The sequence below is a fragment of the Harpia harpyja genome, chromosome 23 (genome assembly GCF_026419915.1).
Source record: "Harpia harpyja isolate bHarHar1 chromosome 23, bHarHar1 primary haplotype, whole genome shotgun sequence".
Classification (NCBI taxonomy): domain Eukaryota; kingdom Metazoa; phylum Chordata; class Aves; order Accipitriformes; family Accipitridae; genus Harpia; species Harpia harpyja.
Window position 1 is genome coordinate 3895276 of NC_068962.1, and position 278553 is coordinate 4173828.

General features: G+C 41.3%; 6 protein-coding genes, 2 long non-coding RNA genes and 1 other non-coding gene across 16 annotated transcripts; 4 read left to right on the forward strand and 5 right to left on the reverse strand.

The window, feature by feature from the left end:
• Nucleotides 1-3155: 3155 nt before the first annotated feature.
• Nucleotides 3156-6141, reverse strand: LOC128135378 (uncharacterized). The gene is made up of 2 exons (XR_008233066.1): nt 6056-6141; nt 3156-4058 (listed from the first exon to the last, which is right to left on the reverse strand). It is a non-coding gene; the product is annotated as an uncharacterized LOC128135378 (long non-coding RNA).
• Nucleotides 5075-100735, forward strand: CDK17 (cyclin dependent kinase 17). Of its 8 annotated transcripts, none has more exons than XM_052774220.1 (18): nt 5075-5557; nt 44171-44319; nt 48894-48932; nt 58681-58845; nt 65324-65457; nt 82275-82400; nt 86318-86374; nt 86979-87093; nt 87632-87726; nt 88582-88644; nt 91814-91937; nt 93312-93432; nt 93976-94073; nt 94392-94497; nt 95297-95339; nt 96537-96627; nt 96862-96939; nt 97362-100735. In XM_052774220.1, the coding sequence occupies exons 2-18, from the start codon at nt 44202-44204 to the stop codon at nt 97397-97399; spliced, it is 1611 nt and encodes a 536-aa protein (XP_052630180.1). In that variant the 5' UTR covers nt 5075-5557; nt 44171-44201; the 3' UTR covers nt 97400-100735. The 8 variants fall into 8 exon arrangements, with proteins under 8 accessions (XP_052630180.1, XP_052630185.1, XP_052630184.1 ...); XM_052774224.1 differs by lacking the exon at nt 5075-5557 and adding an exon at nt 6010-6030; XM_052774222.1 differs by lacking the exon at nt 5075-5557 and adding an exon at nt 6199-6519.
• Nucleotides 100736-104821: 4086 nt separating this feature from the next.
• ELK3 (ETS transcription factor ELK3) lies at nt 104822-144446 on the reverse strand. The gene is made up of 5 exons (XM_052774641.1): nt 143998-144446; nt 126795-127003; nt 115736-116530; nt 110185-110307; nt 104822-106453 (listed from the first exon to the last, which is right to left on the reverse strand). The coding sequence occupies exons 2-5, from the start codon at nt 126999-127001 to the stop codon at nt 106355-106357; spliced, it is 1224 nt and encodes a 407-aa protein (XP_052630601.1). The 5' UTR covers nt 127002-127003; nt 143998-144446; the 3' UTR covers nt 104822-106354.
• A 42220-nt stretch (nt 144447-186666) lies between these two features.
• TRNAD-GUC (transfer RNA aspartic acid (anticodon GUC)) lies at nt 186667-186738 on the reverse strand. The gene has a single exon. It is a non-coding gene; the product is annotated as a tRNA-Asp (tRNA).
• Nucleotides 186739-187037: 299 nt separating this feature from the next.
• LTA4H (leukotriene A4 hydrolase) lies at nt 187038-204393 on the forward strand. Its single transcript, XM_052774645.1, has 19 exons — nt 187038-187209; nt 188464-188594; nt 190654-190774; nt 191278-191346; nt 192039-192143; nt 195396-195448; nt 196102-196174; nt 196484-196624; nt 196806-196829; nt 197852-197922; nt 198036-198147; nt 199254-199398; nt 199480-199583; nt 199934-200004; nt 200574-200628; nt 201487-201582; nt 202099-202181; nt 203417-203521; nt 203864-204393. The coding sequence occupies exons 1-19, from the start codon at nt 187057-187059 to the stop codon at nt 203982-203984; spliced, it is 1833 nt and encodes a 610-aa protein (XP_052630605.1). The 5' UTR covers nt 187038-187056; the 3' UTR covers nt 203985-204393.
• A 2598-nt stretch (nt 204394-206991) lies between these two features.
• HAL (histidine ammonia-lyase) lies at nt 206992-221358 on the forward strand. The gene is made up of 20 exons (XM_052774670.1): nt 206992-207313; nt 207764-207824; nt 207999-208026; nt 208319-208393; nt 208493-208565; nt 208650-208716; nt 208910-208947; nt 209029-209154; nt 210247-210386; nt 211863-211910; nt 212953-213100; nt 213185-213280; nt 213400-213458; nt 214267-214347; nt 215220-215285; nt 215376-215541; nt 217980-218114; nt 219206-219314; nt 219412-219481; nt 220540-221358. Exons 1-20 carry the CDS (start codon nt 207067-207069, stop codon nt 220687-220689), a joined length of 1983 nt encoding a protein of 660 aa, XP_052630630.1. The 5' UTR covers nt 206992-207066; the 3' UTR covers nt 220690-221358.
• A 3110-nt stretch (nt 221359-224468) lies between these two features.
• AMDHD1 (amidohydrolase domain containing 1) lies at nt 224469-236775 on the reverse strand. Its single transcript, XM_052774719.1, has 9 exons — nt 236623-236775; nt 235516-235622; nt 234449-234513; nt 233594-233871; nt 229306-229531; nt 228198-228322; nt 225728-225821; nt 225168-225328; nt 224469-224731 (listed from the first exon to the last, which is right to left on the reverse strand). The coding sequence occupies exons 1-9, from the start codon at nt 236757-236759 to the stop codon at nt 224617-224619; spliced, it is 1308 nt and encodes a 435-aa protein (XP_052630679.1). The 5' UTR covers nt 236760-236775; the 3' UTR covers nt 224469-224616.
• An 8000-nt stretch (nt 236776-244775) lies between these two features.
• Nucleotides 244776-246060, reverse strand: SNRPF (small nuclear ribonucleoprotein polypeptide F). Its single transcript, XM_052774767.1, has 4 exons — nt 245957-246060; nt 245727-245852; nt 245453-245517; nt 244776-244897 (listed from the first exon to the last, which is right to left on the reverse strand). The coding sequence occupies exons 1-4, from the start codon at nt 245957-245959 to the stop codon at nt 244831-244833; spliced, it is 261 nt and encodes an 86-aa protein (XP_052630727.1). The 5' UTR covers nt 245960-246060; the 3' UTR covers nt 244776-244830.
• A 187-nt stretch (nt 246061-246247) lies between these two features.
• On the forward strand, nt 246248-247857 carry LOC128135699 (uncharacterized). Its single transcript, XR_008233212.1, has 2 exons — nt 246248-246472; nt 246637-247857. It is a non-coding gene; the product is annotated as an uncharacterized LOC128135699 (long non-coding RNA).
• Nucleotides 247858-278553: the final 30696 nt, after the last annotated feature.

Sequence of the window (278553 nt, forward strand, 5' to 3'; positions counted from 1 at the left end):
AAAAAATCAGAACTTTGACACCTATAATCTTGTAACTGCAGGAGTCTCTGTGTATTTTGTGCTTTATTTTCAAAGCCACTAAGTACTTTGAATTGGCAACAGTACAAATGTTCTGAGACGCACTGATGGCATTTCTAATCAATTCAGTGAGTAATGACTGCAAATTTCTATGAAGCAATTTACTTGCAATGAAGAAGAGATGCTTGCTATTCTGTCCAAGACACTGAACCTGCATGAAAGAAACAGAGGAGAAGAATAGAAGGCTCTTCCCCTGCCATTTCAGATTTCTGTCTCATAAAGGGAGAAGTGAATCCCTGAATGGTACTTGAAAAGGAGCAGCAGCAGAGGTGTGCGTACACAAGTGACCAGCTTTCATTACCTGCAGATCTTCATTGTTTTGCTGAAATTCTTTTCACTGGTTTTAGTCTCCATCACAAAATATAAATGAAATATCAAAAAAATCTTTCTTTCACGAGGCTAGTGTTTCACAGTGACCTATGTTCTACTGCAGAAACCTCATTTTTAGACAATCTACAGAAAAAACCTCACCATTTCCTATCTGAGTATGATAATTGTACTGGGTTGGGGTAGGCCTAATATCTTTGGTTTTGAAAAGCAGGATGTCCTGCCTTTCAGAGCAGCAGCAGAGAAATAAAGGAGTGTCTAGCCATTTGTTTGCAAACCTGGGCAGAAATATACAGAAAGAGTCTCTCTCCGTGCTATTAACTTCCTTCTAAAAGGATTAACCTGACTCTTGCTGAAGTCAGTGGAAAGACTTCATTTATACTAGTTGGAGCAATCTCCAACTACAGAAAAATAAATCAAGAAAAATCAAGCAATGAAACTAGATTTTCTACTAAAACAATGCCCCACATCCCAAAAATATGCACAACCGGTAGATACTTTATATGTCCAAGTCCCAGAAATGCCAGATATAAATAAAAGCATCAACTCAGATATTGTAAAGGCATAAATTATTATCTATATGAATGATAAATAATCTTCAAAATTTAGTGATATGATGTGTAAGGAAATGAGAAATAATATTTAAGTAGCATTTTGATAGGATGTGAAGTTACATATGGGAACTGAAAGGTTAAGCAACATAAAGGAATAGGAAGAAAAGAGTGACAATGGTATGTCATATGTATATCTCATGTCATATATAATAAATATTTATATGCTATAAAATGACAAAATAAAGAGATAAGGGACAAGCACAGGGTGACACAGACCTTCCAGGAATGGTAATTTCTCCAGCAGTTGGTCAGTCCTCAAAGACCAGCATAGCTACACAAATGCAAATCTCAAGTGTAGATGCTGAACACCCCATTATTTGCACGTTGGGAATTCTTTCCTGCATGCCAAACAAGCAAGGTTTACAAGAACAAATAGTAGCTTTCCCTGTTTCTGTCTGAAATGTACGGTGCAACTAAGTCAATGACCAGTTATCAGTTACTCAAATCATGGCAGAAATGGCTACAGTTCTTGTTAGCAGAAGTAGTATATCGTTTTTTGTTTCTTGCAAGGGTGACCACCTTCTTGTTGCTACTTCCTGCTTCCATTCATTCAAAGAGGAAGGGGTTTGGTCTTTCAGTGACGTTACAGAATTGTGAGGATTTTTTAGCCTAGAGGCCTGCAAGTATTACTTCATACTAAATCCAAGTAACCTGGACGATACTTTATATGAATACCAGCTTGGTATAAGAAAGCAAGAAACTATCTTCATTTGATTATTTTAAATGGATTGGAGATTTGCTTAGGTGGAAGACGATCATTACAGAAAGGAGTGCAACACAGACTAATATATAAATAGCTCATGCTGTGAGCAGAACAATAGCTCTGTTTCTTCCCTCAGAGCACAGATACAATTAGTTAGAGGATATTGCATTCTTCAGAAATTTTTGGCATCCAATAGAAAAAAACAATTGCATTTCAAAACAAAATATTGTATTTGAAAATCACTTCCCCTTTTAATTACCTGCCAAGACTTTCAGTCCTTCCCCTGCAAATGAACACATCCCTTGTAGTTGAGCACAATGCTTTCCCACACTGCTGTCTGGTTGTGAGGTTGCTGACTCCTGCTGCTGCGACACCAAATCCTGAACTTCACTCTTGGCAGGAAGGTAACGGCTTTCCACATACGTTGTGTTAAAAACACGTATGTTGCTGTAAGGTTTCCATCTACCATTATGTGAACTTCACTGATTTAACTCCTATACTTTTACTGTCACAAAATAACTATGTCCTTCTGTTCAATAAATGCAGAAGCAAAGCCAGTGTATTCATATTCAAAGCAGGAAATCTTGGTCTCCTGACAGCACTGTATTCCTACTGCTGGATTTATATTCTAATGGCTGATGTAGATTTCATCAGATTGTCCAGTGGCAATAATTCATTCCATGTAACCTGGGCATACTCCGTTCTCGCTGGCTTAGAGAGCAGACCCATTGCACTCACCAGCCAATCCATCTTAAAACTAGTTTAAAATATTAATAATCATGGTTAGCTAGATGGAAATATGATTGATTGCTACATATTCCACTAAATAATAAAACAAATCAATAGCTATAGTTATAAAACCAGACTCAAGGGATAAATTAATCAAAATCAGTGCCTACGTTTCAAACTTATGTCTGTCACTCAGTCTTGCTTCTGTACTGTCTTTTGCCCAGATGTGAAAATCTTTCTCTGAGGGCACCAGGTAGTGGTAGATACAAAGGCCAAATGGATATCAAGTGTTACACCGTTACAGACTCTTCCCTCTTAACAACTCATTATTCTCTTCATTACAAGTGGAAAACCTTAAAATACTCTCATTGCACTGCAATCAGTGTTGACCCCTTATTTCTTGGGTGACTCATCCTAACTGCTCATTTTTTAGTTTCTTCTTTTGTCATAATTGTTTTTCCTGTCATAACAGAAGTATCAATGGCAGACATGGATATGTATAAAGTAAAACAAGCATATTTTACTGATATTTTTAATACTTGAAAACAAAACCACGCCTTCATAAACTTCCAACCCACCTTCTCCCCGTACTGCGTTTATGGAACATAATTTACTTGGACGTGCTGCAATAAATGCACTCACTGCTGCGCTGTCTCAAGAACCTGTTTTACAAATCATGTATATAATAACAAACTTGCACACAATCATTTACAATGATATTACTTACCCCAAATAGCCTTCAAATTGAATAAGATAAAACACACATCATCTTGTTAGCATTCAAAGATCAGTAGAACTGGCAGGTCTAGCAAGAACTGGTAGGTACTGAGCTTTAAAGGAGATCCGTAAGGGCTATCTTTGCATTACCAGGAAGTTCAAAGCTTGAATGTCTGCTTTCTCTGTGTTATTAACAATCCCACAAGGTTTGCAAAGGGAAGGTAGCTATCCAATGCCTTGAAAACATTAAAAAAGACCTCAGTAATAATGTTTCGTCTCTATAAACATCAAGTTTGTTTCTGAGTCATATTTACTTCTTTTTATCCTAAACTGATTTCACCAAAAGTCTACATCACCATGAGCAACGTGAATTTCTGTGCATGTAAGAAGTCGTTTCCTACTTGCACTCCTTTTTTAGGCAAGAGCAAGTGACTTCTGTTTACTGGGAAACATACTTGTCTGTGTTCTGGTTTGCTTGTGCTGCTGGAAGAGTGCAACGGAGCTGGAAGCAGGGGAATTTTCAGCTGGCACTGCTCCTGCGAAGACAGCTCCCACTTGGCCTTACTGTGGAGAAGGACTGGCTAGAATGAGCTGCACGTGGAGATCCTCAAGATCAGGAGCTTGCTGCTGCTGCTGCAAATTAAAATACGCTCTGTTCTCCACCTAGACACAGCGTAGCGCAGACCCGCCTGCAGAGCGACGGAGCTTTGGCCTCCCTCGGCGTATACAGGAGCGTGGCGAAGCGAAGACTCGGAAGACCTGTAAGTTAGTTCCTCTTCAGGAGCCCGTGACGTGGCCTGGCACAGTCAGTCAGGAACCCTGGTCTGCACGATGTCGGGAAACGCGTTTTGAGAGGAGGCCCTGTGGTCGGTCGTGACACTGACCTTCAGCTGACAGAGAGTAAGCAGGCAGGCAGCGAGGATCAGCAGACGTCCAAAAGGAAAAAAAAAAACAAACAATTTGCCAAATTCTGCCCCAAGTGTACCTATGACCTGGTACTTGAAGTTCAAACCCGTGTCACTAAAATCACTTAAGATTTAGCCTTCCTGTTATATGTTGTTCTTTGTGTGGTGGAAATATGAAAACAACGGATAGTGCAGAGTAACTGGCTCACGAGACTAGCTGTTAGCTTTTAGGTCTTGTTCAAAGCCTAAGAAATTTAGGGGTGGAAAGGGCTGAGAAGCGAGGGAAAGCAAGCTGGATCACTGCGGGGAAAAGGATTCTAAGCACAGGAAGGAAGCGCAGTGGGTGCTGGCAGAGCGATCGTGAGGAAGACAAGAGCGATGGTACAGGCACCGCCAGCGCAGGAGACAAAGGAAAGAAAATTCCACGAGAATAAACACGGAAAGGACGAGTTAAAAATCGATCTAAAAAGCCACATGGCTTCCCTTAACTTCAGCTACTGACTCGTCAGCCGGCGGTGGGGGGAGCAGGAGGGGATGCCTTTTACCTCAGAGATGAGCCCAATCCCCCCCCCCAAACCCAAGCGGGAACACCGCCGGCAAACATGAGGGCACCACACGCCCCTTCCCACACTGCGCTCCCCGCAGACCCCTCGGGGACATTCCCCCCCCTCAGACGACCACCGGCGGGCGGCCTGCGGGGCCGCGGGAGCCCCTGCCGGGCAGATCCGCTTCCTCCCGCGGGAGAAGGCAAGACAGCGCAGGGCCGCCTCAGGAGAGAGACCGGCGACGCCCGCCTCCGCCCGGCCCGCTCGGCGGGCTCCCGCCCCGCCGTCGCCCGGGGCATTCCCCACAGCGCCGGCCCCCCGCGCTCCGCCCTCAGCCCCCACCCCCGCCGGGCCGCTCCCCGCTCGGTCACCGGGCTCAACCGGCGCCGGGGCCGCCGCCGCTAGGTGTCACCGGCGTCCGGGCCTCCCCCGCGGCCCCTCCTGCTCTCCGGCTGCCGGCGGGGCTGCCTCAGTACGAGCCTCCGCGCTGCGAGCGGGCGGAGGCGTCAGCCCGCAGCGGAGACGCGAAGCCCGGCTCGGCTCGCCCCTTCGCCGCGGCCCACGTTAACGTGAGGCCCACTCGGGCCGTTCTCGGCACCGCCAGCGGCCGGCCGGGCGGTTTCCCGAGCACGGCCTGCGGCCGCTCTTCGGCGGCGGGGAGCCGCGGCAAGGCGAAGGCTGCGGCGGCGGCGGCGGCGGCGGCGGCGGGGGGAGCAGCCATGTTGGAGCGGGGAATAAAGTGACTTTCCTCGGGGAGGGAGCGCGGCCGGCGGCCCGGCGGAGGCGGCGGCTCTCGGGGCAGCGAGGGGAAGGGAGCGGGGGGGGGGGCAGCTCGGCTCCCGGCGGCCGGATACCGCTCCCGGGCGGAGGAGGAGGAGAAGAAGAAGGAGAAGGGGGAGAGGAACCGCCTCCCGGACCCACGAAGCTCCGGCGCTGCTGGTGAGTTGTGGCTGCTCATTGTCTCCCGGAGCCGGGGTGCGGGTCCGGCCCGCGGGGTTGGGGCCCGGCCCGCGGGGGGCCCTCGGCCTGCGTCTGCGTGGGACGTCGCGGAGCGGGCTGTGTGTGGGTGTGAGGTGAAAACGCGGCCCCGGAGGAACGGGGAAGGTGATGGGAGCTGCGGCGGGGGTGCCCCGTGAGAGGGCCGAGGGGCTGCTCGGGGAAGGGAGGGGGGGCCGGGGCCGGCAGGGCCGCTCTGCGCCCCCGGGCAGGGCCGGGCCGGGCCGGGCCGCGGGGGATTTCTGCTGCCCGGTGGCGGCCGGGAGCGGTTCCGCGGGGGCCGGGGCAGCCCCGGAGGGGCGGCTGAGCCCCGTCTGCGGCGGGGAGTGGGGGGGGAAGCCGAGGGAAGCCGGGCCTGAGGGTTGAGGCGGGGATTGCAGCTGGTGAGCACCGCGGGATTTTTTTGGGGTGATCCTGTGTTGGTAACCGTCCTTTCCTCACCGCCTCCTCCCCTTCAAGCGAGGCTGCTTTCTCCTGACAGCTCTTCTCCTCGCAGCCTCCGCACGTATGACACATTCGCTCCTATTGCAGGTCTGTCCCCCGTCCCCCACCCCCCGCACACCCAAAATATGTGTAGGCTTCTGTGCGTGGCATAAGAGTTGCTGTGCCTTGAGCTTTGAGTTCGTAGATGACAGGATACGTGAACATTTGCTGACCCTGAACTTCTGTGAACTCCTCTTCTCCCTCCCCTTCCTCTCAGATAGGTAATGGCTTGAGCCCAGGGAGAGCAAAATGGTTCTTGTCTCGCAAGGATGGGGGAAATGAGGTGGCATTAGGTATATTTTACATTTCATGGCAATGTACTACACCCACCAGTTCCAGGACGGTGTTCACAGGAGTGGATTAGCTGCTGCGTTAGAAGAATGCTGACCTTGATCCCCTTTGTCTCTTCTGCAACAATTTCGGTAGCTGGCTGGAATTGTTTTGAACTCATTGCTGTCTTTGGCACTTTGCTAATGGTGGTTAACAGTATTATGGGTGTCGTGAGGGAAACAGGGCTGAGGTATATTGTAATCCAAACTAAAAAATTTTAATTTCGGTGAATATATGTGGTTTTTTTCTTTTTGTAATTTAACAGAAGATCAATAGCAACTTTCTTGTAGCTATCGTGGCATAGATAGGAGGAGAGGAAGCCTGGTTTGACATTTTTCCATTCCCACCCCTACCTCTCCTTTTTTAGTTGTATTTATTGAACTGGAAACTAGATGACCAAAGCTTAAATACTCAGAAGATGTGGGGCAGAAGAAAACATTTGTGAAATTAGACTTAGCACCAAATTCAGGTTTGTTTTCTTAAAAAGTGAAGTCGGTGATCTGGTATTTTATGAACTTATGATGTTAAATAGATCGCCATATTGCTTTGTTGTAGGAATTCTGTATCCTCATACGCAGCTCTTGTTATTTATGTCTGCACTTCAGTAAGTGACGTGAGAGACTTGTTTTGAATAATTAGCACAAAAGTAACCGATATGAAAACGTGAAATCATGTGTTTGAAATGCGTAGTGAAAAATTTCCTTAAAAGTTATCTCTACTTGAAAGAACAAACTGAATTTTCTTCTCCAACATAGAGAAACCATTATAATGCTAACTTGGCATTAAAAGGGCCACTTAAATTTGAAAGATGAAAGCATATTTTTTGATGGTGTTATTTAACTACTGCTTTGACAATAATGAGTCTGGCTTACAGAAATCTTTAGGAAGGGTAACGCAGTGAAGTTCATACCTTGCATTTGCATATTGTGTGGTGTAGCCCTGTGTTTACCTGGGATTGAGCTCTACACAAATCAGTAGGTGGGGTCTGCCTACATCCATATCGAAGAGTTTGCAAATTGGAGCCTGTGTTGTCTGAAGCAAATTATAGTTTGAAAGTGGCGAGTCATTTATTTTAAGCTTGGCTAAGGATGTAGTCCATTAATTGATCTTTTTAATATGTAAAATGCCACTAATGTGTAGTGAAATACTTGATTTATAATTCCGCATATAATTAGATTGAGGATAACTGAAAACCAGAACAGGGCTGTGTTTTTCCCCTGAATGGCTCTGGCTTCAATTTCTGCCTAACGCTGCACTGTGAAAATATGATATAGCTTATGACACGGATGTTAAGATGTTCCGTATGCCTGTGTTATTGTTACAATGTGGAGCTCTTACAGTAAAACTATGCAGAATTTTTTGAGCGGCTTACTAACATACAAAGTCTTCTAATTTGTTAAATGACTACCTGCTGCTAGAAGAAAAAAAAAAAGAATGTTTCACTAATCTTAATAAGTTTTGGTTCAGTACAGTGTATTTGAGTAACTGCACCTAAAAAGTGCAATCAGGAAGGGCTTTGTTGGAGACTGATTCAATGAACAGTCTGCATTAAAACCTTTCCAGGAATTTGCTTTTCACCCTCTTTTCACTTTTAATGGAAGCTGTTGATATTTTATGTACTGATCAGCTTTTATTTGTTGGCCAAGAAAGCTGATCAGCTGTATTTTAAAAAGGCATATATACTAGTTGTGTCCTTATTGAATGTGTGATCTGGTGCCGTGTGAAAATAGACAAGATCATGTCTAAAAATCAATATTAATAAAGCTTTTCTAGCGTAAACTTACTGGATGTTGCTTACAATTCTTAAATTACAGGTATCTTAAGTTCTTAGCTGCATGCTTTTTAATGCTTGCTTTTTTTATTTTTGCAGCAAGCTTTGAATATGTATCTACTGAGGCAGCTGGACACCACTGTAATCAGTGGCACTTCAGAATTTGATATAAAACACTACTCCACAACTCTAGCATGTAAAAATGCTTTTAAAATGCCAAATGTTTGCTCGACAGTTATGCTTCACATCTAAAGAACAAACTAAACCAGTGTATTGCTGGTGATCATTGTCTTTTTTGCGATGCGCATAATTACAGCAGTGACTTTTTCCTTCTGAGTGTAAGAACTGGGAAATTTTTTTTGTGCCTGTTCACATGCTGATGTAGAGACTACCTTAATTGGATGTTAGAGGTAAAAGCATTTTATATTTAAATATTTTGATCGCTAGGCAGTAATTCTGATTTACTTTTTAAAAACTTTAAAAATCCCCCTAGTCTTAGACTTTTTAATAAACTTACTGCTGTGTATACCTTTCGGGGCCTAGTAATGTTTTTCTCCATGAAGTGGGGGAGAGCAGATACTGCTTCCTCTGGAAATACTGGATTCCCAGAAATGCCCACTAATGGTGTGGGATGTTTTCTTTCTCCTGTGTATTTTGTGAAGAGTCGTGACACACTTTTGACAGAGTTTCTCTGAAGAGTGAGAGATAATGTTTGTTTAGACAAATGACTATTTATAATTCTGTGTTGAATACAAATCCATACATGCGTGCTCTTAACTAACCTGATGGATTGGCAATTCCTCCAGAGTTGTTGGTTTCCTGAACTCCTTTTAGCGGAGATGTCAACTGCAGAGTTCAGTAGAACTGGCTAATTAGAACATCTACAAACAGTGGTTTAAACCTTGAGCGTTCAACCACTGATGTTGACAGTCACAAGGAATAAACAAAACTGGAACTTGAGCTAGTTTGCCAACTTGGAGCACAAGAACATAAAAAGAATAGAAAAGAGTTCTCCTTTAGTTCTGTGATCCGGTTATATGGAAAACAATAACCTTAATGGATGCATAGATCAGGTAATTTGCATCAGACCAGCTTTTGATACGTCAGTCCTTGGATAATAAGGCTTTTGCCACTTCCTTGGAGATCATTATACCCTATATCTGACTGTATTATAAAATACCATAGACACACTGATACTGGAAATCATTGTAACTCTGTGCTTCACTGGCATATTTGGGCTTTAGTGGTCTAGTGCCTGTTTTTAAAGGATTAGAAATTTCTTTTAATAGGGAATATCAGGTTACCAGGGGTGCGACGTTTAAGCACAAATGTTAGAGAAAAAAGAAATGTGTGAGTAGCATCATTAAAAAATGCAGCAGCAAAAGAAATAAATGTCAAATCACATTTTAATTTTTCATGTGGTGGGGCAGAATTAGGCATAATGGTTTTAAGAAAAGGGAAAATACCAACTTTGTAACATTTTAAATAAACACTTGAAGGCTTCTCTGAATTTCAGGGCAATTTTCTGCTTGCTTATTTCTGTAATACCTTGAAAATACAGTAAGCTGAAGAACAGTTTTATCCTAGGTTTTGATTATGACCTTTTTTTCCTTATTTTTTTATTTATCTTTTCTGGAACAACTAGTTGTGCATATATTACAATGAACAAGGCTGTGTTATTATACCAGAACAAAGAAACGACATGTCTTTCATTTACACTCTTAGCTACAGTTCTTGCCTTTGTATTTTAGGTTAGACTTGCTAGGTATCTTGCATAAGTGAAGGTTACTCTGTGCCTTCTAATCATATTTCATTTAATTATAATCTATACCTCTTAATTGTACGCCTTTCTCTGCTGCTGTTTTCAGGGCTTGGTAGAGTTGCACGATGGTCTCTGATTTTTAACATCTGCATTTTGTCAGCTTCACTAAGGATACTTGCATGCTTTCAGTTTGTGTTAAAGTTGGCAGGATCGTGACTTTCTCTTCTGTGCTCAGTGGACTAGGGCACTTTGCAGGCATGTAGCTGTACTGATATGCTTATATCATAGTGAACTGCCATAACCTGCATAGTCATCTTTCAGAAATGTCTCTTTCCAAGTATTTCTGATTTCCTACTCTTACCTTACTGATATGGAAATATCTTGATTTGTTTGCATTTTGTTCAGGAATGTGCAAGATGTTTTTATACAGCAGTCATTAAAGGTAACATTTAATGAGGTTTACAGTAATGGGTGCTAATTGGTGCTCACTAAAATAAAGATCTTTGGGAAGTATGGATTACTGAGAATTATCAAAGAATATTACTTACCGGTAAACCCATTGCCCTGTAATTCAGAGAAAACTGTTTGGCTTAAAAAAAGACAGTGGCCTTTAGGAGTAGAGAAGCCAGTTCACAACAGTGTAAAGAAGCTGAAGTTGAGTTAGGTGCATGTGATTCATAAGCGAAGCTGAAGACTGCGATGAGGAAAACCCACGCTGTCATGGACTATGACAATAAGGCAAGGTGTGTTTTAGGAGGAAAATGAATTCTAACAAAGCCATTAGCCTGTTACATATGCTAAAGAAAACGTTAGCATTTGATGATCTTCAGAAGAGGTCAATGTTTATTAAATACTGCTATATTCAGATGTAAACCAGATGGTAGTCCTACCTGATGCTCTGAGACACTTCCTAAGAGAACGTGAGGGTGTTAAACAGCTGCCACTGAAGTTGTATGGTACGAATTGTAAGAGCTGATAGGGCACTTTCTGGAGTGTTGTTAATGCTCATGGTGTTTTTCAGTATGTCTTGGAACACTGAGAAATTATGTAATTTTAGCACAACTTAAGGTTTCTTTCAGTGGTTTTAGAAGTTAGTAATATGTATAATAAACTCCTGCTCTGTCAGTTACCATTAAGTACAGGAAATAACTGTTGTTCAGCATATGTTTATAGAAGACTGATCTTGTGGAATTAACTTCTGGTTCTCTTGATTAAAGACTTTGTGTGGTATAATTTTGTTGATGTTGCAAACAGGCTTCTCTGAAACCTTTTGCTTGGCTGTTACGTAACATTTTGATTAAGGAACTAAAACGATAGCTCAAGTGTCTACATATGAAATGGTTTAAAACCTGGCGGATAATGTGAATCAAGTGGTTAACTATAAATAGTTGCCATTACGTAACTGCGTATGATGAGGGCTCCTCACCGACCAAGTACGTTCATGAAGGAGCCCTGGGAAACCTGCTCCGTGCCTGCTGTTGGGCATTGCCACTAATGAAGTGAAAGCCAGTGAAAATTGCTGATAGTTGTTGTAGCACGCAGAAAACTGGGAAAACATAGAGGTACTGCAGAGCAGGTCATTAGCACAGGGTGGATGCTTGGAAAAATGGCAGTTTCCTGATTGTTTACTTGGTGTGGCATTTCATATCAGGCTTTAAAAGATTGAGTACAGTATATTAACTTTATAAATAAGCTAGTGATATTTTGTAATTAACACAAATATGACCAGCTATTATTAGCTTTTAGTTGGGAATTTATTTTATAAAGCTTTGGAATAGTTTCTCATGTATAATGCAGAACAGATATTAAGTGTTGATCTGCATTCAGTATGTGGGTTTTAGGGAAAGCTTTTATTTTTAAAAGGTACTAATATAATTAATAATTCATGAATAATATACAAGAGGAGGATAATCAGTTATGAAATAATAGATTAAATTTTATTATATGTCCACCAGTTTTCTGTATATCTTGAAGCAAAGTTGAATTTCTAAATGTAGAATTCGTAAACATTCTGTGTAGGCCAAAACAGTTGTGGTCATATATATGTTCAACCGGGGAAAATTAAAAGCCTTGTTTTTTTTAGTCTGTCCTTAGTTTATTGCAAGAGCAGCTTCCTCTGTTCTTTCTCTCTTCGTCAAGGTCTCGTTGTCATAAACAGCAGTAGAGTATTTATATATGCAGGGGACTTGTTTCCTTCTTAAGTACTATCCAGTCTTAAAGCTCTGTCATAAATATCTTACTAAATTCTGTAAGTGTCTGCTTGTAAAATGTGAAACTATTTCATAATTGGCCTTATTTATGTTTGCTCTGAAAATGAAATACAAAACTTAAGTCTTCCTGTAGGACTGTGGGACGCTAAGCTTGGGCTGGTGCTGCCTGTGAATAACTTTGTGGCTCCCCAAACAGTTTAAACTGGCATAACTTTGGCCCTGTTGCTTACAGCTGTGGTTATTTTCCCCTTTGCTGGCTGCCGCTGTCATCCCCGCGCTCCTGCCTTTGTACTAGCAGGTGTCTTGTGACCATTTGACTGTATCAGGGAACCGATGGAGGTTATAATAGGCATTTGGGTTCAACTTTACTTTTGTTTTTACACATAAATAATGGTCACTTTCTGCAGAACCGATGGAATAATGAAAGTTTGTAACTATTTATTTTTTTAAATATCCTGAGCAGATGGGAGAGGAAACTTCCTATTGTACAGAGAGGAAAGGTGGTCCTCAACTGCTAAATATATCAAACATATATGCTCTACTGAAGTCTTTTAAAAATGATGTGTAAAACAGCAGCTCAGAAACTTATTTTGGTACTGAAGAAGAAAGGACAGTGGGGAAATAATTACTGATAAATCTTATAAAATGTATTCCTAATTTTAAATATGGGTACCTCTTTGAGGTGGGAGTTATGAAAGGAAATAGGATTTTTGGTGTGGAAATTGTTAGTGTTGGAGGAAAGAAATCTAAGGAAACTGAAAATGATATTTTTTCTTGAATATAATATTTTAAAACTGAACTACATAAGCTGAAATTGAGCTATGGTAGGAATTAAAAAAAATTCTGGAATAGGCAACAGTGAAAAAAAAAAAAATCTGCTAATAACTCTAGTGGTCATATTTTAAAGGGGCCCGGTAGGGGAGTTGTGCAGGGTCCTTGTGTTTTCTGAAGAAGTGATCCCCTCAGGAGAGAGACAAGATGAGATCTTTGGCTTCATTGAAGCTACAGTTTGGATTTAAATCACTGAAATTTACACTAAGTGTTCTTGAGAATAATGTCCTGTACAATACTCGGATAAAGCAATTTCAGAGGCAATTCCAAAAGTTTAAGATTCTCCATAGTATTTCATTACCTTTGTCAGTATGATTCAGTAGGTTGTGGCAAAGAAACAAAATATTTTAAAGCTTATGCTATTTACCTTCAGGATTAAACAAGATAAACAGCTTACAGTGTTCCCATTTGCACAAGTCACAGTATTTTTAAACCTGCTGCTTGTAATTCTGGGTTGTTTATCAGGGAATGCAGTTAACCTAAATGTTTTATTGTGGCTTGTTTCTGATACATCTCAATATAATTCTCAAAAGCAAAACATTTGATCCATAAGCAAAAAAAATAGCTTTAAAGTGTGTTTAGGCAGAAGGCGGCCTTTTGTTATTAAGCATGCTCTTTTTTTTCTGGGCAGCACAGGAGAAACAACATGATGGTGTATAGTAATTAGTTTGCTCAGTAGGTATATGCTTTTCTTGAATTATGCAATTTTAGTATTTTAGGAGCAATACGAAGTAGATTATGCATTCTGAAGGTATGGATTTGATATGCTTTGGTTGAAAGCTTAGTTACTGCATTTTAAAACATGTTTGGTTTTAGTTTGTGTATAAAATGCAAAGTGTTGAGTGTTTTCTAACAGTGTTCTGAACCTGCTTCCTTTAAACTGGGCTCCTTTTTTTGCTGGGCGGGGGGGGGGTGTCTTACATAATAGGAGTTTTGGTTTCCTGGTATTTGTGAATATTGCTAGTAGTGGAAGAGGTAGACATTACCTGAAGGATTTAAGTCATAAGTTTTGTCATTGTTAAAAGTTATTTTGAGGATGAATGGATAGCCAGTGATGATTTGCACCTGTAGCTATGTCTTAACAAAATACCTATATTGTTTTTAATCATCTGTTTCTAGGAGTGGGTAAGTGAAACAGTGAAACCTGGTTTTTTTTTCAGCAAATAATTTATTCACATCTAAAATACTAATTGTGCTAGATTGACTGATTTGGTGTTTGGGTTTTGGGGGTTGTTTTTTGTTTTGTTAAAATGTTCATCTCTATAATCAGTGGAGAGAAACAGGTTCAGAGGGTGATCCAAAGATCTTCATATAGAGCTGCCTCTCTTTCCACATTTACCTTGGAGGGAGCCCATCACAGTCATTGTTTTTGTATTACAACATTACAGTTTAAGCTGAATTAAGCGCTTGCTTCAGAATAATTTTTGCTGCATCAGTAAGCTGAATAGGTTTCCACTACTATCTGGAAAGTACTGGAGGGAAGAGAGAGGGCAGGAATTACACGGTTGATGAAGAAGGAAGAGAGGGTGGCTGGGGGATGGAGCCAAGCATTTTCTTACTGCTGGTGGGAAACTGTGAACTGACCCCAGAACTGGTATGAAACTGTCTCCTAAGTGCCTCAGGTGCCTAAAGATGAATACTGTGAATACCCCTGCAATTTATGCAATTGGGTCTTTAATATGTAAGCAAGAAAAGGTGCAGATTTTTCTTTATTCTCCACTTCTGCTTGCAGGTGCTTAGCATGAATTAAAATTCCAGTCATGTGAGTAGTAATGATAGTACATTTTAATATTGAAATAGGTTTCTGAATGATCTGTTTTCATTTTATGTCTCATGGCAATTTCAGAAACTAGGGTTGCAAGGGCAAATAAAAATGGTCTGGTTTTTTGTATTATGAGAACCTGGTTCTTAGAATATATATGCTCCATCATAAAATAAGACTAGTGAAGATTTGAACATATACTACACCTGCAGTTGATGTTCATTTTTGACTTTGTAATGACATTACACTGCATTAAGTTAGTTGTAAATTTACATCTTTGTATGATTGGATTGTCATATCTGCTTTTGGTAACTGAAATTGTATCTTAATTCAGAGTTTGTTTTTTGTTTTTGCTTGGAAGATAGGATGTGAAATCTCTATTTTACTTGTATATTGAGAATTATTTCCTTGGGTTGGTTGACGTTATTTGACAAGTTTTATGCTAGTTAGGTAACCTGTTGAAGATGTTATTTTAGGATATAACTGCAACAGGTTTTGTGTAGTGTCCTTGGCCGGTTTTCATGGAAAGTAATGCATCACTAGCTAAAGAAGTATGTAGGGATGGATTATGTCAATTTTTGATTGGTTAACTTGAGGCTTCTTTAAGATACTAATCTTCAGGGTGTCAGTGCTGAGGACGTTTTGAAAATCAGCCTTAACAGTGTTGGCTGCAGAGACATGTCAACAGAAGTAATACCCTGACAGTGTCTGAAAACCTAGTGGTATAGATTCTGGTAAGCATTTCTAAGAAACAACTGGAGGAGAAGCAAAGATGGATCTGTAAGATACTGGTAAGCCAGCTCTACACTAACACAGTAGGCTAGGTTTCCCTTTTCTATGGCTAAGTGGTATCTTGCTCTCTGTCTTTTTACACCAATGTAAATGAATCTATCCTGGACTATTTAACCTACATTAATGCTTTACGTTTCAGTCTAGGTAATTGCACTGGTGCCTTTCCAGTTGTATGTCAGACAGAACTAACACATACGTAACCTCACTGCTTCCAGACAGGCCTGAAACACAGACTTGGAAAGCAGTCCTGTTGACTGTCTTCTACAGGGAATATTCTCTCTCAACTATATTGTGTATACAGAGCTTCCAGTAGTAAACTATTAAAAAAAAAAAAAAAAAAGTCTTTGTCGCCTAAGAAGGAAAAAAACCTTAAATCTCTGATAAAGCACAGGAAGCAAAATTGTTGACAGAGAAAATTCCTTTTCTGTATAGTCACTTTTATGAGAAGAGCCACACCCCAAAGGTAATATATTTAACTGTTAGTGGATCCTAGTGACATAATAGAATTTTTTTCGCTTGTATTCAGAGGTTTAAAAGCGATAAAGAAAATAATGTGGGTTAACATCCTTTCGAAGTTATTTGTGGTAGTTGCCACGTTATTTGTGTTGTGTTAATTTAAAAATATTTGTCTGTGATCGTAAGAGGCTTTGGAAAAATAACATGTTCCGTTTTGTGCAGAAGTGGGAGATGTTTATGATGGTTCTTTCATCTTGTTTAACTCCTGACAAAGCTCCTTTCACAGTGTGCACAAGCCTTGCTTTTGCTGCTAGGTAGTAATATTATTCCAGTTGGATTGAGTTATCATGGCTCTTTATCATAAAGTTTAGGAAGCTTTTTGATTAAGCAGTCTGAAATACAGAGAAGCTGCACTCTCTTACAGCACAGAGGTGAACTTCTATTTTTAATAATGTCCCTTTCCTTCCTTTGGTGAGTAGCTTTGCTGTATTTTTGAACCAAACCTTAGGGTTAGCAGTGGTTTTGTTGGGTAGCAAAGGGGATAAATTCAGGTGTCAGAAGTGAGAGAAGGAGTGCCTAGCTAGGACAAAAGGAGACCTTTCCAGGTAGGGCCCGGCATTCTGGCACGCTGCATCCAGAATCGGATATTGCTGGAGTGTGTTCTTGTGAAATATTGGGAACCTGGTGGGGCTTTTGTTTGGTTTTGGTTTTAAGCCAAAGGAAGGCCTAGAGGTTGTTTTAGGGCTTTGCTGTCTATGCCGTCAACAATATTTTGATCTAAAAAGTCAGACATCTGTGTTTATGTAGTGAAACACAGCGTATGTAAATCTGCTCTTAGATCCCTGTACTGAGGTTTTCTTTGAGAGGATATGCTTACAGTATTATTCATGATACATGCTGATTACGTGTTCTAAGGATAATTAAATGTTTTGAACTTTAGTAGGCCATAGGGATGTATCCAGGTATCCAGGTTTTTTTTAAATTCCAGTCCTGAAACACTGTAGATTGAATAATATAATGTTGTAGAAAAGCTAGAGGTGATTACTGGATGGTGCTGTTCATTGCTCTCAAACACATGCTCTGCAGCATCAAAAGTTTTATGACAGAGGAAATTGAATTGAAGCTAAGAAATGTTTTGGATGTCCTGACACGTTGTCTTGTAGTGATACTAGTTCAATCTTATCCATGGTTGTGATGCAATTTTTCATTGACCAGGCCTTCAGCAGAGCACTCTTCACTTCTGTGCCTCTGTACCCATGAACAGAGTGCTGGTCTCAGAATTATGCTATGAAATGCTTTGTACCACTTTTTTTTTTTTTTAAATACGTTGAAGCTTCAAGTGTATGAAAGTTAAATACTGGGAATTCCAGTAATAAGGTTTAAACTTCCTAAAGGCAAAAACCAGCCTTTCTCCTTAATTTCCAATATAGTTTTGTTATCTTTTTTGTCCATCAATATTTTCGGAAGTGCTGTGTTTCCTAAAAAATGTCAGTAGGGAACATCACAAGAGGCACGCTACATTGTTGTTGTTGGACATTTTTATATTTTTAAGTCTTTGCAGCTTATCTATTTTTTGTTCTTGTCTTTTTTAGTAATTTGGATGCTACTAGAGATTATTAATATTTGAATTTTATATTTTCTAATTTAATTTTAGATTTATTTTTTTAAGAGCCCTTTAGAATAATCTTCGTCTGCCTTGCTCATCAGATGGCAAAGCTGATGATTGGTGTTATTTCACGCATCCAAGATCACTGAGTGGCAAAGTTAGCCATAGAGTCTTATTCTCAGCCCAGGTTTTCCTTGCTTTTTCTGTCTTTCCTACGTATGTGGTGCAGAAATTTATTTAGTCAAATAATTCCATGAGATCAGCTGTAAGAATTTGTATTACTGTAATAAAGATTGAAACTTGTAGCTTCTGATCTGTTACTTTGCTGGCTTAATTTTTAGTTTGATTTATTTTAAATGATTCATTTTAAAAGGATACTGATGTTTCAGTATGCAGTAATACAATATTTAGGGCTAGAGTCTTCATCGGAAAATTATGTATTTTAAACTAAGTTTATAATTGATTATGTGTATTTATTCCACCTTGCGTAATTTCCTAGAGTGGAGAAGCTATGTTTGAAAACAATGGAAGATTGGCCTGTAGAATGATTTAATTCTGTGTCATTTTGAGACATTACTTAGAGACAGCCTATCTATTATATTGAAGTTTTTTTAAACGTTGAATTTTGTTTTAAAAGTGGTGTGCAATCTAACTCTAAATTCAAACAAATAAAAAGAGAAAACATCATCTATGTTAAATGTTAATTAAATTAATAAAAAATAGAAAGGCAGCTGATAGGTAGAAGGACATTATGACCTTGTCAGAAACAGAAGGTATTTAGGATTATAATAAGCATTAGTAGGCTTTCTGTACCATAGGCCTTTGTACATTTTGTTTAAGAGATCTGGAAGTAACTTTAATAAATGTGACGTGTTTTTAGATTTAGTTTGTCTTTTGGACTAGTGAAAGTCCTGCTTGTGATATATTTGGAACTGTTTTTACTTGAAAGATGCAACAAAAGTTTCAGATATTTCTTTACTGAAACACTCGCATATATTGAGAGGAGGAGATTAAAAATGCAATTTTATGGCTGAGTGAAATTTGTATATAGCAAATGAGATGTAAAGAAATGCAACCACATTTTCTTCACACATGCAAAGGCATGTTCTGTAAGCAATTTCTGCAGTTACTTTTGTTGTGCACCTCATGATTAGTTAATGTACATTGGGCATGTTATAAATGCATGTCTGGCATATCAGAACTCATAAATACTTTATTCAGTATTTTCACTGCTCATTACACAGAATTGCGTAGCAGCACTTGAGAGAGTAAATGAATTCTCTTAAGACCTAAGTGCTGTCACCAGCAATATCTATGTGTTTATATTTTCAACTGCATGGGCCGTACATGGACCACTTTTTTAAATAATCCACTGTGTGAATAAAGAATATTCAAGTCTTTGTCATGCTAAAGTAGAAGTTTAATACAAGCACTAAATCAGTTAAAAATACTGTTCTTTTTTGATAGTGAAATTGTCTCTCAAATTAGACATCCTGTCTCAAAACACCAGTATTAATCATTTAATAGGGTTTAAAGAGAAAGTTGCTTTTTAACAGCTCTTTGTAATTATTCAAAGTTAATTGTTTATTTTAAAGGGTGAAGTGAACTTTCGTTGTATGAAATGGTGTACAGTGCTAAAATTAACCTGATCTGTAGCACGTGATGTACTGTTTATCAGAATGATGCACTGTAATTTAGGATCTTTCAATGAAAATAGCAGTATCTTCAAGGTGGTTTTATTTATATAATCAGATCAACATAAATAATCTGAATTAAAAACAAAGTTTGAGGCACTTTTGCAGAAGGTTGTGCCTCTCTAGTAGTACAGGTATCTGGAGTGGCATAGCTGTCCCCGGGGTGTAAGGCTGACAGGGGTCAGGGCATGGTGGGTACCAGGCTCTTCGTAGCCTGGCTGTGCCAGGGAGTGATGTGGCCACCATCGCCCCCCTTCTGGTGGCTCTAGCAGGTACATTCTTTAATGATAAAACTAGCTTACTACCTCAAAGCTCAGAAAAGCATCTTAAATTGCTGCATTAATCCTCTTCTTTCTAAGGGCAGTATTTGGTAAATTCCTGTGTTCCTGTTCCTGTCTATATTCTCACTAACGTGGTCATTTGGTTTTCCTAGTCGGCAGACGTACGCTATAAAAACTTAATGTTGGTACCTGTCTCTAGGGAAGAGATCAGGTTGACAATATTGTGAGCTACAGGGGAATGAACATTCATATTTCACCTGTTTGTACCGTGTCTGTTTTAAGGATAAAAAGAAATTGCGGTTTAAGAGTAAAAAAGCTTTGAAGTGAATATGTATTTACTGTCACCTTCGAAAGCCATTACTGACTAGATTATATACCAATATGGACGGGATCCTTTTGTGGTAAGATATTTCCTTAGTTAACTCTAGCTGTCCATATAAAAGCTAGTAAATCTGTGTGTTCTTCTGACATGTATTTTTAGTTCATGAAGTTGTAAGGTGAGGCACAAACAAAAACTTTGCTTTGATACTCTAAAAAGGATTCTTGAACTGAGGATTTGTGCCTGGCATTATCCCCTGCTATTCGACAGATCCAGTGGAAAAACTGATTGTAAGTCAGGTGTGGTAGCACTGCTAAATGTCTTCATGTATGAAGTCTGGAGAGATCTATGTGTGTTCAGTGCCAGGCTGTTCTGAAGCTGAACCAACTTGAGTAATTTCTTTTTTTTCCCTGTTGTACTGTACACGAGGTTGAAAATAACGGTAGACTTTTTCAAAAGTAAACTGGAAATGGCCATGCATAACACTAACTCCATTTGCTTTAGCCTTGTCCCCACGCTGTGTTTTGCATGCAGTGTGGTGGTCATGAGGCTGGAGTAGAAGAAAGATGGCCTGTTCCATCGCTTGGTGCTCCAGGGCAGCTTTCCTCCTCTGCAGACTTCACCAAAGGAGGATTCCCACAATAGGGCTGCCAACAGGGTGGTAAATACGCCGTGCTTTTCTCTCTGGGTGGTAGCTTAATTGAATGCCTTTTAGAAGAGTTCATGATTAGTCATCTCTTTCTCCTACGTCAGTGATTTGCTGTGAAGCTATCTGCTGTATATGCTTGTTGACCTAAGCATTAATGTGTTGAACTGCTGTTCATCAAACATGTACGTTCCAAAAAATTGCACATTTTCAATTTGTCCTCTAAGGTGTTCTACAAAGCATGTGTAGTGTTTACATAGTGAAGGGAGATGGTTAGGTCTTTCAGTTGACTTGGTGACTAAATTAGGTAATTCTCACAGAGGATACTTTAACACTGGTCATAAATGATCACATGAAACCTGTTTGTTATAAGCCTAATTTACAAAAAACATTTGTTCTGCACCTACCCCTCGCATCCTCATTGTGTTTTACTAAATGTCAGTTAGGATAATACATAATTAAAACATTTTGAACAATTTCTCAAGTATCATAATAAACTGTGAAACAAATTATGTCAATCCTGTAAGTCATAAGAAAACAAGCTGCTTTTTGGCTTACTGGGCTGTCTTGAGGAAATATATTCAATAAGAATTTTTGCTGGTGGTTTGCAAAATGTGAGCTGCAGTAGAAATGAAGTTCCAGGATAAGTTTGTTGAGCAGTAGATAGAATAATACTGTTTTGGTAGTAATAGAAAGACTTTGATCCTTATTCTTGCTTTTATTTTATTGTGAAGACTGAGTACAAGGGGTTCAGCATGGTACTTAAAACTAGATGTGGTTTTGCTACACCTGAGAATACAAAGTTTAGCAAGGCTTCTTGCTAGTATGAAAGGCAGTATCTATGTTTCAATTCTTTGCCTCCACTTATTTTTTTGATGTTCACTTTGCTCTGTATTACTGTGAAGAGAATACGGTAATGTGTATTTTAAAGAGATGATACAAGGTGTAGAGTATATTTCAAGTGCTCAGAAATAATCAGATTTGGCTTAAAAAGTGTACTTGGCCTCTGCTCATACCAACTGCATTGGGATGCCGTGTGTATGTAGCTTAGTTTAATAGTCTTTAGATTCCAGTTTGGTTTTTCTCTCAAAAAGCTGTGTTCCTTCTGCCAAATAAGAGTTTAGTTTGACCTACTATATTTTGATATTTTACATCATCTTGGTGGGATACACATGAGCCTTTAAAAGGTTCATTTTCTTTATATTGGAATTTCTAATCAACTAGAAGTCTCTTCTGCTTGGCTTTCTTACTTGTCTCTTACACTGTCATGTTTGAATGGTAAGCAAGAGCTAACCTAGTCTGGAAAGAAGCAGGATAGCTGGTTTATGTAACTCTGTTGTAATAGATTTATGCAACATGCAGAGAGTATGTGTAGCAAGAATAGGCTTAAAAAGCATTGGTCCCAACCTTTCTTTGCTTTGTAAATCAGATTTGAATGTTTAACATACAAATTTAATGACAAATATATATTTGAAAAACAAATCAATGTTAATTTTATTAATCCTGTAGATAGGATATTCTTTAATGGTATGAGAGAGGTTTTTATTGTGGAGTCTTGTTGGAGTGATCGAGAAGTGAGGAAGGTGGATGTGGGGAAAAAGGACAGCTTGTATAGATCAGTCAGTCTCATCCCTGGGGCATCCTGACTGTGTGTGTGTCTGACATCCAGCATGTGAACTCTGCATTTTTTCCCCTCTGATGTCTAACATGGGACAAGTAGTAAATTTCATGCTAATTTTTAAATCTTTCAAATTTGAAATTTAGAGCTTTTTCTAGCAGGTTGTCAGGTACTTGTATATTTAGTTGCTTCAGCTCAGAAGTTAAATGTGCAAATATGTTAATTTGTTCCCTGTTAAAGGGAGAAGGTGCTCTTCAGGCATCACTTTATCAGGTGCCGTATAAATGTATTGGCATGAGTCCTGTTCTCTACATGAGTCTTAAGATCTTGTATGTGTGTAGGCATGCAAGCTGCATATAGTTATGTTTGCATGTTCAGTATTTTTTTTTCTAGTCTCTTGACACTTCGTAAAGTTCTTCAAGCTTATTCCAGGTACAGACTGATTCTTGGGAAGGTAGTTGATCCGTACCAACGTAATTTATGTTGCATGTGGGAGGTGTATGATCTTTGTTACAGAGCTGATTGGAGTTCATGAAAGCACATCATGGGGAATTACGTGTTGGGAAAAGAGGTACCTCCATGCTTGGTTTATTTCGAATTTGCCTTGGTAATGTTTGAATGCCTTTGCTTTTTTGCTGTCAAAATGTCATTATTTGGATCTTTCCCAATGTTTTTATTCAAGTGATAGGAAACAGAAGGAAAGGAACTAATTGGTATGAGTCTGGAAAACATGCTCTGAATACACGTACAAGCGTTTGTACTTTCTTATCCAGCCTTCCAGCATGTGAGATATGTGACGGCAGAAGCATCGTTCTGGGAATGTACTTAGAGCTCTTGGGGAGTCCAAAATGTATTTTCATCCTTATTGCTGCCGAAGGAAAGTGTGGGTATTTCTCTTATTCAGATTCTCTTAAAATCTTGCTTTATAATGAAGAGCTTGACTTGCTAGTTCATTAATAATTGCTACCTCCTACCATCTCTTTTGCCTGCGGGGGGTAGGATTGCCTCCTACACCCAGAAAAAAAAAAAAAGAGAAAATTAGGTAGTGATAGAGGCTAAAATTAAAAGAAATTTGAGAAGAAATAGGCCAGATTAATCTCTAACTCTTTAAGAGAGCAATTTTTTTTTTTAGATTTTAGGTGAAAAGAATCATTTGTTTCTTGATAGTGGTATCTTCAGGGGGCTGGGCAACACCGATGTTGCTAGGCAGAGAATATTTCCATATAGGTCATCTGCTTGTAGTTGGACTAGCTAGCATGTATTGACGTTACACATTTGATTAAGGCATTTCTAAGTGGAAAGCTACCTGCAATTCAGAAGCAGTTGCACCTGATACCCTGGTTGTCTCGCAGCAAGAGGCCAAGGCACTTGCCAAACTTAGTAAAAACCTAAACTGTGAAAGCTTGTAATTCTGTTTGTGCTTTGGCATATTGTGAGGACAGTATAGGTAGCAAAACTTGAAACAAAACCATGAGCGGAAATAGTTTGTCACAACTCTAATGTGTTGGCTTGCATATCTTTTTCATTATCTCGGCTTCTCTCTGCACTGCAGTCACAGCAGCAGCGATACTTGAGCTGGCTATAAAGTAATTGGTTTGCATACTGCTACCAACAGCAGCAGTTTGTTGGAATTAGTTGTGAAAAATGTTATAAAACTTTCTCTGAAGTTTTCCAGTCACCTCTGAGACTTGAAGCTTTTTATTCCCTGCAGGTTAAAAACCTTTCCCTTTCACTTTTCCACATTCTATTTAACTTCAGTGTTCGGCCACTGGGATAATTGTTTTTTCAACAGTTAATCTGTTTCTTGGTTTGTGAATTCAAGTGATCAGTGAATGTTTATTTCCCCTTCACCCCAGGAATTTGCTATATAATTTGAAAATACAATCTAAATATGGAGAATAAAAATAGTCTATGATGTGCTGAAGTTGAGGTGTTTGCTGAGGCTGTGTGAAGCAAGACCTTGTTTGGAAACTGTGTGTTTTGTTGGATTGTCATCACCTGTTGTCATGTTACGAGTTTTCAGAACTAAAGTAAAAGTATTCCTCTGTCACTACTGAAATACAATATAACAAAATGTTTTATGGGAAATAATATTTTACAATCCTTGTAATATTCCTTTCCCTCTGCTGTTGTCATGCTAGTAGGTTTTTTTTTTTTTCTTGTTGGGGTAGACAGCTTATAACTGTGTTCAGAGAAGTGTACGAGCTTAAGTGGTCACGATCTCTGTTTGAATCATCAGTAAGAGTTATGTTATAAAACAAGTTGTGTGGCATTACTGACACTTTATTCTAGTGAACTAGAAAATTGCTTGCAACTTCTTGCCTTTAGACCAAGCCTTCTTTTTTTCCGCATCTGGAAAGTCAGGTAATTGGTTTTTAGGAAGTCACTTCTGCCTTTTTTCTTCTTTATTTCTTTAATAGCTTAATTATTTTGCCTCTTCCCTAGATGACAGGTGTCCACAAGCAGGATGACCATTAGCGTTAATTGACTTTCTTATTGTCAGTCTAATGGCAAGATTGAGGTATAAGTTCATATGGAAAAGACAAATAATATTCATCAAAAATAGAGAGGGAAGAAAAAGTAATGCATTTTTAAATGTGAAGACTATGAAGTTTATTTGTTTAGATTCAGATGACTCCTAAGATTTTTAAGGTTAAGGTGTAACATGAATACATTTGTGTTGATTCTCCAGTCTATATGATAGATCAGTATTGATTCTTGGGGATGAGTACTTGGGGTGAATATTTTGATGGTTGATAAAGAAATTGATTCGATTCAATATTTCAGATTCACTATTGATGTGCAAATTACAGAGTATAGCCAGAAAAGCTAAAGCAAATGTGGTCTTTATTTTTCAAATGACTTAATTGTGTATATCTTTGCTATGATCCCTGTTCATTTCTTCAGCTTTTCTCTACAATACCTTACTTAAGGTTGGGAACTTCAGAAAAATGATATGATTTGTTACATGTTTCTTACGTATCCTGAAACGGATAGGATTTCCTACGTAATTCACTCAGCATCTCTCAAGATTAAAAATAGATCTGTGAAATTCTTTCAATTTTTTGGCAATTTCTCATTGTAAATGTGCAACATTGGGTATTTTCATTTCAAATCCAAATTGTAGCCAGTGTTTAAACAAACTTTAGCCTAGCTTGAAAGTGGAAATTTGTAAAATCAATGCTAGAAGAGGAAAAAATCAGTACTAAAAGTATTTGTCAAGATTTCAGCCTTATAGTAGGTAATTTCTGATGCTTTCAGTAGAAGCCTCAGTCACAAATTACTATTTTGTTCTTTAGATTTCAAATCTTCATTGTAGCTTTGCTTATTTGGCTGTGTGTTTTTATTTACATGCAGAAAGGTTATCTTTGGCAGAACAGGAGAACTTAATGTCTCATGTATCTAGTGCAATCAAGAATAAGCCGTGACACACAAGGAAGAGTAAACTAAAGAGCAGAAATGCATATTAAAGTACACTTACATAAGGAGAATATTTTTAAACTATGCTGGCTTAGTGATGTGGATTTTGTAAAGGCACTCTCATATGGTCTTGTAAACACATGCAGTTAAAAACTAAGATGGTCTGATCTTGAGCACGAGACTTGATTCTGTAGAGATCATGGAGGGTTGAGAGACTAAATCCATTGTCAGTGCTCTTTCTTATTTTGCTTCAAAGGTTTGAGGGTTATTTACTGGGGGGTTTTTTTGTTGTTTTTACTTCAGAGCCAGATTCAACTTGCATGCAGTTTGCAAGAGCTTTCACATTTTCCTTTTTTAATGCTTTTATTAAAAAAAAAAAAGAAAAAGAAAAGAAAAGGAGAAAGATAAACACACACAAAAAAATCCCACTACCTCTAAGGCATACTCAGGATTCTGAAAATGCTTTTCTGAGTGGTGTCCATCATAATGGAATCTGGATCAGACCAGAAGCAACTGTAAAATGCATTTACTTCCTTCTATTGTTAGAATGGCAAGATGTGAACTTCTAAATATGGCTTTAATATTTGATTATACTATTACATAAGATAAAATAATCATAGAGTAGATAATGGGGAAAAAGATGGAAAAACGGATTCTAAAACCACATTCACATGTTACGCTTTGAATCTGTAGCAAGGTAAACTGTCCTGAAAATTGTCAGGAAAAATGGGTATGTTTCTGTAGTACTTAGTGACCACTTTATACTGTTCCTTTTTTGATGCTTAACTATTCTGAACGTGTTTCATGTTTCAACTCCTTGAAAACTTTTCATGCCAGCATTGAATCCCAATTTGTCTACTGCATGACTTAAATGATCCCTACAGAGAACTGGAGATTGCCACATACATTTGTCCTGAGCAAATCCTTCTTTGAAGATCAGTATATGAGTAGACTGTTTACATTATTGTCTTTCCACAAGTACTGGTTTGATTGCATACTTTTCAACAGTAGCCATGCAAATACAATGATGGAAGTTATGATTTTTTTCATGTTAATATTTTTCTTGTTAAATTTATCCATTTGAGGCAAAATGGTGAGACTATCCACCTTCAGGGATGAAAGCATCGAGTAGCTGGTTAATGTAAGTGTCTGTATTGCTATATATTTTTTCCATTCTTTTACATATCTATTGTTTAGCCATACCTACTTCTATATATAGTCAAATACTGCAAATGTTTTAAATAACTGTACCTTCAATAATAATACATTTATTTCCAAGCAGTCTTGTTTTGTCTCTTGCTGTTCACTGAAGCTAAAATAGTAAAAAAAAAAAAAAAAAAGTTAAGCATTGAGAAAACAGAAGAATCAACACTGATCACCATATAGCCTTTAACTCCAGCGTATTGCTTTTCATAGTAAAGAGGAATCTTTTTTGCTCCCAAGAAATCAATTCTGTTGTTAATATTTAGGCTTAAGGACTGTTATTGTACAGCTGTTAGTGTATTTATCTTATTTTAAGGATTTAAAAAAAAAATTGTTGCAGGTTAGTAGTTTATTGTATTGGAAATTTTAGTTGTAATTGTTTCAAAACCAGATAGGAATATGCATTGTGACAGCTCTGAATTATGTAAAATATCAAACCTTCCTGTCAAATTGGCTGATTCACATATTTCTTTCAACCCTTTTTTTTTTTTTTAAGCTATTTCAAGTTTAAGAAAGTCCTATGCAGGGTGCAAGATAATTAGAAATAATAGCACACTTCAGTATTTTTACTTGAATAGTTTCAGCTGCATGAAATTTAAATTGGCCATCTAGGCTAAGGGGCTGAACACAGGTGGCAGAGGAAAGTGATCTAGTTCCTACTTGAAAGGACTACTCTGATTTTACGGGCAAGGAAATACAGTTTTAAAAACATAGACTAGAACAATTCAAAATTTTTTAGAGCAAGCTGTTTAAGAGCAGTAGAATACATGATATTAAAAGTTAAGTGGTTTGTCTTTGCTTTAAGTTATATCTGATTTAATAAAAATAGTAAATTTTCTTGCAGCACACACTGAAAATGTTAGCTAGGCCATGTAAGAAAGAAGTTTGCGTACTGTTCTGTTTCTTATTCTGTGTAAGAGTTGTCATTTGTTTTTGTGCTAGCATCATCACATAAATCATGGCATGTGTCTTGCTGTTTCTGAAAAGGAAAGAAATTGTTGTTGTTTTACCTGCAGGGGATGAGTTACAATTCATTCTGTTAAGGAGCCATTTTGAATATTGTCTTATTTCTGAATAAAACAAAATTACTTTTTGGGTTTTGAGGGCTTTTGATAAATCTGTTAGACTTTATTCTTTACTGCAGTTTCCCATGGGCTGACTTCTGGTTTCATCGCACTTTTGGTCTTTCCACCTTCTTTGAGGATGGGATAAGTGAAGAGAGGAACAAAATAAACTTGCATAGTGTATTTGTGTCTCTGAGGAATTAGACCAATTTCTGTGGTATCAGTAGGCATCATTCCTTAGACTAAATGTTCAAATGATTTTTAGATAGTAACACTACGTTGACTTAAGGCTTCCTGTGTACAGTAAAGGAAAGCAGAGATCTTTGAAGCTCTGGAGATCTTGTGTCTCATTCCCTTTTAAAGATTAAAACCTGCCACAGGCACGTAAGTGTTCACTAAACTGGATGTGGCAAGTCATTAGCGTGTTTTGTGATAGAGCAAAACTGATGATAAATCTTCAACCTTTCTTGCATTATTTTTATAAGAAGACTTCACAACTACAAACTAGCCCGAACTTTGTCCTTTAGTCTTCTGTGTCCTTAGGAGTAATTTCTGAAGGAACAACCCCTTGAGACTAGACACTTCATAGATATCTGACTAATTTTGCAAAGTTAAGTAAGAAGTAATAATCATGGCATTGAGTAAAGAGGAGAATGGTATCTTGACTGAATGCTTCAATTCTTGCTCCTATGCAAGACAAAGCCTCAGTTTCAAGATGGTCCTGTGGAATAATAGGTGTGGTTCTTAAACTTTTCTTTCTTGAAAACACTCGAGAACTGGGAAAGTGAAGGTTTGGAAAGTAGACAATTTCATATTTTACTGTGAAAACTTCCATTCACAAATGAAATTTAAAGCAAACCTTTTAGTCTCTGAGGTGTCTTACATTGATGGTTCTCCTGGAAGTTGATGGGAGTTTTAATGTCTTCAGTGGGAGAGTAATTCGGTCAATGATAGAAATTAAAAAAAACCCCCACAAACAAAACTTACTAAATCAAGTCATGATGGAAAGATTTCTTTAAACAAAATACAAACTAACCTGTAGTTGGACTTCTTGAAAACAGTTGTTTCTTTGATGCCTGGAATAAGATTGTTTAGGGGGCCATAGGGTTTTTTGGTTGCTGTTTTACTCTGGAACGCTGTCTGTACAGCTAGTTCGATGTGGGCTCCTGTGCCTCTGATTGGAGCTTCACCTCTAGCAATAGCGGGTTCGTTCATTGCTCTCACTGTGGGATCACCCATCAGTACAAACTTGATCCAGATCAAGCGTAAGCAAATAATAACACTTCTGTTGACTTGATCAGAACATGCAACAATGCTGCTTTTCAGCTTTGTGGTGGCTGTGGTAGGACAGCTGATCCTCTGTTCAGCGTAGGTTTGGAACAGAATTACACTTACGAAGTGTTTTGAACAGATTTGTACAGAGAAGCCAGAGAGCTCTGGTGCTTTGCATCATGTGAATGTGTGGGTTTTTGATCTAGTAATTAGGCAGCCTAATACCCGGGTTACTGTCTTGAGATGTAGATCGAATCTCTGTCATCGTTTTCCCTTTTTATTCGTGAGAGAACTTGTTGCGCACAGCTTACTCCAGTCCTTTCTCTCACTTCTTTTCTTTTCAGTACCTTGTGAGTCTCCTCTATACTTTAGTTTCCCCTCTCTTGACATTTCATAGTTTGTATCTGTCATTCATTGCCCATTGCAGTTCCTTGCTCAAGCTTCATTTTCCAGTGGCTTTAGTTGCTTTATCATGGAAACATCAATGTATTTTTAGCCTTCAAAATTGTAGATTCTGGAGTAACTTCCCTAACAAGAGCAAGCTTGTATGTACTGCTTCTGACATGTAATTTGCCAACAGTCTTTTTTAGTAGACGTTTAAATACTGGTAGGATACTAGCAATGAAAATAGCTGATACTTTTTTTTTTTTTTTCCTAGGACTGCATGGTGATAGAACATAATTTCTCTTCAGTAGCTCATGTGCTTTAATGTAATTGAAGACTGATAAGCTGAACAGACAATTGAAGTAGCTTTCATATAAATTATAATGTGGACAGCAAAGTACAGGCTGAGCTGTTAAACAATAATCATCACAATGAGGTTAGAGTTGTGTTTTGATCTCCATAACCTGTGCAGTTCCTCTATGTTTATTTGGTTGCTTGCCACCTTCAGAGATTTCTGTATGAGATTTCAGGATCAGTTTCTTTTATGTTTGTTTGGTTTCAGTAACAGTATTTTTTTTTGCCTTGTTACTTCTCTGAAAATTGAAATGGACTTTTTTAGCAACGCCTCTTTAATTTAGCAAATTCAGTCTTGATTCTTGGAAACCACCTTTGCTTTCATTAACTTGAGTATGTTTTCTATTTTTGTGTAAAGCAAAAGTGAATGTGCTTCTGCTGCAATTTTAGTCAGACAGAAGGCACTTCATGCCTACCACATTTGCTGCCATCATCAAGTTTCTCCTACAGCTCTTTTCTCAAGAAAGTTAATGAATTCAGAAGGGAAATATTTCATAATCACATAACAATTTGTATGTGTTTTTTCTTTGTGGTCAGTAACTACATTTTGGACCCTGCTTCCAACAGCAGAGACAGCTAAGTTGTGAAGAACCAAAGCTCTCTTGATTTCTGCAACAATTTTGTAAACATTCATCATCTTACTATATTATGTCATTAGTTTAGTTCTGTAGTGGATTCTATTCTCTACTTTTAGGTTTTCATAATCCAGTTGATATCCTGAGCTCTTCATCTGCATGCTGTTGGAACCTCTCCAATAAGAATACATTCATAGAGGTGGAAAGTATAGTTGTTGGGATAGTCTTAAGAATTAACAGAACTGACTATAGTATCTGTGTATCTCCTTAGAGCTCTTGAAATTGGCTCACTTGTGTTTTGTGGGCAGCAGAGAAAATAAGGTAAGGTGTCCTGAGAAGTTCCAAGCTGAGGAGTTACTGACTGCAGTAGAGGAAAGAAGGAAATTTAAAAAAAAAAAGGTGGTTCTTTATTATGCAGAAGGCAAGTTTATGCATGCCTGACCAGATAAAGGAAAGAGGAGAGTGTCAACCTATAGTCCTTCTTTGGCAGGGAATCTTACAGTCTATAGTCACCATAGCGGTACAGTGACAGAAGAACCTGAACTACTAAACTGCTGAGGCAATGAAGATCATCTAGAAGAGCTAGGAAACCCCCAGATTATGTCAGAAGTGCTTATTTAAATACCCTGGTAAAAATCCCTTCAAAAAGTGTTCCTTATCACCTCTACTAGGGACATACCTGCATCAGAGATGGACAGTGGAGGAATGGTGTATTAAGTTTCACCTGCTGTAGGGAATAGAAGATACGAATATCCCAAAAGGCTGTTGGAGCAGTGAGATGGTCCCAATTGTTTGAAATTACAATTAAAAAAAAAGAGTCCATGAGATTAATCCAGTCAACTGATACCTGACTGTAGTATTTTTTTAAGTGAAATATCTTAATTTAATAATTTTTAAAGCAGCAGGATCTGGAAATAGAGCCTCAAATTTCCTCTCAGTTCCAGTACATTTAGTCAAAGGGTATGGCTTGTTCCAGTGACTCATTCTGATGCAAGAAATGGTAGTGCTTACAGGATTACTGTTAGAGATCGCACCTATATTATATGTACCATGTTGGGAAGAAAAAGATGAGGGTTTATTATGCTGTGTAAGTATACAATATACCTTTAGGTGGGATATCAACTGGACTGCAATCCAACCGTTTCTTGCATATGATTAAAATCAGAAATAGCAGGAACAAGAATGCTTCTGAACAGTTCAGCTGAAGGAAGCATGCACAGTTCAGTAGGCAGAAATAAATCACTTCTCTATTTCCTTGTTGTGTGGTTGCTATAACCGGGCCTTCATTAAAACTACAGTTTCTTTGTTACTAGCAAAGTTTGCTTATTGTTATTGAACACAAACGTAAAGTTGTCTTAATTGTGTATGTGTATCTTGTCTCTATGGGAAGTAAACCTATAGTTTACTGCAGTAAATAGTAATAGTGAAAGCCTCTGCCATTCTGATTTACTGTTCAGCTGATGAGAATTTTCAATCTCAAGTCTTGTTATAAAGGTGTACTGAAAACATAGAGTCCAGGGATATAAAAAATTAAGGCTCACTTCATGGCAACAGTCTGGCAGATTTTTTTTCTGAAGTTTTCACCAGAATGTAAGAGTGCAATTATTGTGTAAGGAGAATCTTAAAGGGGATTTTTTTAAAGTTACTTAATTTAAAAAAAACTTCTTTAAAAGCAAATGTAGTTCAGTTTTCATAATAAAAATAATTTAAGAGCTCGTTTTATTTACTTCACAGATAGATCTGGTTACCAGGTGTCCTGAAACTGCATTCAAGATGCACGACTTAAATTTCAGTATGATAGTACTTGATTGTTTTGTGCTTTTACAAATCACTAATGAGGCATAGATGACTAGTCATTTTGAAGATTTGCTCTTGGGTTCCCTTTTATTAAACAGAAATGTAGACTAATTTTAAAGAAAACCAAGCTATAGATCTAAATTACAAGTACTGCAAGTGAAAACTAGAAGCTTCTTGGACTGTTTAATTTCAAGCTTATGGATCCTAGTTATCAAAAGGAAGTAAACTGCAGTGGGAGGATTCTTCTGGTTACTCTTCAGCATACTTGGGTATGTTCAAAAGTAGCATACTTGGTGGTAAAACGGATGCAAACTTCCATTAGAATGCAGATATACTGTTTCCCAAGGCTGTTGAACTGGGTAATTCAAGAACAACTCAAGTACTTGACATAGAAACACTAGTTTGGTGAAAGAATAGCATATCCTGAAGTTTTAAAGAAATAGGCCTTATGTTATACCAATCAAAATGCTGTCTGTCACTCTTAGAGATGACAGATGACATCAGTTGGACTTTGTATCTCAAAGGTTGAAAGACAGCATACTAGAGCAGGGTTTTCCGAAGGTTAAGGAACAAAGATCCAAATAGCTAGTGAGGAATAAATAAATAAAATATCCAAATTAATTACTAAGATAACATCTGTTGCCTTTAAAGCTTGCTATAACCAGGCCTTTGCATACTAATTTTGAATGTTCATGGTGCTTTAACCTGAATTTTCTAATATGTGTATCTTCATCCCAGCACGTAGATTCCAGAAATTAAAAAAAAAAACATTATGGAAACCAAGTAACTGAAAGAATGTAATGGGGGAGGGAGGAAGGAATTAGAGGAGCTTGGACGGCTCTTTTGCTGTAGAGAAATAGGGGTCCCACATGTCCTTGAGCAACTCAGTTCTGCCCGTAGCGATAGGACAAGGGGTAATGGTTTTAAACTAAAAGAAGGTAGATTCAGACTAGATAGAAGGAAGGATTTTTTTACGATGAGGGTGGTGAAACACTGGCACAGGTTGCCCAGAGAGGTGGTAGATGCCCCATCCCTGGAACCATTCAAGGTCAGGTTGGACAGGGCTTTGAGCAACCTGATCTAGTAGAAGATGTCCCTGCTCGTTGCAGGGAGCGTGGACTGGTTGACCTTTAAAGGTCCCTTCCAACCCAACCCATTCTACGATTCTAATGGTACTGGACTGTTTTGAGGGTTATCTCATCTGTTGACATTATAATAACAGTTAGGGCTCTTTTTTTCTCCCCTGGAGTTTTACAGCAAAACTGCTTCAGTACTTCTAAGTGAAAAACTTATTTTCAGTACAGATCTATATCAGACTATAATACTAAATGTTGCTGAAGATTCTTTAGGGAATGTTGAGTCTCTATAAATTCACCTTTTCATAAAACACTGTCTGTTTGTGAGACAAATCTTACAGTTTGGCAGATTTATCCAGGTCACTGACAGCAGTAGCTATATCAGCCTGTGCAATGTGATTAAGATCCAGAATGGGAATTAGTTTGCTGTGGAAGGGATTGGCCCACTGTTAGCCCTTGGCAGGATGAGACTGCATAAGCGTTGGGCTCTAACAGCAGAAGAATGATAGTGTTTGTAATTCAGAAGAAATTATTTTGAAGACAAACATAAAATTTCACTTCTTTATTCTGCCAGAGAAACAAAAGAGCAAATGGGTCTGCCCAGTACCAATATGTATTTGGGAACAGTGCTCTGTACATATTGTGTGATCCTTTTGCTGCTGCTTTACAGAGATTTCATAATAAAATACCCAGTTGTCCTTACTCTGCCTTTAAGCTGTAGCTTGCAGGATCCTAGAGAAATTCTGCTTTGCCATGTGTGTGCGCACCTGCTTTTGTTGACAGTATCGGTGTTGCTTGCCTGGTATTAGTCACAGTTATTTTACCTTTTTTAATTCTGTTAAAAAAAAATTCTGGAGACTACTTGTCTTTCAGGTTTTGTTTGCTAATTATTCATGTCTGGTTTAATGTTATTGACTGACACTAATAGTTGTTACTTTCCCAGGTTTCCTATGTACTAATGCTGCCTTACTGATCTGTCCTTTACTTACAGATACCTATTTTTCCGCTTTTAATGGTTGCCATTTTTCTCCTCTTCACTGAGTCTAGCTCACATCTTGTCACTGTCTCAATTCTGTATAACGTTTTTTGTTGTTGTTTCTTAATCTTCCACTGGTCTCTGTCCAAGGTTCAGTAAACTTGCTTGGATACCTTCAGGTAGAGAATTGGTTACACTAGGGGAAGGTAATGTAAAGTTTGAGTAGTGTCCTTTGATGTGCTAGATTGTTTGCTTAGTCTGGGAGGGAGGTGGCCTCTCAAACTGATTAACCAGTCTCACCCAAATTATGTATTTGTAATTTAGTTGTTCTGCTTAGTTTCAGAATTTGGGAACCCTTGGACAGCCTCAGTTACCTGGAGGAAGAGCAATATATAAGATTGTGTGTAAAAGACAAGCAGGGGAGAATTATCTGCTCAGGCAAAGAAAAGGAACATTCAGTGATACAGAACGATCTTCAGTCTCCAAATCTGTTAGTCTCCATGTAGGGTTCTTGGTTTTGAGCCAACAGTGACAGTTGTGACAGCTTGATGCATGGCAATTGCCTTATTTTGTACGTTTAAATGAAGATGTACCTTTTTTTTGTTCCTGCCCTCCCCCGCTCCTTGGAAGTACCCTGAAAAATACCTTGTGTGATGCTTGGCAGGACAACTTAATTGGGGAGTGGGATGTTGCTGCAGGAGAAGCATAGAGACAGAAAAAGAAGAATCCGCATGTGGCTGTTGTGCGGTGGGAATCATAATAGCCTGAACCTATTGCAGAGGATGAAGGCACTTGTGCTGAATGCTTTTACTTTATTTCAGATCCATTGGTTCTTGTTTTCCTGTGTCATCTTGCCTTAACAGCATTTGCTGTTGTCCTTTATTTTGTTCACAGATTGCATTTATTTCAGATCTCGGTTTTTGAATAGCTAGGCTAAATAAGCTTAAGGCAAAACTCCGCAGTTTTTCAGGCTACTTTTCTGGTACACAACAGTTACATTACACTGCTCCCAGTGAGGACAGTCTTACCTTGCATTTGATGTGCGCTGGTGATCAGTGTTTTACTTACGTGGAGGTATTAAATTGGCTTAAGCAGGCTCTTGCTTTCTTCTCTGCCTTGTAGGGCATGTTGCCACCACCTTTTTGTTGCCAACATAACTATTTGTAAAGCCGCTTGGCAAACATATGTCAGAACTATTCTTCCTTTCCCAGGTTGTCAGCTAGATAATCATTTGCATTAGGAATAGCGTCTTTCTTATGTGTTTAGTATCCTTGGCAATGGATACTGAAATGATCCATGTGTGCATATCCAGTTGACCATTAAATGGCAGCATGAACACTTCAGATGGATGTAGCAACATTTGTCTGAATGTTGTAACAGAACAAATTGGTCCCATGCTGGGACATCTTGACTGCTGTGTAAAAATTAATACAGCAGAAAAAAAGGTAATTGACTCATTGTTCAGAGGTTTTCTGTTAGTGAGGAATCTCTGAAGTTGTACCCAGTTACAGGATTGAAGAAGGGAAGAAAAGACAATAATTTGTGAGTTTTTAAAAAATACCAAATCAGAGCAATTTATAAGTTTAGGTGAAAGATATTCATTAATTCAAACAAATTTTTGAACCCTAGTTCAAAGATTATTCATTGCAAGAACAAGTTTGTTTACTGCCCCTTTGGAATTGTCTTTAAAATATCTCAGAAGGAGTATTACAAGTACTCAGCCTGACGCTGAGAAACTTGTTTAGGCTGTTGTTTCAGTCAGTAGTTACATTTTTAGTTGTAACCAAGGTATTCCATCTCTCTATTGTTTCAGAAATAGTAGTAGTAGTACCACAGCTTATTATTGTCAGAAATCTCTAGAAAAATACAGAATACAGAGGACACTGTTAAATCTTATGCATTAAATAAGTCTCCAAAGAGTCTGTTTTATCATACCAGTTTTTTCTTAATGTCTTGTTTTGTGTCTCAGTATAATAATGCCTTTAGTGCATCAGATCTTAAATGTGCCTTGGTATTCGTAGGGAAAATATGCATGTATGTTGTCAGTACTGTAGAACGTGATCTAGACCATGCTGCTTACAGTGGCTTTTATTTGCCAATTGAAAATTCTCCCTGTGTTGCTATGTTGTGCTTGCTTCCAAAAAACCCAACAAAACAAAACCCTCAATTACTGTGAAACAGCTTTGTTTCTCTTGCCTTTTTTTTTTTTGTCTTTTGCATGCACACAGAAGTGTAAGAGGAATGCATCCAAGGCTGTCTGTTTTTAAACCATTCCTGAGTCTTTGATATTACACATATGCACAGACATGTATGCATACAGTAATTATGGAAAGGTTTGGTTTTACTTTTGCCTTATAGGTTTTAACGTAAGACCTTTCTGTCTGAGTTGTTTGGTGGGGGTTTTTGTGTTCACACTATACAGAATGTGTATTGAGGTTCAACAAGTAATGAACCCAAAAATTTGACATGTGGAGGAAAAGTTGTGAGCTGTAAATGTACAGCAATTGTACCAATTAACCATAGAAAATTAATTTTTTATGATGGTCTTCATTTTGTCTTCAGTTTTAATAATTACAAAGCTTTTTTCTTGGGATGAGCTCTGTTACAGCTCTCACTTGGCAGTTAATTTCCAGGCAGGCCATGATAAGTTTCTTCAACAGCTTCCTCAGTATAATTAATTTCTGTTTTAAGAGAAAAAGGCCAAAACCTTTTTTTATTTTGTTTAGAAACTTGTACCATTGATCTTTGTTTATCCAAATCAGGAGTGTCTTGAGTTTTTATCTTAGTTTATATTGCTATGGTGTATTTATTGTGTCTCTTAGTGCTTGATTCAAGAATATTGAAATAAGTTAAAACCTTTTCATTGCCTCAGATCTTGGGCTGTAAATGTAACTTTTTTGTGAGCACAACAAGAAGCAACGGTTGAAGACTCTAGTCATGGAAGTTCAGATGCTTACAGGACAGGTGATGCTAGGCTGAGAGCTACTGGAGGGTGAGAGAAGGTTCTTCAGTATAAGATTCTTTGATTTGGTGCCTGAATTGTGGCAAAAAAAAAAAAAAAAAAAAAAAAAAAAGCAAGCCTTTAGTTTTTGAAAGTCCATACCTTTTATTGAGAGAATTGCTCAGGCTTTCAAAAGATTGCAGATGCTTTTCAGTCTTAGAACTAACGTTGTTTTCTTGAGCCTAGAAGAGGTTTTCCACTCAGTTTTCTTCCAAAGACTGGCTCGTTTGCAAGAATGAGGAAGATGGTCCCAGAAGTGATGACTGCAACGTTGTAAATCTGTCACTAAAATAATCTTGGTATTAGGGAGCAGCAAGCTTGGGTATTTTTGTAAGTTTTTTTTTTTTTCCTTCTGAAAACTGTATTAAGGCTTTATGCTTATTAATCAAAGCTAGTAAAATTACAGACATTGGGTTTGGTTTCCAGTGCTTATCGTATCTTTTGAGATGGAAAGTTCTGTGGCTCATTGGAAGTATATACACTGCATTAATGTAACCTTCTGGTTTTTGCCTTCCCCTTCAAGAGACAAAAAGACTTTCAGTTTATAGGCCTGACAGCAAATGCAAGAAGCTTTGCCACTCAGCTCATTCGCTTTGTTGGCTTAAATGTCAGCCAATTTAACCAGACTCACACTGTGTTTTTTCACTTGGCTGTTGAGAGAACAAAACCTTTGATAATTAAGGTGGAGCTATTCATCAGTACAATCTATCTAATTTAGGGAGATGTATCAAATAGATCTATGATTCTATCTATCAAATAGAATGTCTCTATTGATGTTGCTATTTGATATTGCTTGTATCCATATGGGGGAGAATATGTGTGTACATTTTAAAGAATGTAAACTTGCTGTAATTACCTAAGTGAAACTTGAGTCCAAGAGAAAGAAGATAAGCACAGGGTATGAAAAAAGGACTGCAAGATTTGACTGTTTTGGCAGATTTGGGATTTTTCTTTCTTTTAAATTCTGTACCAGTAGTATAGTTAAATATGCCTGTAGTAATGATCAATATATTTTTCAACTTAAAGGATTATTTTTTTAAAAAAACTTTCTTTTGATTTCTGTCCTTCATTACTTTTTAAAGGCAAAGGGATGGGGGAGGGAGGTGAAGATAAGGAAAAGTATTAATAATCTCAATTAAATTAGGACATGCTAATTTCCATATATTTGTTCACAGAGGTTCTTCCAGTTGATGATCTAGATCAGGAGCTGAATATAGATGCTCTTACTTACTTTGGGAGGAGCCTCTTTGCCTATATTAACTAGGAAAACTAGCCTCAGATAAGAAGTTAACCTTCGTGAATACCTTTCTACCTCCAGTTTTCAGTAATTGTTTGGCTGTGATTCTATAAATATGTAAAAAGGGGCTTCGCCTCAAAAGTTTAATTCCGTATTGAATATTGTTTTATTCATAAGGAAAAGGCTGTGAGGGTCCTTTTGCCCTTTTTTCACTGGGAGGTCAAACTAGGCTGCGATATTTGACTTCACAATTATTTTTCTTTATTAGTAACAAAGGTCTTGTTTGTCAGATGTCACTTATATCTGTACAATGTTAGTTCTTTGACCTAATGCAGCATAAAAGGTAATAAATTTTTGAGTAGTTCTGTACCTGACTAGAGAGTCTAGTTGGCCAGAGTCATGTCGTTTCTGAAGATCCGAGTGTGGAAAAATGCAGTAGAAATTTTTTTTCACCGATGTGAACAAATGTGAGTTGAGACAAATACAAAGAACAGATGTAATGAGTAAGATGCCATATTTATAATCCATTCTTGTCCAGTAGAATTGTGATTGTATGGAAGTGCATCTGTATTAGATGAGAATTTTATGAGTACTCAAACTGGTGGTTTATAATCATAGATAAATTATCCATATATTTCTCATTATTGTAATTAATAGTTTGTATTTGATGTGCAACATGCTTAAGTGATCAATAGCTTTTTGTTGTTGTTTTTTGCTTAATTTGGGTAGATTGAAAACAGTTTAATAAATATAAACACCATGGAAAGCTGGTTTTCTTTTTAGATTAAGGGGACAATATCCTTGACAGGTGTTTCCTGTTTCTGTTTTTAATTAATATTTTTTGCAGTACTCTAAGCTTTCCAGACTTCTCTTTCTGACATAAGCTTGGATTATCACCTTCAGAAATACTTACTCTTAAGTTAGATGCATCTAAAATTATTAATGTAGCCAGACAAATGAATGATGCATAGTTTATGATGTGCTTGAAAATATTTAACAGACCTGTATGTAACTGGTGTAATTAAAATGCTAGTGGAAGGTTAAATTATTGTCTGTTCAGATTTGAATGATACAGTGAATGACACCATGGATTTTGAGAATCAAACAACTGTAATGCTGAGGACCACATAAGAGAGAATGTAATGATTCTTGTTATTCTCGTTTCTAATTTTGGGGACTGTTTTTACTCTTCAGTCGGTAATAGCTTTATTTTCTGTCTTAGATCATAAAAAATGTAAGTCACTTGACAGAATCTTCAGATCTCTTCAAAGCTCTGCCACAGTATACCTTTTTGCAATTTTTTTAACTATCTTTACGCAGTTTGGCCCAGTGCTGTGTAAATGTACCCATTTGGTTGTAGCGATTTTATGAAACCAGGTTGAGTGTCCCACGTGTTTTTGCACCTCGTCCTATGCTAGGAGTTCATATGGAGTGCTGTTATCTGCTTGCTTCTGTGTCTTATGCCTGTGGCTTTAGTTTGTTAACCCATCCTTCAGGGCCATGCTGTGTCCACGCTGTTGTTCAAGTGCTGCTGTTACGTAGGGTTTCGGTTCCTGTCCTTTGCTCCTGCTTTAGCGGTCGTCTTCAGATAATGAGTTTTTCAGAACAAGAACTGCCCGTAGATGTTTGGAAAACACCTACGGCACTGTAAAGCAGCTTGTAAAAACAGTCAAATAGCAATTTCAGTGTGTATCTAAGTGGAAAAGTAATTGTAAAATGCTTAATCCCTATGAGGTGCATCTTAATGCAATATAACATCTGGAAACAGAAGAGTCAGCACATAGTCTGATCCAAAGCTTATTGAAGTTGAAGGACAGGTTCCCATTGACTTCAGAGGGCTTTGAATCAGCAAAGTCTTAGAGAGCTTTTGCTATTTGTGACCCTCCTGAAATAAACTGGCTAAAATTTAAGCTATTAAATAACTTTTGAAAATTTTAGCGGAATTTGTTTGAACTTGCAAGGATTAAGCATACAGCATATGTTAATTGTGTGTAAAGATCTTATGCATTCCTTTTTTCACTTTAAAGGTACCAAGGGTCTGGGAGCTTGAAGGGAGTGGTGGGTTTTTTGAGAATTTTAGCTCCCAGCATTACAAGGCCTCTGATTTTTGGTGAAGAGATGAGTGCAGAATCTAGTTGAGTTATTACTTTGGAATCAAATGCTTTAATGTCTGTGCTGTATGTCTAGGGTGTTGTGGACATCTGTGTTTGCTAAATGAGAAGTGCTCTACTACAGGTGGTGTGGGAAGGATTGGTCTGATATAAAGGAAGGGAGCCAGAACCCACCTGTTTTAATCTGATCTTACCTGGATGATTTAAAAACTGTGGAGTTTGTTTTCAGAACGGTGTTACAGAGGTCACTTTTAAATGACATTGAGAGCAAAGCAGGAGTTTAAGAGTATTGAAACAAACTGAGTTAATGACAGTGAATGTTGGAAAAGACTTCTACAGGTTTTAAGAAGAAAAATGTGTACGAAAGGTAAATTTTGGCACAGTTTTCAAGGATTAACTTGTGTTGCTTTTAAAGACAAAAATACCAACTTTTCAGGGTTAGGGCTGGAGATGGTTTGTAAGAAGCAGCAGTTCTGTTAATACGTTGTTGCTTCCTTCATTTCATATCAGTATAAGGATTGAACAAGTATGTCTCTGCCAGCTTTTCTGGGTTGTATCAGATAGTACCTTATCAGATTGCTTGTCCTCATTCTGTCTGCAGAAGACTAGAATTTGCATTAGTTGCATTCAAGTGTATGCATCTATCTGCCGTGACATCTAAAATATTTGATTTGGGTACAACTTATTCAGAGTAGATAAATTTACAGAGTAGAATAGTCAAGCCCTGGGCTCTGGTCTAAAGCTCAAAAATAAAAATGACCGTGCATGCTCTTCTCAAAATTGGTAAGAATTTGGGGGAACATCAGAAGTCTTACTCCATCTAATCATAGCCACTAGATGTGTATTACTAATCAAGTAACACCATTTTGGATTTAAATTAGATTTACTGTTAAATGGAGAAAATAAGTATGTATCTGTTACAAATTGGTGAAAATGAGTATCAGATAATTTCCCTTTAATTTTGTTAAACTGAATTAAAATTGAGTTTTCTGTGAAATTGCTGTCATTTTAGAGAACCAATGCTAGCTTTGGATTGTATAGATCATATTTTCAAAGCTCTCTTCACTGAGACCTTACCTCAAACTACCAAGATTTAGCAGGTTCTGCAACTTTGGCCAGAAGTGTGAATAAAGAAGTCAGGAAGAGAATGCTTGTGCTTTAAGGGAGGAAAATTTGGTTTAATATCAGTGAGCATCTTTTCCTTTAAAAAGACTGAATTACATTTCAATCAAAGGAAGCATTCACTTACACATGGATTCCCACTCCTGATTCCTTTTTACTGTTAAGTTCTTTCAAAATCAAGCCCTATCTTAATTCAGAATCTTAGTAAAAATGGTGCTTCAGCACTCCATGAAACCATCCTTTAACAGGAGAAATTTTGTAACTGTAGTTAGCAAAATGCTTGCTTTTATATTAGCTTGAGATTTAGAATGTCTCTTGGATTTTCTAATCCATGTGTCTGTTAATTTATATGTAATAGTCTTCAGCAGCAGATCTTTTTTTTTTTTTTTGATTAAAAAATTGTGTAGGCTTAAATATTTGCAAGATCAAAAGCCAGGAACAGCCTGTTTCCATATAAAGGCATCTGTTTTTTCAGTTACTGCCCAAGTGGAAAATTGGAAAGAAATTGTTGTGCTGTCAGGTAGCATTAGGGCATTACATAGCTAAAAATTGCACATATCCTTTTTGAGAATAATACACATAGGAAGATGCAGGTTTCATTGAACACTATAGGAGAATTGAGTAAAACCATGTATAAAGGATGTGTCCTTCCATTTTTTTTTTTTTTTTTTTTTTTAAACTACGTTTTTAGGAGAAACATAGGCCATCGTTTTGGAAAAGTTAAAATAAATGCAGAAATAAAGCAGTTTCAAGTAAGGTCTTTAAAGCAGGTCCTGAACAGGAAGAGTAAATGTTCCCCTTGGAATGTTCTCTGAATGCAGTTTCTTAACAATAAGAATATCCTGCTTTTGAGAGAGAGCGAGCAAAATTATTCATACTAAGGTGTGGCTTTATTGCACATACAACAACGCATTACAAGGGCAGTTTTGAAACTGCTACATTAACTGTATCTCCAGCAGATATATTTTTATTTCCTACATATCTGTACCCAGTGCCTGACTATTTCTGCCTATAGTAGCTGTGGTTGTCTAAGATGTTATCTTGTTTTTTAATCTACCTCTTTCCCCTTGGATGCAGTGATTGTACTGTTCATCTCAGACTTTGGGACTCAAATCCCAAAAGTCATCTTTTATCCGTCCTTTTGTGTTACTTACTGTCCTGTGCAATCTAGTCTTGTGACAGTTTAGTCTATGTATGCATTCTCCTACCACCAACAAACACTTCTAACTTATTCCACTGATTTGTTCTCCTTTTTATTATGTAGCATGTAAAGAGTAAGCTATGCAGTTGAAATGCGTATACTTAAAGGGAGGATGTCAACATAAAAGTAACCATATTCACAGTCTGTTATGATGTAGATCTTTAGCATACTACTTCTTGCATTTCTCTGTTTAAAGGAGGACATTGAGGAAAAATTGATTTTTTAGAATTTTGTATGTGAATTACGCGTTTTGAAGTGCAAAGAGGCTGATGCAGGAAAAAAACATACGAGCACCTCAGACTAAAAAGTATGCTGTGCTTGTGTTTGATACTGCCTATGTGATTCTTGGAGGCTATGAGCAGATGAACAAGTTCTTGTGAAATAACATCTAGGGTGAATTGTCCATACGGAGTAACGAAGGACAGAATTGTGCTTCTTGTCATGTAAGGGCAAACATATGGCACGCTGCAAAGTTCACTTAACATCTTAGGCTTGTGGCAACATGTTTAGCAGCCTGGACCTTTGTTATTATTGCTTGTTTGCTTCCCGCTTTCCATGGAGAAAGTGCCTCCTGCTTTGTTCCCAGTTTAGTCTTACTGCCTGACTGTAGAGAAACGTCCGTTCTAGCCGTCGTTATCAGGCCCAGGCTATCTATTTCCCTAGGTGGGATTGGGTTTGAGAATTGCTTTTGTGCTTAAGGCTTTTAGCGTCGTTCCCTTCCTCCTTTTGTGAAAAGGGCAAAATATAGAGAAGTTCAGTAACTTCTCATCCGTAAACAAACGGGCTGAAAGAGAGAGAAGGTTCCAGCCGCTGCCTCTTCCTCAGTGGGTTTGGTGAAAGAAGCTGCAGAGGAGGCAACAGAGCGCATATCATCAAGTTTTCAGATGATTGTTTGTTTTATTATTGGATTGTAAAATCAGTGATCAAATCAGCTGTTTTGGTTTGTTTTTTTAAAAAACAAAGATTCTCATTTTCCCTAACAGAAATAAAAAATGCAAAAATGTATGGGCACCTACCTCTGAAGACATTCTTCTTCAGTCCAGTAGAGGAATCTTGCTTTAAGGATATTGTTCTAAGGATAGCTTACATATTGACTAAATTTTCTGTAAGCCTTCCAGCATTTTTATGTGAGGTAATTAAATTTCGTTTTCTGATGAACTAATTTTTTCTCACTTTTTGCTTTTTAATCTTTTTTTTTTCAGGCTTCCTTAAGCCAGACTTAATATTGATAGAATGAAAAAGTTTAAGAGGAGACTTTCCTTAACCTTGCGTGGAAGCCAGACCATTGATGAATCACTGTCTGAGCTAGCAGAACAAATGACGATTGAAGAAAACAGCAGCAAAGATAACGGTAAGCATATCTTTCACTTTCCAGAAAATTTAGGAATTTTGTCAGGTTGGTTTTTATTTCAGTTTTCACAATTGCATGGACTTCCTCACTAACCTTTTCTTTTGGTTTATCTTACATTTGACGGCCCCTAGTTCTTTTAACAGGTTGATATGTTCTTACATATTGGTTTGGTTTGCTTTGATATTGAACTGTTACACAGCTAATTATCCAAAGCTACCTGAATTAATATTTTAATGTGGTGTGCAGCAAGGATCATAGATGCTCTTTCAGTAAATAAACCCATTATTGTATGAATTTAGTGGGTCTCACATCAACTTCATATGGCTTCAAATTCAGTTTTTTCTCAAAATCATTATTCAGTAATATGATTGATAGTAATTGCTTAAGTATTATAAATAAAACTGTTTACCTTATCATTGGTGATGCAGTGCACTAGTCTGAGAATTCTGTCACCTCTTCATGTCTATGAATATTACTTCTCTTCAGCAATATGAAGGCGACTAGAAACACTCAGGGAAACCAGCTTGCCTGTATATTCTTACACAAGTCTTTGGCTGATCCCATAAACATACTGGCTGCTGTAAAGTCCACATTTATGATGATACCGCTTTTGAATGCAATTTGCAGTAATAATGACTGGAAGAGATTTTGTTGCTTTGCTCTGTTTTCTGGGCTGCAGCATTTAAGTCATATTTCATCTTCTATGCTGATTAGTGTTATTTCTTGCTCTGCTGTCATCTAAGATTTTTCTCAAGTATCAAGTGATCTGAATTCCCCCCCCCCCCCCCCCCCCTTCACACCAATAAATGATTCTGAATTTTCCTGCTGAAAACTGACAGGGAGGGCTGGGAAACTTGAGCAGAAGTAGATGCAGTGGAATTTGCCCTGCAGACTTCTAAAACCCCATCCAAGATCTGTTGCATACCAAGCTTTTGAAAGTTGAATTTACCTTTGGCAAAACAAAGCTATTCATGTTTTTCATTTTTACCCTTAATCCCTCGTATATTCATTGCTATTGTCCTGTCCTCATCATGGGCCATGCCCAGTAGTTTGGAAAATGATGTTTATTACAACTTCTTATGTGTTGATATAACAGGTCTACTCTGAAACAAGAATTGTAGTATTTTTGCACTAATATCTACTAAGTACTTTATGAGACACTGAGCAGTTGTCCCACGTGGTTTCGCTTGTATTAGCCTTTGTTACTGATGTATATTTTGTTCAGACCTGTGTGTACTTCTGACTGATTTCATTATGCAAGTAAGTGCTAAGAACATTACTTTTACACTGGGAAACGAGCATGAAAAATTGTCACCAGCATCAGTGAATGTAGTGAACTGGGTTGCTGAATTAATTCAGTTGAAAGCTGGATCCAGGAAGAATAAAAAGATTTTACTCTAAACTGGACCATGTTGTGGGTGCCACTTCAAGGGACAGAGGACACGATAACTTGTTTACAGAAGCATGAGCTTATGCTATCTTAAACCATGTATGAATCTATTTGCAGTTTGTAATATTTATCTTGAGAATTATCTCAAACAGCAATACTTAGATGTCTTCTGCATGTTTGTCACCAAACTTTGACAAACATAACTTCTCAGTAGATATTTAAAGTGATAAAAATACAATTCAAGAAAATATTTCTAATTACAAATTCATTATTTAGCCTTTAGTGCTCCTTTTATTTTGCTTTCCACGTTATTTCATTGGCCAAAAGGAAGCTTATATGCTAATATTGTGTGATACAATACATGCTATGCTTACAACTGCAAAATGTCATTAATGCCTTAGTAGAGTATCTTTGGATACACTGAAGTGTTGTTGATCCTCTTGGAGGGAGGAAGAATAATAACTATAAATTGTACTTTTGCTGTGCATAATCTTTAACTCATCATCTTACGTAATTTTAAAAAGTTTTACTGACATTTGCTTCCTTTTTTCTGATACTTCTAGGATGCAGATATTAGTCTCTGTCCTATCTTTGATCTTGCAGAGATGAACAGGTTACTACTTTGTGGATTTTTGTTTTCCTTTGTTTTTCCTTACCTTTCCAACCCTACTTTTCTTAGAAAGCAGAATTGGAAAATGCTTGCTACACCAGCTAGTCCTGCTTTTCTAAATGAAGCTCTGACTTTCCCACAGATCATGATATTTTGGAAGGAGTATTTTTCAGACAGACCGTAGGAATCGGGGTTTGGGCAACAACAACTGCTGGAAAAAGCAGTCAGGAAACACGATCTCTCTTTTGGTGAAAGACAGTTTGGTAGAGAACATAGCCTGGAAAAAAATCCTTCCGTGGACATTATTTTAAAAAATTTCTTACAGACAAATGCTTAAATGAGAAAGGTTTGCCTTGGCATCTTACAAAATCAGAGGCTAAGAAGCCTGTACTAACTGTAAATATCCAGCTGGGACACATGAGAAGATGTAGTCTCTTGAAGAATAGTTTATAAAGTGATAGCTGCATTAAGATCTTGAAAGTGCATCTTTTACTGCGATGGTGCTGATCTCAGAAGGCAGGAGTAACCATCTCCCTAGTTTTGCTTTTAAGAAGAATAAACAGCTCCTTTACCCTGTGGAACAGAGAAGCACAGATGTGCCCAGTTTGTAGGCTTTGGATCTGTTCTTAAAGGAACTTAAAAAGCACAGTCTGGTAAATTAAAGGCAAGCCAGTATCTTGATCTACAGAGAATCAAAGTCAGGGATACAGTCAGTCTTCAGAAAGTGGTTCTTATGTGATTTATTTTCAACCAGTATTACATCATGAACTTGAGAAAGGAGAGTTGAAGGGCGTTGCAACTGTTCTTCTCACACCAGAAGGCAAGGATAGACCCTGAACACTGAAGGCCTTTACAGCAGAATTTTCTTCCGTTGTTGTTGTCCAACTTTGTTTTGTTTTATTTTTTTCTTCCTGGCAAATCACCCGTCTTGTCTCCTGTCATTCCATTCTGATGGCTGGGTTCACTGAAGGATATAATTTTATACACACTAGCTTTTTTACTTTCTGGAAAATGACTGTATTACTGGGCTGGAGAGGTTGTAGAGGCTACATCTGTAGAAAACCACATCTGTGCTGACCTAGGATCCGTGCTCATCTCTATCTGATTTTCACAGACATGTCCTGTAAAATCTTTATAATAAAGTTCCAGTTCAGCACTGTGATTCCAGATGTAGATCACATGTACACAGTACCAGGAACCTTTCCTCATGGTCACCCTTTCGCAATAACCTGTCTTGTTCAGCCCCCGCCAAATGTTTCCTCTCCCAGAACAGTTGCCTCTGATTTCAAATAACCCCTGCTCCTCTCCAGAGACCCACCTCGTCGTTAGCTCCAGCTTTGAGTGGGTTATTTGAAGATTTAAAGAACAGTACTCCTAATGCAGAACAAATTGTCCTGTTTGTAGTTCACAGACGTAAAAATAGATACATAACTTTTGATTTCTTTGCAGTGCATTGATACCACTGAATCAGCTAACCTTTTGTATGCAATCTCATTTCATATACAGCCTCCTTTATTGCGTGATGTCGGTACAATCTCAGTATGCAGCACTCATCCATCAGCAGCAAATGGGATTAGCAGGGATCAACCCATATTGTTCGATGCAGTAGCACAGAGCTATTGCACTGAATGTAGAATAACAGACAGTTTTGGTTTTGGTTTTTTTGGAACACCATCAAATTATTTAGTGACCAGAAACCTATATGTAATTAAATCTGCCTTAAAAATTACGTTCGTCATAATTGGCTTCTGGGTGAGGAAGCATCGCCAAACATAACGCCAGATGCATAAACCATAAAAATAGAGGGACCAGTGAAATGCCTATTATACATCTGAAGCCTTATGAACTGTGGACTGTATGAAGTATACTTTGGGCTATTCTTTTATCTAAGTACAGAAGCTTTTCATGGTCTCTAATGTTTCAACATAGAAAACCAATTAGTTGGATTTGTTGTTTCTTTTTCCTTCTGTCTTGGTTCAAGCACACTAACAACGTGCCAGCTCGCTTTTTTAATTCTAGGTTCTACCTTAATATATGTATTCAGATTAATATTAAAAACACTAAATGGTAATTTCTAGCAGTTGACAACTAAATTTGCTCCTGAAATTTTTCCTTGCCATTGACATACTAATGAAATTTGGCTAGAAGTAACATCCAAATCATGCATATTTAAAGCCCAATTAACTGTAACATTTATGCAAATACTTGAAATACGTATGAATATGCTCTCTAACGAAAGCAAAAAATGTGGCCGTATTGTCTAATATTATGACATTATCACGAACCCCAAGCATGCTTTTAAGAATAATTTCAAGATATCTTCAAAAATAAATCCACAGCTCTTGCATTAATATATAAGTAACTTGGAAAGCCATTCTATGTTGCCAGTTTTTATTTTTATGTATAGATATATACACACATACATACTAAACCAAAACAAGTGAGGTTCTCATAGAAATGGCTTCATGAATTTCTAGCATAATATTTATCTTCATTTGGTCTGTTTTAGCTCAGCGATGTGATCATAGGATCCAGTCTCACAAACACTTGCATAATTTTTTTGTAATTTTACAGGTGTGAGTAATAATGGAAGGATCAGCTACAGTAAAGTGCGTAAGTGTTTTTTAGGTTTAAGGCCTTAATGACTAGTTAATACTCTGATAAGAGGAATGAATGTTTATAAAAATTGACACATTGCAATACTGTCTCAGAACATCCAAATGTCTTTGTAGTTGTAGTCATTTCATATCATCTTCAGTACAGCTGAGAAACTCCCATTCCATCTGCTATGTGTGATTCCTTGAGTATGGAAGGAAAACGGTGTGTTGCAACATATTTTCAATACAATGTTCTTGAATTGAAAATATGAGCACAGAAATACTTACTGATAATAAATCAATAAAACTTCTCTGTTGATTTTGAAGGAAACTATGAATATAAAAATATCGGGGGGGGGGGGGGGGGGAGAGAAGAACAGAATGCCCAGAAGTGCTAGAGCTCATTCTACAGCTACAGATTACTGCAAATAACTGGCAGTTGTCACGGTTAAATATTGAACCTTGTACTGTCTCTTACACCGTACTGACGATGTTTTTATTATAGTCTGTATGTACACTTCTGTGCTGTGGCATACATCAATTTTTGTTACTACTGTTCAGTATAGTTTCTCCATCCCACATACACTTCACGACATAGTGTTCTTTCTTCCCTTCTGTTTTAATTTGCTTCTTCCCACAAAACCTGGAGGCTCTATTCATGTGTGGAAGTGCTTATAAAGTGAAATGAGCATGAAAATTCAGTGCCTGAAAGCATGCTGCAGAGACCCGTAGTCTCTCATAAGTCCACTCATCAGTGTTTTCCTTCTCAAGCAGAACGCAGGTTTAGCAGGAGAACATGATGCTTAGATGCAGAAGTGGACTCTCTAAATACACCAAATTTCTGCTAGCATAGACTTACTGTGGATATGTAGAGATTTCTTCTCAAACGGCATGCAGATGGACTTGTTAAGTACAGAAAAGTAAAAGACACGTAACTAGCCAACACACAGTTATTTCTGAAAGTAGGGCAAAAAGGAGCCATATCCTCTGTTTCCTGATTTGGTTGGCAGTGTTGCCTCACAGATGTTTGCGCTGGGAGCTACAGGGTAGTTGTGGGTAGTTGTGTGTGGGGACGCAAGGATGGAGGCCAGGGGTACTTGTATCTTGGCTACGACACTGACTCACATTGATTTAAATTGTACCTGAAAGAGTGTTCTGAAGGATTTAGTGTAGTGTGATGCCTTCTGCAGTTATGCTTTTTAAAGGGAAGATTAGTAACTGGTGATGGTGTGTCTTGCATATATGATTGGAGGTATGGGACTGCCATGCTTATGTTCCAATACATGTTCTGATGACCAGAAGTACTATCTTGAGAATTATCTTTTAAACAGTATGAAATACATAAATCTCAAAGGCAGATTTTTGGCTTTGAATATATTTCATTTAATTGTGATCTTCTTTGTCTTCATACCTAGACTGAAGGCAAAACCTCATGGTATGTGAAGTCAACTTCAAAAGGCCTTTTTGTAGTGTTTTTTACATGTCTTGATCTCATTTTTTTGCCTTGTGTATTATCTCTTGGTTTTGTAGTTTAAGCAGACTCTTTGGAAAAATTTCTGTCCTTTTTGCCCCAAATTTAAAAAAGAAACAAAAAACTTTACAGGACATTACAGTGCCATTTTAATCATTGAGATACTTCATTTCTGGCATAAACTTGAAGACTGTGTTTCTTTAGGTTTCTGTCAGCATATTTCTTCAAACGTGCTACCAATATTTTTTGCCCTATGTCTTCCAAGTGAAGAATGTTTGGACTGGACATGACTGCTGTACTCAAATGGATTAATTTTGAGCAATGGGAGGAATCCCTTGAGGTTCTGTGAAGCTTTTAATATTGTAATAGTCAATAGTATGAAGGTTTCATCTTATTATTTAATGAATGAATACAGTTTTAAGTGGTATTAAGTGGTTGCTCTATTTTTAGAATGACTTGACGTTTTCCTGCATATCACATAATGGAGTCCAAGGAAGCAACCCCATAAAATAGTGTATAAATATACAGTATTTTATACAGTGCTCCTCATGCAGCTCCCTGAGAGTACAGATATAGCAAACATATAGCTGCTTTGGGTTATTCTTCTATGGGAGCTATCACCTGCAATCAACTAATTTTACTGAGTGGGTCTGACAGCCTTACAGCAGTGTAATAAATATTGTACAGTGCAGCATACCAGCTCTAAGATGTCAGAAATTCACCTGCTTACATTCTACAATTTCTGAAGAAATAAAGGGCTTCTTGACAACAGCTTCTTCAGGAAAGCAGTTTGTTCAAACTATTTTGTATTGCAAGTCCAACAAAACCCAGCCTTTATTGCCAATAGACATGTAAAAATTGTGTAATCATTAATAGAGCATACATTCAGGTTAGTTAAATGAATTTGTAGTAGATGATGCCAAAATATGATTAAGCTATACAACAGTAGCATTTGAGACAGTCGATACAAATAATTTTAAAAGGTTATCATGATGCATCGCAAGCTTCATGAATGCAAGGCAGTTTAGGGAATGAATATTTAGTTTCACATATGTAGAGTTCTGACACTTGCCCATTCTCTATCAAAATGGAAAAGAAAAAACCAGCCAACCAACCTTGGAAGTTTTCTGGAGCAAGGGTGAGGTCAAGGTGGGTGGAAAAGAAACTGTGTAGAGTCCTGTCCTATAAAAAAGGGTAGCTGATTCTCAGGGCATTTAGTGAGATTTTGTTACAGTTGAGCCAGTCCAAAGTCAAGCTGCAGCTAGAAGTGGCAAGTAAGGTTCTGCCTCCACCCTTCTGTCAGCACCCGTGCTCTGCGTGCCCTGTGAAGATCTAGTTCAAAAACCTAAATCAAAATTACACTTCTTTTTTGGTGGGGGAGGACCTTGAGCCACCTTTTTGGTAGCAGCGGTGAATTGTGGCAGACTTGCTGTCACACAAAAGTTCATCCATACTTAGAACATGGAGCATGCCTGGGTTCAATCCCCACTACGTACCCAAATCAGAGATCATAAATGTCTCCAATATCTGTCTTATTCTGATTAGAAAAAATTCCTCTTGTGTATTTCATTCGTAGGAAATTAAAATACATATTTATGATGTGGTTTCCGTGTCCAGAATGGATAGTGATTACTAAATAATACATTTTCTTGCAGACTTATTCAGCTCTATCAGGGATGCTTGATTTAAGAGAAAATGTCACCGTGTATGACAGGTGATTTTGATTCTTTATTAAAGCTAGCTGAAGCAAAATTTAGGCAGTGAAATCTGAAAGCCAGCTTGGTCTTTTTGTCACGTAATAGAGATACTCGTGGGACATAAAAAAAGAAAAAGAGGTACTTGAATATGTGGTATTATATATTCATAAAATGTGTTTTAAAATGCATTTACACTCCTAATGAAAACACTTTCTTTAATCCATCAGCTGACTGACATGTGACAGTATGTCAGTTGCTGAGGCCTTGCATAGAAATGCCAGGCAATTCCGCAGGCTCTCTGGAGCTCAGATTAAGTAAATCCAGTTAAGTAAATCCAGCACAGGAAAGAAAGTGGTGGTGTGGCTCTTTAAGATAGATGGACAAGGAAAAGAAACATTGGGGATTTATTGAAAAATTATTTAACTTGGGAGTAATTTCAGGTCAGAGTTTATGATTAATTTAAATTGCAGTTAAAGGAAAAAGAGGAGACCTCTTTATAAGCTCATAAAATAGTTGGTTTTAACTAATTCCACAGACAAGCTTCTTGATTATATACACTATTGTTCTACTTGACTCTGGCAGTTCTCATAATTATGAAATAAAAAAATCAGTTCCACTTATGTTCAAGTATAAATTTCTGTCACTTCACAATTGAAAGATTTCAGCGGCTCATTTGAGTTATCTTCTGTTGTTGTATGTTTGTTAGCATTGGTGTTGGCATTATTTCAAACTTATCAAAGCAGTGGTGCCTTACTGGGTACTGTATTTTCGTAAAATATATGTGTGTATTTTAAAACAGATCAGCAACATAGTCTAGCAACTCTAACATTATTAGCCAGGCTGGCTGTATTTTAAACAGTATTTTCTTTGAATAGTGCTGTTGTAGTTATTTTGCATTATGCCAATAATAACGGAAGTTGGAATGGTAGGATGCGAGAAATACAAGAAAATGATCCAAATTAAATAAAACGGCAGCTCAGCATTCGCCAAACTTGAAAATCAAGTAATACAACAGTGCACAGTCACCATGTGTTGCCCAATTTTAAACCTTGCTTAAGATGCACACTTAAGCAAGATAACATGGATGTGGCATTAAAAAAAAGTGTGTATATAATGTGTGTGTGTGTTTCTGTGTATCTATATTTATATATAAAATTAAAAACAGGACACATTCATATTTCGATAAGTGTTCAGAGGCATTGAAAAGAAAACCATGTGTTCATCCTGTACACCAGTATAATATTTATAAACATTCTCATTCAGAATGTTTGACTCTAACTTCTTTCACATTTAAAGACTAGATTTGCGTGATAGCTTAGGTTGCATAACAATTGTAAGAATTGAAATGACATTCCTTGAAAGATGAGTCAAAGGTGAAGTTGTTTTCTAGCCAAAATAAGAAGAGAATGTAATAACAACTGACCAAATACAATTTAAAAAGAACCACTGAGAAGTCTCTCTTTCAGCTCGCTTTCTGTATTTGTAAATTTTATCAGTTTGGAATTACAGACTATAGAGCAGGGTGAGGAAAGAGAGCTAGAGATAAATAATTAATAAGGCTCTTGCTGGAATGTTGTGCCAGCATGAACCAACACCAGCGAACTGCCCAGGTGCTGCAGAAATCTTGCGCCGTAAGGACGGCTGGAGTTCTGCCTGTCTGTTCCCCAGTCTCTCGAGGATGACATTTGAGGGCAAGTCTGAGATTAGAGCCCAAAATATAATGCTATTTCCCCAGAGTACCGTACCGGTTTCTAGTTCAGAGACTTCATGAACTAGGCAAGTCTCTGCGCAGTTAGCAACGCCGAGCCGATTTCTTGTTCGGTCTCCCCTTGAGTCTCGTAAGCTTCTGATGGTCACGTAACACCCTGTGGCGAGGAGTTTCCACAGACGGCACGGTGTGAAGAACCGCTTCCGTGGTGGGTGCCGCTGATTCCTGGGTGCCCTCGTCAGCCCTCCCGCAAGGCTGTGGGTTGTACCATACTTCTGCAGTCTTAATCTAGTTGAGAGAGGAAGACCAGAACTGTGCGTGATATTCAAAATGCAGTAGATCCATCCACTTGCATAGCGGCGCAGTGATTTTTCTGGTGGTTTTCTACTCCCCTCTTAACTTCTATCATTTATTTTGGCTGTGGCTGAATATTAAACCAATAGCACCATGAAAATACCTACTGTGGTACTGGAAACACCTCCATCATGTCAGCTAAGCCTTTGAGTGGTTGCTGAGTTATATTTACCAAGTACAGTGACACTAACGTAAGGAATGTTTGTGAGTTTTATATAGGGAAACATTTTTTTTAGAGACAAACCAAACCTATAATCAAAGAGATAAAATTATAAGCAGCAGTTTATAGATGTATGTAGTAAAGGCATTTAACTTTTACAGTTTTGACTCATCTTATTCAAGACCAAGCAGTTGCACTAAATTCACATCTTAAAAACTGCAGCGTTACCCTTTAAATGTAGTGATTCAACATATTAATAACCCTGAAAAAAAAATGAATTCATGTGAATTAAATGAAATTGTAACTTAGGAAGAATTACTGGGACCTCTTTGGACGGAGGGAGTTAAATACTTTTTTTAAAAGCACTTTCTTTAAATCTTATATCTCATAAATGCACAAAAATAATAATAAACAGTCTTGTAAATTCATTTCCAGCAAGACTTTGCTTGCTTTTCAATATTTGTTCCAGCTTCTAGCTATTACTGTCATGTTTGCAGGGAGGAGGCAGCACACAGTGCAGAATTCATGTGAATGTTTCTTTAAAAGTGTTTAGCATACAATGCGAACTTAACTGTATATAACAACAGTACTTTTCCAGACTGTAAGCCTGTATGTTATACGATCATAAAATGCCATATGATCCCTCTTTTTTGTAAATTAATGTGTACTAGGATTCTAAAAAACATATGTAAGCAAGTACTATTAATACTTCTCTTAGTCAGAAGTATACTAGTAATCTGAGAGTTTTTGTAACCTTCATTTTATTGTCGGTAGTTATGCCTGTCCTACTAGATGACCTAAATTATTGTTGCTAAATTTTATAATGGGCTCCATAATTTAGAACAATACTTGTGACAGTACGGGAAGGTAATAGTTGCCTATGATGGCAAAAGTTATTTCTGTATAATTGGATCTTATTATGTCAACCGTTTGTCTTTCATTTTTATATAAATTTGCTGTTTGCTTATTAATGTGATCTGTGTTTACCCTTATATTTGAGCTGCACTTTTCATATGTTAGGATATTTTAGGAATTTTCTTTTACACTGTAAAATATGTGCAAACCTACCTGTGCCGTGAGGAAAACAAATTTTTTAAACAGTCATCTCTGTTCATCACACTGTCATGTTAGTAATGAACATAAAACTCAATCTCTGCTTAGTGTATTCGTGAACTCAGGCCTTCTTTACACACTCCACAGCTCACGGAGACAGATTTAATTTTATCGCGAGTAGACAAAAGCCATAACATACAAGGGAAATGATCAACTCTCTGCTCTGTGAATGCAGCTATAGTCCACACGTGTGCCTGCGCTCCAGCGTGGTTAATGGTACTGGCATCCTCAGCGGCTGCGGATGTATGGAGGTGCGTATGGGTGGCCGGGATGGCCGCGGCGTGTGCTGTCACACTCGCGGGCAGAGTTCTGCTTCCAGCCGTATGGCCCTGTCCCTTCACCGTGCTGCCTTTGGTGTTTCTCGACCTTTGTTGAGATGTACCCTGGCATCTTCAGTTTCTCATTAGGATGAGAAAAGTAATGTTTATTTTGATGCAGAATTTGCATTTTTGTGTGCGAGAGACTTATCTGACCATGGGAGGTGCATTTTCAGTTACCAAGCATCAGTCTGTCTCAGCACTTTGCTCAGGGTTTAAGTTACCCTCCAAAGTGTAAGGCTATTGACACTAGTGGTAGAGCTAAAAAACGTTTGAGTGATTTTTAGCAGTATATTTCCGTATTAACAAAAAAAAAAATCTGAGAACTTTCTTCCTAGCTTTATTATTAGGGCTTTAAAACAAAACAAAAAAACGAGGGGCTTTTGCTTTGCTTGGTGTAGCAGGGCCTGGTCAAAGGGAGGAGAGTTTTACTTCCCAGACTTTCCCAGAAAAACCATCTCTTTGAGTTGGCTCTCTTTTTTCATAAAAAACTTAGTTTTAGAAACGATTAAAATGCAGTAGAATTACATGTTTAATATATATTATTTATTGCTTATATATGGAATACAAATGAAGCAGTAACTTTAAAATTATGCAAACTAGCCACTAAAACCCACCAAGCATCATAGTTATAACCGGTGATGACTGTCTCAACAGAACAAACTATGTACCCATCGGGTATTTGGATTTTCAGTGTTACCATTCATTTGTTCGGCACTGCGTGTAAACTCAGTGTGATGTCTGTAGTCTAGAAACTAGATCAAATCGAAGATTAGTAAGAAAGTTGGAAAGCAAAAAGCAGATTTTAATATATAAAAAACAAAAGCAGTAGTTGTGCTGTATGTGAACCTGTTTCCTGTCATGTGGAAGTAGTAATAGATTCTATGCAAAAATTGATGAGGAATTTGCTGCCTGCTGCCCTAGGATAAATCTGCTGTTGAAGGCACACAACAAGGAAGCTGATACCACTCTTAAATCAAAAGGGTTGATGCAATGTATTAGAAACAGAAATAAGGATTTGGGACAGGGATGTGCAGAGTTTTGACGGTGAAGACGCTGATCGTACTTCATGAACATTATATGCAGACATATGGTGTATTTTTCCTCATGTTCACCCTTATTGAAGCTGCGTTTATGAATGATGCTAACTGAAAGATGCAGGCAGGTTCGTAACAGTGCTGATGTGTCCCTTCACATACTGTTTTCTGCCTGAAGCGTTGGGGTTTTTTGGCTTTTTTTTTTTTTCTGCAGCAGCTGAGTTAAAGAGGTTTTTTGTCTTACTGTATTATGTTTAAAAAATAATTATGCAAGAAATTTTTGCATATAAAGTCACTGGCCTGTCCTTGGGTAGTTCTGTCAGACCAATCATAATAATATATCCCAAAGGTTTTGGTACATGTGGGGATGGAGGGGGGTTCCCTTCAGGATCCTGCTTTCCTTAGCTTATTAGGTATTTGTTGCTGGTTTTTTCCTTCACCATTGAAATTCTGCTTTTCATAAAATAAGTTCTCCTAGCTATATTATTCTTCTTATCGTATTTTGGAAGGGCAGGCAAGATTTTGGGGTCCCTGCATGTGAGAACATAAGTCGGGGTGATGAAGTAGCATCCCAGAGTGCTCCCTGTCCCAGCAGAGGGAAGCTCAGAGGGAATCTCTGAGCAGATCCCAGCTGCCTTACGCCCTGGGACCAGTGGCTCCAGGAACACTCGGGAGGTGCCACTGGGTTCAGTAGCGCTCGCGCTGCAGTTGCTCAATGTGTGGTTGCTGCCTTTTCTGTCTTCCAAATAATACCAAACAACACGTATCTGTAACGGTAGTAAGAATCAAATGATGGAAAAATAAAATTAATTGAATCTGAAGTGTTCTGGCACATCCTCTGGTCTTTCTCCTAGTACAGGGACAGTGCTTGTACGTAGCTGCCGGGTAGCTCTGACCTCTGGGTACTTTTTCTGTAGCAAGAGTATTTCTTCTTTAATTTCTTGTATGAATGACTTCATCAGTGGTTCTGAGAAGTCCAGTTTTGTGACAGTCAATACAAGCTGACATCTATTCTGCTTCTTGTTGGGGGTAAAAAATCCTCTGTGTTTTTAGAGTTAGACTGCTGCTCGTACCATGGCAATCCTTGAGTGCTAGTCCATGTGTGCAGAGTCAGGTTGCTGAGAGAACACTAACACTCAATTTCTGTGCACATTTGTATATAAGATTTTAAAATTTTTAATGTTTCATCTTTTTTAGAAAGTGTTTATCAATAATAATAATTTAAAAAAAAAAATCTTACAATCCTGGGTTTAAGTCTAAGTACAGTGAACTGTTTGAGACACAGTCCAATAGAAAGCCAGAATAACTCATTGAATACTTAATTATTCTGATATCCTTTAAGTTAATAACTTTTAATTATGGCATGACAGCTCTGGTGGGTGTAGACGGGTATGTTTCCTTGTAAGGACTTCCACTTGCTACTAGTGACCCTCAAGAATTTTGAGAGGGAGAATATTCCCAAAGGCTTGTGGTTGAATTTGCTCATCATGTGAGTTGATCTACCAGCTGGTCTGTTTAAATTATGGTAAAGATGAAACGTTGTGCAATAAGACAAATCATTAATTCAGAATAAAATAATTATACTGATATTAAAAGCTATGTTCGGGTTTTATTCACATTTTTAGACTGTATATTCAGGTCATTTACTGATCCAGCAGCAGAGTGACAGAATTTAGTCAAACGAAATTTGGGTAAGAGTAAATACCATGTTTTGTATTAATTTGCTGATAGACAAATGGCAGTAGTATGATGGTCTACTGTTAGTATGAAAGCGAATCTTACCAGAGTGGTGATTTCCTGTCTAGTAACTGGTTTTTTCTTTTTCTTTTTTTTTTTTTCCTTCTGGCATGTTCCTGACACTCCTACTTGCTTGTGGGAATGAATATTTCGATCCTTGTGAATTGTAGAGCCAATTGTGAAGAATGGCAGGCCTCCAACGTCTCACAGCATGCACTCATTTCTCCACCAGTACACAGGATCCTTCAAGAAGCCCCCTTTACGGAGACCACACAGCGTCATAGGGGGAAGCCTCGGCTCTTTCATGGCAATGCCCAGAAATGGGAGCAGATTAGGTAATTTACTGCCTTGTTTGTTTAAGTTCCTTTTTCTGTGAAGAATAATGTCTGTATTGATTCTTAGCAAGAGATATGGTTATTCTAATGCTTTAATAAATCTCTGGGAATGCGGTAATCTTTTTCGGAAGTTGTTGGAGAAACTTGTTTTTAAGGTACTGAATGTCTCTTAAGGTTTTCAGGAAGAAAGCAATTACAAGAACATGCGGTCACCCATGAATTTTTGACAAGTTGCAAAGTTACAAAAGTTACAAAATATTCTTTCTTAATACATTGCAAGAAACCTGTGTGTCTGTCTCAGTTAAGCATTTGTGAGAAATACAATGAATTGAATATGATAAAAACAGAGAATAGTCATCCTACATGTGGAATTTTAAAAGAACTGGTATATTATTTAGACTTCTCATTATTATAAGAAAAAAAAAATTGTTTTTTTCAGTGATAAATGAAGGTGACTCAACTATAATTATCTTTTTGTTGTGGTCCCGAGCTATATTTGTGGTTCTGTGGGGCAAATAAGTTACAAATTTTTTTTTCTTCTCCTTCAAGTAATTTGTCATGTTGCTGCCTCCAGTCACCATTAATGTTTTACCCTGCTTTTATGTTATTTTAAATTGTGCTTAATTAATTGATACTAGAAAATGAGAGCAAGTCATGATTTAATTAGAATTTTATGAGTTTTTCAATCTTCTGCCCTCCTTTAGAAGTGTGTGATAAACTGATCTTCAAGATTAAACTATGAGTCTTCAAGATAGTAGCCAAACCACTTATATCCTTCTCTGCTGTAATATTACTCATTATGTTCAAAACCTTGCCTTTTTACTGTTTATGCTACCATTCAAACTGAAAAAAGAATTCTGTCCTCTTGAATGGACTTTTGCAGCTGTTGTTACCACAGAAGAAAACAGGTTTTAGTGTGTACAGTTTGACTACCATATCAATTCCTGATTTCACTCAAGTCCTACACACTTTATTTTTTTTCTTCTTTGCCTAGCCAAGCTTTGCTTAAGTTGCCAAGGATCTAACAGGAAGACAAAGCTTAAAAAAACCCAACCAAACAAACAATTGTATACTTAAAGAAATCTCTGGTTAGGATTTAGTCTTGGATGGATTACTTGTCAAATCAGATGTATACAAACTGTGTACAGGAACAGCAGAGTTGCATACTTCTGCACTCTTGTTCTTGTGTGTTGCCTTTAAAAACATTCTATAGCATTTTTAAATGTAAATCTACCAATAACTTAATCCTCTTCAAAATTTCACTATGAACTTCGAATCAGCCTTGCAAAAGGAAAATTCATAGACAGTTTTTGGTTTCTTTTAATGATTTTTCAGTTTTGTCAAAGCTTTATTTTTCACCTGAAAAAAATACTTACATATTAAGTATTGCAGAGGAATGCCATCAGTTTTATTTTTCTCAGGAGATCAAGTTTTATAGGTGATCAGGTGTTTAAATAGCACTCACAATTTTAATATGTTAGTCTGTAGGAAGTGCTGTAATAACATGTTTTAAATAGCTACAGGTTCCTGTAGAATTTGTAATTTTGTTGAAGTAGTATGGAATAGATTTACTGAGTGTACGTATGTATATATTAAACATCACTTTTTGCTTTGGATGCAATGATGCCATTAATGATTTTTTTTTTTCCCCCCACTCATTTGATGCAAATTTAAGCTACTTTTACATGTTATCTAGTGGTAGATAACGCAAGTACAAGCATATACAAGCATAATTACTAATGTTCTTTCTGCTCCTTCTTCACATCTTTCCTGCTTTTGTTCCTGCCATATGAGAATGGTTATTACTCAGCAGGATGCTGAGGTTTTCTCTGTTGGGATGACATCAGAAATGAAACGGTCAAATATGCTATACTAATGAGACTTTTTTTTCTTTGCTTTCTTCATTCATCCTCTTTTTTCTTTCCACTTTTCCCTCTATTCTAATGGTGGAAAAATGCTATCTGAGAGATATCCTTGAAATATCACAAAATCATGGCAGTTAAAGGATGGTTATTTGGTTAAAAAACAGATTAAAACAAGACCTGCCACAGGTACATCTTCATGCTGCTTGCTTTTGAATGAGATTATCAATATAAAAATTGGTTGAGAAGCCTGGGAGGGTTTTGGAGTTTTGTTTGCTTTCTGAGCACTGAACATGAGTTCCTGCTGTTCTGGTTGTTTGCTTTCTGAGCACTGAACATGAGTTCCTGCTGTTTTGGTAACATGTAAAATCCAAAAATATTTTTTAAAGAATTTCTACTTGGAAACATCTCTGTTAGCTTTAGGTTTTGTAAAATGTTTTGTAAAGACAAAAATTCTGAACTGATCTCTAAAAAGTGTGCCTTTGTTTAAAATTTTGTAGTCATTTTTAATTTAGTATTCAGTTATCATGATGATTTTAAATAACATAGATCATTCTCAGGCCAAATTGTGAATCAGCCATGCCACTGATGCAAATGAAGGTCTAGCTGAGTTTTTTTTAGCTCACGTATATCTATATAGCTTCTAAAGTCTTGCACCTCCAGAAACGTTTAACTGCTGCAGTCCATCGTGGAGCCAGAGCTAATAAACCGTTTTTGGACCTGACCTGGCTGAATGCAGAGCCAACTTAGTTGTCCTGGTTCCATTATTTATATTACTGGGGACACTGGAGAGGCACTTGGAATGTGCAAAGCCAGCTGACGCTGATCCTTCTGGTGCACCTCAGTCGCAGCCAGGGGAGAGCTTATCCTGCTTTTGCCTGTTGTGTTGATATAGTTATGGAGAAGTTTTGTTTCTTTGTCGTAAATACTGAAATTGAAAGGAATGATGTTTCCATACAGCTTTCATACTTTGGTAATGTTAACAGCAAAGGCAATTTTTCACTGTGGCCTTCCTCAATTTGGATTGTTATTACTGAATTTAATCATAAACTGTAACCACTTCATAGAAAAGTAGGCTTTGGAAAAGTGCACCTTGGAAGGACTCCAATACGCAGGTCACGTGATTATTTTTGTAATCATTTGAAATAAGATGGAAAGATCATGCAGTCTGACTCACTACTGACTAATTAGTGGATATTACTTTAGCTCACTTGGAGGAGTTTTCATTTGCTGCACTGTAGGTTCCCTGTATGAATTTCTTCTGTGGTGCATTCCTCCCAGCTGAAACGAGGACAGCCTTTTCTTTTAAATGTACTTCCATAGTTTTCCCGTTACATTGTAGTCATCTACAGCTTTTCATTACATGGCCATACTGGATATTTAATTAGATATGTAGAGTACATTAACATAAACGCCTGTGTGAGAGAACAGCTTGCGTATTCAGTGAAAGCAATTCAGTAAATTCCTGAACTGAAACCTCTGAAGACCATGCAAGCTGGCTTTGGTGCAGGTAAACTTGCCTATAGAAAAGCTTAGTGAAATTAAGGAAATATTTGCATGATTTTCATCATTGCTTAATCAAATATTATCATCATGCACCTGTGTAAAATGATTAAAATGACTAAGCTAATGCCTTATTCCTGGGTTTATGCTATTAAAATAATGAACATAAGGCTCTGCTAATGTCTTTTTAACTGAATAAAATAAAAGGACACATTTATATTAGATGATAACACAGTCAAGATATTTTTAAAAAGCTTAAAACTATCCCTATTTAGAATATGATTAAAACATCTGCAAACCCTTATAGATAGGAGCAGTTGGCTATTTAGCCCATCAGAAATTTAGGCATGTGCTTAATGATAGATTTTTGGATGCTACAGCCGGTATCCTGCTTAAAGCCTTTTGGTTATGGGTATGTAGCTTATCCAGACTTACCAAAATTAATCATATCACAGCAGTATTCAAAATAGACTGACCATCATCTTACTTAAGTCTGATATGCTGAGTTTTTAACTTGAGTGGTACAGACCCACTTTGTCTTTACATTACTGATTTATAAAGAGCAAAATCTCCCTGCAGTTATGTTATCTGCCCTAAATGTATGGGTTTGTGTTACTAGTTCTTGAAATAGTCCTTAGCTGTGTATTACTGCATAGGTGGTCGTCTTAGTAGAAGAATTATCTTTGTCAACTAGGATGCTCTTTGTAGTTCTGAGCGTTGCATTTCAAAGTGTCATTTTTTAATAATAATTTCATAATACATATGCTTTTGTGAATCGAACATTGTATTTTAAGATAGAAAGTATGACAGTATCAATCACATGATTACTTTAGTAAGTGTCAGTCTTTTTTTAGAAAGAAATTATGTAATTGCTCCATGGCTTAAAATACAGTACTTCTTTAACTTCGTCAGTCTTATTTTGTGAGGTTGCCCAGATAACTGTCTCTTGTCTAGCTTCTCTAAAGAAAATAGACTTTGGGGCCCAATCAATGGGCTTGTACTAACAGGAGGATAAATAGATTGGGGAGCAATTGTCAGTAGCTGTTACACTTAATTTTACAAACAGAATCTTGAGAGCTCTAATTGCTAAAATGGATTACATGACCTCTCAGAAAAGTATTTTAAAAGAGGATTTTTATTGAAGAACTGATACAGTGAATGTGCTGTTTGCCAGATACAGCAATGCTAGCACAACAGCTTTGCTGTGAGTAGTGTTTTCAATAATGCTTTTACATTACTAAAAATAATTTCCTACAGTTTGTTAGATATTTTTAAAAAGACAGCTATCAAGTGACTACAGAGAGTGAAAGATTTCTTAGAGACTTGGCAAAAGAGAGTCACATTTTGTCTGCTTATGTTAAGGGTAAGGCTGATCTTTAGGGACCACTTTCTGAAAATCTTCTCTGGTTCAAACTACGATGCCTTTAGAAGGACTGATGAGTATTTATCTTGTTGGAAACCAGAAGATTGCTTCTTATTATGCAAGGAATGCAGCTTATTTTTTTCTTATTCAGTCCAAATCTGAGCATGATTTGCAGGGAAAATTCTGATGCAATGAGGATTTTTAATTGAAACTCAATTTTGATCCTCATTGCTGCTGGAAAATTCGCTTTGTGCATGAGATGCATGCTTGTGTGTTTAATTACAGTACTTTGAGTTAAAAAACATGGTGCCAATAACTTAGGAGTTAATCTTTTTATATCCATTCTGTTTTCTGTAAAAGGAAATTCTTTGTACTGAGGAAGAATTTGATCCTTTGAAGTCTACATGATTCCATGTTAGCCAAACTAGACAAACATTTTAGAAGATGTGCTGATAACCAAACATTGGCCTGAAGGGTTGTTTTTTTTTTTTCTAGAAAATCCAGCTTTCTTGCTTGTTGATAGTGATTAAACTTGCATTTTCTCTTTTGGTTTTGTTATTGCTGTAATGCTGTGCAAATGTTAAATATTTTTAGGCATGTTGGTGGTAAGGCTGAATTGAGCTCTGTGTGTTTTGCTAATACTAGCATTTTTTAGGGGTACAGTTCTGAGATTTTTAGTTGTTCCTCTGTACAAGATAATGCTTAATACCAAGGATCAGGAGAGGGCAGGAAAATTGGTGTCTTTTGAAGCACCTCCTTTATATGTGTAAGTATTTAATCTTTCTAGTAATTTGGAGTTCAGATATTTCAGAGGTGATGATGGAGCATTACTCCTAGAGAATTGCTTGTATCACCAATTTCCCATTGTGTGTCCTTTGCAAGTCATTTGGCTGTTTATGCTATTAATGACACCACCTTGATCTTCTCTTCATTCATTACCATGTTTGTCTTCCAAAGCCTGGAAGATCCTGTGGTGCTTACAAGTAATGTATATGTATATACATAAACTCTTTTGTGTGGATGAATCTAGAGGATTGTGTTAAAAGTACCAGTTTCCGTTGACATGAAGATCCTGCAACATCACATAGTTTGTTACCTAAATTCCTCCATAACGTCACAGATTTCATTTAATTGCTCCTTAATATCAGGTCCTCTGCTGAATCCACTTGTACGTTGTAGGCCTCTATTTAGATGGTCAGAATACGTCCTCTTCCTCCACACATACCCACCAGTGGTTTTTATATCTCAAGTGTCCATATTTGGCATTTCTGAAAACAATACCTATACCTCTCAGGTTTTTTTAAGCTTTCTGAAGATACATTTAGGTTGCTAACATCAGGTAGTCTGATTTGAAAACGTTAAATAATTCTCAGTAATGTTTTATATCCAAGAGCAAATAGAAGAGGTAGTGAGGGAGTTTGGGAACTGAAGCTGTGAGGGGAAGGTGGCTTATAGGAATTAAAACTGGGATTGGACTGTCTATCTTTTGTTTTGGAAAATTGAGTTCTGCTGCAAACCAAAGAAGAAAAATAACGATAAAGTTTGTGTAGAAGTCCTATAAAGTAATCTTGTTCATTTTGTGGTTCCTGAGCCATAAGAAGTATATCAAGACTACCATGACTGTGATGAGTCTTTGACTCTGCCATATAACCCAATGCACAGTAATGATACAGTTGTTTTCCATCTGTACAAGAGAGATGTTTGGTGGAATACTGATTGACTGTTTTCAATTCTTTGGGTTATTTTTAAGATATTGTTCATGAAAATCTGAAAATGGGGTCAGATGGTGAAAGTGACCAAGCTTCTGGAACATCGTCTGATGAAGTTCAGTCTCCCACAGGTGTTTGTCTCAGAAACCGGATACACAGACGAATCTCAATGGAGGTAATTTACTTTTCATATAAGGATCATTTAAATTGACAAGAGAGTTGGGGGTTGCTTTAATTGTTTGTTGTAACTGGTTGTCTTCTTGATTAACTGTAACTGTTCTGACGTACATTTCATGCAGAGAGCATAATTTTAATATCACTTAAATTTCTGTTTTCATTCGTCACGCAGAAATCAGATGGTTATCTTGCATTGTTTATGAGCTTTTGATTTTGAAAATCTAAATATGTTTTGAAACTTTGATTTTGGGGAAGAATCTGTTAAGTAGCATTTGATTATCTTTTTGTCACATTCTGTGCAATTCACTGAGTATGTTCAAGAAGATACACTGTTTAGACATTTTTTACTTAAAACTGTTTTCTAATCTTTGTAAAACTAATGCTACAGCAGCAATGGTCCTGACTGCTTCAGCCTTTCCCTCTCTTCCTGTTTTTTAATGAACGGAACTTTACAGGATGGTAAACAAAAGGAGGAAAAGTACCTTATGAATAACTGTGCACATAATTTCCTTTATTTATGAGTCTCATTATGAATACTAGCCACCCTTGTGCTTGCTTTGTTGTCATTTCCCTTGGCGAAGAAAAACAGAACACTTCCCTGTTTCTTGAGTGTATAAAAGTTACAGTTATAATGATGCCTTTGTTACCGAAGCATGTAAAATTTTTTAGTTGCTGCTTTATAGCATACATACCAATGTGCATAGTTTGTAAGATTTTAAATCTTAGTTCAAAGCCTGATCTCAAATGCAGGATTGGGGAAACAGATCTGGATAAGTTACAGTAGAGTGTACGTGCCAAAAATTTTTTATTTGTGAGGCGTTCTGTTATGCTTGGAATTCCAAGACTCCAAGCATGTAATGCTGATATGATTCCAAGAACTTGTGAATTAGCTGTATTAATTATTTATATCGTTTCTTGCACCTGGGAGATTTTGTCTTCAGATTCCTGAATTTGTATGTTAATCTCAGGTTTGATCTAAAGACTGTTAAACCATTTACTTGGGAGAACTAACGTGGGTCTATTGATTTATGCAGGATGCTTAAATTAAGGAAAAAAAAGTAATTGTGAAAACTTGCACATGAGAATGTATGCTGGAGAAACTAATAATCAAGGAAATTATTTGAAAGGATTGTTTACTTTTTGTTCATTGTCTGTTTCCTCTGCATTTTGAAATGCACATTTAGAACAGGAAAGAAATACGGAAATTAATGATACATAATGAAATTAACAAACTGAAATGGAAATGTGTCGTCTTCCAGAGAGGGCTAAGAACCATTAAAGGATTCTCTTTTAGATTAGAATTCAAGATGCTCTGAAAGAAATTGCAAAAGAACTCGGGAATCGTCATTAAAGTTAAGGAAATTCCTGTGTAATTTTTCAGAAGGTGTCAAATAAAAGCATCTTTCCATTGGCCTCTTTAATTGTGAAATAATTCTAGTATTACTGTTTAAGAGGCTTTCAGAAGCTTTTATGTAAGTTTTGTTTATCCAATGCTAATTTTCTCATTTTTCTCCAAATTCCAAATGCTTGTTTCTGATTGTTGAAATTAACATTATTTCTTCATTAACTGGCTCAGTCAATGAGAGCACTAATTTTTGGCAACTACTCATGTACATTCTGTGAGAACTGTAATGTTTTCCCCAAATCACTTCAGTATTGATATGGTGACTTTTCCAATAAGGTTTCAAGCTAATGTCTGCAAACATTCTCACTTCTGAATTTTAAGAATGCTGTCATTGAGTGATGTTTTTGGTTGACTTAATTTTACTTTTTAGAAGGGCTTTGTAGCAGAGTAGGTGGGGGTTTTACCTGTTTGTGCATTCCACAGGAAAAAAACTGTTACAATCTTCGTAGCTTTCGTTAAAATACCTTTCTAATCATAATCTTTTCAGTCAACTTTCTTGTTTCCTAAGCGAAAAAGCCTTAAGTGATTACATCATCTGCCAGTCCTTCCCTCCTCCTATTTTTCCCATGGGTCATTTTCTGTCAGTTTTGACAGATGGATAGAAATCTCAGATGCTAATATTGTATTAATTTCTGTGAAAAAAACTCTGCATCGGGAGAGATTGCTAATGCATCCACTGGTAGGAAAGATGGAACCTTTATTAAACACCACAGTATCCACATACGAGTTGAGTCTCAAGACGTACATCCATAGAAAACCAGGTTTTACTGTTCGTGGAATGGGATCACTTGCTTCCTCGGCCTTTGAGGGAACCAAATAAAGGTTTCCTCTTGTACCAAATCTTGCCTTCATGCCTTGGGTAATTTGTGCCATGGAGCTGGCTGGTTCAATAGTAGTAATTTGATTATGTAAAGAGAAAGAAACAATCTTTCTTGTGATGTAAGTTTCTATTATTTCAGTTTTGTTTTGCTGGTTTGTGGGCATCTGTCATCTCTAGACATTGGGTAGCCTGAGGCCATATTGCCTTTATAGTTGCTTAGGATGAGTTACAGCTCTGTGCTATACATACAGGTTAGAGTAAATTAGTACATGTGTGATATTATATTTTTGCTGTAGTCTGCTGAAGTCATTAGTCGTACTTGAAATCCATTGTAGAATGTATTTGATTAAATATACTAAGTTGGATAAACTCAATAAAGCAATATTCCTCGTTCTTCTGCATTAAGGTGAATGTACCTGTCACATTATGACTGTATCCTTTTTTGTGTTTAGGTTGGCCAATATTCACGGTATATGTGGTATTTTTGTACATAATTTCTTGGTTATATATGTTTGTTTCTCTCTGCTGAATTGACAGAAGTCCTGATTTGTTTTGAAGGTAACTAATAGGGTAAAGCTGAAACCTTGGAGCAGTCCTTTTTACTTCTAAGAACTTTGTGTATCAAACTTTTCATGCTCAGCTTGAACTTCCTCTGAAAATTAGCAGCCCATCAAAAAAAACCCAATTTTTTTTTTAAATGCTTGCTAAAAACTTGCATACTGTAATCAAAGTGCTAATTACCAATACTGAGTATTAGTATTCCTGGGATGTTTTGTACATTAGAATATACATTTTGATTCTTGGTGTCCATCCCCACTGCAGTGAAACGCATAATAAAGCTGCTTTCTCTGTAATTGTTAAATAATTCAGAGCTACAAATAAAATCGTAATGTTGTCGAAGAGCAGACAGATTCTCTTGTCCAGAGTCTATGAAAGATTTTGTTGGGAAAGAAAACCTAATCTTTCTAAAATTTTTTTATACAGAGATATCCTGTAAAATAGACAAGTGCAAAACAGACAACGGAGATGCAACTAGAAAATGTGTTTGTTGTAGCAAAATCTCCATAGAAGTAGAAAGCTAAAATTTCATAACCTTAAGTTGGCCTGGTTTAGATAGGAAATCATCACACTGCAGTGTAACCTAAATATGAAGCATTTTAGGTATGAAGCAGTGATACTTCAATGAGAAAGAATCCTGCTCCACAATGAAAAATCTGCTGGGGTGAAAACTTTGCATCCTCAGTAGTAGCCATGGAGATACCAGCTTTCAATCTGTCATCCCCCCCAAATGACATAAAACTCAGGCCAGCATGACTGTTGCAGACAGGGAGGTGATATGCATTTACTTCTGAATTCGACAACACTGCGGTTGTGGGACTAGAGTTATTTTTTTTAAATGATTGTTCATTGTTATCATGTGCTTAGAAAACAAAGAGAACATACCAGAATCTCATTGTGTTGCCTAGATAAAGTTTATTTTGCCTGTAATCCGCAGGCTACAAATGGTCCATAAAGCAGTTGCTTTTTTAAATTTTTATTTCTCATTCCTTCCCCTCATTCGGGAACCATGCTGTCAGTAGATGCAAGCATCTATTGTGTGAGGAATTTGGCTTCAAACAGCTGTTAGGTTTTAATTAAAATGTCTACTAATCTCATGCTAATATTAATGATTACTTAGTAAATCAGTAAAACTGTTTATCAAAACAGATGTATGGAATCATTTTTTTCAAGCAGCAGAAGCAATACAGCCTAAGAATGAATACATGCATGTCTGTATTTTAAGTGTAGGTGCTTTCATCATGTAATCAGAAACACTTCTCCAGATCGTGGAGTTACAGCTTAAAGCATTTTCACTTTGATGTGCTGGCAAAGAAGACATGGGCAGTAACGCATTAATATAAATGCGTGTTTCAAACCGTAAGTGTTCACTGGGGGCCCTGTGCCCCTGCACTGGATAGTGAATGCTTCATTATTAACTGTGGTGGATAAAAAATAGGGCGATACAGTCTGTGCAAATTGAAACATCTGTTTCCCTTTCCCAGAAGTCCAAGGTCTGTCAGTTATCTTCGCATGCGAACTGGCGGAGGGCCATAACCCACTGTTCACCAGCCTGTTTCCCAGATATTTTATCCTGAGAAACAGTTCTTATCCGTCCGACTGTCACATTAGTGACAGGAGCGTGTTCCAGATCAGGCTGCTCCTACCACACTGCTATAGGGTGTAATTCTCTCCTGGGAGGATTAGCTGCAGGGTTAGTGCTTTTAGCTGAACAGACAGAAATACAAAGGCTATGAAGTTATCCTGTAGTCGTGCATGCGTTGTACTGGTCACCTTCCGAAAGAAAGAACATCGATGAGAAGTAAGTTTTTGGTGAGCTCTACCCCTTACCAGGGGTGTGACTGGCTCAAGGGTCTTGACGCAGCCTGAGTAACTTGATCTACTCTTGGTCCAGCTGGGCAAACGTAGCTTCTCCAGAGAAAAACACACAGAATTCACTGATGTTTTTCAGCTGACGTAGTGCTAGGATTTTCTGTTTGTAGGCTTCAGATTGCACTGTGGTTCGTAGGTCTGCATTCACATGTGCAAATAGGGCACTCTTGGCTCCGTTCAATTGTTTAAATTCTGGAACAGCAGGCTGGATGGCAGTACTGACCCAGGCTTTTGGTCACGGGCACTACAGTATTTCGTCCTGTCATTAGTTTTGGAAGCAGGAAGCACTATATCAAAGACAGCCTGAGCATTCAGCCCCACGTCTCTTGCCACTCGAGAGGCTCCCGTGGATCCCCAGCAGGCATTACTACACAGCGTCGTCTTATTTTTGTAAACTCCTGCTTTCAAGTTCACATGAAGCTTGACGTTTTCGAAATCCCTCTTCTAAAAACACAAGTGCATGTTCTAAATTACTAGTATGGTTCTGATGAAACTGATGGACCTCCTTTTTATCTATTTGATTAGCAGACTTTCATTTCCTCTGCAGAAGAAAACTGACATTGCAACAAGAAAAATAATTTCAGCTTGGGTAACAGACAGACTTCTTTAACCTGCCTTTTACTAGATTTTCTAGGGGTAACTGTCTGTTATCAGCAATTGATGCTTTTTCGCCCTTCTGTTGGGAACCTTTGTAATCCTGATGCTAAAGTTCTTGCATTCCACTTGCAAATGCTACTTCCCGTAGAAAAGTTACTGCACTAGGCAGTACCCTTTCTATAAGGATGGAATATCTGCTTTTTTGGTTTTGCTTTTTCATAACTTGGCTTGCCTTTTAAGTTCCATTTAAGAGTAGTCTGCTATCATATTGGATGTGTTCAGCCACCTACAAAACACATCTCTAGTAATCACTGGAATGCAGCAGATGAGAAGTCAGTGCCTGGGTGCAGTTTCATACCCTGCACTCCAGCCTTGTTATCCTGTCCAGGAAGGTCAGATTTCCAGTTTCCATATTCAAGAAGTTGGTTTATTTTTAATTAACCAGTTTCTTCATGGGACTTTCCCTTTGGTACTTGCAGCTTTGTGTTGGCGTGAATGGTTCGTGTTAGTAATTAACATTACACAGAACTGTGTTAAGGGTCCAAGTTTGCATTTTTGCAGTGATACGTTCTGTTTTGTTTCTCATGGTGTTTTTTCCAGTTCCCTTCCCCTCCACCCCATTCTTCTTGTCAGCTGATAAACTTTTGCTACCTTTTTCTTTTGGGCACTTTCTCCTACTACTTTGTTACAGAAACTGATGAAAACATACAGAAACCTCTGTTTAAAAATTAGGAAGGTGTAGTAGTAAATGAGGCAGAGCTTGCTTTATTAGCATCTGTTACTGCCCAGCACCTACCACTGAGTCAAACAGCCATCAGACCCTGGATTTCAGCAGGGTTTATGTTGAAACTAATGCCACAGAGTGGTATCTTGTTAGGTGATAATTTAGCCAGACAAACAAAATCAGACACGATCTTTTTATGGTTATTATATTTTTTTCTTATTCTTCTTTATAGTCTCTAAGTTCACTTCTTTACAAGCTCTCTGAGATGCAGTAAAATAATAACAAAACAAAAAAAACACGCAAGAAGAATTTTGAAGTATTTCTGGCATAATCTGTCACAAATTTCCTGTGTATTTATACACTTGATGAAAAGAAAATAATAACTCACATTTGAGTTTCATTTCTCCTTTCTCAGATTTTTCAAAACTGGTTTTGTGTCACATGTATTTGTTTTGTTTTGGTTTCATTGGTTGTGAATAGAAGCCCTTGGAATGCAGTTTCTGAATACTGTATTTGTGCTGAAAAAGTTTCAGCCTTTCACCTTAAAACTTCTGGGATATATGAAGTAAATAAAAAAACTGCCTGTGTTCTGAAAAAAGAATGAAAGAGCAATTTTTATTCAGCTAGTCGGTAGTCTAAGCAGCATATCCATGAAATTCTTGTTAAAAGTATTTTGAAGAAGAAATTGTTCAGAATTCATGTTTTTGATGGCTTACGTGAAAAAATCCTATTGACCTATAATTCTAATTTTGTGGGTTCAAAAATACTAATTGTTACAAACATTACTGAAAAGATACTTAGAAATTTCTTTTCATAAGTTTTTCATTGTGATAAATTAAATAAAAGCAAAGCTATCTGCTTGCAATTCTGCTATCTGTGCTTTTAAAAAAATTATATATTTTTATTTGAGTGGCCATAGCTACTGTAAATACTGGCAATAACTTTCTTGAACCTGCTGGCAGTGAAGTCCTTGGTTTGTTGATTGATGATAGCAGACGTGCTGGGAAAATGTGACTCCTAGTCCCAAAACAGAGATTAAACCTTAGAATTCTTAATAATATCAATATTTCACTGATTGCACTTGGCTCCTTGTCTTTTCCTAGCATTTCAACATCAAATCTGACAAACTATGTTTATGTTGGGGAGGGGGCAGAGAACATGCAGTATCTGTGGTCATTGGTATTTCTTCTGGGTCTGAAACAGCCTGTGGACTCAATCTCATGATAAAATCCCTGAAATACTTTGTGTACTTATCTGATTAGCATATTGGAAAAACCCTCTTGATTTAATTGATGAATGAATTCCATAGTTGGGTCATTTCTGTCCCAAATACAAAAAGCCACCTGATTCAGTGCTAAAAATTGATGCTTTCTTAAATGGTGTTGCATTTTAATAGACTGGCTGAAAATCAGCATGGACTTACGGAGTGAGAGGTAGCAGTGATCCTTTGTGGATGGGTCTTAAGATTTTCATTATTGCTTCTAACAGAAGAAAAATTTCTTTGATGGCCCTTTCCTCAAATTTAACAGAATAGTAGTTGTTTAATTGTGATTGAGTGTTTTCAGTAAAGTAACAACAACAACAACATTCAAGTATAAAGGAAAAATGGAGTATTCGGGTGTAAACCATTCTGCAGAAGGTAGAAAAACACTTTCTGCATCACAATGAAATTATAGTTACACCTGTCCATTGAGTGGGGGAACGATGATGGGTTTATATACCTGTAAGGAAAACTGGTATAGATAACTCATCCCAGCTGTTAAAATAGTCTTTTTGTTTACAGTAATCGAGGCTTATTTATAAAGGTATTAAAATAGCATGCTGCAAGGATGCGATAGGTTTCTTTTGATGGATGTGTATGCTGGTGTTTTGCTTCAAGACCTTGGAGGTCTACAGGGCTGTAACTAAAGAACAAAATTCTCTATAAATATATTCTCTGATTTGGGGTTGGGTTCTTTTCTGTTTGCTTTTGCCTCTAGCAGTCTTGTTGTATGTCATAATTCTGTAGAGGATCCAGTTGGCTTTGACTGTGCTAGCTCTGTCACTTGATAAAAATGCATTAAAATTTGGTAAGGCAACCGTCAGAAAAAACTCCACGTGGTATTTGATACTAAAATGGAACAGAAAGTACATGCATATAAGGTTGTATATTAGAATGTTTAAATTCTCATTGGCATAAGCAAATGTTTTTCAATTAATTTGTTTGCTCTGTGTATCTCAAAGTAGCACATAATACACATTTTTATTTAAAATATGCAAGGAAAGAATACTATAAAAAGTGGATTTTTTTTTTTTTTTTTTACAGTAAGCATGTCATGAAGTTATATGATGTGGCTTTTTAGATCTCATTAAGCATTCTCCAGTGAACAAAAGCACTATGACTTATTAGTGAACAGCTTGTGGTTGCAGCTGACATGTCTCACTGGTGCTCGCTAAAACTGGTGAGAAGGCTAATTCAGACCGATGCTTACACAAGAGAGCAAAGCGTTTTCATTTGATCTATAGTGGATTGTTTGGGCTGTCAGACCTATGTCTGTAGACTTAGAAGAACAATTCTTTTTCTTTGTGAGGCTGTAACAATTTTATTGATGGAATTTAACAATATTAACTCTTAAAAGATAAGCTAAAGAGCTTGTTGTCTGCTGCCATATAGTAAGTATGTAACTTAAGTAATGGTCTGGCTGGAAATGTAACTTACCAATAAACTGAAGAACCAAAGCAGTAAGGATTGGAATATAAAGATGCAGCTTGGCAATATAGTTTGTGTCGTCCACTGACTACCTGCTCCTGACAGAGCCAGCTTCCTTCTCCTCTTGGTTCCTAAACTTGCATCCTCAGATAATTAGTAGTAGTTTTCTGCCAGTGGACTTTCTTACACCACATAGCTGCGTCATTAGCTTAGAGCCTGTTCTCCTCCAAAAAGCGATGGGAACATCTGGCCACAGGCAATGAAACGCCAGGTTTGGAGGTAGTCAGCTGTTATATTAGCTAAATGAAACATTCAAGGAATAGTGAACTGAGGCTGATGCTGTCATCAGACTGAGGCTGATGCTATCGTGGTTTTCCCTTCCAGTTTTGCTGGCGAGTCGTTTGGTACTACAGGATTGCCCTTATTTTTGCCTCCTACTGCTTCACTGGCAGAAGCCCGAATCTTTCTTCTCTTGCTCCAGTTGTGAGTGAAGTAGCAGCCTGAAACAGCCTAGCAGTTGAAAGATCGATGGCATTTGTAGCCCAATAGATTTGAGAAAGATTTATTGTTGCTACTGCAGCAAGAAAGAAACAGACTGTGAATTGGCACATTTGTTAAAGGATAAAAATAAAAGTAGTCTCAGTTTTTCTTTTTCCTCTTTTGTAACGTAGTGAGAATTGGACTCAGTAAGACCTCAACAAATCCTTCCCTGGGGCAGTTTTCTGGTTATTTTTTTCTTATTTTTGATAATTGTTACTCTGTTTTGTGAAAAATATTGGTGTTTATTGTCTAATTGGTGTTTATTGTGCGATACAGATCAAAGACATGATGACTTGAGTCATCAGAATACAGACTAAAAAGTGTGAGTATTTCAAATTGCTTCTTTTTAGAGCAGTTTTAACATGTAGAGTTCAAACATTCTATATCCTGAGTTAGAATCATCTTTATTTCACTTCAGTGAAATTTACTGAAGCCTGTAGTGCATCTTGGCAAAAAATAAATGGTGAGGTAAGGAAAAACAGAAGTTGTTGATCTTAATATCTGATTTAAAAGTGCAAAAAGTTAACAGTGTTGCTTTCACAAATAAGAATAGGTTCATTCTGTGGAATAATGTACTTTTTTTGACAGGGTTTAAGAGAAGTGAAAATTGATCTGTTGACCAGGAATGAGACTTTCTGAAAACTGTCACTCTGTGGCACTAAAGAATATTATATGGGCCAAGTCAAGCAATTAGAAAGAGGAATAGCTGGTGAGTTTGTGTTATGGAGAATAGGAGATGAGGAAAGGATAGATAGCAAAGGAATAGAGTTGTTTGAGAGGTAGATGTGAAAAACAGAATGTGGTAACAAAATTCTAGTATTAAACTCTTGTGAATGGTTTACTGTGGGTGGCAAGTCAAGAAGCTGATATTTGCAACAGTATTTTGGGCTATCTAAAAGGGGACCAGAAGTAAAGAAATAAAAATGTTGGGATTTTTGTTTTTTATTTCCAAGTATGTGTGAGAAGCAGGAGGTATTTTGGGTAGGCTTTTTTTTTTTTTTTTTATTTGGAGGACATGTTTGTTTACTTATAATGTTAAATTACTGAGCTCACAGGACCTGCAGGATTTAAGTTGAAACACCTGCCTCCTTTTCTTGTGCCCAACCATAAGTAGTCGGTGGTAGACAGAGCATCCCCATCTAGTTACAGCAACAGGGTTGGATGCTAGCCAGATGAAAGAAAAGGCTCGACAAAGTGTAGCTCTTCTCAGAGCATTTGCTGTAGCTAGTGTTAGAAATAGATGGTAAAGATAAGCACGAGTTGCGGTAGTTTATCTCCACAGAAAACAAAGTGATATTAGTGTCACGAGTGCTTAAATGTTTATCTGCCATCAAGCAGAGTAGGACAAATGTGATTCTCATTTCAGGCAAATTATAAAAATAGTACGCATTTCTCTGCCAGTAATACCAGTAATAAAGCAACACTGAGAATAAGCATTGCACATAGGGATAGAAAATGTGTTTTTGAGTTGTAGAAGGAGGGGGAAAATGCCACAAGCATTCTGGTTACCCTAGCAAAGCAAATGCTGCCTGAATATATTCTCCAGAATGTATTCTGGAACTGGATCAAAAAAGAGCTCATTAAGCAACATACAGTTAACTGTAGGCATTTGAGCATTTAACAGTACTGCGTTTACTGAACACTGATATATTTTGTTGTAAGTTGACCCTAAAGATAACCATAAAAGAATCAAACTAGAAAATGTTATGAATTGACAAGAGCTTTTTCATAAATCAGACCTCATTTGGAAAAATGAATCTTAAGTGACATACAAGAAAATACTATCATTTTAATTTTCTAAAAGATAGTTTCTTTAACCTGAAGTACTTTGTTGTCCCTGAAAGCTAAGGTTTTGCATTCCAGTAATCCTTTGCTTGTTAAGAGTGACAAAGGAATGCACCCAGATTCCCTCTGCATAGTTGAGGGTCTGTGTACACCACTTATACAGGTTATGTTTAAAAAAGGATACGTAAAATAACATAGGGAGTTACTCTGATTTACTACCTTTAGAAAAGTGAAACAAAAATTTAAAATATTCATGAAGGGGTGCAAAATTAACTAGTGTTAAAAATGGACATGAAACTCTGTAGTTTTGACAAGCTCAAAATCTTAAGTATCAAAAACTAAAGAACGTAGGGAAAATTCAGTCCTGCCCTTAATTTTACTTGCTTCCTTTAAACAGCATTGTAGCAGGATCTTGTAACAGCCTGCATTTTTAACAGCCTGCTAATAGTTTCCATTATAAAAGGTTTCTTGGTTTTAGTCATTTTCCTTGGTTTCAGGGTTTTTTTTCTTTTCTTTTTTCTGAGAAATGCTAACACATCATTAGATTCAGTTGGTCATTGAAATTAGCGTGGACAAAGTCCTCTGTCCAGAATGTGTCGTTTTCATTGTTTCACGGAATTCCACAGAGGTTTTAAGAGAATTAGAAATTCTTAAAAATCGCTGTTTCCTACTGTGGCTTGCACTCCAGCCTGGCGTCGCTCCAAGACAGCAGCAAGCCGCGGGGTTCGGAGGAGCAGGTTTTGCGACTGCTAAAGCAGCAAGAGCGAGATTGCAACGGGCTGGCCGTTGCAACCAGCAGCGCGAGGGAGCGGAGGCGGCAGCCGCATCTGGGCTAACGCGCAACTCCGGGCTTCGTACGCTAAGGCCAGCCGGGAAGCGGGTTGCTTCCCTCGGGCTCGACGGCCGACCCAAACTGGCCAAAGGGCTATTCCGTACCGTCTGACGTGGTGCTCGGCGATAGAAGCTGGGGGGAAAGAACGAAGAAGAAGGGGGGACGTTTGTGGCTGCGGCGCGCTGAGGTCCAGCTTCCCAGGAAAGCGGCTGGACACCTGCCTGCCGATGGGGAGCAGCGAATCGGTTCTTTTTTCCACTCTGCTTGGGCACGCAGCTTTTGCTTTCCCTATGCAGTGCGTCGTTACCTCCACCCACAAGTGCCCTCACCGTCCTTCCATCGCTCGGCTGGGAGCGGGCTTGGCTCTTCGCCGGGGTCAGCCCGCGGCGGGGGAACAAGTCTCTTGCTGCCGTCAGCTGAACGGGTTTGCTTAAGTGTCGGCAGACTGCCTGGTCTTCAGCGCTCAAAATGGGTTGGTGTGTGGTAGGGTTCTTGCTTTTCTTTTTAACGTCATCTCAGTTAAATTAACTGTGTTTTTCAACTGTATCAAACTCAGGTAATTTTAGTTTCCAGTTTTTTCCTATTTAGCCACTGGGAAATGTTGTGCTTATTTCTCTCATGCACATCTAATCAGTCCCCTTTCATGTTGCTGTATAGCATTTAATTACGATTGCTTTCTTTTCCCAAGAGGTGATTGCTTCAGCTACTGCAAAAACTGGGAGGAATTGAGGTGGTACAGGCAAACAAAACATAGTAATTTCTGTCTTTTAGGTATTTGGGTTTGTAGTCTAAGTGACTTCCTTGAATTTTGCCTATTTTAGGCAGTTAGGTAAAGGATAATTATAATACAAAGAAGACTTTATATATGTGACTTTATATATGTAACTTTATATATAATCTTTCAAATATTGGTGTTATAAAAGGCTTCTGACTAGTAGGTAACAATTTTAATATATAGTTTTAAAAAAGAAGTCTTGGCTCAATTGACATTTCAACACAGGCAAATATGCATGAGTATTGCAAGTACAGTAGTAGTGTAGATCGTTAGGAGGAAAAAATCTATAAAGTACCTGCTGCAGTTTCCATGAAATCATTATGTTTTCCTCTCAGAAAAGAAACTTTCTTCAGCTCTAAGGAAATGGATAGTGTTTTGATTTTATTTACAACATGACAAAAATTTAGCCATCTAAATTAGCACTAAATACATATTTTTTAAGGGGAAAAAAGAGAGTGATTACTGTCAGGTATTGTCCATTATATTACGAATGTAAGTAGAGAAATTATATTAAAAACAGATACTACAATCCTGAAAAAAATTTGCTCCCTACTTTTCCCCTCGGGTTGTATTGTGGGGTTGGGGGGGGGGGGGCGGGCTGGGTGGTTTGTGGTTTTGGGTTTTTTTTTTTTAAGACAGACATTGGAGTGAGGGGGGGAAGCTTATTGTTGTTGTATAATTAAAGTAGACTATTGTTTGTGGGTTTTTTCCTGAAACGGGAATAGATTTTGGCCTTTGCATCAGTACGTAGTTACTTCAGACAGTATCTGTATTACGCACTGCGGAGCACCAAATGTAAGTTTACAGCTTAAGCTCAGTTTAGAACTGAGGATGTCACATGCATCTCTGAAGTAAGTCACGGGGGGGGTTGTAATTGCCTCTTGCAAAAATGGCATAGGCAGGGCTTTTGAGAATGAAGGAAGGGGAATTCTGTAATAGAATTACAACCAGCTCCCATTGTAATATTTTCTGGTACCTAAAATATTGTTATCTCCAGTTTTTACAGTAGCTGGACTCCAAAGTAATGAACCCTTAGTAGCTGTAAAGCATCTTAGACTTGTTTTGTTTCTCTTCCTCTCCATTTCAAAGAGGTATGTGTTTATCGATGACAGGCACTGTGCGCAGTTAATGGCATAATTTTCAAATTGCCATCACAGCTTAAAGGCTGGTTTTGCTTCCTCCTTCCTACATACCCATCAAATTCGTACGCTTGGAAATGCTTCTTCGAGGCTGTGGAGCTAGGTGTGAAGCACCACTTTGGCTGCCCCAAGGATGAGTGCTGTGGGAGGAGAGAACATAGAGGTGGAGAGCTTTGGGGTATAATCGACAGTATTTCATAAAGCCTTTGAGTTGTAGTCCGTGATTTCAGTATACCTATAAACAGACTCTGTTAAAATACTTACTGTGAAACAAGCACTATGGGACAATAAGAAGAGAGCACTACAGCAGGTTTCAATGCCATAGAGTTAATAGATAGGAGTAGGAGAAAGCTATTTTGCCACAGGGTATATAGGATAATGATGATATCTACTGCGTTCAGGAAGTTATATTGAAAAACTCAGCCCAGTGCTCTTTTTTTCTGCTGACTTGGAATTTGTCTAATTTCTGCTTTATTTTATGTTCTTGAGCAACGGGAGAAAAAATCGGGAAATTGCCCAACTGTAGATCTGGGATTACAATAGGAAGGTGGGGTAGAGGCTGGATGCTGGTCCTCTTCCTGCCATCCCTGTCTTGTTCCAGCAGTTCCATGGTTTCCTGCTGCAGGGAGAAGATCCAGCTGCTTTCTTTAAAGCGACATGGAGCTCTTTCCTTTGTGCTCATCTGTTTTGATGAGCTACCTGAATTTTCTGAAGAATGCAATAAATTATAGGGTGACTTTATCTATTTATTTATTTTTAATAATCTGAAGCCCTCTTCAGTAGGGGAGAAACATTTTGCTTTTCAGATGACTCTTAACCTCATTGAATTTGAGTTGCCTGTTAGAAAAATGGCATTAGCAGAGCCTGTCAAAAAGAAGAAAAATTCTTTAGTGGAAAATACTGTTTTTCTGTAGGGATTACTGCTAGCTCCTGTTATAATTAATTAGCTCCTCCAGTCTCCCAAAAACCACACGGGCAGTTTTAAAATTGCCGATGTTTTGCAAAGTCTGAAATACCAAAGTTGAAAATTAGTTAAGAAATTGGAAGCTGCCAAAACTGAGGCATCCTTTTGTTTTCTTCTAATTGAACTTCAAAATGTTGGTCGAAGCTGCCATTATGTGAACAGTACTACTTTTGTTTAAAGACAATTTAGAAATTCTGTACAAAATAAGAAATACAGACACTGATTTTTCCACTTAGGCAAAGAAGCTGATGTTGGGCAGCAGTGTAGAAGCTAACAGACTTTTTGCTCTGTACCTAAGGAGGTGTGAGGAGCAAAAGGAAAACAGGAGGCTCAGCTGCCAGAAGTTAAAGCTTTGTTGGCATCTCTCCAAAAATTTCCACCTGTATCCAGTGGCCATAGTGAATAGCGTATGGAGATCAGTCATCTGGGGGATGTATATTAGCGCTTCAGTCCTACCTGAAATTCAACTAATTGCCAAATTACTTTTTTTTTAATACATATTTTTAACTGATATTTATTTGCTCAGCTGTTGCTCCAGATGCATGTATGGATCATGCATATACATGGTTCAAATACATTATCAACACTGAAAACTTAGCAAGTTGTCCACCAAGATCTCAACTCCTGAAAAGTGTAATGATCCAGTTCTTTGGCAGCCTATGCCAATTTAGCCGCCGGCTTCCCGGGCTTGCCCTGCTGCTTCTCTTGCCCTGCGTTCAGGCTGTGAGCTTGTCTGACCTTACACTGAACCTGTTTGGAGCACAAAGCTGGCAGGAAGCTGTGTACTTCGCCTGGGATAGTTTCTCGATGATTTAGCGTGCTGAAATAGTTCAAAGCTGCTGCAAAGACACAAGTAGAAACACATGGCCAAGCCCGAGGGGAACCGAATGGGGATGTAGCTGCCAGCGCTCAGGTTAGCTTGGGATGCCCAGAATTCAAAGCTGGAGGTGATAGGTGAGATAGAAGAGGGTAACATCAAGAAGAGCTTACTGCCCTCGGGTCGGTATTGATTACATCTGAGGTCCACCAGCAGAAATCTGGAGTTTCCCTCTTCTGCTGGAGAGAAGTGTGAAAACAGTGGCGGTTTCAGAGATGTCCTCTTAACTTCAGGGTAGAATCTGTGGGGGTGAATTGTGTAGTTTGATGCTGAGCATGATTTTCTTTACTTGGATAGACTACCTTTACTGAAAAACAGTTCCTGCTGTTTTGGAAATTACTTCCCATTTTTTGGTGAGTCTGGATATGTTGCCCTTTCATCTTTGTGGTGGTGACTGGCCACTTAAAGATAATATCTGATATTTCATTTTCTGGCACGTTTGATTTTAAAGCCAAACTAAAAATTAAAAAAATGGTAAGAATGTGCAGTTGTCCCCCCAAAAAAATCTTTTTCTTTTTTTTTTTTTTTTCCCCACAGTTGCTGACAGGTGAAGTAATTTTGTTTCCCCCTTATATTAGAAATAATACATGTTGTTGGAAAAACTTCTTGGTGAGAAACAGAATCTGATGTAGGGGAAACTGCTTTTACATAATGGCACTTTGGTTTTCTAAAGATCCTGTAGTAAAGAGTTTGAAATAGAAAAATGTATTAACATTTGTAATAGTTCAGCTCTAATAATGAAGTGATTCTGTTTTGTAAGGCTGGAAAAAGGGAAATGAAGCAAATTTATAACTTCTGGTAGTCAGAGAAGGAGAGGATGATGTATTTTGAATCGTGAAGATCTCTTGTTATTCTAATGTAATTACTATATGAAAAGAAATGTATTTACCAGCCTCTGAATTCTCACTGTCTCGTATTCCAGGCATGTATAAGTATTCAAGTAAACTCAATACATTTATCCACAATGTAATTAATTGCATTTTAATATTTAGTTCCTTTTGTTAGAGTAATGATTTTGTAAAGCAATGATTATATTTAACCTAAGCAATTTGAACTATTATTAGAAGAGAATATGCCTTTAGAACAATTTCTGTGAGATTACTTATTTTTTGTTCATATAAATATTTCAGTTTTAAATAGTAACACTGTAAAAACAGTAACACTAGAAGTATTAAAAGATGTTACAGGAAATTCTGAATTATACTTGACCCTTCTCTTTTTAACATTATTTACTGCAGGATTTGAACAAGCGCTTGTCCCTGCCTGCTGACATCAGGATACCCGATGGCTATCTTGAAAAGTTGCAGATTAACAGCCCGCCGTTTGATCAGCCAATGAGTCGACGTTCTCGTAGAGCATCACTAGTAAGTGTAATGCATCTGCCTTGCTAAACCAACCTCTCGGGCCTTCAGATTCCATTTAATGCAGATGTCTGTATACCATAGGTATGATTCAGCTTCATTTATACCTTGGCCTTTATGTCCTGAACTTCAGTGTGCACCTGTCAAAATCCACTAAAGAATTTCACCCTTTCTTTCACTTTTCTTCTGCAAACTTGGCCATGTCATTTCTCAGTGAAGGTCTTGACCCATTGAAATCGGTGGCTAAACTCAACTCCCAAAGTGCCTACTTAAATCCTTTTGCTTTTTAGAGCAGCGATGATCTGTTTGAGCAAATTGGCCACATAGTCTTAGGTCAAGGCTGGGGCTCTCATGTGATATAGTAGGAAGGCCCTAAAGCAGCATAATATGAAGACAGGTCCTCCTCACTGTTCCTTTTGTATATGATAACAAATTTTCCTTCTCAAAATTGCTGTTGAGATGATAGTTGGGGGGGGGGGGGGGGGCGGTTTAAAGCATATGTGAATTCCTAAGAGAAGGAATGAATAAATTCACATAAACCTTTTTACGTTATTGGGTTATTTTAAAAAACAGTCTTTTCCTTGGACAAGGCAGAATGAGGATTCCTATACTGTAATTATAAATGCTAGAAATCTTGGATACTCATATAAAATATGCACATCCCTGAAATAGTCCAAAAAACCATTATCATCTTATTTTTACAGAAATTGCTACATTTCAATCGTAATTTGATCTATCAGCTTTCTTAATCGAGGTCTTAAAGAATTGCTAGGCCATTACTGACTTCCTGAGCAAATTAATTGGTGAGAAATTCTTTACAGAGAAAAACTGGATAGGTTTATGAAATCCACATTGTTCTTTGTTTTCTTGATTTAATAGCTCATTTGCTGAAAAATAAATATGAAAGTACGTGTAGTGAATTAGTTTTATTAACTGTGAAATATCTTTATTTTATTCTTTGTGAATTAACAATGTCTATAACAAAGCAATGGTTGAGTTTCATCATGTATTTTTCCCCTGAAAAAAATCAATTTAGTGTGCTAGACTAAAGCTGTGATCTGCATGTTGCCTTTTACAAGAACAGTATTAAAAGAAGAAAAAGATTGGATCAAAGCACTGGAAGTAATAATAATGTAGCAAGCTTAAATATTTGTGCCAGAATTTTGTAGCTCATTAACCACGTAGTTACTGATGTAGCACTGAACTGAGGAATAGACTTCCCCAAACCGTCTCTTTTCAGACCCTGGTGAAGTACTTTTGCAGTAGAACCTTTTTGGTGGAATACAGTATTTGAGGGCTGGGGGGATTTTCCTGTATATCTAAATCCCCTTGCTCATTTAACGTTGAGCCCTGAGAGCAGCTGAAGTTCTGTCCTCTTTACCTTCTAGAACACAGACAGAAAAACAGTGCCCTCTAATGAATACGGTGTGTGTATGGAATCACCTTCCTGTGACAAGGTGGTTTTGGTTTGCCTTTTAAGCCCTGAAAGTTTTTTTAAAAGTCCAAAATGAAACCTATGAGCAGTGGGGTGGTATGCAGGCATACATCTGCTGCATTGTCCTTTCATGATTTCAGAGTAACCTTTAAAAAAAAGAAATTCAAGGACTCATTATTCTGAGATTGTCATTGAAAGCTTTCTAGCAGACTGTTAATTACAATATATGAATATTGTGCTCTGCTTCAAAGGCATGTCTCTTTTCAAGGCTTAGTAGGAACTGAAGGAAGAAGGCTATAAAAAGTATCAAGTGAGGACTTGTTCTACTTTAGGTCTGGTGGTTTTCTTTGAAATACAAGAAAAAAATTAGCTTTTACGGTAATTGTATTTTGTGTATACGTGTGCAGTTTTGCATGCACAGTAGCATAGGTGTAACTCTAATGCACCAGCCATTAGAAGTAAGAGACCATAAATATGGTGCATCAGTATCTCTGTATAAGTCAAGATACAGATGTGTATTGCAGAAAAAAATTAAGTAGTTCAGAAATTATTTTGAAGGAAAAACGAAATTGATCTTACTTTGAGGAATGTAAAAATTAGTTTTTCTTAGAAGTGGTAGGCAACCAAAATGTGATTAAAAAATTAAACACATTGAAAGGCAGGTCATGAAGAATATCTGTCCTCTGTATGTAGGAAATGTTGTATGATTTTATTGTCTAAAGAAGATACTGAGTTTATTAGTCTTGATGAACAACAACGACGTTTCTTAGAAATCAGACTTTTAAGTTGTATTCCAGACTGTCTGGCAATAACAAGGCCAATGGCTACGAGTTCTCCTTTGGTTTCTCCTGTAAACTAAGCAGCCTATCTTCTTAATTCTCTAATCTAATACTCACTTCAAGATATGTTTGTTTAAGTAGGCCAAAATGCACTTTGGAAACATAATATTTATTTTACTAACATTGTATCTATATCAGTGGTATGTTTAAAATCTCACTGGAGTTATGAGAGTTGTCAAATATCAACTTTGCTTGTATTTCAGCATAAACAGCTTGGTTTCAACAAGCTCCTAAACATGCTTCATGCTACAGTATCCTTATGCAGTTTTAAAACATTCCAATTCTAACACTAAATTAATAAAGCACAGTTACTCTTAATACTATGTTAACGTCGTTATGTGCCTATTTTTTCTCTTAGATATGTCAAGTTGTTTACAGACAAGATCTTACACTTATTTCAGATGTGTTTTCATGCATGTGTTCTGAAAATTAAGTATTAATCCAACTGTTCTTAGTATACCTTCATATTATATTGTTGTCAAACTGAATACAGTCAGCAGTGTTTATGTTAGACTGTGTTACCATGAAATAACATACAATTTCAATATCCGTCAGATTTTAGGAGCAAATCAACATATTCTGACTTGTGGACATAGGTGCTGAAGCCAGTCTGTTCCCTAGGAAGAAAGAGCAAGTGGAGTGGAAGGATGTGGTGATGGTAGGGAGGACAGCCTGGCTTTTTTGTCTTAGTGTATCCTCAGTTGTCAGTAAAGCAAAACCCCATGAAGCCTATGGATTTGGGGGGTTGACAGGATACAGGCTATATGCACTTTGTAAATTGGTTTACAAATTGACATGTTTTACATGTCTACTTTCAGCATTCTTTATGCTGTAAGAACAATGTAAAGCTTTGCTGGAATTGACAGTGGTCTTACATAAAAATAACTGTAAGAGATAACTGTATTCAATATGAGAGTAGCAGTGGATTTGAACAGGAAAAGAGTAATGATCTTGCAGTCTTCAGAAAACAGTGTTATGTAGGCAGGCAAACCCTCCTGGCTTGCATTGCAGAGCCAAGTTGGTGGCGAAAAAAAGAGAAGGTGAATAGGTTCAAGTAAAATACACAAAAATTTGAAGTTATGAGCCATGAAACGTAAATTGTTGAGACAAAGCCGAAGCTTTTGGAGGAATGATGTTTAGGGATTTTACTGGCAGAGTTTTAGATTGAAAAGCATTGAGAGGTCAGAACGGGAGAGGAAACCTGGAGCTGAGATCTTGAACGTAGCAAATAAGTTGTTGAGAAAGAAGCAGCAGCAGGTGGCTATGCTGAGCAAGAGAAAGGATGGAATAGTTTGAGATTAATTCTGTGCTTTAAGCTATAACAACCTCATTAGTAGTGATCAGATCAGAAGAGTGGAGAAGACCTAAGTAGGAGGTAGGGTCAAGTGGGGTTTTGGGCCAAGTGTAACTCAGTACATAGTCCTTCCAGGATACACAGCAGGCTGGTGAACAGGCTGAGCATTAGGCTTGGATGCTGGGACGCATTTATATCATAATATGCTAAATTGTTCTTAAAATGGCAGAACTGTGCGGTGTTTGGTCAAGTACTATCAGGTATTTTTCTGAAACAAAGTTTAGCTTGCTGATTAAATGATGTATAAAGTATTGAATCTTAGTGATTGATTTTCCATTTCTTTTCATTGCAGTCAGAAATTGGATTTGGAAAAATGGAAACCTATATCAAGTTAGAAAAGCTTGGAGAGGTATGTGTAGCTTTCTTTTGAAATGATTACTGCTTCGATGATAATGTGTTATGTAAAATTTTATATAAATGTTAACTGAAAATCTCCATATCCCTCAAAATACCCATTGAATTTATCTTTCCAGTAAACCAAACATACTCATCATGTGTAACAATGCCAGCACCACACAAATGATCTATGCGTATATAATAAGCAAAACATAACTGCAGCGTAGTGTAGAGATACTTTCAGAAACATAACTGCAGTGTAGTGTAGAGATACCTGAGCTAGTTTTAGTCAAATAAAGACTTGCAAAAGGGTAAATGATCCCAGCAGTGAACATAACGCTACCTGATCTGACTTCCTCGGTAGCCATATGGTGTATAGCTTTCCGTGTAATTTTCAGAGCTGTTAAGTATACACACCCCTTGTGTCTTCTGTGTGTTCAGACCTGTGCTTACAAAATATTTTTGTAGTTTTACATATATCAAAAGAAGACAATGTAAAAACTATTCATATCCAAAATGAAACCTATTAGAACCTCAGAAGTTTATATTTTCTTTTTTAACTTATCATTCAGTGAAGGAACAATTTGTAAGAGTTTTCTTCTTTTTCCATTTTGTAGGGTACTTACGCAACAGTGTATAAGGGGAGAAGTAAATTGACAGAGAACCTGGTAGCTCTGAAAGAAATCCGCCTGGAACATGAAGAGGGAGCACCATGCACTGCCATAAGAGAAGGTGATAGCTTTTTTTTTTTTTTTTTTACTACTTAGAATTTCACATACTTCTAGGGGTTTTTTTGACCAAAGTACTGTTGGTACATGGAAATACATAGGCTGCATGGGAGATTAATGAAATTGGTAGTAGTTTTGATGAGGAAAATTTTAGTCTAGACATATTAAGAGTTAGTGTTTCAAATTTATTTACTTTATGGTGCGTGGTTGTGTTCTCAAATGCAGTGTTATAAATGGATGATTTTATATTGAATTAGACTATTAATAGTGACTAATTTGTGGGGATTCAGAATACGTTTTAACAAATTACTACTTCTGTCTGAAATATATAATTTAGGAAATATTTACAGTTTGTTACTCCAATGTCTGTTTGATGTTTTGATTAAATACATATCTTATTAACTTAATCTATATGAGTATTATGTTCTTAAAAATAGCTTTTTAATTAAAAAGTAGCTTATATGTATGAACGTGCTAGAAATGCATGTACTGCTCCTGTGTTTTGCATTTATTTATTTTATACTTACAATTCTCTTTTGCAGTGTCATTGTTAAAAGATCTGAAGCATGCAAATATTGTTACATTACACGATATTGTACACACAGACAAGTCTTTGACTCTTGTTTTCGAATATCTGGTAAGTGCTTAAACAGCTAGCGAGCTTTACATTCGGTTTATTGTTTCTAAGTAACACAGACATAACAAAATTCTGTACCCTTTTTAAAAATACTGGGACTGTTACAGTTTTCTCCTGCATCTAGAATCATTCAGCTGAAAATGAGAACAGTGTATTCAGTTCTTAAATTGCTGTAAATTAGTAAATACTGTTCCAATCATTTCAGAGTTTCATTAATAGCAGTTAGTGGTGATCTACCTGAGCAAACCATCTACTTGTACCGAAATCATTAACTGTAAAAAAGGATAATCACACTATTATTCAAATGATACTTTTCTGTTATGAAGCAACTCTTGCAAGTTAGCTAAGGAAAAAAGCATACTTTGAAGCAAACAATGCATTCCATCTTTTCGTAACAACCTTTTCAAGCAAGTGTCCACAATTGCATACCTCACTGGCTCGCCTCTTCCATTGTAGACTTTTCACTTTCTCACTGAAGCTTTACCTAATTATATTTTTTGTATAATATGCTGGAATATATAAGCATAATAAGAGGGATGAAGAAAAACTCTTTACTTCCAATGTAAGTGGAGACTGTAGCAATTCCATAAAATACTGTGGCACACATAAGATGGAGGAGAAGGCAGTAACAAATAATGTTGTCTGAGATGATGCAGCTTACTGGAAAACGGGTATTTGTAGCCTCTGGAAAGCCAGAGATTTTTGCACGTTCAGGCTTGTAGGTTTTTTTGTCGTTGAAGATCTTTTGCAGAAAACTCAGTTTTCTGGTGAATTATTTCCGTTCTAACAATAAATAATATTCACCTAATCTGTTCTCCACAATTTTACTGAACAATGATGATGGTGTTTTGACAGGATAAGGATCTGAAGCAGTACATGGATGACTGTGGTAACATCATGAGCATGCACAATGTAAAGGTGAGTGTTTGCAATGACAGTGGCTGTCTGCCAGCTTTCTCTGCTCTAAGAATTTCAGAGAACTTAATGATGAGGAGCTACATGGTTTAGCGCTTTTTAAAAAAAATAAAATTAAATTAAGAAATTTAACTTCCTTTTTTGACCTTTGGGCCTGGGTTTAGTACATTTGACATCAGATGGAGTCCTTCTTTTTGGTTTTGATGACTTTTAAGTGTTTAAAGCACTGAAAACAGGAGATTATGTAACTTTGTATGTTTTCATTCTCTTTGAAGTTACATATTTAAAACTTAAAACTTCCTAAAAAAACCAATACATTCATAAGTCTTTTGACCTCTTCATGTCCTTCCATTATTTTGTACTCATTTATTAAGTTAAGTCTGTAGTTTGGTATATCCTCAAATAAAATTTATGTATGCACACTGAGGAAAATGTAGCCTCAATCATGAATGTGGGTTTGGATGCCACTGCCTACCACACAAGTAAGGAATTAATAATACCTATTTAAGAATGAGTGATGCTCATCTTTCTATTAGTAATGAAATAGAAATTATTTTCTTTAAGGTTTAATTGTCTGTTGCTTTTAACTGTGGCTGTGGCCAGGTCAAGTGACTGAATTTCCAAGCTGGCCTGCTGAAACTAACTCAGGTTCAAGTGTTACCTCCTCTAACAAGCAGGTTTTGATTTGGAAAACTGGAATAACTGTTCATGTTCTTTAGTACTTATGGCTTTACAAACAGGATTCCAAACAGAGGACAGTAATACCTTGAAATGAGTGAAGTTGTCCAAGGAGGCTGGGTTACCAGTATCGCCCTGCTGTGTTGCAGCCTGTGCTGGACTGTACCTTCAAAACCTCTTCATTAAGCCATATGTAATTCATATAAGGGATGTTATTTGTACGGTAGATGTGTTTGAGAAACTATTCCGGAAAAAAATTAACTTTAAGCTGTGATCCTAAAGAGCAAAACCATGAGTGTGCACGAATGGTGGGAAAATTACTTTTATTCTTACACAGCAGCACATGGCGCAAATGTGGTTGACAACACAATGTACTAAATACTGTGAAGTGATGAGTCTTGTGTGCATTCCAGTAGAGCTGTCATCCTTGGTTTTGGCTTAGTTGCATGTTGAGAAATCTGTTCTTAGTTGAATTGTGTATGGGATTCAGTCTTAGATATTGGTTACTGTTTGGATAGCTTTTTCTTCTATTCTGTTGTCACGTTGCAGTATCTCTAGGGAAAGACACCTGCCCTTAACCTACTCTTTTTGTTTCCTTTGAGAGTCTACAAAGGGAAATTCTGTAATTTGTATCTACTGCAGAGACACAACAAAAAACATAATTACGCTTGTGTTTTTAATTAACTACAAGTTAATAAGTAGTGCTTTAAGCTTAAAAAAAAATGAAGAAAAGCTGTAAGTGGGAAGCTGACTCCTGTAATAAGTGCAGTTAGAGAACAAGCAGAATCTGGTTGTGGTAATCTCAGCTAAGCAGAGGACGTGTTTTTCCCTGTTTGCCTATGATTTAAGCTGTGCTCTAAGAGCAGATTTATACAGTCAGTACCTTTGGCACTGGGAAGCCAGAACAGCTGCTTAACTGTGGTAGCTGTAGGTGCTTACCTTACAATAACTGGGGGGGGGGGGGGGTGTCATTATTAACGTTTGAGAGACCTCACTGTCATCAGTCTCCTCACATTCCTCAGGTAAGCCTAGGTTTTTTGAGTTTTAACAAAATGAAGACGTATAATGTAAAGATGTGTGAGATGTCTGCAGGTATTACTGTTTCAAACAAAATTTTGAGCTAATACATGTCGTCCTGTGCATTTCCAAAAGGTTCCCTGCCAACTGTGGTGAAGATGCACAATTTCTGTAGAATAGTCTGCTTTGCCTTCTTGACTAATCCTTGCAGTACCAGTGCACGCTAAAGATGGCTATCGATTTCCACAGCAGTCCTGTTAATATTACTTGGGACTGACTACCCCTGTAACTGTATGGACATGAGTAGATGAAACAGAACTTGTTGCTTCTCATTCTGCTCTTTGAAAAAGAAAGAAGGAAAGAAAAAACTTCATCCCAATTCCTTTTTTTCTAGAACAGATATATCCCACGTAAGCAGACTGAGAACAGATGGATGTAAACCACGCCTGCTGTGTATTTGTCCAGTTTAGGAAAAAGAATTTGGTGGTGTCACCTGGTACAAAAATAAACTGATGTGTTAGAAAATGGTCATATAAAAAAATTCTAGTGTTTCTCCTCAGAAGTCCTATTACATGCTGTATTTGTCACATTAGTAAACATTGCTTTCTGTAATGCTCTACATTTTTTACTTGTACATTTGATCACCTGTACTGACTGAGGACTGTTGTGTGGTAAATGCCAGCAACGGCTACCCAGAAGTCCCATGTTTAAGATCAGGCCCTTTATAGATATAGAAACTGCAAAATAGTAGTTCTTAATGCAGTGATATAGTAAACTTGCTTGGCTGCCCTCTGCTAAACCTTGCTTCATCCCTTTCTACTTCTGTGTCTATATATGTGCAGCATTAATATGCATGACTGAAGTTGCTTGCTCGGCTTGCTGTTCCAAAGGACTAAAATAAACCTGTGTGTGTCAAAGTGAGGGGGTGAATATAAATGCCAGAGGCAGTTGGGCTGTTTTAGTATCCTCATTTCCCCATTTCTGCATGTTTTGTGAGCTTGTGAATCCAAGTGTATTTTTCCAATAGCATGCTAAAACGTTCTTTACATATTTTTGCACAATTGGATAGAAAGGATGCAGAGCTGCATTTTCCGAAGGGTTTCTGTGGCAGAAGGGAACTTGAGTATAGTCACTTACCTTTAAAGACGTTAGTGTGGGGAAGAGCACTGGTAAATGCTTACATAAAAATAAACAGCCCTGTGGTTCTCTTCAGTTAAGCAGAACAAACTGCTCTTAAAATCTTTGTTGTAAAGTATGGCGTTAAAGGAGTGCATTAGCATAAAGGGATTTTAACTCTGTAAACAATAATGAAGATGTTCAGAATGTGTTCATATGGAAAAGTAACTTTTTGAGAAGTATTTTTGTCACGCTTGCAGTACAGAGACTTAACTCTGCAGTGCCCAAATGGGCTGTTATAGTCATGTAATCTGTGGATTAACATTTTTAGTCTAATTTATATAAATGTTCTCTTTTGTAGCTATTTTTATACCAGATTCTTCGTGGTTTGGCATACTGTCACAGGAGAAAGGTATTACATCGAGATTTGAAGCCACAAAATCTACTAATTAATGAGAAAGGAGAACTGAAGCTTGCAGACTTTGGTATGGCCTGAAATTATTCTGTAATAAATATTTTCTTCACTTGGCAAAAGAGAGATATCTTTCCTCTTAAAGGAAAGATGAGAACATTGGGTGTGTAGTGAATTTGTGCATTCTCAGATGGAAAATGAGAGTCAGCCTTTTACGCGATATTAGTAATCAAAGTAATAAGTGTATAGGTAATATTGTGGCTTGACTTGTGGTTTGCAACTATTCTTACAGCCTCCTTTGAATTTGATGCTTAGTCAGATCCCTGAGGTGGAGCTCAAGTTGCTTTTCCTAACGCTCCACAGTCACTCCAAAGCAGAGTAATCATGATGGGAGAGAGAAGGGGTCTGTCCATATACTAAATTGTCAGGTGTTACTCCGTCACTGATACACCAGGTTCCTTTGGGATTTCGAGTAGAGTGGGGCATTCACAGTTTCCCATTATCTTCTATGTCAGGAAGGTCCTTGGAAAGTTGTGCTACCGCTGTGTTTTCCCCTTGTGCGTGGATGAAAGTTACTCAGAAGATTGCATCTAACACGATAGACCTAAATTTTATTGAAGATATTACTGACAAACTGACAGTGTTAGGATGGAAAACCCCTGTTCATCCAACACTGATGTGGTCTGTTTCCACCGTTTCATTATTCATTTGTTGCCTTCTGCCTTTTGCAACATAATTCTCAAATGGAAATAGTGTGGAAGGGTTTTCACGGGGGGAGGACTGTCGTGGTTTAACCCCAGCCAGCAACTAAACACCACGCAGCCGCTCGCTCACTCCCCACCACCCAGTGGGATGGGGGAGAAAATCGGGAAAAGAAGCAAAACCCGTGGGTTGAGATAAGAACGGTTTAACAGAACAGAAAAGAAGAAACTAATAATGATAATGATAACACTAATAAAATGACAACAGCAATAATGAAAGGATTGGAATGTACAAATGATGCGCAGTGCAATTGCTCACCACCCGCCGACCGACACCCCGCCAGTCCCCGAGCGGCGAATCCCCGCCCCCACTTCCCAGTTCCTATACTGGATGGGACGTCCCATGGTATGGAATAGCCTGTTGGCCAGTTTGGGTCAGCTGCCCTGGCTGTGTCCTGTGCCAACTTCTTGTGCCCCTCCAGCTTTCTCGCTGGCTGGGCATGAGAAGCTGAAAAATCCTTGACTTTAGTCTAAACACTACTGAGCAACAACTAAAAACATCAGTGTTATCAACATTCTTCGCATACTGAACTCAAAACATAGCACCGTACCAGCTACTAGGAAGACAGTTAACTCTATCCTAGCTGAAACCAGGACAAGGAGTCATATTGATCTAATGCTTTGTTGTTTTAATGAAATTTATAGGAGTAAGCTGCACATGACTTTTTATTTCCCTTTTTATCAAGGATTGGCTAGAGCGAAGTCTGTTCCTACAAAGACCTATTCCAATGAAGTTGTCACGTTATGGTACAGACCACCTGATGTTCTCCTTGGATCTTCAGAGTATTCAACTCAAATTGACATGTGGTTTGTATAGCTTTGTCTAATTTAAATTTTTGTTTTCAGTCAAGTTGAAAAAATGTCAACTCTTTATTATTATATAGTAGCATTCAAGTACTCATCCTTTGAATTTTTGAAGCCTACAACTGAGTTAGATTTTTAGAGGAAGGACTGGCAGACAGGGAAGATGCTATTATTTCTCGCTGAAAATGCAGAGTACCTTTTTATTGCTTAGAGTAAGCAGGCATTAGGCCCACAGCGTTAGCAAAAAAACCAAACATGTTCTCCTAATGATGTGATAACGTGGCATTTTACTATGAACTTTAATACAATTGATAAACTTGACATCTGAAAGAAGAGCTTGTAATATAGCTATGACATAGGTTTTGTTTAGTCTTTCTTAGTTCTTTTGTTGTTATGTATCTTTGAAAACTATTTTTAATAGCAGCGTGTGGCTAACAACTAATTTAAGTTTGTTTTAGTTGAAGAGAAATCACAGAAGTCTTTAAGAGCTGAAAGCTTAAATTGTTGGATTGTTTCTGATTTGTCTTTTTCTCTGTTTTTATAAAGGGGCGTTGGATGCATATTTTTTGAAATGGCATCAGGAAGGCCTCTTTTTCCTGGTTCGACTGTTGAAGATGAACTACACTTAATTTTCAGACTTCTGGGTAAATGGATACTTTTAGCAGTGATGTTAATGCTACATGTTTGTTCTTCTAAGCACTTTTTCCACAAGAACTGTAGGTCTTTATCTATAAATAATGATATTTTATGTTGCATTATAATTAAGGTGAATGAGTGTATTCCTGATGATGAATGATTGAGCTGAGTGCACAGCTGAGTTTGTACAACATAAAACTCATTGACTGATTTTTTTTTTTTCTTCCTTTCTTTCCTGTTTAAATTACAGGATTAAATGCTTATTTATGTCAAAGTTGTTTCTTTACATTTTTTTAAGTTTAATTTGTTGCTTTTTTTAAATGCAGGAACCCCATGTCAAGAAACATGGCCAGGCATTTCTTCCAGTGATGAATTTAGAAACTACAACTTTCCTAAGTATAAACCACAACCCCTCATCAACCATGCACCAAGGTACTTTGTGTTTTATTGATAGAAAATATGCATCCCTGTGGCTTTGCATATTTGTAAATGTGAACATGTTTCCAACTACGGTATGCTACTGAATGCTGGAAAACTACACATTAGTTGTGTTATTGTGAGCAGACAGTAATGCAAAGCATAATCCTGGTTATCGCATAATATGCGATTACTTTGTCTAGTATCATTTAAGGTACCTCAGCTCCTTAATGACCTATAGAACTTTAAACTCCGATTAATAATGCCTGCATAGTAGGAGTACTCACACAGCACTTCCTAAATAACCCAAATTCTCTTCTGTTATATAATAGGCCCATTGTTAAAAAGGCAAGGTTTCCTTGAGCAGTCTCTTGAAATCATTCTAAAACCATTATGAGGAATTTGAAGGGTCTGCACAGTTATTATAAATAAACTTTATAACAAAGACCACAACGTTTTTTATTGACTCTGAAGAAAAAGATCTAACATTGTGTCCTTCTAGTAAATGAGTAGTGTTAGGCTTTAAAAAAAAAAAAAAGCTTTTTTGCTGAAATAGATGATCCAGGTCAATCTAGTAAATCACAATCTAAAGCTCAGGATTTGTCTGTCCCTGGTGTTTTCTACATAGTCTTGTTCTGAGGTGTTGGTACTTGTATGTATATACATTAACATGCAGAAAAGTTGTTTAGGTGAAAGCATTTCCATGTTTAATTAGGTTTGATATCATTTAGTGAAGTCAGTTTCTTTACAGATTTGCTTTTGTAAATATAGTTCAATAACTGTTTTAATTTTTTTAAAATATCTTTCTTTTTAGGTTAGACACAGAAGGAATTGAATTGATAGCGAAGTTCCTTCAAGTAAGATGTGTTTTGTGGCTATACTTTATAAAAGTGCAAGTTTAGAGTTTTAATATACTATTTACAAAATGTATTAGAAGCTATAGTATCTGTTAGATCTATCTCAAAGTGGAATATGCAGCTGAATCTGTAGTGGATGACAGATTTGGGAAGAATGACAGTTTTGGGAAGCCTGTGTACTGTAAGAATTTAAAACCTGATGTTTAATTTTTTTTTTTTCCAGAAATTATTTCTTCTCTCACTACTTTTTGTAAAAATAGAATTGATTCTATGTTAGCAGTTCCCTGAAAAAACTAAATCTCTGGTGAAATATGGTATTAAACCAGAACTTTTAAACACAAATATTAAATTTCTGTAACGATGAACTTAGCTTACTACTAGAGAAGCAGTTACTAAGGTGTAATATTACCCTTTGATCTTGCAAAGTGTATTCAAAAGGTAAAGTGGTATGCGGGTTTAATCTTTTCATCTGTATTAAAAATGAGCCAGAAGCAAGAAGAGGGGAAGCAAGATGGAAGGCCAACTCTTAAGTCTTCGAGTAGATGCAGAAGCACTGTAACTTCAGTGTTAAAAATTCTTAGTACGTAAGGTAGAGAGCAGTATGATTTAAATTCTACATCAGGTCTTCATCTATTTACACATTGTGTCAGAACAGTACTTGCAGTCCTTGTTTGGACTTTGTTCTTATTTGTATACAGCTTTTTAAATGTCGGCATCTTTGTCCAAATGTGCACATACGCCAAGCAGGAGACGTTTGAGCACAGATGGAAGACCATGTTGTCTGAAGTTCCATTTTATGCAAAATGCTGCAGTGTAGGCCATCGAATTAGAAGACTTTTTTTGATCTCATGTAGTAGCATTTCATTGCAATTTAATATTAGAACATAATGTAGACAGAAGTCTGTCATCTAATCATTGTTACGTCTATAAATAAAGATTAAGTATATTTTTGACTTGCATCCATTTACAGCAGTTATTTCGACTATTTCAGCAATCTTGTTATATGTTGTTAATACTGATTTAGATAGCATATGTTAGATTTTCATGTGTGAGATAAAAGTAATGAAAATAAGTTTGTCCTAGTGAGTTGGTGAGAAATATTGAGCAAGTAGAACTCTATTTCTCCCTTTGATGAAATCACTTGATGCAAAGAGATTTTAATAAAAACAGCTCACTTTTATCCTTTTATGTTAATAGTATGAATCGAAGAAGAGAATTTCAGCAGAAGAGGCCATGAAACATGCATACTTCAGAAGTCTTGGAACAAGAATACACACTTTGCCTGAAAGTAAGAGGAGTAGTAAAGTAGCAGAGTATTGTTAAGATGGTACATTAAAGCTAAGTACATTGCTTAAGGAAAAACCCTCAGATCTAATCTATTAAAGAAGTCTGGTATATACTGACTTAAATATTTGGGAATAGGAAACATTTTTTTATCTAAACTGTATGATTAACAATAGAACTTTGTTCAATAAAGCATAGTTATGTTTGGGTATGAATGAATTTCTTTGTTACATTCCAGGTGTTTCAATATTCAGTCTAAAAGAGATTCAACTGCAAAAAGACCCTGGCTTTCGAAATTCCACTTACCCAGAGACAGGTATGGAAAGCTCAGTATTTTCTCATATCTGCAAATGGAATGCTGTGCCAGAGACATTTGGAACTGAAAAATACTTTGTTAAATTGGTCTGTGTGAATGTACTGAAACAAATATCAGGAATTATTTGCTCAGATTCCTGTAGAGACATAGAAGGTAAATGCACAGAAGGAGGTAAGTTTTACTAGAACGGGCAGAGGGACTATTAATACGAGAACATCGTGGTGTTTCAAACCATTACTGTGTGGGTGTTGAATGGTAGCAGTGTGGAAAAAATTGCAGTAAGTGCAGTTGAAAGAAAGATGCTGATACTGGTTTAAGCACAAAGGATATTCTCTCGAAATAGACAGAAGATACAGATAATAACTGAATATTCTGTTGTGCGAATACTTCAGTTTCTTACCATGGTCCGTGTTCTGTTGTAGGACATGGGAAGAACAGAAGGCAGAGCATGCTTTTTTAAAGTGGGCGATGCAGAGTCAAGCCCAAGCCTATCCTATCGATCAAGGACTCGGATCTGAAGGCAGTGCTCTCTGTTGGTGGACTTGGAATCGCAGTTTGTCTACACTGTCCTCTTCACAGTGGAGTCTTTTTATTTCCAACCTGCAGATTATGTTTTTATATTTGTTGTCACAGTGTGACAATTTTTTGTACAGTTGGTTTTAAGGTCTCCTCTGCCACTAGAGCCAGTAGGTTACAGCTGTTGATGTAACTGTAGCTGCAATTTTTGTGCAGGACTGAGAAACACAGTGCATTATTTATTGCGGAATCATTGCTGCTAAATAACTACTGTCTGTATAGTTAACACAACAGTTCCATGCCTGAAGAAGTTGCAATGGCTTTATAATATGTGAATGCATCTGTTTCTCTTCATAAAATGTTCTACTGCTGCGGGGTTTTTTTGTATTTCTTAAACTGCAGTGTTTTCTGGAATGTAAACATAGCTTTGCTTGGCTATAGGTGAACCATCTTTAATGCTCTAAGTTCATGGCACTTAATTCCTTATTTAACATTGGAAGTATGTGTTGAAATAGTTGAAAAATTATAATGCATATTATGTTTTTGAAAAGCACATGGTGTGAAAGTTGATTCAAACAAGTGAACAGTAACTATTATTTGCTCTCGGATCCTATGTTACTTATTGATAAATCAGAGCATGGAGACGGGATGATAAGTTTTGTCAGGCTTACTCCAGCATAAGATATTTGCACATTATTGTGCATATGGGGCCTGCAGAAGCAATGACTTGCGGAAGCAATGACTTTTTTACCTTGTTTTTAACTTAGAAATACAAATAGTAAAAAGGAGATTCATAATACGTTGGACCCTGGCTTACTTTTGAAATTTAGAATTTCATTACAGAGGAACATTACAAGAACATGGGAATGATGTCACACTTTTCCCACCTTGTTGCTCTCCGATTTGTGCATTATTCACTTGAAATCAACTGGAAAGATGCAAGTTTGTACTTGATAAGAACTCACTATACTACAGAGCTTTTACAATGGGAACTTAGAGAGTTTTTCAGATCTTAGATGTTATCTGTTTACCAGAGATAGTAAACATGTTACTACTATGCTTATGCATCTCAGTGAGTATCATAAGTACACCCTTGGTGATGGTTACAGTATTTTTAAGCATTTGTGTTCACCTTTATGAACCTATTTGTTTAGTGCATCTTAAAGAGACTGTAAATCTTTATTGGTATATTTTGAAATGGTCATGTAAATCTTTGGCTGGTATATCATGAAAATAGTCATAGGTAACTTAATTTTTCCTGACATTCACTGTAAAACATTCAGGGGTCCTACCATTTCTGTTCAGGAAATCTTGTAGTTTATTGTTATTTAACAGTATTAAGTGAATTTTTGTATATTTCATTTTAACTTTATTTGTGAATAGTGATTGTGGCATGTTTGGGGGTGTTTTATTAATATTTCATTGATACTGGTAAATTTGAATTGGGATTTTTTTTTTTTTTTTTTTTTCCTGGAAGAGAGAAATTCATATGTAACAGTGACTGTTGGACCACTACTGCTTTTCAGCATTTGTAAACCGGTTTTACGTTAAATCTTGTAGACCTAACAAACTGCTGTTATTTCTAACTGACCGACCTGTATTAATATTGTACTTTTGAAAGTATAAATATTATGTGGAATTCTTTGGTTTTGTTTTGAAATTTATAATAACAAAGGCCCTGTGTTGTTAAAAATACAGACTAAGTGAACTTGCAGTTCTTGGGGCATTGTTGGAAATGTTTAGTTAGATCTGCGTGTTGTGGGAGTCATCGGTTTTAACTTTGGCCACTTGTTAGTTCAACGCGGGAGTAGTGGCAGTGAAAAGTAATGCGACTTGGCCGCGACGGAGGCCGTTCAGGATTTTATCGTAAACATGGTCCACAGTCTAATTATTGGCAAGCAAGTCCTGCGTGTCACACGGTATCAGAAGTCTTGCCTGGGTCTAGGAGCGTAATAACATCTCTTGGATATGTGCGTGGGTCTCCCACTGATAGCAGCGGGAGCGTTGTGTGTGTGTCAGAGGCAGATTTGGCACTGATGGAAAAAGCTTTGTCCTGAAATAGTTGTTATATATTTTTTTATAGTTGCTATGGATCTGATCTAGATTTTATACTGATGAACTTTGTAGGAAAACGTTGTAGACGTGATGGTGTTGAAGAAAGAAGTATCAGAAAAACATCTCCTTTTTTTACAAAAGTAGTGAAGATATAGAGTAAATGTTCACTGTGGATAAACGTGGGATTTAGCATTTCTAGAACAGTAATACTTTATAGGTCATAAAAGAACAAGTAATAATGTGACACTAATGAGTAAAGGACTTAAAGGTTTAACTGGTAAAATGAAGTGCATTAACAGATTTATAAAAGGGATCAGCTGCAGCTAACAAAAGGAGGTTTCCATTTTAAGTAGGAATTCAGCTTTTTTATTACAGATGAAAAGATCTTCCATAAAATTAAAGCGCTCTGTTTATAAAGAGATTTTTCTAAGGACCTGCAAGTGAATCGGTTTGCTTCATTAGGAGGTAGCTTTAAAGAATGTATTTCTTAAGAAACTTGGCATCTGTGGTCGAGCTGGTTTCTTTCTTTCTTTTAATTGTCTGTAATTGAAATTCCTGCATCAGCAGACAGTTCTGTGGCAGCTGCCTGCTTGGGGCAGTAGTCAGCGAGTCTGAAGTCGCTGGGCATTTCTCTGACATCCTTTTTGCGCAGTTCAGTGTTCTGCCTCCTCTCTGACAGCATCGGGTCCCTGAGAACCGTAGGCAGTGTCGGCCTTTTGGGGAGAAGACCTCAACTGTGACGAAAAATAAGCAGATAGTCACTAAAAATGGATGACTTTGACGATTCGGTACGAGAGCCTTTGCTTGAAGATGAACGATCAGTTAACGAGAAATGGCCTGCAAGTTGTTGCGGATGAAGTAATTCTTTTTAGAAGATCCCCGGCGTATCCCATCGACGCCGGGGTAGGAATGCCAAGGTGCGTGTACAGGCGCGTGTAGGAGTGAGGTGGGCTTGAAGACAGGGAAGAGGCAGGTGGGGGTGAGGCTGCGTTGCACACGCAGGTGAAGGACGAAGGGGAGCGCGGGCGGGGGGGACGGCGATTTACGGGACGGGACAGACGGGGAGATTGAAGGGGCAGACCAGCTGCTCGGCAATGCTCTAGCGGAACCTGCATCTCAACACAGCTCTGTTATTTTTGTGCTGCTTTACTACAGCGTTAAGTAGCCAGAGTGTATCCCTGAATTGGGCAATAAAAGTTAAAATAAACAATTATTAAAGAATCTACATACTTTGTATTTGTAAATCATTTGAAAAAGTGCAAGGTAGCATTCTCTGGGCCGCTTGCTTGTTGTTTGCGCACGAGTTTTTCAATGTAATAAAGGTATGTTGTTTCTGTTTTGCAATATGAAGATGGAACTAAGGTTAAGAATACATTCGGTTATTGAGGACAAAATATATGAAGGGTATGTTGTAAATATCCCCAAGCCAAGTATCATAAACCCAGGAAATACATGGAATTAAGGTCAGGGTTGAAAGAAATCCAAACAAATTACGGCATGGAAATGCACAGCTATAGCACATAGTGACACGGAAGAAAAAGTGGAATTTACCTTGTCTGTGACTGTGCGTGGTCACAGGTATGGGATCATTTTGTCTGGTCACTAACAGACAGAGTTGAAATAATTCGTGCACCTTGTTAGCACGTTTCAATACCTTTTTTCCCTTAGTAAAGTTTGGCTTTGAAACAAATGCAACATTTCTATGAAATTTCTTAATTTTGGGGGGGAACTTGAATGCTTACTTTTTACAGATTATTTTTATTTTTTCATTTCAGAGACTGGGCTGTTAGAGATTCAGTGCTACTGTTTGGCCTATGTGTGGGTCAGCAACATCCATGTATCTCGCCAACATCCATGTCAGACCAATTTAAGAGATTGACAAGATAACAAGTATAAATTATAGAACATAAAGGAAGCACTGTACAAGCGTTTAGCTAATTGGTACGTTGTAAAGTAAGCTCTGGCTGTACAGATAGGATGATTCTGAAAAGTATAAAAGCCAAGTGGATACCTGGGCTTTGTAATTCATACCATACAGCCTTTTCATCTGTGGAGTTCAGCTGCACAGAAATCACACTCTTGTTCTAGGCCCCAGTGGAAATTCGTGTTGTCAGAACTGGGATTAGAATTTAGCTATTCTAGATTTTTTTTTTAATCTTTTATATGTGATTTTCACTGGGCTGTACTGTGCCTCTCTCTTTCAGTGGAAAAATGTGTACATGACAATTTTCCATTATTTTCACGTTTTCTAAAATCCCATAACTCACATAAGTTCTGTAATATTTGAGCCAACTTAAACTGTGAATGCACGCATATGCACATACTTACTGTTGTAAATAACTGCTTAATTTATTGTCCTGGCTGCATCCTCCAAAATCACTTAAGAAGCAGGCCTGCCTGAGCAGATTGCTTTTATGGTCCCCCTAATGAAATATGAGTGTCGTTCAGCTCAGATGCCATGCCATACCTTGAATCACATTTTTCCCCGGAGAGCTATGAAGTTCCTTCATTCGCTGCAGCGCAATCTTCTTGCGGATGGACTTGCCATCGCTGCGGATTGCAGACCGGGGAGAAAGCTCGTCCCTGTCCCCCCTCCAACGTGCTCTTGCGGAGCAGCTCCCTCCAGGCCCCCCGCGGCAGCGTTGGCATCGCCTGCTCCTCCTCTTTCACACCCTGAGCTTGTTTTTTCAAAGACTTTTCTTTCCCCTCTTCCACGTCCTTCTCCTTAATTTGCAGGAGGCGGCAGCTGGCCTGGAGCCATGTTAGGAATAATTAAGGTTACGTTTATCCATTCACACTTCTTGCAGAGTGAACATGAACTGATGGGAATCTTTCAAGAAAAAAACCCCAACATATCCTACCATCCTCTCTTCTAGGATGCCTTTCTACAAATACCTCACCCACCCACCCGAGGCAGGCCACGATGCTGATTGCTCCAGAGTCCTTGCTTCAGGTTCATTCTCCTTTTTTCATTGAAATAAATTTATACTCCTCCTCACTAATGCTGTCAATCTCTTTGACCTCAAGAAATAGGTTTGTACTCCGTCTGTGTAGGCAGAGCACTCGTGTATTAATTGGTAAGAGCAGTTACAGTTTGGGGCTAAAAGGGATTTCAAAAGTTGTAGTTTTCTGATGACTTTGTAGAGGTATTCTTAAATCTGAGTGACCTGTGTTTGTTTATCCTACAGGATATAGAGACAGTCGCAAGAAGGGAACAGCGATGTCCTTTCGTAAAAGACTACCTGTACTTACCGTGCCTTTTCTAAATTCATTTGGTGGCCATGATGGCTTCTGAAGATGCTTCCTGTAGGCACAAGACCATACAGCCTCTTACTGTAGAGAGACTTGTTCTGTTAAAATTAAATGCTCTAGTCTGTTTTCAGGGACCATCTCCCCTTTAAACAGTCATCTTGTTGACAGTTCGTTACTTCTTTGGTAGGTATTTCCAGGCTGGCAAGTGCCTGTCTGATGAGACGAGTTTTATTCAGACAGAACAAATTGTTCTTTGTTGATGTCATGGACGCGTGTCAAATCTTTCTTTTTATGTAGCTTGTTATCGCCCATCACTCTTTTCCCCACCTTGATAGTTTTCTTTAGAACTGAAGCCACTTAACCTGTGCCAGGGCAGAAGATGTGTGCAATCTCTTGGCAAAGCTACCCAGTAGCTGTGGCCGTACCGGTGGATATTTATTTTTCTGAAAAAACAATGTAAAGGTAAGCCAACAATAGCCTGATCATGCACCCAGCCTATAAAATATTGAAAACTTTTTGTATATTGCTGAAGCGTGAATAAAGCGTCAATCTATCCAAAAAATCCCTCAAGTATGATCAAATCGCAATTACTACCAAGAATATTGAAGAGAGAGTAACTCCTGTTTTGTTCCCCAGGATTGTTGGCTTGGAGCGTTCCATGCCAGAAATATTGACGCTTTCACAGTATTTATTTTAAAAACATTTATTTGATTTTTTCTCTACAGTTAAAAAGATATCTGTTAATAAAACTCAATAGAAAATTACCAATAGAATGTTTTCTTTGAAGCATAAGGCATAACAACAGTCTAGTGTTTTAGGTTAAGTGTTGGACTTGAGAGGCTGGACTTTATTTGTATAAATTCTTCCCAGTAGGAAGAATTTTTGTTCCACAGTACTGACCAATTTGGAAGGCAGATTTGATTTTGACAACCTTTTTTTTTTTTTTTTTTTTGATTGAAAAGTCAACTAGCAAAAGAAGATGTGTTCTATTACGATTTTTTTATTCTCTCAAAAGATGAGAAGACAGCACTACTGTACTGTTTCTGGGTGTGTTAAGTTTTATTGGATTCTCTCAGATCCTTTACAGTAATTTGTTGAGAGATTTTTATTTTTTTTTTCCCAGAATTGTTTTTCTTTTAAAGATAGCAGAAAATAGCAAAGTCACTCAAGGGGCAGGAGGGTGGGAGGGGAGGCGTGGGTGTGTGTGCGCTGAGGTGTGGTGAGCCTTTTGAAAAGAAAAAAATCTGCCTTATTATTAGTAAGACCTTGGAAGAAACAAAATCACGAGCATCTGGGTGCTTTTCCTTTTAAGAATCTCTTCTCTGTCACACACTCCCACCTCTTGTGTTCATCTGGTTTTTTTGCAGTGTGGTATTCAATACTTATTAAGTTGAAGACCAAATTTTCTTGAGTATCTCTCTTGAGTTGTTAAACTCCTAGTGAGAGACACTTCATCTCTATGCCTTGTTCTCCCATTAGCTATACTGGAGTATACAAGGCGAGACTACTGAAGTAGGCATTCATGCTTTTTTAAAAAAGAGACGAGAGTTGCCTCTAGAGTGCGAGTAATTGCCTCTCTGTAACATGGTTACTGAAAAATATTCCATGTACCTGGGAGGAATCCCTTGAAAGCGAAACGTTTGATCTGCAAGCCCTTGTGATTTATCTCCACTAGGCTAGTCCATCCCAGCAGTTACATGCTGCCTTCCAACCTGTTCTGATTTTACTTCATATAAAGTTTCCCTGCACTCATAAATTTTGCGTAGGTCCATCTTCTGGTTTTGACTCTGTGGGGTGGTATCTCTTTTTGCTCTTAAGACGCTGAATCAAGCGAATGACTTCCCATACGTTTCATTCTCTTTCCTTACATCTTGCATCTAATTGCTCTGTTTATCAGCACTGGTACTTCATAGAGATACAGCAGCTTTTTATCCTGTTAATTACTGCGAGTGAAACTGAGGAGTCATTTTTGGTTGTGCAACTCAGGAGCCTGAGGAAAATTCCTGCTGTCTTTTGTCAGACTACCTCTGCCCCAAAAATGGCTTTTCAACATCAGAACTGCATTAATAAAATGTTTATTTAGCACCTTTCAGGTTGAAGGATCCAAAAGCACTTTACAATTAACTACACACATCATCACTGAAATGCATCCAAGCAGAAAATCAGCAGACAACTCACTGCATAAATTTCAAGAAGAACAGACTTTTGGCCAGCCGCTTGGCCAGAAAGGAAAGTAGAAGCTTTTAATGACCTGTAGCCAACAGGATTCTGATTTTGGTTTGGTTTTTGAAGGTCTCCTCTGAAAAACCTACATGGTAAAGCTGCATTCAACCCACTTTAGCCGCCTCAGAAAACTGAAGATTTGCATCGGCCTTGCCAAGATTAGAATCTGTGGTGCCAGGGAGTCTAGCCTAATCCTAACCTGACATTTAGATGACTAAGCCATCACCTCAAGGTAGAGGACATACCCAGTAAATTCAAGTTGCAAGTATATAGTAACACAGTGCTGTTTTTTAATCCAGAATTCAGATGTTTATACATAAACATCCCACATGTACAGTATGCCTCTTCACAAGCACCAGGCATTAATTTACAGTCCTGTAACTTTTCCAGCTTTGGGGGAAGGGGAAATGCGACCTTCTGAGCTTTAGTAGCTAGAATAATCTTTCTAGGGAAATAGTAGAAGGCACTTGGCACGACTGAACAAAGCACCTGGAAATTCTCTTATCGGGAATGATCCTCATTCCCTGGGAGGACAGAGATTACCTGCAGTCTTTCCAGCTGTACTGTTGACAGTTCGTAAGAAATATATGCCAAATAAATTCTGAGCAAGGTCTCCTTTTCTACAGAAGTATCCTCAAATGCTGGAAATCTCACGACTATACACAGCCCCGTTCCTCCCTGTTGCAAGTCAACAGAAGAACTTGGGCGTAAATGTGTAAATGTGGCTTTGTTACTCCTAAATGCATCTCCTGACTGTAATGTTGATTACGTTTTTCACTTCAGCAAAGAAAAATTATAAGGCTATTTTTATACAATTTGAAAGCACTTAATACAAAGTTACATGAATACATTGCATCATATGGCCTATCCGTGGAGAAAATACTGAAATACTACCATAGGGCTGTTCAATACTAGTTTTTTCTTTCAACTTTTTATCTTAATACTAGAAAATATATAAATCATTTACATGACATTATGCAAAAGAAGGCACAGCCGGTTATAGTTTACACAAGCACAATGCATAATATGCAGGAAAAGGGATTAAAAAGAAGCTTCACATCCTTATTAGATACATTGTTGCAAACCATTAAGAAAAGTACTTCATCAACAACAGAAGTGTTCAACACTTGAGAGCTATGATATAAAAAAAATTATAATTCATTTAATGCAAAACAGATTTATATATACTTTTATATATAAACACTGTTTAAAAATGCTAACATAATAAAAGTAGATTATCCATGTAATGAAAAGTGCAAACCAAAGTAATAGAGGGTTTCACAATGTCCTTCTCATGACACAGGAAAAACTAGCCCATAGGAATGAAGTGTTAAATCCACCAATAAGTCCTTGGCGTGATGAGGCATCATCAGGATTTCTGAGCGTTTGGAGAAAGCAGTACTGGAGAAGAGGCTCCGTCCAGACTGGGGAGTGGCACTGGTATGTGACCATTTAGCAAAGTTGGAAACTGTAAGAGGCCAAAAGGTAAAAATTACTCTTTATCTCAAAGCATTCAGCCCAGAAGCACATGCATTTAGCATCAGCAACCGACTCCAGATGTTTCCAAGACTTGTCATTTCTGTACAGTAAGATACATACCAAGTGTCTGCCTCAGCCATTAGGAATGTAAAATAGAGGATGAAACCTGAATACCTTGTAAATGTATGGGGATGTATAAATCTATTATTGGCTATATTTCAGACCGAAGTTCACATAACAATACATTTATCATCACCCTGGGAAAGCGAATGCTGTAGAGAAATCTTTGCCATCTATTCTGCTTCCAGATACTAATTAAAATACGTCCTTTTTGTCTGCCCTTCATAAAAGCTAAGCAGGAAAGAGCTTTGCAAAAGTGAAAGTCAAGATGTAGTTTTAGGGCAGAAAAAGTACAATGGTGAATACAAAGCATGGGGAAAATTACTCTCGAGTAATTACAGTTTCTCTCTGTATTCACTAAGAACCCATAAACTAGCTACGCTGGATCATTCAGTACGTGAAGCAGAATACATTGTCATTTAGTGTTAACCTCCTCCTCCTGAAATACTGTGCAAAAAATACTTACTCAATACATAAACTGCATATTCCTAGTTCATGACAGCATCCTGCCTGTAACTTGCCTGCAGGGATGTGTATTGGCTAGTTCTTAACATCTGACCTGAGAAAAAGCAAGGCAAGTAGGTGGAATAAACTTGCTGCAGCATGAGGCGGGAATTATCCCAGCGGTAGATACCGATCTGGCCTCGAGGCGCTGGGTTTCTGTTGGCGTGAGAGAGGCAGAGCTGGATAACAGAGCTCCTGATTTCAAGTGTCTGGTTTATTTTTACCCCTTATCAGATCAGTCCTCCAACAGCCATCTGTGGTGTAATCAACCTCTACACGTGCATATAATCTGCTTGTAACAGGATTACTCTTCCACTAGGATGTTAGTCCATGATATCCGTCTTCCAACGTTCAGTTGAAAATCGTGCCGAGCAGTGCAGGCTCAGCAGCATGCGGGGGGGGCTGGCACCACGCTCCTGCTGCGGCCAGGACTGGCCGATACCTCTATTTTAACCAACCCAAAGCTCAGGAACTGTTGCCGTCGCTTCTGCCAAGACTAATTAAAACACAGAACTTGGATTACAAGCTCTTGCTTTTCTGGCCTAGGTTTCTGAAGTGAGACATGTAAATTACAATGTGTTTCTTCTAAAGCTAACAAAAAGAGGGTTGTGTGATCTCTGGTGTCTGTCGAGGCGGGTGGCACGCTGGCACTACGGCCCGGGATGCCAACGATGCTAATGTCACGATTTCATCCTTCCCCTGGTTTCCAGCCCAACCCAGCTCGCTGCTTCTTCCTCCTGTTGTCTCTGGGGCCGGGACAATGCTCTTTGTTCATACGCCTCCATACAGGGGATCTGGGACTTGCCTATGCCCTCTCGGTGCTACTGTCTATACAGGAGTAACAAAGAAAATACGCTGAATTTAGTTAGCGCTGAATTTAGTTGGCACTTAATTCAAGCTAATCTGGTAGTCCTTAAGTTTGGCTGCATTTTCTTGAATTAACCAATTCTGTGCAAGTCTTTTGCTGTTCCAGTTATGTGGTAATTTCAAACTAATGATGACGCATCAAAAGAAGTTTAATTACACAGCAGTGTGGCTTCAAAGGGAAGGCTTTCCAGGTAGGTCAATATATCACGGTAAATTGTGCAGAAGGAGACTGCAGATTTCAGTGATGCTCTACATAGGCTGTAAGGGTGTATAGGCGTAGGTGTATGGGAGTTGCTTTCACCTTATAAACATCGAAGGAGAGTTTTTTACCAGTTAATAAGCATCTACGTGCTCTGTGAGGGAGTATGCACGTAGTTGTGTCCAGCACTGCCAGAACAGGCTCCTCCTCGTTCGTTAGAGGAGGAACCGTGCTTTCCCGTAGGCTTGTTCTGGGCTCAGCGGGACCATGGAGGTGGATGGCTCCCATCCTGGTCCTTGTACTACACAAAGACTGGTACTGAAGAACTGCAGGCAGTGCCAAGCACAGTGCTACTGTGAAAAGCAGCACACACCTGAAAGAAAAAAAAAAGGGAACCCGATCTCTCCTCCATGCCTGCCAGCAGGCAAGGGTGCAGAGGCAGGCAGGCAGCCACAGAGCTGCCCTGGCCTCTAGCTGCTGGCAGGCTGTTGACTCCTTCAACAATGACCAAACGTTCTTTCAATTCCCAGCGCGAATGACCAGGTGAAAGCAAAAGCAACTTGTGAAGCAGCTCCAGCTCTTTCCTCCGTTCCCTGACTAGCTGCGTGGAGGGCGAGCCCTGCCCCGACACCTACGCAGGATGACCAGCAGTTCTCGGTGGGGTTGGCGAGGCTTCAGCTGTGGTTGTCGTTTCCTATTTGCTGTTAAAGTAAAGCGTCGTGCTCTACAGACTTGTCATCGTGGCCTTTGCCTGACTCAAACACCGATTACAAGGAAGGCCCTTTGGGTTTCTCAGAAGGGAGAGCCAAGGCCACTCTTCACTTCCAGTTCCCGCAGGGGCTGGCCAGTGTAGGTCCGTACAAGCTCATCCCAGGCCATGGTGCAGACCCTTCTCTCTCAAATGAAATGTCTGGCTGCTCTTAACCATGGGTGCAAAAGTAAGATCCAATAGGGATAAATGAGTTTAGCTGAGTCACAAATAAGGAGCCCCAGGGCTCCATGCTCAGCTGTGCCACTAGAGGTAGAAGGACTTACTACCCCAGTGAGGACTGCACCTGAGCAGAGCGCTTGAGCTAAAGCCCAGCCGCGGAGTCGGGCAGTCCAGTCCCCGCGAAGGTTCAGAGGCTAGCACAGGGTTCCCCTCCTCTGTTCGTGTTGGCCCATCAATCACAGCAGTCGGGGAGTTCATTCCAGGGGTGTCCCTGCATTCTTCAGCTGCTTGGGTGACCATCAGCTGCTTCTGCTTCTTGCCAATCAGCATAATTTCTTCTGCGACCTACTGAATTGGCTGTTCTGCAGCAGCTACACCCAGAGCTGCTAATTCCATCCCACCATCCTCTTCCTAAGTCTCGAGCAAATGCTGTGGCCACTGTGGTTTACTTAACTTTTGTATTTACCATATCTCTCAAACTTTGAGATTTTTACTCTCCCAGTACCCATGAGAGAGGGGACCATGCCACCTTTCTCCTGTTATATACGGAGAGGTCGTGCTCAGAGGTACGAAGTAACTTGGTTGAGGACACATGGATAATTTGCAGGAGAACTGGAAATGGAGCCTTGAGGTTCAGAGTGCCCTCATTGTAAACACAACTATGCCCTGTCTTTCTGAGTGAGAAGTAGCTCATTAAAACAGAAGGATAAACCTACACCCACCTTACTTGATGAGACCCAAACTGGTCTTGGTTTTCCCAGAGTCCATGTTCCACCACTCTCCTGGCTGGTCCCTGACTGGTCTGCACTCTCTTCCTGAAGCTCTGAGAGCTCAGTTACCTATTCCTACTGGAGTCCAGCATTTATTTCTGTTTCCTTCATACGATATGTGTGTGCTTGCTGCAGTAGACACGGTCCTGTAGGTTCGGACTGTGCTGCCAAGGCTTTGAAGAGGGTACAAATAAATAGGCTGCTCTTTAAAAGTGCCTGTTAACTCCAGTATTTTCTTAAACTATTTGAAAAGACCAGGAGATGCTCCCCTGATGTCTCTTCCACATGTACACTTTTGGAAATGAAACCTGTGCATTGGAAAGACCTACCTGGAACAGAGTGTTTGGTCCCTGCAGCCTGGCAGGACTCAGAGGAGCAACAGGACTGAGGCTGCTCCAGAAATGAATGCTAGACAGCAGCGGGCTCGGGGTCAGCAATAATCCATTTGGGGTCTGCAAGACAAAAAAACACCCCGTGATGCGTGCCTTGGGAGTTACAGCTCCATACAGTACTCACAATCCCTGAAGTTTTACACTTCACCTTCTGGCTCTTTTTTTCCCGTGAATTCAGACATATAGCATGCCGAGTATACTGGCCAGCAGCAACTGCCCATCCAGCCCTGCATCCTGTCAATACTGGATACCTGCACATTTAATATTCCTTCATACACAGATTGATTTCATTTCTGTCGCAATTTGCTTAAGGAAAAGCACAGTTTTTGTTTATTTGAACCACGCTCATGCGACTGTATAAAATACCATGCATGCCCCAATGTCTGCAAACACAGCCTGGTCTCCTTCAGCATAATTTTCTACCTTTTGAAGGGCAGCAGTTGCTTGAACTGACTGCAGCTTTTAAAGCATTAATGCAATTGCGTGTGGAGCCAAAAGAGCCACTGCTGGTCTTTGAAGTTTACTCCTCCGATGGTGCCTGTTCAAAATGGAAGAAGTTTCAAGAAACTGGCAGTGCACAGGCTGATGCACAGGCTGGGTGCCCAGAGGGACGGCGGAGAGCACAGCTAATTGTTTGAAAAGAACCAAACTGGCAAGAACCAAGAATCTAAGGCTTTTCCCAACTTAGAGGTGGCTCCTTCCAGGGCCATGGTGCACACGGATTGCTGGGAATGCTCTTAGCACTTCTAAAGCACAATTGGAGTGGAGGTAGAGTTAAAGCACATGCAAATCTCCATTCAAAGGAAGAATCACATTAATTACACTGTATCCAGAATAACTTTTATCTTTCCAAAAAAAGAACATGAAAGTGATGTGACAGTTTTGAACAAAGTATTTGGCATAATGAGTTAATCTCACCAGTAATCTTGATGCCAATTATCAAAATCAGTGCTATTTAGCAAAGCACTTAATGCAATCTGAGTGCACACTTAGCAAGTAAGTACACGTTTCGCTGTGTAGGACAAGTGCCTCAGTGCTCTGCTGAACTGGGCCATCAGTTTGTCCAGAGTTTAAAATATGTAAAGAGAAGACAGAAGATAAGGAGTTATCTCCTCCCCCTAGTAACCAGCACGTCATGCATTCTGGTACCTGCCAGCTTCCCACCAGGCCAGAAATACAAACTCCCACATATGGCAATTGCAACCAGGAGTCTCACTTAACAACTGCTTACGCCACGGGCTGTCGCATCCCGTTGCCAGGACTCTGCGGCGAGCAGGCTCAGAAAGGCAGGTACCACAGGTCATGTGGATTTTCGAGTGACGGACATACTATTTGCAAAGCAGTGCCTGAGGGATCGGCTGCGGTGTTTGAGGCTCTGTGCAAATGCACAGGAATACAGACCTGCTCTGACGGGCTTGCGCTGGAGTTCGCAACAGGGTCAAACAATTAGTTTAACACCAGCAGAAGAGATGGGAGAGACAAGGTGCAGCAAACATTAAAGTCCTCCCGGTGAGTCCGTCCCAAGGTGTCTGAAAGGCTGTTTAATACAAAGAGCTTGGCTGCTCTCGAAGGGGATGATTTCTCTAAGGAATCTCAAAAGAAGCGGGGTCCATGGAGAAATGCAAAGGGAAAGGACACTGCCATCTCCCTTGTGCTGAAGAAGGTGGATCAGAAACACCAAACCCCGTGGAAGAAACCACAGTTACGTCCCAAGGAGTAATAAACATGTGGTATTGCTGGGAAAGCAAAAGGTGTTGATGCATTGAAACAGCAGGTATGAGGGTCATAGGAGTACCAATGAGGTCAGGGTTTGGATATATTTGGGTGACAACAAACGGGGCAAAGAGTGGGTGGAGGCCTGGCAAGGAGAAAAATTCTGTCATGATCTCGTCAAGTGACAGCTCTTGTCAAGATACCTGAGAAAAAATACTTGACAAGCAGGCACTTGTGAATGGCTCCTTCACAAACACCCTCTTCCCAGGACCACGATGCTTTCATGGGGCAGGAAAACAGCAGTACCAGTGAGAGCACCTTTCCTGTGCCGCCTTGCAAGCTGATGCTCCACGGGCAGGCGGCTATGGATGGGGATTTACAAGACTGACAAAGAACACAACAAATTAGGTCAGGATAAATACTCAGAGATCTACTTACAGAAGAGCCTACTAACCTTAAAACCAAAGATGTAAGCAGCAAGACACGACAACATTTGACTAAGGACACAGTATTGTGCCAACTGTACTAAGAGCTCCAATGAGCTATGCCTCGGTTCTTTATTTTTTTCTCTAAGGAGCTGCAGATATCCAGAACTGAAAATGCAGTTCTTGAGAGGATCTTTTGAAAATAATGAAGAAAACTTGGAGGTGTTTATTCCTACCTAGATACAGCCAGAGCAAGTCTTCAGAGAGAGGAGGTTTGAACCTGAGCTGTCCTCCATTCATCTCTGGAAGCATGTTAACATGCCCAACAACAGCGCTAAGCAAAAGCTCGTGTCCTCTGATGATCAGAGCACTAATGTCTGCAAGTTCTGCCAGAGCCAAGAGCCAGCCCAAGCAAGCCTCCAAACCTGTTAATATTTAATGCAAAAAGAACACAGGGCCTCCCAGGCTTGTTCTCAGTATCGCCATCAGCCAAGCGTCAAAACCACTAGAGGAAATGTGAGTGTAAACACCACCACAGCACAGGCTATCCTTAAATTACATGCGGAAATTGATGTGTCACTTCATTTTCTGCCCTCACGCAGCTATACATCTGGTATTAGATGTGGAACCCAGTGGGAAGTTCCTACTTAAAAAATGGCATTGTAATCTAAGCATAGGAACAGTTTAAATAGAAATAATGCATTGCACAGTGAGGATTATGTTAAGCAACGATGCTCATGGCTCCCGACTTCTCTGACAAAGAATGCCTCTAAGTACAATCTTTCTTGTCACTTCTAGCTGTCAGATAACGGACAAGTGCTGTCACACGTACATTACTTCCCAGGTCATTAGGCACGTGCTGGAGCCTGAATGGTGTATGTGGATACAATACAGACCACGCACATGCTGGCTGCAGGCACACTACTTTGTCCGTAAGGAAACAGCATGTTGTAAATGTTACAAATGCTAAAATAGAGGCCTGAAGAAAAAGAGTGAGTCAAAAATTATATATCCACATTAGCCAAGGGAGAGCCAACATAAATAACAGGCATAAGTAATCTGTAAAAAAAAGCAAGTACTGAACAAAATCTAAATATCTCTCTTCGAAGCTAACTGAATGGAAAGCTGACATTTCTCTACCAAAGTATGGTACTGTATGCACTGACATCTTCAAACCCATTTTTCTCTTCTGAAATTGGTTGGGCATATCACATGCCCTTTCACAGGGCTCCACCCAAGGCTATTTCTCGTGACCAGCAGGTACAGTGGAAAGCCATCTGAAATACCCTCTCAGGCAGCAGGACCTTCTCCGAACCTACGTCCCTCCTGGAGCAGGAACTAGTGTCTGACATCCTGTCTACCACTGGGATCTGATAAATCAGAGATCGTTTGAGACATGATGCACACTCTTTCTAGGATAATGGGATGACCTGCAGATTTCCAGCCTAAAATTATGGCTTTAGTTATTTTGCATTGTGGTATTACAGTTATCTGAACACAGCTGTTACATAGTTTTTATTTTATATTCACTAGGTCAGGTATTTAGGATGCAGGGTGCTTCTTACGCTAGAAATAGAAGGCTAAAAGAGAGGAAAAAAGCTATGTTGCTCTATAGCCAGAAGTTTAAACAAATGGACCCTACATGGGTGCCATCTGCCTGTTCTGTGATAGAATAACCTGTATAAAAAGATTTGTAATCGCATTAAGTTGAACAACAATCATCACGGCCTTAGCTAGCCATCCTGCTAAAGGAGGGCCACAATCATCTACCTAATTCCCTTCTATGTCTTTCAGGGGCACTAAGTACACCAATTTATAGATGAATGAGGAAATTAAATGTTCAAAGAAATAATTACAAAATGAGAAAAGAAATCTCTGTTCATACTGAGTTTTGGGGCAGCAGTAGATTAAAGCGAGCTTGTAATAACTTATGTTGTCATTGCGTCTGGTTGGCATCTGATATGATTTATTTGTCAGATTTGCTCCCTACGAGCCAAATACTTACTGTGGTTATACCACAGTTAGAGGTTGTAAGAGTCTGTCAATGCACCTCAATTTTGGTTTGCCACACTTCTGTTCTTCCTGCCAAACATAACTTCACTTAAAGGCTTTACGATGTCAAAAATGACAGATAACAGCCCACAAAATCTTCTTTCTTTGCGACATAACTTCACATCTCGGTGGCTTACAGGTGCGTCTCAACTGCAGTGGCTTTGCACAAATTTGTGCCAGCTGAAAAGCTCAGTAAGAGCAAGTGCTGTGCTGGCCGAGAGCACTTGCCGACGCTCTCGCCTCTGCCAGGCCTCTCCGCCGCGCAGGCACACGGTGCTGCCCGCGGCCAGCTCAAAGACCTCCAACACCTGGCTGCGCTGCAGGCATCATCCATGCAAAACCTCTTCTGACAGGGAAGAGGGAAGGGGATTCTGGATACAACGGGACCCCTAGACAGCCCGAAGTAAACGAGAGCTTGTAATGCACACCTCTGTATTTATGTATTTACCGTTCAGTTGGTTTCATTCAATGCCAGTATTTGCATCAACTTTTATTTCGGGGCGGGGGGGGGCGGGGCGATGTTAGGGGCTGTTCCCCATTGGGATAATTTTGCTCTTGTATTTTTTTGTCTAATTTTGCAGTGGTAGCGTAAGACAAAACTCACTGATGAACAGACCTGGTCATTATCTACGTGGTTTTCCTCTTCTCCTCTGAACTGCTAGATTTTCTTCATAGACTTGCTTGAAAATGAGAACTCACCATTGACATTACCACAAATATGTGATTAAAAAGAACAGAATAACCTAGTGGTTATTCAGTAGGTCTGTACTGAAAGGAAGCTCTGGCAAATACGCTGTGGATCTGTAAAACTTTGGAAATCGAAACTGGCTTAAGAGTCTTGTCTTAGAAACCACTTAATTTGCTCCATATTCAAAAACTAATTAAAAGGTCACACTGTTTGAATGGATACAACATCTAGCAGAGAAATCTAACATCCCACAATGCACATGCTCAGGCCGTGACCTACAAAAACCCTGTGTTTTTCTTGTTGGCTCTTTCCTGCTTGTTTTGTAGACCTGGAAGTTGGTTTGAACTGATAAGCCATTCATTCATGTTAACTAACTGCTGCCCATCTCGTTATCCTTCCAGGCAGTCTGTGAACTGTGATGGCTTTTCCCACACTCATGTAAGGAACCCCAGGAGGAACCTGCTTTCCATCCTTTGTTCAGACCTCTGCTATGTTTCCCTCTTCCCCATATGTTTTTCCCATCGGGTAATAGCATATAGAGCTAACACTCTTGGCCACACGGAGGGAATACCTGGCTAAAGCAAGAGTACAGTAGACAGGCAGGTCTTACCTGTGCAGTGAAGAAAGCTGGAGTCAGGGATCCCGAAGGAAGCGCGGGGCTGTTGAGGGCGATGGAACCGATGTCGGTGCTGGAGAGAACCATGGGTGGGGCGGAGATTTCCAAGCCTTTGGGTTTTTTAGCCTTTGGGGGAAGAGATGGAGATTTTGCCTTGGAGCCTGAGGAGAGGTTCAGAGGCTCAAGGGAATCTGAGTCGTGGCAGCTGGACTCAAGGAAGAGGCTCCTGTGTTCTGCAGGGAGGGGTGAGGTGGGAGACAGAGACGGCGACCTGGAGGAAGATGATGATGGAGATGAAATGCTGGCGCTGTTGGGTAGCATTAAGGAAGATATTTTAGCTGATACTGACGAGCTGAGAAAAGCAGAGGCAGCTGCTGTTTCAGAAGTGGAAGGCAACGACACGATGGGCCTCATAACTTGTTTGTCTGTTTTGTTTGTCACAAATCTTATAACAGTCCGAACTTCTTCGACTGGTGTGTTTCCTTCTGACTTCTCCTCCAGTTTTTCTGTTTTGATTGGCTTGTAAGGGTCTGGCTGGTTCTGCAGAGAGTTGATAGTGAAAGAGGAGTACAGGCCAGAGTGGATATATTCATTACGGCTTGTGCTTTTCAGTGCTGACAAGCTGTGCTTGTGCTGATCCCTGCTCTCGGAAGGCATCTTACAGTCGCTGTCCTGCAGCAAAAGGCTCTCTCTGCTGATTTCCACAGCATGTGGATCCATTTTTAAAATCTCAGGAAAGGAGACAAACTTGTACACAAATTTTTGTCCGATCACTTTCTTGATGATGTTCTGCAAATACAAAAGCAGATGCTAGAAAGATCAGCATTTCAGAGGCACTGAGTACAGCAAACATAAGGGGGTTCACAAGGGTAGGGGGGCACTGCTCCCTCCTCAAGCTGAGCAGGTGATTTCAGTGGGGTTCCTACCGCTGCTCATCCCTGCTTCATTCCGGGAACTCTGCTCAGCCAGGGAGACCACCCCCGGCTGCTCATGGTGCCTAGCAAAATCATCATTACTAGGTGATAAAGACCTACTGGTGGACTGTTTTCCTCCCGCTTCCTCTGAGGTAGCTTGGGAATATGTTCTTTCCAGTAAAAACAATTCCGCCGCCTTGCAGACTCGAGCCATGCCACCATCTGCATTTCACAACACAGGCAAACTCCTTCATTTATGCCTCCCAAAACTGACACCAACTACCCTGAGTATGAAATACTCTTGGAATGTCTGCAAGGGACAAAACCACCTCACCCCCCGACTCCAGTCATTTACCCTCTCTTCCCGACCACATCCAGAAGGATTGAACACGGTGACTGTCCTTCTTTCAACAGTCATGAACTACGTCTGTGACAAATGCAATCACTTGGATGGGTTGGAAAAGTACTTGTGTCCTGCTGTGGCCCCTGTGCTAACTCAGGGTTTGTGGTAGCCTCAGGATGCTCGCTGGTGCAGGCAGAAGGTTTATCATCAGTCTAAACTGGCTACTGAAATTAATTACTTAAAAAATCCCAAACCTCTTAAAGGTTTGTAGAACTATTTATTTTTTTCTTCCTATTTGCCATAACAAAAGTGTCCCCTTTATGGAAAGAACTGATTCCCTTTGAAATCGGAATGTTTCATGAGGGTCCTGTTTCCAGTCCTAGCTCTCTTCCTCCAGACCCGGGTACGCTGCCTGCTCTAACAGAATGCGCGGTATCCCCAGGGACAGTGTGAGCTCCTCTGCAGAAGCACTTTATGGCACCAGGTGCTGGCCTGGCCTAGGAAAAGGACTGGAACATTGACCACCCTAAGCCAAGTGCTGTGGAAGACAAGAAGCAATATTTCCTGAGATTTCCATAGTGATTTCTCTCTTCTTGAAGCCCCCAGTGGAGAGTTTAAGTCACCTCTGAAAAACCCTTTCCAAGAAGCTTCCCTTTAGTGCAGCACAAGTCTGCTGCACCTCCAGCTGATCCTCTGCAAACAGACGTTTGCTTTGCTGTGGATATGGGAATGTAAATATTTACAATATTCCTAAAAATCTAATTTGTTTTTCATTCTACCACAGATTCCGAGACCAGTAGAGGAAACATTTGTTAAATTGATTGAAAATGAAAAAAAAAAGAAAGAAAAAGGAATACAAGCATCATCCCTATTTATATATGGACAGTACCTAGTGCTGGGTGCTTGCAGTGCCTGCACTACACCTTTTTTTGTCACAAAAGCAAGGCTCATTTTGGGAAAGAAGAGCCTGCCTTTGGGTATCAGAACCTCTTCTGTCTTTCAGCTGAGCTACTGCACTCCATAATTCATCTATCTGAATGTCCTGGCATTTCATTCAGGCACCTTCTTGAATACAAAATTAATCTTACAAAGAGCCCTGGGATGTAGCTTTGCTTCACAGGTCACGAGCTGTGGCACAAATGGAGAAAGTTGTTTCCCAAGTTGGTAACAGGGATCTGTAGCAAGAAGAATTAAATTCAGCAAGCTCAGACCAAAGGCACAAAGTTGCTCTCTTCTATGCCGAACTGTACGCACATCTACCCACCTGGCGGATCCTGCAATGCCTATTTTTGCCCTCCAAAAGTTCAGGACATCTAGTTAGCCCAGAGGATCTCAGTCTGCATGAGCTTTAATTCCCATGGCTTTGGGCTTGGTCTAGATATTTTTTTTTTTTTGTGCTAATTAGGTGAAACGTCGGATGGACCTACTTTTTCTGCACTCTCAATATTACATACTTCTTTAAAAAGGCAAAACCTCCAAACTACTCATTAAAAGGAGCACCCCAACTGGATTTTGTTTTCTTTTTTTAAAATCCATTTTTTAATTTAAAATAATACCTCCCCTCAGCTCCTGGCAGCTTTGAGTTACTGTTACATCAATCACTAGCAACTGAGATCCTACTTGGAAAATGTGACTCCCAGCAGAAAAAGATTACATATATATATATGAGTGGCACTTTTACACTGGTGCAGGCTTAAAACAGGGGAACATTGCTATAAAAAGCAACCGAACAGGCTGGTGAGTTTATACTTCCTCTGTTGTTATTAAATATAGTTATATTTTGAGAAGGTCTCTCAGTGCGGCTCCTCTGACTCCGTAAGCCTGCAGCAAAGGCCCACTTAACGATGGCTGGAGATGAAAAGGATTTAAGTGCAGATCCCTCAAGCACTTCGCAGGCTTCTCTTAAACGCGGAGCCTGAGGAAATCTCCATCAGCATGTAAGAGAAAATAAGGACGCAAATTAATTAAGTGCCTCTGAAATGCCACTGACTTTTCTAAATTTTTTTGACAAATATTTGAAGTGCAGGTAAAAAGCAGCTTACTTTTACCATCACCTCGGTGACCTGTCAGAATCATTCTGAGCTGTGGACGATGGTTCAAACCACAGAAGACGGTGACAGGCATCATGACAAGTGGGGGTTTTCCACCCTCAGTTTGAAAGGGCAAAGAAGGCTTCCTTATATTAAGGACTGCATTTGCAGGGAGATTAGACCACTTGCTCGGTAGCAGGACAGTAACTGTACGTGCACATTTAGCCCTTTTATTTTGTCCTTTGAATTTTCTAGGTAAATTCCCTCATGAGCAGGCTTGACATCAGTGCTAGCAGCTGCCAGCCGGGCTGCAGGGAGCTCCGGGGCTCTGCTGCTGGGCAAGGCGGCTGCTGGGCCACTGCAGCTGCTGGGGAGGAGAACTGGGCAACCCCGCCAGGAGCAGGGGCTTCACTCAAACAGCTTAAAAAAAAAAAAAAAAAAATCTTATCAAGAGACAACACTTTGACATTTAGAAAGCGGGCAGGGAGTTGGGAATGCCCCTCTTCTGTTGGCTTCTTGACTGTTCCTCACTTGAACATTTTACACTTTACACTTCCCCTCCTCTGTCCCCAGTCTGTAAAACAGTGACCACAGCAAACGTCACCAGCCCCCATCGCAAAGTGCTTTGAAAGCTGCCGATACAAACCAGGTACGGCACTGCCTGACGTCTGCTCTAGCACATCAGCCGTGTTAGGGAGCTCAGGCTTGTTCACACCCCATCACTTCAGACACTCTACGAGCATCTCCAAAACCAGCGTTACCCAAGTGCTCTGAATCACCAGCTGGAGGGATGGGTCTCTCCCCCTGTCCTGCTCCACAGACCAGCTGGCTGAGCTAGATGCCAAAGGCTCGGTGGCCTGGTTCCCCCTGCAGCTTAAACCAGGCTATAATGTGGTTGGGGGTTTTTTTGTGTCAACTACACATAGGCACTACTACTTTTGGAAGCCCTCGTGAATTACACAAGAGCTGTTTGCCCATCTCAACAGCGCATGACCTCTGGGTTTCTTTCCATTTTTCTCTTTCCTCCCAGAAGTTTTCCTGTGCATTGGTGCAACTCAGACTTCATTTCTTCTATCACGTGTTTGTGCTTTATTTTCATCAGCTCTGACTCTTACTCCCTGTTTGAGCCATTTAGAGCGAAGGTGTAACTATACTACCAGTGTGACACAAGGATTTTAGTGGCTTGGCTCAAACCTGTTAGCTAGCAAGCTTGCTGGCTGCAGGAGCCACTTGGGAAACTGAGCTGGGAAACGGGACCCAGTTCCTAGTTGAAACTCAGACTAATGAGGGGCCTCAGGGGCGGGATGACCAGATCGGGACTTTTTTCCTCCTCCCAGGAAGTGACCTATAATCGGGGTGCATGAGATGTCAAAACTTACGGCAGAACAGGATGAACTTGTCTGTAGGTACTAAACGTCCCTGTTTGGGAAAGAAGGAGAAGGACCAGAGCTGTAGCTGCTGCACTTAACTCCCATTTGGATGTGCTGCAAATTCCCTGGCTCCAAGAGTACCAAGGGATGCAACACGTGTAGGGACACTTAGGCTATGAATTCCTCAGAGGACTCTATGAGGAGGGAGCTGGGCTGCCTCCAGCTATTGGGAACCCTACCCAGAGAAAGGGCTGCTCACCCTCCAGTGCCTGAAGTACGTAAGCTGGCAGGAGGTACCTGTGGCTGCATGGTTTGCTCCAAAAAACGGGGCGTGTGCCCACATCAGCGTGCGCAGGCAGGCAGATTCTGTTAACATCATACTTTATGCACTTATGCTTATTATACTGTGCGTAGAAGCTAGATTTTGTGAAATTTTTGATGGAGGCACAGGTGCTACTAGACCATGCACCTGTACTGACCTTTGGAAGCGCAAGGCTCTCATTTAGCCAGATTTCAGTCTCTCCTCAGCCACCTCCATGTGGAAGGCAAAGGCCATTCCTCTGGCTGGCACCTTTGGCCAGGTTCTCTGCTCTCTCTGCTGCAGTTTACTGGGCGTCCCTTTCCTCTCACATCAAACATGAACTATTTGTCACTTCTTTTGGGGGGGGGGGGGTTCTTGGGTTTTCTCCTCTACCCATCACCTCTTACTGCATATCAAATTCTTTACTCACATCTTTCCGTAAGAACAGCACTCAATAACCACTTTTATGCCATTTCAGACAAGCACTTTCTTGACTTCCACACATCACTCTTGAAAGAAGATCCTTCCAATTCTCTAATGCTCCTTCAAGTATTTCCTTATAAGACCTCTCATCTGTACCACTACAAAACGTATAGCTGGTACTCTAGCACCATTATACCGCTATTGTTTCATTGTAATATTCTATTTCCCCTGAGGTAACTCAAAAGAAGACCTTCCCAAAAGTAAAATAATAAGTTTCCATTATCACTTTATATCCTGAAGTTCTGTCAGCAGACCAAGCAAGGGACCCTCTTCCCAAAACAATTCTTCCATGCTGCCACCCACACTTTGGCATTAAAAATAGGAACTAGTAACCAGGCTACCGGGTCTGACCTGTTATGGGAGGGGAGGGAATGCCATGGGCACCTCTGAATCCTAATAGCACCTGAGAAGCTCTGCCCCCTGCACTGCAACGAGCACAAAGAAGCCCGTATTATTTGTATACTACACATCATACTGCCAACCCGTCTGAACAAGCGGGCAGCCGTTAACTGAAACTAAAATTATTTATTCTGTCTTTAGAAGACAGATTGAATAGCACTCACTGAGTAAAGCCTGGGGCCACATACTGTTCAGAGAGGATGCAAAAATATTGAATAGCTGCTCATCGCAACAGCATGTGACTGTGTAATTAAAGATGCAGCATAACTCATGCAAACATTAAGGTTACCCAGGGAACTGTGACTCTTGCATTTCCTAACTTCTGAGGGCTTGACTTCCACAACTGTTACATCCTATTAATGTCGGTATCTGCGTGTAGTTTCTTGGATTTGCCCTCCTTCCCTCAAAAAAAAACCTCGTGGGGAAAACTCACTAGCTTCCCTTTTGTGGTGTCATCTTGAAGTATTTACAGGGACCTTTAGTAGTCCTGAAACCTCTAGGGACTTCCAAAAGGTATCTGTCATTACAGCTATCAGAAAAACAAAGTAACTGGGCAACTTCAACAAAAAGAAACCTACTAATCCTACTTATAAAGATATCTCAGTTCTACACATCAAGCTAAAGTGCTCTGCGTGGGAACAGACGTGAAGGGTTTCCTTGCCTGAAAGCATTACAAGAGATTTCTGACCAGCAGAAGTGTGTGACATGATGGACATGCTGCTCAAGCTGCAGGTAGAGTGAGTGCAGGATGCCTTTCCTCAGTGCTATCTGTCATCTGTTCTGCTGCTCTGTTGAGGCAACAGGGGAAATGCATTAAATAAAAAAGGGGGGAGGGGAATTCGGGTAACAAATGAAACAGAAAATGGAAAGTCTTCAGATTATCTACAAACCTTTAGCAACCAGAATCATGGTAGCAAATTACAAATCAGGACATGCCACACTCTACGTTTCCTGGGGTGCTTTATATGTGAATTTAACATAAATCTAGCCATCAGCTTCAACAGCACATCATGCTTGCTTTCAAAGCCAGGCTAAGGAACTTGTCCTAATTGTGTTATTTTCTCCAGTACTGGAATTAATTTACTTTTAAGTTCAGATGAATCAGATGATGAATTTTAACAAGCCAGCGTTCCCCCCAAGCAAAATGGCAGAGCTCATAAACCTCCATTTATCCAGTGATCAGTTTTTATTTCTCCACGGTGAATAATTTCAAAGACAAACCATGAAGCAGTAGCTCAGTTAGTATCAGCCGTATGCAGTAGCAGCAGAGGGCAGCCCCAAGAAAGGAAGGCCCATCCCATGTGCCACCATCATTTCTGAAAAATCACTGCCCTTTGCCTCAAACTCACATGCTGCCAGATCATTTGGGTTGTAGGTAGAGAAGTCCCTGTTGATAATTCCACAACCCAAAGTCTAGCCCAGAGTTCTGCCTCTTGCCTTTCCTGCTGCCGCTCCCCAGCCTGCAGCACAATGTTTATCCCATTTCCTCAGTGTGCATCCCAGCACATCCAGCTGCCAACACATCCCTCACTGCCAACAGCAAGGGAGGGGACAAGGATCTCAGAAGGCTCCTTAAGGCCACCTCAGGGTGGAGACTGCTCTTGGTTTATCCCACAAATTGGTGAATGGTCCAGAGGAGAGGAGTGCAAAAGTCCAAGAGAGGCTCTTTCACCTCACCAGCCCTTCCCCTTTTGTTTTGCAGAAGGGAAAGAAGAATGCCAAGGAGCCTCTCCTTCCCTCCTCGACTTCTTCCCTTTCTGTGCTATGCAGCAGAGACTGAACTGAAGGCAGAGGAAGCGTTTAGGACTGAACCCACTGCTGAGCACTCCCTGCCAGCCTACTAGGATTCATTGTCTGCTATCTTAGGCCAGTATCTCTCACACTTCAAAACCTGCAGCAAGTTCCCCTGTCCCTCTGCACTCTCCCGATAACCTGCCTTTCTCCACTGCCTGGGAACCAACAGGACACCACACACCATACCCACACAGACAGTGAGGAGCTCCCACTGTTTTCTGCTAAAGGAGTTACTCCTTCAATTTAAATAGCAATAGCCGTGGTTTTGGTTTGGGGTTCAAACCCTGATCACAATACATGGGGAAGAAAGAGCTCATCCTTCTTTCCATCTAGGAGCTACGACCTCCTTCGGGCTGCAGAACTCCTGGAAAAATGGCCAAAATCCTTGTGCCACACCTAGATAAAATTTGCAGACAGAAGAGAGCACAGAGTCCAAGAAAGCAGCTGTAAGAACAGCAAGCAATCACCTCAGCCAGAGCCCTGGCGAAGAAACTGTAGAGCCACTCCTCTGGCAGATGCTGCGTGAGCAGAGACGAAACAGATGACAAAGGTGTGGGTGTCCTGGGGGGGGGCAACTGAAAACAGTACAAGGGTAAAAAAAAAGGTTAAGGGATAAAAGAAGAAAAGGAGCCTCAAGTGAGGAGCCATTATATTCCATTGATTTGAAGAGATCAGAGACGTCTCAAAGGAAAAGCGGTACAAATACCTCATCCCTTGTTTTTAAGCAATGTCTGTTCAGGCACTAACCGTGTGTATTTGGGCTCTGCCTGGATATGCTGTGCATTCACCAGCAGGCACTCTGTCCACTGATCCTAGTCAAGTTTATAATCAGAGGGGTTGGAGTCATATAATGAAGCAAGCTTCCCCATGCTGAGCAGAAGCCTTTTTAGCACTTAGCGAAGGGGAATTCATCACACCAACTGCTTGGAACAGCCGCTGCACTGTCCTCTCTGAATCCTTTTGTGCCTTCTCAGTCAGGCCACCTTTGAAACATGTTAAGTGGAAAAATCTGACTTCTAGTGGACAAAATACTAAAAACATTTCATTGCAGAACTTACAGCTCTAAAAATCTCTTACAGGAGAAGAAGGAGTCCGTCCAAATTCCAACGTAAGTAATGAAAAGTGGTCATCAAATTGCGCACAGTTAATTTGCAGTCAGCCTGTTTTTTGATTGCTGTGTTAGACCGGCTGCATAGTGCCCAGCCCCACTGTGCCCTTCAAGAATTAGTGCACTACAAATAATACATGACAACAGTACTCTTGAGCTCAGTTCAGCAACAATATCTAGTTTCCTCTGCCTTGTGCAGGCAGCAAGCATGCCATAACTGTGCTGAACACTGGTGTTACTCACTGTGTAATCTCATCTCATTGCCTTTTCTGAAAATCAATATGACAACAGACCACTAAGCATGGCTATGAAGTTTTCCTTTTTAATATCCACAATCTCTAACAGTCCTTCTTTTTAATATTTAATCTTCAAAAATATAGGAAATAGTAAAAGTATGAATCTAGACATATTATAAAAAAAAAAATCTATTTAAGGGGAAGTTATCCTGAAAAGATTTAATATTAATTGGTGAAAACAATATAATGTTCATCGAAAAAAGGCTGGAGAAACAATCTGGAAATTCCTTGAATTCGCTGGAGTCTGAAATTGAGAAAGGTGAATATGCAAGATATTTTAGCATCTCCATATTTGTGTTCTACAATTTTTTCCTTTCAGTATCTTGACACATCTGAGAGATTCCCTTCAAATATCCTTCTGTTATAGCAATCTAATACATATCCTGGTTACTCCCTGTTCTCATTTTTGCATTCTCTGCTGTACTGTTGCCACCTTGCTTCATGCTGAAGAATAAGACTAAGGACTAAATGTCAAAGTGCAGGATGGTTTCACGAGAGTGACAGTGATCTTATGAACTCCCACTATACGGCAGAAATTTTATTTTCAGAGGTGTTAGCTACCAGTAACCTCTACTGGCGTCTTCTAGATTGTGGGCATGCTCATGATGTCTGAAAATCAGAAGCAAATTAAGTGATCTAAATAATTCCAGATAACTATGTTCAATATGTTATTATTTCAGATTACAGTTTTAAATGAAGAGGTTGAAAGTGGAGCTTTCAACAGCCAACAATTCTGCCCTAAGTGTACGCCTACACTATCCGCCTGTAACCAGCTTCTGAGAGTGTGCAAATAACCACAGCTTGCCAGTTGCAAGGTTGCTGCCTAAATTGTGCTGACTCCTTGGGTATTATTAGTTCTATCAAACCTCAATAGATGTATCTGTGAAGGAGGGACAAAATTCAGTAGGTCTTGCAAGGGCAGAAAAATTGGATGAAGAATCCCCTGCGAAAGCACATGTTCCGCTATTTTGACTTGAGATACCCAGAAGGTAAGTTCCCAAGTAGGAGTAAATTTAACATTCTACAGCAAATACAGCCTTCACCTGAGATGAGCTCAGCGTGACACTACTACCTTGACAAATAGACCCAAACATAACCCTGCTCTGACACCCACCATCTGACCAGCGCTTCTGCCTCTGTTTGCTACTCATATTCCGCACTTTCATCCAGTAAGGCATCACATTAGTGCGCTCTCATATATATTGCTGGTAATTAAATGATAGCAACATATAATCTAGACTACTATTGAAGCTAACGCAGATTTTGTCCTAAAATGACATAGTGGAAAATTTCCAAACTCTTACAAACACTGAGCATTAAACAAAGGAATAGTTACAGTGAGATCCTTGTGAGGTAATACTGCACTGTCATAACTGTAGAAGCATTTCAGCAGTGTATTTCCAGCTAATAAATTAGGACCCAATACAATTGTAGAAAAGATTTACCAGAAAGCTCAGGCAAGACTAGGTAAAACGCTGGCCAACAGGATCTATGTGTCCCACGAAAACTCAGTGGAGTTTCCCAGTGGAAACTCAACCCCAACCTCTATGCTGTTGGGTTCTTTGTTTGTCTTTTCCTCGTTCTGACACGGGTGATACCTGCTGGTAAAGCTGCCGCTCTGCCTGCTGCATCGCAGTATCACTGCTTTCTACCACCTCCCTGCATTCCAGATGATCCTATGCAGGCTGTAATAATCAAACAGTTCTCCGTTATCAACAGTTATTTTATTGTTGTCAAAAGCTACAGAAAATATTGGGTAGCCAAACGCATAAACACATGAAAGCATCAGTAAGTGTAAACCTAGGTCAAAACCTCCCCTCCTTAGGAAATGGGATGTGCAGTGTTTTCCTTTGCATCTTTTAGCTGCCCTCTTACCTCCACTGCGATTGCCTTCAGTACTGTTGTCTGTTGTAAAAACTAGTTAGAGGAACTTTTGAATAGCTTCCACATAGAGGTGAAATATTAAATGGTAGTGTTTCTATTTTCTTAGTCTGCACGAGAATAACAAAATTTACCTTGTCATAATAGTATCTGAGCGCGCGGCTCAGCTTGTCATAATTCATATTAGTTTTGTTTTTTCTGAGTCCCCACAGCTTAGCCACCTCTTCTGCCTTGAGTAGCTTGAATTCGCCATCATTAGACGTCCAGCAAATCAGGTGCTCATGTTTCTGGTCTAGCAGCAACTGCAAAAGGAACTGCCACAGTGTGATTGCACTCTCCATACCTACAAGGGACAAAGGAGAGCAACAGTGTGAAAAACATTTGGGAGCAGGTGTTCCACCCAATGCTCATTTCAGCAATAAGCTCTGTGTAGGAGTCATCCTACGTAACTGAGCAAAGGAAGCTACTATATCGTTTACAACCAAACATCCACAAGACCTACAGGTCTTGCATTCCCGTTTCAGTACTTTTTCCACTGCTATTTTGTGAAGGGACACATAAAATAGAGTGAGTATTTAGAAAAGCATTGCCCACATAGTTCACATGGTACAGGGTCATCTCCAGTTGGTGTCTTCAATTCAATGTATGCAACCACCCTTCAAAGGAACATACAAGGGGCAAAAAAGGACTTGATGTAACCGTCCACTGAAATGAGCCAAAAAACTGCTGTTTACTGTCATGAGAAGTATATTGAAGTTGTTCGGATATGTCACTGTGAAGAAGGGGAGGAAAAGGGAAGACCAGAGCCGTTGCCTTTGGTTAGAGGACGAGAAACCACATTCTTTCACCCTCCCACCACACGCACCCTTCCCTGTGTCATACGGCCTTTACACATTTTGTTTCTTCCAGGGCCTGAAATGGCTCTTGCTGCTTCTGTTTGTCAATTCAAATAGCTCAAAAGATATTATCTATCTTGCAGAAATGCTGAAAGTTCAGTACAGTTAAGCACAGTAAAGTAAGTGATGTTTACCCTGAACCTTTCTCTAACAGGGATCTTTCCTTTCATTATCATATGTATGACTGAGAACTAGGAATATTTTTAACAGTACCTGAGTCTCACTTTTAAGGTTGGCTGAACATTTTTTTCTCTGCTAACTGCCTGAGCCCTCCCTAGAATAAACTTTTTTCAGGGACTGCAATAGAGGGATAAACTTAAGAATGACTATATTCCACCTCAGCACAGGCACATACACAGCTTAAAACTTGGGAACATTACCACTGAAGACAATTTATTACTGTAATGAAGATGTAGCTAAAACTGACCTTTTAAACTACAGAACTACAAAATGAGATTTTCTCCTGCTTTCAACAACATTGCCAGCCTTAGCACGTCAACACTATATCAAACCATTTTTTCTTGGCCTCTTCTGATACTTAATTTGGACATGTTACGTCTAACTAAGGCAGATTTAAAGATGCCGGTAGTACTGGGTTAACTGACTATGTTGCTAATGGGGCTAATTATTACCTGACTTATCTTTGTACATGGATATACAGTGGATATTTTTGTCTTTATCTAAACAAGCTCATGATTTTTAACTTCCTTGCTCATTTTGTCTCCTAATATATTACTGTTTGTGTCCTAATAGATTATTGCATGGCCAGAACATGCCAGGCTTACTGCCTGACGTCTCCCCTGGTGCAGTGACCACGAGAGGGCACAAGACCTCCAGCTATCTACCACCCGGAGCGGCACAAGATCTGCCTCTCCCAAGTCTGCTCCAGCACTAAGGAAATCAGGTTGCATAAGCTTCACTAGCGTAAAAGCACAGGTTAAGGATACCAGAGGATGGTGTCGATAGTTTTAGAGAAAAACAGAGTCTGGAGCTCTATTTTGGTCCAAATAATTTCTAAGTACGCTGGCCAAACAAGGGTTTGCAGAATTAATGACGGTTTTCTTACCCCTGCAAAAGCCTCATTTCTCTAATTAACTGAGAATCCAGTCTGAATGACAAGGACAAAAACACCTATCCCTGACACCCAGCTGTGTAACACAGTAACTACATAGCACCTTCAAGGGATGGCAGAGGCTCCCAGGACTGCCAGGCATCCTTGAAACCGAACTGCCTATATGGACAGATGATTTGGCACTTTCAAAGGTTTGCATTTGCTTCACTGCATTTTTTATCACTTTACACAAATCCTTTTCCACATAGCGTAAGGCAAGAAAAAAATGTATAGCTAGAATTAAATATACCTGAAAGTTATAGACTTGCTTTAGTCTTTAAAAGTTCCTTTAAACTACACCATCTGTGCAAGTATGAACGTCTTTAATGGATTATTTATCTGTAACTTCATAACTAATAAAGCATCCCTATTAATCTGGCACCATATATACATACTTTTTAATTAATATTTATAAATTTTGTAACTTCACTAAACGTGTAGGTATATACAGCCATACTACTTTAAAATAATCTTAGTTTCTGTACATCACATACTATAGAGCAATACTCTGCATAATTTCAGCTTGTATCATACAACTCTTCTGAACAAGAAATCACAAAGAGAACCTTTTTTGCTCTGAAAAATTAGAAGTAACTTATAAATTTCTTTCTTCAAATTGTATTATAATGTCTACAGGTGTCCCATGCTACAAAGACCTGTCAGTAGAACTTCAGCTGAGGAAATTAAAGACGGAAGAGAGTTATAGAAGCACTAAACCAAACTCCACCACCATGCCACTTGCCAAAACAGTACAATACCTCAGAGGTGCAATTCTCTCATCCAGACCTTAAATTACATCTTCCTTCAGATCATCAGCAGTCATGCATCTTCAGAGAGTTTAGGTGGAACTGAACTCACAGTGACACGCATTTTGCTGCCGTCTCCTCCATCCCCATTCACCTCTGCCCAAGAACACTCACAGGGTAACCTACAGCTAACGTTGCACTACGCTTTCCATTATGAACCTGTTTTCTGATGCTTATTGTTCGTAAAATTGAACAGTTTTGGATTCCACTTTATCTACTGAGTGTGGGCCTCACGGTGACTCAGCCACAGGCGTAATGCAAAATGCACGGACGTGGGTGAGGACATCCTACAGGAGCACCCACACTATCTGTCCCGGTGACTAAGGAGAGGTGACTTCCATCAGGTTATTATAGAAAAGGTTACTGCCACCTTTTCCAAAGAGGTTCAGTTCTTGGTGATCAGTTCTTCAACCAGCTGAGATACTCACATAATCTCTGGGGGACACTTCAGGTGCTGGACCCAGGGCAGATGGCTGTGGTGGGATTAGATTTAGGCAGCTCCTCGCCACCCTGCTTGCCTTACCATCAACTCTCCAAGTGTGTAGCTCTGAACAGGCTTTAGAAAGGCCCCGTGCACCTCAGAATTCAGCATCGATGTGCTTAATTGGTACGTGCATAAATCTCCTACTGGATAGGACCAAAGTCTGCTCATACAGAAATGAGATTATAACAGCCCAATGCTGCATTGTACTCCATCCCTCCATCTGCCACTGAGCTTCTGTGTAAAGCTTCCCATACTGCTTCTATAACAACTGTATCTATATGATTCCTACATGAGGCAAATCATGCAAATTACATTTTCAGCTTACCATTAATTGTATGGCCCTTTTTTTTCTAAGCACCCAACTTGAGGCGTTCAGGTCTGAGTTGCATTGAATATTCACAGCTGTAACTACCTTTAACAGAAGCTTTGCACTCAGCATATATAGTGATGTAAAATCTTAAAATACCTTTAATTTGGTAAACTGGTATTAATCTTTGCATCTCATTTCCATTCTCTAAAATGTGATTTGCAGGGGAATAGTAAAAATCCAAGATCCTGCAGTGACAGGATTTTTAAACTGATGCAAAATATTTCATTTCCAATCAAGTCAACAGAAGTATTAACCTGCCTTTCTCTATGGGCACCATTTTAGGATTCCACAAAGTATTAACTATCCTCTTGGGAGGACAACGTGGCCACACAGTGTACTAAGCCTTAACTGGTGTCTCATTTGAGTGGTGGAGCAAAAGAATCACGACACATGTATTACAAGACATGTCATTTAACCAAAAATGTGCTACCAGTATTAGAAGTTATTATAAATTATGACTGGGAGGAGTCAGAAATCTTCAGAAAACACTGTATTTCATTTATGTGTTTTCTAATTCTTTTGAATTTTTACTGACTCAAAGGGAATTCAGCGTCTTGCCTTAATTTGACAGAAACGGGTGTTAGGATGTGGTCACTTCCTACAGGGCATGTATTTCACATTTCATTCAACTCTTTATTAATATTAAATAGTAATAATAAATATTCCTGTTACTTCTGTGCTCAGTACAGGATTTGAATGCTAGGCAATAAATAATACATGGCACCACATACTGAATTACGTGGAACAGAAGAAAAATAGTTTTAAAAAATCACTTATTTAGATAGTGACATCCATTTATGGTACAGAATGAGACAGGCAACCTATGTAGGAAATATATTCTGTGTCATGGAAAGCCTAATCAAAATTCATGTAGACAAAAAAGTCAATTAATTTTTTCATCTATTAATACATGGGGGTTTGCCATCTTACCATTTTTTAAATATTTACACAATGCATTTGACAGTCAAAGATATTTTGTAAGCCATGAAACAAAATTTGCCAGGTTGGCCTGACCTAAATAGCCTAATAATTTTACTTTGTGATCAGTTCCACTACTGCTGATGCAAATAATCACTGGCATAGCTAGAAGGAATTATACTTGGAAATGCTGCACTAGACAGCAAAAGGATATTTCAGGACCAAGTTTTCTGAAAGTCCATTCCTCAGGCAGCTGTGACAGGTAACCACACTAACACCCTCTGCGTTACCAATTTACATTCTTTCAGATGCGTGCCCCCCCCATACAAAGCCTACCAACTGCACGATCAGTGTGATACGATGTGATCTCCACACATCAAATTTTAAGTTCAGGACTGATTCAGGAAGGAGGTAACTCAGAATTATCTGTGCTGATAATACTGCCCTTATTCATTTCAACCAAATTCAGGGACTAACGGAAATGCCTAAACTTGGAGCGGCAGCAAAGTCAACACCATAAGCCTCCCTGAAGAGAATAAGAGAAAAGGACAGAGACATCCACAGGACAAAGCATCCCATCTAAGAGATGATTTTCCTGTAAAGGGCGTGCCGAAATTCCTCACTTAGGTGAGGGGCCCAAATGCCAAACACTGTCTCTCCCCTTAGTGTTGGAGACTGACTTCTACCAACACGAGCAAGCATTATGAAAACATTATGCAAGTTACACTAGAAAGGGTTAAGATGTATGAATACACGTGCTGACGAGCTGCATTACCATTTTTTCTGACCAAGACCATACATACAAAATTCTGTATGACAAAATGTCAGTAAAGTGGCATGAAGGTCAAAAAAAAAAAAAAAAAAGTCATTAACTTGCTGGACAAAATAAAACAAATAACCAAGCCATCTTAAACCGAGGCAGTAGAAAACCAGGAGGCTCAGAGACAAAGCTAGCTAAATAAAAAGCTCAGTATCAGAAAGATTTATGACATGAACTGTGAGATAAGTAGGATACTCTTTGGGGCACTAAGTTTTGCAGGACTCTTGCACAGGAAAAGGTGGAAGAAAAAGGCAGAAAGCTGGAAAGCAGCTCTGCAGCATTCAGGTCCTCTGCAGAGGTCCTTAGCTTCCATACAACTATGTTACAGCTGTGTTCTTGTCTTCCATTCTCCCACATACTCCAGGTTTCCTACCTGGATTCTTTCTCCCCATTCTATGTTAGCTTCCCCACAGCCTTTCTAAAATAAAGAGATATACTGCTGACCCTGGACAATCAACATGAACAAGTTCTGAAGGCTAAAACCAGGAATCCCTCCAGGCATGAGGATCAAAACGAGCGCTTTGTTGCTTTAGAGGGTCCGCAGAGGAACATCTGGGACTCTGAGCTATAAACCAGGTCGTGGGACTTGGGGCAGAGGAGGGACAGCTGAGTGAGATAGACTGGCTGGGGAGCCCAGAGGCTGAAAAAATCAGCTGGAGATCAATTAAATCAGGAAGACATAAAAGCCATGTTAGCCAACATTATGCACTGTAGGTAGTCATAGAGAGATGGTGATCAGACACGTACATGAAAAGGATTAAGAGGCAGAGTCAGGGCAGGGAAATTCATTTCCCTTAGTGTATGAAGAAACTGCTGATTCCTTCTCCAGCCAAAGCAGCTGCAAAAGATTCAGCTCCTTTTTGTATACCCCACCACAGCAGGCACACACCTCCACTTATATTTCCCTTACAGGCAAGTCTGTGCTTTTGCAAGCACACAGCGTTTCTCTGTAACAGATGCCTTTTTTTTTTTTCCTTTTCGACTACTCTGGAAAACGTGTGTATATTTTTTGTACATCCAATTTACTGCTTTTGTATCCTAATTCTGGCCCACAGCACATTTCTCTGAGCAGCGTGACGTGGGGCATTGTTAGCTTCTCATTCACGTTAGCATTCGGCTTCCTTTATTTCTGCAGGTTGCAGCCAGGAAACTGGAAAATGGGCCACAGGAAACCTGGCCTCCTACATCTGTCCCAGTTTGTAATAGCAGCTCTGGTTTTATTTTTCTAAGTGTCTCAGGTTCATTTTAACCCTTGAGATGACTGCCGCAATAACATGTTAAAGAATGTGACTGTTTTGTCATTTTTTTTTTTAACCACCATTTCTCAATACTAAAATTTGAGATTTGGCTAAACCATACTCATTTCTAAAGTATTTTAATATTTATAAAATAAACAGTTATGTGAGTTTTAAAAAACTTTTGTTGGAAACTACCAAAACAATTCCATTCCATAATGACAAATATCAAAGAGTGTATTTCGAGAAAAATACGGAATAAGGCAGTCTCTAGCTGTTTCAGCTATATACATTTTTAACATAGTTCTAAAGCTAATGTCTGTATGGAAAGTTGAACAGCTTACAAATCCCCTAGGCCAATTTTTCTCTTTTACATTTTAGTTTCAATAAAAAATTGAAGCACACTTGTTTTGCATTTGATTAGAGAAGGAAAAGGGTGCTGCTCATCCGGAAAAGAAACTTTTCTAGAGTAATAAAAAAATCAGTCAGCCGTAACATACTCCACTGAAAATTCATCTGTACAACGAGTATATCATGAAAGGTTAAAAGACAACTGCCAAATCTGCCCAAATGTTTGCTCAGAAACATTTGAAAGAACAAGGCAAAAGTCTGAGTCAGTCCTCACACTTTATTTCTCAACAGAGATGCTTCAAGGGTGATAAATAGGATGTGGTTGGTGAAAAGTTAGTGATTCTTCCAGAAAGGAGGAAAAACAAATATCAATTTGTTTACTCAGAAAGTTTTCAAATACTCATCAAAGGAGATCTTACTGCTAATTTAATTGGCCTTGAAAAAATAAGCTTGCAACTAAGTGTGTAAATGTACCTGTTTTAACTTGATGCAGAACTTTCTCTGTTAAAGGTAATAAATCAAACTAATGGTGCAATCCATACCCAGGGCACTTTAGGGAACTATGTGTATGATACAGAATGCTGGTAATTTTTCCACATCCAGCAACCAGGACATTTCCTGCCAGAGCATCCTCCGAGTTCTTCCATTGTGTTGAAACTGCAAAAACTTTCTAAATCAGGACTTCCTCCTATTATATTTTAGAGGCGTCTTTCTGGGAAATGCAGATTCAAGTGAAAAAAAAAGAAATAGGAATTCCTGCAGCACCACCCAGTGGAAACACTAGAAAAAGTTACAGAGTGCCCAAGCACACAAGTTACAATTTGCTGCAAAACTACAGTAATATTGCCACACAAACCCAGACTGGTTTAAGGATGTGCCAAAAAAACACAGAGGGTTTTGCTGGCCGATGTACTTAACATGAGTCACATGAGGTATGTATGCCTACTCTGCCGCTCCTGTGTAATAGTCTTCTCTTCATATTCTAATGTAAAAGATCATTTACAGTAATAATTTACAAGGTCTCTTTCTTAAGCATGAATACCCACTGTTCTGGCCCAGCACATTTAAAAAAATAAACAGACTCTTGTGGTTAAGAGCAACACAAAAGAGACAGCAGCAAGATCTAGCAAAATATTACAGGATAACATCAAGTTCCACTGCAGAAAAGCAAGCATTCACACACACGTCCAGTAACGCTTCCAGTAGGTACATTTGGTAATACAGTGTTTGCACTTTTTAATTATTTTAACTAAGTCAAAGAAAGGCTGAGGCAGATGTCCAAAGGAAGAAAGTTCTGCAACCTCCAAATTAATACAACAAAGGACTGGTCGCCTGCCAAGCAGAGGTGTGATGACACCGCCTCTAAAACACGAGTGCTTTCAGATTCTCCATAAGGATGTAGTTCAAGAAACAGGTTTAATCCAACTGGAGTAAAAGCCCTAAGCAGGAGGGAATATGGCTAGTTGCCTCCCTGCGAAAGGCTTAAAAAAATAACCTGCTCAACTATTTCTAAAGCTAGCCGTAAACAAAACTACATAAATCCATAATGGCTCCAACCGTTCACCTTGGGACAGACGTAAAATGAATGCAGACTCCTCACACCGCTTTCTGTCTGCTCATGTGGTGCACATCTGTGGCATGCTGGCAATACGCTACACTGCAATCCGAGGGACTTCTGCTTTCAAAGCCAGCCCTATATGTTTATTTTTCCCATATGACTTTCTTTTACATTTTTGTCAGCATCAGTAGGACACAGATCATGATTATTTGACTGTCCTATATAAAATTTCTGATAGTCCCTTTGATAAATTCAGAGAAAATATGCACGAAAACAAAAAAAATGGCTAAAGAGGGCAGAGGATACAGCCTCCAGGAACAGTGGCTATTCTGAAAGTTTACTTGACGTATCAAGCCATGATTACTCCCAAATGTAAATGCTTTTTCCTTATCTGTACCTCCTTCTTAAACTGAAGTATTAAAATTTCCAATTTTGTGGCAGCAGACCGAATGCTTTGTAACTTATGCTAGTGGCTCTAATATTTTAAATGGTGTATTAATACTATCGACTGTCTCAAATGTCGCTTTTAATACATTTTGTATTCAGATTTTTAAGCTAACCTTCCCCTCTCGACTGACTTTTCCTAGACTAGAAACTCAGATAAACAAGCAGGTCTTTTTAATACTGTGAGCAGAGAGGAACCTGGCCAAAAGGACAGGAAATGCAGTCCTGGGAGTTCTGTTCAGGCAAACCGGGGTGGCTGGCAATTCCCGCAAGACCTGAAGCACAGCAAGATCACTGCAGCTTACACTGGCAGTCAGAGCTCGCCTTCCTATACACACTGAATTTTCAGAATTTGCTGGATTAGCAAAATGAGCCATTAAACTATTAAATAACACACAGGGTTACCTGTATATTCTCACGTTGCAAGGGGAGTCAGTCGTAGCATTACACTGAAAACAGTGTACCACAATTCAGCAGATGGTAACCTGCATACATATAGAGATGTTTTACCTGGACAATTACTTCCCAAAACGTTAGCGCTATTGCGATAGTTCTTGGAGCACAAGCCAGGGTGTAAGTTCCTTAGTCATAAAAAATGAGCAACTAGTCACAGCACTAGTCAAGGTCTGCATTTCTCACTTTAAATGCTGTTATTTCTATGTGCAACGGTCTCATAGTAAACACCTAAATTAAGAATCACTCTTACATGTCAAAATCTCAAAAATCTGCTGTTCTCCTTCTTTCTCAGTGCTAATCAAAGTTCTGCTTTGCATGTTTATCATGCGCTAAGCTAAACTGAAACCCAATTAAAAGATTCTTATCTTCTGACATTATTCACTTGTCTACTACACCAACAAGAACCTGAAGGTCACACCTACACATTTCCCCTAACATCGATCATTAAACACTGGAATACCCAACAGAATGCATCATAAAATACACGAGATTTCAGCCACCAGAAGATCTGGTTGTTACTCTCCTGTACTGTGTCCTGTGTACTTAAACTAATTCTCATGGCTGATGCGAACTATGAAGGAGAGACAAATGGGACACTATTTCAATGATGACAGCAAACTTTGCTGTATACAAAGTGCTTAGATTGCCTATGTTTAGAGGTGACATCAATACACCAACTGGTTTGTTAGTGTCTCTGCTGCTCAGGATATACAACTGCCACTCTTTTGATTTGTACGCTGAATCCTGGGTAAGATTCCACGTTTAAATAAAACGTAAAGACTCTATCCCCTCTCCTCAACTTGGATGAGACTGCACAGTCAGTTTTATTGTACCCTACTCCCAGGGAGTCAATCCAGCTTTGATGCTGCTGTGTTTTGGAAGCATTTGCATTGCAGAGCTTCAGTACTGAAGCAGCAGCACTGAAGGAGTGCTGCAGTCATACTTTCTATACCAGCCCTATTCCACGCTCGCAGTTTGCTAAACTAACCACACACGCCAGTTGCTCTGAGTCTGCTCTGAGTCACCAGACTTCACAGAGGTCTATATCTAGAATCTAAACCCACATTCCCATCTCAGCTATATTAGTATAGCATGGAAGAAAGTCTCTGAAGGTAGTCAACTTTCTCCAGATTTCACTAACAGAGCCGCAATAGGAATTTTTTTCTTACTTTCTAAATGCTTTTTAGAGATTTTTTCTTCTCATGAACTACTGTTAATTGCTGGGAAGAGATAATAGTGGTGCTTGAGTCTATAAATTTTTTGTTTGTGCTGTATTGTGACTTGATACAGCAAAGGCCACTCAACATTACCACAGTATAAACATTTCAAAACAATAAGACTCATTAGCATCCTTCCCAAAAAGCTTAAACTGAAATACATCTGATCAATTTTCTTAATATAAAAGAAAAAAAAAGAAAGATGAAGAAATATACAGATACAGTAAAGAGGTGCTGTCACCACATTAGAGGCAAATGGATGCGTAACAGAAATCTGTTTTCCAGATAACTGTCAGCTGTTTTGCAAAATGAGAATGGGAAACTTACAGGAGGACATTTGATTAAAAACATTTAGATTCTTTAGATGAAGTATATAATCAAAGTCTACTCTTTTTTGTACAACTGCGACAGTGTATTTTACACAAACTTCTTTGTTCACTAATAATTTCAGAGAAAGATCCATCTTGTAAAATTATATTAACAGGACTTACTGCTGAGGTTAGTGCTTAGAAAGGTTTTACCAATTTTGAATGATTGGTAAGAATCATAAAAATGACAACCAAATGACTCATTCCATAATTCAACGACAGCTAAAACTAGAAGACAACATGTAAGATACAAGTTTTCCTCTCCTAGTACCTCAAACAATCTTCAAGTTAGGATCCACAAGATTAAAAAATTGTATACTTTAAAGCTGAAGAAACTAAGACATGGTTGTTTGCATGACAGCCAAAATACATTAACATGTAGTAATTGGTATTTGCAAAGGTTATCAAAGCTATATTCTGAATCTTCAAACATTGAGTAGTCCATTGGCAAGCAGAGACACAGACGTGACTGAAACGACTCCCTGAAGTGGGTCTGGGGGAATCCGTGGAGTGGGCAGTGTCCTTCACACACTCAGTACATCCTGACACTGCAAAATTTAGAGCAAAGCTATGGAAGACGAGGAGGACACTTGGACAGAGCGCAAGAGCCACTCCAATGCCTTAGTTACATTCAAGGCCTATGCTAGCATTCAAATGTCTGCAACATGCAGTTAGTCTCAGTGCATTAACAGAAGTGCTGACACACTCAAAAACAAATACATCCCTAAGTGCTTTAAAAGATCAACACAACTAAGTTTCTGGCTTCCGACAGAAATTCTTCTCCTGAAGACCCTTAGCTGTATCTAACTGCTCAGATGTAGACAGAGCACACTGTATCATCTCTAGAAGCCTTTCTTTACATGGTTGATTGATACTTATCTTAAAAGTTCATAGGTGTCATCAGCTAGGTGAGCAGTTTTCAACATGTGGTCCATGCATGCAGGGGTCAATGGATTCCTCCTGAAGGAGAGGCAAAATTACCCCAGTACTACTACAGTAGGCTCAACTGCAACATAGGCATCTGCACAACTGCTCAAAAATAATTATGGATCCACAGACACAAAAAGGAGAAACCCCACTGCTCTAGACCGTCAGGCAATGCTATGTGAGCAAGCAGGCCAAAATCAGACACAGTTGTTGGTAACTGTAACACCATCGCCATATGAGTAAAAAAGTATAATTCTCCGCTGAGTTGTATCTGCTTAGGACATGGCAAAATTTTGCCTCCGATGTTCTTAACTGTAATGTAACTTTAAAATAATTACTTAAATACTTAGTTATTCAGTACACTGCGAGATACTGACCATGAATTACACTGATTAAGCAGATCAACAATTCCAGGGTACTTTTTGGCACTGCAAAAACTACTGCGGTATTCATACAAAATTAAAAATGCAGAATGACTATACAGTTATTAATTGGCATTGAATTAGCTGGCAGGTAGTGCTGTAGCGGTACGTTCATCTCAATGCTTATGGTAGGTATTTTCTTCAGGTTTTGCTTTTAGAAAAGCAGCAAGCTTCTTTCAAAGAGCTTTGAATTAAAATCCACTCTTAACAGCAAACCCTTAACAATTTGAATTCTGATATAATTACTGGCCTATAAAACCACAATGGGTTAAAGAAAGTTTTAAGGACGAAGATGCATTTTCTTTTTGTGAAGTGCACAGATAAGAGGTACTTTGTGCTTCATCTGCTTTGTTTCCATACATGCAGCCTTGTATTTTGCAGTGCAGCGAGCTGGACTTCCTGTGCCTACACCTTGACATTCTCCTCAAAATTGTGACTAATTCTTTAATCATTCATTATTCAACAAAATACTTCAACACGAGAACAGGCATATTCAGTCTTTCAAGAGCTCTCAACAGCCTCCAGAATATTAGTTGATTCATTTAACAAGCCACAGATGAAGTAAACATCTGTCTAATGATTCAAGACTGTGAGATTCCCTATTGTGGGAAACACCGAGGAGAAAGCCATGGTGAATCAGTCCGGGGATACACAGCACAACATCATTTTCAAGGGCCCCTAAGTGACAGCCTGTTGCATGAACCATTGGGTGCGGTCACGAAAGACACACAGCAGCTCAAAACCAACAGTACTCTTTGAAACTGGCCCAGGCTAACACGTGTCCTATAATCAGCGTCACAGCTCTAAGACGGATTCAAGCAGCAGCATCCAGGCGTGCTGCACACCCAGAAGAAAACCGTGGACTGATAAATAGTCTGAATTGCACAAGAGTCCAACCTGCCATATCTTTGTGGGAAGTACTAGCTAATTTACCAGTTCTTTGCTATCTTGGATTATTTAGTACTTGACAGAGAACCACTCGCAGAGGTAACGGTAACTACATGAGCGTACAAATTTTATACGAGGTCACCAAAACACACTCGCTAAAATAAATTTTTATAAATACATGCATCACAAGTAGCTGTGTGTTGGTTCTCCCAGCCTTATCCCACTCTCCCTTATCTGTAGTAGCCAAATGTCTGTTTATTTTGGCATCTATTTCTTTCTTCTGAAGCAACATGTTGTCATGTGATTGCATTCCCAAGGCTAAGGTTTGTGTTTTCCATACAGCTGATGGACCTCCATGTCCCTGTCATGTACACCTATCTTCCTACGTGTAAACATATGATCCTCAGAGCAAGCAACAAGCTCCGTGCACCTTGGTGAACCTGCAAAATTACTTTCATTCTGTGCTAAGTCCTCCAGAACAGATTTTTGAAGTAAGGTAGATTTCAGCTTCAGTTATAGTTAAGTCACTTGATCCGTAACACCTTCCCTTAAGAATACCTCTATCATAAGAATGCCTTCATCCCAAGAAGGGCATTACAATGAGAAGGTAAAGTTTACATAATTGGACTTCACGCACAGCAAAGGGGAATACTTCGGTCTTTGGAGTGAGATACTTGTTTTGTTTTCATAATTTAAGTTTAATGAAATAACATTAAGTAATGGGAGCAAAGAACCACTGTGAATCAGTAAGCAGTGAGAACTGCTAATGAATAAAACAAAATAGATTTTTGTTTCCACATATAAAAGCATCCATGTGCACAGTGGTTTATAAACACAGTTACAAGGAAGGCTGTAGCTGAGTTTCTTCCCCTGAGACCGTGTTGCTTATTTCAGCTGCTGTGTCTAGGTGGAGTTGGTGATACCAAAAGGATATAAGCCTGTAGTTTTTTTCTTTTTAGGAACAACTGATGGAGGTGATTTGGAAAATCGAGATATAAGCAATTATGATAATATCTCATCCCTTAGCAGACAGTATATATTCTTCTCACACACTTTCATGGTTTGTAAATTAAAACAGGTAAAGAATAAAATCTCAGTTACAGACATTTTCATTATTTGAGTGGAAACCATCATGCACTATTTGATATTTGGGGTTTTTTTTCTGTTCCAAACAGAACTGTTGTATTTTTAACACATCTATGGATTACTTCTCATTCACTCTTTCTACCATATAGAACACACAACCAGTACACTACTACTACATCTGTTTTTCTACAAGGACATCAAGATGTTTTTACTTATGCTGAGTGAATACAACATATGAAACGTATATAGTGTAGATAGACTATACATATATATATCTGTACGTATGAACGTGTGTGCTTCATCTACACTGATTCAGTAGATGGCACACTGAAATTCCAGCAATATTTAATGCAGTAAGCGGACAATTTAATGTCCGTATTTCAAAGAGAGATAGTAAGAGCTAGGGAACGCACTTCAGTAAGAGTTTTGGTGTTGTACACCACACTAACTCTTCTGTAACATAATCAACAGATTTTTTTAACATTATGCGCAGTAATGCACCTCTCTCTCTAAAATTTAGAATTTTACAAAAGAAAGAAAACTCCAAAACCGAAAATAGCTCTGACTACCTGATGACTGCATTTGATTGAAACAGAGATTGGGCATTTTCTGTTTTACAGACTATTCTAAAAATTCTTCTCTGCCCAACTAGGAAATCAAGAGGCATCTGTGTCTGGAGATCGTGTCACTAATCCATTAATAAAAGTCCTCTGTAAAGTGATGTTAACGAAGAACTTTTCTGTGCAGCTTGGACATAGGAAGTACAGGAAAACACTGAAGATCCTCAAAGGTAAACACGTGGTACACTGCAATTAGTCCTCCATCCAAGTACTACTTTTTTGCACAATATTTGCTAGTTTAATGCTATCACATGACAGTTCAAGTAAGTAGCTAAGTGTTATTTCCTATTACATGCAATTTTATTCAAATTTTTTGACATTTCCTTAAGTTAAAACCCACTTGCAAGCAAGACTCCATTTTCTTTGTTTGCCCCAAACTTTTTTTTTGCAAAAAGTTGTTAATTTCTAATTTAAATTAACCATCAGTGGGGCACGGCAAAAGTCTTTCTAATTCTGAACACAGACTTCTTTCATGACTGCTAAGAAAATAAATCATCACGAAATAATTACACAAACCACTAAGTCCAAAGTGCTATGTACAAAATCACTCGAAGATTAGATACGCAAGCACCAATACAGGAAGGTTATGTGAGTGAATATGCTTTTCAAACATGCCCATCACCTCAGTATCTTGGTACAAGACTCTTTTAACCACGCAATTACATACAGTTGTCACAGATGCACAGAACATGCTTATCATAACACAGCCTTCTGTGTACCCCATTTCTGCACCTCACCCTACAAAACTATTTATGCATAAATTACATTTAATCTGAAATAATCGAAAAGCCTGTATGAGGAAAATAGGAGATGAGCCACGACTTTCTGCTTGAAATTAAATGAAACCATTGACTTCTGAAGTTGGAGTCCTCATGACCAGAAAGATGCTGCATTGTATGAACTTGTCTTAGCACTACACCCCTAAGTAAATAAAGATGTAACTTGCCTCCCTTTCAACTGCAACGTTAGAAAGGCTGACAGGGCTTCACAAAACCCTCCTGTGTTAGGGAACGGAAACTCCTAATGAGATTAGTTGGTGTGTGTGCAGACATTACTTAGCCATGACTAAATGGGCTCTCTTCCTGCAGCCAGTGGAAAATTCAGGGAACTTTTTCCCCCTGCAGCATCAGAGTCCCTCTAACCTTCAGCAAAGCCAGATCCAAAAACAACTCTCCACTTTCTCTCCCTTTCTCTCTCTCTCCTTTTTTTTTTTTTTTTTCCCCTTCCCTTACAAACATTTTTAGTGTTTTTTCGGTTGGTCGTGGAAACTATCCACGTCGGCCAAGGGGTCTTGGGGCAGGGGGTGGCTAAGAAAAGCGGGGAGGGGGAGGGCCGGGGAGAAGGCAGATGACTACAAAGGAAACTGTAAAAAGGAGCAAATACATAAACCTGAGGGAGAAAACCACAGAGTTTCTTTGTGAGCTGCAGTGACTCATTTTCAAGATGTTGTCTGCTGCCAGTTTCAAACCGGAAGCGCATGGCAATTAGTCTTGCTGTTTCCAGACAAGCCAGAAACTCTCCCGACACTTTTTTTTTTTTTTTTTAAAGCCCCTTCTGCAGTTTCTGCAGGAGCCTTCCTCCCCCCCCCCCCCCCTAAAAAACAAAAAAAAACCGGCCCCTCTCGGCCTCCCAGCAGCGCCGGGGACCCCGCGGCACCCCCCCGCCGCCGTGACAGGCAGCCGGGCGGCCCCCGCCGCCCCCAACGCCGTTATCGTGATGCTGCTCGTACGGGGCGGCCCCGGCAGCCGGACACCGCCGGGGAAAGGGAGACGGGGGGGGCACATACACCGGGATACCACCCGCCACCGCCGAGAGGGGGGTCCCGGGGCTCCCCCCGACCCGCTGCGCCCTGTCAGGCACCGTGTGTTGTGTGTCCCCCCCCCCCGCCTCTCCTCACACCCCGGCCCCTTCCCACACACACGCTCCGTCCCCTCACCGACACCCGCAGCTCCCGGGGGTGGGGGGAGGACGGCGGCCCCCCCCCACCCCCCCCGGGGCAGCCCTCCACCGGGGCCCCTGAGGCGGCGGGACACACACAAACCCCCACACAGTGTCCGCGTCCCCCCCCCCCCCCACAGCTCCCCGCGTCCTCCAACCGCCGCCCCCTGCCCTCGTTACCGCCGCGCTGGCCGGGCCCGACCCCGGGGCAGGACCCCCGGCCCCGTGTGGGGCTCCGAGTCCCCCCCGGCGCTCCTCACCTCCAGCCCGCCGTTTGCCCCCCGCTGCCCCACCAGCGAGTGGGGGGGGGACACACACACACACACGCCACACACGCCAACCCCAGCAGCAGCCGCCGGCCTCCCCGAAGCCCCCCGAAACTTTGCAGGAGCCGGGGCGGGCGCAACAGCACTTGTACCTACCCAGAGCCTGAGGGACTTTTCCGCTCTCTCCTGGTAGTTTAGAGGGAGCTGAGTAAAATCCCCCGGTTCTCCATGCTGACAGTCTTCTGCAAACGCTCTGTTGCTCTTGTAACGAGATCCTGATTTTTTTTTTTTTCTCCCCTCTCTTTTTTCTTTTTTTTTTTTTTTTTTTCGGCCGGGGTGTGTGTGTGTGTGTGTGTGTGTGCCCGTGTGAGAGAGCGAGCAGGAAGTCAGAGCAGTCAGACAGAGAGCCGGCTCACTTCCTTTCCTGCATTATTCCCCAGGCGGTTTGCAGTCTGTGTAAACAGGCTTTTCCTCCCCTCTCCCCTCGCTCTGACCACTGATGTGCAGCATGGCTGTAATATAAGACACACACATAGTAAAACGGGTTAACGGTAACCCCGCGGGCTCGCAGGGAGCTCCCCCGACCTCCACCTCTTCCTGTGCTACACCCCTGGGGAGGAGCTTCCCGCCAACCCAGCGCTTGGCCCACCGCCGGGCTCTGAGGTGATTTCAGTGAAAAACACACCCGTTGGGGTTTTGGGGGGTTTTGTTTGTTTGTTTTTTCTCCCCGGGGGTGACAGTCGAGAGGCGCTGGCGAAGCGTTTTACAGAGGGACGCTTCGTCCTGCCGGGGCCTCGACGGCGGGCCTCGGGGTGAAGAGGCGGCCGGCCTCGTCCCGTCGAGGCTCGGCGGAGCGTCGGGTGCCTCGGCTTTGGGTCGGCGGAGGCCGAGGGGTCGGTGGGGCGCGGTAGATCGCTGGGTGCGCTCGATTGCCTTCCCGAGACGGACCTGGCGTTCGACGGCAAAGTACAGAAGCGGCGCGGCGTCCTCGGTTGAGGGGAACGGAGACTTAAAAGTCAAGGGGCACCCGGGTCGTCGAAGCGGAGCTGGAACTTCCAGCTCCGCGTCGTACCTCAGGGACAGAGCAGTGGTAGTTTGCCGACGAGGTTTTGACCCTCAAGCTGTAGACCTCAGATCTAAACTGTTGGTTTGGATTTATTAAAAGGCACACATTTCCAGTATTTGGAGTTTACATCCTCTATGTCTTTTCTTGCGTCTCATATATCTGCATTTTACTATTTCTAACTTTATTTGGAAAGTCTGAGAGTGACTGACATTATCGTCCGTCTGCCCGGTGCATCAGTGCTGTTCAATGCGTAGTATTTTAAAATCAATGCTGCGCCGCTATTTCTTTTAACGGTCACAAGATTTATCGTTCCAGCACAAGAACTGCAGTTCAGAATGTTCTTAATGTGCAGTGACACAGAAGCTATGATTATTTTTTATCACTCTGTTGGGTTGTTGCTTACGATGTCACTGGGAACAAAAGTATGCTTTGATGGAATTAAAAGGTTCGTCACAGTTGGCCACTAAGCATTAGTCAATAGCATCCGAACAGCTGGCGGTGAGCAAATTGCGAGTCTCTTGTAGAAGTCCATCAGGTTTCTTCCTTCTCGTCTTCTAACATGCCATGGGGGAGCAAGAATAACACGGTACTGGAACACCAAATTATGTAACTTTGTTATTTTCCTTAAATAATGCCCTTTTAGAAGTCCTTCTGAATTTTAGAGTACAGATGTGAGGTCTGCTAAATCCTCATTTTGTGCTTCCCAAATGAAGAAGCATTAAAATGTTTAACTTGAGATAGTATATTTCCCAGATTAAAACGCGCAGTGGATGAAGTCCTTGCTGTTAAGCGTTAGTTTAAGTCATTGGGATGCAGGAATCAGTCTTTCTTTGGGAACTACAACTGAAGACCCGGGTTTGCAAAACCAGGGCAGCCAGAGAAGCTTTTATGGTACCAATATGCAATGTTGTGCTGACAGCTGGGGGTGCCAGCATTCATCTTCTACATTTATCTTTCATTGATTTTGTGAACAAGAGATGAAGCAGAGATATTCCAGAGTTGCCTTGACCAGTTATTGGTGCGGAGATCTGAGAGAACAAACTCTCAAAACCAGTATTTTCTTTTACAAAAAGTAAATAACACTATGTCTTTTAAAAAAATGTTTAAAAATTAAAGTGTTTCTTTTATTTATTATGCTGTAACTTGGTTGATGGCACTAGAATTTTTTTTAGAGCACCAGTCCTTTTTTTGTCTAGATCATGAGGTAGAAATCTAAATAAAGCTGCCACACTGGAGGTTGGATGGCCACTGGATGAGGGCTCTTCATATTACCCTATGGATGCTGGAGACAAAAGTGCAGAACTTGTTTAATGGAATAAAGCCACCACGATATGTTGGAAACATGAGGAATTCAGAAAGCTGTGCTGGAAGTGGAAGAAAATGGGAGCTTTTGGCCAGGGTTACTGATTCTAGCCCTATGGATGTCATCAGGAAAATATTTTTGGAAACTACATCTATGTGCTTGATAAAAACACTGTGCTTTACAGAATGGTTGCCGAAACTCTCTCATCTGCGACATCTGCCTGGCTAAATTAATCTAGACTTACAGTTATCCTTAAGGATTATCTGATGCAAAAATACAGGATGATGAATGAGGAAAATTGCAGGTTTGTATTGTGTAGGAGCCTTTTTCTTCTGCAAAAGCAATTCCACTCAGAAAACCTATTAACGTAGTCATAAAAATGCTAGTTATGTTTTCAGTAGAGTCACTAGACAACTTCTGTGTCTCGATTCACATCCATTCATCAGCATATATTATCATTACAACTGTTAATTATAAAGCCCGAATCCTGTCCTCAAGCTGTGAAGATTTGGGGTTTTAGCTCTGGAAATTGTTGTTCCTTGCTCAGACTTGGTCCAGACAACAGCTGTCGCACTCGTAGAGGACTAAGTGTAACTAGAGACAGCTCTCCTTCGACCAGTAAGGCAGGTTACTGCTGCTGAAAGTCCCAATCTGATGGGTTCAGGCGATCCTTGAACAAACATATGCACCCAGGACGTCTCTGTGTCCTGTTTATCTAGGGAGAGTGCAGTTTGTAGAAGAGCTTGTATTTATAAACCTGTCCTTCTGTTGAAAAAATTGCCCCAAAGCATTCCTAAGTATAGTGACTATAATTCTGCCTCATTTTTATTAGATTACATCAATTAAGAAGCCAGGCTTTGTCTGTCCTTTCAGATTGTTTCTACCATATTTTTAAACTGTTCATAAATCTCATGTGCTGCTGTAATTAACCAATCTAAAAGAAGGAAACAAAAAAATAAAGGTAGATTTGCTGTGCTTCAGGTATCTGTTTAAGCTCTTCAGGCTGAGGCTCATATCTTTGTTGGTCTAGGTTTTAGTGTAATTTCACTCCAAGCCTTGACTCCCACTGTAATTAAATTATTAAATTAAATTAAATAATTGGAATGTCACTTTGCGGTACGCAATTTTCCTTAAATGTGCATAGATGCTTACAGTCGTGTGTAATTATCAAGAACAAAGTTGAAAGCAGTTGGAAATAATTGTCGTTTCATTTAATATTTTAACTATGAATATATTTAATGAATGTATACATTGCTTAACCCTCTCTAAACATTTTGTATTTCTTTCCAGATTACAGACTCTGTAGTGAAGAGGCTTCAAATTTGTGACTGCCTTTATGACAACTAACACTGTATGTTCTGTGGGAGAATCACTCGTAACCATTCTTCTCTCCTATTTTCTGGTAATTCTAGCTTGAATAACCACCTGCCAGGTTACAGGGGGATTTCCAGGGGATTTTGGAAAGGGGGTATATAGAAACTAATTACCCGAGTTGGAATGACAGCCTAATTCATGTAGGATTCTTGGTTGCCCTTCACAACATACTATTTAAATGCCTTGCAAATGTTGCATCAATATTGATGAATGTTCCTCTAGCAGGTTTGGCTTTTCTCTTTCACACTTTCCTGTAGCTGGACAAACACGGGCTTCAGAGCCAACAACTTCATTATTGCAAAAAGTCCCGGGGGATCCATACCACTCACAAAGTGGTCAGGTCCTCAGTTTTATCTCATCTCACAGGCAGCTTCACTGGCAAGAAAAGTGCTGTCTGCAATACTGTACAGTGCTACCTCCAGCATGTAACACTGACTCCAAACCCATGGAAACTCAAGAGATTGGACTGCACGTTGTTCCCTGGCAAACATTATTTCTTCCTGGGCTTTCTGCTGAGCTATCTAGGGTAAAATTGTGAGCTTTAGAAAAGGTTTTAGATGGCAGGCATCAACAGAACTGTGTTCGCTGTTAAGAAACCTCTCGTTCAAAGTTAGATTAGTGGGAAAAACAATTGCATGTCATCATCAAAAGGTTCAAAACGTCATGCCGCATTTTCTGGAACAAAGAAATTCTGCAAGTTTTAACCTAAAATGTTTCCTGCCAGAGGCAGGGGAAGGGCTAAGTGCTTCTTCACACCATGAAACAAGTATACTGTGCAGATGGTGGGACCTCGGCAAGAAGGCAGGAGCCTCTTCCATCCTCCCAGGGACTTCTTTTTCCCTCGGGAAGCATGTTCCAGTGCCTCATGACAGAGGCTGTGAATGAAAATTGCTGCTGGGTTGCAATTAGAAGTCTGCCTTCAGTCTTAAGGGAATGATGTTTTGGAGACCCCGAGGTTTTCTTCTTCTCCCCTCCCCACCCACCCACCACCACCCCCACCCCCCGGAAGGCTGTGGTGCTTGATCAGGAAGGAGTGTTTGGGGGAAATTATTGCTTTTACACTCCTCTTCCTCTGGCACATTTTTGCTTTCCTGAATGTTTTGCTTTCCCTGCGTGGTGTTGTGGAAGAGAGCACATGACCCAACACGTTTCGAGTAAAAGCATCACTTGCGTGTACAATTTCATTAGGTTTGCCTTCTTAGTGAAAGATTTATAAGGAATTACCTCCTGTGTGCAGTGTAATTGCCTATGATTTTTTGTCATTTAAGGAATGTCGTGTCTCTGTGTGTTGAAGGAGCTTATAGCACCTAAATGAAGAACCCATGAAAACAGGGAAAGAGGATTCCAAGAATCTTTGAATAACAGTGAGGTCTAATCTAACTGCAAAGATTAACTGTTTCAGAGGTCACCGTGCTTCTCTTAAATCTTTCAATCTGTTCTACTGCATTTTCTTTTCCAGGCTAATTAATTAAAGGTCTGAGCTAGAACTTACTTGCATTTTATCGGTCTCTTTCCCACCCCCTCCCCATCTCCCATCTGTCTATTTTAGTCTAACCTAATCTCTAAATATAAGTTAACCAAGGTATTTCTACTGCCAAATATCACCATAGCATCTGAATATAATTAAACTGCTTTTACTGTTCTCGAAAGCTTTTGGTCAAATGGAGCGCAACTCACTGCCATTTCTCTTCAACCCACACTAATTCTAAGATTTTTAGATGACGAATGAAATTGTGCAGATTTTATCTTCAGTACGTGACCTTATAGCTTTTATGTTTCCCAGTATGACACACACTTTGGGAGACATTTCTACTTAGCAATTTTCAGTTAGGTGCGAATGACAATATTTTTTTCTCTTCTACTTACTGTGTATTTTATTATGATGTTCCAATGATTGTATTACCGTGTTTGTAGTTACAAAGTTAATTATGCATGTTCTTGGTGATGTGCATTTTCTAATAAAATAATCAATGTTTTCTTAAAGCCCTCTCTGTTTTCATACTCCATAGCCATAATTATAAACCTCATATAAAAGACACTTTGGAAAAGCAAATAAATCTTCAAAATGTCTTTGTTTTTTTGAAGTCAAAACTAACTCCTTAACCAGTCATTGGTGCAGACCATAAAGTACATGCATTATGTGTTTCTTATGGGAAATGAGTGCTACTAGCAAATTATAGCTGCCTTTTGCTTGCTAGAAAATCCTTTTTCTAAGTCACACTACACAAGAAAGTTAAAAAATGAATGTGTCTTACTACCTTTACCTTACATGTGCATATGCACTCATTTTTCTTGATGAATGGTAACAGAGAGAGACTTCAGAAAACAATTCAAAGCATGTAAGTTAGGACCCTTCCATGAGTGATCCGGAGGTGCCTACTTCTCTCTGATGACCATGCAGGGATCCTGGGAAACCTCCACAGCTAACTCAGCCACCCAAATTAGATGCTTAGAGTTAGAAGACATAGATATCCCTTAAATTCATATTCTGCCTTCAGTACAGCTGAAATGTGGAATCACTTTTCAGCTGTCTATGAGAGGAATTTATTCAGAGGATTTTTGCTGTACATTTGAACTACAAGTACGAAAAGCTTTCAGTGTAGACATACATCTAAGTAATTTGAAAGTGACAGCGTTTTAATCCTTCTAAAAACTCAAGTAATGCAGGCTTGCAATGTAAACTTGATCTTGTTCCTCCAAAAAATTCCCAGTTCATACATCTTTCATCTACTGGTTTGCTCTGTTCTAGATCAGGACTGCTGTGCTGCCTTAAATACACACGTTGAAAAGCTGATACCCGTTTGCCCATCTGATACCCTTTTATCACATGCTAGTGATAGTTACGGCTCTGAGAAGGTTGCTGATGTGCAGCCAAAACTACAGTTATATGAATATTGCCTTGGCTGTGGTTGTGTGCTCTTGTCTGGGTGTTATCAAGAGATGCCACATTTACACGGAAGGCTTTTTCGATACAAACTGTAGGCTCCTTCATAACCAGACTTAGCAAAACACCATAAACGCAAGCCTCAGTCCATACTTACTACACAAGTTCGTAAGAGTTAACCATGTGCTCTTATGTTGTGCCTAACACAAAATAAATTCAGGCAACCACAGACCTACGGGACCAGCTAACATGGCTTTATCCCACCATTGGCACCAGCACCAGCATGGCTGCTCCAGGTGAGGGGACAGGTCTTCAGCTATACCCCTCTCATCCACATTTCAGCTGCATGCAACACCAGATTTAAGCATGTTCTTAAGCTTTGCTGAAGCAAGATCTTACATCCTTGTATAAAAGGCATTGAGGTTATGGCAAGTTTCTTTTGACTTCGGTGCCTTTCAGTCAGGGGTTTATTGTGGAAGTGGTCTTCAGGGGGACTTTGGTTAAATACCAAGTTTCTTCAAAATCCTATACAGATTGTAGTATAAACTTGTTAGTCAAGCACGTGCTTGGAGGATGCTATAACAAATGCATTATTGCTTACATTACTCCATGCAATATAGCTCACATAATTCATGTTAAAAATTGCTTTGAGATATTATTGTGAGAGAAATTGCAAAAATACATATACACATAGAAATGTATAGTAAACTATGCTGTAATGTAAGTAACATTTAAAGAAAAAAAAGGAAATGTTACAAACTGTTGGTAAATTTTTCGGATGCTGTTTATGTTTGAACTTTTCTCTGTTTTCCTGTAGAAACTTCCGTATCCTCTTCCTGTGTCCCTACAAAGTTTTGTACAATGCAGAACAAGAAATGCTACAGGGATTGTGCTCCACCTTTCTCCTTCCTGCTGGGATATCCTTTCTGTAGAGAAATGTAAAGTATGTAATATTCAAGTTAAAATGTTATATTATTCTTTATCTCAGTCACTTTCTGTTATCTACAACATATCAAGCTGAGTGTACATTGGTTGCACCACTATTTTTACATTTTTATGACATACCAGTTTCTCAGCCAAAGGTAGCTAAAATCTATTACAAAGTTTCTTGTTTTCCAGAGTCTTATCAAGGGTTCATGTCTAAGCCAAACAAGACAAGGGTGGGTTGGGTTTTTCTCTTCATTGTTTCGACTGAATTAACAGGAAGGGGGGAGTGCTTTACCTGTCTGACACTAGAGCAACATTCATTAGCTCCCACTTTTCACTTGTCTGTCTGTCCAGACTCTGTCTGCATCCTTGTGGGAATTGCATGGGAATTTCTTAACTCCCAGTAATAAATAAGGAAATTAGTAAGGGCCTTTGATCTGAGTCCCAGTCTTAATTCATTCTAAAAGTCAATACTTACAATAAAATAAAGGAACAGGACTTTAAAAGCTTAGTTAATGTTAATGCACCATGTTCCTGAGCAGTCAGTGTAGGCTTTTACCATTGTACTGTTCCTCTGCATGTTGGAAGCCTGTTTTATAACTGTACACACATATAAATGCAGATGTATATATGTATGTTTCTCATTTAGACCATTTAGCAGTTCTTCCCTAGCAATAGCAATGAGGCATGATGGTGGTCAAGATGGAAGAGAATTATTCTGTAGTCTGGTAGACAGAGAAGATCAGAAAACAAACTGATTATTCGTTTCAAATTAAGTTCATGTATGCAAAATAATGAATGATACGCGGGGCTACCAAATTAAAATAATGTAAAAAGGCAGAGACTTTTAAAAATATGCAGAGGCTTCAGACAATTTGTTGAAAAACATAGCAAATGGGAAGTAGATGTTTTAAAATTTACCTTTAAAATAATACAGAACAAAACTCCTCCCTCTGCATGGATGAGATCTGCTGAGTTAAAAGTTTCTTATAGTTATCCATCTTTTATTTTCCCCTCCACCTTTTCTGATCATGTATATATCTTATTGGCTTGTTTAATCTTTCTTTTTGTGCTAAATAGAACAGGCAAACAGAATAAGGGGAAATGTTTTTACTTGTAGGAAATTAATAGTATGAAGAACAAAATAAGGATGTAGCCAGCAAAATTTGTTATTTAAAATTTGTGCCTTTGCTGATTACCAAACTGATTAAGAAGTATATATCAATTTAACCTGTATTTTATTTATCATACCTATTTATATTATAATGTTCTTGCCTGACCTTTATTTCTGTAAAAATTATTTCTTTAATAATAAGTAATTTAGCACGAGGCTAACATATGGCAAGGAATGGTCCCTGAAAACCCCCCTGTGTTTAAAACTGATAAAATGACACTGTAAATTGGTGAGAGTGTTTTTTTCTAAGCAAATCACAAGATGGCAGTTAGCAGTGGGAACTGTACTTTTGCATGTGGCAAACATTTATGATTGTGTTAGAGCATTTGCTTTTGTGGTTAATAGATTTGACTCCAATTCCTGTTCTGCTTAGGCTCCCTCATGTCTAAATTAACAGAACTGTACTGAAATTATTGGTATTACTCTGAATTTTCATTGGGCTAATTATGAACAATTTCAGACCCTTGTTGGTGTTTCAGAAATAAATATTGGCTTCCCAATCCCAAAGAGACAGAAATTACTTTAGCCCTTTTTTTTTAACGAAATTACTCTCTTGTGATCACACACCATGTGAATGCAGGTGAGGGAACCTGCATGTGCGTGACTGTAGATTTGCACACTGTGATGTGTTTGCATGGTGTCTGCCAGTTCTCCCCGATAACAGGTAACCCAGCTTTCCCATTTCAGCCAAATTGACAGAAATGCTCTCAAAGGTCCAACCAACATTACTTCAAGTTCTGTGAAAATTCTGTGAAAATTAGCTCTTGGAAAGAAGACCCTGTTAATGCGACATCAGGAGGAAGTGTAACTGAACTCAGCAAGTCACAGACACCAGTGAGTCCACATGATGATATGTTGTAAATGCCTTAATCATGTGATTAGAGTCAATTGGAGCTTGCACTTATTAGGCACCAAAAAACCCAGTCAAAATATGTAAAGCCATATGAAGCCAGACTTCATTATCTCTTCCTTTCTGGAATGACTTGGTTTTTTGCACAGCTCCACAGAGATACAAATTCTTCGCTTCCCGTCCAACACGCACAAGAGGCTGCTAGGAAAGACTGGACTCTCTTGGGGCCAGTGTTATGCCAGTTAAATGTAGATTACTTAACAGTCTTCAACCTGCTTCTCCTTTGTTATATCTTTCCTCTTTGGTCTTTCTGGTTGTCTCGATAATCTTGGTTTGCTTATCAGAGCCTCATGAAACCACACTTCAGAAGGTATAGAAAACTCTATTCTGCTCTCTGGATTAACCTCAAAAGCAGTGCAAACTGTTCAATACCTTCCCCCAGAGGTTGCAGGAGTCTTCTTTCCTTGAGGGCATCCGTGTAAAATTACACATGTGCTAGTGATCTTAACAAGAACAACATTTATTAAAAACAAGGTGAAAACTCAGCGAAAACAAGAGAGATGTGTATTTTACCCTAATTTATCAGTTACACTTCTGATCAGCTATATTAGATAAGACGGTCTCAGCTGAGTTTTATAGAGGAAGAAAAATACAGACAAGTAGCTTGGTGAACAGCTTGCTTCAGTCTCCAGAGGGTTCTCTTGTTGCACAGCCAGACAGACAATTTGAACCAGTGGCTTTCTGAACTAGTTTCCCCCATTACCTACATGCCTAGGGCTGTAAACTCACTGCTTCCTCTAGGACAAGTGGAAACCTTTACGTACCCAAACCAGCATTAGTAAAAGTGGAGTTATGAGACACATAGGTGGTTGGTTTCATGTGATGCTTGTGTTAGCACATTTTTATCTACTAAGTTATTGTGGTGTCACGAGGGGAACCTGGGCTCCATGGAAGTGGACAGGGGATGCTCTAGTAAAAAGACTTTTTACTGAAAGTAAAGAACAGCCTCTTAAAAGTTTAGCAACTATTTCAGAGCCTGCATTTTCGGGTTGTTGGTTTGTTTAAACATCATTACAAGCAGCTCCAAACAATTATTTCTTGACCCCAGAAAAACAGTTTCATAGTTCAATTAAATTTTTAAAAAGATCTATGTGTGTGTTTCTATCAGGATTTTATTGAGGTAAAGACACATCAAAAAGATGAGTCCTCTGTGTAATTCTGAAAACAGCGAAGCCAGAATCATGAATTGCTTCTCCTGTGGGACGTAACCAAGTTGGGCATTTACCATGATGCTGAAAGGGTTTCCTTCCTCTTCCCCATACTTCCCCAATTAGCATGGTCTGCGAGACCTCCATGCACTCAAGGGCCCCATCACTAGGTCATGGCTATAAGTCATATTTAGAGCAGGGCTGCATCTGCCCCTGCACGTTCCACAGTCTCCACTTCCATTTCTCTCCCATATGCAGAAACCTTCCTTTGGGGCCTGATACTTTCCTCATTCGAGCAGGACAGCTGTCAAGGGATTTTATGTTTGTGAAGAAACAAAAATGAGTCACAGGCTAAAGATTAATTTAATAACCTAGAAACAGATGCCCTTGAGGATGTGTGGTATAGTAGAGGAAACGGCAACTTCTATCATGCTTGTCTTTCTCCCAGCAAGAATCACCTCTGTCTTGCCTCACTGGAGCTTTGCCAGCTTCTTTTAAGGTAGGTCTGCCAGTTTAGAGACCTCTAGGCACAAAGAAAATCTGGAATTGTAGCATTTCAGTCCTTTTTAATGAGTTGTTCTGCTCACAAAACTGCTTAATTTCCGTAGAGCTCTACCAAAATAGAGTCGGTGCCTGTTTTCCAAGATGCATGTTGTTTCGTCACCCCTCTTCGAAGTTCTGCATAACTGTGAGTGGGGTGGAACAGAGAACTGAGATGTTCTGGGTCTCGTGGCAAGGGTGCCGGGAAGTGATGAGCAGTTATTGATAGTGGTCCTTTGCTTCAGGAATGGAGAACTTAGCTGTTTCAAGATCTTTGCTGAACTATGAGAATATTTTATATCTTTAAGGGAATATTATCTTGCAGTGATTTGCAAATTACTGTATTGTCAGCCTTCTTGGGTCTGGAGAAAAAGGGAGGTCATCTGCCTGGAAAATATGTATTTGTACTTACATGAGGAGGAGGTGGAGCCCCGGGTCTCAAAGCTAGGGCTTCTGGCATTGTCTGCTAACCTGTTCAATTAAATTGCTTAGAAAGGGGACGGCAATCTCTGCTGGCAAGATATCAACCACCCTATCACTCTGTAACAGGTATATGCTAATTGTGTGGCTTCAAGCAAGACTTACTTGAGTCATCTGTCTGGAGATGACAAGGAGTCATCTGTCTGTGAGATGAGAATGGGATTCTTCCAGGGTATAAAAGAGAATATATCAAAGATGAAAAGTATACAAAAGCCATTTAATCTAATATCTCCAACTTCCTTGTATGCAGCATGAAAAAGGTCTACTCTGAAGAGCCGTAAAGCAAGCAGCACATTCTATATAAGAAGAGAGAAGTGAAGTGAAGTGAAGAGAAGAGAGAAGAGAAAGGATTTAAACTGTGTTCAGCTATACCTAATAGCTTACACTATATATACTAATATCCTAAATCAGGAGTTATACCCTCAAATGTAGCTGTTTGTGGGCTTATACGCCCAACGGAAATTCTATGTGTTCACTAATATTAATGCTTATGTACAGGGTTGCTCTGTACTGATTGTGCTACTATATGAGACACAGTACACTACTGGGTCCAACATTAGGGTTGCAGAAAATTATTGGTCTGTAAAGTATGAACTGAAGAAAGTTTAGAAGTGGCTGCTTTGGGCTGTCATCATTGGTTAAGAAGTTTCAGAAAGACCTTGTACTGATGTCCTAATTAAAGAACTCACTTTTTTTTGGTCAATGACACCAATGAAATCTCTGCTCCAAAAAATCACAACTGTTGTCACATTTACTTTCCAATATTTTGGAAGTTGACTTCTTGCATATTGTAAGCCAAATGCATCAAAGAATTAGAATCTGTACCTGTGTGTGTAACATCTTACATGTCTTAACATTACAAAGAAGAAAATCAGGTAACAACCAAACCCCTGATTTTAGTCAGATACATACTTGGGATTTTTTGAGTGCGCCTGTATTTTGAACATCAAAGTTCCCTGAGAATGAGGATTCATTTGCTAGTGGGAATAAGGACTGTAGCTGTGTGTGCTAAGTGTTCAACAGATAAGGATGAAGCCTCTAACCACACATTTTTTCTTTGTGGGTTTTCAGGTGTGGCTTTTATTATGTTCTTCCTCAAAATAGTGAGGAAAAAACCAGTTTATGGTATGTATGTTAAAGTGATTAACTTCTAGATCTCACTGGGATGAACTCTATGCTTTGCAGATCAGTTGTACATTTTTCTAAACCTTTCAGCCTAGAAACAACCCACACACTGCAGTGGAGTGTATGTGATGTTAATATCTGGAAACTTCAAAGTAGCCTTAGTCTCCGATTTATAAAAAATAAAAAAACATCCTTTTAAGTAGCATGATGATCAGCTGCAGAAATCTTAGACTACAGCCTCATTAGCGTCAGAATTTAGCAAGGAAATTCTTGATGAAGATAACAGATCATCTTTCGAAGTGTCATCTCTCCAATTTTTTTTTCAGCTATGCTGCAGAGACTTCCTTTTGCTAGCTAGGACTATTTTATTTGCTCTCTTCAAGTCATGTCAGCATTTATTTGGCTTCTGCAAATCCTCACTCACTTTGTTCTTTTCATTTATTTTTTCAGGCCTATGATGCTGTATTTTCACCTTATTTTTCACTTTTTCAAATATGTTGTTTCCATATTTTGAGGATATATCAATAAATCTGGCTTTCTTTGCCAAAAAAATAGGTTTTACAGGTCTGGATTTTATTTTATATTCACATTTAGATTTTTTTCACATCTGTTTCTTTTTTGCAAGTATTCTGAGGGAATCACTTTGCTTGCATTTTTTTCCCTTTATAAAAGCACTCAAATTCTGTTCCTATTTATTGCAAATGTTTTCATGTTCAGCTGTCTGCAAAATAAAATTAATTCTCAGCTCATTCTTGTTTCAGAATAAAAAAGACTATGGTTTTAGGAGGCAGACAGGAAGCTATGCCCTTTTGACCCAAAGAACTAAGAGGAAGGTTGGGAGGAAGATGATAAAGAAAAAGCAAAGGAGGATACGATTTGTGTGCACTGGTCCTAGATCTTCAAAGTTTTAAATTATCCCAGGAGGAGGTGTTTGGGGAGCAATCGCAGGCAGAATGTGGAAGCATGTTGTAGTCCACCACGCTGTATTGACTTTTTCTCCCTGTCCCCAGGAACTGTCACTTGGGTATAGCTATTCTAGCACATTCCATAAAAGACTGGGTTTCTGTGATCCTTTCAACAGGTTCTGTGTGAAATTAGTGTTTCTGAGGACAAAATGCTCCTGAACAGTTATGTCAGTCTAGGAAGTGCACACTACCATGGAAGTGGAAGCCTCGGCTACACAGATACTTGGCATCATGGTTTCTTTTCTGCACCTTCCTCTTCTTCACTCTTTCTCATTTCATCATTTTCTTCCTTTCACTTGTATACTTCTCTATCTTGCAGCTTTTTCTCTTTTTCCTTAATATTTATGTTTATCCTTTTTACACCTCCCAGCCCTCTTGTTAATCTCCCAGTGCCTCTTGGAAAGGAAAATGGGGCAAAGCTTATCTTTTCCCATTCTGCAAATGAAAATCCAGAGGATGCATGCAGAGAGATGCAGAGATAGGAGGAAGGAGTGCTGTTGCTATGGGAGTCTTCTCTGCTTCCTCTCTTCTGCAAGAGCTTATCCTTGGAGAGCCTGCAGGATCCTGGAGACTTGGGACAGGAAAGGGCTCTGAAACTCTTGCCCAAAATAGAAAACAGGTACCTTAATCCTCCTTTTATCCCACAGGAACCTGAGGATGAATGGGTGTGCCCAGCAAGTGTGACAGCAAGGCAAGAAATTAGAAACAGTCCCATGAAGGAGGAGACTAGAAGAGACGAATGGGCAGAGATGTCAGGACTGTGCTTTATACTTCTTGGCATGCGGAAGGACAGGGAAAGGCCAGGAATGCCGCTGCCTCCCTCTTGCATTGGCCAGAAGGTATGGCCTTCTTGCGTTGGCCAAGCGGACGAGGACCTGGGGAGGAATTCTCACTGCCAGTGTGTGTGCCAGTGTGTGTGTACCAGTGTGTGTACCAGTGTGTGCACCAGTGCTCCTCCTGGCCTGGGGCAGCTGAGTGCAGAGTCCTCCTGAGAGCTCGGAGCAGGCAGAAGGGCCCAGCTGGTAAAGCAAAGGGACAAATGCGTACGGGCCTTTCTTGTAAACTCAGCAAGGTTTTCAAAGTCTATGTCATGACATTTTATGCCTTGCCGTAGGTTTTTCTTGGTGAGTCAAACACCTTGTACAAGCAAATCATTAGCTGCTGCAGTGAGCTAAACTTGTCTTTAATTAAAACTTCTTCCAAACGTCTCAGACATTTGAATTTGTGACCCTTAACATTTATCAAACCAAACTTTCATCCATCTGTTGGATTGAAGTGTTATTGGAGCTTACATTTTCAGGCACTTACACCAAACAAATATGAGTTTAATAAATGTCTGAAGACTGTGATGAAATTGTGGTAGAGAAGAATTTGGTCCAGTCTCTTCAGAATCAGGAAATATGTAGCCAGGTACAATAACCCTACTTCATACTTGCATGGGTAGATGCACATGAGTTTCTCATAAATTCAATGACTTCATTCTTGTTGATCGTATTTGACAGCTTTTACATATACTTGTCCACTTAATATCTTCCCAATACAGCTGACAATGAATAAAATGTAAAGTCGTCGATAAGCCGAATTGCATGTTTCCACTTAAATCTGCATTCCTTGTTGGGTCCTTTAGTTGGTTTTCTTTAGAAATGCCCCAGTATTTTGCCTACTGTGTTTGCAGTATACCTGTACTTAATGTTCTTCCATTTCCTTTGTCTAGCACAAGATGCTGTTATTCCACAAAGTCCCAGGGAGAGTAAAAAAAAAGAGAAAAAAATGTTAATTTCGGAAGTAAATCTGCTCAGTGTTTCTTCCCAGCATCCTGTCCTCCTGCTGCTTTTTATATGACCTTTTGCACTGCACAGAATTCATTACTATTGTAAAAACCATGGTTTTGTTTCTTACAAAATTTCAAGAAACCCATGCCCTGTTTTAAAGTAGATGGGATTCACAAATTGCAAAGCCATGCCTTCTTCCAAATCCTTTTCGTTCAGTAGCAGCTCTGCAAATTTGCTAATTAGAACCACTAAACCAAAACACCCCAGCGATAACACCACGCAGAAGGAAAGGAGAAAACGTTGTTATTGCTATTTTATTTACCATTTCACTGCAGGGCAGCAGAGGAACCCTAACCAGGTCAAGACAGCATTGTGTCAGGTGCTGTACACAATAAATAGCAGTTCCTGCTTCAGGAAACGTGAAATTTGTGCATATATTTATAGCCAAGTTTGTGGCCCCATGGTAACTCATTTTGTGATTACCTCTACAAATGCTAGTGTAGGCACCCAGAAATGTTTGTTGCAGCACACAAACACCTGTGGTTTTCCTCGGGCTGAAGCCCAGTATAGTTTCACCTCCACAGTAGCGTAATAGTGCCTTAGTGTAAATGGAGTGGAATAAGACCCAAAATGCTTTGTGTTCTTTAAATGAAAGACACTTTATACACATATATGTTTACTGAAAGGCCTTTCAAAGAGGCATAATTACGCAGGCATCTCTGTGTAATTCACCTGGGTCAATGCTAATATTAGAAAGTACTTATTCTGTGGGTCAGACGTATTGCTGCAGTGTGCAGTCCCTGGCCTGCGTGTCCATAATAAATCACTCTACAGAAGAACTAGACTAACCTGTATCTGTCTCGGCTTTTTTAACTGCAGACCACAAACACTGATAGAACCTAAAAAGTTTGCTCAGTCTAGACTGAGTGGAGAAATGGAGGCACATGTTGAATTTGCTCTTTGGGGAGTACCTTCTGCTGCTTTTAAGGAGGCGAAGTCTACACACGACACCAGAAATGTCAGACTGCATACAAAAGCAACAAATGCTAATAGATGGTTCCTTAAAAATCATTTAGATTAATACCAAATAATAGGTTTGCAGGTGTACTTTTAGAGCTTGGGAGTGCGTTTAGCGTCTCTGGAAAGCGCTGGGTTGACCATCCACACGCAATCGGGAGCAGCGGGTGTGATGCTGCCGCCTTCCTTGTCCCATCCTGGAGGGGACCGGTCCTTCGCTCCCTGAAATGAGCTGAGGAGCCGCAAAAGCTGCCGTCGGAGACACGCCACGCCATCCCGTCTCCATCGTCCCCGGCTCCTGCAAGGGCAGTCGTGCAGGAAAAGCCACCCCGGCCGGCCGGCTGGCTGACGGCGGTGAACCGGTGAGCCGAACCGGCAGCCGACGACCACGTCGCCGCTGCCGCGGACTCTTCCTCGCTCCTCCGGAGGCCGGGAGCGAGGAGGGCCCCGCGGGCTGTGGTGTGAGGGGAGCTGCTGCCTTCCCTCCGCCGGGAAGCCGGGCGCCTCGTTTGACTGGAGCTCCGTTACAAATGGCAGCCAAGGCCAAGGGCTGGCGTATTTGCAACCCAAAAGCCCCCACGGCGCCCAAAAGCGCTTGGCTTTGGGTAGCAGGAAAGGACATGCTGGGCCGCGGGTCAGCCTCGGTCTCCTCAGCAAACGCACGGAGCCTCTTTGAGGGAGACCGCCTCCATCTCGAACCACAGTGCGGGCCTCCTTTTGCTGTCTGCCTGGGGCTGGCGTGTTCGTCACAGCGCTTCGGCTCTCCTCGGTGGAAATCGCGCCTTCCATTGAAAATGAAGAAGTCACTTCCTACCTCTGACGGGGCGAGAGAAAAGCCCGACACGACTAAAAGTCTCAGGAGGCAGAAAGCAAATAGAACCAGCTCCAACTGACGTTGGTTTGGGTTTGGGTTTTTTTTTGCCCTAAGAAATCTCCAGCCCAAAGAAGGCTAATCCATGACTTCTCCAAAGGTGGGGTTGGCCATGCCGCGGGGCACAACGGCCTTCACCGTCCCTGGGCCGAAATGCAGCTGCCGCCTCTCTGCGCCGCAGCGGCGCGGCGGTGGACGGAGATGCAGGCGGTGGAAAGCGTGCTGCCTCGTCAGGGCCGAGGGATGCTCGGAGCAGGGGTTGCTCGTGGTTTTGCCTGGCGTCCATCTTGGACGCACGTTTGGGGATGGAGATGTTCCTCTGGCCGACCGTCCCTTTTTTCCTGTGATTTCCACCCGGGTGTCCCCGAAGGCTTTTTTAAGAGTCCTCAAAGCAGTTGTTTAAGGGCACTGCCAGCATCTGGGGGAAGGCGCCGCGATGGGAGAGCTGCACCCAAACCAGGACTCCCGAAACAGCGTCCTCGCAGCCCCGATACTCCCATCCGCGCCGCGGCCGCCGCGGGGGCCCCTCATGCCGCAGCGGAGCTGGAAGCCAAAGGCAGGAATTCCTGACTCGGCTGACCTGAATCCAAATATCTGAGATTAAGAATGAAAAAAAAAAAAAAATTAAAAAGCAGTTAACTCTTTTCAACTGAGTTAATAATTGATGCATTTTCCAGGCTTGCGTCTTGTCTGTCTGGGAGCAGGAAGCACTACCCCTGAAAAAAAACCTTTGAGACACCGTTTTCACGTGTTGCCTTGGCCCGTGGGGGTCACAGAAACAGGCTACCACCTGGGATGCCCAGGGCTGCTCAGCCTGTAAAAATACAAGCATCCAACCCCCCCCCCGCATCCCTCCTCGGAGCCCAGGATCGATACGCATCAATCTGGAGAAGGCTTTAAAGGGTTATCGGGCTGCGAGAGGGAAGGGTGGGGAGCGGAAGGCGCGGGGGAACCACGGTTCCCTTACAATCGTCAGATCAAGTCACAGGGTGGAGGAGGATTTTCCAGATCCTCTGACCTTAAGGTTGGGGAGTGAAAGGAAGAGGAAGCACATTTGCACAGATCCTCTGTCAGAGCTTCCTCAGGGACGGGCTCGGTCCTTCTGGCCCTTTGCTACGCGCAGGGCCACGCACACACATACGCACAGCTAAATAAACACGGGAACGAAGTTCAAAGTAGACCCACAGGAGAAAACCTCATCTATGGGAACCTGTTATTAACACTTGTGTTCGCCAGCCCCTCGTATCTTAAACATTAAGTGTTTAACCAGCCGTAAAAGAAAACATCTGCCGGGTACCAGGAATACCTTGCAGTCCTGTAGCACTTTCTATGATTTTTCAATCGCCTTATGAGCCATTAAGCCTGATTAGGCCTTTAAAAGACTCAGAAAAGTAGGGAAACTGGGGCATAAAACACAAATTATTTGCTGGGGTCACTTGGGAACCCTGTGGTAGAGCTGGGCAGGGAGCAGAGACCCCATAGTTCCCCATCACTTACTTTGCACCTGATCCAAAGCCCATTGAAAACACCAGGATTTTTTTATTGACTTTAATAGGCTTTGGCTTAACCCCTTCTGCCACAAAGACATTATCATCCGTATTTTATGGCACATCTGTCCTGCAGAACAGATGTCTGAATCCTTAGCATAGGTTTCTGGGACAGTAAGACATATTAGAAATAGGCATGAGAGAATCTCTCTCATTTCCCCATTTTACTTTTTTCTCAAAAAGTGATCATCAAAAGCAGCAATTGAAAGGTTGATTAACAATACAATAACATTTCTTCTATGTTTTTTTCCTTCTCCCTTGTTTCTCCTCTTGGTCTTCTTTTTCTTTTTTTTTTCCCCCTCCTTATTTTGTTTTCAAGCTACAGGAAATGTTAGCGTGGGCCATTTTAGATTAGGCACAGTATTCACTGGGTGAGACCCTCCCTACAGTATATTTCGAAGAACAATTAGGATGTTATAACTGTGAAGAGGCACTCAGACCTGCACAATTCTCAGTAGTTTATGTTTTCTAATCCTGAATAATTCATCTCCTGCAGAACATGAAAAATAACCTAGCATGCAAGGAATTCACCTCCTTACAGTAGCAGAACAACTGCCTCAGCCAACGTGTCAAATTCAGTAAGTGCTCTTTTCAACAAGCATTTTTTTCTGTTCCACACATTATACTTGTGTGTGTGAGTGCCTGCGGCAGTGTAGCCTCCTGGCAGGTGAGCCAGCTGAAGGTAACTGAAACTTTTTCTTGAGTCACTAAGCTAATTTGGTGAGGGTAGAAGCCTTGTTAGCATCTCTGTTGACCCTACGGCTGGATCCTCATCTCAAGTGGCAAGGCAGTTCCGTCTGCACAACTGTCAGTCCGATCACTTCTCAGCATTTGCCCATTGTTGGTTTGTCAGTCTTTCTTTAACACATCTAAATCATTCTGCTGCATTTTCTTTTCTATCCACCTGTACTCCTACATCTCTTCCTTTTATCGCTCCTATGATGCTGATACACAGAAATAATATAGCTCTTCCAGTGGCTGCGTATTTTAATCTTTTGACACGAGGTGGTGTTTACACAGCGTTCTGTTCATCACAGCATGGAAGAAACAGACCCTTTAAACAGTGATTTACAAAGCCTTCAATCTGACATTTTCATATCAGAGAACCACTGGTTCTGAAAAATGAGCCAACACATCTGAACATTGGTATGCTCTGTCTTTTTAATGTTTCTTTGCTTCCAGTCATCAGCTTCAGTTTAGTCAACGTATTTCTTCCTCTTACTTCTCAGTACTTTTCTCCTGTGAAAGAGATAATGATATTTATTGGCTATTACCTTCTGGAGGTCTAAATTTTATTCCAACAAGATAAGGAAGATAGCAATAGGCCACTTCTGATTAGATTTTATCTCTGCCTATTGGAAAAAAACCACTATTTGCACAGATAAAAGGACCTAGACAGAATAAGAGCATGAAATGCCCTCTCCTTAGAGGCAACTAAAATCTCTTGCTTTTCTGGTTTAAAATTGCCTGTGAAAGGGCTTTGCCATCAAGAGATCTGCCCGTAGCAAAACCCGGGCTCCAGCACGTTTTGCTCACTGCTGGACTTCTACCAGCCAGGTCATGGTGGAGAGGCAGCGCTTGTAATGCTGGTGAGTGTCTTTTTCCAGATCATTTTCATCCAGCCCCATCCTGCAGAAAGTCTCCAGGGTGTTCGGTACAGGTCTTCTTCAAGAGGCTCCAGGGTGAGAAGAAATGGTAGGAATTGGCCAGCTTAGACTGAACTCGATGTACGAGCACTGACAATCCTCAACTGGAATGTGCAGCACAAAAATTCAACCTTATCTCCCAGTTCTCGATAATGCCTGTCCTCACTGTTGCCATCTTGATAAATATTGTGTATATGACCTAAGTATTTATTGAGTTTTGACCTGTTTAGACTCCTGGATGCTTCTGAATAACCCTAATATTCAAGACAGCTAAAACTTCATCTTCTTTTTGCAGCTGTTGAGAAAATTGCGACCCTGTAATAACCTGCAAGCTGGACTGCTGGCTGCAGTGTCAGAGCATCTTTAGCATCAGCGATTCATCCAGTAGCTGCGATTTGTTGTAGGTGTACCCGTACTTGTATACTGGGAAAAAGCTCCCTTCAGTACAAATTTCGCTTGCTCAGTTCTCCACTTGCTGACTGAGGCAATACAGCCACATCACGCTGATGCTCGTCTCAGCACCAGTCACCGACAAATGCAAAGTCCAGCTCCAGCTCTCCAGATAGGAGAGTCCTTCGTGAGACAGGTCACTCCTTTCTGTCCGTGACAGCACCTTGCTTTAACATTTGCATTCTCTTGGAGCAGCAACATTATTACCGATAGGAGGAAATCAACAGGACTAGATTAAACCATACCCCTTACTCACATAAGAGACAGGAATGACTGCAGGCTTCGTGAGTGGAAACCAAAGGCAAATCTCATTTCTTCAACTCAGCATTTCTTAAGTAGCTCTTTGCGCATATACACTGGGTCTCAAGCGATAATATCTCTTTGCCTATTCCCAAGATCAGTCATATTGGTCAAGGGAGGAGAAAGACAGACAGACTTTCTTTCTGAGGCTGCTGTTCCTCCTGCCTAATTCTGGGGACGCTTTCCTGGACCTGGTGTCACAGGCTCTTCCATCAGCAGTTTCTGCGATGACGCTGGTGACTGCTTCCTCGCCCCTCTCTGGAGCCGCCTGGAATGGGTCACAGCTGGATGGGTTTCCCACAGGAGGACTTTGTGATGGGAACAACCTCCTGTGAAAACTGAAAAGCAGCGCAAAGCTAAAAGGAGCTTGGTGTTTCCTCTCTGAGGTCAGGAAGAACAGCTTCCAACTTTTCAATTGCACGGTTTTGCTCTGCCTTGTGTGGACAGAGTAGTCGTATTTGTCTTGTTTGTAGGCTCCCAAGAGAGGCCAAAACTAAGCTACAACAGATTTCTACATTTCAGCAAGGACATATTGTAGTCTTTCAAGGAAAAGAAAAAACAGTGTTGCTGTTCACAGCTCGAGCCGCCACTGGAGCAACATGGCAATGTCTTTTTCGTAAACCAGCCTGTGTTTACTTGCTAACTGGACCAGTGCTCTCACATGAAATGAGACAGCTTGCACGTTGTGCTCTGTGAAGCTTGCACAACTATCCCATCTTGCCACCTGCAACAAGCACTCCACCAGCTTTGGTTATGGTTCCTCTGCGTGGAGTCCTCTACTTTCTGCCATTTTATGAGACTTTTAATGGTATGCAGGCAGAAATTTGAGGCAAAATCCCAGGTCCCATTTTAGAAATATCTTATCTGCAACTCCAGGGTCTACTGTCTATGCTAGCTGAGCATTTTGAATTACAAAAAAGTAGTGGACATTGGTGACAGGGCTTACGTTCTTTAACAATTTGCAAAAATTATGATGGTGTTGCGTTAATTTTTGCAAGGCGTTCTGTTTACCACCTGATTCCCATCTGGCCGCCTTTACAAGGGTTCAGAGGTAAGGGCTGGGAAGCACTGATCTCAAGCAGCAGTGTGCAGTCCAGAACCGTGCAGTGAATTATCCTGCTCTCCGAATCCCCTGATGTGACTTTTCCCAGGTAGTGACGTTGATGGGACCGAGTCCAAGAGAACCACACGCTGCAAAGCAGCAAGTCTCATCCCCATCAGATGGTGAGGCTGCACCTTTCCACAGTACGGTCAGATTTTCTGATAGCGAGGGCCAAGTCCCAGCTCTGAGATAGTGCTGTACAATCAGTTATAGCTATCAAACACCTGGAAATCTGAGATCAGCGTGAAAAAGCCTCAAAATTTGTTTGGGCATAATTTCTGAGCAGAAGAGGGAAGTGTCTGGGGAAATGCAGTTGTATGAATCCTCATTCCTCCTAATGTTTCTGCTTTTCTAATAAAAAAACAGTGAGCCGGACTTTGCTAAAATTTTCATTTTCAAATCTCCAGTTCCGGAGTAGAGCACCTAGTTAGCCTGCTGACTTCTCAGGAACGGGTTGAAGGGGTTTAAAGCTGCTCCCTGGTACGTCAGCGGGAGCACAGAGGTGGGACGCGGGCCAGCACCGCGGCTCGGGCACACCGCCGAGCGGGCTCGCACCTAGGCAGGAGAAGGCAGCGAACGTCCCGCGCTGGGAGCGCGCTGGCAGGCTGCCTTCCTCCCCGGCTGCTGGAAAGGTGGATGTGATTAAGTCGACTGGCCTGACCATTAAAACCACTGGAACAGTAATTGCAGAGCGAAGGCGAGCCTGAGCTCCGAGCGCGGGGATGCTCGGGTGTGATGGATTTGTTTAGCTTGTCACAGAAGTGGAGACTAATGTTAAAATTTGAAGGGCGCTGGTCTCTGCGAGCGTGACGGGTTTTAGCTTGTGATTTCTTCTAAAAAGCCTCTCTCTCTCTTTCACCCTCTTATTTTTTTTTTTTTTTCAAACAGATAAGGACACTTGGATACTGACACTGGAAAGGAGAGCGAATTATTCTGCAGCAGGAGCCAATAATAAATGAATCGCTCAATTTTTCTTTCGGAGAGGAGGCAACAGAGGGTAGGGAGACGGAAGTGCTAAATGTTCAATTAACCAAATGAACTAACAAGCTAAACTTTGGGGAATGCTTTACATGATATATTACCATGCAATTAAATGGCAGTATGGTATTACAGTGTTACATTATATTCCATTTAATTTCCTGTAAGCTCTCATGACGAAAGTGCAGGCGAAAGCTGATTCTATTGATCTCTCTTGCTCTAACCTACTGAACAGCTCTTCAGCAGACGAGTGACTGATTTCCTCAGGTTAGTTACATGAGCGTCACCTGGACTTGCGCACTGTGAGGTAATGATTTGCTCGTGTGAATGGCTTCACTGAGGCAACTCCACGTTTCCCTGCCTCCCTCCTGGGGCATATTTGGGATGTCATCTTAGTGAATGTAGAGTGTGGATAGCTTGCTATGTGATGCTAAATTTTTGTTGTTCTTTTCTTTTAGTATGGCCAAAATCCATGACGATGACTAATATTTTTCCCAGTGCAGAAGTGAGTCACTTTTTAAAGTGGTTCAAAACCAAAGATTGATGTGATGTGTGTGTGTGTGTGTGTGTAATTAGTGCTGCAGGCTTAAATAGCATCATTTTGCCACCTTGTACCAGTCTTCAATCACTAATTCTCTCTTCATCTAAGGACCGAATCTTACATTCAAGAGTAACTATTCACTTAAAGCATAAACAATCAATAGGTTTGTGCGAACGAGGGAGGTTAAACTAACATAGGAATGCATTGCAAAGTAGGGATGTAGCTAAATGTATTCTTAAATGCTCAAGGCTTTAATGAAAATCTTGGTTGTTGGTCAGTTACTATAGCACTGAATTATTACTATTTCATAATCCTCTCATTATAGGGAACTTGACTGGGTTTCGTGCTAGTCCCAAATTGCACAGTTTGTCGTCCTCCTTCGTTTCTCTCAGCATCTGTAGTTTCTGTGGTGCACCACCACTCTTGAAAGGAGCGTAACCTGGAGAAAGGAAGGAGCGCAGCAGGTCGGGACTGAGCTGTGCAGAAGAGCTGCGGCAAAGATTACGCAAGATACACTGAGACCATGTCAGCTCCTACTTACTGATGTTAATTTGTAATTTTTATGAGTGCCATGATCAAATAAATTTACAAAAACATAATCCAGATTGCTGGGGCAGAGGAACACTGAACACAGGGCTGCTCTAACATCCTGTGTATTATTGGCCCAGAGCCACTGCCAGCTGCAACATTTTTCTGTTAGAGAGATGAAATTGCTGCTCCTGAATGCACACAAATATTTAAACGACTGACACAATATAAAGCAATGGATATAAGGACATAAGAAATAAAACAGCCTTTTGGCGATAAACCTCGTTGAGGGAGCAACAGCCTAGTAAATCCTATCTAACATTTAGCAGAGCCTTAGACCTGACGCTGACCTCTGCCAATACGTGTGTGTGTAGATTCGATAGGAATCCCGACAGTTTGGGGTCTTGGTTTTCCTTTCACCCATCTGTTACTAACGCAGCACATATTTGACGTGACTGTTCCACTTCATCTGAGACCTGCCAAATAAAAATTCTCTTTTACTTACATGAGTAATAACTACTAATAATTTGCATTTACAGCACATTGCAACTTCTCTCGAAAAGTGAAAGCACTTCATAAATAGGAGGCACGGAGCTTTTTAATACTTCTGAGAGGCGGTGTATTTTCACTATTCAAAACTAGAGAAGCTATCGCAGAGAAAGTGTCACATTCAGTGTTATGGCTGAAAGAGAAAGGCAGAGCCTTGAGGAGACTGCGAGCCCCTTGAGTGCTTTTGCCACAAAACCACCCAGCAGTAAATGAGAAAACTGCACGCACCATAAAAAGGGTAGTCACACTGAATGAAGTCAGTAACGGTACCTATGAAATACTAAGCCATTTTAGAGTCAAAGAATTTTTATGAAACCTGTTAATTTGAAGTATTTCCCGTGGGGCATTTTGAGTCAGATTCAACCTGCTAAATAGAGGGAAAAAGTGCTAACTCGCATTGAGGGAAAGGTCAAAGCTACACTGATTAGCAAATCTGGGAAATAACTAGGCTGTCTATGGTTCAACCCGAGGGGTGATGATAACTGGAGACCGCAGTCCTCCCGCCCCGCGTGCCTCAGCAGACTCCCGCTGACTCGATGCTCCTCACAGCAGCAAAGATCTTCTCGCAAAAAGGCACTTTATGGCACTGGAGTGTTCGGTAGGCTCCCTCTTCTGCACCGCGAGGGTGGAGGGAGCTGGGCTGATACGGAGCCGGGTCTGTACCGTCTCAGAGCCTTGTGACGGGAACTACAGCAATACGTTGCCTAGTAATGATCTTTCTAGGGACTCAAAAGGCTTTATAAATTTTTAATGCTCAAAATTCATTTTCTGATAGCCTTAATACAGGTTTACGATTTCAGTCTGTGAAACAATAGCTGGCGCGTGTTCCCAGTTATTAAGGCCCTACTACCTTTTTTTGTTTAATTTTCAGTAGTATCTCAGGTTTTTTTCGAGGTCACTTTTTTAACAAGAGCCATGGCAACAGTTTTATCAATCTCAGCTCACCATTCTGGGTTGGGCACAAGATGGGGTGATTCGGGTCTTGCGCAAATCACTTTTAGGGTGGGTTTAACTCCCTGAGCTCCCTGTGGAGCTGCTCCTCCTTTACACCAGGGTAAGTGCAGGATAAGGATCAGGCTATCGGCATTTGCAACTTCTCTTCCCAAGGATCCGTGCAGCAGAGTCTGCCTCTGCGATATGGGTAGTGAATATATCCATTCTGCTCCGCTTCCAGGCATTCATTTCCTGTAACATAATTTTTAAGGAGTGTCTGGCAGTTCAGTGGAAGGAGATTTTTTTTTTCTTTCTAATCTCTCTTAAAGCCCTATTACCACTTTTAATTACCGCTGTTTAATTTTTAAGGACAAAAAATCTGCCCGACTTGTTGAGTTGCTTAAGTCTCTGGTTAATCGCTCCTAATTAACACGGCCGCTGCGTCAGCCCCAAGCCGAATGAAGGAAAGGGCAGCAGAGGCAGGGACCGTGCATCTACCCACTCGTCTCCCTTCGTGGCATGTTTGTACCTGTGCTTCCCTGCTTTTTTGTCTTTTCAGTCCTTCTCCAATTGCGTCACGGATACATCGGCACCCTAAGGTCCGCAGGACCAAGACAGTCTTTGTCTCTGCTGGTGGCATGTCGGGACCCCAGGCTCCCACTGCGGCCAGCTGTGGTGCCCCTTGCTATCTGCGATCCTCACACCGCCACGGTCCCCAGCACAGCTCAGAGCCACCCTCGCTGCCCCTCCTGGGTGGCGAAGGACCCAGTATCTCTCCTCTCCCATCTCCAAGCGGGGCTGGTGCTGCTGGGGATGCCCAGCCTGGGCACTGGGTCTTACCCAGTCCAGGCTACGCATGTCCCAGCCATCTCATGCCCCCGATGGACGGGGGGTCAGTTAGATACGGTGCCGGAGCACAGAGCACACAGCAAGAAGAGACAGAGGGGAAAAAAGGTCTTGTTTTCACACCGCCCGGCTGCAGCAAGCTGCGAGGCAGGTGAGAACGTTGGGAGAGCACGGGCTCGGTGCTGCATGTCTGCAACACAGCAGGTTTCCCTCCTGCCTCCTGCACAAATCACGTGTGGTGACAGCTCGCCTGCTGTCACCGACAGCCAGCCTCTGATCATCACGGATATAACCTCCTTTCGTTCCCCAGGGAAGGACGGGATGAATACCCTGACACGGGCGGCGAAGTGCTCCTGGAGACGGTCGGTGCGTGGTGTATTCTGCTGTCCGAAGGGCTCGGGTGGGGGTCCTCTCTCTGCAGCTTTCCTCTTCCTTTACGCTTCTTCCGTTCTCCTCTTAAGAAAACTTTATGGAGGGAAATTTCTGTGTTTCAGGCAATAGCTCACTTCTATCAGTGCTTCTTGAAGAGTTCATGATTCCTGGTTATTTATCTGATGTGCGTAAATGACAATGTGTCACTTGGGTTGTGTTCGAACGGAGAGCGCAAAATAAATAATGGTACGATGCGTTAGGCAGCTTTTCTTCTTGAAGACATAATGAGGCTGTTTACTGCTGGATCATTGATTTCTGCAAACTCTGTTGTAAAACCTCCTACCGCCACCACCAGGACATCAAAATATAAAATTCTTTTTTATGCAGAACACGGCATCAAAGCCAAAAAAGTCAGTACATCCAATAAAAACGTGACTAGGATATAAATCTTTTGGATGCACACAACAATATGTACTGAATTGGAAATTGTAATAGTATGTCTTGCCAGAGAGACATCCATAAGGAAAAGTATGGGGTTTTTTTTTCCTGTAATTTGTGCAATAGTCATGCAGTAAATAAAAAATCTGAAGAAAATAACTTACATTGCCCATATTCATGAACGTGAATTAACGGGGCATCTAATAATAACACTGTAAGGACATTAAGAATATTTTTGCCTTACTTCAGTAAAAGTTGTATGGCTCATTGAAGACTGTCTTCTTTCCACGTAGATGCCAACTGTATTTATGAATTCTCAGTCAGCTTTTGTGTATAACCTGGAAACCTAAATTCCTAAAAAGTTCTTTCTCACACTTTGCAAATGCAGTCACAATTGTCTATGAAATATTCAACTAACACCAAATATAGCCAGAAAGTACCACATCTCCGTGGTATCATTTGGCTATCATCAGGAAGTCTTGGTTGAGGCTAGACTGGGCAGGGTGTCAGTTGATGGAAATGACCTCCTTCTAGCATGATTTACATTAGCAGACAATTTGGTCTTCTCTGTATAGTTTTGTGTAGTAGCTTTGTGTAGTCCAAATAAAGAATCACTAGTACAACAATGAATAATAAAGACATTTCTGAGTACATTGCAATGCAACACACCAGATGATTGCTTTTACAACCAAGCATACGACCAAGGAAAGCGTGTGCTCTACTGCCTCAGCTGCATTAAGTTATTGTTTACTCTTTTTCACTAATAAATAATGTCCCATTCCAGGCGAATATGGTTTGTATGGTTTTGATTAAAATTATATCAGCCTTAAATTGAACTGTCTTCCTTGAAGAAGTTAAGCTACCCTGCTTTAGTATTAGTAGCTCTCTGCCTACTGGGCAGTTGCTCCAACCCACTGCTCTGCTGTTGCTGCTGTGGCTAAGCACCCCAGGACCCCCAGTGGGTGTGCAGGCAAAGCAAATACCTGCATATTTTTGGGGCACACTAACGGTAAGTAGGTATTTACTGTCAGCAATTATGTGCGTACCTGGATCCTCACTGTCTGACGACATCACCCTTGTGACTTTACTGTTTTAAACTGTGTAACCAAGCACTGAAAAATTTGTAGGAAGAACCTTTGCTGCCCTGAATAGAGGGCCCGGTCTGTGATAGCAAGTTGTTTTGGGACAGGTTTGTCCTTTGCTGGTTGTATGAAAAAGAACTTTCCGTAATTCCCAGGAATTAATTTAAAAGGAGACGCTCATTAAAGTGGAAAGCAATGGGAGTGGGCGTGCCAGGGGAGTGAATAGTCATTTATTACGGTCATTTATGGGAACAGTTTTCAGAACAAGTGGAGGTTTCTCCACAGCTCAGTGAAGGGAAGCATTTGGCCCCGATGGGGTTACAGAAAATCTCACAGGGAAGTCTGTGGAGGAACGAAAAGAGATGCGGAGCGAGGGCAAGCAGCCTGCAGTTCTAGCGCCGCACAGCCGGCAGTCTGTTGTAGGAAGGATGGGGATTTCTTTTGGACTACATTTCTTAAAGTGCTGGGGAAATACCCTGGGTCAGCAAGGAAGCTGGAAGAGCAGGAGAGTACAGGGTACAGGAGGGCTGGCAGGTTTGGGGTCTAGGTGTGAGGCTGGCAGAAGTCTTCCAGTCCTGGGAATGGGGCAGGAAGGTTCCCAGGAGAGGAACTCCCCATAGCTGAATTTTAACTTTGGAAGAGCTTTAGACCAAAGGACCAAAAAGCACAAAAGCTGCTTCCTAGCCTGCTTAGGGCAGCTGATTCAAACGGGGAATCAAAAGGCATGATATCAGCTAGGTAAGTGTTACCGCAGACCAGTAAGGTCCAGCAGGCTGCTGGGAGGAGGGTGCTGCACGGCTGAGGTCCTGCTGAAAAGGACTCATGTCCTGGGTGGACATTTATAAACTTTCAGGAAAAATGCCTCCAATTACCTGAGTTTCCATGGAGGTCTGTGGAGGAAGAGAAATGGTCCTTCAAGACCAGCCTCTAAACCATTTACCATCCAGTTTTACATAGCACTAACAGCTCAGATTACATCCAGATGGGAAAACGGTGTGGCTGTGCCATTCCTTCAGCCAGTTCTCCCCACCGTGGAAACATGCTCTGCCCATGCTCTGCTAGCTGGAATGGATGACTGGCTTAATTGCATTGCCATATTGCCACTTGTACTTGCAATAGCCACGGTCTGTTAAGTAACTAGAAGCAGGAGGAGCAGTTTTGTGTAAGGTGGAACTAGGAAGGCCTGGTAGCGTCTCGCATTTGAACCGTCTGGCATCTAAGGAGGTGTGAACTCTAGCAGATGATTTTCTTCTTGTTGAGAAGAAATGGTTCCTAATGGCTTTCCTCCATGATGCCTAAAGAGGGCGAAATGTCACAGCCTTCCCCTCAGTACAGGCGCTAGTAGGATTTCTCTTCCCTTCCCAGTTACTTATTTTAATTTAACTTTACCGAGCATCATTTCTTCAGCTCACAGTAGCTGGGCTAAGCACAGCTGGTTGTTACACCCCTATTTGTGACTAGTCTCAGACACACCGAGTGTGATTTTGGTTTGTAGATGCTCAACTCCAAGCCAAACCAACCTGTCTGCCCGCACCAGCATCCTGCCCACCTGCTAGCCTTCCAGCAAAGCGCTGGAAGAAGCCAAAGTTCGTTAGAAGAAGGCTGCATTCCTGACATGGCAGAGTAACAGAGCCATAAGTGGGTGTTTGTGACCCTCCAGGGATGCTCTTTGCAGAAAAGATACCCCAGTACTCAAAGCGGCGGGAGTCCTGCTCTCAGCTCTGGAAGACACGTTGGGGTCGTACCGAGAGGAGGACTCCAGAAAACTGCTGTTCTCTGCACTGAGAGCAATACAGGGCAATCTGAAGCAAAATTTAACCGGGAACAACCACTCTTGCTTTGCGCTTTCCAGAACCAGAGGCAAAAATGCCTCCTTCGTGTATTAACGTACTGGATATGTGAATGGCTCCCTCTGCTCTCTTTCCACATTTCAGCTATGTTTGCATACTGTATTACAATTATCTACAAATGGGTTTTATGGTGATAGATTCCAATTCTGAATATTTAAATAGACCGGATCGCTGTATCTCATTGTACAGAGATGAGATTCTCTTTGTTTCCATACAAAGGCGTGGAAGGGGGGTGGGAGGGAGGCAAAGGGGAATGTGGGAAAGGTGTGGAGAGATGAGGAAAAAGCCACCTGGAAAGGGCAAAGGGAAATGGAGAGCGCTCCATGCACAAGCCTACTTTGGCTCATGAATTTAACATGTGTGTAATGTTTCTTACGAGAAGTCATGTGATCAATTTAAACTAGCCCCTAGGCAAGTCTAATCTGAACAAGATGCTCTGAGACAAGCTACAAATTGCAGGGTTTAATAAAAAGGGTAGGCCAGAGTCAGCAGAGCAGAGGATAACACAGGATGGGGAAAGGGCTAGGATAATATCAGAATGTGAAATGAAGTGTCCATGAGAAAATCTTAATAATACATTACACCGAGGTAGCGAAGACTGGAAAGGAGACATTGCATTAAAATTCTGCACAGTTGGAGGTGTAAGTCGTGTAAGATATCCCGGCATTTACTTCATATCCATGAAGAGTGACACAGTTCTTTTAGCTCATTTGCACCACTGCTGTATCCGTGTCTTCCGTTGTGTCCCTACCATTAGGTGTCACCACTCCACAGCAGTAGATTTCTGAGGAGATAAGCCTAGAAAGTCTGGTCTAATATTGCAAATGCAGTATTTCTTTCTTAAGGGTTCCCAGGCTACTCCTACAAAAGGATCTTCCTGGGTAACAAGCTAAGCTACTGCAGCGGACAGACAGCGTGGTACTGGGAGAGACCGGGCAGATCCCAAAAGCCTCTGCCGTTTCTGGAACGGTTTGGTTTCAGGGTCTTAATATTGAGGTTTAACTTCTGGGTACGTTCAGCCTCAACACTGCAAAAGAAGGCTCTCGCCTGGCCTTCAGGGTGCCTCGCTCGCCTTGCTGCTTGGCTCATCCTCCGCTCGTGGCTGGGACCGAGCCTTTGCTGCTGGCCCCGACGGGCCACCAGCCTGCACGCGGGGCAACTTGGCTCCACGTCATCCGCGCTTGTCCGACAAACCGCTAGTCTAGTTGCGGATTCACAGGGCCCAAAATGAGTGGGGTTAACATGGCTGGTTTTGTTTGACGGGGAAAAGGTAACTGAAATTGTGTTCCCTCTTCTCTGTCTCATGTACCATAACGCTCTACAGCTTCCCCGTGAGATCGGACTGTACGACAAGGAGTTGAACGCTGTTAGTACAAAACCACTGTTGGGAAAAGCAAATGTCATCTGCTTGGCAAAACAGATTTTGGAAATCACAGCGACATTTGTTAACTGGTCACCATTATGGGGACGACCAGTAAACCCCACTGCAATTTCCATGGAGTTAAATAAATCTTTACGCAGAAGTTTTCATCATAAACTGGAAACAATGGCCAAAATGTCTAGATCAGCCAGATTAGATCTGCGCAAGCTTGGCTTCCTAACAAAACCTCAAGCAAACCCTGTAAGTTTTTGGCTCCTGGCACCGCTGCCTGACCCCACTCCCCGAAGGCTGGGAGAGCTGCAGTCCCCTGAGCACAGTGGCCGGGGCAGGGGGATGAATTGCCAGACTACAACCGGTGATGTCTTTCCAATTAACTCAATGTCTGAAAAAAACAAGAATTCTTTGGAAATTCAAGGTAAAAATTTCCTCTTGTAACTGATATTTACTTAGCAACATAAACAAGTGACTGAAGGACAGAACATGAGTCACAATGTGGAATTAAAAAAATCTGTAATTTTTGCTGATGGGCAACCTCTCTGTCACACTAACCGCTGCCAACGAGCTCATTTTGGCCTGAGACTGTGCAGACTTCTTTCTCTGATGTGTCAAGCTCTTCCATACTGTTGGGAAAGCAACATTGACCTAACGAAGTGTGAGGGCCCCATGGTAATAGTCTTCTCTTCCTACCTTCCACCCTCCTCCCATCAAGGGAGGAAGCTAGAGTGGTTTCTTTCCTTTCAATGTTCTCTTGCTTCTTAAATTAGTTGTATCTAAAGAGGCTGCAGGGGCTCCACGATGCTAGGTTCTGCATATAGTCCATACACCTTCCCCACAAAGCTTTGTAGTCAAAATCACAAGAGAGACAAAGGGGAAACGACTCTCGTTTAGCAAAAATTTCTAAACGAGTCACACAAGGAGTCTGTGGCGGAGCCTGGATGTGCACAACGTTCTCCGAAATCCCAGTTGGTGTCTGTGACAAGACTCACGCTGAGCACCCCTGTGTCCTTCCGTCCAGACACTACACTTCTGAGTCCGAACGAGCACCCTGTAGGACGTATGGCCTGCCAGGGACAAAACCAATATATCTAATTAAGAACATAATTGATTAAGAGCCCCCAGAAGCAGACCAAACCAAGGGCCCACCTCACTCAGTATCTTCTCCCTGTTTAAGGAGATCAGCATAAAAAAGGTGAAGTACAGAGTGATTTTTCCCCTGGTATAATCTCCCAGGTTATAGAAATCTGCACTTTATAGATTTCAGGAGTTGGAAGCTGCATCCACTCAAAAATGTTTTAAAGGCAATGATGTCAGATCTAGGCTTCATGACTGTTTAACTCTTTTGAACCTGTTTCTACTCCCAGTGTCCACAACATCCTGTGACAATGAAATTCATAGTTTACATGGCTGCATTTAACTCATTTAACTGCATGAAAAAGTGCTTTCTTTTGCTTGCCAAAAATTTCATTGGGTGCCTCCTAGTTCTCCTTTTATGAGGAACAATAAATAACCATTCCCAGTTCATCTTCTCCAGACCACTTGTGATTTTACAGACAACTATATTAAAAAATATTCAAAAATACACTCCCTAAGCTTTTATCAATGTCTTCACATCAACATACAACCTGTTTCATATTACTTGGGTTGAAGCCTGCCATGGCTGTTGTCCAGCTACATATTTTAGCAACAAAAGTAAATACGCGCAGCCAAGTCTTTTGCATTGTTTTGTGTATTTGTCTGGCAATATTGCTTCCTCCTTTTTAGCGTTTGGTAGGAAGTATTTATTTAAAAGCAAGACTGCGTGAGTACTGCCTCATTGGACTGTCTCAGATACTCAGAGTGCTCCAGACCTTAACTGGAGGAAAACTGGGGAGAAATCCTGCTGGATATTGGCAGTGTAAGAAGGGCAAGCGCTGCATGCCCCGTGAGCTGGACTGACGGCTGGAAAATCTCACTTGCTGGTGGGCGCGTGTCCCAGAAGGGCAATTTAACTTCCATCGCCTCTTTGTGTGCACAGGGATTCGCCCCGTGGTTTGAGGTTTGCTGCCAGCTGGGAATAGGCATGGGGCGCAATTATACGTTAAATGCAAGCTGAAGTCAAAACTGGGTGTAGCTGCTTACTCCTAATAAATTTGGGGAGTGAGGCTGTGCAGTGTGAAAGGTCATATGCAGGATTTCCTTTTGATAAGACATGCCTTGCTGCCCCAGAGGAAACAGAGGCTGCCCAGCATGTCTGTGCCTGCTTGTTTGTTCATTTCTTTGAGGTGTTTGGTAGACTTTTAGCCTCCCTCTGGCAGCCCACACGTTGGTCTGGAGCTGGGCTGCGTGCCGTATTCCTCACACAAGCCCAAATCCGTCGTTGCTGACTGTTTGCTCTCCTGGCTCGCAGAGGGCACGGGTGAAGGAAGGTCTCACCGCTGGTCCTGACACATCCCAATTCCCAGAGCTACGGAGGGGACGCAGCCCCCTTGGCCACCCTGGAGTGCCTGAAACCAGATCCCAGACAGCTGAACGGGCTGCCCGGGACTTTGGCCAGAGACCTGCAGAAGTCAGGCACTTACTTACAAAATAAATGTATTTGATTCTGCCTTCTGAAGAGGTCTCTCAAACTTGTTATTTCCCCTTGTGAGACCATTTGAGCCAAAATGACACCAGCTTCTGCTAAAGAGAGCCATCTATGCTATTTCTTCAGTCCAGGCTGTCCAGCGTCTGCCCAAGCATCCCAGTGAGTGCTCAGGATGAGAGGATCCCACTCTTCAGAGGAGTCCCACCAGTTACAAGCAGTATTTCTTAACACACCTAAGGGCCTGCCTGTACCTCGATGCTATTCTTGTTCAGCCGGAGTTTTCAGCTCTGATCTTTCTTGAACCTTTTTCTCTACCGAAGATGGTCCTAGACAACTCAGCAAAGACCTCCTTCAGGTCATATGCTGAGTACAATGAAAAATCGTCTCAGTCAGCCCTTGGCCATCTGAGCTCAACCAGACTTGGGCAGTAAGGATGCAGCACCGAGGCTTTGCCTTGGGCTGGGGATGTCCCCCATCTGTTTCAGCAGGGAAGCCAAGGGGGAGAGGGGGAAAGGTCTGCAGTTCATGGCCCAGAATGGCTCTGCACAGACCTGCACAGGAGCCCTTTCCTCTGGGTGCATGGCTTTTCCCAAGAAGGTCCTGCTTCGTGGTTTTGGAGCTATCCCTGCGCAGAACAGGCAGGGCTACAGGCATCCTGGTGTAGCAACGTCGCTTGGCTGAGGTGACGCATGGTGGCCAAGAGGAGAAGATCAATCCCTCTGCTGAGAGCACCACAGGCATGGAAACCTGGATGTATGGGGTGCTCCACAGGTTTTTAGTGAAGAGAGTGCCACCTGAACAGCAGACTTAATCAGTTTGCACGTTACGTTGCATGTAATGCAATAAGTTGGGGGAGAGGCAGGAAGACACTTCTGCCTTATGAAATAGCCATGCCAAAAAACAACTAGGAGAGAAATACAAAAGTTGCTGCCTGTGTTGTGAAAAGCTGACTATGTCTGTGGTAACCGTCTCCAGTTGTTCTCAGGCTTGAGGTATCCCCATTACAGACAAAGGGGGAAGTCTGCTAGTACATCTCTTTAGGGCAAGAATGCTGCGTGGGCTTTGTGGGTATTCCTGCAAAGGAGCTGAGATCTCTGGGGCAAAGGAATAGCAGAGACGACTAATGAAGACCATTGCGGGGAGCAGCTCATCACTGCAGAGTAAATGGTGGGGCTTATTAACGAGTAGCCTAAATGAGGATAAGCGAAGGCACACCTGGGTTTGAGAAATAGAGGACAACAAACTGTGAACAAGCGGTTGCTGTTCACACCCTCATAGTCCTTGACTGAGAAGTGATGAAGACTCACATTATCACCCAGTGATTTTGGAGAAAGCATCTCTCTTTGGCTCTTTTGATAATTCTTTTGCTTCCCTTCTCTTTTTTTTCTCCTCTATAATAAACTACTGTTTGATTAAACCTCTTTCATTGCTTATTGTCAAAAAGCAGTTTGTTAAGTACTGGCATGGAATAACTCCATTTTCCCAGCTTAACCTCTACAAGTTGAAGCCAGTGCTTATGCCAAAGCCTAGCAGAAGGGTCACAGAGGCAAATACGGATTTAAAAACATCAGATTCTTCTGTGCCAGACACAAAACCTTTGAAATTTGGAGGCACTGGCAACACCATGTAAGCATGTGTAGTAATATAAACATTGCTCTAACGCCAAGTCTTCGGATCACACTCCAAGTCTACACATAAGAGGGGGCAGAAACGTGAAATCAAATGGTTTGTGAAAATTTCGATCGGTTGGTGCTGCGTTAACAGCAGAATGCTGCAGATGATGTGAATGTAGTAAACCAGGCAGAAGAAATAAGCAAGCCCTCTGCAACCTCAAAAATTATAGAGAGATACAGTCACGCTGACTGGAAAGAGGAAAGCACATGACTAAGTTTTGCTTCCAAAACTATAATAGAAGCTTTTGCTGTTTAGTAAATATTTCTCCTCTGCTCCCATTCCTGAGTAAAGACATCTGTAGTTGAGAAGTATGAGACTTCTGCTTTTTGCTGAAGCCTTTGGGTAATATGGTATTTTCCTGCACAATTATTTCATTTCTACTTGTGTTCTTGCACTGGTTTGCATTCCTATTCTGAACTTGTACATGAGGGACAAATATCCAGGTAATTGCATGCAAAAGCTCTGCACCGTCTCCCTGAAGAATCAAAAAAAGGCTCAAAGAAGCAAATCTAACTAAAAAGAAAATCAAGTCTATCCAAGGGAAATCCAGCCTACTGATCTACAGGTGTAGACTATTGGCCTGACAAGGAGCAAAAAAGCAGCTTAATTAGTGCATGTTACACTGACCAGAAGTCATTGCCTCGTGTGGAAGCGGGAGGTGACAGATATATTTCTGTGCATCGGTTGGTGAAAGTCAGCACCAGATCTAGGTGCAAGTCAGTAGCACTCCTACCCCTAAAACAATACCCCGAGTTTATCCAGAGGTCAGCTTGTATTGATCTTGGGGGAAAGGTCACTTAAAGCTGAACCCTATGAAAACAAACAGGAAACCTCATCTTGGAAATGTTTAGATATTAAACAACAGAAACAAGAATCCCTTTGTGATCATGGAGTTTATTCTGCAAGAAGATGATCATCTGTGTCCTATTCAAGCAAAGTGCTTCATTATGAACTGCTTTGTGTGAAACACATATACTACCCCTTTTGTTTCAATGCCAATTCTTGGATGCTTAAAATTTAGTATGAGCTTGTTTGTTTGGTACCTCATGGAACAGAAAGGACCTAATCACCCAGAAGCAGATGTTCCTCAGATCAATAATTGAGAAGATTATGAAGCTAACAGTAGCTATAGATACATAGAAAACATAGATTATTTCTTCATACACTGCAGTTGTGCCTGTGTAATAGTGTCTTGTGTGCACTAGGGTTCTCAGGTGGAGAAGGATGCTGCAACCCACTGTTGGTAAATGCGAATAACATGACTAGGAAAGAGGAATTGTTGCCATCCAGGAGATTTCAAAAGCTTTATCAAAGAAAATATCTGAGGAAAAACAAAATGTTGAGCGGGCTAAGTAGTGTAACAGACATTTAGCATCAAATTAACAGAAGAGTTAACTGTGTATCACCTGGATTATTGTTTTTGAGGCAGGAATTGTCCTTACCTGAGCCTGTCATGATGACACCCTGAGGTTGCCAGATCTCTGCGTACAGTTAGATAACATCCTCTGGAGAAGAAAACACATTGCACGCCTTGGAATGGTAAAAATGAATCGTGTCATAACTGTGTAGAAATGCAAATACAGGCAGTTCAAGTGGCAATTTTAAAGTTTGTTACTTAATAGTGTATCCCAAAGTTGTAGGTTAACATTTTCAAATGGGTATTGTGATTTGGGGGTGCTTTAGTTTTGAAATAATATGAGTGACTCTGAACACCAGGTCTCTATGATACCTTAAACAGAGCACCTCAAAGCTGAGGCTAATCATTCTGGTGGTGCAAGCTGGGTGCATGTCTAGCAACATGGAAGTTAAAAAAAAAGATGACTGCCCATGCAAAAGTATTTTAAAAATCGGAAGAAAGGAGGAACTGAAAATATTACAAAACAGATTCCCTCCAAATGAAAAGAAGAGTCATGGAAATTATATTTAACAGACCATCCGACATGTAGAAGTACAGCTGTATGAAATGGTTGTTGGCTTCTGCAGGGAAAACAGGACTGAGAAACTGTCTTCCTCAGAAAAAACAGAAACAGAATAGATGCCCTAAAGCTGCTCAAAAATACATGCAGGATAAACTATTAACAAGATATTGCTTTTAAATATTTTCCACCCTATCTGTCCCAGGAAACCAGATCCATTGCTAGTTGTTCATGTACAAAACTGAACAGTTCCTTGTAAATCGTTATGCTCGAGTACTAAGTGCTCAATATGTTAAGAGCTACTGGAGAAAAAGTGGACGTCTAATTTACCCTTATTATAAGCTAACGTGGAAAGATGCCAGGCTAGTCTGGAGAAGTAATAAAACCACAGCACGCATTGGGATCGAATGCCTGGTGGTGGCCTGGGTATTTTTTAATTGGCGGGTAGGTCGGCGTCCCATCTGGCTTAGATTAGCGTTGCTCCACTGACCCAAGTGGGGCTGCAGCAACGTGCAGCACCTGAAGACCCAGACCTGCATAAAGAGACTGGAAATTTTCAATGAAAGGACTCCGCCACCAGCTCCTCGGCGGCACGCTGTGCTCACAGACCCGCACCCTGCTCTGCGACAGTTGGTGTGCCAGGCAGCCGTGGGAGCCGGCTGCTCCGTGGGAGCTGGTGGGACCGTGCTGCCACCGACCAGGGCACAGCCCGGCAGCACCCGCACCGGGCGAGCAGGGCAGGGATGGTGGCAACGACCAGGGACAGCCACGGCCCAGCGGTCATCCTCACGGAGCGCTTTTCCCGGGAGCTGGCACCATCACAGAGCTGGTCGGGGGCAGCAGCAGCCAGACTCCTCAGTGCAGGGAGAAGACTGCAGAGCTCGCTGGCATCCTCAGGGCTGACAGTCAGAGGATACTGATGATGACAGGCTAAAACTTTTCGAATGAAGATTAAATTCTTCCAGGATGCTTTTTTTATTTATATGATCAGCTGGTTCACCATGTGTAGGGATCAGAAGCATATGGCAGCTACTGGTGCGACTTGTTTCAGCACCTTCTGAAGTGCAACCACGTTCCCCTCTCCTCTTACCAGCCAAAAGGTTTAGCACCAGGAGTCTCTGTAGAAGAATCAAGGTGGAGTGGAGGGCTTGTATCCTCCTAAACTGTCAGTTTATCATGCTTACGTTGGATGTCCTGACCTGCAAGAAAGCTTGGGAACAATTTGCCATTGTCTGCTCCTGCTATTAGCCCTCGCTGAGCGCTTATAGCAACATATTTTACTCTGCTCTACCTGATCTCCCTATTTATTGATTAGTTTCCTTCTAAGTGAGAACACAATTAGCATATTTCGGTAGCTGCTTCTGTTTAGGTTTCCCCATTGGGACTGCCTAGAACAATTGCCAAGAACTTATTTTTAACTAGGCTTAAAACATGAATTTATTGCTATAGTTATTAAAAAGGGGGTCTCTCCTTGCCCTTAGAGTAACCAACATAAAACCTCCAAGATTCTCAGTGCTTAAAAGTTTGTGTTTCATCATTACTAATGACATAAAGCAGTTTCCAACATTTGCAAGCAATCTTTTCCCTTCCAAAAATCTTTTTGCCAAAGGTTAATTAAAACGTTTGGCAGAGTTAAGCGTACATGAAACACACTTCGTTAAATACACATATGGATACACCACACAGAGGACAGAATACACAGAGTTGCACACTACCCAGGGCCTGAGCATGCTTAAACAAGATGCTTTAACAAGGTGCTGTTAACATGCTCAGGCTGAACGTCCAGCCCAGACCTCCCCTCGGCACTGCTTTGCTACCACGCTGTGTGATCAGCAAGGCTGCAAGCGGTAGTTTACTTTCCAGCCCACTCTTGTCTTGATGGTTTGGCCACAGCTTTCTCTCCCAGCCGTAAGGCTGATACCAGCTTTCTCTGAGCTTTTGATAAGGTGAGGATAATAAAACACACAGGGGATGGCAAGCTGAGTGGGATGACTAGAAGCATCAAAAGAGATGTAGATGAAAGCTGTATATGGATAATTCAATAGGCGTTTGAAGAAGAAATCAGGGCAGGATTTCTACTAGCAATACAGCAGTGTTTGCTCCTCCAGATTTCATTAGTGCCGGCCCTCACTCAAACTTTCCTTCTGCAAACACGGCAGGAGGCTTTCTGCCAGCGCTCCCTCGCCTCGTGCCTCCTGTGGACTTTGCTCACAGGCAACCCAGCTTGGACCACACCGGCGTTGTGTCCGAGGTGGTGCAGGCAGCTGTGGCCGGGCTTGCCAACATTGCCGCTGGCATTCCAGTGGTGCTGGCTCCACGCTGCCGGGTGGGCTGCGACAGCACCGGGGGGGTGCGTGGGAAGGATTCGGTACCACAGGAGAGGGGAAAGTGGTTGAGCTGACCTGGGGGAGACTTAGGTGAGAACAAAGTACCCCGCAGGGGGAGAAAGGCTGACCTTGAACAACCCTGCTCAACACCCTGAGCTCCTTGCTCCTCTTCCTTTTACCTTTGCCCAGGTGCAAATGAGAATGGCTTCCCGGGACTCTAAAAGCCACACATCTATGGCAAAACTTTGCCTCTTGTGTTGCTTGCTTGTGCGCCGTGAAAGCTTAATCTGAAAACAGGAACTCCAACTAAGCAGGTATGGAGTTGCTTGCAAGACTCTTTTTTATGCCTGCAAAGCACTGTCAGCGTATTTCTGTTTTGAATGAATTGCTTTTCTAATCCCTTATTGTTTTATGACAGCTGAAATTGCCTGACTGCATGCCAACACATATGAACTACTAAATGGTTCTTACATCTTATTTTATGGTCCCCCCTCTATTTTGAAATAAACTGCCTACTAAACAAAATCAGTTTCCTTTTGTTTCTGATGACATATACATGTGGATTTTCAGAAAGGGAAGTGGGTTTGGGAGGAAATTCAGAAATTGCAAAAGGAAAAATATTGGGGTTATTCTTTCTTCCTTCTATAATACACGCGACAATAGACCTACTGAAACCCCCTCTCCTGTCTGGGTTTGTCTGCATGTGGCTCTAGTCCAGCTGGTTTATACAAAGCTCCAGGGTGTCCCTGTGGACGATGGTCCATGCCACATCCCCTCTTCTTCATGTGCTTCTCACATTCCCATCTCAGGGTCACATCCAGATGGGACAGCTGGGGCAGTGGGATGCTCTCGGGAGGCCCATGGGCTTTGCCACCAGCTGGTGAGCCCACGAAAAGCACCTTTTGGTCTTGCACTGTGCCTCAAGCCTTGCCTCCCTCCTGTGCCTACAGCAACCCGCAGCTCCTGGTGCGCTGCTCCTGCGCCTGTGTGCGCAGGGGCTGAAGATGTGCCGTTTCGGGAGCTGATTTCTAAGGGTAAAAAAGGTTAGGTTCTGCATTCGGCATTACATGTCCATGGCTTCCAGCAGTGTTTTGTCAAGAGTAATCGCCCTTTGTTGCCAAACTTTGCTGTTAAATTTGATCTTAACTCTTACTGCACAGAGATAATTTTTCTTGTGTATGTCCTCACTTGAGTGCTTGCTGCTGTGTTTGTGTGGTTGATGCAAGGTCATTTGTGGTACAGGATAATTTGCTTTCAATGCCCGAGTCCAGGCGTCAAATTCGTGTTGTCAAAACTGTCTGAGTGCACAAAGCCGGGGCCAGAGCTGGGCCCTCCATGCCCCCGCGCTGAACACCAGCACACACAGCCTGCACCCCTCGCAGCCGGGTGCCTCGGCCTCTTGTCTCGGGTCCTAATTCCTTACCCCTTTTACGTGTGATCGGCCGCGGTCCTTTTTCCTGACTTGGAGAAAGAGAAATTGGGGCGATCGCATTTACTGCTTGGCACCTGCTGACCACCCACAGAAGGGAGGAGATCTCTTTCAGTACACTTGCACTAAAATGTTAACAAACAAATAAGCAAATAATGCCTTTGGGCAGAAGGATTTAAAAAAAGAAGGGGTCAGGGGTTGCCTAAAAAAAGCATTTCCGACGATACTAAGTAAATGCCAGCAGGGATGCTGGAGTCCCGCAGTTGTTTTCCAATGTTCTCTTCGCTAGCGCAGCAGATGGCACCGGTCTCCGAAGTTCTCGCTTTGAGGATTAAAACGAGGGGCTGCGTTACCACAGGCCAGGGGATAGCCTTCGGCCTCCCACCTTCCCTCTTCCGCCATGTCCGTTTGGCCTGTCCTTCTTCCCACTGTTTCTACCTCACGGGTTTTGGTGACGCTGGGGTTTTTTTTTCCCCCATCTTGGTTCAAGAAGAAAGGGGAATGTTTTTGGAAGGCTTAATTAACCCTCCTGTTCAGCTGTTTGAGCCATTTAAACACGAAAATACTTTCCCCACATGTTCTCTCAGGTAAGCAGCTGAGCTGGTAAAACCCTGCAGCCGCCCCGCTGTCCCCCTCAGGCCTGCAGCAGGTAGGCAGCCAGGACCTGGCTGTTTTTCGTTTTAAAGTCGCAGTAACTCTTCCAACGGCTGCCTGGCAGCAGCTTTGATTTCCCAAAGAATTGCTTTTTTTTGCCTCTAGGGTAGAGGCCACATCGGGGAGGACGGGGGGGAAAAAAAAAAATGGAAAAATTAAGCGTCTCCCCGTCGGGGAATCGAACCCCGGTCTCCCGCGTGACAGGCGGGGATACTTACCACTATACTAACGAGGACCTGCACGAGCGCACTTTCCCCAGCAGCCGCCAGATGGTTTCTAGGGGCTGGCAGCCGGGCCCCGGGCCGGCCCCGCCCCTCGCGGCCATCTGACGCTTCCCGCCCCGCCGCCTCCTCCTCCTCGCTCCGCCTCCTCCCGCAATGCACCACGGGAGTTGTCGTTCTCCTGGGCGCCGCCTCCCGCTTTTCCCGCCGAGGCGGGAACTACAGCTCCCAGGGATGGGCGGGGCGGGCCCGCCCCCCCTTCGCCGCGGTGGGGCGGGGTCAGGGGGGTCGGAGGCGGGGTCCGGTGCAACGGCAGCAGGCGTGCGCGCGCGATGGCGGCGGAGGACCCTTGCTCCTTCGCTGCGCCTTCCCGCTGCCTCACGCGGCACCTCCACCTGCGCTGCCGCGCGGACTTCGGCGCGCGGGCGCTGCGGGGCACGGCGGCCTTCACCGCGCGCGCCGAGCGCGGGGCGCTGCGTTGCCTGGTAACGGCGGGGTGAGGGGGGGGGAGGGGAGACCCCCGCGGCTCCTGAGAGGAGACCCCGCGGTACTGAGGGGAGACCCCTCGCGGTACTGAGGGGAGACCCCCGCGGCTCCTGAGGGGAGACCCCTCGCGGTACTGAGGGGAGACCCCCGCGGCTCCTGAGGGGAGACCCCTCGCGGTACTGAGGGGAGACCCCCGCGGCTCCTGAGGGGAGACCCCTCGCGGTACTGAGGGGAGACCCCCGCGGCTCCTGAGGGGAGACCCCTCGCGGTACTGAGGGGAGACCCCGCGGCTCCTGAGGGGAGACCCCGGAGCCCAGGTCTGAGGGGGAACGAGGGTGCCGGGGGCCGTGCTCGGGGTCCCCCTCGTCTCCTCCCGCCTCGGCGTCGTCTCCCCTCGGTCGTGCCTTTTCCCCTCCCCGTCCCTGCCGCCTGCTCGCCTCGGCGCCCGTCGGGCTCGTCTACAGTTGGTCGCCCCCGGGCTAACAACGCCTTTGGGCGGCTGAGGTTTCCCGCTTGTGGAGCCTAGAGCCGGCGCCTCGTGCAAGGGAAGGGTGGAAATGTGTGGGGTTTTCCCCTTAAAATGGCGAGGAGCCCGTTGCCGAAAAGATGGGGATACACCATCGGAAAGCTGCATTCGTGGCTTTTTCGCGTCTGTGTTTTATTACGCTAGCTGCTTTCTCAGCTAGCTGTGCAGATAAACACGTAAACCTCTTTAGCTTTACGCTGCATGCGAAGTGAAGTTTGGGGGTTGTGGGATCTTTCTGCTAGCTCCATAAAATCCTTTTGTGATTGGTGCTTACTTTTTAGGAAAAAAAAATCCATCCTGGTAAAGAGTAAAACTTCACTCGCGCTGCATATGGGAGCGCTGCGTTATTTAATTCATCTTCTCTTGCATGAAAGTCTTGATTCATAGTGGCTGGTTCCAGGAGGGACGCCTTGGCAGGGGCTTTACTATCATTCTCATTTCATAGCAGCACTGTGAAGTCTCTTACCTCTGTAGTTTACTTGGTAAACTCGCCGTTTTCCACTTTCATGGTCAGAAGGTGGTTTCCTTCCTCTTCCCCCTCCAGTTTTGTAAGTTCAGTGCTACTCTCTTAAAACGCTGGTTCCCAGTACTCGGCATAGTTACTCAATTTTTCTGGTTTTACTTAGTAAATACTTTTTCCTTCAAAGAGACTTGTGTTTAAGATTTTATGGGTGCTACGTTAATTATTACACTATCTAACAAGTATGTAATATTTGCTTCATTACAGGTCTTGGATACAAAAGACCTACAGGTATTTAAAGTGACCGTAAATGGACAGGATGCAAAATTTGTTTTTGGAGAAAAGCACAGTTTCAAGGGGACCCCCCTGGAAATCACACTTCCTTTTGAACTAAGCAGGTACACACTTTTGCCTGTCCCTTTAGGTAGTTTCCAAAATGCACTGTATAAGGTGCTTGTCTCCCTGTGGGGTCGTTGTGTAAAGCTTGCAAAGGGACTTGTAAATTAGGGTGTTGCATTTATTTGGTATATGATCTTGTAGATGAATTTAATAGTTGGCTTTCATTAGACAGCCAAAACTTTGGCAGTCTTTGTACTGTTTCCAGGTCTTATGTACAAAATGACTTGCCAAACTAAGTAGCAAAATTATGTGTAATGTATCACAATTTTTCCAATGTTTCTTATCAGTAATATTCTTTCTGCTTCAACTACCTGAATTTTGTCGTGTTCAGAATTGCTACAGCATAGCACATATGGAGTTACAGACCCTGTTTTCCTTTCTTTTATACAAGGGCTGATCCCGCATTTCTGTAGAACTGCAGGTTACCACTATGATTAGCTAGAAACATGTCTTCAAAGAATAAAATTTTTATTGTAGCCCAAGTCCCTAAAAACTGGAACTTGAGTTTTGGCAGCACGATGGAGAATGAACTAACCATAATCTACCTCTTAAGTTGCACGAAATAAGAAGTTGTTGCCAAATTACAATACGTTTTTTGGCAATTTACTTTGTATGTTGTAACTCAGTGGTATCTCACATGCCAAGGCTGAAAGCTGTGACTGTATAGGAAGGTTCCCTTGTTTGAATAAAATTGTATGCTAAGTTGCTTCTTACTGTTTTGGTTTTAAAACTGGTTATTAGCTCTACAAACTAGTGTCTGGTTTCTAATTTTTTTTTTCCTGTTCTCTGAATTAGTGGAATTTAGAAACACACATAATGTGGAAGAGAAAGAAATGTCATACAATAGCTGTCCCTTCTGGGGAAACACTTATTATCTGATATGAAACTGAACAAATTAAACAGGGCACAGCAGAAACATAGACCTATGTCTTTTGTTTGACTTCCAGCTTTTTTTTTATTGCTAGATTTCCTTGTAAGGAAAAAAAGCTACAAAGAGGGAGTTATGAGTCATGATCGTAAGAATTTATAATCTTGTGTGAGATGTAGTCCTGTGTACAAGTATCAATAAAACAGTGATAGGAAAGGAGTTACATACATACGAAAGTCTGACTGTTCAGTAAGCAACATATCTTATGGTAATACAAATTATTTTTTCTTGCCAAATATGTACTTTGGAACACTGGTTATAAACCAGATATGTGTACCTGGTCAGCTTATCTAGTGTCCAACTCCTCTGATTAGCTGAAGTTTGTTCTGATTTATGGTTGGATTGTTAATTCCAGAATGTTGCATGTATAACCTGGAACTTTCCAATAACGGAAGCAAGTACTTCTGTGTACTTTTGGTGTCAGTGATGGTTATGATATGTTTTTAAAAAACAAGAGCATGAATGTGTCAAGTTTGTGTGTGTTCTCTTGTTAGCAAGCTGGGACCTGTCCCCTGTGTTGGTTTTTACTTTACACCAGTTCTGAAATCCTGAACAAAATTTGAACATTTTTCATTTTTCTGGTTAACCCTACTTTTAATAGGGTTTTCCAGTAATTACTATTTTCAGTATTTTTTTTTTCTGCTTAAGGATCATACAGAACATAACATCAGCTGCAAAACCTGAAATTTTTTATTTACAGAATATACAAATCCTATTTTATTAAAGCACGTATGTTCTTATATAGGCTTTATACACTTTTTTGTTTGCTTACTGTCATGGGTTTTTTCTACTTATGTGTACAATGTTAGATAGTTGCGACAAAACTGTATGTATGTAGCTGGTCCAAATGGTTTAAAGAAAAAGTCCATGTCCTCCTTGAAGAGAGGAGCAGAAAAGTTTCTGGTTAGTAAAAACAATAGTAGAAGTGTCTTGGGACATTAAAATTGAAATAAACCAGCTAATTTTTATTATCATAATTGAAAGGGAAAAGTTGTTTTTAATATGCTACTTGTTCTTTTAATGCTTTTGAGACAGTGCTGCAGACCTATTTTCCAGAAATCTTTGTAGAGGAATTTCAGTAGTGATCAGGAGTTTGTCAAAACAGTCTGACTATATTCTTTATTACACAGGGGACAAGAAGCAATTGTCGAAATCTCCTTTGAAAGCTCTCCAAAGTCTTCAGCTCTCCAATGGTTTACTCCAGAGCAAACTTCTGGAAAGAAACACCCATTTCTCTTCAGCCAGTGTCAGGTTGAGTGGATTAATTTGTTTTTTAAACTTGTTTACATACCCCTGTAATTCCCCTTGGTTTCCAAAGAGTTGGAGAGGAAGGCTAGTAGGGGAAAGTACAGTAGCCCATAACTTCTAATTGTGTATATCAGAGATCCTAAATGATAACACTTAATAAGTCAGGACATTGCTGAGATTTTATTATATGTTTGCAGTTTAATAATTCCAGAACTGCTTTACCCTCTCCAGTATTCTTGTTGAAGAACATGCAGTCCTTTACAATCAATATATGTGGCTATTGATCTGTCTTCCCTACCATTATTTCTTTGAGAAAAGCCTTAACTATGAAAACTACTGTAAGCTATAAGGAATAGGAAGTACTGGTTTATAGATAATGAATTCTCTGGAGGAGCTGTATAGATTTCCAATATAATATATTAGTTTGATTTATTTCTAGTCCTCTGCATTACAAAGATTGTTATGTTTTAGCTTTTTTTTTTTTTTTTTTTCCCCTTCCTCTCCAGGCCACCCACTGCAGAGCCATCTTTCCATGCCAAGACACACCTGCTGTGAAACTAACATACTATGCAGAGGTAGGTGAACCGAAGTCGTGTATCTAAATAAAGACAACTACTACAATGGGTGAATTTTTTTTTTTCTGTACCTGCCGGCATGTGGCCTAAAATAAAAACAGAGAATATTGACTTTTAGCTTAATGTAAGAACCAAAAGCTGCTCATCTTCCTTGTGGCATTCCTCTGGATTTACCATTTTCTTTTATATATGTCATCTCTTTTTTCATTCACATGTATCTTTATTTCCAAAAGAAAAAAAAAAGTGCCGTAGTAGAAAAGAAATATGTTCTTAAATCAGGAAAAGCTGACAGTAAAACAACAAAGAGTGCCGTAAAGTAAAAATACTTGAAATGGCTCTCATGTATGCCTTAAGTAATATGCTCTGGTACATAGCTGGGGGATCTTTGCAGTCCTGGCACAAGTAGTCTGATTGGTTTAAGGAAGCAAAAAGTGAGATGTCCAACGTGACATTACAGTTCAGTAGTCTGAAGAAAGTGAAACTTTTAACTTCTGTCAAGGGTAGTCCTTTTGGTTAATCAAATATTGCCAGCCTTTAAGACAAAATTTTCTATATGCCTTACATTCTACTTGATGGAGAGGACTTAACAACAGAACGAATCCGCACTACTCTTTTTGCTGTCGCTGCTTCTAGGATATTGTATAATCCTCTGTGCCAGCTGAGTTCCTCATAGTTGGATAACCTTCTTTCAGATATCTGTTCCTAAAGAGTTGGTGGCTCTTATGAGTGCTAATCGTGATGGAGAGATGCCTGACCCAGAGGACAGCAGTCGGAAGATATACTGTTTCAGTCAGAACGTAAGTGCTACAGGCTAGTAAACAGATGCCTAAGGTCTTACTCCTAACTCATGCAGTTCACAGTCATTTCAGATATGGTTTTGATATCATCAGTGAATCATAGAATCATTTAGGTTTGAAAAGACCCTTAAGATCATCGAGTCCAACCATTAACCTAACACTGCCAAGTACACCACTAAACCACGTCCCTAAGCACCACATCTACACATCTTCTAAATACCTCCAGGGATGGTGACTCAACCACTTCCCTGGGCAGCCTGTTCCAATGCCTGACAACCCTTTCAGTGAAGAAATTTTTCCTAATATCCAATCTAAACCTCCCCTGGTGCAACTTGAGGATATTTCCTCTCGTCCTATCACTGGTTATTTGATAGAAGAGACCAGTACCCACCTCACTACAACCTCCTTTCAGGTAGTTGTAGAGAGTGATCAGGTCTCCCCTCAGCCTCCTTTTCTCCAGACTAAACAACCCCAGCTCCCTCAGCCGCTCCTCACAAGACTTGTGCTCCAGGCCCCTCTCCAGCTTTGTTGCCCTTCTCTGGACACGCTCCAGCACCTCTGTCTTTCCTGTAGTGAGGGGCCCAAAACTGAACACAGGACTCGAGGTGCGGCCTCACCAGTGCCAAGTACAGGGGAACAACCATTTCCCTGCTCCTGCTGGCCACACTATTTCTGATACAGGCCAGGATGCTGTTGGCCGCCTTGGCCACCTGGGCACGCCGCTGGCTCACATTCAGCCGGCTGTCAACCAGCACCCCCAGGTCCTTTTCCACCAGGCAGCTTTCCAGCCACTCTTCCCCAGGCCTGTAGCGTTGCATGAGGTTGTTGTGACTGAAGTGCAGGACCCGGCACTTGGCCTTGTTGAACCTCGTACAACTGGCCTTGGCCCATCGATCCAGCCTGTCCAGATCCCTCTGTAGAGCCTTCCTACCCTGGAGCGGGTCAACACTCCCATCCAACTTGATGTGGTCTGCAAACTTACTGAGGGCGCACTTGATCCCCTTGTCCAGATCATTGATAAAGATGTTGAACAGAACTGGACCCAATACTGAGCCCTGGGGAGCACCACTTGTGACCAGCCACCAACTGGATTTAACCCCATTCACCACAGCTCAGTCACGTGACTGACAGTGCTTCTTTGCCACTATAAACATACGGGGTATTATGAATTTCCAGCTCCAAAAAGTCAGTAGGTGCTGGTGACGTTTACTGGTCATTTTGGCATTCCCAGAAAAGCCTGTAAAGTTTTGAAAATGCTTAGTATACACAAAGCTTGTACTGTCAAAACCCTTTCTGTCTGCACTGATTCTTGGGAAATACTGTGTGGACTTGAATAACACAGGAGTGCGTTTTGAAAAACAGATCCTACAAATTTTAAGCTTACCAAGATCTTAGCCATGAAGCTGAGCATTGGAACCAATTTCAACTTGAAGAGAAGCAAATTCTGACAACAGAGATTTTTTTAAAGGTGAAAAATTTGGCCTTTATGGAAAGTGTCTCCAGCTAATTAAAGATTACTCCTCTAAGGATGAAGTTTTATTAAGTGGTGCAGCTAGTTTAATGGTTCCACTGCACCTAAGTAGCAGTCTCAATTTACTCTCCTGGCTTTTTTGTTCTCATAGCTTTTTAGGTTACAGTTCTGATGTTTATGGGATCTCTTGGTAAGCCTAGTTCATTCTGCTGAACAAGCAGATAAAAATGAACAGAAGTTTAAAAAAGAAATTGTTTTAGTAAGCTGATCTGGGCTGCTGAGGGACTGAATGAGTGCAAGGAGGGATGGATTTATGTGACTGGAGGAGAGGAGGGGAGCCTACTCTGAACTGCAACAGCTGTTGGGTTGATTTGGCTGCTATGTGAAACCCAAGAGAGGCAAGAGGAGAGAGAGAGGGGAAAAAAAAAATTGTCACCTTCTCTGTGAGCTCTTTAATATGCAGTGTTCTGCCTTCTCTGTGGAGCCAAAACATTTGCCACTCTTGGTCTAGTGCATAAGGCTTCAATGTTGTATGTTATTCAGAGCTGTATGTTATGTAGAAATACACTGTTGATAAGTTTGCTGGACCCGTACAAAGAATGGCATTTAGTCTAATTGAAATTATACTACACTTTCTAATACGGAAAACCATTAGATTAAATTGTTAGAAAAGGCATGTGTTTCATTAAACGAAAAAGACAAATGCATCAAACTCTTGGATATGTATGTGTGCTGAGCTTACCTAAAACTACTTTTTTTTGCCCCTGTCTGGCCGGACTGGTGAGAAATATAGTGGAGAGCAGCCTCTGTAAAAATGAATTTATTACCCAACAGCCATTGAGATTTGAAGTAATTTTAAAATTTCAGATTAGCAAACTGGGCATCAGAATGTAGGGATATATTCACAATCTTTTAATAACCCGTCTATAACACAAGTCAATGGACTTCAATCTTTTCAAGAATATATTCTGTGGGTTAATATGCAAAATTAAAACACACAAGATGATATGGATATTTTAATAAATGATATTGAAATGGTTTGGGGATAATAAATGGTGGAATAAAATTTTCTGAAATGTTGTCGCCAAGTAATTACGATTTGAAGTCTTACTTATTTAACAGTGTTTAGTCAGATAAAATGGAATTTTGTCAGGAACGGCTGCGTTATCCCCTTTTGTGTCCAGACCACTGGGAGAAAGAATTTCTCCATAAAGATACTGTAGCTTTGGAATTTCTTTCATTAAAATAACAAATATTTAGAATTTATTTCAATTCCAAACATGGAAATCAAATATATACATTTTGATTTTGCTGAATCTTTTTTTATCCATGAATATTCTTTGTTTACTTGAATTCATTAAAGCTTTTTCTGCATTTTTTTGTGTGATACAACTGCCTGTTATCTGAGCAGTGTCTCTTAACTTCTCCTTCCATAAAATTTAATGGAACTAAAATGAATATGGAAAACTAACTTTCTTTTGAACCGTAACCAAACTAGTGGCATTTTTATATGCTCTTATATATGCAGATTTTTTTTCAAACGGAGTTGATACTGCAATTTTTTGCCTTTGCATGAAAGATCTAGGAAACAAGTATTCCTTGTAGATAAAGGAGTATCATTTGGGGAGAAAAAACAATGCCTTTATTATAACATAAGGCAGGAAGCTATGGAGGAAATGTGCATGTTTCTTTACTTAATTACCTTTGTTTTTCTTTGAATTGGTGGTGTTGATAGCTCACATTACAAATAAGATTTCTTTTTTTCTCACATTTTCCATTAGGTTCCCATACCTTGCTACTTGATTGCTTTAGTGGTTGGAGCTTTAGAAAGCAGGTGAGTGAATCTGCACAAAGTATAAATATTAATAATCATAATAAATCTCCAGAGTTACCTTTTTTGTTTGTTACTTGGTCTTGTTTCTAGTTTTAATAGGTCTTAGAGATTCAACAAGCCTGTTTATTTGTATCAAACTGCATGTATCTTGATTCACTCTTGCATCGTTTTTTCTATAGAATATACTTTTGCTGTAAGTTAAAGAAATACCATGAAGAGTTTGGAATTGATTGGAACCACTAAGGGCTTTTTCTAGCTCAGGGAATAGTATCTTTTTCCTCTAGTAACACATAAGCCATGTCATGTACAAAAGGCAGAAGGTGATAGCTTCAGCTTTGTTGCTTATCTGCACAAGGATGTGTTAATCTAGCCCGTAATAATGCTTTTATATTAGGACTTCACAGCATTTAAAAATCTGTAAATGTGTTTCCTATTTATTTGTCCTGAACAATAGATGTGTGTGGTTTGTTTTCTAAAGCTTTTTCTAGTGTTCCTGTAGCAGTGGAGAGGAAAAAGACAGGAAGACTATCTAATGAGTTTCTTCAGCAACACGGGTTACTCATGAGCACATTTAAATGTATGCTCTCTGAATTAGTTTCCCATAGAATTATTTCCAGTTCATGGTGTCTTCATAGCATTTTTACTTTCAACAGAAAGATTGGCCCAAGGACACTGGTGTGGGCTGAAAAGGAGCTAGTGGATAAATCGGCCTATGAATTTGCTGAGGTGGGTAATTAACAAAAAATGTTTTGTAAACTAACTGTTTCACATAGTTTTGGAAAAGGAACAGGCTGTAGTTCAGTATTTTTGTCATCTGTAGCCCTCCTTTCTCTACCTCCCACCCCAAAAAATGCTGTTCTTCTATCACAACACAAAACTGCTACTGAACATAAATATTGATACAGTCTTGTACTCATTTTGCATGTGGGACATCCCAAGGTGAAAGAGAACGAAGTGTGGGATCAATAGCTTATAACTTGTTCAGTGTTTGTAGTCAGAAGTTATGTTAGAAACTAATGTGAATTCTTGTTTCAGGCTGAAGCTATGCTGAAAACAGCAGAAGATTTAGCAGGACCCTATGTATGGGGACAGTATGATTTGTTAGTCTTACCGCCTTCTTTTCCTTATGGTGGTATGGAGAATCCTTGTCTTACTTTTGTAACTCCAACACTATTGGTAAGTGCAACACTAACAAAAGTCAGCTTTTCCTTAGGGCTTGCTTATATTAATCCACAAATTGATTCATCTTCCCCTTAGAAAGAACTGTAAATGTTCTTGCCTCCTTTCGAGTTAGGGATCATACATGAAACTGCTGAGGTTTACTTGAACTAACAACTGCTTTTTTTTTTTTTTTTAGGCAGGTGATCGATCTCTATCAAATGTAAGTGCAAAATAGGTTCATGTCTTCAAGTAGAACACAACTTGAAGTTGCATCTTAGCTTCCTTTGTAATAGATGCCTGAAAACTTGGTCTCGTGTTCATTGGGGGAATTAAAAGTTAAGGCAATAATTCGAAGTCTTGCAAAGTGAGTTTTAGTTCTAAGTAAACTCTAGAAAAACTGGAGACATATCTATTTTGTATAATGAACAGAGGAAAATAACATGGGTGCTTGTGTGCGTAGGGGACTGACAGCATTTAGCTGCTCAGTAGCTCTTTCCCTGTCCTCTGTACAGATATGTTTAAAAACCATAATTGAATTGATCTCACTGAAATTGTTTGTAGGGAACTTCTTCCTCTCTGTGTCTGTCTATGTACTAGAACTCGCATTGTGTACAGTTTTCTTTTGAAGTGGAAATCATGAGTACAATTTGAGTAAATTCTATTTTTTTTTCTGGAAAGTTGAATACTCTGGAAGCTGAAAGACATACAAATGTCTTTCTACTAGACTGATAGACTGCTAAAAAAAATACGATTGTCTTATCCCAAGAATACTGAAATATTTGACATGGATACTTTTTAATGTATCATGCATCGTTATCCTTCTAGGGGTGACTGTTTTCTTCCTGTTTGATATTTTAGAACATCCCAGCACTGCAGAAGTTGCTTAGGTGGGAAAGTAGTACTAGTCCATTACTTGGCATGGATCCAGTATCCTGAAATGTGATTTCATAAATGAGTACCTACACTGTGCTACTAGAGGAATTATTTTTGTTGATCAGTGTGGCTCTATGACTTGCAGGCTGCACATTCAAAATTATTTCTGGAGAAGGTTCTGTAGGATAGTGTTAGTCCTCTAAATAAAATTTATATGGATAAGTTTACAGAGCTGTGAATGCTAACTGGCTCTGGGAATGTAGTGCAGTAAATGAGGTCCCATTAGGATTTTTTCTTTCTGTTGGGATTTGATGTTCATTTTCCAGAGGAGTCTAAACAGTAGATCTGTCATCGTTTTCTGTGTTTTAGGTTATTGCTCATGAAATCTCTCACAGCTGGACAGGAAACTTGGTAACAAACAAAACATGGGAGCATTTTTGGTAGGTCTGATGTTCAGTGCAATGCAAGTCATATTTTAAAATTAATCTGTAAAGAGACCAACTAAATTCATTTTGCCATCCTACCAGTGTTGACTTTATCAATATATTTCCAGGCTGAATGAGGGACATACTGTATACCTGGAACGCAGGATTGGCGGTCAGTTGTTTGGTGAGCAGTTCAGGCACTTTCAAGCCCTAGGAGGTTGGAGGGAACTGCAGAATACGGTAAATATTTTTAAAGTTATGATAACTTTATGTTTAAGTACATACCTAAATAAAATAAAGCTGATTTCATGTGTTTCCCACAAATAAGACTTGTCTAGTCAGCTTTCTTAATACTTTCTTATTAGAGGATGTACAACTTTGATTCCAAGGTATATGATCTCTTCCCAAGGTAATAGCTTAATATAGTCAGATTAGGTAAAGCTTTTTGAACTGCTTTAAGCTGTTCTGTAAGGATGAGCATCTTTACAGACTCTCTTGGTTGTTCTGGGTATGGCTAAATTGCAATATTACCTGTTAGCATACTGGTAAGCAGCTGAAAGCTTGTCAAAATTATCTGCAAGCATGACCGTTGATTTCCAATGCCTCATGCAAGTAACTGATTTCTTTTTTTCTTGTGTACTGTGTTATAATTGAGCACATTCCTAATCTGTAACTGTCTAGGAGGGTTGTTTATTTTTGTGTTTGGGTAGCATAGTTAAACTTTAGTTATCAGATTTCCAGCCTGTGATATTTCCAGCCCTCTCATTCAGTTTGGTGATGCAGTTTACCTGACTTACTGTGAATATTTCCTCATATTTTATTCTTTATACCACCCATTTAATTCAAGAAGTTTAAATATTTTGTTAATAAAGGGATAAATATAGATAGTTTACTAGGTGCTTGCGATTATGACAGACAAGACAGTAATTAACTGCTTTGAGACAGCTTGAGCACAGGGTGATTGATCCTAACATCTTTGTGTTTGACACATGATCAGACACTGATAAAATGAGAAAAAAGTTTGGTAAACTAACTATGTTTTGTGCAGATTCAGAACTTCAGGAAAAAGAATGAGAAAGAGTGCTTTGAAATGCTTGAGCACAGGGTGATTGATCCTAACATCTTTCTGTTTGACACATGATCAGACGCTGATAAAATGAGAAAAAAGTTTAGTAAACTATGTTTTGTGCAGATTCAGAACTTCAGGAAAAAGAATGAGAAAGAATGCTTTGAAACGAAGCCGTCTTAGTTTTGGATGGATTATACCTTTGTAAATAGGATTAATAGTGATTTGCAAGAGTGCTAGTTTTCCTAGATGAGTATATTTTCTTGTGTCATTGTCACAGATAAATACTCTTGGAGATAAAAATCCTGTAACTAACCTCGTCCCTAATTTGAGTGAAGTAGATCCTGATGTTGCCTATTCATCTGTTCCGTATGAGAAAGGCTTTGCTTTGCTTTTTTACCTTGAACAACTTCTTGGAGGACCAGGTAAATCTTAGTCAGACTTTATATATAATTGTTTCCCATTTTAATTTCAAACACTGAAACAGTTTGGTTTTTACCTGTCAGATGTCTTCATTGGCTTCCTGAAGGCTTACATTCAGCAGTTTGCTTATAAGAGCATAGTAACGGAGGACTGGAAGAAGTTCTTGTACTCCTACTTCAAGGATAAGGTTGGGTAGTATTCAAAACTAATTGTTTGAAACCTTTTAATTGTATGAAACTATGGCATAGATCAGGAATTACCTTCTTTAAGGACCAGGTCTTTATCTTTCTCTTCTTTATCTCAAGATCTTAATATGATGTAGTGTGGCATCGTACAAAGATAGGTTTGCGTTATGATGCCTTTTTTTTTTCCTAGAAGGAAATAGTCTGTTTTGAAGTAATCTGTATAGGATTCTCCAGGGTAATTGGAGGACTGTTAAAACCAAACAAAGCAAAAGATTGAAAGTAGTTTTTGTAGGGTATACTTTTCTCTAAAAATAACATTTAAAATTGAATAAGAATTTGTGTTGCTTTGTAGGTAGATGTTCTTGATAAAGTTGATTGGAACTCATGGTTTCATGCTCCAGGAATGCCACCAGTGAAGCCTACGTAAGCTGCGTTGTTTTATAGTTCATCTTTTCTGTCCCCAGGTTGCACATGGTTTTCCAAACAGTCATGAAGCAGTTTGTAAACAGGGTGAAAGTCTTCCTACAAACCTCTTATTAGAAAATGTCCTAATACTATGTAGAAATTGATACAGGTCTATATAGGAGAAAAAAATGTTGCTGTTAATATTTTCAACTTTTGTATTCTGGTGGAAGCTCATTTTGCTTTGAAAGTTGCCGGGAAAGATTCTGTTCTTCTGACAGTTCGTTACAACAATTTTCTCTTTTTAGCTATAAGCTATAATATATGTACGAGCATATATGCTCCCAATCATTTATCATTTTAGGAGTGTACGGGATCAAGGGATAGTGTCACCTATGCGCAAAATGCTTCTAACTAAAACTGAAATATTTCATTATAATAGATGTAAATTGTGTTGCAATACTGGTTTGGAGCCTACAACAAACAAACATGGAGCCATTTCAAAATGATTTCCAAGCATTCTTGTAAAAATATTACAGGAGCCTTTTGTGTTTCCAAAGTGTGATCCATTGTTTTTAATATTTTGACAGGTATGATATGACACTAGCAAATGCTTGTGTTGCCTTGAGCCAAAGATGGATCAAAGTGAGTGGTTAAAGAATGGTGAGGTGTCTGTATCTTGAAAAGCTAGTTCTCTTTGTATAAAGTATGCCATTCTCTTCTGAAATCTATCGTTTGCTGAGAGAGAGTGTATTTATGGTGATAGTATGGCTGCCAGGGACTTTGCATTTCATAGACTAGCCTTTCGTCATAGAATCTGTGGATTTGCTATGACTTCTGTACGTGAAGCACAGTACATATTTTAGCAAGGCACACAGCCAGCTTTTTGTTATATATATGTAGTAACCAAACTGAGAATATTCTTTTTGAAACCCTGATATTGTGGCTTGATTTAAAAACAAATGCCAAATCACTCTACATTAGTGATTGTATTGTATTAGCAAGAATTCTCCTACATTATACTGGACCTAGAGTGCATTTCTCATCAAAAACTGAAATACGTAAATCATAATAACTAATACCATACAATTTTCTCATAATTTTAACCATTAAACTCATACAACTAATAGAGAATTCGGCATAACCTTCCTTTTGTTAGCTCTGTGGCTGTTCACTGTACTTGTATGTTATCTTTAGCTTTCTTCTTCTCAGTGTTACTTTTTATAGAAAAAGTATTTGATTTTTCACTTAACTTTAACAGAAAGACAGTGGAGATAAAAAGATCAGTGGAGAAAAAAGTGAAAATTGAAGTGAAGAATACCAAACATCAGACAGTAGCTTATGTCCCTCCCTTCCCTTTCTTGTGACATCCTGCACAAATACAAATCAGATTCTTTTTTATGTGGAATGGCTCAATAGTAAATGTGGGTGTCCAAATAAAAAAATACACATGATTGTGCTTTGAAATACCTATTAAAAACTTGAGTAACCATTCTCTTTTAGGCAAAAGAGAGTGATTTGGCCTCATTCAGCTCAGCAGACCTGAAGGAAATGTCATCCCATCAGTTGATTGAGTTCCTGGCACTGTTGCTTCTGGAGGTAAATGCATGCCTGGGGTAATTTGATTCTGGTATCACAAAAGCAGACACAGAAGCCCAAGCGTGCTTTTGGAATTTCTTTTAAGTTTTGCTAAAATAACCTGCTCTCGCCATACATAGTTACTAAAACCTTCAGCCGTGCCTCCCTGATTACGTCTGGCTCTTCAGCTAATGAGCAACCTACAGAGTATTTTGGATTGAAGGGTAAAAACAAAACTACAAGGTGCTTGAATTTGTCTGTATTTGATGTTAAGCAAATAAGCTGTAAATAAAATGGAATGAAAATACTTTGTTTTGAATGTTTCAGTAGTACTGGATGTGGGAATTTGCTAACGTTTATTTCTTGCCCCATCCCTAATACTATGAGAAGGTAAAAGGAACAAATACAAATATTTGTCATGGTAAGCTTTTAATTCCTTCATAGCATCAATCTTCCTGAATGAGCTTGTTTATTTTTTAAGTATGTGGCTTGAAGTGTGCCCCTGGCTTATTCTGACTATGCAATTTCCTTTTTCAGGCTCCTCTTCCAGTGTCCCATGTCCAACGAATGCAGCAAGTATATGACTTCAATGCTATAAACAATTCTGAAATAAGATTCAGGTTTGTTCTAGTATGGGTATTTTTCTAATATTAAATGCTTTCATAAAACAAAGTATCCTGCTTCATAAATGGTCTGAGACATACTGTTGTACAGAACTGGTGCAGGGTTCTTGTGGGGTTTTTTTGTTGTTGGTTTTTTTTGTGAGTACATGTGCAAGCAAGCTTACCAGAGTGGTATTCAGTTACTTGTGAATTCGATAAGTATAGTCCAGTAGAAGAACTGGAAGTGAGCAGCGGATTAGCTGTGCTCTATTTTCATCTGTCATGCTAGCAAAGGAACCTGATGACCTGATAACTTATTTGGGGTTGTAGTATTGGATAATACAGTAGTGAGCCTCTCTGTGACTCAAAGATGCCTGAAAAATCTTTCCAATATTTAGTCAGGACCAAGTCTTCGGGACTTACCTGACAGTCCTTCTGCTGATGTGCCAGTGGTTTTTTTTCAACACAGTTTGGAAACTTTTGTCCCATTTTAGCGCTCACTGTCACAAAGCTTTTGTCTCACCAAAAAAAAGTAAATATCAAAGGAAGTTTCTAAACAAGTAGGAAATGCTTCTAGCTAAATGCCTTGATTCTTGTGCCATCCTAATTTCTTCTCTTTTGTATTTACACGTCACTTGTTAAAAAAGGTATCGTTGAGGATAAGTATTTAAAAGTATCTTGTAATAGCATATTTTGCTATTGTTACGTACTTGGATACATTTGCAGTAGCGATGGTTATTCTGCCTTAACTAACTTAGAGTACTTTGTTTCTTATTAAAAAAACAGAAGTATTTTAAATATACAGTGTAGTTTCTACTTCTTGTAACAAGATCAATTTCTTTTTATTTTTAAACCAAAACAAGCATATGCCAGTTGCTGGTGATGTTTTGTTTGGATTTTTGTTGGTTTTTTTTTAATCACTTGGTCAAATGACAAGTGCTATATAATTCAGCTCTAATACTGAGTGATGCAACTGGACACTGCTGTAACATAAACGAAACACATAGCTGCAGAAAATAAACCATTTTGGAGAAACTTTGAAGTAGTTTTTTCCTATTTTATAGAAAAGTCCACTTTTGTAACGTGCTACTCGGACACTAAATATTTTATGTTGAACTTAGCTAGAATCTCATTCCCATGATGACACAGCACTACCCAGACTGTTTATGGGAACAGAATCATAAGATAACTAACCACTGCAAATGAAAATAAGTGTAAATTTTCTTTTTTTTTTTTTTTTTTTTTGCCCCCAGGTGGCTGCGCCTCTGCATCAAGTCCAAGTGGGAAGAAGCTATTCCTCTGGCTCTAAAAATGGCAACAGATCAGGGCAGGTTGAAGTTTACTCGGCCCTTGTTCAGGTAAAAGTAATCTCCAAATTGTAGGAGCTTATGCTGTTGGCATTTTTAGTATAATGGCATGTATAATACTTGACATGGTACATATATTTATGTTATGCTTCAAAGTGATATAATACAGAATTTTCTGTGTGCTGTGAACAAGCTTATGTTCAGAGTTACTTTCCACTTGCTGACTTTTTTTAATAGAAGAAAGCTTAGGCTCCCAGTATGCACCTTAATGTGAGGCTTTCAAGGGAAAAGTAAAACCTTGAGAAAAATCCCCATTGTACTGTTTTCATAGACTTTTGTAATGTGCTTTTTTTTTTTTTTTTTTCCCCTCCCCCCCCCCCCCCCCTTTTACAGGGACCTTTATGGTTTTGACAAGTGTCGAGATCTGGCTGTCAAGACATTTCTGGAGCATAGAGCCTCTATGCACCCAGTCACTTCAATGCTTGTGGGCAAAGACTTGAAACAGGATCAGTGACAAATTTACTGATATCTTTGAAATTTTCTTGTTGCTGAAAGAAGAGACTGATTCCACAAACTGTTGATATGCGTGCTTGATTATGCCATAAAATGCTCTGCTGCTTTGGTACTAATTTAGCTTAAAATGAACTTTCCAAATCAAGTTCACTACTTTCTATTTTGCATTTCCAAGTAAAACAGCAAAATTGCTAAATCTCTGGAATTGGGAGAATGGTTTTGTTACAAGCAATATTTAGAACGCACAGAAAAGCTGTTCTGAGATGTAGTGGTTTGTCAGTCATGGAATCTAAAAACATGGAAAATTAATTGGTGGATGGTATGGCTCTTTGTGCACAGCTTTCTTTTTCATAGCAACGTGATTGAAACTTCAAGTATCTGAAGACTAAAAAATAAATCTTTTCATTGTCTGCTTGTCTGTGTATTGATCTGTACGAAAAGTTTTGAAATAATAGTTTTGTTTTATTTACTCTTCTTTGTTGTGGAAGAAATTTTTATCCTGGGTCCGGGAGGACTTTGAAGACCTAAATGGATCACAGCATTCTAGTGTTAGAGCAGAATTTCCATCTAGCCCTGTTTGTCATGGCTTTGTTACGTTAATCAATTCCTCATGTTAATCAGAATATGATGGTTTTACTTATTCCTATTGGATCCTGTGCTGTGCACTAATAGTTGTCTGAAATACCTCCTTGTTTTCTTTTTTTAGCAAACCTGGGATTTTTACCAGATTTTGGATTTAATACCTTACTATGCTTTTAGTAACTTATTTAAATTATTTCAACCCACTATATATTTTCAAAACTTCTAACAATTGCAGCAGGGACTAAAGCCCAAGTCTTTCCTTCCCTGTTTTGAGTTTTTTCAATATTTTCATTTTTTTAACCAGTTCTGGGCACTACCCCTTACGCTAATATAACAGCTTAGAGATAAGTTTAAAAACAATCGGAGGGCTGTTTTTCGTATAATTGTTACAGCACTTCAGTTCAAATCGATGGTTTAGGTGACACTGTTGTGAATACTGCCATCTATAGATTGTTTTTTGAAGTGAATTTGGGAAGAACTGCTTTTCCTGGAGATGATCAGTTAGCATAAATTAAATCTGTTGACATAGAGGTAGCCCTGTATCAAGGAGTAACAACAAAAAAAAAAAGTGCTGTTTTAGAGAAGGAAGATACCAAATTATAGGTCGTGGCAAAAGGCTTGGGTTTAATAATGGCAGTTAGGGTGGGAGTGGAGAGCCTATCAGTCGATTTATTTCTGTTCTAATTTTTGATCGGTGTAAGCTTTCAAGCAGATGAAGTTACATACTTTACCAGGAGATTCATCTTTTCATGCTGGCAGCTCTAATATAAATTAAGGCATGAGCATACCTTGTTGGGTTTTCTTGGTTCAAGGCATCCTGAGTTCTTCCATTCAACTTCAACCTATGTATGTCTAAGCAGTTTAAATAAAAGTGATAGAAAAATTTACTCCTAGGTGACCGAGGCTCAAAAATCAGTTTAAATTCTTTCTATGAATGTTGTGCCACTCAGCTTTTAATAAACACAATAACATACTGGCATTTTTGCAACCAAAATAGTGTTAACTTCCTTGTGTGTGAAGAACTTACAGGCTTTCTTGTGGTAAGGACCTAATGAGCCATTCGTTCTCTTTGCTACTCTGAATGAGTGAGAACTTCTGCTAGAAAACTCACTGAAAAGAATTTTTCTAGATTTCAGATTAGAAATTTACCCGGTTCCTTTCATTCACTCCGAGAATCTAATTAGGCTTCTGCTACAGCATCACCCAAATGAACGGGGATTCTCTCGGGCAAGGCTCTGGTAGGGGGTATCTGGTGTTCACAGGTTCTGGGTCAAGCTGTCGGATCACAATGCAAACTCCCGTTCTTTGTGTTAGAAATGTTTTATGTTACTAGTTTTGGGGTAACATTTTGTCATAAAAGCCCATATATCATAGATAGTGATTCGGCAGTTGGGAGTTCATGCTGCCAGCTAATCCTGGTTTCTTGCTGTCAGAGCTAGCAAGAAAAAATAGTGGCCGGTGTGGCTTTCACTAGCGTTGTCCTGCTCTGCTGGGGCAACGTCTCCCACACAGAGACTCCTGCCGATGGGTCTCAAGTTAAAATTCCCTACAATAATTCACCCCAGGTAAGTGCACTTTATAGTAGTCCCTTTGTCGGAGAACACTATTGTGGGTAGCATGGGCTGTGAGTGTTGTTTTGTCTCTAAAAACAAAGGTATTTCCAGTTTCCGTGTGGACGTGGTAATTGCTAAATGCTATTTTGGCCATCTTAAGAGGTATTTCTCCACATCTTTTCTGCCATGCATCTGCCTGCAAAAGAGGCGTGGTATAGCAGCACCAGTCCCGGTAGTGGCAGGTACGGCCCAATATTTGTGCTACGTGTTCTAGCAACATCTTCCAGAGCGTAAGTGAACGCGTAACAGAGGGAAACTCGTTAATCTCCTCCCCTGCAATACAAAACTACATTTGCTAACTTCAGCTTGGACGGAGCAAAGCAGGCTTGCTTCCTACACTGTCTGCTCTCATCCTGCTCTAGATGGAGATGTATGGGTAGAATCCAGTCTCCTTGCAATCCTAGCAGCCGTGACCCACCTGTAATGGGGTGACTGTCTTCCAGCCCTCTCCCTCGCGGAGGTTTTCATTAGCGTCATCTACTGCCAGGTGACAACTTCGTTAACTTTTGTTAAACCCTGAAGTTTTTAGAACAGTTGCATTCCAGCTTATTCTGATTGATTGATCTATTCTTGCTACATAATCTAGCTCCTAGATTTTCATTTCTATATTCCTGACGTGATCTTTAGAAAAAAATTTCTGTGGTAATGGCGGGGGTGGTTTGCCTTTGCATAAAAAGGGTGTGCTCCCTGGGTTTGGTTTGATTGGCTGAAGGCAGCTGGATACATTGATCTCGCTTATTTACAAAGGTGGGGATTTTGGGGGTGGCTTTTTGCCTCTATCTGATTGCAACTCTGGACTTCACTGCTTTTCAGGCTGTCGTGCGGTAAATGTAAGGCTGCTGCACGCTGCAGCCCTTCTCGGTCAAGGGACAACTTCGGAGAGAAAGCATGCCGAGATACACGGTGCACGTCCGAGGAGAATGGCTGGCAGTGCCGTGCCTAAACTCCACAAACACAATTGGGTGGCTAGGAAAGGAAGCTGTGAGACGGTACATGAAGAACAAACCTGACAACGGGGGATTTGCCTCGGTGGAAGAAGTAAAATTTTACATTCGAAGGTGCAAGGGACTTGGCTTGCTGGATCTTGATGATACAGTGGAGGATGCTCTAGAGGACAATGAATTTGTTGAAGTTGGTAAGCAAAACCTTAAGCAACACGTCGCAGAGTGACCACGTTGGCATCTGAGTCAGCAAACTGTCCTTTAGTTTATCTAAAATTGCGTCTGAGATAGCCTCTATGATTTTTATGGAAAAGTACCAACATGCGCCATGTTTTTAAGTATAGAACTATAGGTATAGAAGCTACAGGATTCCATATACATCATTTGTATATGATATCATATATGCTGTATGATTGTATGGGATATGGAGCATATGTCTGAGGGTTGGGCAGCTCTTTTGCCTTTAGAGTACCTTAAATAAACTACATAGTCCCGTGTTATTTTCCTAGAAGCATACAAATATATTTGGGGCTGATAACTGCAAATTGGAATTCTTACTGGTGTATATTGCAATGAATAACAAGTTCATTTATAAGAAGAATACAATTTAATCCTGTTCATGTTTATTTGCACATTTTTTCTAGTTATAGAAGGAGATATAATGTCTCCAGATTTCATACCATCTCAGCCAGAAGGAGTTCATTTGTATCCTTTTTTGAGCATTACGTGAACTTTTGTATAATTCCAGATTTATAATTCCCTAGATTTCCCTGGATTTTTAGTGTTCCTTCATTCTTAAAACACATTGCCAGCTGTAATCGAATGGTCACTGCCTGTGAAATCCTGTCTGCCCTTCATTTTCCTTTACAGAACTTTCAGATACAGCAAATACCGAGAACCAGAACAGGTACGAATCGCCAATAATTTTACAACTTGGTAACAAATCCTGCTATTCGCCAGCGTGTGCTGAGAGTTCAGCTACTGCAGCATTCACGAGAGCAGGGGCAGTTAGATTGGCTGGGTCTAGGAATCTAAACTATAATGTGCTTATTAAGTTTTTGTTAACGAGTTCCTATCTTACAAATGAGTGTGAGTGAGCTTCCTGTCATTGCTGAGTTTGGACTCTGTTTTTTTCTTTTATTGTGATTATTAAGCAACTTTATACGTATCCCAAACTAAAAGGTGCTTCTTTGGTGTAGTATATTTTTTTAGATGGCAACAGCTTAGCCACAGAGGACTTGGTCAATTTAGGAAAGGGGCTCTACAAGATAAAGGTAAAGATCCTGAACAAATGCAGCTAAAAATTACTTGTTTATCTTTCTACAATTAAACTTAAATAATGATAGATAAACTTATATTTTAAACTGTTTTAGCTCACACCTGAAGCTGAAGCTAGAGTCAAACAATCACGAGAAGTGATTGAAAGGATTGTAAAGGAACAGACAGGTAAATATTTTTACCTCTAATTGTTAAGTATTTAAAAAACTTCATCAGGTTCCCTCCTTAACCAGCAGTGTATGTTTCTTGCAGTTGTTTATGGAATCACCACGGGGTTTGGGAAGTTTGCCAGGACTGTCATCCCAAACAATAAGCTGAGGTAAGTGGTGTCTGCGGCTTTCTCCGTCCTTTCTTTTCAGGAAAGGGAGACGAGGGAGCAGTTTGACCCTGTACGTGTATACTCTGTGGTTAGGTGAGAGGGCTGCTTCAGTATTTCCCTTTGCTTTGTGCAAAATAAAACCTGACAAGACTTATTTGGGTTTTTACTTTTTTTTTTTTTTTTTTTCCCACAGGGAGCTTCAAGTGAACCTGGTTCGTTCGCATTCTGCAGGTAATAAGAAATCGCTTGGTGTTTTTCCCTTTTCTGCCGCTGTTGGTAGTGGGTTAGTAACCAAGAGGGTTACTGTTTCAGGTGTGGGGAAACCTTTGAGCCCAGAGAGATCTCGCATGCTGTTGGCGCTGAGAATCAATGTCCTAGCAAAAGGATACAGTGGAATATCCCTAGAAACGCTCCAGCAAGTTATTGAAGCATTTAATGGTAAAAAGATATTTAAAGAAAATCCCCCTTTCCCCTTTTTTTTTTTTCTTCTTTTAACTCTTTCATTAAAGGGTGTAGCTCAATGGATCAAGCTATGGATGTTGGTCTTTTGACTTGGTAGTTGTAGAGACCAGAACCAAAGCTTGGCTGTGACCAGTCCTGTAGAAGGTCATGGCTAGAGACCGTTCCTCTGTTGAAGAACATGGGTTGTGAGCCGAAGTGACACAAAAGGCTGAGAGAAAGGGATACAACAGGCAGAAGTTTGGGAAATGAACCTCTAAGAGGTCAAGTAATTCAAGACTAAGCTTGACTGAGAGCATGACTCTGACTCTGGGCGAGCTCTTCTACAAAGGCTCAAGTCTCTAATTTTTGTCCTGTCGCATGTGCCACCATTTTTTGGGATGCCAGGATTTTTGGGTGGGGCTGTTACCATGTAGAAAACTGTACATGTTGGTGTTTGTCGAACAGACCCCTTTGAGCAGCACCTGGTTGTGTTTGTTTTTTTCTCTGTGCAGTGTTGCTCTGTGTTGCTCTCTCCTCCTCCCGCAGTGGGTGAAGGAGCTGCAATTCAGTGTTTAACTCTGCAAAAGAAAAGAAACAGACTGTTCCCTTCCCTGCTTTTTCCGCATTTCCATGGGCTCCGTTTCTTCATTTCTACATGTTCAGTGCTCAGAGGGCTGGGGTAGGGGGAAGAGGGCTCACAGATGGCTTGTGGGAGTTACCCCATGTTTAGTGGAGTGAGGAATGAAGAGGTAGCTTTGTCCACACCAGGTGGTCACCCCGTGACGAAGAGTTGAGAAATTATGTTTTACCTGCCTGGCTGCAGATGCAATCATTCTGGGCTGTGGTCCCCCCACTCCAAAACCAAATGCAGAACCAAATGCAGAAGAGAATTGATTTCTTTACAAACTGCAGCTAGCCTTCGAGCAGGGGCAAATCCTAGTCTGCAATGAGAGTAGTCCTGTTGGTGCCATTGACCATGATTGCAAGATGTTACCACACCGTGACGACGCTGATGTGCTGGCTTCTCTGTTTTCCAAGGAGTGTATCGAGGGGAAGCTCTAACAGGATTTGTTTTTGTTTTCTTTCTAGCATCCTGCCTTCCTTATATCCCTGAGAAAGGGACAGTTGGAGCCAGTGGAGACTTGGCCCCCCTCTCTCATCTTGCTCTGGGATTAATTGGAGAGGGAAAGATGTGGTCCCCAAAGAGTGGCTGGGCTGATGCTAAATATGTAAGACTCGTGCAGCTGATTGCTTTTTTCCTGCTTGCTGGCTCATTTGCCAAATTGCCTGTCACTTTGAGAGAGCGCGAGCTTTTGCTCAGATTAGGAACTGGTAAAACCTTTGGATTTTTTGTACCAGTTTGAACTGGGACTAGGTTGCTTCTACCTTGAGGAAGGTGGGTCCATGAGAATGGAATAACTGACTCACCTGTCACTGGAGCAGATAGACTATACAGCATGTTATTAAGTCCTTAAAGAAATACCATGCCATAGTATAGCAATACAAGACACTGCAGTGACATCAGTTAGGATCTGGAGAGAGGGACAGGATGTGATATCAGCTTTGAAAGAACTGTTTCTACATCTTCAGTTCCATAAACATCAATACTGTTCCAACAAAACTAAGATTACCTCTCAAATTCAAAACTTCAGATGCTGAGAGTGACTGGAGATTTATTGGAGGCAGAAACTTATCAGTAAAATTTCTACTGATTTTATAATGGCTTTAAGTGAATACACAGGTTTAGACATTTCATTTTTGATAGATTAACTAGGGTTACAGGGAACCTTTATAGCATCTTCCTTTACAAGATGGAAGCTTTAGGATGGAATTAATTTTTAATTACCTTATTCTGTCAATAACACATCAGCAGATTGATTTAGTGTTGAATATCTCCAAGTCTGGCCCCTCTGGAGTCTTTCATGGTAGTTTGTTCTGCTACACCTATCACTTCTGTCCATGAATATTTGAACACCAAATTTATTCATGGATTGATAGCTGTACCATCACTGTAGGTTGGAGAAATACTGAGAACTACACAGGGAGAGGAGTAGGGAAGAAGCAGGCCAGGGTGTTGTGGACCTTCGGGACCAGAAGTTACCGTTGTACACTCTGAGATGTGTTACCTCTTCAGTTGGAAAGGTCGAGAGGACTCTAATCAGAATCAAAGTTACACCTTTTCCCCCATTTCCCACGAGAGCGATTGCCCTAGGGAATAGACACGTATAGAATAAACTGAGCAGGACTCTTCCTGTCATTGGAGATTTTCTGTAGAAAGGGTTAGGGAATCATTTATGAAGAACGAATAGTTTATGCAAGCCAAACCTGCTATGAGGCAGGGCATAGGCCGAACTACATTCCCAAGATGTTTCCAGCCTTCTCTCCTGTTACTCTCTCCCATCAGCTAATACATGGTAGATGTTAATGGGCTGTGACAGTATCTCACTTCAGCATTCCTACTACCTTCTTTTACTGGCATTGGGAAATGAGGTGCTAGCTTGGAAGCCCCAAAATGCTGTCTTTTATTTAGCCCAGCAGAAAAAAATATTTTAAATGTTTGTGATATAAAGCTTTTTTTTCTCCCTTCACTTAAGGAATTTGTTAATATTTTTATTTATGGAAACGTTCATGATTTAAAAGTTTTGGTGGCTGAATTACTAAAAAACATTTTTCATTAATTACCTTGTCATTAAACTCCTTCACAGGTCCTGGAAGCCCATGGTCTGAGACCAATTACCTTGAAACCAAAAGAGGTAATAAAGTATAATGATGCCAGCTGATGAAAAACAATCATAGTCAATCACTAGTTGCTTTATACTTAATAATTTCAGCCTAAAATGAATTAACAGTCATTTTAAACCAAGCTTCAGAATGATATTAATGAAGTATTATCAGGAGTGGGATCCACCTCTCCTAGTGTCACCCTGCTTGACTTGAGATGTCAGACCCAAACTTGATGTGTAGATTGGCCCTGTGGTCGGTGGAAAGAGATGGGCATCTTCAGAAAACACACTACATCATCCTGAAACAGCTGTCTAAGAAGCCCTCTCAAGGTACCTCTCTGCACTTTGACCATAACAGGAGCTCAGATGACTGACTTGAGCCAGGTATCTGACTCCGAGATCATTAAAACTAGGTGAGATGAATCTCACTCCAAGTATTAAATTTTACGTGGGAACACAACAGATTGGAGGGCTGTGGAGCTCTCTGGTAAGGGGCCTCAGTAGCTGCAAAACAGCACCAGGAGCAAGAAGTCAAATCCAGTGTCTCCTAAAGGCAAACGGAAGGCTCCCATGGGTCTCATGTTTATTTAGAACAAACCTGAAGCTAGTTCTAACTGAACTCAACAAATCTTTTAAAGCAGTTATAACTTCTAATGCTGTTTTAATTCTCCACTTCCTTATTATGATTGGTTTTCGCACCCCCTCATGCTCATAACTTCTTTGGTTTAACTAATAACTTAAGAAATGAATAAAAATAGCATTCCATTTCCCAAGAACTGGAAAAGAATACACATTTCCTGTACTTTTCTTGCTTAAGCTTGAAATAACATGAAATAAACCTCTTGCTTGGAACTACTGGAGCTGACTTAGTAGGGTCATGACCATTGACAATTTATGTAGCAAAGATGCCCAGTCCAGCTGTGCATTTTATGATTTCAGGATGATCCAGGAAGCTGAGCAAAGGTCTTTTAACTCAGTCATATGAGAAGGAGAATTATCACGGAGATGGGGAATTACCACAGTCTGTGGAATAGCTGCAATGAATTTGCTTACATCTGCTCTCTCTTTGAAGGGTCTGGCTCTCATCAATGGGACACAAATGATCACCTCGCTGGGATGCGAAGCAGTTGAAAGAGCTGGTGCTATTGCTAGACAAGCTGACATAATAGCTGCCCTTACACTTGAAGTCTTGAAGGGTACAACAAGGGCCTTTGACACTGGTGGGTACTGGGCCTTTCCTGTCTGTTTGCGTAAAAGCCGTTGACAAGAGAAACAAAACCTAACAGTCTAACTTGTTTTACTAGATATTCACGCGGTTCGCCCACATCGAGGGCAGGCTGAAGTAGCATTTCGATTCAGGTCCCTTCTAGATTCTGACCATCATCCATCAGAAATAGCAGGTGAACAATCTTAACCTTCACCCTTTCAGGTTACACAGGGTCTAGCTGGATCTTTCGGCAGTAGCCCATATGCTTTTGTGTGAGGAATATTTGGTTTTTTCCTCCCTTGTATCTTCTAGAGAGCCATAGATTCTGTGACCGAGTTCAGGACGCGTACACGATGCGCTGCTGCCCTCAGGTAAAAACTGACTTTTATTTCCTTTCATAGCACTAGATAAATGATGGTAAAGTTCCCCCACCTGAAATACTGTCAACTGTGCATTGTCTGACTCCATTAGAGGAAGTGGTTTTATTTTGCTTCTCCCTCACTTCAAAGTTAGTATGAATTGATCCTATGCACGCACCCATCAGGCAGCGTCTAGCAAAGCTGTGTTCAGATCTGAAAGCGGCCGAGTGTCGGAAGCAGGGGAAGGTGCTGGTTTCTACTCTTGCAGGCTTTTTAGGGCATTTATTCTGCATTGATGCTAAGACCATGAACTGGGGAAAGGTGTTTCTGGAAGCAGCCAGAGTGATAGGTTGTTCCTCAACCTATAGTATCTCTAACGTACTGGAAGAATTCAACCCTGTCAGTTTTAACATGAGCAAAGCTATTAAATCAGTGGAATTAATGAAAGTTAATTAATGAGAGGTTTTGTTTTCTATGGGGGCTTTGTAAGGTTATGTCTCTCCTAATAACACTTTGGCCTCTGAAAAAGTATCTTATCTTCCATTTAGGGTAAACCAACCCAAACAAGTAAAGAATAACGTATTTGGATTACCCTTTTAGCAATACTGTCATAATAATAGTAAATAGAGTCTTTCAGGTGTCTAGGATGGGTAGTGTCCCATAGTGATGCTCCTGATTTTAAGAGCAAATACAAGACCATCTTCATGTGTGGATGTAGAGACTGGGATGATGGGAAAGAGAGTGCCTGCAGCTTGGTTAGCAACCTGAAGATGAACTAAGTGTAGATACTAAGCTCAGGTGCTAATGTCTTTTGTTCTAGGTCCACGGAGTTGTAAATGATACAATTGCTTTTGTGAAGGACATCATGACAACTGAAATCAATAGTGCCACGGATAACCCTGTATCTTTTTGATGACTTCATTTCTATGTAAAATGTTCCTTGGCCTTTTTTATCCTTTTCTTCTATACAATTATTTGCATAGGAGGCAAAAAAGTCGTAACTGGCTTCAGTCAATAACTACCATTGGTTGCAACAGCAACCTCTCTTCCTTTCTCCGCATCGGCACTGGTGCATGCAAGTGTGTGTTGGGGCAAGGAAACCACGTGTGTATGCAGTTTAGTGCATGTTAAATGTTTCCTAGATGAGAATCTATACACTTATATTGAATATGTGGATAGATGGGACCTGGCAACCAAATGGACATAGACGGATGGTGACTTGTATGACACATCTGTTGGTGCAGCATGAGTGAAACCTGCACTATAGAGCAAGATTTGCACTCAGTCAGGGAAGGCAGCCAAAACACGTGTGGCCGGTAAACCTCCTCATGGCTCAGCCTGGTAAACTCTGGGCACAGTTCTTGCACTGGTGCTGAGCAAGCCTGGATTCCCCTCAGCAGTATAATGATGCTATACATGACATCGCATCCATAGCTGATAAGCGTTACAGCTTGTAACCTGTCTAAAATTGTATCTGCCATGGAGAGAATCTACCAAGGAACTGAGAAACTATGCTAGGATCCAAACACATGTGTTTCTTTGCACCCCTCCCCGCCCCTGATCAAAGACCTCATTTTATGTAGCCCATTTGAAAAAATGGGAGAACTGAGATTGGGTCTTCGTTTTCTGAAAAGTGAACATGCGGATGTAATATAATATGCTTGCAAATAAAAGCCCATTAGCGCAAACGTTCCTTCAGTTAAGATATTCTGATTACTAACAGATATCTGACACGTATTTCACTCATGTTTGCTCCCTAACTTCTCCTTAAAGATGGTGTTTGCTGAAAGAGCAGAGACCATTTCTGGAGGAAATTTTCATGGTGAATATCCTGCAAAGGTAATTAAGCATTTGGAGAAAGAAGAAAAACCTTGTAGTTTCTGTTTTGTTTGTTTCTGTTGTCTGGTTTAATGAGACCTTCTTTTATAGGCTCTAGACTATTTGGCAATTGGGGTGCACGAACTCGCTGCAATAAGTGAAAGAAGAATTGAGAGGCTCTGCAACCCCTCGCTCAGCGAACTGCCTGCATTTTTAGTCACCGAAGGAGGTCTGAACTCTGGCTTCATGATTGCACACTGTACAGCAGCTGCCCTGGGTGAGTGCTTGGGCAATATCATCAAGAGAGCAAGCTAGAAAGACCAATTTATATCAAGGCAGTTGTAATTTGGTAGTAGATACAAAGGGATCTCACTCTTGTTTTCCATCTCTTCTCCACGTGCTTTGTGCTGTCTGGGTGCAAAGTTTGAGTGTTGAGCACAGCTGCAGTTATTTCAGCTCGGCATTCTTTATTCTGCACTGATCCATGGGCATGTTTAGCATTCTGAGCATGCAAACCCTTAGGTGGACTTTGGTGGGAATGCTTGCCTGCTTGCATCTTTATGGGATTGGCAGGGAGCACTCTGATTTAGAGTCACCAACACAAGAGCTCTGGTTGAAATCAGTGACAGCTCTGTACCCGGGAGCCTGTAAATCAGCTCAGACAGGGCTGTAATTAACAGCAAACACTGCAGGCAACAAACATACATCTGTCTGAGGCACTCTGCTGAACCTAGAACCTCTGTTTGAATAGTTATGGTCTGTAAGCAAGGGATACCTCTATTCCTTACTTCTCACTAGCATGGGGACACCACTTGTCTCAAAGCTGAGCCTGATACCCTTAGTACTCGGTGTCTCCATTTGATGGCCGGGTCTGTACATCAATATCAGACTCCACAGTCCTCGGGAGACTGGTGTTCCTGGGGCTGGTTATCGGAGGAGCACACTGAAAATAAGCATTATACATTTTTCCTCTAGTACTCATGACTAAGGCAACAAGAAGCCTGCTGGCCCCTGGGATATTACAGTTCATAGGTTCAGGAAAGCATGAGCCAATATAAAGATAAACATGCTATGAGTAGAGAGTAAATTATAAGAGATGCAAACAGATAAAGGAACAGAGATGTTGGGTAAATGTGTAGATAAACATCCTGCAGAAAAAAAAAAAGTCAATGAACTAAATTGATGTAATAAAGGAACCTTGCCTAGAGGCCATTTTGGGAATTGGGGCTGGAAAAGGAGCTGAAGTGTTTGTCCTCGTGTTCGAAGGCTGGAAACTTTTCCTTTTGGCTGGGCAGAGTTTAGGATGCCTCCAGGCCTTAGCTGTTGCTTGGCTTCAGGTTTTACAGCTCAGTTCCTCAATCTGGAGCGAGAGATTCTGGGGTCTCTGCTGCAGGGAATGAAAATGACAGCCCTGCCTCCTAACTCATTGCTGCACTGACAGCAGGAATCCATGGGTTAAAACCATCTTCCCCTGGTCAAAATAGCCAGGAATTTGTCTAAAAGCGAAGTTTGAGCTCTCTTTTTTGTTGTTGTTTTTAAACAAGGTATTACTAATGTTTTTAAAGTTGCTCTGCCAGTTTCGAAGGTGTTCGTGTACCAGCTAATGTTGTTCACTCCTAGGGTTAATAGACAAAGCTGCAAAAAATTTGCAGATGTTTTGCAATGCCTCTGGATGTGTCTCTCCCTTCCTCTCTGGTAGCACTGTGCCTGCCAGACCCAACTGTTTGCAGTAGTCACATGCAGCCTCTCTGGGACCTGCTGTTGCCTGCCTGAATGTGCCAGCTGGGCTCTGGCCCTGGACTGTGTCACTCCAGCCTATTTGCAATTGGTGTCACCACCTCTCTGTTGCTCTTGTTGCTTTTCTGAAGCCCCTAATTTGGTGAGGACATTATGCGGCATCCTGCGGGGCTTTAGAAAGAGAAGGTCTGCGTGCAGCCAGAGCACTGTGAATGCAGGCTTGGTTTCTTCTCTTCTAAAGAGCAATTTGCAACCTCAAATTGTCATCAGATGGTGCCTACAACCCTTCCGGCAGCCAAATTCCCCTCGCTTTTGGGTGCAGCTTGAGAGACTTACTCCAGGTCTCGCACCCAGCTTTCAAAGCCAGAGTGCTCCCACCCTCAGGGGTGTGTGTGCCCAGAGCAGGGACATGGGCAGCCTTGTAGCGAGGCAAGGAGGGTGGGAGAGGGTTTGTGCCATGCTCCCGCAGCATCATGGAGCAAGTTCTGCAAGTGCCTCAGCTCCGATGAGAAGAGACAAGATGCTGATCTCTAGCTCTCTTCTTGAAACCAGGATAGGGGCAGTATCTGTGACTGAAAACAGAAGGAACCAATGCTTTTTACAAAGAGTTGTCTTGAAGTAACAGGCAAGACCAGGCTTGTATTTCAGTTATGTTGTCCACTCTTTTTCTTCAGTTTCCATTGGACCTTTGAGCCAGAGCAATTCAACCCCAGAGATAAGGGAGGAGTGAGCAGTCTTTCTATATTTGGTTAATATTTGCATCTAAAGACTGGTATTGGTTACTGTTTTCAGAGGCAATGGTAGTTTTCAAGGTGTTTATTACAAATTACTCAGTCCAGGTAAAACATTGAAGCGTTCTCAAAAGAGGAGCAATAGTTGGACCTGAGGTGGTGGACGGGCTCTTTGCTCCAAGTTAGCCATTACTTCTGCTGTCTCGTGCCCATTCTGTCCTACATTTATTGCGCTGGATTTTTGCAGTTTCTGAGAACAAAGCCTTGTGCCACCCCTCTTCTGTGGATTCTCTCTCAACCAGTGCTGCTACGGAGGATCACGTGTCCATGGGAGGATGGGCTGCAAGAAAAGCTTTGAGAGTTATTGAACATGTGGAACAAGGTAAAATTAAAATGCTGATTTCCAGACAGACCTTATGTATGCAACTAGGTGAAGACATTAGTGCCATTCTTCTTAGATCTATTTTAAGAAAAAAGGAGTTAATGCATCTGAAAGAACTATCTAAAAAATACTATATTAAATGCATACTTTTACAAGCATTTGGATCTTTCTAACAGAAATGAGGTAAATCTAGCACTAAGTGTTTCTTGTGAAAAGCTACTCAGGACACTCAGCAAAACTTTCCTCTCTTGCTTACGAGGACAGATTGCTCTCTTGCTTTTTATTTATGTATTTATTTGGCAGATGGTGTGCTTAGATACAGATGTCAGCTGTTAGTGGGAGAGCAGAGCAATACACAGCACACAAATACTGAACTCACTTGCCCACTTAAGTTTATACATATGAGTGCTCTGAAGACTTATTTCTCTGCACATAAAAAAATGTATTTCTATAGAACTAAGTTTGAGAAACCATGTGTTTCAACAGCGTGCTGAGAAACAACGTGTCCTAGACCCAGTTGTTTCACTCAGTTCCTTGGGTGAACTGGCTTGTGAAAATGAGGAACTAATGCCAATAATGATCAGGTGTGAGGTGGGCAGATACAGTGCACACTTCTCCAGACAGAATATTCTCCTCCAGAGCTCTGTAATTTTACTGGTGCTTTCACATGGGCTCTTGCAAGCTTCGTAGGCAGAACTTTCTTTTATAGTTCAGGCCCCTTTCTTCTCAGTCCTAAAGAGGTTTTCTGATTTATGAGGGCCATTAATTTGAGTATTCCAGATACCCTGGAAGGGATTCCTATGGATTTAAGACTGTGGTGACCAGGAGTTCCTGGCACACTGAAAGGCCTGTATGGCAGAGCACCCAAAATCTGCTTGCTAAAATGCTGGACACTAGCCCCAGCACCATCCATAAAACAATCGATCCTGCTGCTGGGCTGCCTCTCTGGGGTGTGTGAATCCACTGGTCTTTTCACGTTGCCTGAAACAGTATCTTATAAGCCAGAACAAAGGCCAGGGATGGCTTTATAAGGGAAACCTCACCTGGAGCTGTACCTGCCGAAAATCCCTTTTGCTGTTCTGATTTCCTAGTTCTGGCTATTGAGCTGCTCGCGGCCTGCCAAGGCATTGAATTCCTACGCCCTCTGAGAACGACAACGCCATTGGAGAAGGTCTACGACCTTGTGCGCTCCGTTGTGAGGTAACATCAGATAAATGCCTCCCCCAGAGGTTACCCGTCTGGAGGCCGGCGGCGGTGGTTAATGTTTGGCCAATGTTCGCAACGTGTCTCGCTACAGGCCTTGGATGAAGGATCGCTTCATGGCCCCAGACATCGAAGCAGCTCACAGGCTGCTCGTGGAGCAGAAGGTGAGCGTTGACTTTTCGGCACGGGCAGTAGGACCGTCCTGAGGAGCACGCTGCAGCTCTGCTTTGGAAATAGCCCTCCACGCGTTCACCGGATGGCCTCGCTGAAAGCACTCCTCTGCCTGGGGCGAACCCACCAGATTTTCTGAGATTTGGTTTTCCTTAGTTTTAGTGGGATGGATTTAGAAATCAGTTCTTAAACTTGCCCTGTGCACTAAATAGCTTACGTTATTAAATCTGGCAGGGTCCAGACATAGGTCCAGCTTTGAATCATTTGAGGGCAGGGTCCTATAACCCCACAGATGTCCAGAGAAATAGGCAGTCTCTCCAGATGGTGATCCTCATTCCTGGGACGGTGAGCGTTCCCCAGCCTTGAGGCCCTTGGGCATGGTCTGGAAGCAATAAGGGGATGTGGATGAGGGAATAGCAGTGGTGAAATGTGCTAACCTGGGCCAAGCATTTGTACAGCTATGGGATCTATCTGTTTTATTTGTTTCTAAAACGTAAGTAACAGAAGAACTGAGGAGAGTGAGCAAATGGGAGAAGAAAAAATCCCCCCCTCTTTTTTTTTGCCTTGCAGCTCTGACAGGAGGAAAGACAAAGGAGACTGTAGAACATTTTCCTTTTCTGCCTTAAACCCCAACCACCATCCCTTCCCTTCTTCTTTGACCGTGCCAGAAGCCATTTTGCTTCCCCGTCCCCTTCATGACCAAGTGGTTTTGTAGCAAGTGGCAGCAATCCTCTCCCAACTATTGCACACAGAGTATTAACCTGGTAACAAGACATGATGCAATGTTTTCTCCTTGAATCCTTTCACCTTGTCCCCCTGGAGCTGTATCTTTTCCCATCCCCTGTCAACTCCATCCACATGCTCTTCCCTAAACCTTACTCTGGCTGCCTCTCTGGCTCCGCTGATTGCGTACAGCATATCTACGTAGGTCTGTAATTCTCACCTCCATCCCAGTAACTCTTCTACAGGGTTTCCTGAACTGGTGCGTTGATGTCTTACCTGACCTTTTGTTTTGCCTCTGACCCTGCTGTTTCACTTTCTTGTTTCACAGGTGTGGGAAGTGGCTAAACCTTACATTGAAAAGTACAGGAGGGAACACATCCCTGAATCGAGACCCATTTCACCAACAGCTTTCTCCCTGGGATCGCTGGAAATGAATACGGGTGTTAGTCATGACCACAGGCATCAGAATGAACTTTAAGAGTTGCAGTCCTCTGGCAGAGAGCAGATCCTTTCCAGGACCTTGCCTGAGGGTGGCCGTTCTACTCGAACTCAATGTGGTTTCTCCAGGTGACCCAAAGGACCTGACCGTCTAGCTCAGGAGCACATACAGATAGTAGAGAAATATTTCCTCACGTGTGAAAGACAGCTTTGTCATGATAGTGCGGTTTTGACTCAATTACCTGAGCTTCTGAACACAAAACATTCAGACTCCTGCTGAAACCAGTGGATGTTTTATAAAGGGCCTGCTGGATTTGTTCTGTCAGCTCTTCACTTGTTTCCTCTTCATCTGTGCCAATGATACCAAACAGCCTAGGTTTGACATTCTCACTTTTTTTTTTTTTTCCTTTGGGTAACTGCTGTGGTCCCCTTCGTTCTGCCACAAGCAAAATTATCTCTACGCTTAATTCTCCTCTCTTTTGCAGATCCTATGTGAGGTACAGGTTCTTGTATAACAAGGGCATCTTTGGAGCAGGTGCTCCACAAATCAGAAAAGCTGTGTGCATAAAAATGTGCTATGGAGATCGTTGCTCCAGAACAAATATATTGTATTCTGGTGATGGACTACACTTAATGCAGCTTTCCAAGAGCTATGGGCTCACACCTGCAATAAATAAACTGAGGCTTCACGTACGGCTGTAGCAATCTATTTTCCTGTCATGTGTGATGATGAAAATGTAAAGCAAAAGCTTAATTTGGAAATAAGGAGGACAGGTGGAACAGGGGCGTGGAAAGGGGGAGAAGGAGGAGGAACCAGTGCTGAAGCAGTAACACAAAGATCTACACTCCCATGCCTCACCGGGTATCTGCCTGTCCCCGCAGTGGGGCTTGTGTTGTAGCGTGCTCGGTGTTACAACACTGACCTCTGGCACAGGCTTTGTTTTGCAAAGCAAGAGTCAGGACTTGTCACTGCACCATGATGTGAAGTCTGACGTGTTAAGGCTGGTTAACAACCACCAGCCTTGGCACTACCGGCCTGACAGCCACGGCTGTGGGGGGTTCAGCATGGGCTGGAAATCTTCCTGGGCTATTAGCTGTGCTGCAAGGGGCAGTCAGAGTGCTAGTGTGGGGCTACACTTGAGTGTCTGAGACCTGCCGTGTCAGATGTGCCCTGAGGAGAGGACTCGTGCCTGTTGGCAAGCTAGCAGGGAGACACCCAACCTGGCCAGAAGACCTGGCAACTAGGGTACCCACCCATGGTGGGTGAGCTCCTAGTTCAGCTCCTTTTTGCAGTATCTCCAGCCTCTGTCTCTCCCTCATGCACCAAGTCCCTACTCTTTCAGCTTGAGGCTTTCTCTAGCAGGTGTATCTCAATCTCACCTTGAAGCTGTTCCATTTTGTGTAAAATCAGGTTTTAATTAAAATCGAGTGTGAGAATGAATAGCCAGGCTTCTATCCTGTAGGGCCAAGCATTTGCCTTCAGCCTCATGTTACGGCTAAACAATACGGTTCCTTCAGCAGCAAAGCGGGCAGAAGTTCCTACCTGCTGCGCTGTTACCTACATCCAGCTCTCGGCCACTGCAGGAGCCAGCACAGTGAACGTCATCACTGAAATGAGCCCCGTTAAAAACAAGCTAACAAAAAATCTTCCTGCCTTCCCTACACGGCCGTGGCGGTAACACTACTGCAAACTGTGCAACGGCAGGACCATGTAGCTGGCTGTCAGGAACCACTTAAGCCAGCTGCACCACTGAAGTATAACCACATCCTCTAACTGAAACTTGCCACTAATTATAGCCCTGGGCCATGCTCCCAAATGGCTACTGGATTTGGCTGAGCTGGTCGGGCAAGCACGTGGTTTGAGGTTCCCGTCAGAGCTTGTGTGTGAGAGCAGAATCCCTTCACATCAGTAGTTTCAGGCCATGAATGCCTATTCCTGTCCAGCATGAGAATATTTGAGGTTTTTCTTATGCAATCTTGGGCTCACAAATGCCTTAGGCACTTCAGAGAGGAGCTGCTAAGCATTGCTTCCCGCTCACCTCTGCTTTTGGCTGCCTGGGAGTAAGGGACCACATCTCACGCTGCAGCACGGTGGCCTCAGCTTTGCACCGCACCTCTGTAAAGCCGAGAGGTGCCACGCTGGCCGCACTCTGCGTTTCAGAAATGCCTGCGCTTGTACCCTGACAGCTTTCCCCAACTATCTGCAAAAATGCTATTTATGAAGGCTGTCTTGGGCAGAATGGACTGTGCCATCGCATACTTCAGATGTTCTTCCAAGCTCTATAAAAACAAATATCCACACTTACATCTGGTGCAACATCTGTTTGCAGGAAAACGCGTCTAGTGGCAGAAATGCCATTAAATTGTTTTAAAAACTGATTTAATTGGCTAGACTGGCTCAAATAAAGCATGAACAAAGATACTCTATGGGATGGCTTACATATTTTGGATGTTAACAGATGTGCCCAAGGCTCAGGGAAATCAGAAGGCCATAATAAAGCTCATACATGTTTGTGATAGCTTTCAAATACCTGTTAATCAGAATGAGACCGTTGTCCTTCCTCAGGAGTCTGGTTCACTAAAGCACTCTGCTCTGTACCACAGGTCATGTCACCTGCTTATATCAATAATTATTTTTGGTGCTAAGTTCTTCATGCTTGTCAGGTGTATTTTTATGACTTCACCTTCAGACAGTTAAGCCCTTTTGTTTCTGCAGCCACCATCCATTTGGAAAGTTGAAGAAAAGCCTCAGTCAGTGTGTATTCAGAGACCCTCCCTTCCCCAGACCCTCTGCTTAATCATTGCAACAGCTTGAACTCTCCAGAGCTGTATTATCCTTTTATCTATATACCACATCCCCAAACGATGGTACAAGCCCCGGAAAAAAATAGTAGCTGAAAGAAAAAAGAGAGCTTTAAAAAAAACCCAGGATCTTAAGTTTTGACATTGTTCTGAGTAGGAGTTATCATACTCATACTCAACTTGTCATCAGAAGCACATTCAAACTTCCATGAACAAATATGTCTGGTGTTATTTCAGATTCAGTCTAGAATGAATGAAATCGGGTCTTTTTTGGAGCATCTGTACGACGCTGCGTGTGATCTCCTTTTAAATTTCAAGGCAATTGAAATTTTGAGAGGTTGGCTGTACTCACCAGACCTCACTGGGCTAACTGCCTCAAAGAGTAAACCGTAAGGTTTTGGCATCACTGATTTCCAACGGTAGGCCTGATTCAACTTACAGTGTACTCCAACTTTCAGCAGCCCGCTGAGTGGTGCACCTGATTGCATTTTCCTCTCCTCCTTCTCCTTGTGCCCCTACAGCCCCGAAGGAGGTGCAAGATCCTCAGCGAAGGAAGACGTTGCAGATCGGCTGATAAGCAGCACCTTGCTGGCTCCTGGCTGCTGGCTCCCACTGAGTTTCAAGGCTACAGAAACCAGGAGATTTGGTATTTTGGAGAGGTAAGATACTGTACCACGACTCTGGTTCCTGGTATCTGCTGAGTTTGAGGCTGAACATTGCCTCGGGATGCTGTGGCCTCCCAGCACTGCCAAGGGCCATTCCAAATGTGCATGCCTGAGCCCTTGGCCCTGCATCACAGGTTACTTAACATCACTCTTCCCAGTAAATCTTACCGGGATCCAAACTTCTTCATTCATTGGTGGTTTGTCTGGGTTATTTTCAAATATAATAATTTTATAGATTAAAACTGTATAGGAAACCATTTTTGGAAACTATCTTATTTGAAACGGATACAATTAGGAATTATTTTCATGCAGTGGAGAGAAGGACAACACACATGAAGATGCACCAAATGGGTAATGCTTGGTAAAGTTTATTTGAGTAAGAGGGCTGGTAAGGTGAGCAGGCAAACAATTTACCGGTAAATACAAATCTGATTTGTCTGTTGTGTTGAAATACTCCATGCTAATTTGATTATAGTAGCTTCCTAAATTACTGTCTTCTCTCAGTAACTGCTCATTGTTCCACACATCTCATTTTGATAGACGACTTTTCCTTTCACTATAACGTAGTTGATCAGTGCTTCATGTCCCCCAAACTGGTAAATCAAGTGCTCCCACCTAAAAAGACCACAAGATGTTTAAGAATATCCAGACTTGCATAAAAGCAGGTCACATACCTAGTATACCTGGCAATTATAAAAGGTTTGCTTGAACCATGGGAAAACACTGTACCATGTCTACATGTTGATCACTTGTTGCGTGAATACAGTGAGTTAATGTACAAATCAGTAGAGAATTCCTTCCACAAAATAAACAGGTATTATCTGTAGATAATTTGTAATTAGGCAAGGATTATTTGTAATATTAGCCCCAAAAGCCTTAGGCTTTATTTTCCACTGGAGTGATTAAGGAGCATGAAAGCAGTGTCCCTTTTTTCAGATGAAAATAACTTCTAAAGCATGAGGAATTCAGTAACCTCTCCACTGTCCAAACATGATGAAAAACAAAGTCCCTTATGTTCAATCACATTTCAAATGACAATGGAAGAACAAACCTTGATGAATTTATGATAATAAGATCCCCCTGCTTGCCAGCCTCTATGGAGCCATGCGTGTCCGATTTTCCCAAAGCATAAGCCGCATTAATGGTGGCAGCTACCAGTGCTTCATTCATTGACATCTTCATGTTTACACAGGCCAGATGCATCACCATAGGCTAGTAGGCAAGTTAAGTGGAAAATGGGAGTTACCAGTAACACAAATAAAGCTGTTCATGCCTGAAATCCCTAAGTACTTTCCTCCCTCCTTGTGCAACAGAAGTTGTCCTGCATAATGTAAATCTTGCCAACTCCAAAATGAGAACTCAGAAATCAGGAACTTTGAGAGCCATTTTATAAGCCTCGCAGTGCATATGAAGAATAGAACCCCTTCTGGTTTCAAGAATTTCTGGCAAAAACTGCCAACACATAAATAAGCATGAGCAGTTGTCTAAGCAGGGCATACAGCTCTCTTTGCGGATATGAAGGCTGTTTTAAGTGTGCAAGATCTATACACAAGTTGTACTAGCAAGAGATTTCATAATTTTGTGGTGTCATAAGTATTGGGAATAGCTTACCATTGAAAAACAGTATGCATTAGGATTAAAGTCACTGCCAAGAGCAACTATAACTCCTTCTTCTAACATTTTTCTAGCTTGAGGTTGCTTCAGTCTAGTGGGAAAAAGACACTTGTCAGTACAATTCACTTAGTTATTATATGATGATTTACAAGAGCAAAAGTCATCACTTGGTTTGGCTACATTCATGCATTCAGTTACACTAATCCTTTTTGGAGACGAAAGCCCAAATTCTCCCCTTGGCTCCCTACCTATCAACCTACGGACAGCATAAATGGGAAGTGTGATCCACCGCTTTTGCAGTAACAGCATGTGGCAGCAGCCAGTATCAAGCCTCAGGCTCCAGGCCACTGAAATTCTGGTATTTACCCAGACCTCAGCCACTTAAGGATTTACAAGGTGAAAATCTTCATTTCTCAAAAAAGTGATTTTCTGGTCCTTATAGCTTCAAAGACAGGCTCCCAAATATGAGCAGTGGCACAAGCAATGCAATAGTCCCTTCCTGATTCTGTTGGCAATTCGAAATAGTAAGTTGAGGCCGTGAATTTAATTTTTATATATTAGAGGATTTTCTCACTTAGCGATGTTAATGCAAAAAATATCTTCAATAACTTCAATATATGGAATAGCCATTTCAGAATTGTTCAGCCATTGGATTGATCTGGGTAGGTGTTTGCAAGGGTGGGCACTAGGAAATATACTCTCTAAGAAGTTTTAGCCATAGTTGCTATAAGGCCAATAGCGCCAAATATCGTGTCCAAAAATAAACCAGTGTAACAATAGAAATGAAACATTAGAGCAACTGCTGCTCAAAAAGTAGTCTTAAAAGCACTGCAGTTAACAGAAAAGAACAATAAATGAGATCTCAGTGAAGTGCTTACATTTGATATAAGACAATCCTCTCCCTATAGAAGCCTCTCAGCAGATTTATGAGAAAATACCACCTGTTCGTGCACAACACAATGCTCCAGGAGTTAACTGTGTTTAAAAAGATTTGTCTGAAGAGCCGTTCCCCATCCTCGCTTGTCTTTCCAGCCTCTGCATCCCCTGCTGTGCTCTGCTGCCAGACTCCTTATAGTACTGCAGGCAGTGCTCAGCCAGGGCCAAAATGAGAGTGTTCTTACCATTAAGCAACTCTCCAGCCCAGCTCTGGTCATCATGTGAAGCCCTGGCCACTACTGCTTTTCTTAAAACCAGGGGATAGCGTAGGGGCAGGACATCCCGAGGTCCGAGCTCTCGTAAGTGGTATGGAAGGAGCTGAGGGAGGCCAGCACAGGAGGTACCACATCACCTCATAGGAACTTCTCATACATTGCGCAGCTTCCAGCCCTCTAATACTCTTTTATCCAGTATCTCATTCATGGCTTCTTCATTTTTAGACTGGGAGGCCTGTGTTCAGTAAACAGTGCACTGGACACTGCAACAAATAAGGCTGCATTTTCTATGGCTCGTTATTATCCCCGTCTTAGGCTTATCCTGAGTTTATAAACTTTCCACCCCAGAGTCTCTGGAGGAATACGTGAGTTACAGCCGCAGCCTTCTGCAGAGGTGGCTGCATCTCTGTTCTTTCCTTTACCTCCCTGCCTGGGATCAGTTTGCTGGACCACACGTCCTCCCCGAGATCTGTATTTTGGCAGTGCATGTAGTTGCAATCAGCCAGTGGTTCAAAAGCACGGGTGCAGGACACAAACAGCTAACCACAAATAGAAACGCAAGCACGGACACAGAAGTGTGCACAGGTGGTGATGGCACAAGCCTCGATGCCTCCGAAAGCAGGCTGTTGAAAATAAACCAAAATCAGCTCAAGGATCTTCTCTTCACAGGAGGGAAGGTATTAGTGGGTCATGGTCCTCATCATCTAATTAATTGGCTTATTTTTGGCATTAGGGATAAGCAGGTGAGCCATCTATGCTTATCTGTAATACCTGCATATGGAAAATAGTGTTCTTAAGGAGATTCTGCTCAGTGTTGCCTAGGTAAAATCAGATGAGATTTTTAAAATGTTATCTACAGTCTTTCAGCTCTTTTGATAACCAAAGGATTCATTTGCCAGCAAAACCTTCTGCAAGAGAGCAAATACATATATTGCAGATATAATTTGCCTGAAAAGAAGCCAACTCAGTTTTCAAAGTCTAAATGGATTAAAGAAAACCAGTCCAGTTTTCTTCTTAAATGAATGCCTGATTATTACCTTAGCCTGTCATAAGGATTAAATTCCAGTGTTGACTGAACCACTCCAAATCTACTGTGAGACTTCTCAGAAGTAGGCTATCGCCTCATTTTTGAGGATTGCCACCAGAAACAAGACATAACAAGGCTCATTCAGCTCTTTGTATTTGTGATTGTCTTCACTGATCCAGCCTGATCCTTAAGGCATAGATACAAGCTTACGCTTTTACATTAAAAGACCCTAAAACCACAAACATGGGTTTGCTGTTACAAAAGTTTTCCTCCAATCTAGTGGCCTTACCTTAGCATGTAGGCAGTTGTTGGTAAAAGGACAGCGGCGCACTTAGCTCTTGCCATCGCCATGATACCTTCATCACTAACTTCTTCCAGGTGGCTGATAGCCCGGGCTCCTAGTTCAGCTCCAAGCTAAGCAGATTTTCAAGAAAATTACTCACCGTTCTCAATTAATTCAGTGAAGCAATATTGTTTGCAAATGCCTGGAGGAGACAATTCACTACTAATGTAAAATTTACTAAAAGAAAAATCATAAAGAAAGCTTGAAAGAGCAAACAGAATACAGAGACAAAATATTTGCTAATTTACTGCAGGAAAAGTTGATCACAAAAAGGTATTAACCATCCACCGAGTGGAAGCGTACCTTCAGTGTGCTTTTAACAGACTAAGACGCAAACTATGCGACAGCTATGGATAAAACCATTATCAACTCCTGTTCACAAAGTATCCGGCAGAAAATGGTTGACAAAACTGACACTGGTTGCAGAACTAGTAGTGCAACTGCTGCCTTCAATGGCGAAGCGCCAAAAAGGCTCTTATGATCAACCAAGTTTTGGGGGGGGGGGGGGGGGGTCGTGTTGGTTTTTTTTAAATACAGCAGAGAATAACTTGAGCAGACTCCACAGGAAGGAAGCAATGTTTAAATGATGGTGAAATGTGGTCTCAGAGTGACTCTCTTTATCAAGATATTTGGGAGCCTGTTCTTGACTAAACCATCCCTCTGAGTGTGCTCACATCACATCTGACTCCTTGCTGCTAACAGGACATTCAAGGAAAAAAGATTTTTCAAGTTGCATAGAAACCATGTTTTTGTCATTCTTGGGTTCACAGATATCCACCTTCCCCATCTGTATCCCATGTGGAAGATAAGCAAAGTCAATGTTTGATTAGGCAGTGCTTGTTAGTCCCAGAGGTCAAGGCTTCCTCCCATGTCCTTAACTCCAAAGCTGCACAAGGGCTGCGCTTTCTATCGTCTGATAGAAACAGGTGTCTATGAATGGTCTATTTTATAAAGCCTTAGAAAAGAAAACTCGGTTTTGAAAACTGCAATTCTTTTACAGATTCAGCTCTCGCAAGAGCAAAAATGGCTTAACTGAATGTTAAGAAAGACGTACCTCAGCGGATTTCATAGGATGCAGTTCATCACCATGAAAGTTAATCTGTAACCCTATATCTTTTCCAGCTTGAAGAATTCTCCTAGTAGACTCCAGATCAAAGACTCCCTTCTCACAGAACACATCTATATTGTTAACATGTATTTCACCACTTAGTTGGAGTTCTTTCAGTTTAGGGAGATGGTTATTGATAATGTCATCTGTAGCTTCAGTAGCAGTTTTCCCTCTAATGAAAAGAAAATGTTATGGAGCTGTAAGCATAACATCCGTGAAGTCTGGCAAACATTCAAATCATACATGCAATTACTAGGTTATTTAGAAAATGATGCAAATACAAATAACTCAAAAAACCTTCAGATTAAAAAATTTAAAACTACTGTAATTCATGTACTCTCAAACAAGAGTTACTTTCCACTCAAAGAATATTAGATTGTATTACTATATGTATTTTTATAAGGTTGGTGTTGTGGATGCTAACCAAGATACGGGATATTTTAAGACGAATTCTTCTGCTTTCCTATTCATATATTCTGACCTCCTTATACCTTATCCTAAAACACAACTATTCAAAATATGTAAATGATTATTTAAATATGTTGAATGGTTTTAATGCAATATTTTTATGCAAGTATCAAAGCTCAAAGGGGATGTGAAGCACAAATCATTATTTTAAATTTGCCTCTCCTCCTTTTATATCATTCAGAGTGACAGCTAGAAAACTGTTTCTAAATCAGAGGGGCCTCCCGAGGTTCACTTTACGAAAGTCAGAACCATTTATGAACTCCCCATTACACAAAGATAACCCAGGAGAGATCAATAAATGCCTTTGAAAGAGTGAATAATCCCAAAATATGCAGTTGAGTTAGTATTTTGCAATTTCAAGATCTAAAGATAAGTGACGTACTGCAGCTAAACGTCTGTGACATCTCAATCCTCATTTCAGGCACTGTAAGGCATGCACGGGCCGGCGTTATACGAGTGCCACGGGTGGGTGAGTTGGGAGCTTTACTGTGGCAGCAAATTCAAGAAGCCAAATTCTGCTCTGATTTACAGACAGGTTGTGCAGTTATAAAGCAGCGCAGAACCCGGCTTATGGCCCTTCTTTGGTTCACCTCTCGCTGAAGGGTGGGGTTGCTCAGGCTTTTACTATGCCAAGCCTTCTCCTTTTTCTTCTCTTACTCAGCAGCCTTTGCAGGAATTTGGACTGAAAGATTAGGACCAGAGCCAAGACAAAACAGAGGGAAACACAAGTCTTTGTTTCAATTTTGGGGGGACATAATGCCCAAGAGTGCAAAACTGCCGTTGTTTTAATGTAAGAGACTTCTGCTCAGGAAATCACTTTGAAAATTCTTCCTAAAGATGAAAAGGGCCCGGTGAATCCTTGCCAATCAAAAAAAAAAAAAAACCAACTTAGAATCACACATCCCCAAAATCATTAATTTGATTCAGAATGATGACTAGAGGGATAAGAGATCAGTTATTTCTTTGCCTCCCTGCTGTGAGCTTTTTAGGTTCAATTCCTAAAGAACTGGAGATACTCCGAGTCTGGAAGTTCCAAGGCTGGAAACATTTTTTAAAAGCAATGGGTGGGAACAAGGATCTCTATAAACAGAGCAACCTTATTTTTCTCTAGGATGGCTCAGACTAAAGCAGCCTGCACTGTTTGGCACATACTTCAGTAAGTACTGAGTATTACCAATGCACTGTATCATAATCCCACAGAATAATTGTGTTTGTAAGGACCTCTGGAGCTCATCTCATCCTAGCCCTGGTGCAGAGCAGGGTCAATGTGAATCATGTGTCAATGGTGCCTTCTGGAAGCAGAAAATCAGACTGAATTACTGTATACCTAGAATCATGAACAGATACACGAAACAAGTTCTCAACATCTGCCCAAAGCTAATTTCCAGGTGGGAAAAAAGAATAACCAGTGCTGGCAAGTCTGGAGGTAGGCTCCTCTTAAGACTCCACATATGGAAGCTTTACAAGACATGCTACATATTGCAAGACTTGGCAACATGGAAGAGTTGACACCTTTATTGATTAAATGAACTTTCTGGTGATGCTTCTGCTCTAAGAGGTCAGACTTGCAATAGTAAATTAAGCCAAGTGTAAGAAGCAAGCAAATGGCTTAGCAAGAACTTCACAAAGCTCCTCGGGAGCAGCCACGTGGGGATCTAAGCAGCATTTTCCATGAGCAAGCATAACATTGCTTTCTTGTTTCACATTAAGTAGAATGATTTTAAATTGATTCAATGTTAGCAGATTGGTGGTAACAAATTTGCACGACTATGATCATTCCAAAACCATCAGAAGATTATTAGATTTTTAATGGCTATCTAGTCAAGAGTTGCCATTAAGTACCTACAACAAAAAAGTGCATTACATTTTTAGACCTACATAAATCGAGAAGATTTAAATAAAAATAGTTAAATCGATCTTACTCTTTGTTTGTATGATTTATGCATAACTGAACTACAGGGAAGTTTTATGGAACATAATGCTGAAAGAAAACTGGCATGAGCTTAAGTGACTTGGAAGATGTCTGTTTAACAGCTTCTAGAATCCACCAAATCATCATCGCATTTGCATAAATAATATCAAAGAGCAATTCCCAGTCCCAAGCCTGCGGACAACATGTTCCCCTTGCGATCCTCCACCGTTACTGAAGCTGCAGGAAATTCAGAGTTTAAAATTGGAGCTCAACAAAGCGGGATGCTTCCCTCAGCACGTTACTGGCCCAGATGTTCAGGAGCCAGCCAAAGGCTCTGAACATCAGGCCTTGGATCAGGGAAGAAATGCAGAATTCCTCCTGGTCAAAATAAAAACCTGAGGCAGAGACTAAGTTTGAAGGGTAGCAAAAAATTCAAGCAAAATATTCTAGACATGAACATCTGAATGAAGAGAGAAGAGGATTTAGGAAGAGCCAAACTGGAAAATACAGATAATTCAGTATTCCCTTCAGGAAACTTCCTCAAATCCCCAACTACCTTTTCTCCTTATTTAAAACACAATATCCTCACTACCTGTATTTTGTTACGGTTAACATGCATCAGTGGGGACAGAACTGTGCAGATAGTGAGACAGTATACCTGTCTTTCCAACACATAAGATTCGATATATTTGTAAAAATACTGGAAATTATTTCATTGGTTTACAGAAATGCTTGAAATATTTTAGTGGGAAAGACTATCAGGTTTTGACTGAAATCCTCCCAAGGCTTTTTAGGGGAAGAGGGAAGGAAGGGCTAAGAAACATGTATAGTTTGGCATAAAACTTCCAATTATATTTTACAGTTAAGTCCTCCAAACTTTAGTATAATTACTTGAAAGAAATATTTGGTGTTTTCATCAGATTTTAGTTACTTTTTTCTTAACCATCTTCCAGTTACTGAAGATGATCCAGGATTCTTTTTGAGTAAGTACATTAACAAAAGATAATTTCCCACCCTGCTCCAAATACAGGGTAATTAGATTGCAAATAAATGTATTCAGGTCATGTTTTTTTGAATGTTGGAAAAGGTAGATTTTTTTTTTCTTTTTTTTTTTTTTTTTAATGAACATCCCTTAAAGTTTGCCAAAGTATCCCCATGATGCTAGGCCTGCCTCCATCTTACACGCCTTGTTTTGCAGCAGCCTACTGCTTAGTCTTGTCAAAACATATGTTTCACATACACCCACCTAGCTAAAACTCCTCATTAATTCTTTCATACAATGAAATCTAGTAACTTTAAAATGTTATTTTCATCATAGAGAAAAAAATGTCAAAGTGAGAAAGGCTGGCTTGTTGTGGTATGTCTACTAGAGCTATCAGAACAGTTGTGATTAAGCACCTTTACTTTAATCTTCTACTCATACCTATAAGATGGATGCAGTTCTTCATTGCATGGAAGCATAATCAAGCTTTGTTTACTGAGGTATATGAGGATTAAATACAGTATTTTTAAAAGCTCATGGCAGAGACTAAGCTTGAAGGGTAGCAGCAAACCCAAGCAGAAGAACTTTCTGTAGAGGAAACCCTGTAATCTGCATTATGTTCAGTGTGAGCATCAGCTGGAGGCGGGGATTCTGTACTAAGCTTATGTTGGTATTCAATAGCCATTAAATAGTGCTTCCCCATCTTCCTTCAAATTAAAATTTAGGAAGGCCTTCTGTAAATACAGGCTATTGTTTCAAATATGTTATATTTTAGGAGGGCTGGGCGGAAGAAACCTTTCTGAAAACAGCAGCCAATTTTCAATACAAAGCAGTAATACTTAACAAGGGCAAGAAAAACCAAGTCATATTACTTCGGCACAGAATGAGCTCCACAGTACGTTGAAGAAATGCCAATATCCATGGATTGCTTAGCGCGTTCGATCACCCTGAGCATTTTAAGCTCTGTTTCTAAGTTTAAGCCATATCCACTCTTGCACTCAACCAACGTAGATCCCACTCTGCGCATGCGTTCGAGTCGGTGTTTGAAAGTATTGAACAGCTCTTCTTCTGTGGCCTTCCGAGTGTGTTCCACAGTAAAATGTATTCCTCCCCCAGCCTGGTGGATCTCCATATAGGACGCACCTGCCAGCTTGGGGAAAAAAAGAAAACAAAAACCAACCCCGCCATACAATTAGCTATTAAATGTGCATTTTCTGTCCAAGGGATTCTGGAAAGCGCCTTGAGGTCTCTTTGCAGTGAGAGAAAAAAGGACGGGAGGAAAAAATCCCCATTAATTCTTCCTCCCTCCCCCTCCTCTTCTCTCTCCCCTCCACTGAAGTGAAGAAATTATATAAGAAGCAACATAAAGAGAATTATTCTGAAGATTTGCTTCCCCCTGAGCTCAGGAGGAAAACCTATCTCTAGCTCAAAAATTCATTTATATGGAAAAAGAGAAAGAAAAATCCAAGATTTAGGTGGTAATAGAAGGCAGCACTCCTGTATTGCCTCAATTAATGCAAAAATGTGTCAAGGCTGGCTGCAAAGGCTGCAGTTACGCACCTCTCTCAGCCTACCAGTATTCAAAAATCATCCCTCCCTCCTTCCTCAGTTAGATTATCTGACAGAAATTATATATTTTTCTACAGATGAAAAATGGGAGTCACTAGAAATTAGAAGTAGTTATGCATAAAAAAGAGGAAGAAAAATCCAGCTCTGTATGTCATTACCTTCATTGCAAACTCATGTACCCTATCACCAGCCCACACTGGGTGTGTATGTGCATCTACCAGGCCTAAAGAAAACAAAGTAAACATACACTGGAGTTACTTCACTGTGTAAAAGAAAAGGTTATGAACATGCAAGCAGATTAAATGGACAGCAGAAGCTCCCCTATAAAGTCTCTATTGGTCAGAGAAAAAGAAAAATCCAACCAGCCACAAATCTAGGATTTTCTTCAAAGGCTATTAATTTTCTTTCAATTTTTTTAGGTGTGACACCTTATGCAAAATGTCTCTAGGTAAATGCATCAGTTGCTGAGTTTTTCATGTTTTGATGACGTTTTCAAACCGTGGAAGAAATCATAAATGACAAACTTTGAAAGAGTTCATTAGGCTGCAAGTCTGTGTTCTTTAAAAAAGGCAAACTGCTTAGGCTGGGCTTAGTATGCTAGCACTTACTCTAGCAATAGTCCATTTACTCCAGCAGGAGCTTTTTCTGCACGCTGTGAAACCAACACTACTGAATGCCCAAGGCCATTGCAAACAAAACAGAGGTCTAACAGCTCGTGTGCTAACACCACTTGCAAAGTTTAACATGCAATAGGCTTGCCCGGCTTTATTTTTTTGTCAGGTAAAGTTGCAGAGTATGTGACTTAAAATCCTGCGCTGCCCTTTCGCCTCCAGCCGGCTGCGGGCAGGACGGAGAGACTGAGCTCCGCGCTGAACAGCTGATGGGTGGAAATGCTACAGAAAATAGAGGTGAATCTGAAAAGTCACTCGGCGGGCCAGCTATGTTACCGTTGTGATCTATGAAACAGAGGAGCAGATGTAAGACGAACCGAGAGGAGGCAGAGCTCCACCATGAAGCCCCAAAAACCATCCCGAGTGCTGCAATTTTCTCCTTGCAGCACTCCCCATGAGGAAGCTACGATACTCTGCCCCTCAACACAAGACATTGTCAAACCAGTACTGAATACAGAGGAAAAAGGACGGGGGGATGTTTAATACACATTTACTTTGTCTCTAAGCACTTGCTGCCATTTGGCATTGTATCATTATGAAAAAAACACACCTACCTGGTAACACACACTTCCCGGAGCAGTCAATTACTTTTTCAAACGTTGCTCCTGAAAACTGATTGCGAATAACATCTGCCTGGCCCACGGCTTTGATACAACCATCTCTGCAAACAACAGACAACGAACAGAGGCAGCGTGAGCCCGTTGAGAAGTGAAGCGTTCGCTGACAGAGCTCCTGGAGCACCGGCTCCCCGAACGCAGGAGTAGGGACCGTCAGCAGGACCAAAGATGCACACGGGAGGGGGTTAGCTGATCTGACAGCCGCACAGAAAACAGTGGGGTAATGCCGTGCGTTTCAAGTTGTTTGCCGTAACACTCGTCACGTCCTCTGCTTAGGGCCCTCGGGATGATACCATGGTACTCTTCTAACTTCTGCTACACAACATTATTTTTCTCTGGTGGATCAGCAAAGGTACAGCATCCCTCCAACACATATCTGCAGGGCACTCTTCCCCTCACAGAAATCAAGCTGTCATCACCAGCCTCCGCTGCCTGGACCTGAATTATACCCTTGGAAGCCATAGGGATAAATCTCTTCGGGGCTCATCTTCCATTGAACAGCAATTTTCTCCCGGTGGAGCTCGAGGATGGTGCCGGGAACCCTACACGGCGCTGGAGCCACGCACGGACCTCAACCAGAGGAGCTTCCCGGGGCGCAGGCAGCATCGCTGCCCTTTAAGCCTTGTCTTTCTCCGGCTCTTTGCCAGCCACTGGAATAGTCACCGGGAGTCGTCACGGGTACCTCACCGAAGGTACCTCTGTGCTACAGAGTTTTTAAGCAGCGAATAGCAGTTAGAGCATTTAGAAATGGGAGAGGCGTAATTATATACATTCATTATTGACGACCATTTCATTAATCGCACAAATTACTCCTAGGATTGCTCTTAGTTCACGTCGGTTCCCCTAGAAACACAGCAGAGGCAAAAGGCGGCAGCGGTGGTGCTCAGCGCCAGGCTGGAATTTCTCTCCGCGAGGCTGGAAGCCCGACCGCGGCACGATAAAGGCCGTCACCAAGGTACGGGCTGAAATAATCACGACGACGGAGGCCCGTTTCGACGCCGGCAGCCACCCCCCCACCCGCGGCCCCCGTCCCCCCTCACTCACAGCCCCACCACCACGCTGGCGTCCCGCAGCACGGGCAGACCGGCGGCACCCTCCCGCAGCAGATACTCCTCGCCCCGGCCGCAGACCAGCACCAGTTGCTGGGCGTTCTCCAGTAGGAGCCGGTGCCGGCCCGCCATGGCAGAGGGCAGCGCGGCAAATGGCGGCGAAGGGGGGGGGCAGCCACCGTTGGGTTCAAAGTCCCCCGCTCCGGGGGCGGGAGATGGCGGCGGGAGGCCAGGCCTGACGTTGACCCCAGTCCCAACCCCGATCCTGCGCGGGGCTGGTCTTTGCTCAGCCACTTGCCAACGGAGGGTGAAGACACGAGGGGTGGGGGGCGAAACCGGGGTCGGGGCGGACGGTTCCCGCGGGGAAGGGGTGAGGATGGTCACGGCCACCCGCCTCACCCGTGCCGCGTTCGGCGCGTGGGGGAAATTTGGGCTGAAAAAGCCACAGGGCTTTAAGGGCGCCGTTCCTGATGCGGTGCGGGGCGACGTGACAGCATCCGTACACGGCGCCGGTTTATGATAAACTTCAAAGCACCGGTTTTGCCGGGTGGGGATTCCCAGAGCCCTCTGTCCACACCGCACTGCCTGGAGATTTCCCTTTAGCCAAGAAAACAGCAGCTTCTGAACTGGGAGCATTTGTCTGCTCACCTCCCTGCTCCCCAGCATCCATCACCTCGCCGGTGTCCATCACCTCGCCAGCATCCACCAGCCCCTCAGGGACCGTAACACCTCTCACCGCACCAGATATTCAGGCAGACCTTAATTTATCCAGGCAGATATTTATCCAAGTCCACGATCGAAAGGTTTGTGCAATTCTGCTGCCCCCTACAGAATTAAGGAAGGAAGAATCAGGGAGCAAATATTTACTCTCAACATGGATTTTTGGTTTTCTTCTCTCTTCAAACATTCATAGCGTGCATAGGGCTCCAGTAATTCCCAGCCGGAAAATGGAGTGTCTTTCTAAATAAGTGGTCTCTCAAACACTTTTCTGGTGGTGGGAATCTTCTTTAGACACCTTCTTTTCTTTTGGAAAGTGGATCGATTTAAAATTCTTGTAACACACCTGTGTGCATATACATATTCCTGTACAGCAGAAACGGATAAGGTAGCTCTTTGAATGAGCCTTTCTGCTCAAGTCTCGTTTGCAAATCAGGCGAGGTATACAGCTAAAACGCAGTATTTTGCACTTAATAACAAACCTGAAAAGTGAGTAAAACCATGATAGCGTCAGGTGTTATCTTGTGACACCGCTCCACTGGCTCAATACTGCATCACGCCATAATCTTCATCTTCCTCCTAAACATTCTCTCTCACTTGGCACGCAGAAGATTGACAGAAGAGGTAATAAGTGGTGCTTTACTGCTTCCAGGAGTTCCTGCTGCTGACTTTGGCTTTCCCTGGCAGTATTGCAGCATGTTTGAAAGCAGAAATTAAAGAGGAACCTTGCAACAGCGTGATAGCAAGGGCAGAAGGACACTCCATGGTGGGGGGGATGCTTAACCAGCAGTGGTGGGGTGAGAGCCGGTGTGTCAGGAACGAAACGCAGCACGCCGTGGTGGAGCCTGGCACTCGCCGGAGCAGTCCTGCCAGTAAAAGCAGCGGGGAGAAGATGATTTAGCTGGAGCAGGAGGGAGCATCCCCCACCCGCATGCAGCTTGTTTCTCTGTGTGAGAGGGGATGGCAGGCAAATAAAGAGGTCTAGAGCAAACAGCTTCGCTGTAGCGCTGTGTTACAGCAGGGTAAGTGCTGCAAAGTCATCTTCCTCGTATTCAGTAATATTTTAGGGTGTATGTGTTCAATGAGCAGTTCTTTCTGCCCTTGAGAGGACCACCAGTGAATGTTAAAGTCCCCCCTGTATTTGCACATCCCCACGTTTGATTGCCTGCCTGGCCATCGGGTGCTTCTGTGAGCAAGGGCTGGAAGTCAAACAGAAACTGGCCTGAATGCTTCTTACGTTTATGTTTCTCACATCTACGCATTTTTTGCCTTTTGTCTCTTTCAGCAATTCCAGAAAGAATTTCAAAGAGCAAAGGTAATACTGCAGCTCTCTTTCTGGTGATCCAATCTCAGATTCCAGCCACTCGTAACATTAGTTTTGGTAAAAGGGGGGAAAAAAAGGAAAGATCAATTCTGTGTAAAGCTTTACACCTGCGAGAACTGTGTCGTTACACTCTTAAGGATAAAATTCAGTTCGGTGCACTAGGTTTTTTCCAAGAACCAACGGCAGATCCTGATTTAAATCCTCAGAATAGGTGAAGATTTTGTGCTTAGTAAGACAGGAGTGTATTTCATTCCCAGACTTATATTCTGCTTGCAGAAAACTTACAGCTGTGCTTGTGTAGTTGTATATGCCCTGGTTCTTTTCCTGTGAAGATTTTTCTCTGTAACAGATCAGCCTGTGAAGCAAAAGGTCAATCCACTGCAAAGTCAGTGGTTGCTGACATGCTGTGCCTGATGTATTTTTAAGAATACTGCCCAGAAAGGTAAATGCAGGAGCGGTTTCTAGGTTGCATCCTCAGGGAAGTCTTGACTTCTTTGATACAAAAAGTACAGATTGTAAACATTGGGCTGTATTTTAAAAATGTTGGCAGAATTCATTGGATGTAAACAGAGGAATGTAGGGTGCTGCAGGAACCCTGCCTAAATTCCTTAAACTTTGAGACTTTAAATCACAACCTTAATGTTCCAGTGAAAGTGCTTTTTGAAAAGAATTTTAAAATGTAGTATCTTCAATAGTGTCTGCTAATAATTTATTTTTCTGCAAAATGTTATAGGTGTTGATAAAAGCAAACAAAAGAAGATAACTCCTTTCACAGTAAAAGATGGAAAGCCAGTTCTTTACAGAGCTGGTGGGTCTTTGCCTGCTGAGAAGGTGTGTGTTCCTAAAACAGCTTGAGGATAATATCCTATGCTCACTTTACTTCTGTTATCACTGGGTATTTTAAGTTCCTTGAGTTTGTCGGTTTAGGTTGGAAAATAACTCATTTCACCAAAAAATTAAACAAAGTAAGGTAGCAGAAAGAATAGAGAGAAAAAAAACCCAAAACAGTAAAAGTAGAGATAAGAAAAAAAATCAATTGAATATCGGGTTATTGATTTAAGAGATTTCATCTCTTCTTGCTAGTGCTTTATGTGAGTGTATGATACGGTTATTCGTCAAGAAACGCCTTTTCAAATACACCGTCAGAGTTACTTTAGAATGTCTATTCTTGTAAACAACATGTAATTAAATACAGAAGGCCCAAGGTTGGATATGAGTCTTAGTCCAAATATTGGCTAAATTTTCCTTAAATTTGTACGTTAGGTTTTTTCATCTGCTAAATAGTCCTTTACAATAATACAGATAACATGATGAAGTATCCTGAAGGAGACATTGTGCATGCCTTAAGAAAAGTTAATTGCTAGTGGAATTTACTGAACGCTATTTCCCTGTTTACAAAAGCAGCAGAGGTTACTAGACCCTCAGGATCAAACACAGAAATTGCATCACACGGATGAGACTGACTTTGAAACGTGGAATTGAGCCAGACTAAATTGCAGATTTGTTAGGTACTCTTGGCTCCCCTCATATCAGATTGAGTTCTACATCAGAGTTACAAATATTTTTTGCATAGCTTTGCAGAAGTAAAACTGAAGTAATTCTGCATTTTTTTTTTCCTATTCCGAAAAACTTTGCAGCTCTCAAACCATGGAAACACTGCATTTGCTCAGATGAGGTTTCTGAATCCTCCCTCTGTTCCCAGGTTCCGTCTTAATAATTTCTTTCGCAAATTCCATAACCCCCGGTGACGGGGGGGACCTTTTGGGGGAACACCGCAGTCTGCCCCGGGGTGTGGACACATATTTAGCTAACGGTCGCAAGGGCATTCCAGATGCCTTTAGAAGACCTTGAACAGAATAAACAAGAAGACAAAAAAAGAAAGATGCCAATTAGAAGAACACAGGTGCACATTCCAAGATAAAGGGAACTTGGCACAAAGAACCGCAATTCGGCAGTTTATCTTGACCAATTAGACTGAGACAAGTTTCGCGTGTTTTAGTTAATATAACCAATTGTGTCCTATGTTTATGCGGGTGTACAGTGTTAGTATAACCAATTATATCTTATGTTTATGTGCGTGTACAGCGTTGATATAACCAATCATATTTTATGCTTGTGCACGTGTACAGTGACTTTGCAGAATATGTGAGTATAAGTATGTGTGTGTTTTAGCAATAAAGGGTCGTCTGCTGTCTGCTTTCAAGATTACAGGCGTCCGTCTACTTCAATCTCCTCACCGGGGGACCTAATTCGGCAGGAGTGGTTCTCTCCGAGCGTAGTGTCACCTTTCCAACCTGTGCGCCTTGCTTTCCTTTTGACAAAAACTGCAGTTCAGATAAAACGGAGAGCTTGTGTGCACCCGTGTCCTGTCGGGAGTGAGGACGTGGACACATCCAGACCTAGGAACTGGTACCACTCCAGCATCTGGCCTTACGGCCAAAGCTCGTCATTCTTTGCAGTCAGTGATCTGCGCAAGACAGAGTTCGCAGCATTTTGTCTCTTAGCAACGATAAGAATTTAGGGTCTTCTCAGCTAGGTTGCGTACTCTTTTTTGGCTGCTCCTAGGAATGGGAAGGTTTCCAAGTCAAAAATAAACAGCAAACAACCTGTACGTAAATGAGTGACACAAAAAATAAGCTCAAAACCACATGCATTGTGTGTTTCGAGTCTTGCTACATGTCTTTCTAGGCTTTTTTTGACTTTGTAACTCCTTACCGTATTTAGTAAGTAGTTTTGCAGGGTATAATCTTTTGCTGATGGAGTGTACTACTACTTTGGCTCCGATTTCTTTTATCCCATAAACTATTTGAACAACTTAAACACATGAAGGCATTTTATTTTTTAGTTACTTTATATACCTTATATTTCAAAAGTAAAAACACAAGCCCTTTTATTTATATCTTTAATACATACATAATGTAAGTGAATGGTTGCAATTCTTCTGACTTTTGGACTTGCTCCAGAAGAAAGGAAAAAATCTGTTGGTATCCATGTTGCTACCTCTGCACCAACCAAGGACCAGCTCCAATTACACTGATGTATTCAGAGTACCTTACCTTCATCTGCATTGCAATTCTTTTCACACCAATTAGGACCAAAATCTTAATTAAGCACATGTGTAAGTCTTTGTCTAACTTCACCTGCACGGGTTCTCCCATAGAAATGAATAGAACACGTTGTGGTAGCAAAGCTAAACAAACAAACACATGCATCCATCTTCACAGTGTGTCGGCGTAAGAACTAAGATTAGTTATGAAGTTGTCCGGCAAGGTATTATTTAGTCACTGTGTTTGATGCCTGGTGCTATGCAAAAATAAAAGCATCTTTCTGAGTCTGAAGTCTAATGAATGTACCTGTCAAAAAAGCCTTTTTGCTTTTGCAAAATATAAGTCCACTTGTCTCTCCTATTATTCATCTTAGCCTAGATTTTTGTAGAATTTTGACTTTTTCATCTAGATACAGGTTTTAAGGCCAAGGTCTTTATTTAGAGCACTGCCCCTCCACAGAAAGCTACTGATTTTACTGGGCCTTTTAGAAACACAGCAGTCCGCAGAGATTTGTTTCTTTCCACAGTTTCTCCTTCAGGGGACAATGAAAAAAAATTGGAACCATATCCACCTTTAAATGGACTGCTAGACTGCGTGATAAACTATCCTTTTTCTTCCTATTTGTACACTACGGCTACTACAGAAACCTGCTACTAAAGAAACCTCGAATTTTAGTATGAAAACGAATGGATGAAAGCCAGAGCGCTCACACGGTTCTACCACATTTGGTGGCCAGGTAGCGGAGCCGAGATCTGTATGCAGTGATTTCTGTGGGGTCATTTACTGGTAAATAAGCAGCACTAGCTTATTTTTTGTGGAATTGCACTCACGACCGACTTGTCCCTGAGACTTCTTCCACTTTACATAGCTGAAAACACTGGCGGTTTTCTATAGGTGACAAACAATAGTGTTTAACCTGAAAGATAACTCCTTTGTGAATATGCTGAGGTATGAGATGATTTTGTACATGTCCTTCGTGTTGATACCTTATTTCAGAAGCCTTTGCATCGAACCGCTGCTGGTGGTGATGCACGGAGACGGGACCGGTGCGGAGCTGGCGCTGAGCTCCCCGCAGTGCCGCCGGGAGGCTGGTGGCAGGACCCCAGTCGCCCTCTGCTTTGAGTGATTTACTCAAAGCTCGTACCCAGCGCTTTGTGGAGGCATTTAAAGCTAAGATGGGAAGCTGGCGATAATGCTGGCTTTATTCCCGAATTGGCTTGCCATCACATAGCTCCTCTCCTTACACAAACCAAGGAAGCTAATGGCACAACCTGTGGCATGTTGCCAGGCTTCCAGAAAACCTCTTTTTTTCCGTATCATCTCAGGCTTCAGTGCAACGTGCCTGTACAAATCCTGTCAGGGAAGGGGCTGGAGTCTGCAAAGCGCAGAAGAGGGTCCCTTCCTCTCCCTCTTCCACCCTATGACCATGCCGAAGGCAGGCCAGGACCACAGCAGAGGACCAAAGGGACTTTTACCTTTTGTGAAGCTCCACGACTGAGATCACAGCAGAATAAAGGAGGAGTTCTATTTTCCCCACGCGTAAAACAGGGATAATACTTCTGTATCGGCAATCGCTGACGAGAGAAGGGCAAAGTAACACAATAGTTGTAATTTAGGTTCACGAAACGTACCTCTGGCTGCCTGGGTTCTGGTTTGCAGCACGCCTCTCCACGCCACATCTTACCCGCAGCGATTCTTGGCTCCCTCAGAGCCTCTAACAGGGAGTCTCGGGCTGGCAGCACTGACAAAGCAAGAGCCCACCTTGGGAAATGCTGGTAGGTAAGGGACATTCAGTTAACCTCAGTGTTTAAGAGTAAACATTTGAAAACATGGTTATTGTGTTCCTGCCAAAACTTTTAACATTCCAAATGCCTGATAACAAAGAAAGACTTTCTTTTTATGACAGGGACTGGGAAGGTACACTCCCATTTTGCAGTGTGTTGTCTTGAGTCTATCAATGCCATTGAAATCTATGGGCCTTCACAGCTGCCAAGAGGCTTTTCTTTGCACAGATATTAGCTACAAAGTCAATACAAATTTGTCCTTCCTTAATAAGGACTGTACAGTCACACTTCCAAGATTCGTGACTCAAAGCAGAATATTTCTTAGAGACACTGTGGTATAATGGATCTCCACATCCCACCTGCAGTGAAGCCTTCACAACTATTTCCAAATAGTTTATGAACAGGTTTAAAGATAGAGTGTATTTAAATAGTAACTACATGCGTACTGTAAACTATATAGACTGCCCTATTTTCCTGTGTTTCAGATGGGAAGATAACTGGTATTTTGTTCACAGCCTTCAGCCATTAAAGCAGAAAAGACAGCTAAGAATGAGGTTCCTGCAAATACTGAAGATGACTTAATTTTTCACTTAGAGGTGAAACTTAGTTTCTATTGAAAGAAGGGTACAAAGCCTTACAGCTGCATCCTCTTAATTAACCAATTCAGAGCTGAAGGAATCATTACGGAATCATCAGCAGTCTGCAGTAGGCACACCAGGGTATTTTTTTAAAAAGTTCTTCCGTTGCTCATTCCACAGCCTGTATTATCATCATTATGGAAAGAAAAGGCAAGTCCTGCAGCTCCTTCAGTCTACTCAGTGATGCAGCTTAGAATGACACAAGAAAGTCACATACATGTGACGAAACATTCCTCACCTTCTATTATACGTTAGTCTGCATTCCGTATAACTACCTGACAGCAGAGTACTGACACTGATGCTAAACTGAACTAACCCACAAATGAACCATCTATTTTCTTTTGGAGTACACAACTTTGAAGATGTAATTTATTCCAGGAATCACTTGAATTCGGGTATTTCCCTTGACAGTAATGGCATTCGTGGACACTGGTAATACTTAAAAGTTGTGTGTGTGTGTGTGTTTGTTTTTAAATATTCACTTCTCGTTCTAATATTTTCAGTTTTAAATTTAAATAGTTGCTTATTCCTCCAGCATTAGTTTTCTTGGATGCCAACAAAAAATAGGAAAGCTTTTCAAGAGTTAACTTCCCCCATATTGAAATACAATGGAAAAAAGTAAACGCATTATTACAAAATTATGGAAAAACAAAACAAAGAAAAAAAAAGTTTATTTCCAGATATACAAAACACCTATTCTCTCATTTCTCCATCTTCTTCCTCTTCTTCCACACCTCTGATGTACAAAACATTATTGCACCTGTAAAGAGAATCAAAGTGTTCCCTTAACTGCAAGTGTTTTAATTTCCCACCCCTTATACACACTACTTTAAGCATTTTCCTCCCCGAGTGTAGCCTGGCAACAGCCAAATTCCACATAACAAAATTGCTGCTGTTGACCTTGTACAGCTTTCCACAAAGTTCGTCACAACTGCAAAAACACCGAGTTTATAAAAGCAGAAACTGGCTGACAATGCTGTACGAGAGATCTTTACTCTTGGGTTAACAGTTATGGTCGAGTTTAATTTCCAAGCATGCAAAACGCTTTCGGTAGCAAAACACTAATACGCTCTACTAGTGCCAAGAGATTGATATACAGTAATCCGGAAAACTAAGGTATTTAGTTACCTGAAAAAAGACATCATTAATGCTTCTTTACGAATATTTTCAAAATTCATTTTTCCTCCCCTCAGCAGGGATCTCGTAGCCTTCCCACAGGAGCTACACTAACACTTGGCATCTCAGTTAGACAAAACCCTCAAGTTTCAGCGTGAGTGACAAGATTTATGGCCGCTGCCGCAAATACCTCGATTACCTTATCAAAACTTCACCCAGGTGTCCGGACAGCGCACCGTCTATGTACTCCTCTGTGTTCGCAAGCTTGAGAAGAAGAACCGGCACAACTCGGGAGTGATTATAAGGCAAAAAAGAAAACGCTTCGCAGCGCGGACGGCGGGTTTACCCCGCGGCCCACCACCACCACCCCCCCCCCACAGCAACCGGGCCGGGCCCAGCGACCCCGCTCCCACCACCGACCCCTCAGACCCCCCCCCCCGGCGGGGGTCTTACCCCCTCCCCTCACACCTCACCTGCATGTTCATGTACCCGTCGACGGAGACGAGGTAACCCTTGTACTCCATCCCCCACTTCAGCTTCACCATCACCGGTTTCCCCGTCAGCCCGTTGAGGAAGGGTTTGGGGTTGAGGGGCAGGCTCTGCCGGGGGAGAGCAAACGGGTCAGACCCTTCCCGCCCCTCACCGCCGCCTCAGGGCCGTTAACGGCTCCCGATAACACCCCCCCCCCCCCCCCCCCCCTCACCATGGCGACGGGACGGCGGCGGCCCGCGCGGGAAACTCCTCGTGCGCGCAGCGGCAGAACGGGCGGTCCAACCGCTCTCCGCTTCCGCTTCCGGGGAGCGCGCCGCTACCTCCTCTGACCCCGCGCCGCACTTGTGATTGGCTGAGGCGCCCCCCCCCCCCTTACCCCGCCCCGAAAAGAAAAGCGGGGCTGCCCATTGGCTCGGCCTCTCTCATTGGTCGGGTTGAGCGCCCTCCTCTCTTTACCAGCCAATCGGCGGCGCCGTGAGGCGCGTCGGGGCTGCTGGGCGCCGCCATGTTGTGGCGGGCCGCGTTTCCCTCCTCACCTCAGGCCGTTCCCTGCGCACCGCAGGCCCTTCCCTCCTCACCTCAGGCCTTTCCCTCCTCGCAGGCCCCGAGGGGCCGGTTTCACCGCCCTCCAGGCCGACAACAACCTCATTTAGCCTTGAAAGTCGGACGGCCGGAGCAGTAGCTGCCCTCCCGGCCGGGCGTGGAGGCACCGCTCCTGTGCAGTCGGGTGGGTCTGTGTGTGTGTGTGTGTGTGTGTGTGCGCGGGCGGGCCCGTGTCCCTTCCCAGCAGGGTGTTGCTTACTTTTCACCTCGGGATTTACCAGCTCTGGGGACCGTGTCCGGCTCAGCAGCAGTTAAGCCTGTCTTGTGTTTCCTTCTCTGTCCGTACAGGTCGATCTCCACGAGGTGGCAGTGGCTCGTCACGGGAGGCTTCGGGCAAACTCCCCTCGTGTTCACCTGCCGGCCTTGCGGGCGGTGAAAGCGTGGCGGCATCCATCCGTGTTTAAGAATAAATTTGCGGACCAGTACTTTTTCGTTACTCCACACGCATAGATAGAAAAGCTCGGAGGTTATGAGACGCGTAAGCGATGTCTTTGCCAATGCACGAGTGCTCCACTCGGGCTCGTTTGGCTCCCAGGTGAAGAAGTTGCCAGAGCTTTTCTTGGCTGTAGCGAGCATCAGCCTGTTCACACTCACGAACGGCCATCCTGCTGTAGCTATAATTTGTGACGCAACGTTTGACAGGCAAATATGTTGAACCAGTGTTTGTACTGTTTACTGATTTGTCACATCTACACTAATGTCTTCTACTACTCTGTCTCTGAAGTCATCAAGTGCCGCAATGTGTATTTTATCTTCCTGCATACAGCATATTCCCTTCATCTTTAATGTATTGGGTGCTGAATGTGGAAAACATACATTCAGGAACTAACCTTTCTGTAACAGAACTATTACATTTTTTTGTGCACCTTACCTCCCAAAGGTCAGTCTAGTGCCTTAGTGTTGAAAGCAAAACCATCGTCACCTGCTTTCATCTGAGTGTTCAACGCTTTTGACTCAACAGCCTGTCTTCTCCAGATCCAGACTGTCCTCACACACAGTGGTTGTGATACCTTTGTGGATGCGTAGGAATGAATAAGAATTGGAATTGTAATTGTTTTTAACTGGCATGTATCAAAAGTGCACTCAGATACTTGCTTCCATGATCATTAGAAATGAGTGTGATTTTTCTTTCGGGGTGTATTGGATGGGCAACAACGACAACATCAAAATTATGCTAATAGTCTTTCTGGTAGCAAGACTAACTGTGGGCCAGCTGAAAGAGTAACTAAGTTATAAGATTTCTGTAAGGAAGTCTGTGTTGAGGCTATGTAGGAAAAGTGTGAACACAACAGGAAATGGTGTGTATATAGCAAAATTTTTCATGCCACTTGGAATAGCTGATTTCAAGTGATAACATGTATAATGTGGCAGAACGCAGTGAGCTTAGAGTGAGTGTCTGGGATAAAGTCATACTGTGGGAGTAATTTTTGCACTTCTCTGACAATTGCCAAGGATAAATCTGTGTATCTGTGACTGGCAATATAACAGCTTTGGTATGTTATCTGTAAACAGCACTTCTTATTTTTATATATTGAACCAATTTTGATCACAATGTCTCCTACTCATGTTGGGAAAACTGTTTGTGTACCAAGAAATACAGGAGCAATTACATTCAGCTTTTAATACACTCTGTTCCTCCGACAGATGAGTAAATATTCCAGCCCTGTTACAAAGTTATCAAAACCCAGAGGAATTTCCCAGGGTCATAGATATCAGCGTAGAAGTCAGAGAGCCGGAGTGCCTGACTTCTGGTTTCACAATCCGTGCATGAATTCACGCGTCAGTAATCTCATCAGCTGTAGACTGGGTCTGCAGCAAATTTGTGTGGCGGTAGGGTAGGAAGGAGTACTGAAAGCACAGAATGCGTGACTACATCTGATGTAGTTAATGGGATAACTTGGTTAATCAGGAAATGAAATAGCTTTTGCTTCCCCCCCCCCCCCCCCCCCCCCCCGTAAGGAATTTGCTGTTTACCTTGTTGACTGAATCGTTCTGACTCAAAGACAAGTTTGCTTACGCCGGTCTTCTCCTGACCTTCAGCACCGGGGTGAAGTTCACCTTTTGTCCTCTTTGTATTTCCTCATGTAATAGGGGAAGTAATCGTTCGCATTCTTTTCTGCCTTTGGGCCAGGGTATTTAGGCTGCTGCTCAACAGGAAATGAACAGGAAAGAATTTTTGTCATAGATTACTCCAAACCTTGGGTCTTGGGTGGATGGATAGGATTTTCCCTTACAGCTCAAGGGTAGGAATTTAGCACGACTGCCCACACTCTGTTCCTGAGGAAACACATTAAGCAGCTGGACATCCGACGGCAGCAGCATTTCTGGTGGAGGGACTCATTAGATGGTGTTATCTGTGTAAGTGCAAATGCTCACTGACATCATTAACACGCCATGTCACCGTAATGCCAGGCAGAGGGGGCTAGCCTCTGTACCCTCACATCGCTGAGAGAAAGCTGAGCTGCCCAGAAATATTTCCTGATTGAGCTGAGCTTGCTGAGACAGAACTTCCCTGCAATAACCCCCTTCTGCCTGCCGTAAACACGTTTCTTAAGGAAACTTTCAGAGCTGCCCCATGTTCCAGCTTCTGGGCTGCACATTTAGTGACCGTCCCGTGCCTTTTCCTAGTGATATGCCAGTGTAAATGGGATTTTGCTCTGCAGCACTGCTCTCCCACATCAAACGAGTTATTTCTGATACCACGCGGTTCTTTCTGCCAGAGTAGTAGCAGTGTCAACTTTGCCATCACACCGAAGACACTGTGAGATGAGCACCGGTTGCAATCAGAGAACTTAAAGCAGCCGTGAAGGCACAGCCCTGAATTAAGCGTGGGGAGAGCTGAGTTAACAAAAAAGGAAGCTCCACCAGGAGACAGTGCCTTCAAAGGACAGGTTTGCATGAAAATAAATGCAGTGTAGCAGCACGGAGTCAGCCCTGCTAGGCGACGGATGAACCTCAGCTTCTGGGTTTGTTGGGTTCATAATTGACAGAGCTGTGTAAGAACCTGCTGCTCTCCCCATACAAACCTGTCCCAGGTGATGTACCACCCTCCTTCCTCCCCCTTTGCCAGACTCCCAGACCGCAGTGTCTGTTCTTGAAAATTATAGGTGATATGATGCCTCGGTCTAAGCTAGACGGTTAAGTAGCCTTGTGCAGACCAGGAGTTGATTTCTGACAAGCTCTCTATTCTAAATACTTGGGGATGCAGTGGTTATGACTCTTACGGACCTAGAAGGATTTTGGGGATGTGTGCACCCTTGGAGAGTTTTGCTGCTGTAGCAATACTGCTAAAATGTGAAGAGGATCTAGGACTCAGGCCAAATCTTGCCATGAAATAAATTTATTTTTCCTTCAGCAATAGGCATAATGGAAGATTTGCCATTATAAATCATACTGTAATGGAAAATTTGCTCTTGCCCACAAATTTTCTGCAGAAAGTATCTGATGAAATTTTGTCTGAAAATCTTTTCCAATAAGAAATACAAATTTTTTGTATGTGCAAAAAATCTGTCAGTTATCAGCTCTTGGTGACTTGGGAACTGCTGTGGCAGTATATGTGGATTGCTGACAGCCCTCACATGAGGTATAATCCTGACCACCTGGGGCTTTGCCAGAATAAAACAGTTTCTTTTCAAGCAGTGTTTTCACAGAGATCTCTACCAGTAAAACATCTTTCCTCTCTTTGTTGACGATTTGTCGTTTTAATAACCCTGTCTTTGATCAAATCTCCATCAATGAGGCAATAGCTGTCCACCACAGACCTTAAGTGTGGATCAGGACTGGGATCCAGTAGGTCGTGACATCAGGCTTCGGAAGAACAGGGCTCTGTAATTTCTCTCCGAGATCCTCATCGACCAAACCGAAGCTGATCTGTGCTACTGGTGGGTGTACAGAATCCCAAGTCCTAGGAGCCCCAAAACTGGCTAGCCTGTTTCAGGTTTGACCCAAGTAACGCGCCTCTTTCCGCATGCTGCCACGTTTTCATCTCGGTGTAAGACCGTAGCCTAGAGCAGATGCTCAGTCTTGCTGAACAACGCTTGGAAACAGCTGAAGGGAAGGGCACAGGGGAACCACAAAAAACAAGGGACTTGCTATCAGCCCCGCGTGCCCGGCAGTGGCTGGCATACTAATGTGAGAAAACACAAGCGAGATGCAAAAGTCTGTTTGGGGTGGACTTGCCCAGCGAGCGGAGACCGTGCTGCGAAGGACTCGGAGGGCGGGAGGTGGAGGTGAGCCTGGAAAGATGGAAACAGAGGGTTTCTGCTTGGGTAAAGGATTTATGTGCAGTTTCAGATCAACACGATGCCTTTTTCCCACGGAGTGATGTCGGTATGAAATGAGGTTGGAGGGGTGGCAGGTATATGCTAAAAAAAGCCCAGATCTTGATGGAGTCACAAAACCTTTTTGCTCCCCACCACTACCCCGGAGGTTTGCTGGAGTGGCTCTGCTGTGAACCTGTGACCAGGCTGGGCTGTGCCAGCGAGAAGGGGCATAGGATTTGTATTGTACAGAAATTATGGGAACATTAAAGCTCCTTTTATGCATATTGAAAACCTTTATTTGTGCAAATAGTATTCATGGAAATTATGCAGCTACACTAAAGAGAGGCCCTTTAAGAATGTGTCTCTGAAAACACAGGCTCCTTTGCCAAGAAATAATGGGACTTCCTTAATTATCAGCTGTTATCTTCTGGTTTTGGCAAACTTTTGTTGCTTTATGTGCTGCTGTTTCTTTTATGCTTTGACATTAATGAATTGGAATTGAAATTATGTGCTGAGGAAAACAAAGTGATCTGTATAAATAATAAAATGGCATTCTTCGGTGTGTCAAAAAGGGGGGGCATCAAGCATTGTGCAGAAGGAATTTGGAAACTGTGCTTTCACACAGACATCTTAATGGAAACTAATAGCTGGCTCCAAATCACAGAAGTGGTTGAAGAGTTGGTGTTTTCAGAAATCTGTCTGAGCAGAGCTCAGAAACTCTGGCTGGTGTTGGAGGCTCTCTGTGTTAGGTGGCAAGCTGTATTTTAACAGAGGAGCTCATCTGCGTCTCTTGTCCTTCTGCTTCCAGCCATGGCTGAAATTCCAGTGGTGGTGGTACAAACCTAACAATAGTTTCTAAACTTTAATGATCTTTTATTCATGCTGAAGCCCTCTTGGACAAACAGTTACCCTGACAAACAGAGGAAAGCAGTTTTTAACAGTGAATCTGGGGGGGGGAGAGTTGTACAAGAGGTTCCCTCACCATTTCAGAGAAAGAGCTGAAGGAAACTAGCTGGAGAGGAGAAAGTAAGAGCGATAAATGCTGCTGGGTTAAAAGAAGGAGCTAAATCCAGGATTCCTGAGCGTCTTAGAAAACTCTCTGAGCCCAGACAATATTCTGCAGAGATGAGGCAGAGAAATAGGAGCCTAGGTCCAAGAGAAACCCATGAGTCATCAAGGCTGACTGGCAGCTGTAGGGACAAATATGTCCTGAAGTCCCTCTATTACACTGTGAGGCTTTAACGTGCAGTCAGTGGTTTTATTAATTTGGCCAGATACATCTATTCTTGAGATAGCCAAAGGGAAGAGTGATTTGGGGTCGGAGCCTCTGCGAAGTCTGCTGGGCTATTTGCTGTTTGCATCTCTCCCAGGGGAGCCAGAGCTGGTCCTGGGGCAGCTGAGCCAGAAAGTCTCATTTCCAGGAAGGGTCTGCAGACAGAAAAAATTCCCCCCACCACCCCCTCCCCATGCTCTGAAAATGTTCCGGAGGCGATATCTGCATTTTGTGTTTGACTTGAACCTGAGCCCAGGGCCCACATCTCAGCTGGGAGGCAGCAATCGCTGCCCTGCATCTGAGACCGGTGACTTCTGCTTCTCTGCTAAACCGGTGGTCCTTTCGTGAGAGCCTCTGCAGGGCTAGCGAGTGGCGAGGGTCCGCCGTAAAGTCAAACGTATGTGGACAACCTTCCCCGTGAGGCAGAGCGGAGGAGAAGCTTTCCTGCAGCCAGTTTCTGGTCAGCTACCAGAACCTCAGAGCATCTCATTGCCTGCCTGAAACAGGCAGGAGTCCAAGCTTGTGTAGGTGGGCAGGTTTTTCTCAGACCCCCATAAATCCCACAGGCTCAGCCTACCTGAGATAGGAAGCGTTACAGGGACCAGGAATTAACCGTGGGGATGGTCAGTGAATTAGGACCAGATGCCCAAGGCAGACAGCACAAAGACTGCAGCACGCTCAGGGCGAAAGTAACTCAAAATGCCATGGTTCAACGCACATCATCTGATGGAAATCCAGGAGAGAGAGCATGGCTATAGCTGTTTACGCTGGTTTTATGCCAACCGTTCCCAAATTACCAATGTCCTGACTTTCATACTTCTTGGGGCAGTGCCCAGCTGTATGTGCTGGGTGCAGCGTGTCACCACGGAAATGCCTTTCTTCAAAATGCTTTAAGAGTTTGGGAAGTTGGAGTTTTGGCCAGCAAAGTTTCCACTGCATTGTGTCAACGGCAATACTGCTCACGGAGACCGGCTTTACCTGGTTCATTTCTAGCCAGGAGGCTACCGATGTGCTGGCGTTCCCTTGTCACAAGTGCTTTCTGTAGTGCTTGAAGTTGTCATTTAGTTTGGCATTTCTGCCATCGTTTTGCCGAGTACTCTGTTAGGTCGCCTATACAACTGTCGCTTTTTTTCCCCAAAGTGCACAGAGGATGGGAGCTGGCTTCTCTTTGCCCGGCGGGTGTTTCTGAGGAGATTTCAAGCAATTTCAACTCTCCCGACGGTGCGCTGACAATTCCTGATGCTCCTTGCGTGCCCCAGGTGACCTGGCCCCACTGCCACGCTGTTCCGTTTGGGTCCTTTTCTGTTCTTTACAGTCTTTTATAGCAGCCACTGTTGCTCTCGGCGCTTGGCATGGGTGACCTCAGCAGCGTGGCGTGGTCTTAGAGGCATTTACATCCATACGGTGCCTTCCTTCTCCAGAGCCGTGTCTTCTCCATGGCGATTTACACCGCAGGTAATGGGAAGGGCCAAGCGGGTAAGCGGAACGTGTTCTCGTACCAGGACCCGGAGATGGTCCGTAGAGGATCCACTCACTCTTCTGCCCAGGAACGCAGTGACAAACACACTTCGAGGGCAGGTACTGACCAGGCGAGTGAAGAGAAGATCAGACCCTGACCGTATTGTTTACTGCAGTGCAGGATAGAGATACTTAAGCTAGTTTGGGTAATAAAAACAATTGAAAAAAGCCTGCTCCTCTGCCAACAAACGTATTCTGGTGTCTGAGCCGGCTCGTTCCGACCAGCACGTGCAAACTGCAATAATTTGGAGGATTAGGGTATGTTCAAGGGTTAGACTGTGGCCACATTTCACGAGCGTAGCAAAAGGTGTACCCTTAACAAAGACCATTTATTTGCTCCAAAGCTCATTTTCATTTTTCCAGAAGAAACATATTGTTATTTTTTTTAAAATAAGGGAAAAGGAACCTATTTTTTTACCAAGCACCATTCTTGGAAATTACCTTCTTGGCCGAAATTTTCTTGAAAAATATCAGCTTGCTGCAGATATTTCCTGCTTCCAGGAAAGCTTTTCTAGAGATCTACCTCCTGTAAATGTTTATACGAACAGCTAAAGGCTGCCAAAGTTATAAGCTGCTAAGAAAGAGTTATAAGCCGCTTAGAATGGAAAACAGTGAAACCTTAACAATAGCATTGCCAATTTCACTTAATAAACAGATTTAATATGGATTTTATATAATAAATGCTAGCTTAGATATGAAACTGTTGTACCTTTTTTTGCTACACAATAAACAAAGATTTAGCATATCCATGCACAATGTTGAGTATTTTCTGGCAAATGCTGTATTTCTAAAATTATCCTTAAGGTTGTTTGATCATTTGTTAGTTGCAGTGGACTGATATTGATGTTCCTTTCATATGGTGCTTCACATAAGGCAAGTGACTACTTGTTTTGACAGATTGTAAAAGATACGTAATTAGAAGGGGAAAAGGGCTAGTTCATACCTGTGACACTTTATGGATTTACATGCTTCTGTGAATTGGACATAAAACACTTCAGCTCATCTGTGGTTTTGTGGGTTCTTGCTTTAAATGCTCAAGAAGAAGCTCTTACCATTTTTTATCTCTGGGAAAGGAGATCTAGAGGATTAAATGATACAGTTAAAGATTTATTTATCAACAGACATCAAATCCACAGCTAAACAGTCTTGTTTCATTTGTAGTACTATCATGTTGAGACCCCAAGAATTTTAATGAAGGTATGACTTTACATTAAGTAGTTGATAAGATAATTCACGATAGAGTCAAGTGGATGGCAATTCTCTGAACCGGGCTGTCCGAGGAGAAGCAGGGTCGCAGCGGTGGGTGGCAGTGCTCCTGTCCACCACTGGGACACCAGTTCCCACCAGCAAACCCCAGCAGACACTTCACCCACCCGGAAGGTAGGAGTGGCTGGAAACCTGACTGCCATGATACTTGTTTGCAATTTAATAATTAGCTGAATTTAGGTCTGTGGAGGGACTTACCCACAAGCCATGTTGACAATGACCTTTATAATGCGGCTCTACTTTTTGTGGTGTTTGGGGAGCAGCGCTTACCAGACATAAGAACCTGTATTTTGTGAGGTAGCTTTGAGGTTATATGTAACTATCTCCATTCCTCTAATACACTATTCATACAATAGGTTTTCTTTATGGGTCCATTACTTGCAGTGCTGAACTTGACAGATTTCAGGGAGTTTATTCTGAAAATAAACAGTTCATTTGCATGAAATTGGATTTTTTTTTTCCCCTGAGTAGTCAACATCAGTAAATTAAATATAGATGGAAAATACTGCAGACCAGTGTTTCTGATGCTGAGCAAACATATGAGTATATAACAGTTTATACAAATGAAAAATACAACCTTTTTGATGTTGCCAAGTTGACTCTGGCCTCAGATAGTGGGCTAAAAGGTGCGAGCTAAGCATGTTGATCGGAGCTGTAATGTCTTTAGCAAATGAAAGAAATTGAATACCCTTTGCCTACATAACCTTTGCCTTTACTGGTTTTGCTTTATTCACATTTGGAAGTACACATCATCTCCAAGTGTGTTTAAATAGCAGCAGGATGGAAGTAATGACTGCACTTTCAAGGGCAGAATGCCCCTGAGTTACATGGGAACTGGACGCTAAGTTATGCTAAAAAGTCATAGAGCACACATGACTTAGGACTGAGTTGTACATCTGAAATGTTGTTGTAATGAAAAGCATCAATTAATTTGGGGGTTTTTATTTATAGCAAAGGCAAATCCATTTTATATACTTTTAAAATGTGTTTTACTTTCCATATTTTCTCTGGTTTAATACTCATCCATATGTGTGTATATATACACATGTGATACCACAGAACAGTTCAGACAATACCATGCATATTAATATATATTTATTCCTACACATTATATGTATATATACTCTATATTATTTACTAACAACCATTTTATTTCAGACATCAGAAAAATGTGGGATTCTGCTGTGTCTGAGAGCACTGATTACATTCACAATGGTGAACAGATTAACCATTTAGTTGCAGGTATCAAGGTTGTCACTCAAACTGGCAGCACCTCAGAATAGCTAAAGCTTATCAAAAATTGTCTGGATTGGAAATGACAGCCATACATGCATGAATGCGTCTGTATGGCTGGAAGACTGTTGAAGTGTGAAGTGAAGAAGTTCACTTCAGTTTATTTTTTATCACAATTACTGTATTTCATGAGGGAACATTGACTTGCCACATGATAAATACAAGGGCAACAGAAAGGAACTTCATTCTCTTATCATCTTTGTCTCCCAAAGGTCACCACATTTGAACAAAGCGTATTTATTTCATTCCTTATGCATTTACGTAGCCATTTACTGTACTCTGTATAAGTGAAGCAGAATAATTTTTTGCGAGACTAATTAAAAGTTGCATGGTAGAAAATGTTTTTGTGATCACACCACCGTAACGAAATTGAGCTGTCTTTACTGACATGTGCTCCATTTACTGGGGTTTTTAAAACATATTTCCCACACTTCCAGCAGATCATTGTTTTTTAAGAGCAAAAACATAGTAAAGTTTTTCATCCTAAGCAAAGTAATATCCTTAATGAACATATTTAGGAAAAAAATCATGGCAATTTATCTCAGCTTTGTTCCATTTGTTGTGTGGCTTTATACTGCTTCCGAGCTCTAGAGCATCTTAGAAAACTTCCATGTCAAATCAAGAACAACTAAATTGCCTCTGAGTCAATAGGATCGATGCATAAAGTTTATTTGTCTCCATCCAAGTGGCGTTGCAGTCTCCTTCAGTCCCAGCATAAAGTACCAACCAGGCAATTTTACCATGTTCTACATTTCAGATCCCACGTGGAATAAACATTTCGTGAAGGGAAGAAGCCATTAATTTAGTTATATGATTTCATCATAGACTGTTAATGGAGTTGAGGGTTGCACTGAGAAAGACTGGAGGGTTTAGCATGACAGATGGACAAAACAAAGCTTTTATTTAAAAAAAAAATTAAATTCCCCCAAGTTAGCTCAAACCACAGTTTATTCTTCCCAAAGACTGCCATAACTGGGGACAGGACTTAGTTCTGTGGCTGACATTTTTGAGGACAAAATGGTCTACTGAAGAAAGGGGAAGGTCCAGTTTTAGCTGGCACAGCACTCTAAAGTTCCTGTTTGGCTTCCACAGAGAATTTGGGGAGTTTTCTTTTTCAGGTGTTATGTGCCTAATAAAAATGGAAGAACTAGTACTGTCTGAGTGTATACTCAAAGGCAACTGCTGTATCTGAACTGGCCAGTGGATAAAGCGTAGCAGAAGTTCATGCTATGCCCCAAAAGAGTAAAACCTGTGGCAGCTTTGATGCACTCTATCATTATAGGTGTGGGGTCAGGGACCGGTCTTACCCCTACTACTGGTCCAGCAAGCGGCCTTCAGCAAGTTCTGAAACTCCCGTTTGCAAAGCAGGGACATTTTTTATTACTCTGACCATCACCGCGTTATTTTTTTGGTGTTATGATGGCACCCAGAAGCAAGATAGAGGCTCTGCACTGTGGGGCACCCAACAAACACGAAGCGGGTGCCCTGCAGAGATGTCAAACCATGGGCAGGGAAAAGGAAGCATCATTTAAAAGGTGGAGAATGGAGGTAAGAAAGATAACCCTTAATGCTCTACCTGCCATTCAGGAAGTGGAAAAGGCATTGCCAGGGTATATTAGTTTTTGTCGCAAAGCTGTGACCATCTAAAGTGCAAACCCATACGTATATTTTTCCCTTCTCAGTGGCTGACCACGTGAGGGAAGACGAAACACCTCCCTTTCCAAATGCTTGCAAATGGCTCTGAGATATGGATAGATACGGGATTGTCAACTCCAATTAGTTGGTGAAATGACCTACTGTACTTCTCTTCTATAGGTACTACAAAAGCCGTTCCGCCCATGAATTAGGCGTCGGTGAGAAGCTGAATTTAAGCCCACTATTGTATGGGAATGTCCACTCTGCTTTGCCACACTAAAGACATTCAGGCAGGCAGAACACCCTCCGCCGACTCATTAGGGCATACATCAGAGGCAAACTCGCTGCGCTCGCCACGAACCCACAGCGTTCTCTTGAATGGTAGCCCTTGGTGGACGCTTGCAGGGCAGGCCGGTTCCCACAGCACCCCGCTGATCCCCTGTGAACAGATTCGCAGCTCCCCGCTGGCTGCAGAAATGGATTGCTTGCCCCATCCTCACCCGCCACTGACAGCCCTCATAATAATAACCTGCCCGGGAGGCGAGGGACGGCGACGGGTTTCTGACAACTCATTAGCCTGAGACGCGGTCGGTTCCTGCCAGGGATCGCCACCACCACCGCAGAGGGAGCGGGACGATGCCGGGCAACACCGGTCGGACCCTTACGGGGCCATCCTTTCCCCAAAAAGTTGCTTTCGTCCTCAGAAAGGAGCACCTGGGGGAGGGTGGCTCCGTGAAGAATCCCGAGGGGGGAAAAAAAACCAGAAAAATTGGCAGTGCAAGAAGTGCTGAGGAGAAAAAGGAGGCCAGCAGGGGATCGTATGATACTACAATGAAACCACAGCTGCTCGGAGGGATGGGAGGCTGCCCTCGGCTTAGGCACGCACGTCGTCCGCCCTCGAGGCAGCAGTTCAGTTCTGAGGTCCCGGGTCTGATTTCTGTAGTGCTGTCTCTCTTCCTCCTTTGGCTTCACCAGGACATCGTGACCAAGGTATCGCCCTGGGAGAAGAAATCAAGAAAAGAACCGGGACGACTCTATTAAATATTGCTTTTCACTGCTCTCTGCAGTTTGTCTTTTAAAACCCAGGTGCACTGAACTACCCTGTGATTTTTTGGCCCAGTCAAGAACTACACGTGAGATCCTGCCCACTCCCCTGCGCCGCTGGAGCGGTAGACAGGGCACTTCGGAGTCTGGCAGAAACGCTCTTGGGGTGTAACCGGTCTATGAAAACCACCAACTAGAAGTTCCTCGGGCTGGTTCAGCAGGAGGGCTGTCCGTGAAGATCTACTTTTTTTTCTGGCTGTCACGGAAAGTTGTTACCTTACCTCCAGCTTGGAGAGTGATGCTTGCAAAGGAGAGATCTTCACGCAGAGAACCCAACAAGAGCAACGTGGAGTAGATGGGTCACTACAGGCAAAAGATGCCCTTGCTTCTAAAGGGATGGGAGCAAGACACGGGGAATCTTAAAGGAGGTCACATACTTCACCTTTGCTACAGATATCTTGTGTGATATCAGAGGGAATTTTCTACGCAAACCGAAACCCTGGACGGCATGTCCTCTAACTGATGTTTTCAAGTTTAATCATTAGACTCAGAAAGAGCAAAACAGTTGATTTATAAGGTCTTTGCCTGGCTGCATGCTTGCAGACAATGAAAATTTAATACTCATTAAATTCGACAAATTTTAGTGCAGAAACATGAAATGGCTTCACTAAGAGAAGTAATTTTCAGCACTACTGAGGAGAAGTGCTATCTACCAGGAACGGAGATAGTCACTTTAAAGCAAGGGCCAGCAAGACCTAATTTGACAGCAAAGAAAGTAAAAACCAATTCAGGCCATAAATAAGGAAATAAATAAAAAGAATCATCACAGTGTGCTGTTCCCATAGCTCAGCTCCCTTGGAAAGAATAATGAAGACTTTCTGAGCCACAGCTCTCAAAGTATTCAAGCGTTGTGGTCAGGGAAGGCTCATGGCTATTGCTAAAGTGTTGGGGGGATGTAAAATCACAAAGAAACAACTTCTGTTTCAGAAGGGAGGGAAATGGGAAGGGATTAATCCACATGCAGCCGTCTAAAACTGTGTTATTTTATTGTTTCTGTCTTCTAAGCAGCCTGTCTTGTAGGCAGGACTTAAAGTGTGGAGATACAGAGATATTCCAGGCATGCTGGAGATGTTCCAGACCCGCTAATAGTGCCCCTTAGTCATGGAAGCAACAACATGTAGTAAATCATATTGAAGGCCAACGAAAGGTTTTTAACAACTTTATTAATGAACTGGAAAGGGAGGAGCATGTCAATGACATTAGTAGAAAATGTCAAATTTGGACATGTTGCAGGCAGAAAAATTGCTCAAAGACAAATGTGGAGATTAAAATGATCTGGCAGAACTGATACAAAATCATTCAGTTTCAGGAACTATAACTCTTGAAAAGGAAGCCAAATATATTGATCCAGGTTTTACATTGCTCCTCACAACACATGCAGTCTGTCCAGAGAGCTGGAGGAACTGACCCCTTGTAAAAATAGAGGTCCGGCAGTTGTACATCGAGGTGACATCACCTGCTGGCCTAAACCATAGCTATTGATGGGAAACGGTGCAAAGAGAGAGAAAGAAAATAAATTAATCCAAATTAAAAGGCTGGCTGATGTGGTCTAAGGCTGTGGTGAGATACTGCTAAGTAAACAAGGCAGTCCTTCATGGGAGACTCAAATAGGAGAGGAATGAAATGGTTGTGGACGTGGACGTGTCCTTTGCCAAAGACAGGGAAAGTCAGAGTCTGTCTTTGGGATAAACCCCAGAAGCATCTTGTCCTTCCCACCAGGAAGATTCAGTTGCTAGAGGGAGAAACTCTAACTTTGTGAAGAAGGAATTGTGATCCGCGGCATAGGCAGGAGTGCAGCTGGGGTTTTGTACACAGTCAGGCAGCCACGTACGTACACCTGAGAGGCTTTCCTCTGGAAGCATATTCCTCTGGGCGATTCACCGATGCCACCAGTGTCCAGTTTTCTGCAGCAGGTTCGTATTCCTGAACTGCCTTTAAGCAGTACAAAGCACAGAACAAACTTTATTATCTATTTCAAAGGAACATTAAGTTACCAAACTAATATCAAGGAAGCTTTCTTCAAGTACTAAAAACTTGCTCGTGCAGGAAAAAAAATTGCATGACTGTGAAAAATGCACATTCTGTTGGATTTATTTGTCTTCAAGTGTTTTGTAAGTAATGATCTTCTTGGGTGTGGAAATTTCTTCTAGGGTGGAAAATACTGATCTTCTTGGAGTTGACTGTGTATTTTTGAATTGCCTTCAATTTTGAAAGTGGTTGAACTCTTGCTAAAGGCTGTTTGAAGTGGTTGCTTCGCTTGCACGTGGATGGACTCCAGCTGATGGTGCCACATCTTCCAACAGAACAGTTGTAACTAGAAAAAAGGTGCTTGGCTTCTGAGTTTGTGTTCAGCACTGAATTTGAAATGGGCTCAAAAAGACAAAGGAAAAAAGGAAATACAAAACTTGACGGGGCCAAAAGAGACATTTCCAGTCCCTCAGTGGCACACGCATTTCTGCGTGCAACTATCTGCACCAATATTGCCCTCACTGTGATCCAGAGCACAGATTTGCAAGTGAGGAGGAGGAGGAGGATCCTTGAGAGGAGACTGATGCTAAGGGCCACCACCTTTGTGAATGCAACAAACCGCAACTCATCTGATACTCCTCCGAGCAAAGGGTGGAGCTGATGTTACTCCTCCTAGTGTATGAACAGCTCCACTTTCTGGGTTTGTGTTCATATGGAAGTATGCAAGACAAGGAAAAAACGATTTCAGGAGATAAGTCTTCCCACTTTATGGTATGGAGGCTATATATAAAATGTATTTTAATAATGTTTGGAAAGCCTTCACGGTGAGCCATTTCAATATGTTCCACTGAAACTACTTTTCAATGGGAAAACTAACATGTAAAGAAAAAAGAGAGGATGTTTTTCAAACTCTTCAGGAGATGTTTTTCGCTTTTGTACACTTCCTTCCAAGCCCGTTAAACGCTCTTTCCCAAAGTCAAAGCACTTCTTTCACTGCAGCAGGCTGAATGAGTCCAGAAAAGCGGCCAGCCCTAAGTTCTCGGTGCCATTTCTGACCTCTCTTATAATATTTTAGATACCTCAGATATTTCTCTGTCAAGCTCTCTGAAAGCAAGAACTGTTAAATCACATCTGTAAACCGAAGCATGGAGAATTCTTTACATGTGTAAAATTCCTTCTCATTATATAGAAAGAAACAGTTTACAGACTGCTCTAAGTACAAGGCAGTACTCACCAGAACAATAGGAATAGTATATACAAGCCTCTTAGCCTTGATGATCTTGTTTGGCAACAAATGTCTGAATGGCTTGACTGGATTACTTGAAAGTAACTGAATTAAATACTGTCTTGTTCATCAGCTGGGAGATTTTTTTCTAAGCACTCAACTCCAGTCCCAAAACATCTGCAGATAAATGAGAAAAAGAAAAGGAGTTAAAATAGCACAAAAAGGGGATTTAACTCTCTCTTAAACAGAAATGCAAATGAAGGGATTCTGGCTAGCTCAGGGAGATCGATGCTGGAGACTGGGCAGGAACGCTATGAACATACGTTTCTAAAAGCATCCGTGTCACCCAGAGCTGCAAAACTGGGGGGCTTCCATGGTCACATTCAGAAGACACAATAAATTATCATTTAGTACTTATATGGGGACATGTCAAGAGATCAGATCAGAATCTGGAATCCCACGTGCGGGGCTGAATTTACACGTATGAAGACACTCTCCTGGAAAGCTACTGCCCTCCCAAAAGTTTGAATTTCTCTCATGAAACTATACTTCAGATAGAGGAAACATAGAAAGCTGCATACATCCATCGGTGCATGGGTTTGAGTGCTGTCTGACATATTTTCAAACATATCAAGCTCCATGTATTTGTGCACTCCTGCTGAGACAGCAAATCCCTGGATAAATGCCTGCACCGCAGCACTGAGTGGAAGGCTCCCGTATTTTATTCCCTCCAGTTCTCCCTCCATCGTGTCTGTACCCTGGTCGGAGGCAGTGGTTGCCTGGTCCGTGATCTCTGAAGTCCAGCAATAGAAGATCTGGATCCAGGGAACAGCCAGAGCGCTGTGTCGCACCCATGGGATAAACCTCACACGGTATTTTTTCCTGGACGCTTCCTTTGTTTTGCACCTGGAAATTTTGCTCAGGTGGCTTTTGCCAGCTCCCCGAAAGGGTCCTGGATTTCCCGACCTCCCTCTCAGCAGGGAGGCTGGACCACGCTGCACCTTCCCAGGCTGCTCCATAGCGCTGGCCGCTCCAGTCACTGCAAATGCGCGACGCCGTCCCGTGGGCACGTATTTCGGACCGGGACGGCCAGGCTGGCGCTCGGTGGGGGCCGTGGGCAGGCGCCCGTCCCCTCTGCTGCTGAGTACCACCACCCTCCCAGGCACTGCCGTCATCCCACCTGCAAGTTGCTGACGCCCATCGCGGGACCCCAGGCGTACCGTGTTCTTACATGCTCAGAGGTAGACGTTGAAAGGTGCGTTTTTTAGCGTTACTAGCCATTTTTGTCTGAAGCATCTGCTCTGCTGTATGCTTTCTTGCTATCTCTTCTTCCCCCAAACAAGGAAGAAGCCAAGGTTTTGCAAGCCAAGTCTAATCCTGTTTACCTGATGCTTTTAACTCCCGTATTACTAGTTCAAAGCACGTGTCCAAATTTAGAAGCAAGACTAATACAACCTCAGGCTTAGCACTCATCAGATCTCACTAATTAAGCATGTTCAGGCCTGGTCAGTACTGGATAGAAAGTTGTCAAAAAATCATCTGCCTTAGCTAGGAGTGGTCTCAGAGACTGCAGGTGATGCACTTCTCTCAGTAATCAACTACTGTCCCAGCCACGCTTAGCTCGGCAGTTTTGAATGTCTGGAGCAGAGTGTGGTTTAATTACAAGCGTAGCACTTCACACTCATTTTTCCATGCGGAGAGGGAAAGCCAGCCCGATTTTGAAGACCAGCACAGGGCTACTTGGCATTTAAATCCCCAAATTCCTATCCAGAGGACAGAGAAGGACTTTGATGTTGCAGAACACGTCTGCTGGCCATCTGCACAGCACCATCTCCTAGTGCCATCCCCTGAATACATGGTGAAAATGCTGATGATTCAGGCTGGGCTGCTGCAGATGCTCATTTATCATCAGTAAAATACTGAAATATTTTTTGCTAGAGGAAGGATGTTGATTTGAGGTATCAAGCTCCAAAGAGGAGAATGAAGCAGACTTTCTGCTGCAGAGTTTTAACAACTCTGTAACTCCCTAGCTATGTTGCAAACACAAAGCTCAGCCCATCAGGTGACAGAAATGCCCACAAGGTTCATCATCTTTGCCACAGAATCGATGTCTGGTCCAAAGCAAGGCAGGATCAACATCCTGAAGCCATGATGTGCTTCTGATTTCACCTGAACTGTCAAAAAGAGATAGAAGGTAAAGGGGCAATTTACAGATCAAAACCAAAGGCAGATTCCTGCCTACAACATGGTACTATCTTTTAACTCCTTGTTAAGAAACATTGTCATATTCATCACACCTTTTGAGACTGTCAATCAGTTTGGCTTTTCAATAGCCAGTAAACAGCAAAAAATACAAAGTGAAAATCAAAGTTTTTTGCAAACAGTGTCTAATTCTGTTTATATAATGCTGTCGGATTTAGAAATATCAGTGTTCCCCTTGCAGCTAATTGCTAATTCTAGGTAGGCAGAAACTATCAATATGTTTTAATTTGAACATATAAAAGCTCTCTCTTCTTTGTTAGTATTGTACATAATCAGCACAGCTTTGCTCATGTTTTCCATTGTTTACTGTGACTTCTAGGACATCTGATAGAACAAGACGGTGTGCTAGCAGTGCGGTGTAATGACAGAGAGCCACCTGCTATGTGGTAGTGTAATATTTACCTGTTATTTCCATTTCTACTTCTCTCCAGTAATAAAGTACTCATCCAAAACCTGAGTGCCTTTGCAATTGTCAGTGATCAGTTAACACTTTAAATGCCCAACCTTTCTCAGGGATCATAGCTCTGAGAGCAAAGGGCCATTTCTGTGTCTAAGGTGAGTATTTCTATAGCCCTGTTGGGAAAGCAAGCAAAGGAAAAAGGTCTTAGTGATATTGGGAGTCTGTCACTGCAGTTATAAACTAGTTTTGCTATTTCCCTGGCATACCAGGATTTCAGCAATAGCCCCGTACAAAGCATGTATAGAAACATCTTGACTGCTGCAGGGGAAAAAAAATCTCGTCTGGAGGAGGTACCCTGCACCTTCAGTCTTTCCAAACAGAGATGTCATCATGTTTCTGGTAAGGTCTCGAACTATCACCCTTAAAGAAGATTGGGCTTGGGGGTAACTTTTCCTCCCTCTCCTCTGCTCTGGCCATGTGCCCTGCGGTAGAAACCGTTTAATCCGATGACCCTTGCTGCGAATCCTTGCTGTGCTGGGGAAGGACCCCATCACCATGGGATGCCCCCAGCACCGTGGGATGCCCCCAGCACCGTGGGATGCCCCCAGCACCCTTTCGACCCACAGGAGGGAGATGCACGCACGGGAAGGTCCTCACCCCCCGGTCCCTGCGCCATCCCCTGGCCCCTCAGGTGGACTCCCCCGGCCTCTCAGCCCACCACGCATGCCGTCTCCTTTTGTAGACCTGTCAGTCAGGATAATGTCCTTGACCAGGCAAATCGCAGCCACTTTTCAACTGGAAACAATACTCGAGCCACAACACGGCATTGTGCTCAAAGCGGATTACACAAGCAGGGCTGTCTGCCTGGCATGATATTATTATATCAATAAGACTTTTCTTTCTCCCGGAAAACGTAAGCTCTGTCATCTTTTAACAAAGAAACCCAATGCCAACCTGCTGCCAGCCGGCATTTTTAGCAAAACACTGCTGCTTTTCTTGGAAAGCGCTAACAACTATGGCTTGTTCGTGACAAAAGCGTCAGGGGCTCCAGCGGGGAGAACTTCATCAGCAGTCCAGATTCCTCTTTCCAAATCTGGTGGTGAGCAAACCAAAAAAAGGGTTCCCGTGAGCTAAAACCCTGCCCTGATGATGCAAAGCCCCTGTGTGGCGGCAGAAATCCCCCAGCCAGTGGGTGCAGGCAGCGGAGACGGCCCGTGGATGGTGGGGTTCGTGTCCTTGTGGCATCAGCGGGGTCCGCGTCTGGTGCTGATGGTGAGGCAGGAGGAGGAAGAGGAGGCCAGCAGTTGTAGCAGCAGAAAAATAGCACTTGCCAAGAAATAGCTTTTGCTGTTCCAGGGCTGTGTTTCTTGCCGCTCGTGAATGCTGTGGAAACCTTCGCTGCTGGCTGACGGGGGGTCAGCGACAGCCAAAATGTCCCCCCAGGTCAGTGTCCTGGTTTTGGCTGGGATAGAGTTAACTGTCTTCCTAGTAGCTGGTACAGTGCTATGTTTTGGGTTCAGTATACGAAGAATGTTGATAACGCTGATGTTTTCAGTTGTTGCTCAGTAGTGTTTAGTCTAAAGTCAAGGGTTTTTCAGCTTCTGATGCCCAGCCAGCGAGAAGGCTGGAGGGGCACAAGGAGTTGGCACAGGACACAGCCAGGGCACCTGACCCCAACTGGCCAACGGGGTATTCCATACCATGTGATGTCATGTCCAGTATAGAAACTGGGGGGAGTGGGGGCGGGGAATCGCCGCTCGGGGACTGGCTGGGTGTCGGTCGGCGGGTGGTGAGCAATTGCACTGCGCATCATTTGTACATTCCAATCCTTTTGTTATTACTGTTGTCATTTTATTAGTGTTATCATTATTAGTTTCTTTTTTTCTGTTCTACTAAACCGTTCTTATCTCAACCCACAAGTTTTACTTCTTTTCCCGATTTTCTCCCCCATCCCACTGGGGGGGGGGGGGGAGTGAGTGAGCGGCTGCGTGGTGCTTAGTTGCTGGCTGGGGTTAAACCATGACAGTCAGCTTATTCCTCTCAGTCCTTGGGTTTGTTACATTCAACAACTTCTAGATGCATTTTTTCCCCCCCGAAGCAATGTTGCACCGCCATTGCCTTGCACCCTCTCTTATCTCTGGCTCAATCTGCGCTATTTGTTTCTCATGACATCATTCCAATCAAGTTTCAGAGCGCCTGATTCCTGTAAAGTGGCGTGAAAAGGCTGGCGCTGCTGTGCCTACTGATTGTGGATTAAAACAAACACGATTCCATCTGGCTACATCAATCTGTCATGTTTGCCCATCTGTGGTTTTGCCTGCCAGTTAAATTCATTATCATTAGAATAAATCCCTTTCAAAAAAAGGGAAAGTGAGGCCATTTGTTGGGTTGAGTTTAGTTTAATTTGAAATGCCTGCCTGAGTCTAGCCAAGGAAATTTGTGAGCGGCATTCCCGGCCCATGCTGGGAAATACGCCTCTCTCCACAGATATTGAATGTATCTGCTTGCGCAGGAGGGCTGGAAGACAAGCCGGGTATGTACTCAGCTATTGCAGGAAGATTGTCCTGTTTGGTCACATTTGTCTTTGTGCATGTCAAGAGAAACCTTATTGCAATCAGTGGAGGGCATTGATATAAACCTAGCATATGGCTCATCAGGAGGCAGTGTGTTCAAAAATGCTAAGTCACCCACCCTAGGTCCCATTTTCAAACGTGACCCAGTAGAAGAGACCAAGATTTACTGGTGCCTATCAGCATCTGTAAATACATATGTTCACAGTATAGGATCTATGCTCTTTAGCATAGATTTTTCCCGTCTTGTTCTGCTGTTCATCTGAGAGTTGTATTTCCAGAGAATAATCCTCTACCCAGTTTGAAATGATCTAATCCTAAATCTTTTAGTCCCTGCTGGCCTGGCAATCACTCCATCTCCTTCATCAGCTTTAGTCTTCTCTGCGCTGCTCCTTGTACAAGTTGAGGCCACTGACATTTCCTAATTTGATGCTCAGTTTCCTCCTTCCCTGGGGTACCTACTCTCCCCAGACCCGTGTTTGTAGAGCTGCTTGTGCACCTTGCCTTGCAGATAGGAAGGGGCTTGAGCCCTCACACAAGCCAGAAGTCCCCGTTGCCTTGAGATGGAGCACGTGCGCGCTGCAGCCGAGCACCGGTACTCCTGTGGGTCCCCATCCTGCAGCGGTGCTTGTAGCATCCCCAGGCACCCACCACCTTCCAGATGTGAAGAGGTGACCCAGAACTGGGCCAGAGATGCTGGATGTACGCTGGAATAAACCGCTGAGCCTCTGAACATGAATAAGCCAGCCAGCTGTAATTCATTACCACCTTAGTCATTACTTTGCAAATATTTGGGCTTCTGCCAGAATTCATCAACATATTTCTGGATTCCAGGAGTGTCAAGAATTCATACCAGCTGTTCATTAGTCACTGCTCACCACTCAGCTTGCTCATGCTAGGGAACATCAGTGTTTGCTTAGGGAATCAGAAACCACACTGGCTCACCTGCAAGGCACCCTGGTCACAAAGGTTCATTAGCGGAACATGGCAGCCAACATTCTGCAGGACACCCATCGCTGGAAAATTATTTGCCCAGATAGTCAGCTAATGTTTAAAAAGAAACCCAAATGCTTCAGACTCATTTCCCAAAACTACACGCGCTCTGCTGCGTGACTGCCCTGAGTGGCTCTGACCAAGGGATCTGCAGAGGGCTGGTACTAGGCTCCTGCTTGTCACTTAATTGCTGCTCAAAGCCTTTTTGAGTGGCTACGTGGCATTTCAGGGGTAATTCGTGATCAAAACAGGGCTCAGTCTGCCACAAAAATGCATCGAAGTCCCCGGTATGGGACGCGATGTGCAAGCCCCAAAGACTTGCACGCTCCTGCGAGGCTTTTCTGGAAACCGAAGAGGCTGCAGCAGCTGCTTCTTTCATGTTTTGATCCAAAACAAGTAAATGGCCATCTCCCAGCAGCTCTGCTGTGTGCAGCTTAGCCAAAGTCACTGCAGAGTGGTAACGTCAGCTGGGACACGGCCTCTCCTGTCCTGGATGGGTTCCCTCCTCAAAGACAGCCCTTCGCGGGCTTTCTTTAGTGCCAGCATCTCCTTTCTCCTGGTTCACATGCTCCTTCAGTGTTAGGGACCAAAGTGCACGGCCCTGGCTTAATGCTGAGCGCTGCCCAGGGGAATAAACCTTTGCAAATGGGCACGTGGGCCAGCTCAGCTTCCTTACCTTTGCCCTGGGCATCCTTGTGCCAGCAGGATGGTACCTTCTGCCCTGGGCTTCCCCAGGATATACAAGAAGGAGGGTGACATCCAGGAGATCTCTTTATGTTAGGAGAATCTGCTCCAACTGGCAGCATTACCTGGTTCTGGTAATTTGGGTTGGATGTTTGTAGATGTTGGTCATTTGCAAGAGGTGGGTTTGGCTCTGAACCGACCGTCCCCATCATCTAGAAGTCTTTTCCATAAGCTCACTCATGCCCGTCTTTGCTAAAAGATCCCAAGTGGGAAACGGCTGAGGAGAAACCAAATGGTAAATGTGGAGTCCAGCGTATTAAATATTTGTGCAGATGAAAGGAAATTGCCTCTGTTACAGGAAGATAAAGGAGATGATAGATACAAACATAGAATTTAACTAAATGGTTGATTTTTCTCCAGTCAGTCCAAAGGCAAGCTTTAATTTCCCTAGAAAGGACAAAAGAAAGAAAAAAGCACAGCCCAAGGGAAGGGAGGAAAGACAGACATTAAAAAACATAAGACAGTATTTCCCGTTATGAAAGGGGCTTTTTGGAGACATAATGCTCAGAACTACATTACAACAAGATTTCTTGTGATTTATGAAAAATCTTATAGCTGACAGAAAATACTTGACATAAATCAGTTAATATTACAAAAGGGCTTTGGAACAAGCTAGCACAAGCTTTAAACTTTTAACTTAAGATAAATTAAAATTCTTACACCAAGAGCCCGTAAAGACAGCGCATGTCCCAGCAACATCATGAATGTTACGGTTGTTATGTGGACATATGCAAACCAGTTGCTGGGGTTTGGGGATTGTGCTTTAGTCATCTTTTTTAGAATAGTCTTGAAAATTAACTAGAGAAAAGAAACCCAAACTGTGTTTCATATCCGTTCTTGCTTTCAAAAATACAAGCAATCATTGCTGCTCACTGAACGCTAAAATCTGCTGTCAGACAGTTCAGTGTCAATCCCACCAGACATTGCTTTTCACAAAATTCAGAGCTTCTGTGCGTAGGAGGCCACAGAAAAACCCACATAATTACTCACTGAAAAAAACGTTGTCCCAAGATAGAAAGTATAAATCACTGCACTGAAGATGAAGACTGGGGACTAACCCTTCACAACTGCAATCTGAGTCACTGTTGACTTTTCTCCAGGCTCTGTTTTGAATCTGTGCTCTTGGTTCTGCCTCTGCCTTCCTTTGCAGGCTGGGATAATTTGATTATTTTCATTGTGTCTGTATTCCTGTTCATAAAACGTATAAAAAATAATGCATTCCACGTCTCCTTGCCTTTCAAAGAACAGTGAAATTTGCTCAGGTTTAGTGATGTAGTGCTGCAGCGAGGTGCTATATGTTAAATAAAGCAGGGGAAGATGCTATATGTTAAATAAAGCAGGAGATCAAAATGAGTATTACTTTCTGTTGGAACACTTTAGAACAGAATTTTTAGTGAAGTGGCTTAAAAAACATGGTTTCAGACAAGTATAAACCTTTTTTTATTTAAGCCCTTATAAAAAAACCCAAGTGGCTTTCATTTTTGCTTCTTCCTTTTCTCTGGCCTTTCTAGACTAGAAAGGAGAAAAGGAAGATACTTGAGTTTAGCTCAGCAAATGTGAAGGCAATATTGCTTTATACATTGGAGGATGGGTAGAGAAAGAAAAATGACCCCTTTAATTCCCTTTAAACCATATAAAACCCCAAAACTTGTTCTGCTTCCATCCAACCTGGAAAGGGAATTCATGGCTTGAAATGTGTTTAGAAATTAGGAATTATTTTCTTATTAAAATCAGAGACATTTCAAACACATCAACAGGTCTTTATGGAACGAAAAATCCTTTTTCATCTGACCTCATTAGACACTAGTGCTGACATGGCAGTCCTCTGCTAGATACATGTATTGAGCTGGTGGCTTCATGCTTTTTTCCATTCTCCCTTTCATCTCCTTCTTCTCTCCTTTGTTCTTTGGCGGATTTCTGAACGGCAGCTTGTTTTTCTTGGCTGCCTCTCAGGAACGTCAGTCGACATCGGATCACTGGATCTCATCTTCTTTGATTTCAAACCTATTTTAAACCCATTAAAAATCTGAGCCGTTTGTCCTGTGCTGTTCCCACTCCTGCCTGGTTTCCAGAAGCTCCGACATATTTAGGCAAGGGCGGTGAGATGCCGAAATACCTCCCGGTTCGTGGTCGGAGGTCTGTCCCCTCCCTTGCAGGGTGCAGTGCTGCGAGTGCTGCAGTTACAGGGGGCTGCTGGAGCTCCTTACACCCCCTTGCATGGGGAAACCCTCCCCTTGCCGACGGCGGGGTAAAGCCCTGGTCTCCAGCCCGGCTGTCCGACTGTTTTCCTGCTGAACTTCTGATAGTTTACGTCCACGGCTCTGCCCAGCTCTCACAGTCACTGCAGCTGTTAGAAATGGCTAAATTTATCCTTCACGAAATGCGAAGAAGTGGCTTCTTATCGGCTCATATCTCTCCAGATGTTTGGGGATCTCATCTGTCAGGAATGTATTTAGAATTTCGTCCGATGCCAAAATCTCAAAGCTATAAAAAGTATTCCCAGCCTTACTAACTCCTGGATCATTCTGAATTTTCCTCTTAAGCATTGCTTATCTCTCTTCGTGTTTTTCTGGCGCTTTCTGTTTTTAAACCGAGGAAGAACGTTATCTCAGTCATAACTCAGTCATTCAGTGTCCCATCTCTGAGAATGGCCGAGACCTGGTGAAGAGCCAAGTAAGCCCAGAATGGAAAACTATGAAATGATTTGACCATAGTTAGAGATACTCCCCAGAGTTTAGTGTTTGCTCTGTGTCTTAAAAAAGTTTTTGATCCTGTCTATTGCTACAGACTGTTCATTCATATGCAACTATGTATGTATTTATTTGCTTCCCTTAAAAATCTTAGCTCTGCAGGTCAGCACATTCTGTTTTATGGTCTGTAAAGACACAGAAGCTGGAAATAGAAAAAGGAGTCTCTCATCTGTCTCGCTCCGTCAGTGCTGTGATATTCCTATAGTATCTATTATGATGGTTTTTAATGGAGATGGAAATCCCCTAAACTTCTTTCATTTCTTCTTTCATTTCATTTTTCCTGGCATTCAGTTATGATTTTCTTTTGCTCAGCTGTGCTACGCACTGTATGGCCTCGAACAACCACACCATGACTCATATACCATCAGTATACCATCAATATTTCCCTCCAGCTGTTGTTCAGCCAGATCAAACTTAGTTCTCTGTCCATCTAGCAGAGGTTTGTCCTCCCGCTTTGATTCCTCCTGCTCTTGTACGAATCCCTTCAAAATGTCAGCATCTTTCCAACAGTGGGGTTCCCAAGGTGGTGAACAGCCCTTTAGCTCCTGTCTAAGGAGTTTTTCTATTTCAGAAAAGGTCTTAGGGCGTAATGAACATTAATTTGTTGTCGGTGGGCAGTGAGCCCAATCCCCCGGCATCCTAAAACTCAAGCTAAAGGACTAGGGCTGAAAGGCTTAGCGGTGCTTCAGTGAGTAGGAATGCACTTTCCACTGGGACTGGGGCCACAAATAGACAGAAGTGTTGCAAATCTGAGCATCCTGTCATCTGCTTTTTAGGCATCTTGCCACCTTCTTGTCGATATTGCCCTGAGCAAGCTGTCTGTGCTCCCTGTAAGGGGATGGAGAGCACTAGGTGCCCGGGAATGGGACTACAGGGGTCAGGGCATTAGAGATCCAGGACATGAGCAGATAATTCATCATTCTAGATGGACCAGTAGCTCAAAGCAGCATCTGCTCTAGGCACATCCAAGGGTTTTTCTTTGGACTGTAATGTCCCTATCATGCATGTAGCTTACAGCTGCCCAAAGGACGGGTCGTTCGTGTGATCCCGTATGTGTCCCGGGGTGCTGGAGTGCTGCTGATGCTCACCTGGCGCAGAGCCTCCGGTTTAGTAGCCTTCGAAGGAAATCTCGTTCCCACGCGCCAGAACGGCTCTGCAAATCCAACCAGTGAGCAATAAGTGGAAATTATCAGGGAATTTATTTACAGACTGCACTACTACTCCTGCAGTGCCCAGACTACTCCCATGTTTGTCTTTCGCAGATTTTATGGGCATAACAGTGGAAACATGCCACTGCATCACTGGACTTGGTTGTTTTCAGATGCTAAGCATAACAGTTAGTTTGTCACTGCGGTATTGTGCTTGTCCTGTGACGGAGGGGTTTCAAGGCTATCAATGGACACTTTCCAAGAGATCTAGGCTCATTTTATAAAAACAAAAAGCCCAAAGAGTGATTGTCTCACATTTTTTAGTTCTGCAGATCACTTGGATTTTGGACTCATGCTTTATAGCACAAAGTAAGGAATGTTATCATGACCCAGAAAAGTACAGTCTGTCATGCTTGAGGATTTCCTTTATTATTTGATTGTCTAATATGCTTTAGGGATAATTCCTTACTCACAATCTTATACTAATTTGGTAAAAAAGATACCAGCAGAAGGGGAATGAGGGAAGAGAAAGAGATGGGGATGCAGAGGGCAGGTATGAATGAGAGATCAGGGATGAGAAGACAGATATCAGGTGTAGGCTACAGGGGTAGGATTGGTTTTGTGAACTGGAGGGAATTAAAGACCATGATGGCAGGAAGTAAAGGATGGATCTAGGCTGCAACATGGAAAAGCAAAGGAAGTTTGAGACTCGAGAAGGAACTGACAGTAAGGAAGAAAACAAGCAGAAGAGATCAAGAAAAGACACAACAGGAATGAAAGCTCATTTATTTTTATTTTCCAGCTCAATGTTTTCTCCTTCAAGTATATGGTATGTGTTTCAGCCGATCAGTTCAGGACAAAGAGAAAAAAAATCCCTGTCAAAGCTTTCATTCACTGAAAGATGCAGTTTGGAGTAGCTGAAAATATTTGTGGATTAAGCACACAGATTTGGCTCTAAAAAATATATGATTTGGAAATGATGGAATAAACGTTTTCATAATATCCACAGCAACTTTTATTACTCATTTGTGATGGAGGCAAAAGTTTAAATTCAAGCAGTAATAGTACCAACACTGACTGCTACTGGTGTCATCCCAGTTGAAACAGCAGTGCATCCAGGATGCATCCTTCAGGACACAGGAGACCTTGGGTCAAGCCCTTTCTCTACCTGCAGATGTTTGCACCTGTATCTCCTACCACACCGCTCTGGGTTTTGGTGGGTGTTTCGGAGCGTGCTGCTTTTGCTTGCTTCTGCTGACACTGTGCCTCTTTGCATATACATTTACTTTGCACTTGGATGTATATCGTTGTAGAGATGGGCCCAAAGCACCAGGTGATAAAGCCATCCTCTCATCCACAATCTCTCTGCTGCAGCAGGCAGTGAAATTGGCTAAGTAAATCTAAATGAGCAAGAAAAACCACTGAGAACAATTCAGCCTACAATAGCTGGTTAGTTAGGATGCTTTCCTGAGAAGGAGGTTTAATTCTGCCCAGGACTCAAAGCAATACTTTACTGTTCATGGGTGAGGCCATCCTTCTCTCCTTCAGCTGCTTTGGGAACTTGGCGTTTCAGTGTGCTGAAAATGGCAAATAGCAAAACTTTCAGGGACCATAGCCAGTAACAACATCTAAGGGTATAAAGAAAGGTGCTTCAAGAATCAATGATGTTGAGATTTTAATTTCAGGAATAAGAAACTGGTACAATTAGCGTTGTTGCTTTTGTTTAATGTGAGGTTGTCCAAGAAGAAAACAACCACATTTCTGATCAGATGATGAACTGAAAAAAACAGCTACTGACTCAGTCCTAGGTAGTGGGTTTGATTTTTGTGAAAACGATGCTTCCATGGCCTTGAAGTGCTACAGAAGCACCCTGACCCTCAGTGATTTCAGGGGCCCGCCGTTGAGACAGCTTGAAAATCCATGAGGACTGACAGTGTAATGTCTGCCAAGGACCTTCAGCAGTCTCAGTAAATGAAGGAGCTGAATCTCCCCAACATAAGCATCAAAAGCAATCGTACCTTAAAGGGCAGCTGTGCCAGCTGACCCCAAGCAGAGATCCCACCTAAGGCTTAACAGCAAACCTGGCAGAGAACCAAGTCAAGAGCAACAGCAAAAAGAGAGCAAACCCCACCATTTTTGGCACGTCCCAGTCGAAGCATACATAACAACTCAAACTCCTTCCTCAAAATACTGTAAAAACATTCTAGTTCCCCGCTGAATTAACATACCCTTGTGAGCAAGAGTGTCAGGGCTGTTTACAGAATGGTCTCATGCATACAAACTAAGTAGCATCTGGCTGATGTTTGTCCCTTTTTGTGGGCTTTTTCCTCCCCTTCCAAGCACAGTCACAGCATCAAGTAGTGGTAACCTGAAGGAGGTGCCAGTTGCCCAGCAAAAATGGTCTTCAGCCACCAGCTATCAAAATTACCCTGCAGATTTCAGGCAGAGTTTAAAGCAATCACTTAAAGAAGGCTTGCCTATTGAAACATCTTTATATGAGTCCACAGGTCCTTGCCGAAGGACCTAGATGAACTAAAGCCCATTTGCAGAAGTGTCTTGGGCATTTAAGGCCTCCCAGCCCTATAGCAGCTATACTGTTCCTCCTGTGAATTTACCGGATCAGCCTGGGTCTATGCTGGGTGAGAAGAGGTTGTGCAGAGTGAAGCTGGCTCAACTTCTTTTTCTTCTCTGAGAGCTCCTTCTAAACCTCTTGGGTAAAGGCACGTGGCCAGCATGTCCTCTGGTAACAATCTGTCATTTTACTGGTATGTACTGCAAAATGTCTCCAGATCCCAATGTTCCTGCTGGGTGTTGTGGGATCAGAGGCACACACACCAGGGCCTGGAAGTCTGAGCTGCTTTGAGGAGGATGGAGATCCCCCAGAGGACTCTCTCAGAGGAGATCGGGCTTCTTTCTGGCCATGCTGATATTTCATGCCTTCACTGCTGCCTGCAGCATGGTTTAGAGGTACCAAAACTAGCTGTAAGCAAGAGCTTAATACAGGCTAATTTAGCTTAATTGCTCAGTTTTCAACGAGAGCAAAAGTCATGAGGCCCCTGGCATCTTTAACATATGCTGGAATAAGGCAGCTGGGAATTGTGTTACTTAGGCTGGTTCCCTGGCTGTCTTCCCAATCCATACGTGTCCTACATCCACGGACACACTGAACAACCAGGGCTGTCATATTTAACTACCTATAAAAAATTATGTTTAAAAGCTCCCTAGTGATCCAAGCTTGAAAGCAGCCAAAGGGTGACTAGACTAAATGCAGACTCACATGCACGAGCTACGTGAATCCGCAGCTCTGCTAAATTATGCTGCCACAACAGTACAGACAAAGCACGTTCCACATTTATGGAGCTCTTTTAGTTTAAAGAGCTAAGTAGTCTTTCGTTTCCGCTTACAAGAAGCTAATTCATTTGACTATATGATATACTCCAGATAATTTGCTAGATGCGTGTTAGACGTACAGGAGAAGAAATTCCCTTTTTAAGGTGTATTTTCCGCTATAAATTATGCCAGCACTCAGTGATACTCACACCCAGTACCCTGCAGCATGAAGTCCGACTGTAATGAGTGCACCTAGACTAGCACAAGCTCTTTCTGGCACCAAGTCTTTCTACTGCATCCCAACGTCTTGCTGTACACATTTTCCTGCACATCAGTCTCACACGGGTCAAGGAATCGTCAATATGAAATGGCTTTGTCCTCTGCCTATCAAAAGAGAGGAGATTATTGTCAGAGACCAGAAAAAGCCATGATGTCACCCTGTATGTACATCCAGCAGAAAGCAAAACAATGTCTAGAACGGGCGGAAGGGCTGCCAAGACCCCACAGCAAAAGCAACATCTGAGCTGAGATTTTGATACTGAGGAAAGGGCCATGGGGATAGACAGACTTCTCTAACATGCTGGAGCTCCACATTTTAAAGACAGGCTTATGGTTTGATCAAGAGTGTCATCTTTTTACCCTGTATATTATTCAGGCTCTCCTTAGTATATACAAGCTATCTCAGATGTTTAATTTTCTGGTGGGGCTGCGTAAGTCCCCTCAGATGTGAAGACCATAGGAAGCACCGATGATACTACTGCAACACATGCATTGCGTTTTGCAATTTACCTGCACAAATGTTAATAATTTTGTATAGGGAGAAATAGAAGGGTAGCCAAATTCCGTCCCAGTCTGTGCCGTAAGAGCTCTAGCTCTCAGATAAGTAGCATGACTTACCTGAGCCCAACAAGAGACATGAACAGCACACCAGGATTTCTCTGTGCCTGTGTGCCTGCATGGGTACCCTCCTCTGTGCCCGAGAGGTTCCAGTACATCTCCAGGCTGCATTTTTCTGGTTCCCAGTATGCCCACTCTGCCTTGCAAATCCGTAAATACTGGCTGTAAAAGCAGCGTTTTGGACCCTGAGCTAACAGAGCAAAAGATGATGTTGACCCAGCAGGACAAATTAAAACTTTTTGCATCTTCCGCCAGCACAGAAGGCATAGCCTGAGCCCACCGTCAGGTCCAGTGCCTGGTGCTCCACCATATCCGTGCTGCCACATTCCCTTTCTCTTAGCAACACTGTGTGACGCTCTCACTCGCCAGTGGACAAAAGGACCAAGCGACGCAACACTGAATTAAGACTTTGTGTGTCTGGGGGTAATGCAGGGCTTTTTCTTGAGTCTCATGGAAAGGAGGAGCATGAGCAGGTAGCCCTCTAGCAATGGGCACCTTCCACCATGCTGGGGCTCACCAGACTGCACAGGTAACAAGACTGGGACTCGTAAAAGTGACTGTGTGACCAAGCTGATGCCCCAAAGAGAGATTCAAAAGCAAAGAAATCATCACACGGTTCTCACTAGTAAAAAAGCAAAGCAGGCAAGGAGTCGACAAGGACAAAGGCCAAGGTTTTCCAGCTCAGCTTGACTTTCAGTGCCTGGTTTTTGAATGCCCCACCAGAGACACCAAGAGGGTGCATGCACATTGCAAGTATTCACACTGCATGTGCTCATTTTAGGTGCCTGAAATGGGGACATTGCAGTGTGACTGAAAGCCCTGGTGGCAAGGTGCCACCACCAACCACCGTCAAACCTTTCTGCTTGTTTCTGGCATGCTGAGATCAGCAATTCATGTGCAATAACTGCTCTTACTGTGATGCCAGGGTCATGTTCAAAGGAGTAGGTTTTAGGCTGTTCTGTGTTGCGTCCACCACATGCCTGCTCCTCGCTGATACTGGGAGGCATGAGTGATGTGCACTGGTTGGGTTGACACTGTGAAGAACGGCCTGGAGGCTTCCTCCGAACAAGATTAACCTGAAATCTGTGTTGTGAGCCTGCAAACACGGCCTGAGAAACAGCCAGAGCAGGACACCCGTGGGGCCCCACTTACCCAGCCATGCTCTGCATGTCCTGGCCAGCTGCATTCCCAGAGCATCCCTCCGTGAAACAGCCATTGGCAAAGACGGTGGCAGGACGCAAAATCCACTGTGCTTATGGCCTCTTAGAAGCCAGACTTTCACGCCAGCATAGGTACAATCATTAGAAGAAAGGACCTTTGTGTAACAGGGCTGGTGTCCTCCTCTGAGTCAGGGCTTCGGCTCCTTTGGGGTCTTCCTGATGTCCTATAGCTGCAGATTCTTTGTTTTCCAAAGAAAGGAGGGAAAATAGACCTTCTGCAACACACTTTCTCAGTCAGGAGAGCTTTCCCACCAGCACAGGACAGACATCATTTCTGTTGTACTTTCGTGGAGCCTCAGAAGGGAAGGAGGAGGGCAGCCCATCATGTCCCTGCCCTTGCATTGCTT

What these genes read in the sequence shown, in the direction of transcription:
- CDK17 (XM_052774220.1), top strand. Translation starts at nt 44,202, where the DNA reads ATGAAAAAGTTTAAGAGGAGACTTTCCTTAACCTTGCGTGGAAGCCAG. An exon ending in TGAGCATGCACAATGTAAAG is followed by an intron (nt 88,645 to 91,813) that starts GTGAGTGTTTGC and finishes TCTCTTTTGTAG; the next exon opens with CTATTTTTATACCAGATTCT. An exon ending in TTCCACTTACCCAGAGACAG is followed by an intron (nt 96,940 to 97,361) that starts GTATGGAAAGCT and finishes GTTCTGTTGTAG; the next exon opens with GACATGGGAAGAACAGAAGG.
- ELK3 (XM_052774641.1), bottom strand. Translation starts at nt 127,001, where the DNA reads ATGGAGAGTGCAATCACACTGTGGCAGTTCCTTTTGCAGTTGCTGCTA. An exon ending in TCAGATACTATTATGACAAG is followed by an intron (nt 116,531 to 126,794) that starts GTAAATTTTGTT and finishes TTGTATTTGCAG; the next exon opens with AACATCATCAAGAAAGTGAT. An exon ending in CAGCTTTCTTCACTGCACAG is followed by an intron (nt 110,308 to 115,735) that starts GTAAGACCTGCC and finishes TTTGTCTTGCAG; the next exon opens with ACCCCAAATGGATTATTGCT.
- AMDHD1 (XM_052774719.1), bottom strand. Translation starts at nt 236,759, where the DNA reads ATGGCGGGCCGGCACCGGCTCCTACTGGAGAACGCCCAGCAACTGGTG. An exon ending in ATGCATACTGTTTTTCAATG is followed by an intron (nt 225,329 to 225,727) that starts GTAAGCTATTCC and finishes CTTGCCTACTAG; the next exon opens with CCTATGGTGATGCATCTGGC. An exon ending in ATTATCATAAATTCATCAAG is followed by an intron (nt 224,732 to 225,167) that starts GTTTGTTCTTCC and finishes TGGTCTTTTTAG; the next exon opens with GTGGGAGCACTTGATTTACC.
- LTA4H (XM_052774645.1), top strand. Translation starts at nt 187,057, where the DNA reads ATGGCGGCGGAGGACCCTTGCTCCTTCGCTGCGCCTTCCCGCTGCCTC. An exon ending in ATGCCACCAGTGAAGCCTAC is followed by an intron (nt 200,005 to 200,573) that starts GTAAGCTGCGTT and finishes ATATTTTGACAG; the next exon opens with GTATGATATGACACTAGCAA. An exon ending in TGGCACTGTTGCTTCTGGAG is followed by an intron (nt 201,583 to 202,098) that starts GTAAATGCATGC and finishes TTCCTTTTTCAG; the next exon opens with GCTCCTCTTCCAGTGTCCCA.
- SNRPF (XM_052774767.1), bottom strand. An exon ending in ACGGGTACATGAACATGCAG is followed by an intron (nt 245,518 to 245,726) that starts GTGAGGTGTGAG and finishes CTTCTTCTCAAG; the next exon opens with CTTGCGAACACAGAGGAGTA. An exon ending in CTGGGTGAAGTTTTGATAAG is followed by an intron (nt 244,898 to 245,452) that starts GTAATCGAGGTA and finishes TTCTCTTTACAG; the next exon opens with GTGCAATAATGTTTTGTACA.
- HAL (XM_052774670.1), top strand. Translation starts at nt 207,067, where the DNA reads ATGCCGAGATACACGGTGCACGTCCGAGGAGAATGGCTGGCAGTGCCG. An exon ending in TATTGAACATGTGGAACAAG is followed by an intron (nt 218,115 to 219,205) that starts GTAAAATTAAAA and finishes CTGATTTCCTAG; the next exon opens with TTCTGGCTATTGAGCTGCTC. An exon ending in CTTGTGCGCTCCGTTGTGAG is followed by an intron (nt 219,315 to 219,411) that starts GTAACATCAGAT and finishes GTCTCGCTACAG; the next exon opens with GCCTTGGATGAAGGATCGCT.